The sequence below is a fragment of the Tamandua tetradactyla genome, chromosome 14 (assembly GCF_023851605.1).
Source record: "Tamandua tetradactyla isolate mTamTet1 chromosome 14, mTamTet1.pri, whole genome shotgun sequence".
NCBI lineage: Eukaryota > Metazoa > Chordata > Mammalia > Pilosa > Myrmecophagidae > Tamandua > Tamandua tetradactyla.
The window spans coordinates 71,345,879-71,634,236 of record NC_135340.1 but is presented as its reverse complement, the minus strand read 5'-3'; the positions used below and the strand labels follow the sequence as shown (position 1 = coordinate 71,634,236).

The following is a 288,358-nucleotide window of genomic DNA, read 5'->3' as shown; positions in this document are numbered from 1 at the left end:
TTCATAATGAAAACTGTTTAGCTGACCAGGAGATATAAGCATTTGTAATTTGCATAATGTTAATATTAAGACTCAGAACATGTAAAGCAAATTTTTCCAAATCCATGAACATAGGGGGGGATTTTTAATGCACCTCTATCAATAATTTGTGTAATAAGCAGGCAAAAAAACTGTAAGTATATATATGATGAATAGAATTAACAAACAACCTATATAACCAACTAGACCTAACAGATATACATAGAGCACTTCATCCAACAGGAGCAGAGTACACATTCTTCTCTAGTGCACTATGGATCATTCTCCAGGACAGACTATATCTTAGGTCACAAAACAAGTCTCAGTAAATTTTAAAATATTGAAATCATAACCTTTATCTTCTCTGATCACAATGGAATGAAATTAGAAATCAAAAACAGGAAGAAATGAAAAATTCACAAATATGTAGAAATTAAATGACATGCTCTTTTTAAAATATTTGTATTGACAAATCTTCACATCCATACAATCCATACATGGTGTACAATCAATGGCTCACAATATAATCACATAGTGGTGCATTCATCACCATGATCATTTTTAGAACACTTGTGTCACTACAGAAAAAGAAATAAAAAGAAAAAATTAAAAACTCATATATCCCATACCCTTACCCCTCTCTCTCATTGACCACTAGTTTTTCAATCTATCCAACTTATTTTACTCCTTATCCCCCCTATTATTTCTTTTTATCCATATTTTTTTATCCCTGTCCACAACCTGGATAAAAGGACACAAGTTTTTCACAATCACACAGTCACATTACAAAGGCTTTATCATTATACAATCGTCTTCAAGTATCAAAGCTACCGGAAAACAGTTCAACAGTTTCAGGTACTTCCCTCAGCCACTCTAAATACACCATAAACTAAAAAGGGATATCTACATCATGCATAAGAATAACCTCCAAGATAACCTCTTGACTCTTAAACAACATACTCTTAAACAACCTATGGATCAAAGAAGAAATCACAAGGGAAATTAGGAAATATCTTGAGGCAAATGAAAGTGAAAACACAACATGCCAAAGTTTATGGGATGCAGCAAAGGCAGTGCTGAGAGAGAAATTTGTAGCTCTAAATGCTTACATTAAAAAAAGAAGAAAGATCTCAAATCAGAGACTAACCTCAAAACTAAAATGTACAGAGGAAGAATAAACTAAACCCAAAGAAAGCAGAATGAAGGAAATAAATATTAGAGTAGAGATAAATGAGACAAAGAATAAAAAAACAATAGCGAGAATCAACAAAACCAAAAGTTGGTTCTTGAAAAAACTAGTAAAATCAAAAAACCTTTAGCTAGACTGACCAAGAAAAAAGAAGAGTGAGAGAGAGATGGTACAAATAACTAATAATCAGGAATGAAAAGGGATTATTACTACCAATGATGTATTTACTATCAAAGAAACAAAAAGCACTAAAAGAAGATCCCATTTATAACTGTACATAAACAAACTAGATAACCTAGATGAAATGGGCAATTTCCTAGAAACCCACAATCAACCTATACTGACTTAAGAAGAAATAAAAGATCTCAACAAATAACTAGTAAGTAGACTCAGTAATAAAAAGCCTCCCAACAAAGAAAAGCCCATGACTAGATGTCTTCAGAGGTGATTTTTACCAAATATTCTAAGAAAAATTCCCCATTACCCACATCCATCCCTATCCCCTGTTTTCTTGTGTTCTAGTTTCTGACTCCCTGAATTTGCTTATTCTAATTATTTCTTATTGCTGAGCTCATATAATATTTGTCCTTTTGTTTTTGGATTTTTCACTAAAAATGATATCTTCAAAGTTCATAGTTGTTGCATATATCCAAACTTTTTAATGGCTGAATACTATTCCATTGTATGTGTTTACCACATTTTGTATATCCATTTGTGAGCTGGTGGACACTTGGATTGCTTCCATCTTTGGGTAATCACAAATAATGCTGCTATGAGCATTGCTGTACAAATATCTGTTTGAATCCTTGCTTTCAATTCTTTTGAATATATACCTAGAAGTGGGATTGCTGAATCATATGGTAAATTCTATAGGGTTTAAAAAATGATTATAATTGCTGAATCATTATATTGATATTTCTTTTAATCTCCAGTATCTTAGAGCAGGTAGAAGTAAAAACCTAAAATGGTGAAACTGTAACCCATATCAAACTCTGAAATCTGTTCTACAACTAATTATGATGTGCTTTGAAATTTATTGCTTTTTAGTATATATATTATCTTTCACAAAAAAGAAAAATATTTATTCTAGCCTCCAGAGTTTTGGAGCAGCTAAAAGGAAAAATCTGAAATAGTGGAAGGGTAACCCATAACAAACTCTGAAATCTGTACTGTATCTTCTTATTGAAATGTACTTTGAAAATCATTGCTTTTTTTCCTTTTTTGTACATATGTTATATTTAACAATAAAAAATGATTAAAAAAAACTTTCTGAGGAACTACCATTTTACATTCTTACTAACAATGAGTGAGTATTCCTATTTCTCCACATTTTCTCCAACACTTGCTTTTTTGTTGTTTTTATTGTAATGGTAGCCATCATAGAGGATGTAAAATAGTGTTTCATTAGATACTCATTTTGGTTTTGATTTGCATTTCCCTAATGGTTAGCGATATTGATCATCTTTTCTTGTGTTTATTGGCCATTGTATATTTTCTCTGGAGAAATGTCTATTCAAGTCTTTTGTCTATTTTTAAATTGGGTAGTTTGGCTTTCTGTTGTTGAGTTGTTGGATTTCTTTATATATTCTGGATATTAAACCTTTATCGGATATGCGGTTTCCAAATACTTTCTCCACTTGAGCATATTGTCATTTTATTTATTTCATGATGAAGGCCTTTGATGTGCAAAAGTTTTTCATTTTGTTGTAGTCCCATTCATATATTTTTTTCTTTTGTATTGCTTTCGCTATAAAGACTAAGAAATCATTGCCTAAAACAAGATCTTGAAGATGCTTCCCGCTATGTTCTTCTAGGAATTTTATAGCTTTGGTACTTATATTTAGGTCTCAGATACATTTTGAGTTAATTTTTGCATATGGTGTGAGGTATGGGTCCACATTCCTTTTTTTTTTTTTTTGCAAATGGGTATCCGGTGTTCCCAGTTCTATTTGCTGAAGAGATTATTCTTCTCCATTAAGTTCACTTAAGACATCTGGTCTTGAGCTTTTCTTTGTTGGTATGTTTTTGATACCTGATTCAATCTCTCTACTCGTTATTCAACTGTTGAGATTTTGCATTTCTTCTTAAGTCAATGTAGGTAGTCCATGTGTTTCTAGGAATTTGTCTGTTCAATTAGGGTAACTAATTTGTTGGCATGCAATTGTTCATAATGTCTTATAATCCATTTTATTTTGATGCATTCCTTAGTAATGTCCCCCCTTTAATTTCTGATTTTTGCTGTTTGTGTCCACTCTATTTTTCTCTTAGTCAGTCTAGCTAAAGTTCTCGTGATTTTATTGGTCTTTCAAAGAACTAACTCTTAGTTTTGTGATTCTCTATATTTTTAAAAATCTATTTCACTTATCTCATCCAATCTTTGTTATTTCCTTTCTTATACTTCCTTTGAGCTTAGCCTACTGTTCTTTTACTAGTTCCTCCATTTGAGATCTTTCTTCTCTTTTACTGTAGTATTTAGGGCTCTATTTTCCCTCTCAGCACTGCCTCTGCTTCATGCCATGTTTTTGAAAGCTATTTTTTCATTTTCATTTCCCTGAAGATATTTTTCTAATTTCTCATGTGATTTCTTCTTTGAACCATTGGTTCCACAAATTTATCAATTTCCCACTTTTCCCTCTGTTATTTATTTCTAGCTTCACTCCAATGTTGTCAGAGAAGATACGTTGTATAATTTCAATATTTTTATATTTACTGAGATTCATTTAGTAATCTAGCATATGACCTCTCCTGGAAATATCTCATATGGGCTAGAAAAGAATTTATTCTGCTGTTGTTAAGTGAAATGTTTTATATAATTCTGTTAGGTCTTGCTGGTTTTTAATATCATTCAATTTTACCATGTATTTCCTTATTAATCATCTGTTTAGATGTTCTACCCTTACTGAAAGTGATCTACTTGAGTCTCTTCCTATTAATGTAGAAATGCCTATTTCTCCCTTCAAATCTGTCGGTATTTTTTTCATATTGTTTGGAGCTGTTAGGACTCTATATATGTATAATTGTTATGTATCCTTGTTGAATTCACCCTTTATCAGTACAAGTGTCCTTTATTCCTAATAACTGTTTATGACTTAAAGTCTATTTAATCTGATATTAGCATATCTATCCCAGTTTTCTTTTGTTGCTATTTGCATGGACAAATTTTTCCATCCTTTCAATTTCAACCTACTTGTGTCTCTGAATTAAAAGTGAATCTCTTGTAAATAGCATATAGTTGGGTCATGCTTTTTTAAAAGTCCATTCTGCAAATGTTTAAGTTTGGACTGAAGAGTTTAATTTACTTACATTTAAAAAAATACATTTATATTTACAATTAAACTACCAGTGATGCAGGACTCTCTCCTGCAATTTTTAAATTTTGTTTTTGTAAGTCTTATACGTGTTTTGTTCCTCAAGTCTTTTCGTGCCTATTTTCACATTTATTTGAGTTTTTGGAGTGTACAATTTTTAATCCCTTCTCATTTCCTTCTGTATTATTTTTTGGATATTTGTTTATGGTTACCATGGGAGTTAAATTTAGCATCCTAAATCTTTAACAATCATGCTTGATTTGATACCACCTTAACCTCAATAGCATACAACATCATCCCTATACATCTCTTTTCCTCCACCTTTTACTTGTACTTGTCACAAATTATGTCTATATACCACATGCCCAAAACCATAGATTTACCATTACTTTTATGCATTTGCATTGTATACCCTATAAGAAGTAAAAAGTGGAGTTACTTATAAAAATACAATGCAATATTACAGGCATACCTTGTTTTATTGTGCTTTGTTTTTTCATTGCAGATGATGTGTTTTTCAAATTGAAGGTTTGTGGCAACCCTGCATCAAGCAAGTCTATTGACACCATTTTTTTCAGCAGGCTTCACTCACTTCATGTCTCTGCGTCACATTTTAATTAAGGTATGAACATTGTTTGTCAAATACAATGCTATTTCACTTGTAATAGACCATAGTACAGTGTAAACATAACTTTCATAGGCACTGGGAAACCAAAATTTCATGTAACTTGCTTTATCATGATATTTGCTTTATTGCTCTACTCCTACCAAGAAGAGCCAGAGGTGAAAGCACAGAGTAGGATCCTCTCTGTCTTTTTGAATGCGTGTCTTATCCTGGCTTGTACTTCTGGTCTTAGAAATTCCCTTATTTAGAGGGATCTGAATGTCCCTTCTCATTATGAAAAAAAAAATTCCCCACTTCCAAGTACTCTGTTGTATGTCCTAAAGATGATAATCATTTGCCCCGAGCTTCTTTGATTTAAATGTTTCTTATTTTGCTTTCACCATCTACAAAATCCTTCTGTCTGCAGGGCAAGTTCCAAGAAGGTGCTCCAAAGAGGAGTATCCTGGTTCAGTCTTTCAGGTTGCTACCCAATATATTGGCATTGACAGACAGCTACTGCAGAACATGAAGAGGGGTTACTCTGCTACCTCCATAACAGGTCAAGGACCTGTGGGAGAACAGGAAGCTCCACAGAACACTGAAAAAGAGATAGGGAGGAACAAAAAAGAGCCACACAAGTTTCTACTGTTTTAGGTTGTTTTACCTTGATTCAGCACACTTCCCCAATTATAGCTATCCTTTAACCATTTTCTGGAGTTTTGATGAAATGGCTCTACCAGCTCTTGCTGGTTGTTCAATGATTCTTTGGGGGAATAGAATTCTGGAACATCTTACACTGCTGTCTTGGTCAACCCAGTCTCTGGGGATTTGCATTTTGTTAGATTTACTATTTACTATTAATTTTGGCATAGACTCTAAAATGAGGTGTTAAATTTTAGTTTTCTCTCTGGAAGTAAAGGTAATTCCAAAGGATAAATTTTCCTGTATAACTTTAAACCAGTTTATCTATTTAAAAACTCACTTCAGCTTCCTTTGGATAGCTATATATCTCAGGTTCCTCAAATTCTCCTTGAACTAGTTTATCCTCTAATAACATGTGTTAATCAGAGTTCTCTAGAGAAACAGAACCAACAGGAGAGGCCTGTACATTTTGATATTTATAAGGGCACCTCACACAACCATGGGAACGGAAGAGTCCAAAATCCATATGGCAGGCTGTGAAGCGTGTGCCTCCAATGAAAGGACAGAATGAACTCCACAAGAGAGGCTCACAGGTGGGAGAAGCAGTGAAAGAGTCTCTCTCCTTACTTGAAAGGCTTCAATTGATTGGATTTTCTTATTGTTGGAGACAGACCTTATTTGATCACAGATATAATCAGCCACAGATTTTAACTGACTGATAGTTGAACCAGTCTTCCAGTTTATCAACCAGCCATGAAAAATCCTTGCAGCAAAGGTCAGGCCAGTGCTTGCCTAACTAAACAACTAGACATAATCATTTGGCCAAGTTGACATCAGAACCTAACCATCACAAGCCACCCTTTGTCAACTTGGCAGCTATATACATCACTTTGAAACATGCTTAATTTCCAAGTAGAACAAAATAACAGACAAATGTTTCACTTAATGATAGTCAACTGCCCTGCATAAAACTTGAAATGTACTACATCTCTCCAGAATAGAGTGCAACTAGGTAATGTGTCAGTTTGAAGCTATTATGTACCCCAGAAAAGCCACAGCCTTTAATCCTAATTCAGTATTGCTGGGTAGTATTTTTATTGTTTTCAAAGAGATGTGACCCACACAGTTGTAGGTGGTAACTTTTGAGTAGATGGTTTTCATGGAGATGTGTGTCCACCCATTCAAAGAGGGGTTGCTTACTGGAGCCCTTTACAAGGGACCCATATTGGAATGAACCAACCGGGCCAGAGACCTTTGGAGATGTGTAAAGAAAATGCTCTGGGGAAGCCATTAAAGAAGCCTGGAGAGAAAACTAGCCAACATTGCCACGTACCTTTCCAGCTGAGAGAGAAAACCTTAACATCATTGGTGTGCTTGAGCCAAGTTATCTTTCCCTGAATGCCTTAATTTGGACATTTTCATAACCTTGCCTTAATTTTTGACATTTTCATGGCCTTAGAACTGTAAACTTGCAACTTAATGAATTCCCCTTTTTAAAAGCCACACTGTTTCTTGTATATTGCTCTCTATCAGCTTTTATAAACTAAAACAGGTAACATTCACTCTTAAATTTCATATCCTATGACTTAAATACTATGACATTAACAGTACAACTTATGTCATATGATAACAAGAAAACATGATATTTTTCTATGTATAAATGCAAACATACTTATAACAAAACAGGGAGGAAATATTCATACAATCACGTCCTTGTTTCTGTAACTGGTCACATGAAGATATTTATAACTACCTACTTCTGCTACCCATTCCATGTTCCCTCTACCCTCAGCAAGCACTTTAGCTGGCCATGGTTCTTTGCCAGATGGAGTGACCCAAACCTTCATTCCTGAAGTTTCTGGGCCATTGGTAGTCCTGCCTGGTTTGGGTTGTTGCAGTTTTCCATTGACATTAATCACAAGGCATGGTAGTACTAAGAGGTGCCCTAGGGGATCTCCTGTATTCCAGGAAAATTCTTCTTTACCTCCATTGTGTAGTTGCAGTCCTATTTCCTCTTGGTATTCAGGATCAATCACCCCAGACAAAACAGTAATCCCCTTCCATGCCTGTTGATTCAGTGGCATGAGAAGCCTAAAGAGGCCAGGAGGTAGTCTTAACTTCCAGTTCAATGAAATCATTGTTGTGTCTCCTGGTATGCACACTCCTCCTTTTGTTGATTTTTTTTTTTTTTTTGCACTCCTCCTTTTGGAACTAATACCTGTACACCAGCAGAGCTTAAGGTTTCAGGGACAAGAAGCAAAAATTTCCCATATCCAATTAGAACAAATCACTGCCCCTTTCATGGTGGAAGTGGTCCAATATAATCAACCTGCCACCAGGTAGCAGGCTAATCACCTCGCGAAATGATACCATATCATGGACTAAGTGTAGGTCTCTACTGCTGGAAGATTGGGCACTCAGCAGTGGCCATAGCCAGATCAACCTTGGTGAGTGGAATTCCATGTTGCTGAGCCCATGAATAACCTCCACCCTACCAACATGCCCACTTTGTCCATGAGCCCATTGGGCAATTGCAGGACTGGTTGAGGAAAGAGGATGACATACACAGAATGGATCATCTTATCCACTTGATTATTAAAGCTTTCCTCTGCTGAAGTTACCCTCTGGTGAACATTCACATGGGACACAGATATCTACATGTTCTTTGTCTACTCTTTGTCACCAATTTTCCAATCATGCTCTTTCCAATTTCCTGATCATCCATACAAACCATTAGCAACAGCCCACGAGTCAGTATACAAACACACCTCTGGCCAGTTCTCCTTCCAAGCAAAATGAACAACTAGGTGCACTGCTCGAAGTTCTGCCCACTGGGATGATTTCCCCTCATCACTATCCTTTAAGGACATCCCAGAATGGGGTTATAGTGCTACAGCTCTCCAGTTCTGGATGGTCCCTGCATATTGTGCAGAACCATCTGCAAACCAGGCCTGAGTTTTCTCTTGCTCAGTTAACTGACTGTAAGGAACTCCCCAAGAGTCCATAGCTTCGGTCTGGGAAAGAGAAGGTGATCTGGCAGGAGTGGGGCCATGGGCTTGGCCACTTCCTCACGTAACTTACTTTTGCCTTCAGGACCTGTTTAAGTCTTATCTCTTATATACCATTTCCACTTGATAAGGAGTGCTTAGCTGTGCATACCCAACTTTATGACTTAGTGGGTCAGACAACACCCAGTTCACGATAGGCAACTCAGGTCTCATGGTAACTTGGTGGCCCATGGTTACTAAGGCCCAGTAGCAGGCTAAAAGCTGTTTATCAAAAGCATATGCTAAGGCTTTGCTCCAAAATCCTAAGGGTCTGCATGGTTATTTTCCTATAGGTGATTCTCCTATAGGGGCCTGCTGTTATTACAGTGGCTAATAGAAAGGCTCCAAACAGTCTTCCTATTAGCCACTGACACTTCCAGCACCATTGGATCTGCTGGATGTTATAGCCCAAGTGGCAGAGCAGCTTGCACAGTGGCCCAGACATGTCACAGTCTCCTTTTGTTCTGGTCTTCACTTAAAACTAACATCTTTTCTGGTCACTCGATAAATGGGTCAGAGTAATACACCCAAATGGGGAATATGTTGTTTCCAAAATCCAAAGAGGCCAACTAGTCATTGTGCCTCTTTTTTTTTTTTTATCGTAGGAGTGGCCAGGTGCAATAGCTCATCCTTCACCTTAGAATGGATATCTCAAAATGCCCCACACCACTGGACACCTAGAAATTACACTGAGATAGAAGACCCCTGTATTTTTGTTGGGTTTATCTCCCATCACCTGACAATAAGTCTTGCCACTACTTGCTCACTAGGTCCAATCAGCATGATATCATCAATATAATGAACCAGTGTGATGTCATGTGGGAGGGAGAAATTATCAAGGACCCTGTAGACAAGATCCTGACATACGGCTGGAAAGTTGATATACCCCTGAGGCAGAACAGTGGAGGTATACTGCTGGCCTCGCCAGCTGAATGCAAACTGTTTTGGGTGGTCCTTACTGATAGCTATTGAGGAAAAAAATTGCCAGATCAATAGCTGCATATCAGGGAATTGTTGATATGCTCAAGCAGTGATGTCACATCTGGAACAGCAGCTGCAACTGGAGTCACCACCTGGCTAAGTTTATGATAATACACAGTCATCCTCTAAGTTCCATCTGTTTTCTCCATAAACCAAATAGGAGAGTTGAATGGGGATTTAGTGGGAATCACCACCCCTATATCCTTCAGGTCCTTAAGAGTGGTACTAATCTCTGCAAGCCCTCCAGGAATATGGTATTGCTTCTGATTTACTATTTTGCTAGGTAGGGGAAGTTCTAGTGGCTTCCACTTGGCCTTTTCTACCATAATAGCCCTTATGCCATGGATCAGAGAACTAATGTGGGGGATTCTGCCAGTTGTTGAATATCAATTCCTTTTATGCAATCTAGAACTGGGGAGATTAGTTAATAAAAACAGAAAATAGAATACATGTTACCAAGGCCAGGGAAGGAAGAGGAATGAGGAGTTAATGCACAATAGGTGCAAGGTTTCTGCTTAGGTTCATAAAAAAGTTTGGATAATGGGTGGTGGTAAGGGTAGCATTAATGATTAATGCCACTGAGCTGTATGTTTCGGAGCAGTTGTGATGGGAAATTTAATGTTGTGTATATGTTTCTGCCATTTTAAAAAGTGAATAAAGAGTCAATGACAAATACAATAAATGATTGGGAATGGCTCTAAAAATGGAGGAGAAAATTACCAAGAGTCCATTATTGAGACAATTCTATAAAATGGAATGTAGACTGTATGCTTTATATCAGTGTTATAATTGCTGAACTTGATAATCATACTGAATGAGATTATATAAGTGAATATATTTGTTCTTAAGAAATATACATGTAAGTTTTAAATGTTAAAGGTACATGATTTATGCAACTTATACTCAAATGTTTAGAAAATATATAAGTAGGTAGATAGTTATATAGATATATAGATGGAATATATAACAAATGTTGTAAAACGTTAAAAGTTGGTAATTCTAGATATTTGGGTAGAAGGTTGTGTTAGTTAGATTCAGTTGTCAACTTGGCCAGGTGAGCATACCTAGTCTTGTTGCTGCGGACATACGCCAACCGTACGTGAAACTCATCTGTTGCCAATTACATCTGCAGTCAGCTAGGAGGCGGGTCTGATGCAATGAGTGACGTTTGACTTAATTGGCTGGTGCTTAAATGAGAGATTGCAATGCAGCACTGCTGAGCAGCTTGGCATTCCTCATCTCAGCACTCGCAGCTCAGCCCAGGCCTTTGGAGATGCAGAAAGAAGTCACCCCAGGGAAAGTTGTTGGAACCCAGGGGCCTGGAGAGAAGACCAGCAGAGACCATCTTGTGCCTTCCACATAAGAAAAAACCTCAGTGGAAAGTTAGCTGCCTTTCCTCTGAAGAACCAACAAAATAAATCCCCTTTTATTAAAAGCCAATCCGTCTCTGGTGTATTGCATTCTGGCAGCTAGCAAACTGAAACAGAGGTATATTGGAGTTCTCTGTATATATATTTTTAATTGTTTACAACTTCCTTAAGAGTTTACATTTATTTCAAAATAAAAGTTTTAAAAAGATCTCTTAATGGCAGAACTGAGTTTCTTACAGTCCCCAGGGCTGAGGAGGCAAAGACATGGTATGTTCTGTTATAATCATGGGCTAATCGGCCCAAAGAATAAGGACATGCCACAGGTAGATTTATTTTACTAAATCTGTAACCCAGACCTGACATAGGGTAATTCTTTATTGGATTGTAGAGATCAGCTTATCACATCCTTTGCCTTACTGAGAAAAGATTGAACACTTATGGTAGAAAATATATCATCTGCTCCCTCTATATTTTGTATGAATATCTGGCATATAAAGACATGCAAAGGGGCAGGGAAATGTGAGAAATGATCATGATTATGGTAGTTTGAATTATGTACCCAGCAAAAAATACGTTTTAAATCTTAATTCATTCCTTTGAGTATGGAACAATTGTAAATAGGGCCTTTTAATTTTAGTTATGGTGTGGTCACTGAATAGGAAAGAGTCTTAATCCCATCACTGGAGGTTATATAGAAAAGGTCAGAGGGGAATAAGAAACTTGGAGTTCCCGGTGCCCACCCATGGAAAAAACAAACAAAAAAGAATCTTGGAGTTAATGGAACCCAGAAGAGAAGGGAGAGGACATCACCTGCATTGTAATGTGATAGAAAAGTCAAAGACCCAAGAATCACTAGCAGCCTGTGCCAGAACACCATAACCTAAATGAGAAAACATTGTCTCATTGATGTCTTCATTCTGAATTAGCCTAAAAACTATGTGTCATAAAATTCCTGTTGTTAAGCCAAGACATTATATCCTATTTGTCTTCACAATATGAAAACTAAGACAGGCATAAAAAGCAGACAGTATAAAGAAGCCCACAAATTATATAAATATTGATGTTCACAGGCAAGTAGTTTAAAATAATCATAATACATATTTTAAAGAACATAGAGAAAAAATGAACATATTTTTTGCATGAAATACTTTCATACAGAACTGTAATCTATAATCTATAAATAAGAATCAAGTAGATATGCCAAAACTGTAAAACTCAGTACTCATTGACTGGATTTAACAGACTGAACATTACTAAAGATAGGATTAGTGAGGTCAGAAAGAAATTAAGAGAAAGACATAATCAACATGGTGAAGTAAGACACCCCCTGGAAAGAATGAAGCTGGAAATCAATAACAGGCAGAGACCTGGAAACCCCACAAATATTTGGAAGTTAAATAACACGATCAGTGGGTCAATGAAGAAATTACAAGGGAAATCAGTAAATATCTTGGGACAAATGAAAATGATAACACAACATTTCAAAACTTATGGCCTGAAGCAAAGGCAGTGCTGAAAAGGAAATTTGCAACCCTAAATGTTTACTTAAAAACTAAAATTGAAGAGCTAGCTGCACACCTGGAGAAATAGAAAAAGAACAAAAAACTAATCAAAAAGAAAGCAGAAGGAAAGAAATAACAAATATTAGAGCAGAACAGAAATAAATGAAATATCATTCTGTAGTCCCTATGATTTCAGTGGGATCAGTAGTAATGTCTCCCTTTATATTTCTGACTTATTTACTTGTATCCTCCCTCCATTTTTATCAAGAAAGAATGCTGGAGAATGCCTGTTCTATAGAATGGGAGAAAGACAAAAGGAGAATGAGGAGGTATAACAGAGAAAATAGGATTTAACAAATGAGCATGGCTGAATCACTGTATTAATATTCCTTCTAGCCTCCAGTTTTGAAGCACCCAGAAGGAAAAATCTGGGATGATGGACTCATAGCCCATGACAAACTCTGGTATCTGTTCTGTAACTACTTGTTGAACATGATTTGAAAATTATTGCTTTTTTCTTTCCTTGCTTTGTTTCCATGTTTGCTAGTTTGAAAGGATTATGTAGCATAGAAAAGCTATGTGTTAACCCTAATCCAATCTTGTGGGAGCAATCCTGTCTTTTAAACTAGATTCAGCACTATATGGTGGAAACTTGATTAGATTATTTCCATGTAGATGTGGAGATATTAAAATATAGACAAATTAACAAAACAAGAAGTTGGTTCTCTAAAAGATCAATAAAATTGACAACACCTTAACCTGAATGACAGGGAAAAAAGAAGATGCAAGGAATAATATCTGAAATGACAGGAGGGACATTACTACAGACCCCACAAAAAAAAAAAGGCGCATAACAGATCAAAGGAACAACTGTATGCCAACAAATTAGAGAACCTAGATGAAATGGACAAATTCCTAGATACATGTGAGCAGCCTACACTGACTTCCTAACAAATAGAAGTTCTCAGCAGACAACAGGTAAGGAGATTGAATCAGTCATCAAAAACCTTCTAACAAGGAAAAGGCCAGCAAAAGATGGCTTCAGAAGGAAATACTACCAAACATTCCAAAAAGAGTTAATAACAATTCTGCTCAAATTTTTCAAAAAATTAAAGGTGATGAAGTACTACCTAACTCCTCCTATGAGGCCAATGTCACTGCAATACCAAAGTCAAATAAAGATATTACAAAAAAAAGACTACAGACCAATTTCTCTTATGAATAGATGTAAAACTTCTCAACAAAATACTTGCAAATTGAATCCAACACCACAATAAAAGAATTAAACACCTTGATCAAGTGGGTTTTATCCTAGGAATGGAAGCATAGTTTAATATAAGAAAATCAATTAATACAACACCCCATGCTAAAAAAACAAAAGAAGAAAACATATGACCATCTCAATTAACTCAGAAAAGGCATGTGACAAAATAATATCTTTCCTTATTTAAACATTTTTTGTTGTAAAGCATAACCTATTGTTCTAGTTTGCTAGCTGCTGGAATGCAATATACCAGAAATGGAATGGCTTTTTTAAAGGGGAACTTAATGAGTTGCTAGATTACAGTTCAAAGGATGAGAAAATGTCCCAATTAAAGCAAGCCTATAAAAATGTCCAAATTAAGGCACCAACAAGAGGTTACCTTCACTCAAGAAAGGCCAATGAAGTTCAGGGTTTCTCTCTCAACTGTAAAGGCACATGATGAACATGTTGACATCTGCTGGATTTCTCTCCAGGCTTCTTGTTCAATGAAGCTCTCCTGGGTGCATATTCCTTCTTCATTTCCATAGGTCTCTGGTGGCATGGGCTCTGTGATTCTTGAGGATCTGCTTTGGCTCTCTCCTCTCATGGCTGTGCCATTCTCAAAAAAGGGGACTCTCTACAAAATGTTTCCTCTTTAAAGGATTCCAGTTAATCAAAAACCACCTGAAATGGGTGGAGCCACATTTCCCTCAATTCAAAAGTTAATACACATAATTGGGAGAGTCATTTCTATGTGGCGATAATCTAATCAAGTTCCCAACATACAGTGCTGAATAGGGTTTAAAAGAAAGGGTTGCTCCCAATGAGATTGGATCAGGATTAAAACATGGCTTCCTAGGGCATGTAATGCTTTCATACCAGCACATTCCACCCTCTGGACCCTAAAAAAGACACATTTTCCCCATATACAAAATACATTCATTCCATCACAATATCAGAAAGACTTGAAGCATTTTGGTAACAATACAAATACAATATAAGTGAGAAACAGTACAAAATCTCTAAATTAGTTACAGGTGTGATCTGTTCTAAGGCAAAATTCTACTCTGGCTCTGGCTCTGTAAAATTCAGAACAAGTTATTTGTTGCCAATATGCAAAGGAGCAACAGTCATAGGATAATTACGCCATTTCCATAGGGAGAGATTGGAAGGAACACAAGGGTCATTGGACCCAAGCAGTCTCAAAAACCTGCAGGGCAAAGTCCATTCAATTTCAAAGTCTGAGAGCCATTATCTTTGGGGCTTAGAAAATGGCATTCTCACACTTTCCAAGGGCCTACACAGTGGCCCACCTCTCTTGAAATGCAACTTTGGGGGACACAGGGGACACCACCTTTTTCTTGGCTCCACACTCTCCAAGAATTGAGACACACCAGGGCTTTATGCATCTCCATGGCACAAGTTCAACCCCTACATGTAGTGGCAGTCAGACTCTCCCCAAGCCCCAAGGAATGTGTTTCACCCTCTCCAAGGTCTGAAATGGCACCACTCTTCCACTACAATAAGGTGGAAGGCCCAACCTCTGTCACTGGGGCAAATTCACCCTCCCCATGTACTTGGGTAGGTCTGCTCTCCTGGCCTGAGCTTTCTTGACTTTAGACTTTAGCTTCCATAGTTCTGCCTCTGAAGTTATTTTTCCTCCAATAGGTCCCTTTTCTGACCCTCTCAGTCCAGACTGGCAGTGGTTCTGTTTATACAGATCCCACAACACTCTTGTTGGCTTCGTATGTTGTAAGCTCAGATCATGCCCATCAGATGTAAGGAGTTTCCACAAATTCTTTCTGGATATCTCCATCTCCAAAAATGGCTGACTGGTTCCACATTTGTCCAAATCCTCACGTGGGGCACCATTTTCTGGGGTCTCCCTTCCTGGAAGCCTAGAATTTTCCAGAACATCAATTTTTGGTTCTTTGTACCCAAGACTGCAGTTCTTACTTAACTCTTTCCTGTCACATTTCACTATAAGCTGCGAGTAGAAATCAAGCTGCACTTTGCACATTTAATTTGGAAATCTCTTCTGCTAAATATCCAAGTTCACAGCTTTGAAAATCTGCCTTCTAGTCAAAGCTACTAGTCAATTTTGCCAGATTATCTGCCATTTTAAAACCAGGATTGGCTTCCTTTCAGTTTGCAATAACATACATCTCATTTCTGTGTAGAGCCTTATCAGAGGTATCTTTAGAGTCTGCATTTCCACCAACAGACTCTTCAAAGCATTCTAGGCCTTCTCTATCAAGCTCCTCACAACTCCTCAATATCTTCCCCTTATCCATTTAAAAATCCATTCCAACATGTTTGGCATTTGCAAACCAAATCAGCACCCCATTCTCTGACACCAAAATCTGTTTTAGTTTGCTAGTTGCTGGAATGCACCATACCAAAATCAGAATTGCTTTTTTGAAAGGAGAATTTAATAAGTTGCTAGGTTACAGTTCTAAGGCCAAGAAAATGTTCCAATTAAAGCAAGTCTATAAAAATGTCCAAATTAAGGCACCAATTAGAGGTTACCTTTACTCAAGAAAGGTCAATGAAGTTCAGGGTTTCTCTCTCAACTGGAAAGGCACATGGTGAACATGGTGATATCTACTGGATTTCTCTCCAGGCTTCTTGTTTCATGAAGCTCCCCTGGGGGTGTGTTCTTTCTTCATCTCCAAAGTCGCTGGCTGTGTGGGCTCTGTGATTCCCCTTGGGGATATATTCCTTCTTCATCTCCAAAGTCTCTGGCTGTGTGGGCTCTGTGATTCTCAAGGCTCTGCCCTGGCTCTCTCCTGTCATGGCTGTGTCACTCTCAAAAAAGGGGACCCTCCAAAATGTTTCCTTTTTAAAGGAGTCCAGTAAATTAATCAAGACCCACCTGGAATGAGTGGAGTCACATCTCCCTCTATTCCAAAGTGAATACCCACAATTGGATGAGTCACATCTACATGGAGATAATCTAATCAAGTTTCCAACACACAGTGCTGAATCAGGTTTAAAAGACAGGATTGCTCCCACAAGATTGGATTAGGATTAACACATAGCTTTCCTATGCTACATAATATTTTCAAACTAGCAAACATGTAAACAAAGTAAGGAGAGAAAAAAGCAATAATTTTCAAATCATGTTCAACAAGTAGTTGCAGAACAGATACCAGAGTTTGTCATGGGCTATGAGTCCATCATCCCGGATTTTTCCTTCTAGCTGCTTCAAAACTGGAGGCTCGAAGGAATATTAAACAGTGATTCAGCCATACTCGTTTGTTAAATCCTATTTTCTCTGTCATACCTCCTCATTCTCTATAGAACAGGCATTCTCCAGCATTCTTTCTTGAAAAAAATGGAGGGAGGATACAAGTAAATAAGTCAGAAATATAAAGGGAGACATTACTACTGATCTCACTGAAACCATAAGGACTACAAAATAATATTGGGATCCACTGTATGCCAATTAATTAGATAATGTAGATGAAATGGACAAATTCTTAGAAACACACAAATTATCTCCATTGACTCAAGAAGAAATAGGAGAGAGAGAGTGCTAAGATAGTGGCTTAGCGAGGTGTGGGATTTAGTTTGTTCTCCAGAGCAGCTACTAAATAGCCAGGAACAGTACAGAACAACTGCTGGGGCCATGTCAGTGACAAGACACACAGCGTACCCCAGTCTGCACCAGCTGGACCAGCTGCAAGCCCACCCAGAACCATGAGTTCCCCAAGCCATGGCAGCTGGCACCTCTTCCCCACAGGCTGCTTCCCAGAGGGGAAAGGAAAGGGACTCTACTAGTGCAGGAGCTGAGAGCAACTAAACTCCAAAGGTGGAGTTAATTCACAAATTCTGGCTATTAAATTAGGCCCCCAGCTCAGCTGACTCAAAGCAGGGGTTGCTGATTTTTGCCCCAGCACCGAGGGGAAAGGGCTGATGGAAAAAGAAAAAAAGAAACAGAGGTTTTTTTTAATTGGATAGCACATAATACTTGAAAGGGTCTGGGCCCTGAAGGAAAGGAGGGGGCACATAGGATCTGAAGGTACACAAAGAAACATACCAATTTATGCTCTTGATTGGCAAACCCAAGGAACAGGGGTCCTGCTCTGAGAAGAATTTCTCTTTCTTTCTTGTGACTGTGTTTCTACGGCTTGACTGCATTTGGATACAGCGGCAGGGCTTCTCAGGCTCCAACTGCCCCAGGCATAGGCAGACACAAGCTTGTTTGAGATCTTGTCTGGAGCCTGTACCTTCCCCAGGAGAAGGTGGGACCCAGCTCAGGTGGATTCCCTCCCTCAAGGAATTCAGACCCCAGGGTCTGGAAAATTGAAGGGATTAAAACCAGTCTACAACCTCTCCTCTGTCTCCACCACGCCCCCTTCAGGGAGAGTCTGCTGAAGTTAAAGGTACTGCATCACCTTATGCTGGTGGAACCCACAGGCAGAAAAGCGCCACATACTGGACAGGATAGGAAAAACAGAGTGCAGAGACTTCATAGGAAAGTTTCAACCTGCTGGGTCTTGCCCTCGGGGAAAACTGATGCAGGTGACTCTTTCCTCCTGACAGGAGGCCAGTTTGGTCTGAAAAAATCTGGCTGGGGTCTATAATACCTAAGTAGACCCTCCTAAGGGCAGGGGGAGGCACCATACAGGCAGGGAAATAAACAAGAAAACAAGAATTGAAAAATTCTGATCTGTTAAACAAAACCAAAGTTAGTGGTCCAGAATAAGCTGAACTGAACGTCAAAGAATAGATAGACAACAAAGTCATCCAGCAAGAAGATCGCAGGTAAAAGAAGTGAAAACAATCTCCAGAATAAACTAATTAAGGTAATTAAATGCGTAGATGCCAGCAAAAAATAATGAATCACACTAGGAAAATTGAAGATATGGCCCAGCCAAAGGAACAAACCAACAATTCAAATGAGATACAGGAGTTGAATCAATTAATTCAGAATGTCCAAACAGACATGGAAAACTTCATCAAAAATCAAATCAATGAATTGATGAAGGAATGTACAAAAAGAAGAAATCAAAAGTCTAAAAAAAAAAACAAATCACAGAACTTATGGGAATGAGAAAGGCACCATAAAAGAGATGAAAAAACAATGGAATCCTACAATGTGAGATTTCAAGAGGCAGAAAATAGAATTAGTGATCTGAGGACTGAACATCTGAAATCTGACAAGCAAAAGAAAATATAGGGAAAAGAATCAAAAAATATGAGCAGGGACTCAGGTAATTGAATGACAACATGAAATGCATGAATATATGTGTTGTGGGTGTTCCAGGAGAAGAGAAGGGAAAAGGAGGAGAAAATCTAATGGAGGAAATCACTGAAAATTTCCCGACCCTTATGAAAGACTTAAAATTACAGATCCAAGAAATGCAGCATACCCCAAAAAGAATAGATCCAAATAGATGTACTCCAAGGTGCTTACTAAACAGAATCTCAGATGTCAAAAAGAAAGAGAGACTCTTGAAAGCAGCAAGAGAAAAGCAATCCATCACATACAAGGGAAGCCCAATAAGACTATGCGTAGATTTCTCAGCAGAAACCATGGAGGTGAGAAGACAGTGGGATGATATATTTAAATTACTAAAAGAGAAAAACTGCCAACCAAGAATTCTATATCCAGTAAAATTGTCCTTCAAAAATGAGGGAGAAATTAAAACATTTTCAGACAAAAAATCACTGAGAGAATTTGTGACCAAGAGACTGGCTCTGCAAGAAATACTAAAGGGAGCACTAGAGACAGATACAAAAGACAGGAGAGAGAGGTGTGGAGAAGATGTAGAAATGAAGACTATGAGTAAAGGTACAAAGAAGAAAAATTAGATATGACATATAAAATCAAAAAGGCAAAATGGTAGAAGAAAGTACTACCCATATAGTAATAACACTAAATGTTAATGGATTAAATTCCCCAATTAAAAGACATAGACTGGCAGAATGGATTAAAAAACAGGACCCATCTATATGCTGTCTACAGGAAACTCATCTTAGACCCAAGGATAAAAATAGGTTGAAAGTGAAAGACTGGGAAATGATATTTCATGCAAACAGCAATCGGAAAAAAGCATGAGTAGCTATACTAATATCCAACAAATTAGACTTCAAATGTAAAACAGTTAAAAGAGACAAAGAAGGATATTATGTATTAATAAAAGGAACAATTCAACAAGAAGACATAACAATCATAAATATTTATGCACTGAGCCATAATGCTCCAAAAATACATGAGGCAAACACTGAAAAGAGAAATAGATACATCTACCATAATAGCTGGAGACTTCAATTCCCCACTCTCAGCAATGGACAGAACATATAGACAGAGGATCAGTAAAGAAACAGAATTTGACTAATACAAAAAATGAGCTAGACTTAACAGGCATTTGTAGAACATTACACCCCACAACAGCAGGATACACCTTTTTCTCAAGTGCTCATGGATCATTCTCAAGGATAGACAATATGCTGGGTCACAAAGCAAGTCTCAACAAATTTAAAAAGATTGAAATCCTACAAAACACTTTCTCAGATCATAAAGGAATGAAGATGGAAATCAATAATAGGCAGAGTACCAGAAAATTCATAAATATTTGGAGGCTCTACAACACACTCTTAAACAATCAGTGGGTCAAGGAAGAAATTACAAGAGAAATCAGTAAATATCTCGAGGCAAATGAGGATGAAAACACAACATATCAAAATTTATGGGATGCAGCAAAGGCAGTGCTAAGAGGGAAATTAATTGCCCTAAATGCCTATATCAAAAAAGAAGAAAGGGTAAAAATCAAGGAATTAACTGTCTACTTGGAAGAACTAGGGAAAGAACAGAAAACTAACCCCAAAGCAAGCGAAAGGAAAGAAATAATGAAGATTAGAGCAGAAATAAATGAAATTGAGAACGTGAAAACAATTGAGAAAATCAATAAAACCTGAAGTTGGTTCTATGAGAAAATCAATAAGATTGATGGACCCTTAGAGAAGTTGACAAAAAAAAAAAAAAGAAGAGAGGGGATACAAATAAATAAAATCAGAAATGGAAGAGGAGACATAACCATTGACCCCACAGAAATAAAAGAAGTAATGAGAGGGTACTATGAACAACTTCATGCTAACAAATTCAAAAATGTAGATGAGATGGACAACTTTCTAGAAAGGCATGAACAACCAACATTGACTTGAGGAGAAATAGATGACCTCAACAAACCAATCACAAGTAAAGAGGTTGAACCAGTCATCAAGAAACTCTCAAAAAAGATCCAAGATGGCGTCTTAGTAAGGTACATGCGTCTTAGTTCCTCCGACTCCAAATCAACTAATAGGTGAACAGAAACAGTACAAAACAACTCCCGGGGCTACAGCAGGGAATGGACACACAGCGTAACCAAGTCTGGGCTGGCTAGTCTGACTGCGAAACTCAGCTGCGGTGAGTGAGATCCCCGAGCGGTGGGCGATTTCCCGAGCAGCCGCAGCTGCGGCGGTCCGAGCTAATCCCTCCCTCCTTCCGGGGCTGGCTGAGAGACTCGGAGAGACAAGCTTCCCAGCCAAGGCGGCCGGCGCCACACTTTTGCGGGCGGCTTCGAGTCCGCGACTACAAGTCCCGGATCAGAGGGCTATCCAAAGTCTGGGCTGGCAAGTCTGATTCCGAGTCTTGGCTGCGGCGAGACCCCCGAGCGGCCGCAGCTGCAGCGGTCCGAGCTAATCCCTCCCTCCTTCCGGGGCTGGCTGAGAGACTCGGAGAGACAAACTTCCCAGCCAAGGCGGCCGGCGCCACACTTTTGCGGGCGGCTTCGAGTCCGCGACTACAAGTCTCGGATCAGAGGGCTATCCAAAGTCTGGGCTGGCAAGTCTGATTCCGAGTCTTGGCTGCGGCGAGACCCCCGAGCGGCCGCAGCTGCGGCGGTCCGAGCTAATCCCTCCCTCCTTCCCGGGCCGGCTGAGAGTATCAGAGAAGTAAGTTCCCCAAGCCAAGGCAGGCGGCGCCCTTCTTTTGCGGGCGGCTTCGAGTCTCGGCTTTAAGTCCGTGGCTACGAGTCCCGGATCAGAGGGCTATCCAAAGTCTGGGCTGGCTAGACTGACTGCGAGACTAGAGACTCGGCTGCAGTGAGACCCCCGAGCGGCGTGCGATCTCCCGATCAGCGGCAGCTGCGGTGGTCCGAGCTACTCCCTCCCCCCTTTCCGGGCCGGCTGAGAGTATTGGAGAAGCAAGTTTCCCAAGCCGAGGCAGGTGGCACCCCTCTTTTGCGGGCGGCTTCGAGTCTCTGCTTCGAGTCCGCGGATACGAGTCTCAGATAGGAGGGCTATCCAAGCCGTGGAAGCCCCCCCCCCCACGGGAGGCTTCCTGGTCCGGTGGGGAATCCCCCAGGCCCGCTGCAGCCCACAACCAGCCACAGGGTCCCCTCAAGCCGCGGCAGCTGACGCCCCCACCACGCGCGGCCCCTGAACCAATGGAGAGATTTGGATCCGAAAGCCCCAGGCCACGGAGATCGGTGACTGGGGGAGACCCATTCCAAACACTTGAGACAAACGTGTGCCATGTGCGCCACGTACTGGGCAAGATAAGAAAAACAGATCCCAGAGATTTCACAGAAAAATCTTACAACCTTGCTGGGTCCAACACCCAGAGAAATCTGAATAAATGCCCAGACGCCAGCAGCAGAAGATAACTGTCCACGCTCAAAAGATTGAGAATATGGCCCAGTCAAAAAACAAACCAATAGCTCAAATGAGACACAAGAGCTGAGACAACTAATCCTGAATATACGAACAGAAATGGAAAACCTCTTCAAAAATGAAATCGATAAATTGAGGGAGGACATGAAGAGGACATGGGCTGAACATAAAGAAGAAATAGAAAAACTGAAAAAACAAATCGCAGAACTTATGGAAGTGAAGGATAAAGTAGCAAACATAGAAAAAATAATGGATAGTTACAATGATAGATTTAAAGAGACAGAAGATAGAATTAGTGATTTGGAGGATGGAACATCTGAATTCCAAAAAGAAACAGAAACTATAGGGAAAAGAATGGAGAAATTTGAACAGGGTATCAGGGAACTTAAGGACAATATGAACCGCACAAATATACGTGTTGTGGGTGTCCCAGAAGGAGAAGAGAAGGGAAAAGGAGGAGAAAAACTAATGGAAGAAATTTTCACTGAAAATTTCCCAACTCTTATGAAAGACCTAAAATTACAGATCCAAGAAGTGCAGCGCACCCCAAAGAGATTAGACCCAAATAGGCGTTCTCCAAGACACTTACTAGTTAGAATGTCAGAGGTCAATGAGAAAGAGAGGATCTTGAAAGCAGCAAGAGAAAAACAATCCATCACATACAAGGGAAACCCAATAAGACTATGTGTAGATTTCTCAGCAGAAACCATGGAAGCTAGAAGACAGTGGGATGATATATTTAAAATACTAAAAGAGAAAAACTGCCAACCAAGACTCCTATATCCAGCAAAATTATCCTTCAAAAATGAGGGAGAAATTAAAACATTCTCAGACAAAAAGTCACTGAAGGAATTCGTGACCAAGAGACCAGCTCTGCAAGAAATACTAAAGGGAGCATTAGAGTCAGATACAAAAAGACAGAAGAGAGAGATATGGAAAAGAGTGTAGAAAGAAGGAAAATCAGATATGATATATATAATACAAAAGGCAAAATGTTAGAGGAAAATATTATCCAAACAGTAATAACACTAAATGTCAATGGACTGAATTCCCCAATCAAAAGACATAGATTGGCAGAATGGATTAAAAAACAGGATCCTTCTATATGCTGTCTACAGGAAACACATCTTAGACCCAAAGATAAACATAGGTTGAAAGTGAAAGGTTGGGAAAAGATATTTCATGCAAATAACAACCAGAAAAGAGCAGGAGTGGCTATACTAATATCCAACAAATTAGACTTCAAATGTAAAGCAGTTAAAAGAGACAAAGAAGGACACTATATACTAATAAAAGGAACAATTAAACAAGAAGACATAACAATCATAAATATTTATGCACCGAACCAGAATGCCCCAAAATACGTGAGGAATACACTGCAAACACTGAAAAGGGAAATAGACTCATATACCATAATAGTTGGAGACTTCAACTCACCACTCTCATCAAGGGACAGAACATCTAGACAGAAGATCAACAAAGAAATAGAGAATCTGAATATTACTATAAATGAACTAGACTTAATAGACATTTATAGGACATTACATCCCACAACAGCAGGATACACCTTTTCTCAAGTGCTCATGGATCATTCTCAAAAATAGACCATATGCTGGGTCACAAAGCAAGTCTTAACAAATTTAAAAAGATTGAAATCTTACACAACACTTTCTCGGACCATAAAGGAATGATGTTGGAAATCAATAATAGGCAGAGTGCCAGAAAATTCACAAATACGTGGAGGCTCAACAACACACTCCTAAACAACGAGTGGGTCAAAGAAGAAATTGCTAGAGAAATTAGCAAATACCTCGAGGCGAATGAAAATGAAAAACAACATATCAAAACTTATGGGACGCAGCAAAGGCAGTGCTAAGAGGGAAATTTATTGCTCTAAATGCCTATATCAGAAAAGAAGAAAAGGCAAAAATTCAGGAATTAACTATCCATTTGGAAGAACTGGAGAAAGAACAGCAAGCTAACCCCAAAGCAAGCAAAAGGAAAGAAATAACAAAGATTAGAGCACAAATAAATGAAATTGAAAACATGAAAACAATAGAGAAAATCAATAAGGCCAGAAGTTGGTTCTATGAGAAAATCAATAAGATTGATGGTCCCTTAGCAAGATTGACAAAAAGAAGAAGAGAGAGGATGCAAATAAATAAGATCAGAAATGGAAGAGGAGACATAACTACTGACCTCACAGAAATAAAGGAGGTAATAACAGGATACTATGAACAACTTTACGCTAATAAATACAACAATTTAGAGGAAATGGACGGGTTCCTGGAAAGACATGAACAACCAACTTTGACTCAAGAAGAGATAGATGATCTCAACAAACCAATCACAAGTAAAGAAATCGAAGCAGTCATTCAAAAGCTTCCTAAAAAGAAAAGTCCAGGACCAGACGGCTTCACATGTGAATTCTATCAAACATTCCAGAAAGAATTAGTACCAACTCTCCTCAAACTCTTCAAAAAAATCGAAGTGGAGGGAAAACTACCTAACTCATTCTATGACGCCAACATTACCCTCATACCAAAACCAGGCAAAGATATTACAAGAAAAGAAAACTACAGGCCGATCTCTCTAATGAATATAGATGCAAAAATCCTCAATAAAATTCTAGCAAATCGTATCCAACAACACATTAAAAGAATTATTCATCATGACCAAGTAGGATTCATCCCAGGTATGCAAGGATGGTTCAACATAAGAAAATCAATTAATGTAATACACCATATCAACAAATTAAAGCAGAAAAATCACATGATCATCTCAATTGATGCAGAGAAGGCATTTGACAAGATTCAACATCCTTTCCTGTTGAAAACACTTCAAAGGATAGGAATACAAGGGAACTTCCTTAAAATGATAGAGGGAATATATGAAAAACCCACAGCTAATATCATCCTTAATGGGGAAAAATTGAAAACGTTCCCCCTAAGATCAGGAACAAGACAAGGATGTCCACTATCACCACTATTATTCAACATTGTGTTGGAGGTTCTAGCCAGAGCAATTAGACAAGAAAAAGAAATACAAGGCATCAAAATTGGAAAGGAAGAAGTAAAACTATCACTGTTTGCAGATGATATGATACTATACGTCAAAAACCCGGAAAAATCCACAACAAAACTACTAGAGCTAATAAATGAGTACAGCAAAGTAGCAGGTTACAAGATCAACATTCAAAAATCTGTAGCATTTCTATACACTAGCAATGAACAAGCGGAGGGGGAAATCAAGAAACGAATCCCATTTACAATTGCAACTAAAAGAATAAAATACCTAGGAATAAATTTAACTAAAGAGACAAAAGACCTATACAAAGAAAACTACAAAAAACTGCTAAAAGAAATCACAGAAGACCTAAACAGATGGAAGGGCATACCGTGTTCATGGATTGGAAGACTAAATATAGTTAAGATGTCAATCCTACCTAAATTGATTTACAGATTCAATGCAATACCAATCAAAATCCCAACAACTTATTTTTCAGAATTAGAAAAACCAATAAACAAATTTATCTGGAAGGGAAGGGTGCCCCGAATTGCTAAAAACATCTTGAGGAAAAAAAACGAAGCTGGAGGTCTTGCACTGCCAGACTTTAAGGCATATTATGAAGCCACAGTGGTCAAAACAGCATGGTATTGGCATAAAGATAGATATATCGACCAATGGAATCGAATAGAGTGCTCAGATATAGACCCTCTCATCTATGGTCATTTGATCTTTGATAAGGGAGTCAAGCCAACTCACCTGGGACAGAACAGTCTCTTCAATAAATGGTGCCTAGAGAACTGGATATCCATATGCAAAAGAATGAAAGAAGACCCATATCTCACACCCTATACAAAAGTTAACTCAAAATGGATCAAAGATCTAAACATTAGGTCTAAGACCATAGAACAGTTAGAGGAAAATGTCGGGAGATATCTTATGAATCTTACAATTGGAGGCGGTTTTATGGACCTTACACCTAAAGCAAGAGCACTGAAGAAGGAAATAAATAAATGGGAACTCCTCAAAATTAAACACTTTTGTGCATCAAAGAACTTCATCAAGAAAGTAGAAAGACAGCCTACACAATGGGAATCAATATTTGGAAACGACATATCAGATAAAGGTCTAGTATCCAGAATTTATAATGAGATTGTTCAACTCAACAACAAAAAGATAGCCAACCCAATTACAAAATGGGAAAAAGACTTGAATAGACACCTCTCAGAGGAGGAAATACAAATGGCCAAAAGACACATGAAGAGATGCTCAATGTCCCTGGCCATTAGAGAAATGCAAATCAAAACCACAATGAGATATCATCTCACACCCACCAGAATGGCCATTATCAACAAAACAGAAAATGACAAGTGCTGGAGAGGATGCGGAGAAAGAGGCACACTTATCCACTGTTGGTGGGAATGTCAAATGGTGCAACCACTGTGGAAAGCAGTTTGGCGGTTCCTCAAAAAGCTGAATATAGAATTGCCATACGATCCAGTAATACCATTGCTGGGAATCTACTCAAAGGAATTAAGGGCAAAAACTCAAACAGACATTTGCACACCAATGTTTATAGCAGTGTTATTTACAATTGCAAAGAGATGGAAACAGCCAAAATGTCCATCAACAGACGAGTGGCTAAACAAACTGTGGTATATACGTACGATGGAATATTATGCAGCGTTAAGACAGGATAAACTTATGAAGCATGTAATAACATGGATGGACCTAGAAAACATTATGCTGAGTGAGTCTAGCCAAAAGCTAAAAGACAAATACTGTATGGTCCCAATGATGTGAATCGACACTCGAGAATAAACTTGGAATATGTCATTGGTAACAGAGTTCAGCAGGAGTTAGAAACAGGGTAAGATAATGGGTAATCGGAGCTGATGGAATACAGACGGTGCAATAGGACTAGATACAAAAACTCAAAAATGGACAGTACAATAATACCTAATTGTAAAGTAATCATGTTAAAATACTGAACGAAGCTGCATCCGAGCTATAGGTTTTTGTTTTGTTTTGTTTTGTTTGTTTTGTTCTTATTATTATTGCTTTTATTTTTTTTCTCTATATTAACATTCTATATCTTTTTCTGTTATAATGCTAGTTCTTCTAAACCAATGCAAATGTACTAAGAAACGATGATCATGCATCTATGTGATGATGTTAAGAATTACTGATTGCATATGTAGAATGGTATGACGTCTAAAAAAAAAAAAAATGGTCAGCACAATACTGCCTAATTGTAATGTAATTATCTTGGAACACTGAATGAAGCTGCATCTGATCTATAGTTTTTTGTTTGTTTGTTTTGTTTTTTTTTCTCTTATATATTTTTGTACTTTTTATTTTTATTTGTGTTTTCTCTCTGTGTTATCACTTTATTTCTTTTTCTGTTGTAGTGCTATTTCTTTCTCTAAATCGATGCATATGTACTGAGAAATGATGACCATACACCTATGTGATGATATTAAGAATTACTGATTGCATATGTAGAATGGATTGATTTCTATTGTTGTTAGTTAATTTTTTTAATTAATAAAAAAAAAAAAAAAGAAACTCTCAAAAAAGAAATTTCCAGGACCATATGGCTTCATGTGTGAATTCTACCAAGAATTCATGGAAGAATTGAAGAGGAGGGAATGCTATCTAACTCACTCTATGAAGCTAACCTCACCCTCAGAAAAAGCCAAACAAAGCTACTACAGGAAAAGAAAATTATAGACAATCTTCCTAATAAGTATAGAGACAAAAATACTTGCAAATTGGGGGGTACAAGGGTAGTTCAGTAGTAGAATTATTGCCTGCCATGCAGGAGACCCTGGTTTGATTCCCAGCCCATGTACTTCTCAAAAACAAACAAGCAAACACACAAAAATTCAACAAACGGTGCTGCAATAATGGGATACTCAAATGAGAAAAGAATGAAATGTGACACTGCCATACAGCATACAAAAAAAATATATTAAAAAAATCTTGCAAATAAAATCTAGCAGAACATGAAATGAATTATACACCATGACCAAGTGGGATTTATTCCAGATAGGCAAGGATAGTTCAACATAAAATTAATTAATGTAATACACCTTATCAACAAATCTAAGTGGAAAAACCACATGTTCATCTCAATTGATGCAGAAAGGCATTTGACAAAACCCAACATCCTTTCTTGATGAAAACACTTCAAAGAATAGGAATAGAAGGGAACTTCCTCAACATGATAGAAGGGATATTTGAAAAACCCACAGCTAACATCACCCTCAATGGGGAAATACTGAAAACTTTCCCCCTAAGATCAGGAACAAGACAAGGATACCCACTGTCACCACTGTTATTCAAAATTGTACTGGAAGTTCTAGCCAGAGAAATTGACAAGAAAAAGAAATAAAAGGCATCCAAATTGGAAATGGAGAAGTAAAACTCTCACTGTTTGGAGATGATATGATTCAGTAAGTCAAAAATCCCCCCCAAATCCAAGCAAAGCTACTAGAGTTAATAAATGAGTATAACAAAGTGGCAGGGTACAAAGATCAACACCCAAAAATCAGTAGTGTTTCCCCACACTAGTAACGAGCAATCTGAGGAGGCAATCTAGAAAAAAATTCCATTTCAATAGCAACCAAAAGAATCAAATATTCAAGAATAAGTTTAACTAAGGATACAAAAGACCTATATAGAGAATATTACAAGAAATTGCTAAAACAAATCATGGAAGACCTAAATAAATGGAAAGGCATACTCTGTTCATGGATTGAAAGATTAAATATAGTTAAGATGTCAATTCAACCCAAATTGATTTATAGATTCAATGCAACAATTAAAATACCCTAAAATGCAATTTACAGTAATAGAAAAACAACCAACCAAATTTAGTTAAAGGACAGGGTGCTTTGAATAGCTAAAAATATCTTGAAAAAGAAAAATGAAGTGAAGGTCTCACACTACCTGAGTTTAAAGCATATTATGAAGCTACAGTGGTCAAAACATCATGGTACTGGCAAAAAGATAGATATACAGAACAAAGAAATAGAGTGTTCAGATATAGACCCTCTCATCTATGGACAACTGATCTTTGATAAGGTTGTCAAGCCAACTCACCTGGGTCAGAGAAGTCTCTTCAATAAATGGTGATTGGAAAACTGGATGTACATATGCAAAAGAAGGAAACAGGATCCATATCTCACATGCTATACAAAAATGAACTCATGGATCAAAAGACCTAAACATTAGTGCTAAGACCATAAAACTTTTAGAAGAAAATGTAGGAAAATATCTTACAAAACTTGTAATAAGAGGTAGATTCCAAAATCTTACATCCATAGCATGAGCATTGAAAAAGATATAGATAAATGGGAAATCCTCAAAATTAAACACTTTTGTGCATCAAAAGAACTTTGTCAAGAAAGTAAAAAGGCAGCCTATGCAATGGGAGACAATATTTGGAAACCACATATAAGATAAGGGTTTCTGAAATAATATCCGGAATGTATAAAGAGATTCTTAAACTCAACAACAAAAAGACAAATAACTCAATTAAAAAATGGGCAAAAGACATGAACAGAAAGCTCTTAGAAGAGGACATACAAATGGCTAAAAAGCATATGAAAAGATGCTCAACTTCACTGGCTATTAGGAAAATGCAAATCAAAACCACAGTGAGATATCATCTGACACCTACTAGAAAGGCCATTATAAAAAAAAAAACCAAGTGCTGGAAAGGATGCGGAGAAAGAGGCACATGTATCCACTGTTGGTGGGAATGTAAAATGGTACAACCACTCTGGAAGGCAATTTGGCAGTTCCTCAGGAAGCTAAGTATAGAATTGCCATATGATCCAGCATACAATTGCTAGGTATCTATCCAGAGGTCATGAGGGCAGACACAAATGGACATTTGCATATCAATGCATTACTTACAATCGCTAAGAGATGGAAACAGCCCAACTGTCCATCAATGGATGACTGGCAAAACAAGCTGTGGTAATTACATACAATGGAATATTATGCAGCTGTAGGACAGAAAAAAAATCATGAAGTATGTAACAATGTGCATAGACATTGAGAACATTATGCTGAGTGAAATTAGCCAGGAACAAAAGAACAAACACTGTATGGTCTCACTAATATGAACTAACATTAATGAGTGAACTTGGAAAATGAAAGTTAAGAACACAGGTTATCAGGAGATAGAAATAGGGTAGAGACTGGGCAATTGGTGCTGAAGAAATACAGGACTGACTGTGAAAATTCAGAAAGGGATAGCACAATACTAATTGATTATAACATAATAATATAAGGACACTGAATGAAGCTGAATGTGAGTATGATAGAGGGAGAAGGGCTGGGAACAAGTATGAAACAAGAAGGAAAAATAGAGGATAAAGACGGAGACAGAAAATTTGGGAATGCCTAGAGTGTACAATGACGGTGATTAAATGTACAAATTAGAAAATGTTTTTTTTTTTGAAGGAGAACAAATGAATGTCAATATTGCAGTTGTTGAAAATAGATGGCATATGGGAAAAATTACAATCAATGTAAGCCAAGAGTAACATTGTAATATACTTCCACTGAATGTAACAAAGACACTATCCCAAAACTAAATGCCAACAGGTGGGGAGATTGGGAAATGGATATGGATTCTTAGTGGAAGAAAAGGAAATGCTTCAGATAAAGTATGATGGTGAAGGCATGTCTATACACTTAGGTTGGTGTTCTAGTTTGCTAGCTGCCGGAATGCAACACACCAGAGATGGATTGGCTTTTAATAAAAAGGGATTTATTTTTGTTAGTTCTTCAGAGGAAAGGCAGCGAACTTTCCACTGAGGTTCTTTCTCATGTGGAAGGCACAGGATGGTCTCTGCTGGTCTTCTCTCCACGCCCCTGGGTTCCAACAACTTTCCCTGGGGTGACTTCTTTCTGCATCTCCAAAGGCCTGGGCTGAGCTGCAAGTGCTGAGATGAAGAATGCCAAGCTGCTTAGCTGTGCTACATTGCGATCTCTCATTTAAGTACCAGCCAATTAAGTCAAACGTCACTCATTGCAGCAGACACGCCTCCTAGCCGACTGCAGATGTAATTAGCAACAGATGAGGTTCAGGTACCATTGGCTTATGTCCGCAGCAACAAAACTAGGTAGGCTCACCTGGCCAAGTTGACAACTGAATCTAACTAACACAGTTGGATTGTACGCTGTGGGAATAAAACTGTTTAAAAATGAACAGAGAGAAATCAGTGCTAGAGAAAATGTGGAGAAAGAGATGTACCTATTCACTGTCGATAGGGAAATGGAAGGTGCACGCCCTTGGAGGGAAGTGTGGTGGTTCCACAGGAAGCTAGAGGTGGTTTTGCCACATGATCCTGAAACCCTGTTGCTCAGTATATACCTGAAGGAACTGAGTGTGGGGACATGAATGTACATTTGCACACTGGTGTTTCTGGCATCAGTGTTCCTGATCCACCAATGAATGGAGGTGACCTAAGGTGCGTGGATTGAGCAATGGAAAGGGGAACTATGGTGTATACATACAATGGACTACTGTGTGGCCACAGAATGAGTGAAGTTGTGAGACATACAACTAGGTGAATGAACCTTAAGAGCTACGTGTTCTATTTTGCTAGCTGCTGGAATGCAATATACCAGAAACAGAACAGCTTTTAAAAAGGGGAGTTTAATAATTTGCTAGTTTACAGTTCTAAGGCTGAGAAAATGTCCCAATTAAAGCAAGTCTATAGAAATGTCCAATCAAAGGCATCCAGGGGATGATGGAGTTCAGGGTTTCTCTCTCAAGTGAGAAGGCACATGGCAAACACAGTCAGGGTTTCTCTCTCAGTTGGAAGGGTACATGGCAAACACAGTGTCATCTGCTAACTTTCTCTCCTGGCTTCCTGTTTCATGAAGCTCCCCAGGAGGTGTTTTCCTTCTTCATCTCCAAAGTGCTGCCAGGTGGGCTCTCTGCTTCATGGTGCTATAGCATTTTCTGCTCTCTCTGAAATCTCTTCCTTCCTCCAAAATGTTTTCTTTTTTATAGGATTCCAGTAAACTAATCAAGATCCACCAAATGGGAGGAGACACATCTCCACCTAATCCAGTTTAACAACCACTCTTGATTGAGTCACATCTATGGGGAGATGATCCAATTACAATTTCTGATACACAATACTGAATAAGGATTAGAAGAAATGGAAGCCTTTACAAAATGGGATTAGGATTAAAACATGGCTTTTCTAGGGTATATACATCCTTTCAAACCACCACACTGTATGTTGAATGAAATGTCAGGAACAAAAAGACAAATATTATCAGGCCTCAATCATATGGACTAATATATAAAAATTGGTGAACTAAAATTGAGAGCCTGGGTTATCAGGTTGGGGCTTATTGGAAAGGGTCCTAGATTGTCAACTCTTACAGCAGTCACATATATTCAGGAAGTGTACTGTTAATTCTAAATTCTGAGATACTGAACTGTTTGCATTTAACATGGTCTTCCCCAGAAACTTCGGGTATTTATGTGACACCTGAGACTCAGAGTTAAAGCTCTGAAGCTATAAAAGTCAGCAGTACCCCATATAGGAATGGCTTAAAATTTGAAAAAGTAATCAGACTTCAAGTAGAGGTATGATGAAGCTGATCTGTATAGGGCTAAGGAAGAGTGGGTAAGGGGTGATATCATACACATTTTAAAACTTCAATGTCTATGTGAGACTAAAGGGAGAGATGTTTACTGGGTGCAAAATTTATAGTCTGAGTAGTGCATTTCCTAATTTAACTTGTATGGTCAGTTTAGTTGAACACCATAAGTACATGGAATCTTGAATACAGCATGAGATTTTGTTGGTTTATCCAGGTTAGTGTGGTGCTCATATAAATCCCAGACTGATTTGGTCAGTAAATAAAGAAGTATTTGCAAAGTATTTGTAAAGTCCCACGATATAGTAATGGGAAAAAGGGAGAAAATATTCAACTTCCCTATTTGGAAAATTTCTGATATTCTTACAAGCAGTGGGGACAACTAAATTAATAGGTTGAGCCATAAATCTTGGGGTTTGCCCCTATGAAACCTATTCCTGCAAAGGATAGTCTAAGCCAACTTAATTAGGGCTAACAGTCACCCCCAGAGAATCTCCTTTGTTGCTCAGATGTTGCCTCTCTCTCTCTCTCTCTCTCTCTCTCTCTGCCAACTCAGCAGGTGAACTCACTTCCCTCTTTCTGACATGAGACATGACTCCCAGGGGTATACATCTTCCTGGCAATGTGGAACAGAAATCCTGGGATGTGTCAAGACCTGACATCAAGGGATTGAGGGAGCATTCTTGACCAAAAGGGGGAAGAGAGAAATTATACAAAATAAAGTTTCAGTGGCTGAGAGATTTCAAACAGAGATGAGAGGTTATCCTAGGGGTTATTCTTATGCATTATATAGAAATACCTATTTAGTTTATGGTGCATTGTAGTGGCTAAAGGGAAATACCTGTAACTGTTGAGCTGTGTTCTAGTAGCCTAGATTCTTGAAGATGAAAGATAAAATATTTACAATGTGACTGTGATTATGGAAAACTTGTATCTGATTCTCCTTATATCCAGAGTATGGACAGATGAGTAAAAAATTCGGATAATAAATAAAATACATAATAGGAGGGACAAAGGGTAAAAATAAATTGGGTAGATGGAAATACTAGTAGTCAATGAGAGGGAGGGATAAGGTGTATGGTATGTATGAGTTTTTTTTCTTTTTTATCTTTTTATTTCTTTTTCTGGAGTGATGCAAATGTTCTAAAAATTATCATGGTGATGAATACAAAACTATGTGATAATATTGTGAGCCATTGATTGTACACCATGTATAGAATGTATGTGTGTGAAGATTTCTCAATTAAAAAGAAAATTCAAGAAGAGAGAACATTCCCTAATTCATTGAGGCTGATATCACTGTCATACCAAAGGCTGATAAAGATACCACAAGAAAAGAAAATTACAAAACCGATATCCCTTATGCAGCAATACTCAAAAATATATAAGCAAACAGTATCCAACAGAATATTAAAAGAGTTATAGCATGATCAAGTGGGAATTTATCCCAGGTATCCAAGGGTGATTCAACATAAGAAAATCAGTTAATGTAATACTCCACATTAACAGACCAAAGAAGAAAAAAAATCCCACATGATCATCTCAATTGATTCAGAAAAGGCATTTGAAAAAATCCAGCACCTCTTCTTCATAAAAACACTAAGGGGAGCCTGCCCATGCAGGAAAAAAAAAACAACAAAAAAACCCCACTAAGGACACTAAAAATAGAAAAAACTTCCTCATCACGATAAAGATGATAAAGGACACCTATGAAAAGCTGACAATTAACTTCTAACTTAATATATGAAAGACTGAAAGCTTTTCCTCTAAGATCAGAAATAAGACAAGGATGCCCACTGCTACCAATGCTACTCAATAATGTACTGGAAGTTCTTGTCAAAGCAAATAGAAAGAAAAAAAAAGTCCTCTACATTGGAAAGGAAGAAGTAAAGATTTCCCTACATGCAGATTACATGATCCTATTTACATAAAATACTGAAAAATCCACACAAAAAGCAATTAGAGCTAATAAATGAAATCAATAAAGTAATGGAGTGCAAGGTCAACATTTCAAAATCAGTAATGTTTCTATACACTAGTAAGTGAACACTATGAAAAAGAAATTAAAAGGGCAACTCTATTTACAATAGAGAGTAAAAGAATCAAATATTTTTAAATATATATAACCAAGAATGTAAACTACCTTTACACAGAAAACTGCAAAGCATTGCTAAAAGAAATCAAAGAATGTTTTCATTTCCCTAGCTACTTAACAGAGATAGCATGAAATGGGTTGACCTAAACAATGGGAATTTATTAGCTTACAGTCTGAGGCTATGGGAATTTCCAAATCAAGGAATCATCAAAGTGATTCTTTCTTCCCAAAGATGAAAGAATTGTCAGCGATCTTTGGCCCCTCTGCCATACGACAATGAACATAATGGCATCTGCAGGTCTCTCCCTTCTCTTCCAGGTTTCATTGCTTTCTGCTTCATGCTTCTGTGGCTTCCTCTCTTTCATTCTCTCACAAAAAATCTCCAGTAATAGGATTAAGACCCATCTTGAATGAGGTGGGTAACACTTTAATTGAAATAGCCTCACCAAAATTGTTCTATTTCCAATGAATTTACACCCACAGAAATGGATTAATTTAAGAACATGTTTTTATGGGGTATAGACATACAGTTACAAACCACCATGAGAACCTAAATAAATGGAAGGACATTCTGTGATCATGGTACGGAAAAGTAAATATTGTTAAGATGTCAACCCCACCCAAAGTGATTTATAGATTCAATGCAATCCACATAAAAATTCCAACAACCTTTTTTGCAGAAGTGGAAAAGCCAATCATCAAATTGATATGGAAGGGTAAGTGGTTTGGAATAGCCAAATCCATCTTGAAAAGGAAGAATAAAGTTCCCAATCTTAAAACTTACTACAAAGACACAATAACAAAAAAAAAAAAGCATGGTACTGGTACAAGAATAGATATATAGACCAATGAAATCAAATTGAGATCTCAGAAAGGAGCCCTCATGTTTATGGCCTACTATACATATATATTTTTAAGCCAACTATTTTTTAATGATTTTTATTGTGAAATAAAACATTTTAAAAAGCAATAAATTTCAAAATACATTTTGACAAGTGGTTATAGGACAGATTTCAAAGTTTGGTATGGGTTACAGTTCCACAATTTCAGGTTTTTCCTTCCAGCTGCTTCAAGACACTGGAAACTAAAAGAAATATCATTATAATGATTCAGCAGTCATACTATTTGTTAAATACTATCTTCTCTGTTATAATTCCTCCTTCTCCTTTGATTCTTCTCCCAATCTTTAGGGATAATAGGGCTATGCCCATTCTAACTTTTTCCTGTTGAAAAAGAGGTGTCAACAATATAGAATGGGGATGGGGATGGAATCAGTTGATATTTTTGGAGAGGCTGGCCCTTCTGGGTTTCAGGGCTTATCTCACCATCTGGAGATAATAGGTTTCTGGAAAGTAAACTTAGTGAATAAAACTTTTGTAGAATCTCAGATATAGCCCTCACTGTCCTTTAGGTCTAAAAGAAATGTGTTGTTTGGGGTTTGGCAAGCCATGGCAATTAGCAATATAGAGTTGAAGTTTGTATAGGGTAGCCTCCAGAATAGCCTCTTGACTCTTTTTGAACTCTCTTAGCCACTGATACCTTTTATTATTGCATTTCTTTTTGCTTTTTGGTCAGGAAGGCATTGTTGATCCCACAGTGCCAGGGCCAGGCTCATCCCTGGAAGTCATGTCCCACATTGTCTAAGCCCAATTCAGCAAGGAAAATCATTACCCTCCCCACTATGTGGGACATGACATTCATGGGTGAATGTCAGAGAAACAGAGGCCACATCTGAGCAACAAAAGAGGTTTTCTGGAAGTAACTCCTAGGCATAATTATAGTTAGGCTTGGCTATTCCACCACAGAAATAAGTTCATAAGAGCAAACCTTATGATCAAGGGCTTAGCCCTTGGGAGAGGATCAGGGGTTTCCCATGGGGGAAAACTTAATAGTTCCATATTTTTTCTCCAGTCCCTCAAGGAACTTTGCCAAAACTTTTTAATTACTTCCCCAACACCCTGGGATGTATGTGTGTATTACATTAAGCTATTCAGAATAGTCCTCATTCCCATTCTGGACTCCACGTATTTGGGTTCTTTAAGTGAACTATCCATCCAGGTTGATTTAGATTGCGTGTTACAGAAAATTTCGATTTTGGACAAAATAAACCTCTCTGCCCTTTGTCTCATACAATAGGCAAAGCTTTATAATCCACACACTATCATCCTTTGCCATGTATTCTGATTTACCTTATTCCCAACTAGATCTGCTTCATTCTTACCTCTAATAGAAGCTTGATCTCTTTGTCAATTTCTTTAACACTTGTTGTACGCAGCAATGGTGACTTTCAGAGCGGCAGACCTCGAACTCTGAGTCTTAGGTATCACACAGGTGTCCACAGTTCCAGGGAAATAACAAGTTATGCACAGCATCTCAGAATCTAGAAATATATTTATGACTCCAGACTAAATGTGACTTCTATAAGAGTTTACAATCTAGGCCACAATTTTCCTATAGCTATTTCTAAAAGAGACCATACAATGTCTGTTCTTTCATTTCTGGCTTATTTTGCACACCATAATGTCCCCAAGTTTCATTCACCTCATTGCATACCTCACGAATTTGTTTCTTTCTGTAGCTGCACAATATTTGATTATAGGTATACACCTCAGTTTGCCTTTGTACTTCTCAATATACCCTTCAGCCACCTCCATCCATTGGGCATCACAGATAATGTCCAAAATAAATAATCGATGTCTCACATTATCCTCATGTAGTTATATAATCATCAACATTCTCAGTTTTAGATGATTTTCATTAGTCCAAAGAGAAAAATAACAGATAAACACACCTACGGCAAATAGCAAATGTAAGCCTCCCATTATCTCTTGTCACTTTGCCCCAATTATTTGCCCCACAGTAACAGCTGTGTTAGTGTTGATGTCTCCCTGTGAAGTGTAGGCCACAGCATGTAATAGTAGTTCCCCCCTATACCCTTTCATTATTGACTCTTTGTTTTAGATTCATACCTTTGGAGTAGTTCTTGTAAGAACTCATTTATATTTGTAGTGTTAATCGGTGGGCTACATGGCTCTATATAACCCCTTTCAATCATATTAACCTTCAGTATAACGATATTACATATAAACCCACTAATGAACTACCATCACTTCTATCCATTCCCATAAACTTATTTTCAACCTTGTTAGGTAACCATTCACCCATCTCTAGCTTCTGTGTATCTCTAGTTTCCTTATAGCCCACATTATAAGCCTCTGAGTTTATTTTTACTAGGGCCATGTTAGCAATATCATATAGTATCTGTCCTTTTGTGTTTGTCTAATTTCACTCAGCATTATGTCCTCAATGTTCATCCCTATTTTTCATGTGTGTCAAGACCTCATTTAACTTTACTGCTGCATAATATTCCATTGTATGTATATACCACATTTTCTTTAACCACTCTTCTGTCGTGTGCTTGGATTGCTTCCATCTTTTGGTATTGTGAATAATGCCACTAAAACATTGGTGAGCAAATGTCTGTTCCCTATGTCACTGCCTTCAGCTCTTTTGGGTATATACCAAGTAGTGGTATTGCTGGGTTGTAGGGCAACTCAATATTTAGTTTCTGAGGAATCCCAAAACTGTCTTCCATAGCAGCTAAACCATTATACATTCCCATCAGCAGTGCATATGTGTCCTAATGTCTCCACATCCTCTCCAACATTTGTAGCTTCCTGTTTGTTTAATAGCAGCTGTTATTATAGTTGTGAAGTGATTTCTCATTGTAGTCTTGATTTGCATTTCCCTTACAGCTAATGAAGATGAGCATCTCTTAATGTGCTTTTTAGCAATCTGTATTAATGCTTAAGAAAAATGCCTATTCATTTCTTTTGCACATTTTATAATTGTTGTTTGTTCTTTTGTTGCTGAGTTGTATGGTGTCTTTATGTACAGAATATCAAACCCTTATCAGATATGTGATTTCCAAATATTTTTTCCCATTGAGTTGGCTGTCTCTTCACGTCTTTGACAAAGTCCTTCGAGGCACAGAAGCATTTGATCTTGAGGAGTTTCCATTTATTTATTTTTTTTCTTTCCTTGTTTGTGCTTTGGGTGTAAAGTTTAAGAAGCTACCTCCAATTACTAGGTCTTGAAGATGTTCCCCATATTTTCTCCTAGGAGTTTTATGGTACTGGCTCTTATATTTAGGTCTTGGATCCACTTATAGTTAATTTTTGTATGGGGATAATGTAGGGGCCCTCTTTCTTTCTTTTGGCTATTGATATCCAGTTCTCCCATGTCCATTTATTGAAAAGACCCTTCTGTCCCAGTTCAGTGGATTTGGAGGCCTTGTCAAAGATCAATTCACCATCAGTTTGGTGGTCTATCTCTTCATTCTTGATTTTATTTCATTGGTTAATACTTCTATCTTTGTACCAGTACCATGCTGTTTTGACAACTGTAACTGTATAATAAGCTTTAAAGTCAGAAAGTATTACTCCTCCACTTCATTCTTCTTTTTTAAGATATCTTTAGCTATTTGCAGTCTCTTTCCCTTTCAAATAAATTTGATAACTATGTTTTCCATGGCTTCAAAGTAGGCTGTTGGAATTTTCATTTCAACATTTTTCATAGAAAAATGCCTATTCATTTCTTTTGCACATTTTATAATTGTTGTTTGTTCTTTTGTTGCTGAGTTGTATGGTGTCTTTATGTACAGGATATAAATATGTTGAATGGAAATTTTTCTTTGTCTCCTCAGTTGTCATTACTTGTATATAGAAACATTACTGATTTTTCCATTTGTTTGTGTGTGTGTGTGTGTGTGTGTGTGTGTGGTTTTTTGTTTGTTTGTTTACGTGGGCAGGCACCAAATCTGGGTCTCTGGCATAGCAGGTGAGAACTGTGTCACTGAGCAACTGTGGCCCACCCCATTACTGATTTTTGTACATTAATCTTATATCCTGCCACTTTGGTGAATTGCTTATTATCTCAAGAAGTTCTTTCATAGCTTTCTCAGGATTTTCCAAGTATAGGATCATGTCCTCTGCAAATAATGAAAGTATTACTTCTTCCTTTCCTATTTGAATACCTTTTATTTATGTCTTCTGCCTGCTTGTTGTTGCTAGAACTTCTAGTATAATGTTGAATAATATTGGTTACAGGGGGCATCCTTGTCTCATTCCCACTACTACAGAGAATATTTTCAATCTCTCACCTTTAAGTATGAATCTGGCTATGGGTTTTTCATATATGCACTTTATCATATTAAGGAAGTTTCCTTTGAGTCCTCCCTTTTGAAGTGGTGTTTTTTTTTTTCCAGGAAAGTATGTTGATTTTTGTTGAATGCTTTTTCAGCATCGATCAAGATGATTATGTGATTTTTCCCTTTCAATTTGTTAATGTGCTGTATAACCTTAATTGATTTTCTTCCTCACCTGGAATAAACCCCACTTGATCATGGTATATAATTCTTTTAATGTGCCATTGGATTCAATTTGCAGATATTTTGTTAAGAATGTTTTAATTTGTGATCATTAGGAATATTAGTCTGTAGTTTTCCTTTCTTCTAACATTTTATCTGGTTTTGGCATTAGAATGATATTACCTTCATAAAATGATTTAGGTAGGATTCTTATTACTCAAATTTTTAGAAGAATTTGAGCAGAATTGATTTTAATGCTTTGCAGAATGTTTTATAAAATTCCCCTATGAAGCCAAATGGCCCTGGAAAGATTTTTGGTGACTGGCTTTCTCTACTTGTGATTAGTTTGTTGAGATCTTCTCATTCTTTGTGAGTCAACATAGCTTGTTTGCATGCTTCCAGGAATTTGTCCATTTCATCTATATGGTCCAGGTGGTTGGCATATAGTTGTTTATTAGCATCCTCATGATTTTTTTTTTTAATTTCTTCAGGGTCTATGTTAACACCCCCCTACTCATTTCTGATTTTTTTATTTGCATATTCTCTTTTTTTTCTCTTTGTCAGCCTAGCTAGGGGCCATCAATTTTATTGATTTTCTCAAAGAACCTCCTTTTGGTTTTATTGATTCTCTCTGTTCTTCTTTTGCTCTCCAATTCATATAATTCTACTTTAATCTTTGTTATTTTTCTTTCTATTTGATTTGGGGTTAGTTTGCTGTTTTATATTTAGTTCCTCCAGGTAAGCAGTAGAGTCCTTGATTTTTTTCCCATCTTTTTAAATATAGGCATTTAGAGCAATAATTTTCTCTCTCAGCACTGCCTTTGCCACATCCCATAAGATCTGATATGTTGCATTCTCATTTTCATTCATCTCCAGTAATTTACTGATATCTCTAGAAATTTCTTGTTTGACCCACTGATTGTTTAAGAGTGTGTTTTTAATTTCTATATATTTGTTAAAGTTCTGGTTGTTTTGGTAGTTATTGATTCCCAGCTTTATCCCATTGTAATCAGAGAAAGTGATTTGAATAATTTCAATTTTTAAAATGTATAGAGACCTGTATTGTGCCCCAGCATTATGATCTATCCTGGAGGACATTCCATGAGTGCTAGAAAAGAATGTATATCTTGGTGTTTTGGGGGTGCAATGTTCTATGTATGTCTGTTAGATCTAATTCATTTATCAGCTTCTTTAAGTTCTGTATTTCTTGTTGATCCTCTGTCTGGTTGTCCTATCTATAGGGGAAACTGGTGTATTGAAGTCTCTCACTATTATTGTTGAAACATCTATTGCTCCTTTCAGGTTTGCCAATGTTTTTCTCATGTATTTTGGAGCTCCTTGATTAGGAGCATAAAAATTTATGATTGCTATTTCTTCTTGGTGAATTGTCCCTTTTATTAATATGTAGTATCCTTCCTTGTGTCTTATCTTTACATTTAAATCTATTTTGTATATTAGTCCAGCTACTCCTGGTCTCTTTTGTTTACAGCTTGCATGGAACATATTTTTCCATTCTTTCACTTTCAATTTGTATCTTTGGATCTAGGATGGGTTCTTGTAATCAACATATAGTTGGGTCATATGTTTTAATCCATTTTACCAATCCGTATCTTTTAATTGTTGTGTTTAGTCCATCTACATTCAAAGTTTTACTCTAAAGTAGTTCTTTGATCTACCATCTTTTCCTGTGGTTTTTATTTGCCAGTTCTCTAAATTTTTTCCCTCTTTCTCTCTTTATTCTCTAAGGTACCCTTACTGGTATTCTTTAATTCTGTCCCCTCCTCCAAACTTCCCTTTCCTGACTTTTTTTTTCAGCTGACATAACCTGCTTTAGTATTTCTTGTCGGGCAGTTCTCTTGTCGACAAATTCTCTCAGCTTTTGTTTGCTGTGAAAACTTTAATCTCTCTCACACTTTTGAAGGACAACGTAACTGGATAAATAATTCTTGGCTGGAGGTCTTTGCCTTTCAGGATCTTAAATATGTCATACCACTGCCTTCTTGCCTCCATGGTGCCTGTTGAGTTGTCTGAACTCTGTCTTATGTGGTTTCCTTGTATATGATGAATTGCTTTTTCTCTGCTGCTTTCAGGACTTCCTGCTTCCCTTCAACATTTGACAAACTGATTAGTAAGTATCTTGGGTTTATTTAGATTTATTCTATTTGGGGTTTGTTGGGTTTCTTGGATTTGCATATATATATCTTTTATAAGGTTTGGGAGATTTTCTCCCATTATCTCTTCAACCACTCTTCCTAGACCTTTACCCTTTTCTTCTCTTTCTGAGAGAGAGATGATTCTTATATTTGTGTGCATCATGTTGTCTATCGTTTCCTCAAGATTTAAGTACAATTTTTCCATCTTTCTTGCACTCAAATCCAATTGTCCTGCCTGTAGCTCATTTATTTTTTCTTCTACCTCTTCGAATCTACTGTTGTGTGTCTCTAGCCCTTTTAAATTTTGTCTGCAGTATCTTTCATCTCTGTGAGATTTGCTATTTTTTTATTTATTCATTCAAAATGTTCTTTATTCTCTTCTTAAGTCTTGATAACTTTTATGTCATTAGCTAACCCACTGAATTTATTTAGGAGGGTGAATGAACATCTTTAATTAGCTGTTCCAGATTCTGTGTCTCCTTCTGAGTTTTAATTTGGTCATTTGGTTGGGGCATAACTGCCTGCATCTTCATGTGCTTTGTGATTTTCTCTTGCCTTTGGGGCATTTGATCATCTTGATAAGGTTAGTTTGAAAGTAGATTTCCTTCACTTGTCTAAAGTTTTGTATTTGCTTGGGTTTGTGTTAAAGGGCTTATTTCATACTTGGTTTGTCTATAATTCCCCCACCAAATCAAGGCCCAGACTGCATTCGGGGATGCAACTCTCCTTGAGGATCTGTTAAATGCTAGGCAAATAGAAAGTTTGCCAGACTGTGCTTCCCACCTCTTTCCAGGAGATGGTGCTCTTGCACCACCTCTCCCTGACTATGGCAGCCAGCTAAGTGGGAGGGATGGAGACCCTGTGCAATTCTAGCCATGGCTGTGGTCTCAGAGCCTGCTGAAAGCCATCACCCCTGGGGCTGGGGGGTGAACAGTGTGCACCTCAGTAGAGTCACCTCCTATGAGCCCATTGGGTCTGGTTGGCCCCCAGACTCCTGCTTGGGATAGGGTATTTCAGCTGCCCCTGTCCACAGCCAAACTGGAAATGCCTGGTGGCTGGTCACAGAGAATGCAGCTAAATTCACTACCTCATCCCTGCCTCTCTGTCTGTACATGCTTGAGATCTCCAGACCTCTGTGGGGAAAAGGAAGTGGTATCAGTACCTCCACATCCCCCTCCTCCCAGGGGAAGGGCCTGGAGTCTCTGCCAAAAACCAGGCACCCACAGTGGTCTGTCTCAGGGGTCATTGCCAAAGTATTTTTTACAAGGGGGAAAATGCCACTTGATTAGGAAAGATATTCTCTTCAAGGGAAACCTCGATCTCCATTTGCAAGAAAAAAAAAAGGAAAGAGGACCCCTACCTCACACTTTATACAAAAATCAACTCAAAATGGATCGATGACCCTAAGAGCCAGAACTTTCAAACTACTAGAAGAAAATGTAGGGGAGCATATTCAGGATTTTGTTAGGAAGTGGTTTCTCAGACTTTAAATGCAAAGCAAAAGCTACAAAAGAATAAAGAAATGGGAACTCATCAAAATTAAAAACTCTTGTTCCTCAGAGAATTTAATCAAGAAAGTAAAACAACAATCTATGTAATAGGATAAACCACATATCCAATAAAGGTTTAATATCTAGACTATATAAAGAAATTTTTTAACTTAACCTCAAAGAAACAAACAACCCACTTTAAAAATTGGTAATACCACACCAACATTGTGCGTCAACAATTTTAGGGGGGTAAGGAGTAGGAGAGGATTAGGGTGTTTATTTGTTTTAATTTATTTCTTTTCTGGAGTAATGAAAGTGTTCTAAATTTAATCGTGGGCTGTATCCCCAATCATGTGATGATACTGTGAACCAGTGATTGCATACTTTTGATGGTTTCTATGCTATGTGATAAATTTCAATAGAATTATATTAAGGGAAAACAAAAAACAGGTAACAGACTTGAATAGATATCTCTCCAGTGAAGATAAACAAATGAGCAAAAAGTACATGAAAAAAGTACTCAAAATCAATAGCCATCAGGGAAATGCGAATCAAAACCACAGTAAGGTACCATTTCATACCCATTAGAATGGCTGCTCTTTTTCAAAATGAAAAATTAAAAGTGGAGGAGACAACATGGAGAAATACAAATACTCATTTACACCTAATGTAAAAAGGTGTAGCTACTGTGGAAGTTAGTTTGGCAGTTCCTCAGAAAGCCAAGTATAGAACTACCATATGACTGGACAATTCCATTTCTAGGTATATACTCAAAAGAATTGAAAGCAGGGACTCAAATATTTGCACAATTATGTTGACCATGGCATTAGTCACAGTTGCCAAAAGTTGGAAGCAGCCCAAGTGTCCACAAACCAATGAATGGATAAGTAATATTGATACATACATAAACAATAAAATATTATTCATGCAAAAAGGAATAAAATTCTTATACATGTGACAAATGGGTAAACCTTGAAGACATCATGTTGAATGAACTAAGCCCTGAAACAACAAATATTGTATCATCTCACTGCTATGAAATAATTAGAATAGATAAAGTTGTAGAGTCAGAATCTAGACTATAGGTCACCAGGGGACCATGTGGAGATAGGGAATGGGAAGTCAGGCTTAAAAGGTACAGGGTTCCTCTTTGGAGCAATGAAAAAGTTTTGATAATGAATGGTGGGGACAGTAGTACAACATTTTTGAACATAATTAAAAGCACTGAAATGTATGTTTGAAAATCATTAAAAGGGGAAATATTTGTTGGATATAGGATAAAAAAACTATGAACCTGCACTGCACAAGAAGTAAACCCTATGTTGAACCATGGACTATATTAACAGTACAATTTTTAAAATGTGCTGTCATTTGTGAGCGTAATTAACAGCACTGAATTATACCTGTGAATGCAGTTAAAAGGGGAAGTTTTAGGTCATATATTTGTTACTAGTATAAAAATTAAAAGAGAACACACAGGACTGTACAAAACAGTAAGCAACTGCAAATGATGGATTATGGCAGTACTATATAAAAATGTTCTTTCATGAATTATAACCAATATAGCAAACAAATGCAAGGTATTAATGATAGGGTGGTATATTGGAAAAAATACACCCTAATGTAAAGTATAGACTGTAGTTAATACTACAATTATGATATTCTTTTATCAAATGTAACAAAGGTACCACACTATTGCAAAGTGTTAAAAAAAATGGGGGCAGGAGATGTAAGGGTAGTTCAGTGGCAGAATTCTTGCCTGCTATGTTGGAGACCCGGGTTCGATTCCCAGCCTGCACACGTCCCACCTCCCCCCCCCCGCCTCAAAAAAATTTCAACAACCGCTGCTACAATAATAGGATACTTACATGGAAAAAGAATGAAATGTGACCCCTGCCATAAGCATACAAAAAAAAAAAGAAGAAAAGGGATCAGGGTATTGGGGATGGTGTGTTTTTTCATGACTTTTCTGTAAATCCACAACTATTTCAATTTTAAAAAGTTTTTAAGGAAAAAAATGTGCTATCATCAATTATAACAAATGTTTCACACCGATGCAAGGTGTTAGTGGCAGCACCGCTTGTGGGTGTCCTATATGTTGTGCATAATTGTTCTGTAAACCCACAACTGCTCTAATAAAAAGATAGAGCTATGTTCTCTCTACAAGAAGTTTACTTTAAATAAAAAAACATAAATAGGTTCAAAGTAAAAAGAAAGAAAATGATATCCCATTCTGACACTAAACAAAGGAAGCTGGAGAGGCAATATTAAAATCAGACAACTAGATTTCAGAACAGAAATATTTCCTGCCATTAAGAGGAAAATTACATAATGACAAAGGGATCAATTCACTAAGGAGACATAAAAATGTTAAGTACATATACACCTGACAAAAGATCTTCAGAATACAGGAAGCAAATCTGATGGAACTGAAAAAGATATAAACAAATCCAAAATCATGATTGGCTATGTCAACACTCTTCTCTCTGTAGTCAATAAGACAATTGTACAGAATATTAGCAAAGACACGTAAAACACTATTGACCATCTTGTCTTTATTGATATGCATAGAACACCCCACCCACCTCAAGATAGATGATATTCTGGACAATAAAACGGCATATTTAAAAGAGTTGAAATCAGACAGTATGCTTTCTGATCATAACAGAATTAATGTACAAATAAAGATATCCGAAAAAAAGTCTCCTATTTGGAAATTATACAAAACTCTTCTGAATAACCAATGGGTGAAAGGACTTAGAAGAAAAATGAGGAAATAGTCACCATAATGCTAAATAAAAGAAGCCAGGGCAAAACTCTACAGACTGTATGATTCCACTTATATCATATTCTACAAAAGGCAAAACTATAGAAACAGAACAGGAGTCAGTGGTGATCAGGGTTGGGGAGTGTGGGGAACGTCTGACTACAAAGCAGCACAAATGAACTTAGGAGAATGATGAAACTGCTTTATATCTTGATCGTGGTGGCGGTTACACTACTGTATGTATCTGTCAAAACTCATAGATCTAAACAGCTAAAATAGTCAGTTTTAAGGTAGGTAAATTATACTTCAACAGACTCAATTTTAAGGAAAACTGTAGAGGAGATAATACAGAAGAAGTATTAATAGTAAAAATTTAGGGAAGAAGGTAAAAAAGAAAGAACAAATGAGAGATATAAATAAGATGACACCCTTAAGGTCAATTATGTCAGTCATTACATTAAGTGCAAATGGACTAAACACTTAAAAGGCAAAGGTTTTCAGGCAGGAATGAAAAAATTAACTCAAGTATGTCCTGTTGCATTTTAAATATAAGTACACAAAGCAATGGAAAGCAAAAGAATGGAAAAAGATTTATCATGTAACCAGTAGCCTAAATGAAACTTGTGTTGTGACATTAATATCAGACACAGCAAGCTTTAAGGCAAGAAATAGCACTAGAGATAAAAGAGGGCATTTCATAAAAATAAAAGGGTCAGTTCAACAGGAAGATACAACAATCCTAAATTTTTATGTCCCTAATAACATAGTTTCAAATAATATAAGCAATCATTGATAGAAGTAAAGGAGAAATAGGTAAAACCTCAATCACGGTTTAATACAAGAACCAGATAATAAAGCAGATTTTAGCAAAATAATTGCCAATTTGACTGTACAGAGAATGCTCTCCCCAGCAACTACTGAATACACATTCTTTACAAATGCATATGAAATATTTGTCAAATTACATTATATTCTTTGAGGAAAATAAGACTGAACAAACCTCAAAAAATTGAAATCATATAAGGTATGCTCTTGGACCATGGTGAAATTAGACTAGAAATCAGTTAATAGAAGAATAACTTGAAAATCTGCAAATATTTCAAAATTAAGCAACACTTCTAAAAAAAACCAGCAATGAAGAAGAAATTACAATGAAAATTAGATGATAAAAATATAACAATTCAAAATTTATGGAATGTGGCTAAAGCAGTGGTTACCAGGTTTTTGAAAATGGATTGGGACCCTTTAAATATATTTTCTTGCCAGCTGGAAGTTTGTCAATAGAGGGCACTGGGAGCACATTGCCAGAGGGAAAGATTTTTGCTTCCTGGTTCTGGTGTAGAAAAGTGCCTCTACTAAGATATTTCCCCATAAATAGCTTTCCCTGGTGCTGTAAAGGGCAGATTTCCAGCATGTTTGAGAGTGCAGATTTGCAGCATATTTCACCAATGTGGTACCATTGCAACTTCTTTGCTATCCAGTAAGCCAGAGCCCTGCTGTCTACAAGGTCTGGGTCTCAGTCTGAGGAGTGGTCTTCCATTGGTGCTCTATCTCAGTTCTATGGGTAACAGATGTTTCTAGTATCTTCTATTTCTATATTCTTTATAACCCTCTTTACTTCTTGCTGGCCAATCCCTCATTACTCCTGTCCCCTGGGATAGTTAATTTCTTCTGTTAAACTTTTCTGTTCAAATTGCTCTGTGGTTTCTCTCTCCTGATGGGATCCACTAATACATGTTCATAGAGGGAAATTTCAAAAACTTAGAAAAAGAACACAAAATAGAAGGAAATAAATAATTAAAATGAAAACAGGTGACATAAAATAGAGACAAATCAACAAAGCCAAAAATTTGTTTCTTGAGAATATTATTTAATTTGACGAATCTTAGAAGAAAGGAAAAGCATAAATTACTTACATCAGAAAGAGAGTGAGGACTTCACTACAGATCCTACAAACATTTTGTTTTAATTAGAAAAATTGTGGATTTACAGAGAATTTATACATAAAGTATAGGATTCTCATATACTATAAAATTTGAATGTGGGAATATTATGAACAATTTATACAAATAAATTTGGCAACCTTGATAAAGTGGATGATTTCCTTTAAAATCACAAGTGATCTGAAGTGTCAAAAAATAGAAAATCTGAATACTTATTAAATATATTAAATCTATATAAAAATCTATCCCCCAAAGAAAATTTAAAACTTAGATATCTTACTGGTGAATTCCCCCAAACACTTAAGAAAGAAACAGCATCAATCATATGCAAACGCTTTCAGGGAATAGAGAAAGAGAGAATACTTCCTACTAACTCATTTTATATGGCCAGGATAGTCTTGATGCAAAAATCTGGCAAGGACATTACAAGAAAGGAAAATTACAATCCAATGAATATAGACAACAAAAATTAGAATAAAATATTAGAAAATAACTCCAGAGAATATATAAAAAGAATAAGAAATCATGACCAAATTGGCTTTATTTTGAGAATGTAAGTTGGTTTGAATTTGAGAATTAATCAATGTAATTCATGTTCATTAACATAACAATGGGGAAACCATATAACCACTTCAAAAATTGTATTAAATTAACCACTAGTTGGATTAAATTAACCATTAGTTCATGATAAAAACTTTCATCAAACTAGGATTAGAAGAGAACTTCTTAATCTGATAAAGTTTATATTAAAAGTCTACTGCTAACATATTTAATGATGTTGAATGTTGAATGCGTTCTCTGAGTTCAGAAACGCACAAGTATGTTCATTTTCCTAACTTCTATTAATCATTTAGCTATAGGTCCCAGTTCATACAACAAGGCAAGAAAAAGAATTATGATCTATAAATATTGGAAAGAAGGGAGTAAAACTAACACTCTAGATGACATGGTTATAAATATTGAAAACCCAAAAGAATATATACACTATTATAATTAGGAAAATAATTTTCCTAGGTCACTAGATACAATATATAAAATATATCATATTTCTATGTGTTAGCAAAAACAATTGATAAATAAAATGTTTAAAACAATACTGTTAACAATAACATTGGTAAACCACAAATATGAAGGAATAAATATGGTGAAAGATGTGTGCAATCCCTAAACTGAAAACTATAAAATATTGCAGGGAGAAATTAGAGAAGAGAAGACCTAAGGAAATGGAGAGAGACCATGTTCATTGATCAGGAAACACACTATTATAAAATTGTCAGTTCTCCCAAAATTAACTTATTGATTCAAGCAATCAAATTCACAGCAGGCTTTTCTGTGAAAAGTGATTAAGGGATTCTAAAATTTATAGGGAAATGCAAAAGATCTAAAATAGCCAAGAAATCAAGAAGCAGAAATTGTTGGAGGATTTACATTATCAGAAATCAAGACTTACCATAAACCTACAACATTGAAGACAGTGTAGTATTTGTACAAGGTTAGATAAAAAGACCAATGCAATAGAAGAGAGAGTCCAGAAATAGGTCCAACTATGTACAGTCACTTAATATATAACATAGGTCCCACTGCAATGCTTTGGGGAAAATATGGGTTTTCAATAAATAGTGGTAGAACATATGAATAATAAATAAATAAACCTTTACTCTATTTTACATCATTCACAAAAATTATTTCCAATTGGATTGTATACCCAAATGTGGAAGAAAAACAATGATAAGGTACACCAGGGGTTGATAAACTTTTCCTGTAAAGGGGCAGACAGTAAATATTTTCAACTTTGGAGGCCATATTACTCTGTTGTAACTACTCAATTCTGCTGTTGTAGTGCAAAAGTAGCCATTGACAATGCTTAAATGAATGGGCATGGCTGTGTTCTAACAAAACTTTACTAACAAAATCAGGTGGCAGGACAAATTTTGCCCATACACCATAGTTTTCTGATCCCATTTCTAGAATATAAGCAGAAGGATAATTTCATGACTTTGGGAATAGTTGGAAGTTTCATAAATAAGACCCTAAAAATATGAATGATGAAAGAAAAGACTGATAAATTGAAGTCCTGGAGTTCTATTTCTCAAGGGATATCATTGAGAGAGTAAAACAGCAAGCCACAGCCTGGGAGAAGATATCTGCTATATAAATCCATATGTATCTACAGTGTTTGCATGTACATGTAACTTTTATACATTACTAATGAGGGCATACGTTCATACAAATACTGCATGATAGGGTCTGTTAAAGCTAAACAAATGCCTCTCCTATGGCCCAGGAATTTCAGTATATAAGACAACTGCATGACTACAATTCCCAAAATGCATGTACAAGTCCATTCATAGAAGTTTTCTTCATAATAGCCCCAAATTGGAAATAACTCAAATGTTTATCAATAGTAACATGGACAGATAAATTGTGGCACATTCATAAAATGGAATACTACATAGTAATATAAAAAGAGCTCATAGCATGGATGAGTATAACAGATATGATATTCCACAAAAGAAATCAGGTACAAACCTATATGATTCCATTTATATGAATTCCACAGACAGAACAAACAATCTATGGGTATTAAAATAAAAATAGTGATTACTTCTGGTGGTATGTACAATGGAAGAGCAAAACGGGATCATTTTAGGGAGTAGAAATGTCCCACATCTTGACCTGGTAGTGGTCACATGAGTAAAACTTGTAAAAAATCTTTGGAATCCTATAACTCAACAACAATAAAAAATCCAGTTTAAAAAATGGGCCAAAGATTTAAATAGACATCTCTTCAAAGAAGATATACAAATGGCCAAGAGACACTTGAAAAGATGCTCAACATTATTGACCATTAGGGAAATGCACATCAAAACCATAATGAGAGGACTTCTGGGAAGACGGCAGAATAGAAGATAAATTGAGTTCACGTCTACTCCAAGGAACAGCTAGAGAAGTGACAGAAAAACTTCCAGGACATCGGTTCCAGGGTGTGAATGACCTGAGAGGATCTTCTATATTATATAGGGAGGTCCTGGATGGAAAAGCTGAGGAAGTGAGTTGCAGAGAACTGGTTTGGTGGGCTCCATCAGGACTCCACTGGGGACAAGATGCCGTACCCAGGAAATTGCCTGCACCCACAGCTAGTTTGGGATATAAGTCCCTTCAGCTCCATAGTCTGGAGAACCTTTGGGGAACCCAGAAGCGAGTAAACCAGCTTTCTCTACTAAGAGATCATCTAACTCATGCACATTGAGCTTTCCAAACAAAGGCCCAGAGCCCTCAGGAGTCCATGGACAGGGAGGCAGGGATGAAGGAGCAAGCCAAGTCATGCCTCTTGACTGCTCCATGCCTATGTGCCCAAGAATGCCACCCCTCCAACAACAACCCAGCCCCACTTGCACCCAACACCCTGCCAGCCCATGACCCACAGACCCCACACGTGCACACCCATGCCTTGTGCTTGTGAGCACCTGCATCCTGGACCCCTGCCCCATGAACACACACATTCACTGCCCCGTGCCCTGTACTTCAGCGAACCCACACCTCAACCTCTGAGCCCTGCACATGCACATACTAGAGCCCTGCCCTCCCAAGCACCTTGTTCACCCATGCACTCATGCCTTGACCCCCATGGTCTGCACACTTGCCCCCGACCCCAGTGCCCATGAGCTCTGCCTCCCGCCCCCATGCACCCCAATCACCATGCTCCACATCCCAACCTCTGCACCACATCCCCCAACCCCTACATTCTGTGCATGCACACACCCACAGCCACCCACCTGTGCCCCACTCTCTACACCCCTACATCCCTCGCACTTGCACAGACCCACAATCAGCCTCCCACCATGCTTTGCCTCCCCCACCCTGCACCATGCCCCTACATTCATGCATGTACATGCCCCACCTCACCCCCACACATCCCCCTTGACTATGTGCCCTGCACCCTATACCCCAGGGCACCAGTGTAGCACCCCTGCCCATTACCTGGTTCTGCCCTCTGCCCCACCACTGCATCACCATGCTCTGCCCCACATCCCACACCCCACCTCATGCCATTCCCACAAATACAAAACCTTAGACAACTGAGGGAAATCAACTTCCAAAGTAACCCTTTAAAGACAATTAAATACCTCAAAGTCAACAAGAAAAATCACAAAACATATGAAGATGCAGCAAAAACATATAAAATGTAGCAAAATGACCAAATTAAAACATGGAAGAAGACACAGACTTTGAAACAACTAATCAAAGATGTTCATACAACTCGACTACATAAATTCAGTGGGTTGGTTAATGACATAAAGGAGATAAAAAAGACACCAGAAGGGCATAAAGAAAAATTTGAAAGAATAAGTAAAAAAATAAGAGATCTTACAGAGATGAAAGATACTGTAGACCAAATAAAAATATACACAACAGTAAAAAGCAAAAGCAGCAGATTCGAAGAGGCAAAAGAAAGAATAAGCAAACCACGGGACAGGACAATTGAATTCAAACATAACGAAACAACAAATGGCAAAAAAGTTGAATAAATTTGAATTAGAACTCAGGGAAATGATGGACAACACAAACCACACACAAATATAAGAATCATTAGTCAGAAGGAGAAAAATAAAGGTCTAGGAAGATTGTTGAGGAGAAATGGAGGAATCTTCCCAACCTTATTTGCATAAATATGCAAATCAAAGAATCCCAATGAACTACAAATAGAATAAATCCAAATAGGCCTACTCCAAGACACATACTAATTAGTCTATTAAATGTAGAAGAGAAGCAGAAAATTTGGAAAGCAGCAAGATAAAAGTGACACACTACAAACAAGTGAAACCATGTAAGACTGAATTCAAACTACTCAACAGGCATCATGGAGGCAAGAAGGCAGGGGTATAATATCTTTAATCCTGAAAGACAAAACCTTCCAGCCAAGATTTCTGTACCTAGTCAAACTGTCCTTCAAAAGTGAAGCAGAGATTAAAATTTTCACAGACAAACAAAGGCTGAGAGAATTTGTCAGCAAGAGACTGGCCCTATAAGAAATACTAAAAGACTTCTGTTGGCACTAAAAAACAAAACAAAACAAAACAAAATTCAGGAGAGAAAGATTTAGAGGAGGGGACAGAATTGAAGAATACCAGCAAGGGTAATGTGTTAGTTAGATTCAGTTGTCAACTTGGCCAGGTGAGCATACCTAGTTTTGTTGCTGTGGACTTAAGCCAATGGTATGTGAACTTCATCTGCTGCTAATTACATCTGCAGTCAGCTAGGAGGTGTGTCTGCTGCAATGAGTGACGTGTTTGACTTAATTGGCTGGTGCTTAAATGAGAGAGCACAACATAGCACAGCCTAAGCAGCTCGGCATTCCTCATCTCAGCACTTGCAGCTCAGCCCAGGCCTTTGGAGATGCGGAAAGAAGTCACCCCGGGGAAAGTTGTTGGAACCCAGGGGCCTGGAGAGAAGACCAGCAGAGACCATCCTGTGCCTTCCACGTAAGAAAGAACCTCAGTGGAAAGTTAGCTGCCTTTCCTCTGAAGAACTGACAAAATAAATCCCCTTTTATTAAAAGCCAATCCATTTTCTGGTGTGTTGCATTCCAGCAGCTAGCAAACCAGAACATATTTGGTACCAGGAGTAGGGTGCTGCTGTGGTTTGCAAATACCAGATATGTTGGAACAGTTTTTGGATGGCTAAAGGGAAGATTTTGGAGGAACTGTGAAGAGAATGATGGAGAAGTCCTGGAGGGTTTGAAGAGACTGTTGGTGTAAATGGAACCACTGCCAATCTTGGCAAAGGAGGACACAAAAGGGAAAATTGGAGTTTGCAGAGTAAGCTCGGGTCTGAAGCCAAGAAACCTCAGCCAGGAGAGTGGACCCACCCATATACATGGAGAGGGTGAGTTTACCCTGAAGGGCAAGGATGAGTCTCCCTTCTCATTGCAGTGGAAGAGTTGTGCAGCCTCGGGCCTTGGAAAAGGCATAGCACGCTCCTTGGGGGACTGGGAGAGCCTGGCTGCCACCATGTGGAGGGGTTGAGCGTGTGCCCCAGAAATGGTAGGGAGCCCAGGGGTGGCCCTGATGCCTGGAGAGAGTGGAGTACAGAGGTGGTCTCCTCGATGTTCCCTGAGGTTGATTTGGAAAGAGGCGGGCCACTGCATAGGCCCTCGGAAAGGGTGGGATTGCCACTTTCTAAAGCTGATGGATAAATGACATTCAAACTTTGAAATCCAATGGTGTTTGCCTGCAGGTTTTCCTTCCAGTTTCTCCCTATGGATCCTGTGTTTATCCACCTTTGCATATTGGCATCAGATAACTTGTTCTGAGATTCACAGGTCCACAGCAAGAAGAGAATTTTTTTTTGCACCTGTTTAAGGTGATGCTTGAAGTTGCCAAGTTGACAAGGGGTGGACATGTGTTAGTTAGATTCAGTTGTCAACTTGGCCAGGTGAGCCTACCTAGTCTTGTTGCTGCGGACTTAAGCCAATGGTACGTGAACTTCATCTGCTGGTAATTACATCTGCAGTCAGCTAGGAGGTGTGTCTGCTGCAATGAGTGACGTGTTTGACTTAATTGGCTGGTGCTTAAATGAGAGAGCGCAACATAGCACAGCCTAAGCAGCTCGGCATTCCTCATCTCAGCACTTGCAGCTCAGCCCAGGTCTTTGGAGATGCAGAAAGAAGTCACCCCGGGGAAAGTTGTTGGAACCCAGGGGCCCGAAGAGAAGACCAGCAGAGACCATCCTGTGCCTTCCACGTAAGAAAAAACCTCAGTGGAAAGTTAGCTGCCTTTCCTCTGAAGAACTGACAAAATAAATCCCCTTTTATTAAAAGCCAATCCATTTCTGGTGTGATGCAGACCAGAACAGGTAACTTCAAGGATAAAAAGAGAAAGAGGGAAATCAATATATAGATCTAACAAATAAAAGCAAAAAGATAAGATGGTAGATTAAAAAACTGCCTTTACAATAACAATTTTGAATGTTAATGGACTAAATTCACCAATTAAAAGATACAGATTGGCAGAATGGATCAAGAAATATGATCCAGCTATATATTGCTTACAAGAGACTCCTTTTAGACCCAACCTACCAATAGATTGAAAGTAAATGAATGGAAAAGAGATGTACCATGCAAGTTGTAACCAAAAAAAACTATTTTTGTCTCATACTAATATCAGTAAATGTAAAGATGTCAGAAGAGACAGAAGGACACTACAAGGGAAAATTCACCAAGAAGAAATAACAATCATAAATGTTTATGCTCCCAATTAAGCAGCACCAAAGTACATGAGGCAAATATTGACAAAACTGAAGGGAGCAATAGATGTTTCAACACTAATAATGGGAGACTTCAATATACCATTCTCCTCTATAGATAAAACAACGAGACAAAGGATCAACAAGGAAATAGAGAACTTAAACAATTTGATAAATGAATTAGTCTTAGCAGACATCATTAGATCGCTACACTCCCAAACACCAGGATCTACATTCTTCTCTAGTGCTCATGGAATGTTCTCCAGGATAGATCATATGCTGGGGCATAAAAATGGGTCTTTATAAAAATTTAAAAGATTGAAATTATCTAAAACACTTTTTCCACGACCACCAAAAAAGCAGAACTTTCACAAATTTATCAAGAGTAAATAATGCACTCTTAACAAACAGTGGGTCAAATAAGGAATCACTAGACAAATTGGTAAATATATGGAGATGAATGGAAATGAGAATACAGCCAGGACTTATGGGATGTGGCAAAGGCAGTGCTGAGAGGGAAATTTATTGCCCTAAAAGCCTATATTTAAAAAGCAGAAAGAGTAAAAATTAAGGATTTAACTGCTCACCTGGAGGAACTAGTTAAAGAAGAGCAAACTAACCCAAAAGCGAAATAGAGGAAGAGAAATAAATATTAAAGCTGAAATAAATGAATTGGAGAACAAAAGGACAATAGAAAGAATCAATAAAATCAAAAGTCAGTTCTTTGAGAAAATCAGTAAAATCAATGGACCCCTAGCTAGGCTGACAAAGAAAAAAAAGAGAGAGTATGTAAATAAAATCAGAAGTGAGAAGGAAGTCATTACCACAGACCCTGAAGAAATGGAAAAAAAAAATCGTAAGAGGATTGTATGAATACCTATACACCAACAAATTTGACAACGTAGATGAAATGGACAAATTCCTAGAAACATATGAACAAAGTACACAAACTCAACAAGAAATAGAAGATCTCAAACAAACCAATCACAAGTAAAGAGATTCAGTCATCAAAAATCTTCCTACAAAGAAAAGCCCAGGGCCATTTGGCTTCACCGGGGAATTTTATCAAACATTCCAAAAAGAACTAACACCAGTCCTGCTCAAACTCTTCAAAAAAAATTGAGGAGAGAGAACACTACTTAACTCATTTTATGAGGCTAATATCACTCTAATACCAAAAATGGGCAAAAATGCTATAAGAAAGGAAAACTACAAACAATCTCCCTATGAATATAGATGCAAAAAATCTCAACAAATACTAGCAAATGCAATCCAATGACACATTAAAAGAATTATACACCATGATCAAGTGGGTTTTATATGAGGAATGCAAGTATGGTTCAATACAAGAAAATCAATTAATATAACACAGCACATTAACAAATCAAAAGGGAAAAATCATATGATCATCTCAATTGTGTTGAAAAAGCATTTGACAAAATTCAGCATGCTTTTCTGTTAAAAACACTTCAAAAGGTAGGAATCAAAGGACATTTCCTTAATATAATAAAGGGCATATATGAAAAAACCCATAGCCAGCACTGTGTTCAATGGTGAGAGACTAAAGTCTTTCTCCCATGATTGGGAACAAGATAAGAATGCCCTCTGTCACCATTACTATTCAACATTGTACTTGAAGTCCTAGCTGGAGTAATCAGGCAGGAAAAAGAAATAAAGGCACCCAAACCAGAAAGGAAAAAGTAAAACTTTCATTATTTGCAGATGACACAATACTATACTTGGAAAATCCTGAAATCCATGAAAAAGCTTCTTGAGTTAATAAATTTAGCAAAGTGGCAGGATAGGAAGATAAATGTGCAAAAAATCAGTAATGTTTCTTTATACAAGGAATGACCTAACTGAGAATAGAGTGAAGGAAAAAAAATCTATTCAAAGTAGCAACTAAAAGAATCAAGTATCTTGGAAGATACCTAACCAGGACATAAAGGACTTGAACGCAGAAAACTACATCGCATTGTTAAAAGAAATCAAAGAAGACCTAAATAGGTGGGAAAATATTTCCTGCTCATGAATAGGAAGGTTAAATGTAGTTAAGATGTCAATTCTACCCAAACCGATCTATAGGTTCAATGCAATATCAATCAAAAGTAATATTTCCATATTGAAGGCGAACAAGATTCAAATGGGCTGTAAAGAGCCTCGTATCCTGCCAATTAACACTACAAATATAAATATGTTCTTGCATGAACTACTTCAAAGGTATGAATGTTACACAAATAGTAAATAATATCAAGGTATGGGGGAAACCTACTAGTTCATGCTATGGTCTATGTTTTAACAGGAGAGTATCAACAGTACCACAGCAATACCAGGGGAAAATAATTGGAGGTGGGGGAAGGCAAGAGTTAAAAGATTTGGATTCTCTATTTGGGGAGGTGTGTTTATTGGTTATTTTTCTCTTAGGAGCAATGAAAATTGTCTAAAATTGAGAGTGTTTATGACTATACAACTAAGTGAGGGTAATGTGAGACATGGGTTGTTGACTTTGGACATTGTACATGATGCCCAACAGATGGAGGTGGAGGAAAGATACACAGACTGAGAAGTAGAAAGACAAACTGTGGCATATACATGTGATTAAATATTGTGTGTCTACAGAAAGGAACAAGTTGTGAGGCATGCAATGAGGTAAATGAACCTGTGGGGATATCATGTAATGCAAGATAAGACAGAAACGAAAGTGCAAATATTGTGTGGTCTCTTTTAGAAAATAATTACAAGAGAATTGGGGCCCAGATGTAAGCACTTAGAAAAGTCACATTTAGTCCAGAGTAGTAATTGTTATTTCTAGATTTTGAGAGACTGTGCTATATATGTATAACCTGGTATTTCCCTGAACTTTGGGTACCTGTGTGACACCTATGATTCAGAGTAGGAATTCTGCAGGTCCGAAAGTCAGTGCTGCCACATACAACTGTTAAAGAAACTGAAAAAGAGATCAGGCTTCAATTAGAGATAAGAGCAAAGTTGATCAGGTCAGGACTAAGGTAAATCAGAATAGAGTGGTAAGGAGGACACTGCCTGATTTTAGGACTTCATCTCCTCTATGAGACCAAAGGAAGAGAGGTTTATTTTGTCCAGAACTTAAATTTTCTTTAGCACATAATCTAACTCAACCTGTCTAGATAGATCATTAAAACAAACCAAACACGGGGAGACCAAAATGGAAATGCTTTTTTATATATATGTTACAATAAAAAGATAAAGCAAAAAAAAAATTCTTACATATCACATGTAAAAAATCTGCAAGGAGATACCATTTCACGCCCACAAGAATGACTGCTATTAAAAAATAAAACAGAGAGATCCAAGATGGCGTCTTAGTAAGGTACATGCGTCTTAGTTCCTCCGACTCCAAATCAACTAATAGGTGAACAGAAACAGTACAGAACAGCTCCTGGGGCTACAGCAGGGAATGGACACACAGCGTAACCCAGTCTGGGCTGGTTAGTCTGACTGCGAAACTCGGCTGCGGTGAGTGAGATCCCTGAGCGGTGGGCAATTTCCCGAGCAGCCGCAGCTGCGGCGGTCCGAGCTAATCCCTCCCTCCTTCCCGGGCTGGCTGAGAGACTCGGAGAGACAAGCTTCCCAGCCAAGGCGGCCGGCGCCACACTTTTGCGGGCGGCTTCGAGTCTCGGCTTCGAGTCCGCAGCTACGAGTCTCGGATCAGAGGGCTATCCAAAGTCTGGGCTGGCAAGTCTGACTGCGACTCTTGGCTGCGGCGAGACCCCCGAGCAGCGTGCGATTTGCCGAGCAGCCGCAGCTGCGACGGTCCGAGCTAATCCCTCCCTCCTTCCCGGGCCGGCTGAGAGTATCGGAGAAGCAAGTTTCCCAAGCCGAGGCAGGCGGCGCCCTTCTTTTGCGGGCGGCTTCGAGTCTCGGCTTTGAGTCCGCGGCTACAAATCTCAGATCAGAGGGCTATCCAAAGTCTGGGCTGGCTAGACTGACTGCGAGACTCGGCTGCGGTGAGACCCCCGAGCGGCGCGCGATTTCCCGATCAGCGGCAGCTGCGGTGGTCCGAGCTACTCCCTCCCTCCTTTCCGGGCCGGCTGAGAGTATTGGAGAAGCAAGTTTCCCAAGCCGAGGCAGGCGGCACCCCACTTTTGCGGGCGGCTTCGAGTCTCTGCTTCGAGTCTGCGGATACGAGTCTCGGATAGGAGGGCTATCCAAGCCGCGGTAGCCCCCCCCCACAGGAGGCTTCCTGGTCCGGTGGGGAATCCCCCAGGCCCGCTGCGGCCCGCAACCAGCCACAGGGTCCCCTCAAGCCGCGGCAGCTGACGCCCCCACCACGCGCGGCCCCTGAACCAACGGAGAGAATTGGATCCGAAATCCCCAGGCCACGGAGATCGGTGACTGGGGGAGACCCATTCCAAACACTTGAGACAAACGTGTGCCACGTGCGCCACGTACTGGGCAAGATAAGAAAAACAGATCCCAGAGATTTCACAGAAAAATCTTACAACCTTGCTGGGTCCAACACCAAGAGAAATCTGAATAAAGGCCCAGACCCCAGCAGCAGAAGATAACTGTCCACGCTCAAAAGATTGAGAATATGGCTCAGTCAAAGGAACAAACCAATAGCTCAAATGAGACACAAGAGCTGAGACAACTAATGCTGAATATACGAACAGAAATGGAAAACCTCTTCAAAAATGAAATCGATAAATTGAGGGAGGACATGAAGAGGACATGGGCTGAACATAAAGAAGAAATAGAAAAACTGAAAAAACAAATCGCAGAACTTATGGAAGTGAAGGATAAAGTAGCAAACATAGAAAAAATAATGGATAGCTACAATGATAGATTTAAAGAGACAGAAGATAGAATTAGTGATTTGGAGGATGGAACATCTGAATTCCAAAAAGAAACAGAAACTATAGGGAAAAGAATGGAAAAATTTGAACAGGGTATCAGGGAACTCAAGGACAATATGAACCGCACAAATATACGTGTTGTGGGTGTCCCAGAAGGAGAAGAGAAGGGAAAAGGAGGAGAAAAACTAATGGAAGAAATTTTCACTGAAAATTTCCCAACTCTTATGAAAGACCTAAAATTACAGATCCAAGAAGTGCAGCGCACCCCAAAGAGATTAGACCCAAATAGGCGTTCTCCAAGACACTTACTAGTTAGAATGTCAGAGGTCAAAGAGAAAGAGAAGATCTTGAAAGCAGCAAGAGAAAAACAATCCATTACATACAAGGGAAACCCAATAAGACTATGTGTAGATTTCTCAGCAGAAACCATGGAAGCTAGAAGACAGTGGGATGATATATTTAAAATACTAAAAGAGAAAAACTGCCAACCAAGACTCCTATATCCAGCAAAATTATCCTTCAAAAATGAGGGAGAAATTAAAACATTCTCAGACAAAAAGTCACTGAAAGAATTTGTGACCAAGAGACCAGCTCTGCAAGAAATACTAAAGGGAGCACTAGAGTCAGATACAAAAAGACAGAAGAGAGAGATATGGAAAAGAGTGTAGAAAGAAGGAAAATCAGATATGATATATATAATACAAAAGGCAAAATGTTAGAGGAAAATATTATCCAAACAGTAATAACACTAAATGTCAATGGACTGAATTCCCCAATCAAAAGACATAGATTGGCAGAATGGATTAAAAAACAGGATCCTTCGATATGCTGTCTACAGGAAACACATCTTAGACCCAAAGATAAACATAGGTTGAAAGTGAAAGGTTGGGAAAAGATATTTCATGCAAATAACAACCAGAAAAGAGCAGGAGTGGCTATACTAATATCCAACAAATTAGACTTCAAATGTAAAACAGTTAAAAGAGACAAAGAAGGACACTATATACTAATAAAAGGAACAATTAAACAAGAAGACATAACAATCATAAATATTTACGCACCAAATCAGAATGCCCCAAAATACGTGAGGAATACACTGCAAACACTGAAAAGGGAAATAGACTCATATACCATAATAGTTGGAGACTTCAACTCACCACTCTCATCAAGGGACAGAACATCTAGACAGAGGATCAACAAAGAAATAGAGAATCTGAATATTACTATAAATGAACTAGACTTAACAGACATTTATAGGACATTACATCCCACAACAGCAGGATACACCTTTTTCTCAAGTGCTCATGGATCATTCTCAAAGATAGACCATATGCTGGGTCACAAAGCAAGTCTTAACAAATTTAAAAAGATTGAAATCTTACACAACACTTTCTCGGACCATAAAGGAATGATGTTGGAAATCAATAATAGGCAGAGTGCCAGAAAATTCACAAATACGTGGAGGCTCAACAACACACTCTTAAACAACGAGTGGGTCAAAGAAGAAATTGCTAGAGAAATTAGCAAATACCTCGAGGCGAATGAAAATGAAAACACAACATATCAAAACTTATGGGACGCAGCAAAGGCAGTGCTAAGAGGGAAATTTATTGCTCTAAATGCCTATATCAGAAAAGAAGAAAAGGCAAAAATTCAGGAATTAACTATCCATTTGGAAGAACTGGAGAAAGAACAGCAAGCTAACCCCAAAGCAAGCAAAAGTAAAGAAATAACGAAGATTAGAGCACAAATAAATGAAATTGAAAACATGAAAACAATAGAGAAAATCAATAAGGCCAGAAGTTGGTTCTATGAGAAAATCAATAAGATTGATGGGCCCTTAGCAAGATTGACAAAAAGAAGAAGAGAGAGGATGCAAATAAATAAGATCAGAAATGGAAGAGGAGACATAACTACTGACCTCACAGAAATAAAGGAGGTAATAACAGGATACTATGAACAACTTTACGCTAATAAATACAACAATTTAGAGGAAATGGACGGGTTCCTGGAAAGACATGAACAACCAACTTTGACTCAAGAAGACATAGATGACCTCAACAAACCAATCACAAGTAAAGAAATTGAAGCAGTCATTCAAAAGCTTCCTAAAAAGAAAAGTCCAGGACCAGACGGCTTCACATGTGAATTCTATCAAACATTCCAGAAAGAATTAGTACCAACTCTCCTCAAACTCTTCAAAAAAATCGAAGTGGAGGGAAAACTACCTATTTCATTCTATGACGCCAACATTACCCTCATACCAAAACCAGGCAAAGATATTACAAGAAAAGAAAACTACAGGCCGATCTCTCTAATGAATATAGATGCAAAAATCCTCAATAAAATTCTAGCAAATCGTATCCAACAACACATTAAAAGAATTATTCATCATGACCAAGTAGGATTCATCCCAGGTATGTAAGGATGGTTCAACATAAGAAAATCAATTAATGTAATACACCATATCAACAAATCAAAGCAGAAAAATCACATGATCATCTCAATTGATGCAGAGAAGGCATTTGACAAGATTCAACATCCTTTCCTGTTGAAAACACTTCAAAGGATAGGAATACAAGGGAACTTCCTTAAAATGATAGAGGGAATATATGAAAAACCCACAGCTAATATCATCCTTAATGGGGAAAAATTGAAAACGTTCCCCCTAAGATCAGGAACAAGACAAGGATGTCCACTATCACCACTATTATTCAACATTGTGTTGGAGGTTCTAGCCAGAGCAATTAGACAAGAAAAAGAAATACAAGGCATCAAAATTGGAAAGGAAGAAGTAAAACTATCACTGTTTGCAGATGATATGATACTATACGTCGAAAACCCGGAAAAATCCACAACAAAACTACTAGAGCTAATAAATGAGTACAGCAAAGTAGCAGGTTACAAGATCAACATTCAAAAATCTGTAGCATTTCTATACACTAGCAATGAACAAGCGGAGGGGGAAATCAAGAAACGAATCCCATTTACAATTGCAACTAAAAGAATAAAATACCTAGGAATAAATTTAACTAAAGAGACAAAAAACCTATATAGAGAAAACTACAAAAAACTGCTAAAAGAAATCACAGAAGACCTAAACAGATGGAAGGGCATACCGTGTTCATGGATTGGAAGACTAAATATAGTTAAGATGTCAATCCTACCTAAATTGATTTACAGATTCAATGCAATACCAATCAAAATCCCAACAACGTATTTTTCAGAAATAGAAAAACCAATAAGCAAATTTATCTGGAAGGGCAGGGTGCCCCGAATTGCTAAAAACATCTTGAGGAAAAAAAACGAAGCTGGAGGTCTTGCACTGCCTGACTTTAAGGCATATTATGAAGCCACAGTGGTCAAAACAGCATGGTATTGGCATAAAGATAGATATATCGACCAATGGAATCGAATAGAATGCTCAGATATAGACCCTCTCATCTATGGACATTTGATCTTTGATAAGGCAGTCAAGCCAACTCACCTGGGACAGAACAGTCTCTTCAATAAATGGTGCCTAGAGAACTGGATATCCATATGCAAAAGAATGAAAGAAGACCCATATCTCACACCCTACACAAAAGTTAACTCAAAATGGATCAAAGATCTAAACATTAGGTCTAAGACCATAGAACAGTTAGAGGAAAATGTCGGGAGATATCTTATGAATCTTACAATTGGAGGCGGTTTTATGGACCTTACACCTAAAGCAAGAGCACTGAAGAAGGAAATAAATAAATGGGAACTCCTCAAAATTAAACACTTTTGTGCATCAAAGAACTTCATCAAGAAAGTAGAAAGACAGCCTACACAATGGGAATCAATATTTGGAAATGACATATCAGATAAAGGTCTAGTATCCAGAATTTATAATGAGATTGTTCAACTCAACAACAAAAAGATAGCCAACCCAATTACAAAATGGGAAAAAGACTTGAATAGACACCTCTCAGAGGAGGAAATACAAATGGCCAAAAGACACATGAAGAGATGCTCAATGTCCCTGGCCATTAGAGAAATGCAAATCAAAACCACAATGAGATATCATCTCACACCCACCAGAATGGCCATTATCAACAAAACAGAAAATGACAAGTGCTGGAGAGGATGCGGTGAAAGAGGCACACTTATCCACTGTTGGTGGGAATGCCAAATGGTGCAACCACTGTGGAAAACAGTTTGGCGGTTCCTCAAAAAGCTGAATATAGAATTGCCATACGACCCAGCAATACCATTGCTGGGAATCTACTCAAAGGAATTAAGGGCAAAAACTCAAACAGACATTTGCACACCAATGTTTATAGCAGCGTTATTTACAATTGCAAAGAGATGGAAACAGCCAAAATGTCCATCAACAGACGAGTGGCTAAACAAACTGTGGTATATACATACGATGGAATATTATGCAGCTTTAAGGCAGGATAAACTTATGAAGCATGTAATAACATGGATGGACCTAGAGAACATTATGCTGAGTGAGTCTAGCCAAAAACTAAAAGACAAATACTGTATGGTCTCAATGATGTGAATCGACACTCGAGAATAAACTTGGAATATGTCATTGGTAACAGAGTTCAGCAGGAGTTAGAAACAGGGTAAGATAATGGGTAATTGGAGCTGATGGAATACAGACTGTGCAATAGGACTAGATACAAAAACTCAAAAATGGACAGCACAATAATACCTAATTGTAAAGTAATCATGTTAAAATACTGAACGAAGCTGCATCCGAGCGATAGGTTCTTGTTTTGTTTTGTTTTGTTCTTATTATTATTACTTTTATTTTTTTTCTCTATATTAACATTCTATATTTTTTTCTGTTATACTGCTAGTTCTTCTAAACCGATGCAAATGTACTAAGAAACGATGATCATGCATCTATGTGATGATGTTAAGAATTACTGATTGCATATGTAGAATGATATGATGTCTAAAAAAAAAAAAAAAAAAGGTCAGCACAATACTGCCTTATGTTGGAACGCTGAATGAAGCTGCATCTGATCTATAGTTTTTTTTTTCTTTCTCTTATATATTTTTGTACTTTTTAATTTTATTTGTGTTTTCTCTGTGTTATCACTTTATTTCTTTTTCTGTTGTCGTGCTATTTCTTTCTCTAAATCGATGCATATGTACTGAGAAATGATGACCATACACCTATGTGATGATATTAAGAATTACTGATTGCATATGTAGAATGGATTGATTTCTAATGTTGTGTTAGTTAATTTTTTTTAATTAATAAAAAAAAATGTGAAAAGGAAAAAAAAATAAAAAATAAATAAATAAAACAAAAAACATCAAGTATTGGAGAGGATGCGGAGAAATAGGAATACTGGTTCATTGGTGGTGGTATTCTAAAATGGTGCAGCCACTGTGGAAAACACTTTGTTGTTCCTTAGAAAGTTAAGTATAGAATTATCATATCACCTGACAATTCCACCTCTAGGTATCTATTCAAAAGACTTGAAAGCTGGAACTTAAATGGGTGTTTGCACACCAATATTCACAGTGGCATTATTCACAAATGCCAAAAGATGGAAGCAACCCAAGTGACCATCCACCAATGAATGGATAAACAACATGTGGTATGCACATACACTGGAATAGTTTTCAACTGTAGAAAGGGACGAAGTTCTGATACCTATGACAGCACGGATAAAATGTGAAGACATCGTGTAGAGGAAAATAAACTAGACACAAAGTGACAAATATTGCATGATCTCATCTAGAATACAGGTTACTATGGGCCAGGATGGGAGTAGGGAATGGGGACTTAAATGCTTAATTGGTGTAGAATTTCTGCTTGGGGTGACAGGTGACAGAAAGAATGGGGTAATGGATAGTGGTGAAGATAGCACAATATTGTTAATGATTGACACCACTGAAATTTTATATTTCAGTGTGTTTAAAAGCTGAAGTTGTAGGTTGCATACTGTATGTTACTGGAATAAATTAAAAAAAAAACCCTCAGGACTGCAGAACACAAACAATGAACCCTAATGTAAACTATGAACAATAATTAATAGTACAATTATAATTATATTCTTTCAACAATTTCAACAATGGTACCAGACTAATACAGAGTGTTAATAATGGGAGTGGGGATGGTATGAAAACTGTATTTGCTGTGTGGTTTTTCTGTAAACCTGTAACTTCTCTAATAAATAAAAAACATGTGTCTTTATACCTAAAATTAGTGCACTTTCAGTCTGTATGCTAAAACAAAAGTCCTAAAATCATAAAAGTTTACAAAATATCTTTTCACTAAAAGACCCAAATGACACTGAAATATAGAGAGTAAAACATTTGTTCTTCCTTCACTTCCTGTAGCGCCCATTCCTGCTCCCCCTCCCCAGCCCCCAGAGAAAAGGAAGTGAGTTTACTTCAAAATTACTTTTTATCCATTTACAAGTATATATACAGGCACACATGTGCATGTAACATTAAATATAAACACACTCATACTTTACAAATGTTATCTAATTTTTTTACCCTAAAAATACATCTCTTTCAATGTCTAATGGTCAGTCTCATTTTTTTTCCCAACAGCTGCTTAATGTTCCATAGTATAAATGCAACAAAATTCAAGTGTGTCCCTAGTAGTGGATATTTAGATGCTTCAAATTTTTACAATTTGACACAATATTGCAATAAATATCCTTGGATCTTCTCTGTGCACATGAACAATTAAGTTGTTATGCACTATGAATAATTAATTTCCCTGGGTTAAAGGTGTAGGAACACAACTGCTGGGTAAAAAATAATATAGAATAAAAATTTTGGTAAATTCTGCCAAATTGCTTTCTAAGAAAGCCTTATAAATTACCTTGTCACCAACTGTACACAAAAATGCCTGATTCCCTGCATCTTTATAATCACAGGATATGATTAGTATTTTTAAATTTTGCCAGTTCCAAGGCAAAAAAATATATATATATCACAGTTGTTTCAGGCTATATTTCTATTCACTTATAGTTCTTCTCTTTCAAATGATTATTTATATCCTTTGCCCATGTCTCTATGAGGTTGTTTATATTTTTCTCATTGATTTTTAGATGATGATATGATATGATGATATATTTTAAAATACATATTGAAAATATTTTCTCCTGGTTTGCCACACTAAGCTTTTCTTATTATTATTACATTGCATGGACTAGAACTCTCAAAGCACCAGTGAAAAAATATTAATGGGAAAGCCCTTCATACTGCATCATTAAGTACGATGATTATGTATGCAGATATCTACCATTAACATAAAGAAATTCCTTTCTATCTAAAATAAGTGGCAGTTTGTATTAAATGCTTATTCTTGCATCTCTAAAATAATATCATTTAAAAATTTAGGGTGGGCCACGGTGGCTCAGCAGGTAAGAATGCTTGCCTGCCAAGCCCGAGGACCCGGGTTCGATTCCCGGTGCCTGCCCATGTTAAAAAAAAAAAAATTAATATAGTGATTTGTACCAATATATTCTGAATTTTGAATCACCTTTGGATACCTTGCATAATTCCTACTTAGTTATGGGCATATTATTCTTTTAATACATTTCTGGATTCATTTTGCTAATACTTAGAATTTGTGTATCTGTGTTCATAAGGGAGTATATGCTTTCCTAGTGCAGTTTTAGTATCCAGGCCATGTCAACTCCAATATAAGTTAATTAGGAAGTTCGATACTTTTCCCATGCTCTGGGCTAATTAATTAACAAACATAGGGATTATTTGTTCCTTACTTATAGAACAATGTCTGTTTGGTGACACTTTATAAGGGCTAGAGCTCTGACTATCTTTTCAGTTTTCATTATGTTTTGCTGTTGTTTGTTCTTTTAAGGTGGGCTGTTTCTTCTCAGAAATTTTAGTGATTTATGTTTTCTAGAAATCATCCATTTTAATCTAAATTTTAAAAACTTATTAGGTTATTTATGTAATACCTGGATATATCACAGAGTATATTAAATTTTGGCAAAATCCCTTGAAGAATGGGAGAAAAAAAATGTTTTTTTTTTATGCAACCATTAAACCTTAGCATCAGGGAAACCCCTGATACTGTGTCAAACATTAGGGACACCCAAATCAATAGGCCAACCCTTGATATTGAGGCTTGCTCTTGTGAGGCTTAAGTATGTAGCAGAGAAGCGTAGCCTACTTATAGGCATGCCTAAGAGTTACTTCTGGAGGACCTCTTTGTTGCTCAGATGTGGCCTCTCTCTCTCTCTCTCTCTCTCTCTCTCTCTCTCTCTCTCTGTCCAACTCTGCAAATGAAACCATTGCCGTCCCCCCTACATGGGACATGGCATCCAAGGGTGAATGTCTCCCTGGCAGCATGGGATATGAATCCCAGGGATGAGGCTGGCCCTGGCACTGTGGGATCAACAAAACCATCCTGAACAAAAGTGGGGAAAGAAGTATAACAAATAAGGTATCAGTGGCTGAAAGAGTTCAGTAGAGTTGAGAGGCTACTCGGATGTCACTCTTTGCATATTTCAGTTAGACATTGCACCAATCATAGCTTGCTAAACCCCAACCAAAACCATTCCTGCCAATCCTAAAGATTGGGCATTACATAAGATTCTACAAAAGTTCCTAGCACTAAGGTAACTTTTCAGAAACCTACAACTTCCAGATGGATCCCCAGACCAGATAAGTCCTGAAATGCAGAGGGAACAGCCTCTAGAGAACGTCAGCTAGTCCTATCCCCCAACCCATATTATTGACAACCCCTTCCAACATGAAAAAGTTAGAATGGGCATAGCCCAAATACCCCTAAAGGGTGGGAGAAAATCAAAGGTGATGATGGATTTATACAGAGAAGGTAGGGTTTAACAAACGAGTATGAATTCTGAATCATTATATTGATATTTCTTTGAGTCTCCAGTATCTTAGAGCAGCTAGAAGTAAAAACCTAAAATTGTGAAATTATAACCCATATCAAACTCTGAAATCTGTTCTACAACTAATTGTTGCGCTGTGCTTTGAAATTTATTGCTTACTTGTATATATGTTATTTTTCACACGCAAAAAAGTCAATTGTGATAATAAATGCACAGCTATATGATAATGTGAACCACTAATTGTGCATGTTGGATGATTACATGGTATATGAAAAAATAATATATATCAATAAAAATAACTTTAAAAAAGTATAGCTTAAATTTGGTATTTAATTCAGACTTTTTAGAATCCACTCCAAACCTATTATTATATCCCCAACTCATTTCTATGTTAGTAATTATCTCTTTTTTCTTTGATAGTACATTCCAGACTTCATATGTTTTCTTCCAAAGAATTAGTTTCCAGTTTTATTCCCTTACTCCACTCTCCATTTCATTTGTTTCTTGTTTTCTTTTTGTTGTTGTTGGTTAGTAATTCTTTTCTTTCTACTTTTTTTTTACTAGTTTCTTGAGCTATATATATGATTTATTTCTATTCAATCTTGTCTTATTTTCTAAAATGTGAATTCAAGGTTATATATTACATCTGAGTATATGTAGATTATGATCTGCAATCTTTTCATTGTTCTTCTTGTTGTAGTGGTTAAATATACGGGCTCTGGGTCACACTACCTAGGTTCAAATCCCAGCTCTATCATATATGGACTAAGTGCCCTTAGGCAAGTTATTTAACAGACCTTTGTCTCTCATTTGTGAATTAAGATAATATAATCAACCTCTAGGATTCTTTTGAAAATAAAATGGTATGATCCATGTAAATCACTGAGCCCAATACTGATTGCACAGTAAATGTTCTATAAATTTTAGCTATTGTCATTTATAAATAACAGGTATTTTCTTTTCAAATTTCTTAATAAAGTTATTGAAATTTAAAACTACTTAAGGGAGTGTTTTTGCTATTTCCAAGCTGATAAAAAATATTTTATTTGCTTGTTAATCCTGGGTTTTATTGCACTGTGGTCAAAGAGTGTGACCTGAATGATTTTTCATGGGGGAATATATTAACATTTTCTTTGCATTTTTGCAGATAGTTAACGTTTTATGTAGTTCGAAAAGATCGTGCCTTCACTGTTTATCGTATACAAAGTTTTTTATACCTGTTAAATCAAGCTCATCAATTGTGTCATTCAAATCCTCTCTACCTTTACTTTGCAAAATGGTTGTATATTTTTTGCTTCTACTTTTATTCCTATCAGTTTTTGCTTTATAAGTTATAATATAACTTTTAATGTTATATTGTTAGGTTTGTAAAGGTTCATTATTAATATAGATTCTAATGGAATTGGGTCTTTCATCAATACAAAAAATCTTAATCTTGTCATAGGGTTTTCACCTCAAGTGATTTTTGGTCTAATAGTAAGGTTGCCACATTTATTAGCTTTTTATCAGGCATTCATCTGATATATCTTTGTTTGTTCTTTTATTTTCAATCTTTCTTTTAGATGTATTTGTTCTTAATAATTTATAGCTTGATACCTTTCTTTTCTTTCCTTTTCTCCCTCTCTCTCTTTGCCTAATCTGAGATTCTGTCTTCACTGAAGAAATTTTATCCATTTGTCACATATTTTGATTATCCATGATTTGACATTTTTTCCTATCATCTAGTTGTGTGTGTGTTAGCATGCTTTAATAGCTTCCCTCCTTTCTCTCCATCATGCTTTGTTCCTGCTATTTTTTTTTTTGGCATGGGCAGGCTCTGGGATAGCAGGAAAAATTCTGCCACTGAGCCACCATTGCACCGCCCTCTTCCTGCCATTTTTATACTACAATAATCAAGAACAGAGGTTGGCTGTGGGCTAAACTGGCCTACTGCCTGTTTTTGCAATAAAGTTTTATTGAAACAGCCATTTCCTTCATTTACATATTACCTTTGGCTGCTATCATACTATGAAGTAGTAGTGCCGAGTAGTTGTGTTAGGGACCATACAGACCACAAAGCCAAAAATATTTACTATCTGGTCCCCCGGAAAAAGTTTCTACATCATGTTTTTGATTTTTTAACATGTCATATTGAAACAATTGCAAGTAATTGGTTTCTTTCCTCTTCACTATTTCTTGAACACTACCTCTTCATCTTTAATTCATTATTTACTTTGTTGAAGTTCATCTTATAATTATTATGTGTTAGAGATTCTCTTGGAGATATATATCTACTAAATTTTTTATTTCAAAAATCATCTTAATTTCTAAGATCACTGTTCGCTTCAGTTTTATAGATGCAATAACACTGTGAATTGCTTTCAGGATAATTTTTATACTTGCAAAACCTCTATAAGTATACTGTATGTTATAATAATTATACTCATCATAAAATTATAAGATAAATTTGTAAAATAAATGTATACTTATTTCCTTTCTAAAATAACTCTGTTTCCTTAGATATTATTTTTCTATTTACTAAGTTTAGTGCATCCTCAAACTTATATCTTGTACTTGATTACTCTTGTATTTTGTACAGGAGAATCCCTGTTAGCTTTCCAGTTCTTTTTAATGTGGGTTGACTTTGGCAATTATAGGAGAAGGGGAAGAAGGGCATACAGTTGGGCAGAGTGTGTAGTATTTTATTTTCAGAGTTAGGAGTTTCCCTGTCCCTCCTAGTGTTCATTGCTACTGTTCTGTTCTTTGGGTCCTAGAACCTACATACTTACTTCTTTAATCTGTGGACAAGCACAAGCCAGAAAGGGGAAGAGAACTGGAACCTCAGCTGCTACAATGCAGTGTTTCAATCCTCTGGTCACTACTCCAGGACCCCTGCCTATTCACTACATCTGCTAGCTCTTATCTTGTAGCTCCCTCCTGATTTTTACTTATTTAATTAATTTATTTATTTTGGGGTTCACTAAATTCTTTTAGGATTTTAATAGAAGGAAATTTTACAAAACATGATACAACTTTAAAGTCCTGAATAGGAAAAGTGCAACATTTTTGAAAATTAAAAACAACCTGAATATCCAACAAACATGGGAAGAATTAATTAATGCAATTGTCTCAGTGGATTTCTTTGCTACCATTAAAAACGATGACTTTAAAAAATGTGTGTGGTAGTTAGATTCAGGTGTCAACTTGGCCAGGTGAAGGTGACTAGTTCTATTGCTGTGGACATGAGCCAATGGCAGGTGAACCTCACCTGTTGCTGATTATATCTGCAGTCAGCTAGGAGGTGTGCCTGCTACAATGAATGATGTTTGATTTAATTGGCTGGTGCTTAAATGAGAGACTCAACGTAGTACAGCCTAAGCAGCTCAGCATACCTCATCTCAGCACTCAGCAGCTCAACCCAGGCCTTTGGAGGTGCAGAAAGAAGTCACCCTGGGGAAAGTTGTTGGAACCCAGAGGCCTAGAGAGAAGGCCAGCAGAGATCACCCTGTGCCTTCCCGTGTAAGAAAGAACCTCAGTTGAAAGTTAGATGCCTTTCCTCTGAAGAACTAACGAAATAAATCCCCTTTTATTAAAAGTCAATCCATCTCTGGTGTGTTGCATTCTAGCAGTTAGCAAACTAAAACACTGTGTGGTGACATATGTCAAGTAAAAGAAGTAGGATACAAAATTGTTTTTACTACAATGTTACAATAATATAAGAAAACCAGAGGCGTGGCAAAAAAGTCTGGAAGATATAAATCAACATGTAAAATAGCGCTTGTGGTAGGCTCCCCTGAAACTGATTCTACCTCCTCAGCAGTCTTGACCCTCTGAGTATTTGTGGTATAGTTCTAGTTTGTCTCCCCAAGGTTTGATACGTCTCTGCAAAATTTCTCCCACATTGATGATGCTTTTACAGCCACATCCTGTTACTAATTAACCCCTCTCCCCAGTCCCTATCTCTCACTCAACTGTTTCCATTATATTATAAGATCTGGTGCAGGAAAGCAGAGGTATAAGTTTCTTTCAGTCTGACATCTTGATTTAATCTTCGTACATGGAGGATTTTTAAATGAACTCTTTCAAAACTTCATTAAATATAATTTGTTTGTGGGTGGTAAACTATGATCCTACCATTTTTACTTCAAAACATTTTTAAAATATATTCAAAAAGAATAACTTTGACAGAGAAAGAAAACTGAAGCCCTTTGCCAATGGTATATCTGAGGGAATTCAAAATGATAAAATGACTGATCAACTATAGTGGACAGGGGTGAATGGCTATGAGTCACTTGCCTTTAAAGATACATTGGATAGTCTAGTCAATTAAAAAAAAAAGTAAGTCTTTTCTCATGGGAGAGGAAGACACTGGTTACCAAAGAGGTGTAATCATTTAACCACTTTTCTTACATGATAACAAACTTGACACATTAGGCAATAATCATGGCATTTGCGACATTTTTGTTCAGAAAAATCTGGCTAACAAACTTGTCCTATTTTGGCATTTTACCCCATCCCTGCTAAACCTCAATCCCATGCAGGCTGAGTAGTCTGTTCAGAGTACATCATGAGCTAACTTTAAAAGTTTTTAACACTGAGTTAAAGAAATCTTTCCTGCTAGAAAGCATAGACCCAGACCCTACATTATCTGGGTTTTTAGTCCCTGAAAAGAGTAACTGGTCTCAATGGTAGCTTTTTTAGGAATCTCAGAAGAGATCCTAAATTTCGCATTTGAAATTCCTGTGGACAATCTGAGACTACCCAACTGATTATTATCAACTTCCCTACCTCCTCCTTTTTCAGTCCTGGTGTTGTTATGTGCAGGTGTTTGCTGTCAGATATTTCCACGTGCTCCCAGTGCTCTCTGAAATAGCATTGGATGAATCTCTCATTTTCCCTTTCTTGGCTTAGGTCAGATTTTTTTCCCTTCTGATGGCGAGTATTTTGCTGTCCACTGTGCACCAATTTCAAACCAGCCAGGCGGAATGTCCTTCCATGGTCTGATCAGGGAATCTCCTGCAGCAGCTGCCACAGGTGCACTGTGGCTTTAAATGACCACAGGTGCACTGTGGCTTTTGATAACCATACCTGTACTTTAGCAGATTTTAAAATATTGGCACACAGTCACTAGGCTGCCTGTCACTTTTGGTTTTGGGGGCTCCTGTCATTGCCATGGTGGCTGTCCTCTACTATCTCCCTATGTCATCCTTTCCCCTCTCCACTTTCCCAGTAATGGAGAGGAGGAGAAGGGGAGGGATGCTTATCTTTCTTCTTATTTTTTTGTTTTTTGACATGGACTGAGAATTGAACCAGGTCTTCCACATGGCAGGCAAGCATTCTACCGCCGAACCACCCAGGCATCCCCTAGGAGCATTTACATTTAATAGTCTCTTATTATGTATAAGGTATTACACTACGCATTTTCACAAATAGTTTTCATTAGCACCTCAGTACAACTGTGTGAGGGAGTTATTATTATGTCCATTTTTTACCGGTTAGGACACTGAGACTCAGAGGGTGAAGAACTTACCTGTGATCACACAACTGATGCGTAGTAGGGCTTGGTTCTGGATCTTAGACTCTAATCTCTGAAGCCCAGAAGATTTCCTGGAGAGAGTGCTTTCCTGCTGCTAAGCCTCAAGCATGGCCTGCCAGAGAGTGTGGGTCTGAATTCAGGTAAGAAACTGGAAGTTAAAGGAAGAATGTAGCTGATGTCTCTTTAAAAGGAACAGGGCAGCCCAAAGTACCTTGAAAACTGGAGAATTCTAGCACAAGATGTCAAGCTAAATGGATACAGTTGCTTTCTTGAGAGATTTTATAAAGTAAGGGAGACATGAGTTTAAAACATGAAATAATTCAGTTCTCAGCTCCCACACTGTTATTATGGAGAGGTCGTTGAGTTTTCATATATCCCATTCTCTTATTTTATTGCATTTTTTTCTTTGATCTAGCCAAAAGGAAGTTTCTCTAATTCAGTACCTCAATTCAACAAATATTTATTGTTGGCTACTTTATGCTAGGGATTATGCTATATGTTGGTGATATACAGAAGAATAAAAATATAATTTGTTATTTCAGACAATTCACACTACTAGAGGCCAGGGGTAGGAGAGTAGATATAGCAGAAATAGGAAAACCAACAATTACCATATAATGGCATAGTGTCTATGACATAAGATTGTGCAATAGAGCCAAAGAAAAGAGATGGCCAACTCAACCTGGGTGAGAGTGGGTGGAAAATGGATAAGGGAAGACTTCCCAGAGGATGCAATTCTTGACAAATAATTGAGCCCTTCAGTTTATCAGAACCATATTTGTATATGTGTAAGACTGTTAGAGGAAGAGAGATTCACATCAAAGTAAGGGAGCCATGAAAGCCTGCTCCTGGGAGACTGAGAAGGTAAAGCAGTTGCTAGAACTACATTGGAATCTAAATGAACTTTCAGTTCCCTGGATCACCTCCAATATCTATGAGGTTACCACTATGCCTACTTCTGGGTTTTTTGGGTAGTTATTCTGGATTTCCCAATGGCCTTGCAAATAATGTATTCTCCCTCATCTGTGTACCCTTACACTGGCGCTCCACTACTTCAATTCCTTGGCCTATTGCTCCTATTATTACTAAGCAACTATCTTATCTTCTGTTCCATAAGTCTTTTCAGCTTCTGTCTTTTCAGTTTGTTTCCTAGTTGTCTCTACTGCTTGCTATTGGCTAATAGTTTCTGAGGTCTGCCTTCTCTAAATGTCTTTCAGCTATTGTTTCTACTGTCGTCTTCCTAATTCTCTCTCTTCATCACATTCAAATTTTCTAAGAAAGGAATATACTTGTTTAATTACTAATCTCTTCCTTGGGCAAAGTTTTTATATTTAGTCAACTCATAGACCACTGTCCACCCAGGGAATTTGATTGCCCTTGTGTTGGAGGCCAAATTCTATGTCAACTATGGGGGCCAGCATTACAAGAGATGAGTTTGGAAGCTTAAGTTGATAGAGACCTTTAGAAAGCAGCTATAGAAGGCAGTTCTTAGGAACGCACCATGGATATGGCAGGCAACCTGAGTCTTCACCAGTTCAGAAGAATGACACCACAGATACAGTTAGAGGTGCTATAAATGGGGAAAAGAAAAAAATTACATAGGAACAACCACAGTGTTCCCTTGGCATAACTTCAGGTGATGGTGGGGTGGGGGCGAGAATGAAGGAAAATAGAAAGCTCCTAAGAATAAACATATTTATGTACAAGAAGGAGCACAGACACTTGATATACCCAAGGAAAGGAGACAAGTTGGCATGCTCTGTAGGAAATGATCTTTCCTGAGGTTCATAAGAAAAGTAGTCTGAAGACTTCTTCCTCTTCGCAGATACACAAGGGGTGACATAAATCGTGTGGTGAGTGTGATGGTTAATTTCATGTGTCAACTTGGCTAGGCTGTTTGTACCCAATTATCTAATTAAACACTAATCTAAGTGTTGCTGTGGAGGTATTTTGTAAATGTGGTTAATGTCTACAATCATTTGACTTTAAGTAAAGGAGATGATGCCTGATAATCCGGGTGGGCCTTATCCAATCAGTTGAAAAGGCCCCAAGAGCAAAATTGAGGTTACCTGAGAAAGAAGAAATTCTGCCTCAAGACAACAGCATCAAATCCTGCCCAAGAATTTCCAGTCTGCCATCCTGTCCTACAGATTTTGGGCTTGTCAACCCCCACAATTGCTTAAGCCAATTTTAAAAAATAAATCTCTTTCTCCATGGCTTCTAGAAATAAACGTATTTATGGGCAAGAAAGAACACAGAAAATAGACATACCCAAGGAAAGGGGATAGGCTGGCCTGCTTTGTAGGAAATGATCTTTCTTTAAGGACATAAAGAAGAAAACTGGCCTATAAGCAAAGGTTTTGCCTGCCTTCTCAGAATCACGTGGACTTGAACAATGAGGATATCAAAGTCAATCTTCCCCCATCTTCTGGGATCACATAAGTCTCCCAGGCTCTAGTGCAACTCTAGGTAGGGAGAGAAGCCCAATAATAACTGGAATTGACATTGCCTCTATTCCAGCAGAAAGAAGGCTGGGATCACTTACACACACACACACACACACACACACACACATACACATACACACACACACTCATCTTACATAAACCTCCCTTCTCTCACGCATATATATCCTACTATTTCTGTTTCTGTTTATCTGGTAGAACCCTGATTGATACAGCAAGTGTGGAAGCACAGACTCTTCAGTCTGGCTTTTAAAAGACTTATAATCTGGGGTAGGCCACGGTGGTTCAGTGGCAGAGTTCTCACCTGCCATGCTGGAGACCCAGGTTTGATTCCCAGTGCCTGCTGATGTAAAAAAAAAAAAAAAGACTCACAATTTGGCATTCCATATAAGCTTTATCACTAGCACTTCACTGTAAACTAGGCCAGTCTCCTCTGCATCTCTTCATGTGTAAGCCCATTTTCTTCCGTTTCCTCTTCTGTTTATGCGTCTTTCCCTTATGACTTGTCCCCCATTCTTTCCCCCACCTTTATAAATTCTTTCCCTCTCCTCACACTCTAGCTCATTCCCATGTTCTCCATGAAGCTTCCCCCAATTACTTCAGCTCTTCATGATCCTTTCTTTTACTGATTTCCCACAGCAGTTATTAGATTAGGTCATGCGTTGTGGGTCTTAATATTACATAGTTCACGTAGCACTGTTTTGTATCTAGTATCTACTACTAGTGGGTATAGATTTGCAATTACAAATTTGGATGTGCAAGAAATGTCACATTTTAAAATTTTGTTTAAATCAAATTAAATTCACCCTGGATTTAAGTGACTTCAGCCTTAATTCTTCTGGCATAAAGGGAAATGCAATGTCAATTATTATTGGCCTTCCCTCCCCAACTAGAGATGCTCTAGATTCTGGGAGACTTATATTGCACCTGGAAAATGGAGGCCGTTGACTTTGACATTGTCATTGTTCAAGTCTACGTGGTACCTAGAATGAAGGTGGCAAGCTGAGAAGTGTACCCCGGAAAAAACATGTTCTTAATCTTAATCCATTCCTCCGGGTATAAATCCATTGTAAATAGGACCTTTTGAAGATATTCTTTTTACTTAAAGCATGACCAACTGAATCAGAACGGGTCTTAATCCTGTTACTGGAGGACTTATAATGAGAGAGCCAAAAGGAGAAGCCTGAAGCTGGAATTCAACAGAACCAGAAGAGAAAGGAGAGGACATTGCCATGTGATGGAAAAGCCAAGGAATCTAAGGATTGCTGATTAATCAGAATGCTACTGACCCTGGGAGGGAGAAAGCCTCCTTGCCTCTGACACTGAGCTAATAATTCCTGTTGTTAAGCCAACCCATTGCATTGTATTTATCAGAGCAGCCAGGAAACTAAGACCGCAGGCAACAGCTCTGCTTAAGGCCCAAGAGGGGTTAGGGCACCTGGCTTCCCTAGGGGCACCACGCGACCGTCTGAGGTTTGGCCATCTTCCTCTGGAGCTTACAGGAAGCAAGGCTGGTGTCCCTCCTACTGGAACCCTGACCTTTGATTCCTTTCCCTGTTTGGGAGAATTTTTTCTTTCTCTGCAGTTGCCTACAACCCCTCCTTCTCTCTTTCATTCTCTCTCCCCAGCTGCCCTTGCCTTTTTAACCTCCTAGAAAAATCCCCTAACAGAGCTTGGAAGGAAGATTTCTAGGTCCAACTCCAGGGATAACATTGACAGTGCATTCTAAGGAGCTGTGCTCCGTGAGGCTTCATTTACAATGTGAATAGTGACCCCTGGAGTTGCCTAAGGAAGAGGTCCTGTAAGACAGCTTCTTTCTGCGTAGTAACACAAAACTCCCTCGAAGCATGCTTAGAATGGGGTGGGGGGTGGGGGGTGGGGGCAAGAGGGATATAAAGAGAACTAAAGCAAAAATTAATAGTTCAATAAATTATCCTGTCACATGCCTGCTTTTTTTATTTGTATAGGCTGATATGTCTAGTTCCAGTTGGATTATGAACTTCTTGAAGAAGAGGGAAATGCTGTACTTTTGCCACATTTGTTTAAATAATAATTTGTAAATAGTAGGTATGTAAGTGTGTTTTGAAATGAATTGAGGAATGATAATACTTGCAGATTATTGATTAGGTTCTAACAGTTGAGACTGCCCTGGTGCTGACTTCCTCATTGTAGGATTGGCTCTAGTGTCTTTTCATTGTCATTTCAGAGTTAAGTAAATATGCTTTTCTTTAACTGCTTCTGTTCACAGCTGCTCGCCTGAATGTCCAAGATATTGAATTTCTACTTGGGACCTCTTTGGCCCCAAGTAAAAGTAAACACTTTCTTAAAAATTCAAACAGATGATATTAATTTGAGCCTTTAATATAAAGAGAATTGCAGGTCATAACATAAACATGTATATAGTACCAACAGTGGAAAATTCCTAAGTGAAATCAAAGCAGTACCTGGCATTCATTTTCATAATACCTTTCACTTAAAGAGCAAAGTACACGATCTGAACTTTATCTTGCTAATCCTTAGAGATAAGTAAAAGGACCTGAAAGAATAGCTTGTACAGATAGGGTCACATAGTCAGGTACTGCCAATGTTGTTAACAGCCTGATGCCTTGCCCAATATTTGAATAGTTATTTTAGTTTACCTTAACAATGACATAGTAATAATGACATAGGGAATACTTGTGCTCCAACAGAACTTGTATTTCATATCAGCCTTACATTAGTATTCTTGGTGTTGAGAAAATTTATCCATATTTGCCAATATGCATTTGTTTTTCAACTCTCAACCTCCCTCTTTTATAATCTTACTTCCTATTTTATTGCCCTCCTCGCCATCCCTTAACCTCTGGCCTAATTTAGGCTATTAAAAGACTGAGAACTCAATCACATTACAGCATTGGAACTTACTTTAACAACCCTCCTAGGACTAACTGTATTTTAAAAAACAATAGCTTAGCCCAAAGAAATTAGCCATAAATAATTGCAATTTCTAATGCAGAGGAAAAAGATTTTCAGGAGTGGAAAGTCTTCCTTGTTTCCTTAAATAACACCATGTAGGTGATTACATATTCTGCCTTCAGTTTCTAAAGGGATAACGTTTTGTTGTTGCTGTTTGGCATGGGCAGGCACCGGGAATTAAACCCAGGTCTCTGGCATGGCAGGCGAGAACTCTGCCTGCTGAGCCACCGTGCCCGCCCTAAAGGGATAATGTTTTGAAAGTGAACAAACAGAGAAGTAATGATCAAGAAAAAAAGAGGATGAAGGGAATAATTTGTTTTTATTTTTAACGGGGGATGGGAGAGGGAGGAGAATAGGGTGGAACCTCATCTTTTCCATTTCTGGTAAACTGCCATAATTTGTACACTCTAAGTATTTAACCAATATTTACCACGGTTGACAACTGTTTTGGCCATATCTTCCTTTGGCAGAACAATCGCAACTAAAAATACAGGGTAATATTATATAAAATGGGCTTGTTTCTCCATCCCTTCCTATCCCTCCTCCATATATTCCATTAAGGATCTGAGCACTGAGCTGACACTAGGCTATGCATTATTGTCTCATCTGATGATGCTCCTTCATGCCTCCACACAGGCGTTCATGCTGTTTCCCTTTACCTCGAATCATCTTCCCTCAGGGCTCTGACTACTGAATGCCTAGTAATTCAAAGAGACCAATTCAAATGCTAGCCAAGAGGTCTTCTCCATAACGCTCTTTTACCCAGAGCACAACCGATCCTTCTCTCCACTATATCTTCACAGCACTAATGGGCATGATCATATTTTAGACCTCATCATCTTGTGTAATATGTTATCTGTCTCTGCTCCATAGAATGTAAACTACTTGAATTTGGGACCAGTTCTTCTTTAATTCTAATGTTATGTGCCTGGTACTTTTATGCATTAGGCTCAATAAATATATGTTAAGTGTATATGCTACAGTCTAGACTATAAAAAGTTTACCTTCATAAAGAAGACAAGACCTACAGACAGAGAGAGCAAGATGGTATAATATACTGGGCTAAAAATATTGAAGTTAAAAAATATTTATTAAACATCTGAAAGTTAGAAATTGTGTCTTGGGATTACTGGGATAAATAGTCACTACTTTTAGATTCTTTTTTTATATGTGTTTACCATGTCTATGGTTTGCATATCACTTTACATTTTGTTCCTCTCAGCAACCCTGTGAGATAGGTATTTTCTTCACTTTCATAGCAATAGAAAGAGACTTAAATTCCCAAGACCAGGGTTTTCCCCTCACCCCCCAATCATATCAGTGTTTATCAAACTTTTCCATTGGTATACACTGTGGCAGGGGAGAATAAACGCATACACTTCAGGCTTAGGAAATATAACCTCAAATCCCATGACATCTAGTGTGTTATCTTAAAAAACTCATGTAATGTTTTACATTACTTCTGACTGAGTTAAACTAAAGCTCTGAGAAAATGAGCTACGTTGATTCTGGGGCCTTCAGTGTCCTTAGAACAGAGCTTCATACCCCAAGAGGCACCCACAAAATTTAAGAAACACATGACTATACCTTCTGCTTTGTTTCATGATATATGGGTCTGGTTTGAGTTCCCACCCAAGAATTTCGGTTACTTTATCAGGTTGCATTCAGGTTTTTAAAAGTATAATTTTATCTGCAATCCTCTGTGAAGACTGTAACAAAACACATTCTTCTACTCCCAGGTGTTAATTTAACAGTGGGGGCTGATCATTTTCTCCCTGAAAGGATGTCTCATTCTGGCAATAAGGTCTTTCCAATTTGTTCCTATCAATCACCCTTTTCATTGCTGGTTGAACCTAAGAGTGTCAGATATGTCCCAGACCACCTATTGGTCCTCAGAGGCTCCGAGGTCCAAAAGGCTCAACAATACACTTTTGTCAGCACCGCCGCTAGAGGGCAGCTTAGGGATGTAGCCCTGCTGAGCCCTCTAGTGGCATCTGGCATAACGCGGCTCTTTCATGGAACCTATTAAAAACTCTCAAAAGTTGTACTCGGGAAGTCAGGCTGTGTGACACACGGTAGTGAACTTTTCTTAAACATCCTGGTCCTCAACTTCCTTTTCTTAAAGCCTGTAGCAGATCTCAGATATTACCTTCCCACTCTTTGAGGATCTCCCCCTCCCAGGGTGTGGCAACATGAAACTATCATCCCCTTCTGGCAAGGTAAAAATATTAGAACCTGGTGTATTTGACCACATTCTCCAATGCCTTTTTATTTCCTTCATCTTCCCCCTAGATGTAGAGTTTATGCACACATTCAGGAGTTTTCAATATAATCCAGATTCTTGCATGATTCACAGGTTCTGGAATTAGACTTTCAGGATGCAAATATTGCTCCCACATTTACTAATTGGGTAACTTTAAGAGTGTTATTTAACCTTTCTAAAGCTTCAGTTTCATCTACAAAATAGGGAGAATAATAGTACCTATATTATATGGTTCTTAGGAAGATTAGCAACGATAATGAATGTAAAGTCTAGGCCTGGCACACTTTTATTCAACAAACAGTAGCTATTCTTATTCTGCTCCAAAACTTCTGTCTAGTTCACACCATATCTATCAATTTGGTTCAAAAAAAAAACACTGTCTCTACATAGGACACAGGGACATATATGCAAAGTGAACTGAGTAAACACACCTATACTTTCCCAAACTGGCGAAACTAATAGTGACCTTTTAGGTCCAGGGTACAAAGGAATCCAGGGTTGGAATCCTCATGGAGGAGCTGTTTTTTTTGTTTTGTTTTTTTGCACTCAGGTGTCACCACCCCCACCACCATCACCACTGTGTGCAGTCATTCAGTATTAATCTGGACCTTGAATCTGTAGGCCAGGCCTGAGGGTACAGAGGTGCAAAACCAGAGGGTTCCAGGCCAAGGTAGGGAATTGAGCAGTCCCAAAGCCCAAGCCAATCAGATTTAATAGACTCACTGGGAGTCTATTAAATGGCAGGGCTTCATAGCCCAAAGACCAAGCTCAACAGTAAACAAACTACCCAGAGATCTGATGGGTAGACTCCTGATAGAAACTGTCAAAAAGTTAAAGCAGAAGGGCTTATAATACCAGGCCCAGAGAAAGGTCAGTTGTGAGCTGAGCAGCTGTTCCATCTGGTGCCAGAGGCCTTGGCTGTTAGTCTTCTACACCCAGGAAGTTTAGGCCTCCCTGATCAGCCCCACCTAGAACACCCAATTCTTCTACTCTTAAAGGGACTTGGTTGTTTGTGGCCAGAAATCTTACTCTTAAAGGCAAAGCTATGCCTGAATATGCATGAATGGTGGCGATCCAGGGTGTTCAATTGGCCTCAAATGAAGCAGCTGGTGGCTGGAGCCTGAGCTTCCATGTTGAGAATTATATGACTTTCTTTCAGAGGCAGGCAGGGGCCTTGGCTGCCAGGGACCCTGACAAGCCGCGACTTGAACTGCCTTAGAGCCTGGGTTGGATTGGGAGCGGTATAGAGGAGGGAGGGCATTCCTGCAAAGGGGGTGGGGCGGGGAGGTGGAGGGGAACAGCATGAGCAAAGGCACGAAGGAAGAGTCAATCTGCTGCGCGTAGAGGATGGCATGGAGACTTCACTGATTGGAGCTGGGAGTTCTTGCAGGGGGATGGAGGCTGCTATGATTGGATAACTAAAGTGGGGCCAGATTTGGAGGGCTTTGAATGCCCGACTGAGGAGCACTCAATCCAGCTTCTGATTTGTGATTTCCATTCAGGACCAAATTACCTATAGGGTGATTAATTCCAACGGGAGCTCTTCTTTGGGGCGTCTGTAAAGTCAATTTACCCCCTTACCTGCTTCAGTTTACACAGCAAGAGAGTAATCCTGACTTGTGGGGGCAGGGAGATATGTAGATTTATTTCACTTTACTTGCTTTGAAGATACCAAAAATATCCTATTTCCACGCCAGGTATTATTAAATTAGGTTTCTCCTTCTCCTCACGCAAGTTCTCTTTCTCTCGCCAGCACCTCCCCCCATGTTTTCCTGCCCTCCTCCACCAGCTCCACCAGTCCCTTCCTCGCCCCTCGAGGCGCGCTTTCCCGGCCCGTCTTGCTCTCTCCAGCCGTCCGCACCCGTGCATCCCCCTCCCGGCCCCCCGCGCCCGCAACCCGCACACACACATACACGCCCCCAGCCCCCCCACCCCCGGCGGAGTGGTAGGTGTTTTGCCGTCTCCGCCGGACCGCAGTGCGGCTGCGCGCGCTGAGCTGCCTCCGGGGCTGGCAGGGCAGCGGCGGCCGCGACGGCGGCGGCAGGGCCGGGAGCGAGCGAGCGAGCGAGCGGTGGCGGCGTGGGGAGTGGCGTGGAGCAGAGCCTGGGGCTGCAGCAGCGCGGTCCCCCGGAGTAGAAAGCCCCGGGATCGAGGAAGGAAAGCTGGGCCGTCGAGTCCCTGAGGAAGCGTTCTTCTTGGATTTTGGGAGGAGAGCCTTGCCCTTTCCACCTCGTCTTCGGACGTCCCCCCCTCACCCCCTTGCCCGGCCGCTGACGGGAGGAGGCGGCAGCGGCGGCGCGGGGGTGCTGAGGGGCGCCGCCATGCCTCTCCCGCGGTGAAGCGCTGGGGCCGTGAGGAGCCGCTGGGTCTCCCCGGTGATGTCCCCCAGGCGGCAGGCGAAAGCGACTTACTCGAGCCCTGGGGTAAAGGCCTAGCTTATCCAGCTTCCTTCCTCCTCCTCCTCCTCCTCCTCCTTTCCCCCTCCCCCTCCTTCTCTCCCCCCCTTCGTCCTCCCCTCCCCGTCTCTTCCCTTACCCTTCCCCGCGCCCCCATCTTCCCTCCCTCCCTCCCACCCCTCCAGCAGCGATGGCAGAGGAACAACAACAGCCGCCACCACAGCAGCCTGATGCCCATCAGCAGCTTCCCCCCAGCACGCCCAACTCAGGGGTGGCTCTGCCAGCCCTTGTGCCCGGGCTGCCAGGGACAGAGGCCAGCGCGCTGCAACATAAGATCAAGAACTCCATCTGGTAAGAAGATCCTCCATCGCTGGGGTAAAAAAGCCCAGGCACATTTCTGCTGCAAAGGGGGTGGGGAGTGGCGGGCGGGGGAGAGGAGGAGGAGGCTGATGCATTCATTGAATGTGGGCTCTCAGGGTCGAGTGCATAATGTTGGGGGCCTGGAGGTGTGAAAGGACTTTGCCTGAGCCTCTGATCTCCTTAGCTAAAATATGCTTTTACCCCTTCCTCAACTGAGAGTGCAGATACACAAGTTATTTGTGTTTTTCACTTAGTGAAGAGGAATATGGGTAGAAATTAAGTCATACTCTATGATGCTTGCATGAATTTGGGACTGGAGAATGTGAAATGTGTTTACTCCTTTTTGCAGTCATAGAGAGGGAGGAAGAATTGTATTGTGAATTTTCACCAAAAAGACATTGTGCAGAAGAATATTAATATGCAACACAAAACCCAATGTGTCTCCTTTTTCTCTCATTTGGATTAGCTTCTGTTTCTGGATGTTTTGCCTCCTTTATTCCGAGATTAAATTTCCTTCCTAGGGAGTTAATTCTTTGCAGTAATTGTGAGAAAGTGCTTCTTTATTATAACATTTTAAGGTGGTAGTTTACACTAAAAAGATATTTTTTATTTAAAAAAGGGGAGGAATCAAATGTTTTATCATTTTGTGTGTCTTTCTTTAGAAATCGTAGATGAAATATCCTTTGCTATTCCTGTACTTCCTGTATGAGAATTTTCAGCTATTTCAGCATTAGATTTTAAGAACTCTTAAAGACTGGTGGCCATTCTTTTAATAGTTAAATACATTGAGAAAGTCCATCTTAGAACCGTTGCAAATATGCACTTAACCTGAACTTGCATTGTTTTGTAAGATTTTCCATTAACTGACATTTAAAAAAAGTGTAGTAGTATTTTAAAAATGGGAAGCAATATTTAGAATTTGGCTTCAGTGATTACTTTTGATAGAAGTTTAAAAATACAATGTATGTGTGTAAAAAAGCTCTGATTTTGAAAGTGAAATCCTGCAGGTTCATCTTTGAATGTGACTACTAAAATATCCAAATTTCTTTTTATTGCACTTCAAAAATAAGTGTATCATAAAACTATTGGCATGTATTTAGACATTTAAAAGCGGACAATTTTTAAATATAAAATTAAGGGTTTTTTAATAGTAATTTTATTTTCTTGGCATGCATTCATATTGTCATGATGCTATTATGAAGTAGGTCAGTGCAGCTTTAATGGTTTCATACTGCACAGTATTTGGCAGTTGAGTATCTTGCTTTCAGTTTTAATTTTAAATTTAAATATTTTCAAGGAGAAGTTTTTTGGCATTGGTAATATACATGTTATGGAAACTTGAGTGGGTCAGGTAAATATGATTGTCTTTTTCTTGTGTGTGTGTGAGAGAGAGCAGAGAGAGAATAGGCTTTATTCTTCAGATGGATACCCTGTTCTCTTTTTACAGCTGTAATTTAAAGGAAGAGATGCTTAATTTCCTGCTTACCATCAAGATTTCCAGAAAACCAGCGTGGTTTTTTTTTTTTTTTTTTTTACTATGATGCAACTTGATGTGTCTGAAATTATCATTAAATTGAATATAAACACCTTGGTTTTACATTCAGATTAAGGTAACCAAGTTAAAGACTAAAATCCTTCATGAGAACAATAGGGGAAAGGAACACTTTATATTTAAAATAAGGGTGAATTGTATAGGCGAGTGAATGAAGAGTTTGAAAAATAATGATAGTGGAGTGTCTTTTTATTTGTAAATTATGTAGTTTAATTATTCATTCATTGATAATGTGTATTTACATGCCCATTACAAGTAACTGCACTGACTTTAACATGAGAAAAATTCCTGAAGTAGAGTGGACTTTAGTTTTGGCACTTGCCCAGAAAAAGTAATAAATGGATAACAAACCTTAATATACCAAAATGTGCAATTTAAATCTTTATTTTAAAGTTGTAATGGCATACTTACTAACATTTAATTTCCAACACTAGGAATTCTATTTGCAAAAATGATTTCTTCATGTTGTATTTGAAACTTTAGAATAAACACTAGTGGATATAATTGATACATGTTCTTATAGCCCCTTCTTCCAAGACTGAATTTATATTATTCAAGTGATCATGTAACATAACAAGGCTATAACGTGAAGCACCTTTACTACCATCTTCTAAAAAATAGCATATAAGTATATAAAGTTATATATCTATATGAGTATAATATATTAAATTAAAATCATTTTAATATGTAAGATTATACTTAAATACCTCATTCTACATTTTTTGAGACAATTATCGTTTTACAAGTTATTTTAATACCTGATAATGTTCTGAGAGATTATCAGCTTTGCACAACTTCCTATCAGCTTTTGGTACTATTACTAAGAAGAGTTTAAAAGTACATTAGAAAAAGATGTAGCATTTACATTTTTCAAATGGATTTTTCATTTAGGTTAATCATAGTTTCTAAATTGCTAGACTTGAAGATCACAAACAAGTTTGTACTTGTACTCTATAAATATAAATACAATATGTGATGTAGGCCTTTAGCTGGACAATGAGTTATTTATTATTTCAGTTCATAATTAATTTTTTCTTTTTGTTAAACTAAAATGCAGCTTGCTAAAAAGTATATGTCCATTAAATGTTTCTTTGGCGAAAAGAAAGGATGGTACTTAATGAGATAGGAAACTATATTTCTTAAGAGTTGAAAATATGTTTTGAAGTTCTAGGAAAAAAAGACAACTGCTAACCTAATAGTGTTATAATATTTGTATAATCTATTTATGAATACCTTCAACTTAAGTCCAAATTAACAACCTTACACTTTTCTTTAGTTTCCTGGTTCCCTTTCCATAGCAAAGTCCAAATAGTTTACGCTCCTCAGTTACAAGATTTATTTGCAGGTGTGTTTTGATACTGAATATGCTGTGAGAATGCTATTTGTATTTTCTTAACAGAATTCTAAAATAAACTTTTCATTAAAAAAAAAGCAAACTAGTAACCCATGTCTTTTTTCTAATGAAGACTCATAACTGGCAACCTAAAATAAAGCCACATCCTCACCTCTGAACCACTGCAGCGCTGTGGCAAGAGTTCCTTTTCTTTATTTGATCCTGTAAGGCATACTGATTACTGAATCTGCTAAATTTTAGACTTCGAATGATAATCTAAGTAGAATTCATAAATGTGGATCATTTTATATGTTTTCTAAGTTCTTATTTAAACCAAGTTTTAACAATTGTGTTTTATTTATTGTGGCAACAATAAACATCCAGATATTAAGTGATTAGTCTTGTTTCTGTCTTAGTGATAGTGAACAGGGTAATCCTTTTGTAAACCATAAAGTTTGCATCGTGATGCCATATTAATTCTAAATTCTGTCCCCTACCCTATAACTTAGTAGTTCAGTTTTGTCCTTGGTTCTGGGTCAGGCAGTTTGTATCTCTCTGGGAAATAATTATTGTTCCTTCAACTGAAATGGGAAGTACTACAAAGTTTAGAACCATAAATCCTGATCGCCTTTTTGTTTTAAAAATGAAGACTGCATGGTACATCAACTGGCTTTCATAAATTTTTGGTTAGATTTCTTTTCCTCCCTTTGGGTTTCTTTTGTGTTGATTGATGTGCTTTCTACCACAAGTTCAGCCTGCCATCTAAGTTAAGCACACAATAAACTTGGGCTGATTTTGCTTTGACAATATTGAGGCCAACAGTAATGGTTGTGTTCCCAATACTAAGTGTTTCTGATTTTGGAAAGAAGGCATTTTCTTATTTATTGTAAAATTGTCGTCCCTATGGACCAGAAAGACAGGTTAAACAATTTCAAGCCCCTTGAGTTTCTGGTCTCATTTATCTTAGGTAATGGATACGTGTATAAATAATTGACCGATTTGTCCTCTCCATTGGGAAATGTCTTGAATGTTGGTATGTGTAGGGCTGATTTGGTGTCTTTCTTGCTACTAGCTATTGATATCATAGGAGAAAATTACTTCACAATGATAGAAAAAGCAGAAGTGCCTTCCTTATCCATTACGATAGATAGGAGTTAGATAAAAGCTTTTTTATGTTAGGGAAATAATGTTGCGCAGTAAAATTGTACAAATGAAAATATTTAAAATATTGTCATTTACTCAATCTTGAACACTTCAAGCAAGAACAGTATGTAAGTACTCAGATGAATGCCTGTTGTATTCAAAGTACTGTGCTAGAGAGTGGCATTCAAGGAATGCCCTTTGACTTGTAATATTAATCTACACAAAAATGTGTGGCTAAATTTCACTTTTATTCAGCTAGGAGATCAGAGGAAGAGGTGATAAGTATCTAAGTATTAATTGAGGGAAAAAGTAGACCGTAGTTTCCGCTTCTGTGAAATGAAAGGGTTATACTAGATGACCTTGCAGGTTCCTTTAGCTTAGATTTCTATGATTCTATTACAAAATTCATATTGACAACAGTAATAAATTGAAAAACTAACAAAATTAGCTTATCACAGACAATGAATGGATCCTTTCCAATGGACAGATTACGACTTGTCAGTGTTTCCTTGGGTATTAGTCCAGGAAGACTATCTGAATGTGTTATTCACTTCTGTTATGTGAAATTCAGTCTGCAGATACTTGTTGAACGTGTATTACATTCTAAGACCTGTTGATTATGGAAGAATATGTGACTATATAATAATCCTTTTTGTTGGAGCGTTCACTAGTTACTAGTTGAGGTAGTGTAATGGGGCTGTTTGTGTGCTTGTTTTGTTTGTAAAGAGGTACTCAGTGCTTATAAGCGCCTCACATAGGAAACTTTCATATAGTAATAATGTAATCTTTTAAGTCTGTAGTGAATGTTATATTGTAAATTTCATTATGTGAATAAAGGTAGTATTCTTTTCAGAATAATTTGTGTAGTATTGAGCGACACAGCTTTTCCTCTTCATCTAGGGTAGCCATTCTGGTGGGTAACTGACAGTGTTCTTCCTGATTTATGTAAAAGAAAACATTAAGATGGTTACCCTGCATCTCTGACCAAATTAGACCACTTGAAAATGGGAACAGACTCTTACACGGTGCCTCCTTTTCCACTCGTCTCACTTCATTTAGTCCATTTAGTTGCTTGCTTTTCTGTTTTATGGAGGGTTCTAGATGTACAGCATGGACCGGTAAGAGGAAGAATTTGCCTGCCTTGGGCAGGATGATAAAATATAAGGAACAGTAAGTTTTAAGAACCTTAATGCACTTGATTGTAAGCCATTATATTAAGATAGTAACCACTCAACTTTAAAACCCACGTGAATCAAAACTTTTAAAACATGATTTAATTTTTATCTTTTGAGACTGTAAATAATGTGTATTTTGGCACTTATTCTTTTCTGTATCGTGGACTATGTACCTCCTGTTTTTAAGAGAAAATATAAAGCATAATGTATTTTGATTAATCATGTGCAATACATCTATCAGGCATCTATTACAGTAGCTCCTATATATGTGTTACAAAAATGTGAGGAGGTGAAGTTTTATAGTGGTTACATCTGAGAATAAACTGAAATCATATAGCTATTCCTTGCTGTTTGAATCTGTTTGGTTCTTGAGTTCAGAAAGCGGTGGTCTGAGAGTAATGGATACCTTGTCATTCCAATCTGTATGTCTTGGAATTTTGGAAGGCAAGAGTTCATATTGTGTGAAATACCATTTCCTCCAAACAGCCTTACCTGAAAAAAGAAATGATCTGAATCTGTTTAATGTCTCAGTTTAGATAACAAGAGTTCAAATAGTGAAGAATACCTTTATACTCATAACAAAGGATTAGCAAATTCATTTGAACTTCTATGTTGAGGCTGATTGATTAATGTTGCCTGCCAAGGCCATGGAATAGAAATGATGGTAGAGTGCTTATAATTGCCTTCTCTTTTTTCTCTGAAGTCAGTTATTTTTAGTATTTGAAGCTGTATTATATATAGACCCTCAAAACTCTTGGTTATCTTGGAGGGTAAGAGGTGCTAGAGTTGCCCCTTATGTGCCCTAATTTTAAGATATAAGCCAAGCATAGAGAGCACTTGGATATGTGTTTTTCTTTCTCTGCTAGTCTTTTAATTTTTTTGTGGTTTTCCTATTTCCATCATGTGCTGCCAAATAGCTATAAGATGAGGACAGAGGATTAGTCTGTTAAATGGCTGCTTCAGTTTGGACTATCCATAATGTTTTTCTTTGCTTTCATTATCTTGTTTCTTTGCTTAATGTCTGTGCTGGTCCCTTTACCTTAACCTTTCTCCTTTTTCTGCTGAAATAAGTTTCTGACTTTAAGAAAGAGCTAGCTCATGAACCACCACCTTCATGAAACTTTCCCCAATTCCAGTCAACAATGATCTGAATTGTGTAAGTTAAATTTTTTTTTTTTTTTTTTTTGGTAATTTAGACTGGGCTTCTCTAAGAAGTTCATTTTAGTCACCTTGTACTGAATTAAAATGAAACATCTCATTTTCTAATATGGAAAATTCATAGAAATTCAGAGATTATTGAATATAACTGAAACAAAGCAAGCTCTGCATAATCAGTTATTTATATGTGGTAATAAAATATACCATTGAGATATGGAGAAGCCAAGCGCTTGTCACTGTTTTTGTATTATATATGGTATTTTCAAAATTTAGATGGATAAGAGTACCACTTTGGTAGCACTTTCCTTGGATAAAGTTCGTGCTTCCTGGAGCCTCAGAAATATATTTGAACATGTACTTCAGATAATGTAATAGAATCACTTCCCTAATTTGATTATAGTCATTAGATCTATTAATTGTATATGTATATAAGCAATCAATGATCTAAAATTTAACTGTCAGATTATTAAGTACATGGTCCATTTTTTTGAAGTAGGAGCTACTGAAAAGCAGCGTGTGGACAAATACTACACATACTGTTTTCAAAAAAGTGAAAAGGTCAAAGATTAATCCTGAATATACAGAATCAGTCAGGTACAGTTGAATGCATACACTTAAGGTACAGCTGAATGTATATACTTCCATTAATGCCTACTACCAGCAAGGCATAGGAGGTTAAAAAGTAATGAGACACTCTTGCTACCTTTAAAACATTCATCCGCTTGTATGGTAGACACATATATCATCAGTTAAATTTAACAAAAGATTTTGTTAAGTGCAGGAATGGTGCAATCAATGGTATTTGGTATAAATAAATATGGAATTGGATCAAGCAGGGATTCAGTAAGGACATATTTTTATTGACAAAATTCAGATTGGTTGCTTTAACTTAGCTTAAGTTTGCGTAATCAAAGGATGGGCTATTGATCCAGACACACTTCACAGTATGCTGACTGGGAGATCTTTATTCCTACTAGTAGGAATTAGATTCAGAGTTGTGGAATGACTGAACCTTGCCAATGAGTTAGGGAAATAGTTTGGAACACAGTTTGACGAATGGGGTGTCCACTAATCAAGCACTGTCCTCTCTAAATTTTAATTCACAAGGGTAGAGGAAAGAATAAGAAGTAATAAAAGAGAAGAAAACCATATAGGTGGATGATTACTGGGGCAGAGGACCAAGAGCTTCCTCCAGTAACAGGAAGAGAATTGTATATCTTGAATTTGTTCTAAGTATCCCATTTCTCTCAGCATAATCAAATTGTTCTTTCCCATAGACTTCTCCTGTGACTTTAGACATGCCTTTGACTTCCTTAAAAAAACAAACAGGCTTAGAGAAATTATTTTTGCTTTAACTAAAACAACGTGTTCATATCTCAGTTATCTAAAGAGAATCCTATCTGTACGAAAAGTAATAAGGACAGCAGATAAAAGTATTAATGATTAACAAGGTGCAAAATCCTTTTACCTCAATAAAAAAATAAAGCAAAAAGATACTAATATTTTGAACAAGATAGAAACTGCTTTAAAAATACAGAAATTACTGCTAGTGCTTGTCTTACCCTAGTTTCCTACTCCTTTCCCTCAAATATTTTCTAGTATATCATATGTATCTGTGTAAGCCCAAAGTATTTTCTTTCCTGATATAAGTTTTATTTTTTTAATCTTTTTATTGTGAAAAATAACATATATACAAAAAAGCAATAAATTTAAAAGCACACTACAACAATTAGTTATAGAATGGATTTCAGAGTTTGGAATGGGTTACAGTTCCACAATTTTAGGTTTTTCCTTCTGGCTGCTCCAAGACACTGAAGACTAAGAAATACCAATATAATTAGTCAGGAGTCATACTTATTTCTTAAATCTTATCTTCTCTTTTTTAACTCCAACTTCTTTGATTTAAAAAATTTTTTTATTTATGTTTTATATATTCACATGTCATTTAATCATCCAAAGTGTGCAATCAGTGGTTCATAATATCATAAAGCTGTGCATTTATTATCACAATCGACTTGTCTTTTTTGTGAAAAATAAACATATATACAAAAAAGCAATTAATTTCAAAGCACAGCACAATTAGTTGTAGAATGGATTTCAGAGTTTGGTATGGATTGCAATTCCACAATTGTAGGTTTTTACTTCTGGCTGCTGTAGGATACAAACTGATGTTCTGGAGAGACTGGCCCCTTTACATTTCAGGACTTGTCTGGGGACCCATCTGGAGGTTGTAGGTTTCTGGAAAGTTACTCTAGTTCACGGAACCTTTGTAGAATATTATGTAACACCCTAGGTGTTCTTTAGGATTGGCAGGAATGTTTTGGATAGGAGTTGGCAAGTTATGACAGGTAGCAATGTCTAACTGAGGCGTGTGTAAGAGTGAACTCTCTCAGCCACTGATTCCTGATTTGTTACACTTCTTTTCCCCCTTTTCAGGATGGCATTGTTGATTCCATGGTTCCAGGGCCAGGCTCATCCCTGGGAGTCATCTCCCATGTTGCCAGGGAGACTTTCACCCCTGGATGTCATGTCCCACATAGGGGGAGGGCAGCGGTTTCACTTGCAGAGTTGGACTTAGGCCACATCCAAGGAACAAGAGGCCCTCTGGAAGTAACTCTTACGCATACCTATAGGTAGGCTGAGCTTTTCCACTAGATACATAAGCTTCACAACAGCAAGCCTCAAGGTCAAGGGCTTGACCTAATGTTTGACTCAGTATCAGGGGTTTCCCCGATGGTAAAGTTTAATAGTTCCATATTTTTTCTCCCATCCCTCAAGGGACTTTGCCAATACTTTTTTATTTTTGTTTATCTTTCTGCCAATCCTTTTTTTTTTCCTTCTGACATGGGCAGGCTCTGGGAATCTAGCCCGGGTCTCTGAGTCGGCAGTCAAGAACTCTTCCACTGAGCCACCGTTGCCTGCTCTCTGCCAATACTTTTTGATTATCTGCTTAATATACTCTGGGATGTATCCAGACATTACATTAAGCTGTACAGAATTAAAGGCCCTCATTCTTATTCAGGGCTTCCTGTGTCTGGATTGTTTAGATGATCTATCCAGACAGGTTGAGTTAGATTATGTGCTATAGAAAATTTAGGTTCTAGACAAAATAAAACTTTCTCCTTTTGATCTCAAAGAGTAGATGAAGTTCTAAAGTACAGATAACGTCTTCCTTGCCCCTGTATTCTGAATTACAGTAATCCTGACCTGATTGGCTTCATTCATGTCTCTAAATACCAGGTTATACATATATAAAATAGCTTCTCAAAAATCCAGGAATAACAATAATTACCACTCTAGACTAAATGTAACTACTACAAGAATTTATAGTCTAGGTCACTGTTTTCTTATAGGTATTTTCTAAATGAGACCAAACAATATTTGCTGTTTTGTTTCTGACTTATTTTGCCTCACCAGTTGTCCCACAGGTTCATCCACAATGTTGCATGCCTCACAGCTTCATTCCTTTTTGTAGCAGCACAATATTCAATCATACGTATGCCCCCTCATTCGCCAGTCTACTTTTCAGTCAGTGTATCCTTCAGCCATCTCCACTCTTTGGGCATCATATATAATGTCCAAAGTCAGCAGTCAATCAACACTCTCAATTTTATATAATTTCATTGTTTCCAAGAGAAAGATAACCAATAAACATACCTTCACCAAACAGAAAAACTAAACCTCCCCTTAGCTCTTGTTTCTCCCTGCAGTATTTACGCCTGGTGTTGCTCTGGTACTGTTGATGTTTTCCTTTTAAACATAGCCCATAGCATACAATTGTATTTTTCTCCCTATAACCCGATTTACACACTCTGTGTATAGTCATGCCTTTGCAGTAGTTCATGCAAGAACTTATATTTTTCGTGTTAATCAATAGGACACGTGGGATATATATCCCGTTTCAATCATATTCACCTTCAATATGGTAATATTACTTATAGACCCACTAGTGAACCACTTTCACTTCTATCTATTCCCCTGCAATTAAGGTCAACCTCATAGCTAACTGTACGCCCATCTCTAGCTTCCCTTTATCTCTAGGTCACCTATTTTCTGTATTATAAGCCTCTGATTTTACCTTTACCATTATTAAAAAGTAGAATCATACAATATCTATCCTTTTGTGTCTGGCTTATTTCACTCAGTATTATGTCCTCAGTACTTAGCCATCTTGTCATGTGCTTCAGGACGTCATTTTGTCTTACTGCTGCATCATAATCCAACATATGTATTTGCCACGTTAATCTGTTGATGGGCACTTGTGGCAATTGTGAATAATGCTGCTATGAACATCGGTGTGCAAATGTCTTGTTTGTGTCACTGCTTTCAGCTGTTCTATGTATATACTGAGTAGTAATATTGCCAGTTCATAGGGTAACTTGATGTTTAGTTTCCTAAGGAACCACCAAACTGTCCTCCATTGTGGCTGTACCATTATACATTCCCACCAATAGTGCATAAGCATCCCAATTTCGCTACGTCCTCTCCAACATTTATAGTTTCCTATTTGTTTAATAGCAGCCATTCTTATAGGTGTAAGGTGGTATCTCATTGTAGTCTTCATCTTCATTTCCCTTTTAGCTAATGAAAATGAGCAACTCTTCATGTGCTTTTGAGTCATCTGTATTTGCTTTTCAAGAAAATGCCTATTCATAGCTTTCGCCCATTTTATAATTAGGTTGTTTGTTCTATTGTTCTTGAGTTGTATGATTTCTTTATGTATACAAGATTTCAAACCTGTGTCCAATGTGTGATTTCCAAATATTTTCTCCCATTGAGTTATCTGCCTCTTCACTGTTTTGATAAAGTGTTTTGAGGTGCAAAAGCATCTGATTTTGAGGAGTTCCCATTTAGCTATTTTTTCTTTTGTTGCTTGTGCTTTGGGTGAAAAGTCTAGGAAGCTACCTCCTATTACTAGGTCTTGAAGATGCTTCCCTATATTTTCTTCTAGAAGCTTTATGGTACTGGTTCTTACATTTACACGTTTCATTCACTTTGAGTTAATTTTTGTATAGGATGTGAGGTAAGGGTCCTCTTTCATTCTTTTGGCTATTGATATCTAGCTCTCCAATGTCCATTTATTGAAAAGACTGTTTTGTCCCAGTTCAGTGGATTTCGGGGCCTTGTTGAAGATCAGTTGACCATAGATTTGGTGGTCTGTTTCCCACTCTCAATTCAATTAAATTGGTCAGTACTTCTATCTTTGTGCCAGTACCATGCTGTTTTGACCACTGTGGCATTATAATAAGTTTTAAAATCAGAAAGTGTTAATCTTCCCACTTCATTCTTTTTTTTTAGGATGCGTTTAGCTATTCGGGGTCTTTTTTCCTTCCAGATGTATTTGGTAACTAGCTTTTCTAACTCTTCAAAGTAGGTTGTTGAAATTTTGATTGGTACTGCATTGAATGTGTCAATCAGTTGGGTAGAATTGGCATCTTAACTACATTTAACCTTCCTATCCATGAGCAGAGAATGTCTTTCTACCTCTTTAGATCTTCTTTGATTTCTTTTAGCAATGCTATGTAGTTTTCCATGTACAAGTCCTTTACATTCCTAGTTAAGTTCATTCCTGTGTACTTGATTCTTTTAGTTGCTGTTTTGAATGGATGCTTTTCCTTCATTGACTCCTCATTAGGTCATTGCTTGTATATAGAAACATTATTGATTTTTGCTCATTAATTGGATATCCTGCCACCTCTCTGAATTTGTTTATTAGCGCAAGTAACTTTGTTGTATCTTTCTCAGGATTTTCCTAGTATGGTATCAGGTCACCTGAAAATAATGAAAGTTTTATTTCTTTCTTTCCAATTTGGATGCCTTTTATTTCTTTATTCTGCCTGATTGCTCTAGCTAGAACTTCTAGTAGAAGTGGTAACAGAACGCATCCTTGTCTCTTTCCCAGTCTTAGGGGTAAAGCTTTCAGTCTCTCTCCTTTGAGTATAATGCTGTCTGTGGGTTTGTCATATATATGCCCTTTTTCATATTGAGGAAGTTACCTTTGATTCCTACCTTTTAAAATGTTTTTATCTGAAAAGGATGTTGAATTTTGTCCAATGCTTTTTTCAGCATCAATCAAAATGATCGTGTGATTTTTCCCTGTTGATTTGTTAATACACTGTATTACACTACTCAGAGTTTTGATGGAATAAATTTGGATTTTTTTTTTAAAGAAAATTGTGGTTTATAGAAAAATTATGCATCAAACATAGGACTCACATATAACACCCTATTATAAACACCTTGCATTGCTGTGGTACATTTGTTAAAATTGAAGAAAGCACATTTCAGTAATTGTACTATTAACTATAGTTCATGGTTTAACTTAGGGTTCACTGTGTTGTAGAGTTAGTTCCATGACTTGTTTTAAAATTTTTTATCCAGTAACATATATAACCTAAATTTTTCTCCTTTAACCACATTCAGATACTTAATTCAGTGCTGTTAACTACTTTCTCAGTGTCATGCTACCATCACCACTGTATATTACCTGATGTCCCTGATAGAAACTTTGTGCATTTTAAGCTTTTATTTATTCCCTTTTCCTACAACCACTCATCCTTTTAGTAACCGGTATTCTAGATTCTGCTTATTCTAATTATTTAATAGCAGTGAAATTATACAATATTGATCCTTTTGTGCCTAACATCTTATTTCACTCAACATGATGTCTTCAAGGTCCATCCATTTTGTCATATGTATCAGAACTTTATTCCTTTTTAGGGCTGAATAGTAATCCATTATATGTGTATGGGCACTTGGGTTGCTTTCATCTTTTGGCAGTTATGAATAGTACTGCTGTGAACATCTGTGTGAAAATGTCTGTTAAGTCCCTGCTCTCAGTTCTTTCGAGTATATCCCTAGAAATGGGATAGCTGGGTCATATGATAATTCTATACTTAGTTTTTTGAGGAGCTACCAAACTGTCTTCCACAGCGGTTGCACCATTTTATATTGCTACCAGCAATGAATGAGTGTTCCTATTTCTCTGCATCCTCTCCAGCTCTTGTAATTTTACATATTTTTAAAAATAGTAGCTATTTAAGTGGTATGAAATGGTTGTACTTTAGATTGCATTTCCCAATTACATTTCCCTGATGGCTAATCATGTTGAGCATCTTTTCATGGGGCTTTTGGCCAATTTATGTATCTTCTTTGGAGAAATGTCTATTCACGTCTTTTGCCTGTCTTTTATTTGGGTTGTGTATCTTTTTGTTATTGAATTGAAGGATTTCTTCATATATTCTGGATATTAGAACCTTATCTGATATATGGTTTCCAAATATTTTCTACCATTGTGCAAATTGTTTTTGTACTGCAATAATAAAGTCCTCTGGTATGCAAATTTTTTATTATGATGAAGTCACATTTATCTATTTTTCTTTTGCTTCTTGTGCTTTCAGTATTAAAGTCTGAGAAGCAGTTGCCTAACATAATGTCCAGAAGATGCTTCCTTGTGTTTATTTCTAGGAATATTATAGCTCTGGTTCTTCTATTTAGGTCTTTAATCCATTTTAAGTTAATTTTTATGTATGATATGAAATAGGGATCCACTTTTCATTCTTATGCAAGTGGACATCCAGTTTTCCCAGCACCATTTTTTGAAGATTGTTCTTTCCCAACTGAATAGACTGGACACCCTTGTCAAAAATCAGTTGCTATATATATGAGGGTGCTTTCTGAATTCTCAGTTTGCTTCCATTGGTCTATATGGCTCCCCTTGTGCCAGTACTTTGCTATTTTAATTACTGTGGATTTATAATAAGTTTTCAGATTGACAAATGTGACTGCTCCAACTCCATACTTTTTCATAATACTTTTGGTAATTCAGGGCCCCTTACTCTTTCATATAAGTTTAATGATTGACTTTTCCATTTTTGTTAAGAAGGCTGTTGGAATTTTGACAGAGATTGCTTTGGGTAGAATTAACGTCTTAACAATATTCAGTCTTCCAATGCATGGACACAGAATGTCCTTCAGTTTATTTAGATGTTCTTTGATTTATTTTAGCAATGTTTTTTAATTTTCTGTGTACAAGTCCTTTATATGCATGGTTAGATTTATTCCTAGATATTTGGTTCTTTTAATTGCTGTTGTAAATGGAGCTTTTCTCTTGCTTTATTCAGGTTGTTCACTGCTAGTTGTTTAGTTTCCTAAACTAAACAAGGGCCATCGGTAATTATGGCTTTTGATTAGCTACTTTGAATAACTGGAGGCCCAGTTCTGAGGCGGGACCACTGTTTCAACTCACCCATGACAAAGGCAGCAAAGGATAAGTTTGAAGAGCTCCATTTACTTATCATGAAATGGGTTGCATTAAACAATGAGTGTGTACTTGCTCACATTTTGGGGTTGGGAAAATGTCCAAATTTGGACAACATCAAGACTGTATTTTCTTCCCAAACACTGTGGCATTCTGGATCACTGGGGTGGTAGTCAGAGTCTCTGTAATCCCTAGGGCATAGGCTCCAGCCTTTCTAAGCTTGAGGGGTGGGTGGTGGGCAAACTTTCCACAATCTCCAGGGTTCAGGCTGTACCCTCTCTGAGCATTTGGGTGGCAACGGTCATCCTGAATGATGAGGGGGAAGGCATTCCCTCTCTGAGTAGCAGGGCAGAATCACCCTTTCTGAGAAGACATCTTCAATTCAGACATCAATTTCCGTGGTTCTTTTCTTGAAGTGATTTTTCTTTTCCATTTGTCACTTCTCTGTCTCTTTTAGTCCGGGCTGATTTTGTTCATACAGACCTTGCAAGAAATTTGTCAGTTTTACCTGTCATTCACAGGGGTCCAAATCATCAGACAAAAGAACTTTCCACAGATCCTTCCTTGAGAATTGCATTTCCAGTGTTGACTTGCACTGAAACGCCTGATAAACCCTCACATAGAGCACTGTTCTCTGGGGACTTGCTTTCCGGAAGCTCAGAATTTTCAAACCATCAGTTTCTGGTTTCTTTGTGCTCAGGAGTTCAGTTCTCAGTTTATCCCTTCCCTTTCACATTTTACTATAAGCAGTGAGGAGAAACCAGGCTGCACTTTCTACATTTAGCTTGACAATTTCTTCAACTAATAAATATACATGTTCAATTTCAAGTTCTCCCTGCTGTCCAACATCAGAATATAATTTCTCCAAGTCAGAAAGTTAAAAATGGGATTTATTCCCTGAGATGTCAGTTTTTTTGAGTTTATAACCAGCTAGTTATATGAGAGACTTTCTTGAATGTTAGAAACAAAACAAAACCAAGTGTATCTAAGCAAAGCACACCTATTACTGAGTTTGCAAATTGAATTTGCAGTGCTGTTTGTGAGAGTTCAGCCCTGCTATCAGGAAGGTCATCCCAATGCAAATGCAGAGTGCCAGGTATTACCTATCTATTCTGGGCCTGTGTCTTTTCCTGAGCTTGTATGACTAGTGGCCCTAGGAGTTCCCCTCTTTACAGAAATTTGAATGCCCATCTACTTCCCAGGAAAGACCATCCCTTTCTCCTCTGTGTTCCACTGCTGGACTTAAAACATGTAAACCTTTGCCCAGAGCCATCTGCCTCTGTTGTTTCTTACTCAGTTTGCACTGGTTTTAAACTGTTTTTGCCTGAGGGCAAGATATTGGAGGAGTTGTACGCACCAGAGGAATTTCCCAAGTCAGTCTTTCTTAGCTGGAATAAGGCCAGAGACCTACAAATGGAGTGCTGGCTGGCTCCAACCTGCCCTCAAGAGGATATAGAAAAGGGGCCAGGAAGGATGCCATGATCTGCTTCTACACTTCCCAAAGCTGAGCTTTCTTGGTCTGCTCAGCAAATACAGCTCTTCAAACTTATCCTCTGCAGCTCTTAGCTAGACTTCTATGCTGCCTTTGTCATGGGTGAGTTGAAACAGTGGCCCCCCTCTCAGAGCTGGGCCTCCAGCTATCAAAAGTAGCTAATCAGAAGCCATAATTACTGACGGCCCTTGCATATTCCACTTCTTGGGGAAGTGAATTTTTATATCCCTTTCTGGCACCAGCAAGCTACAGGGACTAGACGAACAAGTGAGAGAGTGGGGGTGGGTGGGTGCTGGTAACCACTTTGCAGTGAGACCACTTTACTGATGTTTACTGTGATTTACCAGTCTCATCCTCTCATTCCATCCCGGGTTGCTGCCCAGTGTGGTTCACTATATTGTACAGTCTCATGTTTCTTTCTCTGGCTTTCCTTCTAGCAAAATGCACAACTCTACACTTTCCTTTTCAACCATAATTGCACCCACATATTATTAATTACGCTCACTTTAAAGTGCTCTCATCACATCTGTCCATTTCCAAACATTTACAGCCAACCTTATTACAAATTCTACACAAATTAAGCATCAGCTCCCCATTCTCTGCCTTCAGTGTATCTTCTATTGACCTGTGTTCTAGATATTAACGCCATGAGTTTGCTAGTTATATGTAGTTCATATTAATGAAGCCATACCATATTTGTCCTTTTCTGTCTGACATTTTATTTGACATCGTGTCCTCAGGTTTATTCATGTTGTCACATGAATCAAGACTTCAGTTCTTCTTACAGTCGAGTAATATTCTATCAGATGTTTGTATTACATTTTATTTATCCATTCATCAGTTGATGGACACATGGGTTGCTTCCTTATATGGGCAGTCGTGAATAATGCCATTATAAATACTGGTTGCAATTGTCTTTTTGCCTCCTTGCCTTCAGTTCTTCTGACTATATACCTAGTACTAGGATTGCTGGGTCATATGACAGTTCTATATTTAGCTTCCTGAAAAACCACCTGTTCTAGTTTGCTGGCTGCCAGAATGCACTATACCAGAAACAGAATGGCTTTTAAAAAGGGCAATTTAATCAGATGCTAGTTTACAGTTCTAAGTCTGAGAAAATGTCCCAATTAAAACAAGTCTATAGAAATGTACAATCTAAGACATCCAGGAAGAGATACCTTGTTTAAGAAGGCCAATGAAGTTCAGAGTTTCTCTCTCAAGTGAGAAGGCACATGACGAACACAGAGTTTCTTTGTCATCTGGAAAGGCACATGGTGAACACTCGTCAGGATTCCTCTCTCATCTGGAAGGGCACATAGTGAACACGGCATCATCTGCTAGCTTCTTTTCTTGGCTTCCTAAGAGAAGCTCCCCGGGAGGCATTTTCCTTCTTCATCTCCAAAGGTCACTGGCTGGTAGACTCTGCTTCTCATGGCTATGTCATTCTGCTCTGCTCTCTGAATCTCTTTCATTCTCCAAAATGTTTCCTCTTTTATAGGACTCCAGAAATTTATCAACATCTGCCCAAATGGGTGGAGGCATGTCATTACCTAATCCAGCTTAACAACCACTCGATTAAATCACACCTCCAGGGAGATGATTATAGTTTCAAACATACAGTATTGAATAGGGATTATTCTGCCTTTATGAAATGGAATTTAGATTAAAACATGGCTTTTCTAGGGGCACACATCCTTTCAAACCAGCACACCACCGAACTGTCTTTCAGAGTGGCTATACATTCCACCAACAGTGAATAAGTGTTCCTATTTCTCCAAATTCTCTCCGACACTTGTAGTTTTTTGTTTTTTTTTGAATAGTGGCCATTCTAGCAGGTATAAAATATATCTCGTTTTGCTTTGCATTTCCCTAATAACTAGTGATATTGAACAGCTTTTCATGTGCTGTTTAATCATTTCCTTTTTGGAAAAATGTCTTTGCAAGTCTTTTGCCCATTTTTTATTTTTTTAATTTTGGTCTTTTTATCATTGAATTGCAGGATTTCTTTATAAATCTGGATATTGAACCCTTATCAGATATGTGGACTCCAAATATTCTCTCCCATTGAGTAAGCTGCCTTTTCACCCTCTTGACAAAGTCCTTTGAAGCAGAAAAGCATTTATTTTTGAGTAGGTCCCATTTATTTACTTTTTTCTTTCAATGGTTGTGCCTTGGGTGTAAGGTCTAAGGATCCACTTGCTACCACAAGATCTTAAAGATGTTATATTTTCTTCTAAAAGTTTTATAGTTCTGGATTTTATATTTAGGTCTTATCATTTTGAGTTAATTTTTGTATAAGGTGAGAGGCAGGGTGGGTCCCTGGCCTCCTTTCATTCTTTTGAATATGAATATCCAATATTCCCAGACCATTTGTTGAAGATAGCTCTGTCCAAATTGGGTGGACCTAGCAGCTTTTTCAAAAATCAGTTGACCATAGACGTGAGGGTCTACTTCTGAGTGCTTAATTTGAGTCCATTGGTCAATATATCTGCATTTATGCCAATACCATGCTGTTTTTACCACTGTAGCTTTGTAATATGTTTTAAAGTCAGTAAATGAGAGTCCCCCAACTTCATTTTTCTATTTCAAGATATTTTTGACTATTTAGAGCATTTAATCCTTCCAAATAAATTTGGTAATTGGCTTTTACCATTCTGTAACGAAAGCCTTGGAATTTTAACTGGGATTGTGTTGATTCTGTAAATTAGTTTGGGTAGAATTGACATTTTAACAATATATAGTCTTCCATCCAGTTCATGAACATGGACTGTCCTTCTGTTTATTCAAGGCTTCTTTGATTTCTTATCAGCAATGCTTTGTAGTTTTCTGAACAGGTTCTTTGTGTCTTTAAGTTTTTACCTAGGTATTTTTAGTTGCTATTATAAATGGAATTACTTTACTGATTTCCTTCTCAGATTGCACATTACTATTTTACAGAAAGACTACTGATGATTTTTCTTATCAGTCTTGCATCCCGCCACTTTGCTGAATTTGTTTATTAGCTCTAGTAGCTTTGTTGTAGTTTTTGGGGGGGACTTCCTAGGTATAGGATCATATCATCTGCAAATAGGGAAGTTTTACTTCTTCCTTTCCAATTTGGATGCCATTATTTCATTTTCTTGCCTAATTGTTCTAACTAGCACTTCTAGCACAATGCGGAATGACAGTGGTGACAGTGGGTATCCTTGTCTTCTAGACCTTAGAGAGAAAGCTCTCAGTCATTTACAATTCAGTACGATGTTAGTTGTAGGTTTTTCATATATGTCCTTTATGTTTAGAAAGTTTCCTTCTATTCCTATTTTTCTAAGTGTTTTTATCAAGAAAGGATGCTGGACTTTGTAACATGCCTTTTCTGTGTCAATCAAGATGATTATGTGGTTCTTTCTCAGTTTGTTAATGTGGTGTATGATATTAATTTATTTTCTTTGTTTTGAACCATCCTTGTATACCTTGGATAAAACTCACTTGATCATAGTATATAATTCTTTTAATAGGCAGTTGAATTTGGCTTGCAAGCGATTGTTTATGATTTTTTCATGTATATTCATTTGAGAGATTGGTCTTTAATTTTCCTTTCATGTAGTATCTTTTCAGACTTCACTATTAGGTTGATGTTGGCTACATAAAACGAGTTAGATAGTGTTCCCTCTTCCTCAGATTTTTGGAAGGGTTTTTTCAGGATTGGTATTAGTTCTTCTTGGAATGATTGTTAAAACTCACCTGTAAAGCCATCCAGTCCTGGGCTTTTCTTTGTTGGTAAGGTTTTTTTGTTTGTTTGTTTTTTAATGCATATCTTTACTTTATTATTCATCTGCTCATACGCTGGATAGATGGAGTGTCAGTCACAATGTTTTTACAGTCACACAGACACATGATAAAAGCTATATAATTATACAATCATTTTCAAAGATGAAGCCTACTAGATTACATCCCAGTCATTTCAGGTATTTCCTTCTGGCTATTCTAATACACTAGAAACTAAAAAGAAATATCTCTGTAATGAGTGAGTAATCATAATCATTTGCTATATAATAATTTAGCAAATATCCCTAATATTTGGGCATTGACCATTTTCACTTCTTCATATTGGATAGAGGTGTTGGCCTTATGGGGTAGAGGAATAAAGCTGGTTGATATTCTTGGAAAGTCTGGCACCTCTGGGTTTCAGGGATTATCTGGCATAGGAACAATCTGGAAACCTTCAGTTTCTGAAAAAATGAACTTACTAAGTAAAAACTTAGAGTCTTAGATAAAGCCCAGAGTTTTCAGGAATACTATTGGTTAAGGCTTGGTATACCATGGCGATTTGCAGTATCTGGTTGAAGCTTGCAAAAGAGTGATCTCCAGAATGACCTTTCAACTCTATTTGAAATCTCTTAGCCACTGAAACTTTATTTTGTTTCACTTCTTTCCTCCCTTTTGGTCAAGAAGTCATTCTCAGTCCCACAATGCAGGACTAGCCTCATCTCTGGGAGTCATGTCCCACATATGAGGGGAAGGATATGAGTTTGCAGAGTTGGCTTAGAGAGAAAGATCACAACTGAGCAACAAAAGAAGTTCTCTGGGGGTGACTCTTAGGCATAATTATAAGTAAGCTTAGCTTCGCCATTGCAGAAATAAGTTTCATAAGGGCAAGCCTCAAGAGCAATTGCTTGACTTAATTAAATTCAGAGTCACTGATGCTTGAGAGAATACTAGGATTTCTCCAGTGGGGAAATTGAATAGTTCCACACTTTTTTTCTCAGTCTCTCAATGGGACTTAGCAAATACTTTTTTTTTTTCTCCTGTCCAAAATACTCTAGAATTTATCAGGGTATTACATTAAGCTGTACAGAGTAACAAGATCTCATTCCCTTTTCTAGGTTCAATGTAATTAAGTTGTTTAAATAAACTGACCAGACAGGTTAAATCAGATAGTGTGCTGTGTAAAATTTAAATTTTGGACAAAATAAACATCTCATCCTTTGGTCTCCATGTACCTATGTTGAAGTTTTAAAATACAGACTATCATCCTTTAGCCATGTATTCTGATTTACCTTAGTCCTAACCAGAGCTGCTTCATTGGTATCTCTAGTTGAAGTCTCATCTCCTTTTCGGCTTCTTTAACAGTGGCCATATGGAATAATGCTGACTTTCAGAACTGCAGAACTCTGACTCTCAGGTTTCACACAGACATGTTAAGTTCCAGGGAACTATCGGGTTATCTATAAAGAGCACAGCATTTCAAAATTTAGAAAGAACGTTAAAACTCAGGAATAAATGTGACTGTTTTAAGAGCTTACAATCTAGGAACATTTACAGTGAGCCTTATTGAACATTCAGTATTCCTTAATCATCAATTTTACAATCTCTGAGTACTTTCTGTCACCAAAGGATGAGATGTTTATTTTGTCCAAAATTTAAATTTTACGATGCTCTCAAGTTCAATTCTTAGAGTTTGCTCATTATATTTAGTTTATATTAGTGAGACTGTATAATATCTGTCCTTTCATTTATGGCTTTCACTCAACATGATGTCCTCAAGGTTCATTCACCTGGTTGCATGTCTCCCAACTACATTCCTTTCTGCAATGACTCAAATTTCTGTTGTATCTATACACCACAGTTCGTTATTCATTTCATCAGTCAAAGTACCCTTAAGCCACCTCCATCCTTTGGCTGTCATGAATAATGCTACCATAAACACAAACATAAATGTGCTAATATCTATTCTTGTCCGTGCTTCAGTTCTTCTCAGTATCTAATAAAGGGATTGCAGGATCATATGATAACCCTATACTTAGCCTCCTGCAAACCACCATACTCCCCTCCACAGGGACTGCACCATTCTCTTCCCTATGTTGGTATGTTTTTGATGACTATTTCAGTGCCTTTACTTATAATTAGTTTGTTGAGGTCTTTTATTCGTTGGAGTCAGTATAGTTTGTTTCTAAAAAAAAATGTGTCCATTTCCTTTAAGTTGTCTAGCTTTTAGGCATACAGTTATTCATAGAATCCTCTCTTAAGATCTTTTTTATTTCCGTGGGATCAGTAGTATTATCCCTCTTCTTATTTCTGGTTTTTATTTATTTGCATCTTCTCTCTTTTTTTCTTTATCTGTATAGCTAAGGGCTTGTCAATTGCTGATCTCTGAGAACCAATTTTTGGTTTTGTTGATTCGCTCTATTGTTTCTTTATTTCTGGTCTAATCTTTATTTCTTTTTTCTGCTTGCTTTGGGATTTTTCTCTTCTTTTTCTGATTCCTTCAGGTATGTAGTTAGATCTTTGATTTTAGCTCTTTCTTCCTTTTCAATTAGGTGTTTAGAGCTGTAAATAACCCTCTCAGCACTACCTTTTACTACTATTTAAGAGTTTATTGTTTATCCTGTATTAATTTGTACATTTTCCAGTCTTCCACCTGTTGTTGATTTCCACCTTCATTCCATTATGATTATAGAAAGTGTTTTGAATACTTTTGATGTTTTTCGATTTATTGAGACTGTTTTGTGACCCAGCATGTGGTTTATACTGGAGAATGATCCATGAGCACTGACAAGAATGTATAACCTGCTGTTTGGGTGCATTGCTCTGTTTATGTCTGTTAGCTCTAGTTCATTTATCAAATTAATCAAATTTCTCTTTCCTTATTGATATGTGTGGTGTATTGAAGTCACCAACTGTTATTGTAAAGATATCTGTTTCCCCCTTCAATTTTGTCTGTGTTTGCCTCGTGTATTTTGGTCACACCTTGGTTAGGTACATATATATTTATGATTATTTTTTCTTCTTGGTGGATTGATCCTTTTATTAATATATATTGTCCTTCTTTGTCTCTTTTAACACCTTTGCATTTAAGGTGTATTTTGTCCGATATTAGTATTGCTACCCCATTGTTTTTTTTGCATAGTGTTTTCAGAGAATATCTTTTTCTAGCTTTTCACATTCAAGCTATTTGTATCTAAGGTGAATTTCTTGTAGATAACATATGGATGGCTCGTATTTTTTCATCCTTTCTGTCAGTTGGCATCTTTTGATTGGGGAGTTTAATCCATTAACTTCAGTGTTATTACTGTAATGGCAGTACTTCAACCTTTTTATCCTTTGGCTTTTATAAATGTCATATCTTAATTTTGTCACTGTTTTTACCCTTTTAGTAGTCTTTACAAATCTCATCTTTTCTACATTCTCCTTCAAACCTCTCTTTCCTGTTTTTACTTTTCCTTCCTTTAATATTCCTTGAAGGGGTGGTCTCTTGAACAGATTCTCACAGCTACTGCTTATCTGGGAATATCTTAAACTCCCCTCATTTTTGAAGGGTGATTTTGCTATATGGAGAATTCTTGGCGGGAAGTTTTTCCTCTTTCGATATCTTAAAGATATCAAACTACCTTCTCTTCTCCATGGTTTCTGATGCGAAATTGCCGCTTAATCTTATTGCAGTTCCCTTGTATGTGATGAGTCACTTTTGCTGCTTTTAGTGTTCTCTTGTTATCTTTGGCATTTGACATTCTAATTAGTATGTGGTTTGGAGTAGCTCTATTCAGATTTATTCAGTTTGGAGTATGTCGTGTTTCTTGGATATAGATATCTATGTCTTTCCTAAGAGTTGGGAAATCTTGGGGGCATTATTTCTTAACATATTCCTTCTGCCCCTTTTGCCTTCTCTTCTTATTCTGGGACACCTGTGATGAGTGCTCCTGCCCTTTTCATTGTCAATCAATTCCTTGAAACCTTGCTCAATTTTCACCATTATTTTCTCTATCTGTTCTTTCTGTCTGTTCCAGTTTGGATGCTTTGTCCTCTAGCTTGCTACCTGTTCAAATTTGCTATGTGTGCTTCTAATGTTTGTGTGTGTGTGTGTGTGTTTTGTTGTTGTTGTTTTCGTAGGGGGAGAGTGCATGGTTCGGGAATCGATCCCGGGTCTCCCGCATGGAAGGTAAGCATTCTACCACTGAACCACCTGTGCACCCCTCTAATGTAATTTTAATTTAATCTGTTGTGCCTGTAAGGTCTGTTACTTTTCTGTGCATGCTTTCAAATGTTTCTTTATGCTCACCCAGTGTCTTCTTAGTATCCTTTATCTTTAGTCATCTCATTGAATTTGTTTAGGAGACTTGTTTGAATATGTTTGATTATTCATTCCAAATTCTGTATCTCTTTGTTTGATTTGTTCCTTTGACTGGACCATATTTTACTACTTTTTGATATGGCTCTTTATTTTTTGCTAATGCCTTGGTGCTGTATTATCTTGGCATGTTTACTCTGAAGGTTAGAGTCTCTCTCCTGTCAAGAATTTTGTTGTTGATTGGCTTTGTGTTAATGTTCTCCTTTGATACTTGGATTGTAAGTCTCACCTAACTAGAGTTCGACTAGTAACCCATTAAGGGGCACACAGCAGTTACAATGGGCCCTGGGAAGAGGGTCAGGTAAAGACGCCAAAAACTTTTAACTCCACTCCTCAACCGTGTGCTTTCCTGGGCCCTCTTCACCCAAAAACCTTTTAGACATCTTCCTGAAGGTGAGCTTTCCTTGGTTCTAAAAGATGTTGTTCTTCAGCAACCTAGTCCCTTCAGCCCTGAGAAGATTTCTCTTTTTAGCTTCTTGCTGGATCCAGACAGTGGTATGGCACTTCTGGACGGATGGCTTGAAAGCACAGGTCCCAGCAGTCCCCATATTCACCAGCCAAATGCTGAAACAGTGTTAGACTGTGTCTTGCCCTGTTCTTAGGTTAGTGGACCTCTGCAACTCTCTCTGTCTGTAGCTGACCACCCATCAGGGACTGGACACCCCCAAAGCTTTCTATTCCAAGATTGGGGTATGGATATGAGGAGCCAAGGCTGAGGTGGGCTTACTCATGATCTTTCACTGTAGCGTCTCCGTCTCTTCATTCCGTACTTTCCTGGATGTTGCACAGCACTTTCCCTAATCTCCTGAGCCTCAGATCCATTGTTCTAGAGAATTTCTGCCTGACCCCCTAGTTGTTTTTCTGGGAGAAAAGTGAGCGCAGCCTCTCCCTATTCAGCCTTCTTGGATTTCTCCTCCTAGTCTTTTTTAGCTGCTAACCCACAGCTCCCTCTGCCCCCCACCCACTCCATCTTCTCTGCTTATACCCTTCTTAACTCTTGCTTTTTGACTTCCTTTTCTTCTCGCCAACTCAGTGTTCTTTTTTCAGTCTTTAACTTTCTTTATGTCTCTAAATATTCTTCTTGATTGTATCATTCCTTTGCCATTTGATAATTCTCATTTATTCCTTTTTGAGTCTTCATTGTGTTGACTACTCTGCCAACCATTTGAGATTCCATGGTACAGGATGCCGATTCCCCATTCTCATGGACTTATACCTGATTAACATTTTTCCTGCTTCTTTTGTTTTGATACTCTTTCTTTGTGAGTATTCCCAAAGAATTTTTTCAGCCATTTTTTTTTCTCTTTTCACTTTGGTAAAGTCGAGAAATAGATGGTCTGACCAGACAATTCTAACCAAATCTGTTCACTTACTGAACTTAAAGGCAGCAACACCTGTCACCTTAAACTTGGCAGTTTCATAGCCCTTCTTCTATGTCCTGGTGGCTTGTACCCTCAAATTGCTTCCATTTCCAATTATTAAATTGTTTGAGGAGTAGATACCAGTTTTTCTTCCTTTTATTAGGCTAGCAATACTGATTTCATCTTTACTTTTTCTCTTTCCTCCCCATACCCAGTATGTTACCAAGTTACCAAGTTATTGGTTACTCAAATATCTCCCTGTCTTCAATTTTCTCTGCCAAGACAATAGTTTAGCGCTTCACCGTCTTATTCCTGGATTATTACAGCAGAGTATACCTACTCTGTCCCTGGCCTTTCCTCCCACTGTATTATGTTGTATAGAACTCTTTTAAATAAGTGTTCTAGAACAGGCTTTTCCTGTTTAGAAGATGACTATATGTCATCTACAATTTTTTCTTCTTGCCCACCATATCATGTCTAAAGATTTCCATCTGATTTCAGAGGCCTGTATAATCTAATTTTAACACTACCAATATAACTTTATTTTTTGCTGTACACCAGCATTCAACATCCACCTCAGGCCAGCAGCCTCCTCTACTTCCTGACTTATATTTTGTAGTCTTATTTTTCTTCATGCTTTATCCCTTTTCTAGGATCTCCTTATCCTATTTAATCATGTCTTAACCATTTTTGAAGTCTTAACTCAAGTTATGGTACTGGTGAAACATTTTTTAGCTACTGTAGTCCACATTAACTTTTTCATAACCTTATATTGTATTGAGTTCTGTACAATTCAGAACTTAATCATTCTTAATTTTTTCTCTTATGTTGTCCTAATAACAACAAACTTTTTGAAGCTAAAGGCAACATCTTTTGCACCTTTTTATTTCTTGTTTAGTGGTAGGTATTAATGAATGCTACTTTGTTTATTGCACTTTTCAAAGGCACTTTATTTTTTTTCCTACATATCCTGTATTTGATATATTTAACATGGTTATTTTCTCCCCAACCAATTGTTACACATTCATGGTGGATTTTAGAGAATATTTTTAAAATACTGTGTTGGCTAAAATGAAATAATTATTAAGAGCTTCAGTTCCACTAACCCCGTATCTTTCACTGTATATCTAAATTAAAAATAATGCAATTCACAGACGAGAGCCATTGTATCTCTCACTTTAAAAATTATGAATAGATGACTACTGCATGGTTCAGCAAACTTTTATGAACAAATGTTCAACGTATTAAATTATGGTTTTGTGGACTGATCAGCTATTCTATGTCCTAATTCCTGGGTTCCAGGAAATAAACTTGGAATTTTGAAGGCCCCCTGATTTTGAACTGCAGGTAGCTTCCTTGGTATTTGGTCCTGGTTGAGGGCTTGACTTACTTTTTGGGAAATAAATAACTTGTTGAGTCCTGGCTAAAGCTTGAGGATGACAAGAAACCTGTGAATGTGGGCATATAACAGAGGTAGAGATAAATTCATCTGGAAGGTGAGGAGGGAATGATTACTATAGGAAACCATCTCTGAGGGCCTCATGTGTTTCAGGTTTACAAACAGATTGCTGGACTTTCCTATTTTTCTGACATAGAATTTTTTATTTTGGTGTGTTAGATTCTTGCTTTAAAATTATATATATATATATGTTTTAACTTTTTTATTGTATAGTATAACATATATTCAAAGCAAAGAAATGAAAAAGCTGTAGTTTTCAAACACTCTTCAACAAGTGGTTACAGGACAGATCACAGAGATTGTCATGGGCTACAATACGATCCTCTCAGATTTTTCCTGCTAGCTGTTCCAGAGTATAGTAGGCTAGAAGGCGTAAATTTTTTTAATCACTATATTAGACTTTTTTCCTTCTTTTTTTGTAAAAAATAACATATATACAAAAAAGCAATAAATTTCAAAGCATAGCACCCAGGTAGAACATATTTCAGAACTTGTCATGAGTTTTGTTTCAAAGCATAGTACCACAATTAGGTAGAACGTACTTCAGAACTTGTCATGAGTTTTGTTTCAAAGCATAGCACCACAATTAGGTAGAACATATTTCAGAGTTTGTCATTCCATAATTTTAGGCTTTTTCTTCTAGCTGCTATAAGATACTGGAGACTAAAAGATATCAATTTAATGATTCAGCAATCATTTCATTTGTTAAATTCAATTTTTGTATAATTCCACCATCACTTTGATCTTTCTTTTCCTTTCTTTAGGGGTGTTTGGGCTATGGCCGTTCTAACTTTTTCATGTTAGAAAGATCTGTCACTAATAATCTGATGTTCTGGAGAAGCGGGCCCTCTAGGTTTCAGAACTTACCTAGTCCAGGGACCCATCTGTAGGTTGTAGCTTTCTGGAAGGTTACACTAGTGCATTGAACCCTTGTGGAATTTTATATATTGCTCTAGGTCTTCTTTAGGATTGGCTGGAAAGGTCCTGGTTGGGGTTTGGCAGATTATGATAGGTAGCAATATGTAACTGAAGTTTGCATAAGAGCAACCTCCAGAGTAGCCTCTCGACTCTTATTTGAATTATCTCTGCCACTGATACTTTATTAGTTACACTTCTTTCCCCCCCATTTGGTCAGGATGGAATTGTTGATCCCATAGTACCAGGGCCAGAGTCATCCCTGGAAGTTATCTTCTATGTCACCAGAGAGACTTTCACCCCTGGATGTCATGTCCCACATAGGGGGGAGGGCAATGACTTCACTTGCAGAATTGGACTTAGAGAGAGTGAGGCCATATCTGAGCAACAAAAGAGATCCTCCAGAAGTAACCCTTATGCATACCCATATGTAGGCTAAGCTTCTCTGCTACCTACATAAGCTTCACAAGAATAAACCTTAAGATCAAGGGTATGGCCTATTGATTTGGCTATCCCTAAAGTTTGACACAGTATCAGGGGATTTCCTGATGGTAAAATTTAGTAGTTCCATATATTTTCTCCCATCTCTCAAGGGACTTTGCCAATACTTTTTGATTATCTGCTTAATACACTATAGGATGTATCCAAGCATTATATTAAGCTATGCAAGATTAAAAGACCTCTTATTCTGGGTTCCCTGTGTTTCAGTTGTTCAAATGAGCTATACAGATAGGTTGAGTCAAATTGTGTGCTGTAGAAAATTTTGGTTCCAGACTAAATAAACCTTTCTCCCTTTGGTCTCAAAGAGTATGTGTGGTTCTAAAATATAGACAATGTCTTCCTTGCCCCTGTGTTCTGAGTTACTTCAACCATGACATGATCAGCTTCATTCTTATCTCTAAATACCAGGTTATATATATAACCCTGTTTTTCTTATAAGCATTTTCTAAAGGAGACCATACCATTGTACTTTTGTTTCTGACTTATTTTACCTCACCAGATGTCCCACATGTTTGTTCACATCATTGCTAGCCTCGCAACTTCATTCCTTTTAGGTAGCAGCAGAATATTCATTTATAAGTATACATCATGGTTCATGAAGCTGCTTCTCAGTCAATGCATCCATCAGCTACCTGCATTCATCAGGGAGCATGTACAGTGCCCAGTGTCTACAGTCCATCAACACTCTCAATTTTAGATGATTTCATTGTTCCCAAGAGAAAGAAAACCGATAAGCACATCCTCACCAAATAGGTAATCTAAACCTCCTCTTTATTCTTGTCCCTACCCCCGTTATCTGCCTCTGCTGTTGCTGTGGTAGTGCTGATGTTTTTCTTTTGAACATAGTGCATAGCATGCAATAGCAGTTTTCCCTGTGTACCCTAAAGTTAAACACTCTTAGTACATGGATCACACCATTGAAGTAGTTCTTGCAAGAATATTTCTAGTGTTAATCAGTGGGACACGTAGGTTTATGCAACCCCTTTGAATCTTGTTCATCTTCAATATGGTAATATTACTTATAGACCCACTAGAGAGCTGCCTTCACTTATATGTGTTTACTTATTGGAGTTCAACCTCATTAACTAACCATTCACCCATCTCTAGTTTCTCTGTATCTCTAAATTCACTATATTCTGTTTTATAAGACTCTGGTATTACCTTTACCATTGTCATAAGAGTGAATCAGACAGTATCTGTCCTTTTGTGTCTGGCTTATTTCCTTCAGCGTTATGTCCACAAGGCTCGTCCATCTTGTCATGTGCTTCAGGATAACATTTAATCTTACTGCTGCATAATAGTCCATTATATGTATATACCAAATTTTGTTAATCCACTCATCTGTTGATGGGCATTTGGTTTGTTTCCATCTTTGGCAATTGTGAATAATGCTGCTATGAACATCTGTGCAAATGTCTGTTTGTGTCATTGCTTTCAGTTCTTCTGGGTATATACCAGGTAGCGCTATTGCTGGGTCATAGGGCAACTCGATACTTAGTTTCCTAAGAAACAAACCAATAGTCTTCCATAGTGGCTGCACCATTATACATTCCCATCAGCAGTGCATAAGTGTCCCAATTTCTCTACATCCTTTCCAACATTTATAGTTTCCTGTTTGTTTAATAGCAGACATTCTTATTGGTGTAGGGTGGTATCTCATTGTAGTCTTCATCTGCATTTCTCTTATAGCCAATGAAATGAACATCTCTTCATGTGTTTTTGAGCCATCTGTATTTGCTCTTCAGGAAAATGCCTATTCATATCTTTAACCTATTTTATAATAGCGTTGTTTATTCTTTTGTTGTTGAGTTGTATGATTTCTTTGTGTATATGGGATATCAAAACTTTGTCTGTATGTGATTTCCAAATATTTCTTCCGTTAAGTTGGCTGCCTCTTCATCACTTTGACAAAGTCTTTTTTTTTTGCATGGGCAGGCACTGGGAATCAAACCCAGGTCTCTGGCATGCCAGGCTAGAACTCTGCCTGCTGAGCCACCGTGGCCCACCCTTGACAAAGTCTTCGAGGTGCAGAAGTGTTTGATTTTTCTATTTTTTAGCATTTGATTTTGAGGAGTTCCCATTTATCTCTGTTTTTCTTTTGTTGCTTGTGCTTTGGGTGTAAAATTTAGGAAGCTACCTTCTATTACTAAGTCTTGAAAATGTTTCCCTAGGTCTTGAAGATGTTTAGGTGTCCTCTTTCATTCTTTTGGCTATTGATATCCAGTTCTTCCATGCTCATTTATTGAAAAGACTGTTTTGTCCTTGTTCAGAGGATTTGGGGGCCTTGTCAAATAGATCTGATGATTTATTTCTACACTCTTCATTTGATTCCATTGTTCAGTGCTTCTGTCTTTGTGCCAGTACCATGCTGTTTTGACCACTGTCTTTATTATAGGTTTTAAAGTCAGGGAGTATTAATCCTCCCACTCCTTTCTTCTTTTTTCAGGATGCTTTTAGCTATTCAGAATCTCTTTCCCTTGCAGATGAATTTGGTAACTAGCTTTTCCAAGATTTCAAAGTAAGTTGTTGAAATTTTGATTGGTACTGTGTTGACTCTGTAGATTAATTTGGGTAAAATTGACTTTTGACTATATTTAGCCTTCCTAACCATGAGCAAGGACTGTCTTTCCACCTCTTTAGATCTTTGATTTCTTTTAGCAATGTTATGTAGTTTTCTGTGTACAAGTCCTTTACATCCTAGTTAAGTTCATTCCTAAGTACCTGATTCTTTTACTTGCTATTTTGAATGAAATTTTTTTCCTTAACTGACTCCTCAGTTAGGTTATTGCTTGTGTGTAGAAATGTTACTGATTTTTGCATATTGATTTTATATCCTACCCTCTTCTTGAATTTGTTTATTAGCTCAGATAACTTTGCTGTAAATTTCTCAGAATTTTCCAAGTATATTATCATGTCATCTGCAAATAATGAAGGTTTTACTTCTTCCTTTCCAATTTGGATGCCTTTTCTTTGTCCTGCCTGATTGCTCTAGTTAGAGCTTCTAGTACAATGTTGAATAATAGTTGTGACAGTGAGCATCCTTGTCTTGTACCTGATCTTAGGGGGAAAGCTTTCAGTCTCTGAGCATTGAGTACAATGTTGGCTATTAGTTTTTCATATAGTCCCTTCATCATATTGATGTAGTTACCTTTGATTCCTGTCTTTTGAACTGTTTTATCAGAAAAGTATGTTGAATTGTGTCAAATGCTTTTTCAGCATAATCGAGATGATAATGTGATTTTTCCCTTTCAATTTGCTAATATGCTATATTACATTAATTGATTTTCTTCTGTTGAACCATCCTTGCATTCCTACTATAAACCTCACTTTGTTGTGGTGTATAATACTTTTAATGTGTTATTGGATTTGATTTGCTAATATTTTGTTGAGAATTTGTGCATGTATATTCATTAGGAAGATTGGCCTGTAGTTTTCCTTTCTTATAGCATCTTTATCCAGTTTTGGTATTAAAGTGATATTATCTTCATAAAATTAGTTAGGTAGAGTTCCTTTTTCCTCTTTTTTTTGGGAAAAGTTTGAGCAGGATTGGTGTTAGTTCTTGTTGGAATGTTTGATAAAATTCCCCTGTGAAGCCATCTGGCCCTGGGTTTTCTTTGTTGGAAGATTTTTGATGACTGATTGAATCTCTTTACTTGTGATTGGTTTATTGCAATCTTTTTTTCTCTTGAGTCAGTGTAGCTTGTTTGTGTGTTTCCAGGAATTTGTCCATTTCATCTATGTTGTCTAGTTTGTTGGCATGTAATGTTCATAGTATCCTCTTATGATTTCTTTTAGACTTTCAGGGTCTATGGTAACACACCCCTTCTCATTTCTGATTTTATTTGTATCCTCTCTCTTTTTTTCTTTTTCGGTCTTGCTAGTGGCCCATCAATGTTACTAATTTTCTCAAAGAACCAACTTTTGGTTTTATTGATTCTTTTTATTGTTCTTTTGTATTCCCATTCATTTAACTCTGCTTTAATCTTTGATATTTCTCTTCTATTTGCTTTGGGGTTAGTTTGCTATTCTTAAGTTTCTCCAAGTGAGCAGTTAAATCCTCGATTTTTGCTTTTTCTTGTTCTTAATATAAGCATTTAGGGCAGTAAATTTCCCTCAGCACAGCCTTTGCTGCATCCCATAAGCTCTGATAAGTTGTATTCTCATTTTCATTCTTTTCCAGATAGCTACTGATTTTTCTAGCAATTTCTTCTATGAACCATTCCTTGTTTAAGATTGTATTATTTCATTTCCTTTTATTTGTGAATGCTCCCATTCTTTGGCCGTTATTGAGATCCACCTTCATTCCATTGTGATCAGAGAAAGTGCTTTGAATAATTTCAGTGTTTTTATATTTATAAAGACCTGTGTTGTGCCCCAGTATATGATCTATCCTGGAGAATGTTCCATGAGTACTAGAGAAGAATGTATGTCCTTGTGTTTTGGGGTGCAATGACCTATATATGTCTGTTAGGTTTAATTCATTTTTCAAGTTGTTTAACTTCTCTGTTTCCTTTTTGATCTTCTGTCTGGTTGTTCTGTCTATAGAAGAGAGTGGTGTATTCTGCTCTCCTAATATTGTTGAAACATCTATCACCTCCCTTCACTTTTGCTAATGTCTTTCTCATGTACTTTGGTGCTCCTTGATTGAAAGCATACACATTTATGATTGTGAAATGTTCTTGGTGAATTGTCCTTTTTCTTATTATATAGTGCCCTTCTTTGTCTCTTATGATGTCTTCACATAAAATCTATTTTATCTGATATTAGCATAGCTACTCCTCCCTTCTTTTGGTTACAATTTGCATAGAAAATCTTTTTCCATTCTTTCATTTTCAATCTATTAGTATCCTTGTGTCTAAAATGAGCCTCTTGTAAGCAGCATATAGTTGGGTTATGTTTCTTAATCCATTCTGCTAATCTGTATCTTTTAATTGGTATGTTTATTCCATTAACATTCAAGGTTGTTACTGAAAAGGCATTTCTTGAATCCACCATCTTATCTTTTTTATCTTATTTGTCAGATCTGTATATTCTTTTCCCTCTTTCTCTTTTTATTCTTTAAATTACCCTTAGTGGTACTCTTCAATTCTGTGTCCTCGCCCACATCTCCCTCTCCTGTCCTTTTTTTTCAACTGGCAGAACTCTCTTTAGTATTTCTTGTAGGGCCGGTCTCTTGTTGCAAATTCATTCAGGATTTGTTTGTGAAAATTTTGATCTCTCCCTCAGTTTTGAAGGACAGTTTGGGGGGTACAGAATTCTTGACTGGAAGTCTTTCTTTTTCAGGATGTTAAATATATCATACCACTGCCTTCTCATCTTTGTGGTGCCAGTTGAGTAGTCTGAACTAAGTCTTATGTGGTTTACCTTCTGTGTAGTAGATTGTTTTTCTCTTGCTGTCTTTAATCTCTTTGATGTCTGCTATTTTTCTATTTATCCTTTCAAATTCCTCTTTTTGCTCTTCTACAGTTTCCTTGATCTCCTTTATGTCATTAGCCATCCCGCTTATTTTATTAAGTAGAGTTATATGACTATCTCTGATTAGTTGTTCCAGTGTCTGTGTCTCTTCTGGTGTTTATTTTCATGATTAGACTGGGTTATATCTGTCTGCATTGTGATATGTGTGATGATTTTCTGTTGTTTTCATTGCCTGCAGATATCTTGTTTGGTTTACTTTGGGAGTTGATTTCCTTCAGTAGTCTAAAGCCTTGTGTTTACAGGTTGGGCATGTAGGATGGGTGTGTATCAGGATGCAGGGTATGGGGCTGGGCACAACAGTGCAGTGATGTGTTGCAGTGCAGGTATAGGTACAGGTTGGGGATGTAAGCTGGTACTTGTGAATGTGGGGGCCCACTGCCAGGGAGGATGTAGTTGTGCAGGTGCATGGGTCTGGGGGAGTAACCCTGATGTGCAGTGTTCTAGGGTGCAGGCCCCTTTGTGCACATGTGCAGAGCTATGGCAACGGGTTGGCCTTATGCCTTCGTGGACTGGGGGCTGATGTGACCTGTCTGCACAGGTCAGCACTTTCTCAGAGCTGTGAAGCATGACTAAGGTTTGTGTGCATGCATGGGTCTAGGAGTGCCGTAAACTCATGTTCCCAGAGCTGAAGGACATGATGGGGGCTGTGTAGATATGTGGGTCTAGGAGTGCCATGAACTGTTGTTCCCAGAGCTGAGGGGCATGACTGTAGTCCAAGTGCATGCGCGGGTCTAAGAGTGCTGTAAACTTCTGCACAGAGCACAGAGAGGGTGGGGTGAGGCTGTATGACATTATGGGTGGGGGGCTGGTGTAGCCTGGGTATGGAGGTATGCACACACAGCCTTTATGTGCTGGTGACTGCCTGCAGGGAGTAGGGAGAGCAGACAGTGCTCAGGAAGGTTGCAGGAGAGGTGGGTTGGGCGCACCTGGGGTTGGGGTGCAGGGTAGGCACACGCACTGGCAGTTGATGGGGCTGGGGCCCTTGCAGCACTGGGAGTGGGGGTGGGTGATGGGGATCAAGTATGTGGGTTGTGGGGTGTGTTGTGGGTCACAGGGCTATGATGACGTGGGTAGTGTGTCCAAGGGACATGGCTTGGCTTACTTCCCAATCCCCATCTCCCTGTCCGTGCACTCCTGAGGGTTCTGCGCTTCCATGCTAGGCTCCAGTCTTCCATTTCTCAGTTCTTCAGCTCCACAACCAGGGCTGCCCTGTTTGGTGCAAAAGGTTCTCCCAAGTCAGCTGCACTCCCACATCTCCATCTCAGTCACTGTCCCATCCCTTCTCTAACTTTTCCTTGGAGCAGGGCTAAATTCGATCTACCGTATTCGGCCATCTTCCCAAACCAACCTAAAATTATATTTTATGATGCTACTTGGTTTGTTAGATTAGAGCAGTGATTCTCAGATTGTGATGCTAGCATCATCTGGGAATATATTTGAAATGTAAATTTGGGGGCTCTACCCTGGCTAATTATCTTTGTTTTAACAAGCACTGCAGGCAATTTTGGTAGATGATAAAGTTTGATAATCACTGGATTCGAGAATATATCTACTAATAAATATTAAGTCACAGTTCTACTATTTTTTAGCCTTACGTATTCCAAGTGGAGTTAATAACTCCTTTCTTTTAGCTTTCATTTATTTGAATACAATTCTTCAAGAGTTTCATTTACATTGTGGTTGTTAGTATATACCTTCTCCTCCACTAAACTGAAATCTTTAGTTTTAGTGATACATACTAAATGAATTGATGGATGAGTGAAAATTAAACCCATGATCCATAATCATCATTGTACTTAGCTCTGGTCAACCATTTAAAGACAGCCAGACACACACACATATACATGCACAGTGTCAATGATCATGTGTCAAAGAGAGTGTTCTAGTTTTCTAGCTGCCGGAATGTGATATACCAGAAACAGAATGGCCTTTAAATGGGGGAATTTATTAAGTTACAAGTTTACAATTCTGAGGCCATGAAAATGACCCAGTTAGAGCAAGGCACAACAAGAAGTACCTTCACTCAAGGAATGCCAAAGATATTCAGGGTTTCTCAACTGGAAGTGCACATGGCAAACATGGCAGCATCTGCTAGCTTTTTCTCCGGGCTTCTTGTTTCATGAAGCTCCCTTGGGGGCATTTTCCTTCTTCATCTCCAAAGGCCTCTGGCAATGCACTCTATAGCTCTTTCCAAAATAGTTCCCTCTTAAAGGGCTCCAGTAAGCATCCCCACCTTGAGGGGGTGGAGACACAACTCCATGAAAGCCATCTAATCAAAAGTTACCACTAGTAATTGAGTGAGTCACATCTCCATGGGAACAATCAAAAAGCTCCCAACCAAAAATGTTAAATAAGGATTAAAGGACATGGCTTTTTTTGGGATCCACCACAGATCCAAACCAGCAGGAGAGCATGGATGGTATAACCCAGAGGTCCGCAAACTTTTTCTCTACAGGGCCAGTTAACAAATATTTTGGCTTTGCAGAACATAAGGTCTCTTGAAGCTACTTAGCTCTGCCATTGTATCCTAAAGCAGCTGTAGACCATGTGGAAATGAATGAGTGTGGCTAAATTTATCCCACTGCAAGTAGGATTTGGTCCAGGAGCAGTAGTTTCTGGACTCCTGTGATCCATTTCCGTAATGGGAAAATATCTTAAAGAATACTTCACAAATAACAGTTCTCTTTCTTCCCTCCCTTTCTTTGACAAACAATGGATCATGGCCAGGTGCTTTATATGAATTGTCTTGTAATTCTTCCTTAGGTAAACCCAGGATTATACCCAAAGCATATTTAGAATGCAAATGATAATTGTGTTTCAGGGATAGTCTTAACTAAGCTCATGATAATAAAAATAAAGTATGTATATTAGCTAGGTTTTCCTAGCTAATAGAAACAGAAATAGCAAGAGATATCTAAAAATATAAAATTTATAAAAATGTCTCATGCAATCGTGGGGATGTAGAGTCCAAGGTCTGTAGTGCAGGGCACAAGCTGGCAGTTCTGATGAAAGTCTTCAATGAACTCTCAGGAGGTGCTGGCTGGCTGAAACAGAAAGAGTGACTGTCTCTTCTGAATCCTCCTTAAAAGCCTTCTGGTGATTAGATTCACTACAGAAGACACTCCCCTTAACTGATTGCAGTCAGCTGTGGATGCAGTCAACATGATCATGATTTAAGTTCATGAAATGTTCTCATAGCAACAGACAGACCAACACTTGCCCATCCAAACAACTGGGTACCACCACCTGGTCAAGTTGACACATGAACCTGAACATGACAGTATGTCATTTACAGACTTTGATACTTTATTCTGTAGTAGCTGATTACTTGTAACATACTTCATGAATATGTCCTAATACTGCCTTTGAGGACCTTTGCTCTGTAAGTGCAGGCAAATAAGGTAGTTAAATTTAAAGAGTTCAAGGAAAAATAGCAGTGTTTTTGCTTGTTTTTTTTTTTTTTTAAAGACAGAGAGAAGGAAGGAAGGATAGAAGGAAGGAAGGAAGGAAGAAAGGGAAACATTTCCAAACATTTTCTTGCTTTATTGTATTTTGTTTTTCCGTTTTTGTTACATGGGCTGGGGCCGGGAATCGAACCGAGGTCCTCCGGCATAGCAGGCAAGCACTTTGCCCGCTGAGCCACCGCGGCCCACCCTTTTGCTTGGTTTTGTATATAAATTAATTTCTTCCATTTAGAATTAATTTCAGAACTAATTATTGACACTCCTTATATGGATTCCAGTTTCTTGAAAAACAACTTTATTGAGATTAATTTATGTCTTAAAATTCACCTGTTTTTATTGTGCAGTTTAATGGCTTTTAGTATATTTACAGAATTGTGAAATCATAATTCCAGTCTAATTTTAGAACTTTTTTTTAAAAGCTGTTGAATAGGAATTATATTGACTGGGTCTTATAGAATAATAGCAATTAGAAGTGGAAAGGTTATTTATCTAAATATAATTCTGGAGGGTCAGATGCGATAGGAGCACTTGAGGTAGTGTTTTTGTTTTACATTTTCCTGAGACTTAACAATAGGATGTGGATTTCTAGAAATTAAAAAAATGAAGGTATACTTTGTCTGTTCTTTTTCTTTGTACTATTTCCTTGTTTCTATCAAACCAGTCTTTCATTATTTTAGATGTGCTGAAAGCGTTATTCTATTTAATGCCTGCTAAAAGAACGTTAATTGTCAAAGTATTGCCTTGAGCTTCACCATGACTTAAGTACTGTGCTACTGTTCCTATGGTGCACACTATTTCAAACCTTTCTTACCTTAATTTATATATTTGTAATTATAGGGTACTATTTGTCAGATATCATTTTTTTATGTCACATATTTGGAACCAGGAGTTATTTGTGCTCCCCTAAATTCATTTTCTCTTTAAGATGGAGAAAAAAGGAAATTTCTCAGTTAAGCATAAGAACTTTCAAAATAAAGCAGTTTTTTTTAAAAAAACTACATATTTAACAGTTTTAAAGTGGAAGGTAATTAGAATCATAAAAAGACAGTTCACTGTAGTGGTAAAAAGCATGATAGTCCATTCTGGAATCGATTGCCCAGGTTTGTAACCCAAGTCACCTAACCCTTTGAAGCCCTTTATCTTTAAAATGGCAGTAGTACTAGTGCCTACTTTGTAGTACTGTGGTAAAGATGAAAAGAGATCATTCCTGTAAGGCATTTAGTATAGAATCTGGCACACGGTAAGCACTTGATAAATGTTGACTTTAAAAATTTTTATTCTGTTACCATAAATTCAATCTAACAGTTCTACTTTTAACCATATTCAGGTATTTATTACAATGCTGTTAATTGTGTTCAGAATATTGCCTTATACCATCATCTCTATCCTTTATTACCAAAAAAATTTCCATCATTTCAGTTAGGAACCCTGTGCATTTTAAGCCTTATTACTATTCCTTATCCCAGTCCGTCTCCTAGTAACCTAGATTCTGACAATAAGTTTGCTTTATTCTAATTATTCCATAGCACTGAGATCATACACTATTTGTTGTTTCATGTCTGGCTAATTTCACTCAAGATAATGTCTTCAGGGTCCATCCATGTTGTCACATGTGTCAGAACTTCATTCCTTTTTAGGACTGAATAATAATCCATTGTATGTATATACCACATTTTGCTATCCATTCATTGGTTGATGAACACTTGGGTTGCTTCCATCTTTTGACTATTGTGAATAGTACTGCAGTGAACATCTGTGAAAATATCTGTTCAAGTCCCTGCTTTCAGTTCTTTTGAGTATATCCCTAGGAGTGGGATAAATGAATCATATGGTAATTCCATACTTAGCTTTCTGAGGAACCGCCAAACTGTCTTGCATAGAGGCTGCACCATTTTATATTGCCACCAGATGAATGAGTATTCCTGTTTCTCTGCATCCTCCCCAGCACTTGTAATTTTTTTTATTAAGTTTAAAATTTTTAAAAAAAATACAGCAACAAACACATTCTTAACATACGATCATTCTGTTCTACATATATAATCGGTAATTCACAATATCATCACAGAGTTGTGTATTCACCATCATGATCATTTCTTCGAACATTTGCATCAATTAGAAATAAAAAGACAAAAGAAAAAAATTCATATATACATACCCCTTACCCTTCCCTTTCATTGATCACTAGCATGTCAATCTACTAAATTTATTTGAACATTTGTTCCCCCATTATTTATTTTTATTCCTTATGTTTTACTCATCTGTTAATAAGATAAATGAAAGAAGCATCAGACACAAGGTTTTCACAATCACACAGTCACACTGTGAAAGCTATATCATTATACAATCATCTTCAAGAAACATGGCTACTGGAACACAGCTCTACATTTTCAGGCAGTTCCCTCCAGCCTCTCCATTACATCTTGACTAACAAGGTGATATCTATTTAATGTGTAAGAACAACCTCCAGGATAACCTCTCGACTCTGTTTGGAAACTCTCAGTCGTTGACACTTTATTTTGTCTCATTTTGCTCCCCCCCCCCCCTTTATTTAACATGGGCAGGCACCGGCAATCGAACCTGGGTCCTCTGGCATGGCAGGCAAGCATTCTTGCCTGCTGAGCCACCGTGGCCCGCCCGCTCTTCCCATTTTTGGTCAAGATTTTCTCAATCCCTTGATGCTGAGTCCCAGCTCATTCTAGAATTTCTGTCCCATGTTACCAGGAAGGTCCACATCCCTGGGAGTCATGTCCCACCTAGACGGGGAGGGCAGTGAGTTTGCTTGTTGTGTTGGCTGAAGGGAGAGGCCACATCTGAGCAACAAAAGAGGTTCTCTTGGGGGTGATTCTTAGGCCTAATTTTAAGTAGGCTTGATGTGGTAGCTAGATTAGGTTGTCAGCTTGGCCAGGTGAAGGTGTCTAGATCTATTGCTGTGGACATGAACCAATGCTGTGTGAACTTCATTTGTTGCTCATTACATCTGCAGTCAGCTAAGAGGCGTGCCTGCTGCAATGAATGGTGTTGATTTAGTTGGCTGGTGCGTAATGAGAGAGCTTAATGTAGCACAGCCCAAGCAGCTCAGATACCTCATCTCAGCACTCGCAGCTCAGCCCAGGCCTTTGGAGATGCAGAAAGAAATCACCCTGGGGATAGTTGTTGGAACCCAGAGGCCTGGAGAGAAGGCCAGCAGAGATCACCCTGTGCCTTTCCAAGTAAGAAAGAACCTCAGTTGAAAGTTAGCTGACTTTCCTCTGAAGAACTAACGAAATAAATCCCCTTTTATTAAAAGCACTCTGTCTCTGGTGTGTTGCATTCCAGCAGCTAGCAAACTAGAACACCTGACCTATCCTTTGTGGGATTAAGTTTCATATGAACAATCCCCAAGATTGGGGACCCAGCCTATTGCTTTGGTTGTCCCCACTGCTTGTGAGAATATCAAGAATTCTCCCCTTGGGAAAGTTGAATTTTCCCCCTTTCTCATCATTCCCCCAAGGGAAATTTGCAAATACTTTTTTACTCACTGTTCACATCACTCTCTGATTTATTGGGGCATCACTCTGGACAAACCTACAAAATCTTACAGCACTTGTAATTTTACTTTTTTCTTTTTCTTTTTTTTTTTTAGTAGTAGCCATTCTGGAACCCATAGGACATTTGGTGAGGCAAAATAAGACAGAAACAAAAGTGCAATTATTGTATGGTCTCATTTAGAAAATATTTATAAGAAAACTGGAACCTGGATTGTAAGCTCTTACAGGAGTCACATTTAGTCCACAGTGGTAATTATTATTTCAGAAGTTTGAGAGGCTATTTAATATGTGTATAACGTGGTATTAAGCAGTAAGAACGACGCTGATCAGGTCAGGATTAAGGTAATTCAGAATACGAGGGGAAGAAAGACATTATCTGTATTTTAGAATCTCATCTACTCTTGGAGACCAAAGGAAGAAAGGCTTAGTTTGTCCAGAACCTAAATTTTCTATAGCACATACTCTAACTCAAACTGTCTAGATAGATCATTTAAACAATCCAAACACAGGGAGCCCAGAATAAGAATGAGGGCCTTTAATCCTGTATAGTTTAATGTAATGCCTGGATAAATCTTGAAATATATTAAGCAGATAATCAAAAAGTATTAGCAAAGTCCCTTGAGGGATGGAAGTAAAAATGGAACTATTAAACTTTACCAACGGGGAAACCCCTGATAGTGTATCAAACATTAAGGATACCCAAATCAGTAGGCCATGCTCTTGATCTTGAGGCTTGCGCTTGTGAAGCTTATGTATGTAGCAGAGAAGCTTAGCCTACCTATAGATATACCTAAGAGTTACTTCTGAAGGACCTCTTTTGTTGCTCAGATGTAGCCTCACTCTATAAGCCTCCCCTCTGTGTGGAGCATGACATCCAGGGGTGGAAGTCTCCCTTACAGCATGGGAGATGACTCCCAGGGATGAGCCAGCTCCTGACACCATGGGATCCACAATGCCATCCTGAACAAAAGGGGGAAAAGAAGTATAACAAATAAGGTATCAGTGGCTGAGAGAGTTTAAATAGAGTTGAAAGGCTACTCTGGAAGTCACTCTTATGCATGCTTCAGTTAGACATTGCTACCTATCATATCTTGCCAACCCCCAACCAAAACCATTCCAGCCAATCCTAGAGAACACTTAGAGCAGTATATAATATTCTGTAAAGGTTCCATGCACTAGGGTAGAAACCTGCAACCTCCAAATGGGTCTCTAGACCAGGTAAGTTCTGAAATGCAAAGGGACCAGCCTCTCCAGAATAACAGCTAGTTCCATCCCCCTATCCCATATTATCAACAGCCCCTTCCAACATGAAAAAGTTAGAGTGGACGTAGCCCAAATACCTCTAAAGAGTGGTAAAAAGATCAAAGATGATGGTGGAATTATAATAAGAGAAGGTAGGGTTTAGCATATGAGTTGATTGCTGGATCATTATGTTGCTATTTCTTTGAGTCTCCAGTATCTTGAGCAGCTAGAAGTAAAAACCTATAATTGTAGCATTGTAACCCATACCAAACTCTGAAGTCTGTACTAAAAGTTATTGTTGCAATGTGTTTTGAAATTTATCGCTTTTTACATATTTGTTATTTTTCACGCACAAAAAACAAGTCAATTATGATGATAAATACACAGCTGTATAATGATATTCTGAGCCATTGATTGTACACTTTGGATTATTACATGTTATGTAAATATATACTATGTATCAAGAACAAATAATTTTTAAAATAGTAGCCATTTTGGTAGGTGTGAAATGGTATTTCATTGGTTTTGATGTGAATTTCCCTAATGGCTAATGATGTTGAGCATCTTTTCATGTGCTTTCTGACCATTTATACAGCTTCTTTGTAGAGATGACTGTTTATGACTTTTGACATTTTTAAATTGGGTTGTCATTTGTTATTAAGTTGAAGGATTTCTTCATATATTATTACTTTAAACTTTTATTGGATATGTGGTTTCCAAATATTTTCTTCCTTTGTGTAGGTTGTCATTTTACTTTTATGATTAAGTCCATTGAGGAGCAAAAGTTTTTCATTTTGATGGGATCCCATTTCTCTATATTTTCTTTTGTTGTTGTGTTTTGGGTGTAACATCTGCGAAACGACTACCTAGTATAAGGTCCTGAGGATGCTTCCCCATGTTTTCTTCTATGAGTTTGATAGTTCTAGACTTATATTTAGATCTTTAATCCATTTTGAGGTATTTTTTTCTTTATGGTTTGAGGTAGGTGTCCTCCTTCCTTTTTTTTTTCCAAATGGAGATCCAATTTTCCCAGCACTATTTGTGGAAGAGACTATTCCTTGTCACTGAGTGGTCTTTGCCACCTTGTTAAAAATCAATTGTTAGTGTGAGGGTTGATTTCTGAGCATTCAGTTTGATTCCATTGGTCTATATGTCTATCCTTGTGCCAGTACAATGTTATTATTATTTTTTTTTTTACATGGGCAGGCACCGGGAATCGAACCCGGGTCCTCAGACATGGCAGGCAAGTGCTCTTACCTGCTGAGCCACCGTGGCCCACCCAATACAATGTTATTTTGATTACTGTGACTTTGTAGTAAGTTTTAAAATTGAGAAATGTGAGTCCTTAAACTTCATTCTTCTTTTGCAACATGGGTTTGGCTGTTCAGGGACCCTTACCCTTCCATGTAGATTTGATGACTATGATTGGCTTTTCCATTTTGGCCAAGAAGTTTGTTGAAATTTTGATTGGGATTGTATTGAATTTATAAGTCACTTTGGTAGTATTGACATCTTAATGATATTCTTCCAATCTATGAACATGATATATCCTTCTATTTGTTGAGGATTTTCAATTCTTTTGGATGCCTTTTATTTCTTTTTTTTTTTTTTTTTCCTAATTGCTCTCACAGGAACTTCCAGTACAGTGTTGAATAACAGTGGAGACAATAGGTAACTTGTCTTATTCCTGGTTTTAGAGGGAAAACTTTCAGTCTTTCATCATTAAGTAGGATGTGTTCACTGTGACTTTTTAATATTTGCCTTTTATCATGTTGAGGACGTTTCCTTCTTATCCTAACGTCCTAAGTGTTTATGTAAAAAAAAAAAGTGTGCTGTATTTTGTTAAATGCTTTTTCTACATTAATTGAGATAATCCTGTGACCTTCTTCCTATATACTGTTAATGTGGTGTATTACATTAATTGATTATCTCATGTTGAACCAACCTTGCTTACCAGGGATAAATCCTTCTTGATTGTGGTATATATATATATATGATTATATATATATGATTCTTTTAGTGTGCTGTTGGATTCAATTTGCTAGTATTTGTTGAAGATTACTGCATCTACATTCATAAGAGATAATTGGTTTGTAGCTTTCTTTTTTTTGTGGTATCTTTATCTTGCCTTGGTTTGAGGGTAACTTTGGCCTCATAGAATAAGTTAGGGAATGTTCCTTCCTCTTCAGATTTTTTGGAAGCATTCGACAGAACCCAGTTAAGTCTTCTTGGAGTGTTTGACAGAACTCCCATGTGAAGTTATCTGGTCCTGGGCTTTTCTGTCTTGGGAGGGTTTTGATTACTGATAAAATCTCTTTATTGGTCATTATTTGTTGAGATCTTCTATTTCTTGTTAGGTAAATGTTGATAGTATATATTTTTCTAATAATATGTCCAGTTCATCTTGGTTACCTAATTTATTGGCATGCAGTTGCTTGTAGTGTCCTCTTTTGGTCCTTTTTTCGGTGTGGTCAGTGGTAATGTCCCCTTTTTCATTTCTAATTTTTTTATTTGTACCCTCTCTTTTTCTTTGTCAGTTTAACTAAAGGTGTGTGGACTTTGTTGATCTTTTCAAGGAACCATCTTTTGATTTTGTTGATCCTCTCTGTTGTTTTTTGTTTTCTATTTCATTTATGTTTTCTCTCATCTTTGTTAATTCCTTCATTCTGCTTGCTTTGGGTTTAGTCTACTGTTTTTCTAGTTCTTCCAGTTTTCAGGTTAGATCTCTGTTTTGAAGTCTTTTTTTTTTTTTTTGGTATGTAATCGTGAATCGAACCTGAGTCTCCTGCATGGAAGGTGAGCATTCTACCACTGAACCATCCATGCACATTCTTTTTCTTTTTTGATAAAAACATTTGAAGTGATACATTTGCCTCTCAGCAATAACCTCTCTGTATCCCTAAGTTTTGGTATATTTTCATTTACTTTCACTTCAAGATGTTACCTGTTTTCCCTTGTGATTTCTTTAACACATTGGTTATTTAACAGTATGTGGTTTAGGGTGGGCCACGGTGGCTCAGCAGGTAAGAGTGCTTGCCTGCCATACCCAAGGACCCGGGTTTGCTTCCCGGTGCCTGCCCATGTAAAAAAAGAGTATGTGGTTTAATTCCCATATATTTGTGAATTTTCCATTTCTGTTCTTGATTTCTGGCTTCCTTCCATTGCGTTCAGAGAAGATACATTGTGTGATTTCAATATTTTTAAAATGTATTGAGATTTATTTTGGGACCTAACATATAGTCTATCCTGGAGAATGATCTGTGTGTACTCGAGAAGAATGTGTGTTCTGTTCTTGTTGGGTACATTGTTCTGTATATGTCTGTTGGGTCTAATTGATTTGGTGTATCATTCAAATCATGTACTTCCTTTTTGACATCCTGACTAAATGTTCTATCCATTATTGAAAATGGTATGTTAAAGTCTCCTATTGGTAGAACCATCAATTTCTCCCTTCAAATATGTCAGTATTTGCTTCATATATTTTGGGGCTCTGCTGTCGCATGTATATGTATATAATTATAATTGTTCCATCTTCCTGTTGAATTTTCCCCTTTATCAGTATATAATGACCATCTTTGTTCCTCATAACTGTTTTTGACTTAGCCTATTTTATCTGATATTTAGTATTGCCACCTCAGCTCGTTTTTCATTACTACTTGCATGGTTTATTTTTTCGATCCTTTCAATGTCAGTACACTTGTATTTTTGTCTTTAAGGTGAGTGTCTTGCAGAAGACATGTAGTGGGGTCATGCTTTTTATCCATTCTCTCAATCTTTGCTTTTTGATTGGTGAGTATAATCTATTTGCATTTAATGTCACTACTGATAATACAGGTCTTTCTTCTGCCATTTTGCTATTCAGCCTTTGTAAGTCTCATATCTTTATGTTCCTCACTTCCGTTAAAGCCTACTTGACTGTTTATTTGCTCTTTTGTATTGTATCATATTGAGTGCCTTCTTCTATCTGAATACATTCTTCATCTGTTTACATTGTCATTACTGGGGGTTTAAAATTGGATATTCTAAATATATAACAATCATTTGGTTTGATACCAACTTAACTTCGATAGCACGCACATATACTTTTCCTAAACCCCTCTGACCACCTCCACCTTTTTTTATTGTACTTATTACCGCTTATGTCTTTGTACATTGTATGTCCAAAAAACTTAAACTTTTTTTTAATGCTTTTTCATTTTATCACCGTAATTTATCTGCCTGTTCCTTATGCTCTTCCCTGGTTGCTGTACAGTGTTCTTCTGGCCTCTGGAGTTGTAAAATAGTTATTTCAGATAGTTCCTAAACTGTTTAATAGTTGTTTTTGTGGGAGGACAGAGTTCTGGAGCTCCCTATGCCACCTAGCTATTATTTTTAACCTCAGTAAAATTCAAAGTGTCTTTTCACTTTATTTCCTACCTATCTATAAGTTTCTATCATTACTTACTCTTACTACTGTATAGACATTTTGCCTTTAATTTTCTTTTTTTTTTGTATGCTGTATGGTGGGGGGTCACATTTCATTGTTTTTCCATGTGAGTATCCTGTTACTGTAGCAACATTTGTTGAATTTTTGTTTGTTTGTTTACTTGCTTGTTTGTTTTGGGAAGTGCGTGGGCCAGGAATTAAACTGGGGTCTCCCTCAGGGCAGGTGAGACTTCTACCACTGAACTACCCTTCTACCCTCCACCCCCTCCAAATCTGTAATTGCGATTAAAAATTATGCATATTATTTTGGGTTCCTTTTTAAATAAAACTATGTATCATGAACTTTTCCACATATAAGTGTAGCTGGATATTATTTATTTAATAATCTTTTAGGTACTTTGCAGAATGACAAATTAAACATGTGTGAAAGGACCTTACAAATGTAACTACCAGTTTCCTGTCCTTTTAGTTTCTTTCATTGTAGGTTATTCTACTGCCTATATTACCAGACTTTTCCTTTTTGTTTTATTTGTGTTAAAGTTTATTTCAAAGGTGGTTGTTTTGGACATAGACTCTTAGTGTTGTACCTTTTAGTTTATAGCCCATTAGTTTTACATTTAAGGAAAGTGAGCCCCAGTTTCATAACCCTGAAAAGTCACAATAAATAACATTACAAGGATTAGACTTCAGATTTCTTGATTTTGGATAAGGCCTTTATTTACATTCCATTAATGATTATCTTAGACATTTTCCATTCTCAATTTTATTTAGCATTTTAGCTCTATTTTTAAGTTAGTATATAAAAGTTTCCTAATTATTAAATCAGTACCCTAATATGTAGTGCTTTTTTAGATGCTGAGATAATAACCTTAGAAAATGTGATTTTTAGGTGTGCATTTTACAGTCATATACTTAGATATAGCAACAAAATTGGACTTGAATTGAGTGTACCAAGAAATACATGATTTTCAGATTTCTTGTGGGAAGTTGAGAGTATCATTAGATTGGGAAAAAAGATGTGAAGTGCTTTACCATTAGGGAATAGACTAGGAGAAAAAAGTTAAATGTGAATCATTTCAGTTCTTGCTGTATGATATTACATAATCCAGTATAGCCGTACCTTCAAATTTTGATTAACAACAAAATTTGTGTATGGCCAGCTGTCCCCTGATTCATATCTGGGGATTCATATAATATCTGGAGTTCAAGGCACAGTTTTCAGTGTCTGTGACCAGTATCTTCCTATCATCATCACCTCTCTCCCTCTCCACCCTCATAGGATGGCTATGGACTTGGAGTACTCTGCCTTTTCCTCTGTCTTTCTTGTCTAGTTTTCCTATGGCTTCTCTTCTTCACCAAATTCTCACACTCATCCTTCTTTGATAAAACTTTGTTATTAGTCAAGCACTGTAGTTCAAGTTACATTCATTCACTGCTATTTATTGAGTGCCTACTTTATATTAAGGAATTCAGCAATGAACAAAAATGCACAAAAATCATTGCCATATGGTGCAGTGGTTGAGTACGGGATCTAGAACCAGATTACTTAGATTCAGATCCTGTGCATTGCTTACTAGTTATTTCACTTTGAGCAAGTTACTTCTTACTTCTCTTTGTGCCAGTTTCCTCATCTCTTAATAGTATTGACTATGTAAAATTTAAATGTTATTTATAAAGCACTTAGAGCAGTCCTTGGCATATAATAAAATATATAAACATTAGCTATTATTATTATTATTATTACATTATAGTAGGAAGAGACAGACAAATACGTATGGAAAATATGTGTGTCAGATCATGGTACGTGCTATGGAGAAAAATTAGGAGAATAAAATGGAGCATTCCAATGGTGGGAATAGGGGTGGGGAATGCCTCAGTTTTAAATATGTAGATAGAACGGGTCTCACTGAGAATATAGCTTTATTTTTCCAAGTTTTTTGAATTTTTATTGTGAAAAAAGTAAAGAATACAGATGAGTAAACACAGTATTTAATGGATACCTGTCATCCAAGTTGAATAATTACTAAAATTTTGTCACAATTGCTTCATCTATTTTTTTGTTGAAGTGTTTCATTAAACTATTGCTATCATGATATTTCACAGCTAAACACTGTTTTACGTATTGAACATTTTCGTTTATAATCCTAATTTCATTATTGTACATTTCAAATCTACTGGTTCTTTATTAATCATCTAATGTTGGATCCATATTCATATTTCCCCTTATGACCCTCAAAATCCTTTTTTACAAAAAAGTTTTATTATAGTAACATATACACAACACAGAATTTCCTATTCTAACCATTTTCAAGTGTTCAATTTAGTACTATTAATTACATTCACAGTACTGTGTTCCATCACCCATCCATTACCAAAACTTTTCCATCATCCCAAACAAACTCTGCACCCATGAAGCAATAACAATCTCCCTGGCCCCGCCCTTCTGTAACGTGTAATCTTATGTCTGTCAATTAATTTGCATACTTTAGATATTTCGTATAAGTGGGATCCTTTTGAGTCTGGCTTATTGCACTCCACATGATGTCTTCAAAGTTTGTCCGTGTTGTAGCATGTATCAGAATGTCATCCCTTTTTATGGGTAAATAATATTCCATTATAAATGTTTGTTTATCCATTCATCTGTTGATGGACACTCGGGTTGTTTCCACTTTTTAGCTTGTGTGAGTAATGCCGCTTTGAATGTTTGTGTGAAAATATCTGTTCAAGTTCCTGTTTTCATTTATTTGGGGTATTTACGTAGTGTGTGGTTACTAGGTGTTATGGTATTTCTATTTAATGGCCGTAGTGGCTATATCATTTTACATTCCCACCAGTGATGCTCAAGGATTCCAAATTTTCCACCTCCTTGCCAACCAGCCCAGTGGGTGTGAAGTGATACCTTGTGGTTTTGATTATCATTTCCCTGATGACTGATGATGTTGAGTATCTTTGCGTGTGCTTATTGCCCATTTCTTTATCTTCTTTGGCAAAATGTGAATAAACATTTGACAAAATGTTTATTCAAATCCTTTACCCAGTTTTTAATTGGGTTGCTTGCCTTTTTGTTGTTGAATTGTGGGAGTTCTATATTTAGTCTGAATATTAAACCCTTATCAAATATGTGGTTTCCAAATATTCTTCTGTAGTCATGAGCCAGGCAGACATTATAGTAGCTGATGGAAATCTCCTTTTATTGAAATCTGAGTTTTTGGAAATGTGAGTCTGCTTATTATATATTCTACCAAATTTAACAAGTGTTTTTATGTTTTTTTTATGCTGTTTGATAGAATGAATTTTGAATATTAAATAGCAGTAATTTTCTTTTCAAAGAATAAGAAGGGGCAAGAATAGAAACAAGGAGACCAGTGAATTATCCTTTACAATAATAATCCACATGAGGAGATGGTGCTGGCAGTGGTTTGGGAGGATAATAGGTAATAATAGGTAGTGAGAAGTGGTTGGAATCTAGATATCAGAGCTATTCCTTTATAAATTTTTCTTTGACTAGTATTGCAACATCCACATAGAGAATACCCATTCTTCTCTTATCCATGAAATAACTGAAAACTTCATCATGCACTAAGTCATAAGGTACATTCTTATTACTTAAAATAATGGAGAACAAGGACATTGTTAAGCCAAAATAGTGAATAATCTTAATCATCTACTCAAACCTCTTTAAATTTACCTTAATCTATTCAAAGGTTGAATTTGTAAATTATATGATGTGATAAGGAATTGAGGTTTTTTTCAGAAGTTATTTTCATATTTAAAAATACAATGTGCAGGCGGGCCATGGTGGCTCAGCAGGCAGAGTTCTCACCTGCCATGCCAGAGACCTGGGTTCAATTCTCAGTGCCTGCCCGTGCCAAGAAAAATATATATATATATATATGATGTGCGGTTCCTCTATAATATGTAATAACTAACTTTATGAAAATTAGTTTTACATACATCTAAGAAATTTTATGTGGCCTGCAACCTGTCATTTGAGATACTGGGTATTGTGTTAGTTAGATTCAGTTGTCAACTTGGCCAGGTGAGCATACCTAGTCTTGATGCTGCGGACATAAGCCAATGGTACTTGAACCTCATCTGTTGCTAATTACATCTGCAGTCAGCTAAGAGGCGTGTCTGCTGCAATGAGTGACATTTGACTTAATTGGCTGGTGCTTAAATGAGAGATTGCAATGTAGCACTGCTGAGCAGCTTGGCATTCCTCATCTCAGCATTTGCAGCTCAGCCCAGGCCTTTGGAGATGCAGAAAGAAGTCACCCCAGGGAAAGTTGTTGGAACCCAAGGGCCTGGAGAGAAGACCAGCAGAGACCATCCTGTGCCTTCCACGTGAGAAAGAACCTCAGTGGAAAGTTAGCTGCCTTTCCTCTGAAGAACTAACAAAATAAATCCCCTTTTATTAAAAGCCAATCCATCTCTGGTGTGTTGCATTCCGGCAACTAGCAAACTAGAACAGGTATATATAATGTCCTTTTTAATTTACTTCCAATAAAATAGAGAACATTTAGTGTAAAGATCTAAAACAAGAATAGTAGAGAAGCTGTCCACTTTTATAGTTTCACCTCAGTTTTGGCTAAATTATTACTTTGATGAAAGCATCAGTTTAAAGCAGAGGTATCATTACCCTCAGAACATCCCTGAAATAGGAATGGTGATTAAATTAGATTAATAAAACTTAATCTTTGAATATCCCAGTGTTCTGGCATCTGTGTTTTTTTAGTAGTCATACAAGATTATTGTTTTGATGAATTTTGGTAAGTGTATTTGCAAAATAAATTGTATCATTAACCTATATACCTGAAAAAATGTAATGAGGAAGATTAAAATTTTTTTTTAAGTAAAGTAATTCTATTTGTCACTAGCTTTTCTGAGTTGAACAATGACTACACAGTTGTAAAAATATATATCTGCATATTGTCAGGAAAAAAGCATAAATCCAGCAGTCCAAAGCCTGTATCATTGAAGACCTTCCCTCATTCGTCCCTTCTGTGATATTGTGACAATTTACATTGTTGAATTTAATTAGTCATCTAATTAGTAGTTCAGTTATAGGATCTATGGTACCTTTAAGTTAATATTTTCAGTAATATATAGACTTTCTGAAACTTACTTTTATTGTATAGTATAACATATATACAAAGTGAAGAAATAAAAACGCAATAATTTTCAAAACATTCTTCAAAAAGTGGTTACAGGATACATCCCAGAATTTGTCATGGGCTATCATATCCTCTCCTATTTTTTCTTCTAGCTGCTCCAGAATATAGGAGGCTAGAGGGCTTAAATATTTTTTTTATCACAATCGACTGTTTTTTCCTTCTTTTTTGGTGAACAATAACATATATGCAAAAGTGTAAATTTCCAAGCACAGTACCACAATTAGTTGTAGAACATATTTTAGACTTTGACATGGGTTACAATTTCACAATTTTAGGTTTTTACTTCTAGCTGCTCTAAAATACTGGAGACTAAAAGAGATATCAATTTAGTGATTCAGCATTCATATTCATTTGTTTTAAGTCCTATCTTCTATGTATAATTCCACAATCACCTTTGATCTTTCCATACCTCTCATTGGGGTTGTTTTCTATGGAAATTCTAAATTTTTGATATTGTAAGGGTCTGTCACTAATATGGGGTTGAAAGATGGAACTATCTGATGTTCTGGAGACGCTGGGCTAGGTTTCAGGACTTATCTGGACCAGAGACCCATCTGGAGGTTATAGGTTTCTGGCAAGTTACTGTAGTGCTTGGAACCCTTATGGAATCTTATAAATTGCCCTAGGTGTTCTTTAGGATTGGCTGGAATGATCCTGGTTGGGCGTTGGCAGGTTATGATAGGTAGCAAGGTCTAACTGAAGCTTGTGTAAGAGCAACCTCCAGAGTAACCTCTCGACTGTATTTGAACTCTCTCTGCCACTGACACTTTATTAGTTACTCTTCTTTTCCCCCAATAATATATAGACTTTTATCTTAAGAATGAATACTAGATTAATTTAAATTACAATTACTATACATATAGTGAAAATTTTTTATAAAATAAATGTTTCAAATAAACCTGTCATGTAATTTTAAAGTTTTACAATGCTGAAACTGACAAATGACATAATATCTGGTGATTTGGAAAATGTATGATTACTGTTTAGACTGTGCTGGATAACTAAGATTTACATGGGTTGTGTGTGTGTGTGTGTGTGTGTGTGTAAAAGAAGTAAATACACATAAGTACTAATAATGGTGGTCTTGGTGTTTTGTAGTTACTATGGGTGATTTTATTTTCTTCTTTATACTTTTAAACTATTTTCCAAAAATTTTAGAGAATATGTTTGTATTCACAAACAATAACTGCTATCTGTATTTTTTTCAGTAGAACTCATAACAGAGAAAATAATTATGCAATGTGTAGACTTTTTGATTAGAGAGACATACTTAATATGCTCAGTATTGTAGGTACTTATTTTACTAAACTTAATAGATTTGCCATCAGAGAGATTTAATTGTTCACAGTCTGTCTGTTGATAGGATGAAACATCAGTAATTTGGAGTAAACGACCAAAGTAAATTGGTAAAAAGTGAGAATTATAGAATAGAACATTTTACATAAACTTTAGTCATTTTAAATAACTAAAATAATCGTGTATTTAAATAATAGAGATACTATTTTAAAGGCGATACAAAAGATTATATTACAATAATCGAGCCTCACCGCTAATCCTGTTTTCCTCTTTCATCAGACTTTTGTAAAGTATTATTTTTGAAGTGTTACATTTGGTTAAAGTAATTGCATTTAGAGAGTGGTTTTGAAAGACTAGCATGCCATTCTGGGATCTCACATTGGCCTGTTTCCTTCCTCCCTTCACCTACTGTCCCTTTGCCTGATCCGCTCTCCCCCACTGCCACAGCTTTAGTAAATTTCTACTTTTACCTCAGAGCTCAGCTAAATTATTTCTTTTTTAAGGGAACCTTTTCTGAGCCCTCAAAGTAAGTTATGTCCCTGATCTACTCCCCCTTCCCACAGGTTCTAATTCTTGTTACAACATTTTACAATTGTAATAAAATTTTATTTGTATAATTACATAGTCTCTTCTGTTGGAATTTTAGCACCATAAAGACAGATATTGTTTATGTCTTACAGATGTTTCCCCAGTGCCCAATGAATGCATACGTTTATTGGCAAACTAACTCAATAACTATCAAACTTTTTTTAGACTGTAGTTGGGAGTTGTTGCAGTTTTCCTGCTCTTCCTCTTTGTACCCTTCACTGTTCACCCCTCCTCCTACAGTGTTTTAAGGTACCAGTTACTCGGTGTAGATGAAGTTATATCTGAAAGTAGAAAATTTTGGTATTTGTACAAATCAACATCTTCAGTTTTCAGCAGCACAAAAATATAGCTTATTGTAAGTTTCTGTTTACAAGAGTTTTTTGAATGCTTAGTTTATAGACTACACTACAAATATAATCAGTTTTATCAGAATTCAAATTAGTGTGTCTAATTTAAAGTATTTTTGCAGTTTAAATGTAAAATGTTTTCCTGAAACATAACTATATACCCCACATTCCCACCTCCAGTGAGGTGAAATTTGTTGTGGTATATGTTGTATATTACCTTAAAGTATGTTTTATTGGAAAGACCTGTTCAATGCTCTTAATGAAGATTGGTTAGCGTTCTTTATAATTTCTTATTAAGGTCCTAAGAAAGGAAAATGAAATAAACTGTTCCAACCCTGCCAACATAATGGAACCGTGAAAGTCTAATTCGAATTTTGGTTCAGGAAGTTTGGGGATCACATGTAGTATGTGTTTGGGATAGGGAGAATGCATTGAACTAAGCTAGGCCTTGATTTTCTACTTCCTTATTCTGTAATTTCTAATAGTAGTATGGAGACCCAGGTTTAACTATACACTGTAATGTAACTGCCACAGTTTTTCTTATCACTGGAACTTTATGTTTCTGTTGAGAACAAAGTGTGAGCAAAATCTGGCAGCCTATGAAATTTAGCTTTGTTATTTAAGGCTTAGATTTGGGGTGTTGTGGTCTCTTTCTTGAATGCTCTTCCAAAAAACTGAAGATTTACTGAGCGTGCTATGTTTTTATGTCTTGTCTCAATTAAAAAGAAATCTTTCTTATCACTTTTTTTTTCTTGAAGTGTAGTAATATTTTATTCACTATTTCTTGCACCCAGGAGATACTTAGATGTTTTGAACTCCAAAAAGTTTTTCCTGTTATTTAAAATGGATCTGAGGAACTTCCAGAAGAAAGCTCCCTTTTGTTCTTTGGTTGGTGGGGTTGCACTCCCATCCTAGTGTTGGGGATCACTTTTCTTTGGTGCATAGTTCCTGTTTTTATGCTCTTCTTCTCTGGAGGGTTTCATAGAGTATATGTACAGCTGTTTGTAGCTTTTCATTTTGTTCATGGTAAAGCAATCTTTGGACGCAGACTTCAATACTAGTGGGTAACTTACATCAGGGTTACACTTTTCTGTTATTTTAAGTTCAGTATAGCTGGTTTTGACACAATGCATACATATTTAATTTTTTATCCATATTGCTTCTTTGTTCCACATTTGCTTCTAACCCATTTAAGCCTGGGTTTTCTTTCTCAATTGCTTTCATCATTTCTGTCTTTTTTTCTTTCAGTTCTGCTTCTCAAGTTCAGGGCGTCGTTTTTGTCATTCTAAATGTACTGATCAGGGCTTCCCACTCAGCAGTCTCCCTGAGCCAGTCTTCCATAGAGCCCATAGCATCCAAAGGTTATTCATCCTTTCAGTCCTTCTCTCATGACCTCCCTCTTGTTGCCTAATGTATTCCTGTCGGATGTCCACACCTGTACTTCTTCTTAGTCCTTATAATTAATCACTAATTCCTCATCTCTCCTACCAGCCATACTTGAGGAAGATTCTTTTGGCCCCCAGATATCTGTATTGTTCTGTAATTGCATCAGTTTCTTTAAAACTTTGCGTTTTGTAAATATGCAATCACATTTTGATCTAGTTTAAAACAAGATGAGATAATTGTCAATAAATTGTGAAGGGAAATATTTCCTCACAACACGCATGTTAATATAGTACCAGGTGTTTTTGGTAGATAATTCAGAACCTCCCTTTCTTTTTCCTGTCTTTTGATTGAACCTGAATTTTTCCTCTGTCAGCTTTTTGTTCTATTATTTTCCTCTTTTAATCTTTTTCTCTCTTCTTTTATCCGTTTTCTCCTTCTGTCTCCCATACCTTCCTCTCCCCATAATAAAATAAAATTTTATTTGTATTATTTATTTAAATTATATGTTTTTCTTACATTTAGAGGCAAAGAAGCTTTTATAGTTCATATCATGTTATTTCAAAGCCTAATCAGGTTGTTTAAGAAAAGATGTGATGAGTCTTTGGTAAAAAAAATTATACAAAATTATTTCGTAATGTACTATTGAAAAGGTATGAGTCAGCAAGTAAGTTTACAGAAGGAAAATGTTGTGCTAGACTGATTGCTTACTTGCTAATTCTCTAGATGTAAGGTTACTAAATTCCAATTTGCTGAAGATAACGTATTCAAGGGGGAGAGGAATCAATCTAGAGGATAGTTTGGAATTTTCCTAAATGGAGTTTCACATTGGGAGATGTGGAATATTGTGAGTTGTCTAAATTTTCAACCTATTTGAATGGAAGTACAATTATGTCTTGTTTTAAATAGAACAAGTTCTCTATAGTTAAAAATCTGTTTTTAAGTAAGTTGGAATGTGTATTTCAGCATTGCCAGTGCACTATGAACAGCTTAGACGTTGCTCAGATAGCTGCTTTTCTGGATGAAGGCAGTGAACTCTGAGAGACTGCAACCAAAACCGAGCAAGAAAAATTCCCATTTTTCGGGAAATTGTTCTGGGATCTCATAATAGGATATGAGATAATGGGTGTAGTGGTATTTGCTACTTGGCTTAATATAGTTGGGTTTTAAGTGTTTAATATTTGCAATGACTAAAAAGATATATGGGCTCTGGAATGACTGTTGCAGATTAAAAAACTAAACTACATTTTGGACCTGTATATATTTGTTGTTTTGGACTACAATTATTCATCCTTTGAGTTCCAAATACTAAATTGTTACATTCCGTAATTTTAAGGATATCTGGTTTGTTACTATCATTCATGTTTTTTTTCATTTAGAATCACATTAAACTTTTATTTCAACTGGTTAAAATTTTATCTCAACTGTGATACAAATATATGACAAAGAGAAGGATTATTTAAGAAATGGTATTAGAGCAGTTGGTTTGAGGGAGGGAAGGAAATTTAGAGCCTCAGCTTGCAAACTTCATCAGCATAATCTCAGATGAATAAATAGTTAAATGAAAAAATGTGGCACAATTTAAAAATATATAACAAAATGAAAATGAACTTTAGACATCCAAGATGGCTGATCAGGGAAAGGCTAAGCTTACTTCTCTCCCAGAAAAATAATGAGTAGTGAGGTAGAAACCTTAGGCCGCAACAGATCTAGGGCTCTGGAGATCCGAGGAATGCTTTACAACTCCCATTAAAGTGTGGGTCGAAGAGACAGAGAAGCTGCAGCAAGAGAACATGAGTAACCCCCCCTCCTCAGCCCTGCCTCCTGGGGCCCATCCCCCACTCCAGTTTTCTATTTTCTGGCCAGCAGGCAGCCCCAGACTGAAAGGGCAGTGGAAGTCCACTCTCCCCAAAATAGGCTGGGACACAGTCTAACACTGCCAGCTTTTGGCTAATGAATTTGAACTACTGGGACCACCGGCAGTTTAAACTCACCCTTCCCCACCGCAGCATGAATTCTGCATTGTCTGGAGTTGGCTGAGGGCTGTTCAGCCTTCTGAGGGCTGAGGGAAATCAGTGGCCAAAGACCACCATCTGCTGGCAGGTGAAAAAAGTGCACTTCTGGAAAGACATCTAAAAAGCTTTTGGGCAATTAAGGCCATAATTAAGGCAGGTAGGAAAGTCACCATTGAAACATGATTAAAGGCTTTTAGGTTTCTTTACCTGATCTCCCTGGGTCCTGTGAAGGTGGTGTGTGCCCCCTTCATGGCTCTCTGGCCCAGTACTGGCTGAATAATGCTGATGGACCAAGTGTCAAACAAAAGCATTAACACAAATCCAATCAACAACAAAAGCTTTTACAAGAGAGAGAATCTAACCTTCAGAGTAAACTCACCAAGATAGTCCGATGCCCAGACATCAGATAAAAATAAGGAGCCATTTTAAGACATAGGAAGATATGGCATCATCAAAGGAACAAATCAAAAATTAGAGGAGACAATCTGGAACAACTTATCAAAGATATTTAAACAAATCTAAACAAATTCAATGAAATGGCTAGAGAAACAAAGGATATTAAGAAGACACTGAATGAGCATAAAGAATTTGAAAGCATGCAAAGAAAAATAACAGATTTTATGAGAATGAAAGGCACAAAAGATGAAATTAAAAATACACTGGAAACATACAACAGCATATTTGAGCAGACAGAAGAAAGGAACAGTAAGCTAGAAGATAGGGCAACCAAATTGGAACACACAAAAGAAAGATAGAGAAAAGAAGAGGAAAAATTGAGCAGAATCTCTGGGTACTGATTGACAACATGAAGTGCAGGAACATTCTCATCATGGGTGTCCCAGAAGAAAAAGAGAAGGGAAAAGAAGCAGAAGGAATATTTGAGGAAATAATGCCAAGAATTTCCCAACGCTTATGAAAGGCATTGATACCCAGGTCCGAAAAGTGCAGTGTATCCAAACTGAATAAATCTGACTAGACCAGTTCCATAAAACATACTAAACAATGTCAGATGTGAATGATAAAGAGTGAGTTATGAATGCTTTAATAGAAAAGGGTTTCATAACATACAAGGGATGTTCAATAAGAACAGACCTGATTTCTCATCAGAAACCATGGAGGTGAGAACAATGGTATAGTATATTCAAGAAAATGAAAGAGAAAGATTGCCAGCCAAAAAGATCTCCATCCAGCAAAACTGTCCCTCAAAAATGAAGGAGAGCTGAAGATATGTACAGATAAACAGAAATGGACAGAATTTGTTAACAAGAAACCTGCCCTACGATGAATGTTAAAGGGTGTCCTGCAGGCTGAAAGGAAAGGACAAGTGAAGATAGAAAAGAAAAGATTCAGTAAAGATAACTAAAAGGGTAAAAAGAGAGAATTAAGACATGACATATAAAAGTCAAAGGGTAAAAAAGTTGAAGCAAGTACTGCCATTACAGTAATAACATTGAATGCTAATGGATTGAACTCCCCAGCCAGCTAGAATGTATAAAAAAAGAAAAGCTGCCTACAAGTTTTCTACAAAACACTCACTTCAGACCCATAGATACAAATAGGTTGAAAGTGAAAAGCTGGAAAAAGATATTCCATGAAAACACTGTACAAAAAAAAGCTGGGGAAGCATAAAGGGATTGAGAAAACCTTCTCCACCAAAAGGGGGAAGAGTGAAATGAGACAAAGTGTCAATGACTGTGAAATTCCAAACAGAGTTGAGAGGTTGTCCTAGAGGTTATTCTTACGCATTAAGTAGATATCACCTTGTTATCCAAGATGTAATGGAGAGGCTGGAGGAAACTGCCTGAAAATGTAGAGCTGTGTTCCAGTAGCCATGTTTCTTGATGATGCTTGTATAATGATATAGCTTTCTCAGTATGACTATGTGATTGTGAAAACCTTGTGTCTGATGCTCCTTTTATCTACCTTGTCAACATGCGAGTAGAACATATGGAATAAAAATAAATAATAGGGGGAACAAATGTTAAAGTAAATTTAGTTTGAAATGCTAGTGATCAATGAAAGGGAAGGGGTATGGTATGTAAAATTTTTTTTTCTCTTTTTCTGTTTTTGTTTCATTTTTCTGTTGTCTTTTTATTTCTTTTTCTGAATTGATGCAAATGTTCTAAGAAATGATCATGATGATGAATATGCAACTATGTGATGATATTGTGAATTACTGATTATATGTGTAGAACGGAATAAGCATATATTAAGGATGTTTGTGTTTCTTTCTTGTAATTTTTTTAACTAATAAAAAATTATTTTAAAAAAAGCTGGGGAAGCAATCTGATATCGGACCAAATAGACTTTAAATGCAAAGCCATTATAAGAGAAAAATAAAAGGATCAATCTACCAGGAAGAAGGAGACCCAGACCCAAATATGATAACAACATGCAATTAGCAGACAAGATATTTTTAATTGTCTTTGATAAATATGTTCAAATATTTAAAGAAAAAGATAGGCATAATGAATGCTCACACAGGGTGTCTAACAGAAGTAGAAATCTCAACAGGAATTCAAATGGAAATTCTAGAATGGAAAACTCCAGTATATAAAAGTAAGAAGTCACTGGATGTATCATTGCAGATTGGAAACCTCAGAAGGAGAGTTCATTGAAGTAAAGCAGAGAAAGGAGAAGGGAAAAACTGAGCAAGCGTTAGTGACCCATGAGCCAATATTGAGTGGTAGAACGTAAGTGTGATTGGAGTTGCAGAAGGAAAGATATTATAGCAGAAAAAAATATTGAAAAATATGATAGCTAAAAAATTTCCACAGATCCAAGGAAGCCAACAAAATCCAAGTGAGATAAACATAAAAGAAACTGTACTACCACATCATAGTCAAAATGCTGAAACTGAAGCTGAAGAGAAAATCTTAACAGCTAAAAGGCAGAAGTGGAACAGCACGTTCCACATAGGGGAACAGTAATAAGAATGACTGCTTCTCACACTTACTTCTCATCAGAAATAATGGATGCTAGAAGATCTCTTTAAAGTGTAGAAAGAAAAGGAAAAAACTCTCAATCTAAAATTCTAAAGTGTGCCCCCCCCCCCCAAAATCCTTCAGAAATGTAGGCAAAATAAAGACATTTTCACATGAGCAAAAGCTAAGATAATTCATCGCCATCAGACTTTCCCTACAAATAATGCTAAAGGAAGGCTTTCAGGCTGAAGGAAACTAACACCAGTCAGAAACTCATATCTATGAAGGAATTGAGAGCCAGAACTGGTCTTTATGTTGATATATGAACTATAAATTACATTTTTTCTTCTTATTTTCCATAAAAAATAATTACCTGTTTTAAGCAAAATTGATGTGCTTGATCTGTGACATACAGAAGTAAAAGTTACAGCACAAAAGTATGGAGGATAGTAACTTGAATTGTATTGTTGTAAGGTAATGAAGTGATATTAATTGAAAGTAGGCTGTGATAGGTTAGGGATCCATATTGTGACCCCTAGAGCAACTACTAAGCTAAGTAGTCAGATAAAAAGTCAGTAGATACAGTGAATTGGAATACTAAAAAATATCAGGTTAATCCAAAAGAAAGCAATGAAAGGAGGAACAAAGAACAAAAGAATAGTAAAAAAACCAAAATGGTATACCTAATGCTACCCATATTTAGTAATTACCTAAAGTGTAAATAAATTAACACTAAAGTTATAAGGTAGAAATTTTCACACTAGATAAAAAAGTAAGGCCCAACTATGTGTGGTCTGTTACAAGAGATCCACTTTATTTTTATTTATTTTTTAAAATTTATTTATTAATTAAAAAAATAAGAAACAAAATAAAACAACAAATATAATCAATAATTCACAATATCATCACTTAGTTGCATATTCATCATTTCTTAGAACATTTGCATTAATTCAGAAAAAGAAATAAAAAGACAATAGAAGAAGAAATAAAACGAACACAGGAAAGAAAAAAAAAAGATTATACCTTCCATACCCCTTACATAAAGTGCATTAAAGATGCATTTTAAATGTACTGACACAAAATGTAGAAGGATTGAATAAGGATTGAAAAAGATGTACTAATCATTTGAAATCATGAGAAAGTTGAGGACTGTTAATATCAAGGTAATCTTCAAGAAAAAGAGTATTACCAATTATAATGAGAGACATTTCATGATAATATAGATGCAATTCATAAAAAAGACATGAAATCCTAAATATGTATATGTACGTAATAATAGAGTTTCAGTATACATGAAGAAAAAACTCATAGGATCAAGGGGAGAATTACAAGTAATTACTGTAGACTTACCAGCTACTAACCAAGGGATTGTTGCATTTTAGTTTTTTTTTTTAATATGCTTCATGCTGCTCACTAATTTTTTTCGTCTGAACTGAGTTCCTTCATTCACTTACATTTCTTAATTCACTGTTTTAATGTACATTTATTCTCTGAATTGTGCAGAAAGGTCTTTCTGGTATCTCATATCCATATAGTAGGGAAATGGCTTCGTGATAAGACAAACCTCAATTTCAAGTCTGGTTTATTTCCAAGTTTGTATTTTCTTTATATCTCATTTTATAAGTATTCAATGAGGTAACATAAAATTCAGCCTATTGGCCCTCAATATTGTTAGCTAATATTATTTCAGAAGATTTTTAAAAATTTTATTTTGGTATATTTTGTTGTGTTTGTTTTGGAAGGAGGTGATCAAGCCTTTTTTTTTTTGTTTTTAACTTTTTTATTGTATAGTATAACATATATACAAAGCAAAGAGATAAAAAAACAATAGTTTCAAAGCACGCTTCAACAAGTAGTTAAAGAACAGATCCCATAGTTGGTCATGGGCTACCATATGATCCTCTCCGATTTTTCCTTCTAGCTGCTCAAAAATATAGGCAGCTAAAGGGCTTAAATATTTTTTAATCATCACAGTAGACTTTTTTTTCCTTCTTTTTATGTGAAAAATAACATATATACAAAAATGCAATAAATTTCAAAGCATAGCACCATAATTAGTTGTAAAACATATTTCAGAGTTTGACACGGGTTATAATTCCACAATTTCAGGTTTTTACTTCTAGCTGCTATAAAATATTGGAAACTAAAAGAGGTATCAGTTTAATGATTCAGCATTCATATTCATTCGTTAAATCCTGTCTTCACTCCACCATCACCTTTGATCTTGCCGTCCTTCTCTTTAGGGGTGTTTGGGCTATGGCCATTCTAACTTTTTCATATTGGAGGGGTCTGTCACTAATATTGGGTAGGAAGATGGTACTATCTGATGTCTGAAGAGGCTGGGCCCTCTAGATTTCAGGACTTATCTGGACCAGGGACCTATCTGGAGGTTGTAGGTTTCTGGAAAGTTACTCTAGTACATGGAACCCTTATGGAATCTTATCTATTGCTCTAGGTGTTCTTTAGGATTGGCTGGAATGGTCCTGGTTGGGGGTTGGCAGGTTATGATAGGTAACAAGGTCTAATTGAAGCTTGTGTAGGAGCAACCTCCAGAGTAGCCTCTCAACTCTATGTGAACTCTCTCTCCACTGATACTTTATTAGTTACACTTCTTTTCGCCCTTTTTGGTTGGGGTGAAATTGTTGCTCCCACAGTACCAGGGCCGAATTTATCCCTGGGAGTCATCTCCCACTTTGCCAGGGAGACTTTCACCCCTGGATGTCATATCCCATGTAATGGGGAGGGCAAAGACTTCACTTGCAGAGTTGGGCTTAGAGAGAGTGAGGCCACATCTAAGCACAAAAGAGGTCCTCTGAAAGTAACTCTTAGGCATACCTATAGATTGGCTAAGCTCTGCTACCTACATATGCTTCACAAGAGAAAGCCTCAGGATCGAGGACATGGCCTGTTGATTTGGGTGTCCCTAAACTTTGACACAGTATCAGGAGATTCCCTGATGGTAAGGCTTAATAGTAAGATCAAGCCTTTTTTAAAAAAAAAGTTATTGTGAAATATAATATATATATACAAAAAAGCAATACATTGTAAAGTATACTGTAGAAAGTAGTCATAGAACAGATTTCAGAGTTTGGTATGGGTTACAGTTCCACAGTTTTTAGGTTTTTCCTTCGAGCTCCTCCATGACAGTGGAAATTAAAAGAAATCATCAGTATATTGATTCAGCAAGTCATACTCATTTGTTAAATCCAGTCTTCTCTCTTACAACTCCTCCTTCTCCTCTGGTCCTTTTTGCAGTCTTTTGGGCTATTTGGGCTATGCTCATATTGCATTGAATCTGTAGATCAATGTGCATAGAATTGACATCATAACTACTTTTAACCCTCCTGTTCATGAGCACGGAATGTCTTTCCACCTATTTAGATCTTCTTTTATCAATGTTTTGTAGCTTTCTGTGTACAGGTCCTTTACACCCCTGGTTAAGTTTATAACTAAATACTTGTTTCTTTTAGTTGCCATTTGAATGGATTTTTTTTCATTAATTGTCTTCTCAGTTAGGTCATAGCTGGTGTATGGAAACTTTACCGGTATTTCAACATCAGTTTTGCATCCCTCAACTTGGCTAAATTTGCTTATTAGCTCAAGAAGCTATGTCATAGATTCTCAGGATTTTCCAACAGTAATATCATGTCATCTGAAAATAATGAAAGTTTTACTTCTTCCTTTCCAATTTGAATGCCTTTTATTTCTTTTTCCTCTCTGGAGCTCTAACTAGAACTTCTAGTACAATGTTGAATAATAGGGATGACAGAGGGCATTCTTGCCTCATTCCTGATTTTAGAGGAAAAGCTTTCAGTCTCATGATTGAATACAGTTCTGCCTATAGCTTTTTCATATATGCCCTTTATTATACTGAGGAAGTTGCCCTTGATTCCTGCTTTTTGATGTGTTTTTATCAGGAAAGAATGCTGAATTTGGTTAAATGCCTTTTTTGCATCAATTGAGATGATCATGCAATTTTTCTCTTTTAATATGTTAACGTGCTATATTACACTGATTTTCTTGTGTTGAACCACCCTTGTGTTCCTGGTATAAGTCCCACTTGGTTATGGTGTGTAATTCTTTTAACTTGTTGGATTTGATTTGCTAGTATTTTGTTGAGAATTTTTACATCTATATCTTTATATCTATGTGTAGTTTTCCTTTCTTGTAGCATCTTTATCCAGTTTTGTGTTAGAGTGATGCTAGCTTCATAAAATGAGTTAAGTAACATTCCCTTCTCCTCATTTTCTGGAAGAGTTGAGCAAGATTGGTGTTAGTTTTTTATGGAATGTTTGATAAAATTCCCCTATGAAACCATCTGGCTCTGTGCTTTTCTTTGTAGGAAGATTTTTTTTTTTAAACATTTTCTTTTTTTTTTTTTCGGGTGCATGGTCCGGGAATCGAACCTGGGTCTCCCACATGGAAGGCGGGCATTCTAACCACTAACCTACCCGTGCACCCAGTTAAACATTTTCTAATGCAGTTTTATTTTAATAGAAATATGTTTTAAAAGGACATACAGTAAATAAGAAACAGGCTTAAAGTTTACTCCATACTAGATATCGAAGTTTCCTTTAAAAGTATGTGCTGTAATTACGTTCAACAAAAAGTTACTCATAAAAGACTACTTTCTGTGCAGTCATTTAAACCTAAGAAAATTATTAAATGGGCACCCTCAAAATTATTGCATTTACTTAAAATTCATCTTGTAGTTGAAAAATGCTTGTGGCCATCCAAAGTGAGGCAAATAGTTCTCTTGCCTTATAACCTACCTTCACACTTGTTCACAGGTCAATCTAGTTCCAGATTTTATCTGGAGATTATAAATTTAAATCAGGATGAATTGCCAGGCTTTGTACCAATTTTTGATACTCTGATCCAGCAATCCCAGTTAAAGGACTAAAGAAATTAGGTAATTTGTAGGACAGAAGTCTGATTTAGTATCTGTTTCTGAAGCAGAAAGAGTTCATGGCCTCACAGTTAGCAGTTAGATCAAACAAATATTTTCCCTTCTACATTCTCTTTCATGTTGTTTTATAGCTGTTTGTTAGAAAAAATATTAGAATTTTCTCCAGCCTATACAATTCCACAAAACTAATCTTAGCCATTTTTAGATATGTTATTGACTTCCCTTTTAGATGTTATAAAGAAATTTGATTAGGAAACATGGGCTTTTTTGTTTTCATGTAATATAATGAATATTTTCCCATGGGAGCAAATCGTCAGATTTTTAAATTGTTGTATTCCAAATTTCTTAAATTCTATAAAAACCAAAAGATCTTTTAATATTGCAATAGTAAACTACCAAGAAATTATTTTAAAGTACTGAAATTTCAAATTCTGTACTAAATTTAAACTAACATACATGTAGTTTATCTGACACATGAGAAGACTGAAATACAGTTGAAACAAAAATACTAAATTCCACTAGATGTATTTGTATTTTAATTATTTAAATCATTAATATTGGTAAGTTCTTTCCCTTCTAAGAACTTAGTTCAATTTCAAACACAAATATATCCTGTTGAGACTTACAAATGAATAGTTTAAGATTCTACCTCTGTAGAAAGATTTTTGATGACTGATTGAATCTCTTTACTTGTGATTGGTTTTTTGAGATCTTGTATTTCTTCTCAAGTCAGTGTATGTTGTTCATTGGTTTCTAGAATTTGCCCATTTCATCTAAGCTGTCTGGTTTGTTTTGTTTGTGTTTAGCTGTTCATAGTATCCTCTTACGATTTTTTAAATTTCTTTTGGGTCTGTAGTAATGATCCCACAGTCATTTCTGACTTTATTTGCATCTTCTCTCTTTTTTTCTTTGTCAGCCTAGCTGACAAAGAAAAATGCATCAGTTATTGATTTTTCTCAAAGAACCAATTTTTGGTTTTATTGATTCTTTCTTTTATTCTCCAATTCATTTAATTCTGCCTTAATGTTTGTATTTCTCTTGTTCTATTTGCTTTGGGGTTAGTTTGCTATTCTCTAGTTCCTCCAAGTGAGCAATTCAGTTCTCAGTTTTTTCTTTTTTTAATATAGGCATTTAGTGCAATAAATTTCCCTCTCAGCACTGCCTTTGCTGCGTCCCATAAGTTCTGATATGTTGTATTCTCATTTTCATTCGTCTCCATGTGTTTACTGATTTCTCTCACAATGTCTTCTTTGACCCTCTGATTGTTTAAGAGTGTGTTATTTATTTATTTATTTTAATTCTTCTTTTTTTTTTTTTGCATGGGCAGGCACCAGGAAATGAACCCGGGTCCTCTGGCATGGCATGCAAGCATTCTTGCCGCTGAGCCACCCTGGCCCAAGAGTGTGTTATTTTTAATCTCTGTATATTTTTGAAAGTTCTGATTCTTTGGTAGTTATTGATTTCCAACTTCATTCCATTGTGGTCAGAGAAAGTGCTTTGAATAATTTTAATCTTTATAAATTAATAAAGACCTATTTTGTGCCCCAGTATTTGATCTGTTCTGAGAACATTCCATATGCACTAGAGAAGTGTAGCCTGAGTATTTTGGGGTGTAACGATTTATATTTGTCTGTTAGGTCTAATTCATTTATCAAAGTAAGTTCTCTGTTTCCTTGGTGATCACTGTCTGGTTATTCCATCTAGAGAAGAGAGTGCTGTATGAAAGTCTCCTACTATTATTGTTTTGCTGTATTAAAGTCTCCTACTATCTATTGCTTCCTTTAGTTTTACCAGTGGTTGCCTCGTGGAGCTCCTTAATTGGGAGCATAAACGTTTATAATTGTTGTTTCTTCTTGCTATACTGTCCCTTTTGTTACTGTGTAGTGTCCTTCCTTGTTTCTTGTGATGTCTTTACATTTAAAGTCTATTTTGTGTGATATTAGTATAGCTACTCCTGCTTTCTTTTGGTTACAGCTTGCACGGAACATCTTTTTCTATCCTTTTACTTTCTATTTATTTCTGTCCTTGGGTCTAAGATGAGTCTGTTGTAAGCAGCATATGGATGGATCATATTTCTTAATATACTCTGCCAATCAGTATCTTTTAATTGGTGAGTTTAGTCAGTTTACATTCAAAGTTATTGCTATAAAGTGTTTCTTGAATCCGCCTTATCCTTCAGTTTATTTTTGAGATTTAAAAATTCTTTTCCTTCCCTATCTCTTTATCCTGTGTTACCCTTACTGATACTCTTCAATGCTGTGCCCTCTTTCAGACCTCCCCCTCCTGTCTTTTTTTTTCTTTTCAACTGACAAAACCCCCTTTAGTGTTTGTTGTAGAGCCGATCTCATTAAAAAATTCTCTCTGCCTTCATCTATCTGTAAAAATTTTAATCTCTCCCTCACTTTTGAAGGACAATTTGGCTGGATGAAGAAATCTTTGCTGAAAGTTCTTCTCTTTGAGGACCTTAAGTATATTGTACCTCTGCCTTCTCACCACCGTGGTGCCTATTGAGTAGTCTGAACTCAGCCTTATGTGGTTTCCCTTCTATGTGGTCTGTCGCCTTTGTCTTGCTGCTTTCAGGACTTTCTACTTCTATTCAACGTTTGTCATTCTGATTATATGTGTCTTGGAGTAGGTCTATTTGGATTTATTCTGTTTGGGGTTTGTTGAGCTTCTTTGATTTGCATATCTGTCTTTTGTAATGGTTGGGAAGTTTTTCCCCATTATCTCCTCAGCTAATCTTCTTAGCCCTTATGCTTTTCTCTCTGAAACACCAATGATTCTTATATTTTTTGCACTTTGTGTTATTTTTCATTTCCCTGAGATCCAATTCAAATTTTTCCATCTTTTTTGCCATTTGTTCTTTTGTGCATTAAGTTGCAATTTTCCTTTCCATGAATTCTTTCTTCTGCTTCTTCAAATCTGCTGTCTTTTTTTTTACCTCTTGTATATTTTTTATTTGGTCTATAGTATCTATCATCTCTGAGATCTGCTATTTTTCTACTTATTGTTTCAGATTCTTCTTTATGCTCTTCCTGTGTCTTTTTGATATCCTTTGTCATTTGCCAACCCATTGAATTTATTTAATTTGTATGAATATCTTTGGTTAGTTGTTTCAAAGTCTGTGTCTCCTTAGGTGTTTTAATTTGGGCATTTGGCTGGGCCACCTCTGCCTGCATTGTCATATGCTTTGTGATTTTCTGTTGGCTTCAAGGCATTTGACTATCTGGGTAAGTTTATCTTAAAGTTGATTTCCCTCAATTGTTTAAGATTTTGTATTTGCTTAGTTTTGTGTTGAACATCTCCTTTTGCCCTTGGTTTATCAGCAATTCTCTGCCAAACCAGTGCTCTGCCCTCATGGAGGGGATGCAGCTTTACTTGAAAGATCTGTTTGAAGCTAGACAGGCAGTTTGCCAGACTGTGCTTTCTGTCCAACAGATGCTGCTTTTGAGCCTCTTCTTTCCCTCAGGCCCATTCTCTCCAACTGAGGCAGCTCAGCTAAGTGAGGTGGATGGAGAACTGGTGCAATTCTAGCCATGTCTGCTGGTCCTCATGCACGGTGAAAGCCACTGGGCTGGAGGCAGTATGCATCTTAACTGTGATTCCAATTGTGGGCCTGATGGTCTGGTGGCCTCCAGGCTCCCACTTGGAATGACCTTGGACTGTGGGACTGGGTTTATCAGCTGCCCTGTCCATAGCCAAACTGGAAATGCCTACTGGCTAGGTGTGCTGTAGGGCAGGCCTATGAAATCAACATAATCAATCTCATAATTGGCAAACCCAGTGAAAACTGCTCAATCTTCACCTCTGTCTTCTCTCCAGTATTTGTTTTAGTGTATCATCCTCTTTGATGAATGTGCCTATCCCTTGCTTTCTGTGACTTTGTATCCTGGTTCACTTTCTACCACTCGGACCCTCATTCTCATTCTCTTAGGATTCAGCTTCCTCTGCCTCAACATCATATAGATCTCAAGTCTCCCTAATTAATTTATAACTTTAGTATGATCCTCAAAACATGCCAGTGATTTTTCTATAGCTGTACAAGTTGGGTATGTTTTAAATGAGAGTATAAACTATTGTAACAAAAATAAACTCTGAGGTAAAAGGGTTCAAGTTATTAAACATATAGAGCACAGGGTCTCATGTTATAGGGCATGTGTAGGAGTGTGTGCAGTGGGGTGGGACATGGTGCAAAATATAGTGCATTAGGGGCAAGGGTGGGGTGGAACACACAACTCATTGGTGAGGTACAAGGTCTTTGGGCAAAATGAGCATGCATGGGTATGGGGCACAGGTCAGGACGAGGTATTCATGTGAGTGGGGGCACTTCCATGTGGTGTGGCTTACTTCCTCTTCCCCGCCTCCCCATCAGTGCACTCGCGAGGAGTCTGAACCTCATATGAAAGGGGAGTGATAGGCTCTGTACACTAACTGGATGATCTTCTAAGCAGGGAAAGTAAGTTTATTGGATTCTGGGTTCCCTTGAGGGAGCTGCGGGCTGCAGAGCTGAGGGTGCTGACATCTCCAGCTAACGATGTGGTCAGGTACTTTCCTAGGTGTGGCGTCTTGTCCCTGGTGTAATCCTGATGGAGCCCATTCTTTCTGTTCTCTGTGTCCCAGTTCCTCAGTTTTTTCATCCAGAACTTCCCTATATAGTGTAGCAGACCCTTTCATGTTGCTCACACCCTGGAACTGCTGTACTGATCATTTTTATGTCCTTCTAGTTGTTCCGTGGAGCAGGGCTGAACTCTGCCTATCATATTCTGCCATCTTCCTGGAAGTCCCTCAGAGCTTTCTTGTTACTTTTATAATTTACTGCATATAGCTATTAAGGTTAGTTCTCTAATTCTTTCCCTAATAGAGAATATCTTTACTTTCCTCCTCAGCATGAGGGGCCAGAATTCTGTATATCCAAACCCAGGCTCACTGCATTTTCTCCATTCTAGTGTGCATCAGTCTGGCAATTCATTGGCCCAGCTGAGTTTTTCTATATGCGCTAGTCACATCCTATGGACACTATCTTCTGTCTTGCATTTAAGACCTAAAAGCCTAATGATATAGAATAGTCAGTAGTTAGTGTACAGTGCAGAGTCTTCTTAGATGAAGGGAAGGAAATGGGAAAGGATTAGAGCAAGCCTTGGCTGTAATTGCACATGGGAGGAAGGCAGAAACAAAGAGTTCTGGGTCTCTTTTAATATATGAATGAGTATGAGGATTAAACTATATGTAGTTGCTTATATGAGATTGACATTGGTGCTGGTTAGTTGCTGGAGAACTAATAAAAAGAAGAAAAACTGACAGTTTGGTTTGCTTGAATAAAAGAATACTGATTAGTATCATTTACATGCCTGAATACATTGCCACAAAATAACAGTTATGCGTGTCTTTATATTTGTGTCAAATTAAAGTTATAATCAAATAAATTTTACATACCATACAGTTCCTTTAATGTGTAGTTAGACATCATAATTAGTGCTCAAGTTATATTAATATTGACTTATACCTTAAACTGTGTAGTGGGAAAGACATTCATATATTATGAAAGACACATTGTCTTTAAAGCATTTGTTTTAGAATAGTTCATGCATTCATTCATGACATGAAACAGGAGCAATCACACAAATACAGACTGTGGGACATTTTCAAGACAACTAGCCTGAAAGTGAATATCATATGGAGGGGAAAAAGGTGGAAGGAACGTTCTAGACAAAAAGATATAACAACCAGTTACAATGTATACATCCATCAGGTTCTGGGAGGATAAAGATATTTTTGACATAATGAAGGAAAATGTGAGAGTTGTGAAATTACTGTTGATTTTTTTAGGTGACATGATGAAATTATGATTATTTACTTGGTTTTGCTTGTCCTTAGGAGATGCATGTCAGCGTATTTAGGAATTGAGTGTTGTAAATCTTTAAAGTATTTTAAATGGTAGAGCAAAAAATGTTTATTATGTATATGCATATATATGGAAAGAAAAATAAGTATGGCAAAATACTTAACAATTGTTGAATCTGCTTGGAGCAGATACAGTTGGTTGTATTTTTCAAGTTTGTTTGTTTTATCTGTATTATAATAAATAGGAGAACACTTCTGCATTTAACAGTTAAAAAATACCTCCCCAAAATCATGATGGAAATTAGAAAATACTAGGAATTGAATGATAATGAAAAAGGTAGCTAAGTGTTATTTATAGAGATGTTTGTAGCTTTATAGGCTTACATTAGGACAAAAAAGCTGAAAGTTAATGAGTTAGACATTCATTTAAGGTTAAAAAAGCAACAAAAAAGAACAATAGGGAACTAAAAACAATAGAAGAGCAGAAATTGATTGATTGAAAATTAAGGCATGATAGGATGAACAATAGCTGAAATTGTTTTCACTGCAACTCCTAGTAAATGGTCAAGGGTTAAGAATGATGGATCAAGAAAAAGGGGATACAGGGATTGTGGAAGATGGCAGAGTAAGAAGCTGTAGGAATCAGCCCCTCAACCAGAACAACTATTGAACAGGCAGGAACTGCTTGAATCAACTACTAAAAAACTCCAGAGTCCGATAGAATATTGGACAGCATCCAGAGAGTACTAGGAGAAAGAACTGATAAATTATGGTAAATATCAGTAAATAGCGCTCTGTGCAGCAGTTACCAGCACCCGCCCGCTATTCTCAATCCATGGCAGGCAACAGTGGGGTCCTACATCTGGTGTAACTTCTTTTGCCAGAATGGGAATTAAAATCCAGTTCCCCAGACCCAGCATGGGCTGATGGCTGATTACAGCTTTTGTTTAGCTATTTTGGATCACTGGGATCCCAACTCTGAGGGAATCGATTGTTCTGTCCCACCTTGGACAGAGGTGGCAGAGAAAATTTAAAGATGTTGTGTTTCCTCAGCTGCAGAGAATAGTTGAAGGGCAGCATTTGTTGAGCAGGTCAGGAAAGTGCAGCTTTGGGGAGTGTGGAGAAACTCCTGGTATATTTCCTGGCCTCTCCCTCATTCCCTCTTCAATGCAGTTTCAAGCCAACCAGTACTCCCTTTGTGGGTCCCTGGATGTCCTTTACCTGGGAAAGACTGACTTGGGAAACTCCCTTCTTTTGTGCCTCCTCCCAGAATTTGCCCTCAGACAAAAGCAATTTGAGACAGTGGAAACTATGTAAGAAAAAGTTGAGTTGGGTGGCATTGGGCAAAGGCTTACCTGTTTTAAGTCTGACAATGGAACACCCAGGAGAGGGAGAAAGTCTTTCTCCTGGGAAGTAGAGGAACAGCAGATTCCCATAAACAGGGGAACTGCTAAGGCCACTAGCAAGCACATGCCCAGGACAAGGCACAGGCCCAGACAAGGCAAGGAGGACCTATCACTTTGCATTGGCCTTGGGCAGACCTTCCTGTTAGGAGCACTGGAATTAAAGAAAATCTCTGTTGTATCATTACCTGACCCCCAAAGTCAAGAAACAGGTATCTCAGGGAATAAATTCCAAGTTAACACTTTTAAATATTAAAATGTATAATGTGCAACAAAAGATTACAAGACAAAAAAGAAATAAGTAATGATGGTCCATCCAAAGGAAAAGGATAGAAGTCTAGAAAACATCAATGATGAGAACCAGACTGACTTGACAAAGAATTTTTAAAAATGATCTTCAGTATGCTCAAAGAAATGAAGGAAGATAAAGAGAAAGAACTAAAGGATATCAGGAAAACAATGAATGAGCAATATAAGAATTCATTAAAGAGATAAAAATCTTAAAACACAACAAAACAGAGCAACTGGAAATGAAGTCCAAAATAACTAAAATGAAAAATTACCAAGAGGGTTTCAATAGCATGTTGGAACTGGCAGAAGAAAGAATCAGTGAACTCAGAGATAAGACAATTAGTAAAAGTAGCCATTTGGGTAATTTTATGCTAGTTATATTGTATTGTATGCTTTGCTATGTAACTCCACTTCTTACTCCCTACAGGTGTTAAAATGTAAACATAAATACATATAAAACATATAAAAAGTAATAATGAATCTATGCTTTGGGAAATACAGTGTACAAAGATATAATTTTAACAAGCATGATGGAGGTGTGTAGGAACAGTGAATGTGTATGCTATTGAAGTTAAGTTGGTGTCACATCAAATATTATTCTATATTATATATTATTCATTATATTATATATTTGGGATGCTGAATTTTAACCTCATGATAATTGCAAGGGTAATATATAAAAATATCTTCAGATAGAAATAAGAAACTCCATATGGTGCAATGCATAAAATCAAATAAATATGAAAGAAGACATTACTGGAAGAATTGAAAGATTAAAAAAGGATAGGACTTGCAAACACTAAATAGCCACAGTAATCAAAGCAAAATGGTGCTCGCATGAGACCAGATTTATAGACAAATGAAACAGAATTGGAAGTTCAGAAATCAACCAACTGATTTTTGGCCAACTGATTTTTGACAAGGGTGTCAAGTCCACTCAGTTAGTAATGAATAGTGTCTTGAACAAATGTTGCTAGATGCCCATATGCAAAAAAAAATGAAGGTAGACCCCCTTCGGTTAATCAGTTAATGGACACAGGTTGTTTTCATCTTTTGGCAATTAAGAATAATGCTGATATGAATACCGGTGTGCAAATATCTGTTTGAGTTCTTGCTTTCATTTCTTTTGAATATACTTAGGACTGGGATTGCCAGGTCATATGGTAATTCTAGATTAACTTTCTGAGGAACTGCCAAACTGCCTTTCATAGAGGTGGTACCATTTTACATTGCCACCAACAGCGTACCAGCGTTCCTATCCCTCCATATCCTCCATGGCACTTTTTTTCTGTTTTTTTTTGTTGTTGTTTGTTTTTTGATAATAGCCATTATATTGGATTTGAGGTGGCATCCCATGGTTTTGTTTTGCATTTTCCTGATGGCTAATGATATTGAGGAGAGCTTTTCATGTGCTTATTGACCATTTGTTGTTTATCTTCTTTGAATATGTTGTGTATCTTTTTTGGAGAAATATCTGTAAGTCCTTTCCCCATTTTATAATTGAGTTGTTTGTCTTTTTGTTGAATTTTTGTGGGAGTTATAAATAAATATATAACCCTTATCAGATGTATGGGTTCCAAATATTTTCTCCCATTCTGTTACTTTCTTGATAATGTCCTCTGCATAAAGTTTGTTATTTTGGTAAATTACAATGTATCTAGTTTTCTTTTGCCACTCATCTGTTCACAGTAAAATCAAAGAAACCATTTCCTATCCCAGTGTCCTGAAATATTCCCTTGTGTTTTTTCGTAAGAGTTTTATAATTTTAGCTTTGATATTTAGGCCTCTGATCAATTTAGAGTTTTTTTGTTTTGTTTTGTTTTGTTTTGTTTGTATATGTGTGCTAGTTTGCTAGCTGCCAGAATGCAATATACCAGGAACAGTGTATTTTTGAAAGGGGAATTTAATAAGTTGCTAGTTTACAGTTCTAAGGCTGAGAAAATGTCCCAATTAAAGCCAGTCTATAAAAATGTTCAATCAAAGCCATCCAGAGAAAGATACCTTGGTTCAAGAAGGCTGATGAAGTTCAGGGTTTCTCTCTCAAGTGAGAGGGCACATGGTGAACATGGTGTCATCTGCTAGCTTTCTCTCCTGGCTTCCTGTTTCATGAAGCTCCCCGGGAGGCATTTTCCTTCTTTGTCTCCAAAGGTTGCTTGCTGGTGGACTCTCTGCTTCATGGTGCTGCAGCATTCTCTACTCTTTCTGAATCTCTCATTCTCCAAAATATTTCCTCTTTTATAGTACACCAGTAAACCAATTGAGACCCACCCAAATGGGTGGAGACACATCTCCCCATATCCAGTTTAACAACCACTCTTGATTAGCTTACATCTCCTGGGAGATGATCTAATCACACACAGTATTGAATAGGGATTATTTTGCCTATAGAAATGGGATTTTGATTAAAACATGGCTTTTCTAGGGTACATACATCCTTTCAAATCAGCACAATATAGTATGAGGTAGAGGTCTTCCTTCATTCTTCTGCATGTGAATATCCACTTTCCCCAGAACTGTTTGTTGAAGGGATTGTTCTTTCCCCATTGAATGGACTTGGATCCCTGGTCAAAAATCAACTGGCCATAGATATGTGGGTTTATTTCTGTACTTTTCAGTTTTATACCATTGGTCTTTATGTCTGCCTTTGTGCCAATAACACACTATTTGATTGCTGTAACCTTAGTAATAAGTTTTGAAATTGACAAGCACAAGTCCTCTATTTTGGTTCTTCTTTTTCAAGACAGTTTTGGTTATTTGGGGTCTCTTGACCTTCCATGTGAATTTGAGGACTAGTTTTTCCATTTCATTTGATGAAGGCTGTTGAAATTTTTATTGGAATTGCATTAACTCTAAATCACTTTGAGTAGTATTGTCATCTTAATTATTAAGTCTTCTAATCCATGAGCTAGGAATATCTTTCCATTTATTTATGTCATTTTATTTTCTTTCAATATTGATTTGTAGTTTCTGCTATAAATCCTTATGTCCTGATTAAATTTACTCCTAGGTATTTTACTCTTCTAGTTGCTGTTGTAAATGTAAGTTGTTTTCTTGATTTCTTTTTTGAGTTGTTTATTTCTGGTGTATGGTATCACCACTGATTTTTGCATACTGATCTTGTACCCTACCACTTTGCTTAATTTTTTTTATTAGCACTAATAGCTTATTTATTTATTTATTTTTTGTAGATTCTTCTGGATTTTCTGTACATAGGATCATGCCATCTTCAATGAGGGATAGTTTTGCTTCTTTTCTAAAATTATGCTTGTTACTACTTTTTCTTGTCTGATTGCTCAGTCTAACTCTTTAGGACAAAGTTGAATAGCAATGGTGATAGCAGCCACCCTTCTCTTGTTCCCGATCTTAGGTGGAAGCTTTCAGTGTAAAACGGTCAAGTATGATGTTAGCTGTGTACTTTTCATATATGTTCTTTATCATTCTGAGGCAATTCCCTTTTATTCCTAGTTTTCTAAGTGTTTTTTTTTTTTTAAAGAAATGGCCCTAGATTTTGTCAAAAGCCTTTTCTACATCAGTGGAGATAATCATATTTGGTTTGTTTTCTTTCTAATAATAAATTACATTGGCTTTCTTATGTTGAACACCCTTGCATTCCTTGGATAATTCATACTTGATTGTGGTGTATAATTCTTTTGATGAGCAGATGGATTCAGTTTGCTAGTATTTTGTTGACCACTTTTATATCTGCATTCATAAGGGTCAGTAACTTTATTTTCTTGTGATATCTCTGGTTGATTTTGATATTAGGGTGAACTGTCTTCGCTGAATGGATTGGGATATCTTTCTTCCTCTTCAGTTATTTGGAAGAGTTTGAGAAAGATTGGTATTAATTCTTGAAATGTTTGGTAGAAATCACCATTGAAGCCATCAGGACCTGGGGTTTTCTTTGTTGGGAAGCTTTTGATGACTGAGTCGATTTCTACTTGTTACAGGTCTGGTGATATCATTTCTTTCTTCTGGAGTCTGTTTAGATAGTTTGTGCACTTCTAGGAATTTGTCCATTTCATCTACATGTCTAATTTGTTGGCCTACAGTCATCCATAGTATTCTCTTCTACTCCTTTTTATTTCTGAGGGATCATGGTAATGCCCCCTTTCATTTCTGATTTTTGTTATTTGTGTCCTTTCTTTTCATTTTTGTCAGCCTAGCTAAATTTTTGTCAATTTTATTGATCTTTTCAAAGAACCAACTTAGTTTCATTTATTTAGCCATTCACTTTTGTATGTTTGTTAACCCATTGAAAGATATGATTGATTTTATTTTTTAGCTCTTATGATTAAAGAGCAATAAACATTCCTGTACAGGTTTTTATGTAAACATAAGTCTTCATTTTTCTAGGGTAAATGTTCATGAGTGCAGTTGCTGGATTGTACAGTAGTTGCATGTTCAACTTATTAACAAACTGCCAAACTTTTCCAGATTGACTATACCATTTGACATTTCTACCAACAATTTATGTGATTTCATTTCTTCATATCTTAGTATTTGATGTTGTCACTATTTTTCATTTTAGCCATTTTGGTTTTAATGTGCATTTCTTTAGTGTCTGATGGTGATGAGCTTCTTTTTGTATGTTATTTACTCTGTATGTGGTGAAATGTCTATTCATATATTTCCCACATGTTCTAGTTGAATTGTTTGGTTTTTTTACCTTTGAATTTTGAGTATTCTTTAAATATTTTAGATAATATTTCATAGAAATATTCTCATTTCATAGATATGCACATGTTTCTTCCCACTCTAACTTCTTTCCATCCTCTTAATGAAGTTTTTTGCAGAGTAAAAGTGGAATTTATCAGTTTTTCCTTTTAGATTTACTCATTGGGTGTCAAGTCCCAGAACTGTTCTTAGCCCTAGGTCCCAAAGATTTTTTTCTATATTTTTACATTTTACATGTAGGTCTGTGTTCATTCTAAGTTAATTTTTGGTCAAGGTTCTTTTTTTTTTTTTTTGCCTGTGGATACTCATTTGCTCCAGGACCATTAGTTGAAAAGGCTATCTTTCCTACATTGAATTACTTTTGAATCTTTTTAAAAATCATTGGGGTGGGAAAAATCACATGATCATCTCCATCGAAGGTGAAAAAGCATTTAACAAAATTCAACATCCTTTTCTGATAAAAACACTTCAAAAGGTAGAAACCAAAGGTAACTTCCTTAATATGATAAAGGGCATATCTGACAAACAGATAACCAGTTTCATACTCAATGGAGTGAGACTGAAAGCTTTCCCCTTAAGATAGGGAGTGAGACAAGGATACCCTCTGTCATCACTGTTATTCAACATTGTACTAGAAGTTCTAGCTAGAGCGATCAGGCAGAAAAAGAAATAAAATGCATCCACACTGGAAGGGAAGAAGTAAAACTTACATTATTTGCAGATGACATGATACTATACTTGGGAAATCCTGAGAAATATACAACAGAGTTACTTGAGCTAATAAACAAATTCAGCAGAGTGGCAGGATATAAAATTAATGTGCAAAAATCAGTAACATTTCTATACACAAGCAGTGATCTAGCTATGGAGTCAGTTAAGGAAAAAATTCCTTTCAAAATAGCAACTAAAAGAATCAGGTACCCTGGAATGAATTTGAATAGGGATGTAAAGGACTTGTACACAGAAAGCTATGTAACATTGCTAAAAGAAATCAAAGAAGATCTAAATAGGTAGAAAGACATTCCCTGCTCATGAACAGGAAGGTTAAATGTAGTTAAGATGTTAATTCTACCCAAACTGATCTACACATTTAACGCAGTACCAATCAAAATTACAACAACCTACTTTAAAGACTTGGAAAAGCTAGTTACCAAATTCATCTGGTAGGGAGAGAGATCCCGAATAGCTAAAAGCATCCTAAAAAAGAAGAATGAAGTGGGAGGATCAACACTTCCTGACTTTAAAGCTTATAAAGCCACAGTGCTTAAAACAGCATGATACTGGCACAAAGACAGAAGTATTTGACCAATGGAATTGAATCAAGAGCACAGAAATAGCCCACCAAATCTATGATCAACTGATCTTTGACAAGGTCCCCAAATCCACTGAACTAAGACAAAATAGTCTTTTCAATAAATGGGCATGGGAGAATTGGACATCTCATAGCCAAATGAATGAAAGAGGACCCCTTATCTTATACCCTATACAAAAATTAACTCAAAGTGGATCAAGCACTTCAATATAAGAACTAGTGCCTTAAAGCTCCTAGAAGAAAATATAGGGAAACATCTCCAAGACCTAGTAATAGGAGGTAACTTCCTAAACTTTATACCCAAAACATGAGGAGCAAAAGAAAAATATAAATAAGTGGGAGCTACTCAAAATAAAGTGCTTTTGCACCTCAAAAGACTTTGTCAAAAAGGAAAAGAGGCAACCAACTCAATGGGAGAAAATACTTGGAAATCACGTGTCGGACAAAGGTTTGATACCATGTATACATAAAGGAAAAATACAACTCAACAGCAAAAGAACAAACAACCCAGTTAAAAAAGGAACTAAAGATATGAATAGGCATTTTTCTGAAATGCAAATACAGATGGCTCAAAAGCACATGAAGAGATGCTCATTTTCATTACTTTAAGGGAAATGCAGAACAAGGTTACAATGAGATACGACCTCACACCTATAAGAATGGCTGCTATTAAACAAACAGGAAACCACAAATCTTGCAGAGGATGTGGAGAAATTGGGACACTTATGCACTGCTGGTGGGAATGTATAATGCTGCAGCCACTATGGAAGACTCTTTGCTAGTTCCTTAGGAAACTAAATATTGAGTTGCCCTATGACCTGGCAATAGTACTACTCAGTATATATACCCAGAAGAGCTGAAAGCAGTAACACATGCACACCGATGTTCATAGCAGCATTATTCACAATTTCCAAAAGATAGAAGCAGTCCAGTGCCCATCATCCAACAAGTGGATTAACAAAGTGTGATATATACAGACAATGGAATATTATGCAGCAGTAAAATGAAATGACATCCTGAAGCACATGTCAAGATGGATAAGCCTTGAGGACATAATGCTGAGTGAAATAAGCCAGACATAAAAGGATAGATACTGTATGATTACACTTTTATGACCATAGTAAAGGTAAAATCAATGGCTTATGATACTAAAAATAGGAGACCTAGAGATAAAAGGAAGCTAGAGGTGTGAACAATGAGCTGATGAGATTGAACTCAAATGTAAGGGTATAGATAGAAGTGAAAGCAGTTCACTAGTGGGTCTATTTGTAACATCACCATGTTAAAGGTGAACATAATTGAAAGGGGTTGTATAGACCCATGTGTCCCACTGATTAACAGTACAAATATAAATAAGTTCTTGCATAAACTACTTCGAAGGATGAATCTTGTGCAAAGAGTGTATAAGTTCGGGGTATGGGGGGAGAATGCTATTGCATGTATGGGCTGTGTTTAATAGGAAAACATCAACAGTACTACAGCAACACCAGGAGTGAATAAAGGGGTGAAGGACAAGAATTAAGGGGAGATTTAGATTTTCTATTTGGTAAGGCTGGTTTATTGATTATCTTTCTCTTGCGAAGAATGAAATTATCTTAAGTTGAGAGTGTTGATTGACTGTTGACTTTGGACATTATACACGATGCCTAATAAATGGATGTGGCTGAAGGATGCACTGACTGAGAAGTAGATTGATGTACAATGGTGTATTCATATGATTGAATATTGTACTGCTACAAAAATGAAGAAAGTTGTGAGGCATGCAACGATATGAATGAACATGTGGGACATTTGGTAAGGCAAATAATTCAGAAACAAAAGAGCAATTATTGTATGGTCTTAGGAATACTAATACTAATAACTAATCTTAGGAAATACTAATACTAAAACAGGGGCCTAGACTGCAAGCTTTTGTAACTGTCACATTTAGTTTGGAGTGGTAACTATTATTTCTGGATTTTGAGAGGCTGTTTTATATATGTATAACCTGGTATTTAGATATAAGAAGGAAACTGATCATGTCGAGATTAAGGTAATTAAGTATGCAGGAGTAAGGGAGACATTTGTCTATAATTTAGAGCCTCATCTGCTTTTTGAGTCCAAATGAAGAAAGTTTTCTTTTGTCCAGAGCTTAAATTTTCTGAAGCACATAATCTAACTCAAACTGTCTGTATAGATCATTTAAACAATCTAAACACCGGGAGCCCAGAATAAGAATGAAGATCTTTTATCCTGTATAGCTTAATATAGTGCCTAGATACATCCCAGAGTGTGTTAAGCAGATAATCAAAAAGTATTGGCAAAATCCCTTGAGGGATGGGAGAAAAACTATGAAACTATTAAACTTTACCACTGGGGAAATCCCTGATACAGTGTCAAATTCTCTTTGAAATGTATAGCTTTTTTGCACATGTTATTTTTCACCAAAAAAAGGGGGAAAAGTCTATTGTGATAATTGAAAATACATATTCCTTCTAGCTTCTGATGTTCTGGAGCAACTAGAAGGAAAAATCTGAGATGATGGAATGGTAGCCCATGACATACTCTGAGATCTGTCCTATAACTACTTGTTGAAGAGTGCTTTGAAAATTATTATTTTTTCTTTCCTTGCTTTGTATATTATTATACAATTTAAAAGTTAAAATAATCATTTGGGCATATTTTTGAAGTTCTGTTCCCCAAGTTCTCTGTTCTGTTCTATTGATCTGTTTGTCTTTTGCAAAAACCACGCATCTCAATTATTGTAATTATACAGCAATTCTTGAAATCAAGTAGCTGATTCCTCCCACTTTATTCTTTTTCAAAATTGTTGTTCAGGTTCCTTTACCTTTCCATATAAATTTTAGAATAACCCATTTATATATTCAGAAACTCTTGCTGGAATTTTGATAGGCTTGTGTTAATAAACCTATATCAATTTGAAAAGAATCAATATCTTTGCTATGTTACATCTTCTAAGCCATGTACATAATATATGACTCTTCCATTTATTTGAATCCTCTTTAATTTCTTTCTTCCATGTTGTGTAGTTTTTGGTTTACAAGTACAGTATGTGTTTGATTAAACTTACACTTAAGTATTTCATCTTTTTAGTTATTGAAAATGGTATTGTATTTTATTTTGATGCCTGTGTTTTCTTTATTAGTATATAGAAATACAGTCAATTTTTATCATATATCCTGCAGCACAAAATCGATGTTTTCCTTTTTTGTGGTATATAATTTCTTTTATATATTGCTGAGTACTATTTGCATTTATTTGGTTAAGGGTTTTTGCATTTGTTTTCACAAGGGAATGAGTTTTCTGGTTTTTTTGTCTTTGGTTTTGGTATCAAGGTATTAGTTTCATAAAATGAATTAGGAAAACTTCCCTCTTCTATTTTTTTTGGGGGGGGAGAGATTATGCAGAGTTGGTGCTATCTCTTCCTTAAATGTTTGTGAAACTTCTCTAGTGAAGCCATCTAGTTGTTCCGATTCAATTTTACAAAGTTGAAAAGTCACCATAATGTTGAGTGAAAGGGTAAGTTATAAAGTGGCAGAAGATACTTGTAACACAACTAAAAGCTAAGTGTTTGAAATATCTAATGAAGTCCTGCAGATCACTAAGAAAGAGAAAATAAGTAAATAAGAATTTGGCCAAAATCATAATCAGACAATTATAGAAGGGAAACGTGAATGGTCAAAAAAACATTTGAAGTTGTTCAGACTTGTTAGTTCTCACAGGAAAACAAAGTAAGACAAACTTCCATACCCATCAGATTGGTAAAAATTTAAGTATCTCCTGCTACTAGCAGTTATAACTGTCAAATGCTGTTGTCCTTATCGCTTTATTCTGTGTTCTCTCTTAGAAGCATTCAATCCAGACTAAAGATTTGGAAACATCAGAAAAGTTCATTGTAGTCTGTTCTTTGTCTTACCAGTGTCATCCTCCACAAGCCGTTTTTTTTTTTAAATCCCTCCCTAGGGGAAATATTTTACCCTTATTTTATTAATTGGTGTACTTATTAGTATTTCAGGTCCCTTTTGGCTCTAGACAATGTGGTTTAGATGGTTTTATGTACATCAGTAGTTATTCTGGTTGCTTGGTTACCTCTTTGTGCTGTGAAGGTTATAGAGTTCTTAAGCATGTCCAGTTTCAACTGTAGCAGCTTCCAGAATCTGCTCAGATTAGTTTTTGACCCCTCCATTTGTTTTTATAAAGTTTCTATTTTGGTCTGCAGTACCATCAGACCAAAATAAGACTTAATTTTTTTAAGTTCATCCTGTATTTCTTAGCTGTTATTACTTGAATGTTGCATAGGATAAATATAGTAGCTCTACAGAAACATCTTTGCCTGTTGTACTTGATTTATATCAAAAAGCTGTTCCTGATAACTTAGTTCTTAGAGTATATATTAAAACAGTTAGGAGAGTGCAAGGATAGTAAAGTGGTAGAATTCTCACCTGCCATACGATCCGGGTTTGATTCCTGGTCCATGCACTTACCAAAAAACAAACAAACAAGCAAAAAACAGACAGACAAATGGTGCTGCAATAACAGAATACATGGAAAAATAATGAAATGTACAGCATGCAAAATAACAACAACAACAAAAAGAACATGGTTAGGAATTAGATCTTCAAAGCAGAGGCTCTAGACCTCAGCCCAGCAATACCAGTTCTTAACCCTCATGCATACTCCATCATTGATTTTTCCCTTGGCTTATATGAGTAAATCTTACCTATATCAGCATTTCCCAAGTTGGGATACTCGTTCCTCAAAGATCCCTGAAAATTAAATACAGCAATTAAATTAGTTTAAATAGTATATTAGAATATATGCTGCATACTATAGCCATTTCTCTAACTCAGTCTCAAATGGACACAGTGCATGCCAGCATTTTAAGATCCCCGAGCATTACAGGGATGGGGTCATGAGAATGTGTTTAATTTTTGCTTAATCCAGCAATTCCTAAATTTCCTTGACAGGTACCACTCTTTCCATGAACTGCCTATTTATATGGGGAAAAACAGCCCTTGGGATATACACTTCTACAACATTGCCAGTATGTCATTACTGTATAGTAGCCTTGCATTCTTCATATTATTGTATACTTCACAACTCTCTTTAGCCTGGATTATGTCACAATCCCCTACAGACTGTAGCATATATAAATGATTTATCGTCTGTGCCTGTGACTCTTGGTTTTAAGTGGGAAACAACAGGATATTGGGTTGATGACATCTTTTGGGGGATAGATATTAGGATACTGATCTCTTTACTTTCCTAATAAAATTTAGAAAAGAGTTATCCTGCATGTATCATGATTGAAAGAAACTTACCCAAGAGACTGACAGTTTTATTTATATTTTTCAGAGGTAAGTCTTATAATTAAAATCTAACAGATGACCTACTTTTTCTCTGCCTGCTCACTTGTGAAGCAGTTATCGAGCTGTCTTATATTCCTTGAAGTTGTTCATGAGATATGCTATACTGTAGACCTGTGCCATCCAATACAGTAGCTACTAGCTACATGTGGCTATTGAGCACTTGAAATGTGGCTAGACCAAATTGAGATATGCTGTAAGTATAAAATACACACTGGATTCCAGAAACTTAATATGAAAAAAAAGAAAGTAAAATATCTCAGTAATAGTTTTTAATTGATTTTATGTTGAAATGATAATATTTTAGATATATATTTTAATATACTATTTAAGTTAATTTCTTTTTTTTACTTTTTAATTTGACTGCTAAGTAATTTAAGATTATATACTTGCTTGCGTTATATTTCTTTGGGTCAGTTAGGCTGTAGACACATTTACCACAAACTGATAGGTCTCAGGTCCTGAATCTCATTAACCAGTCTTTTATGCTTTCTAACCCAAGGAAGAATACTGTTATGTTTTGTGAAAAGTTTTGCCCTAGGACCAAATGATTTTTCATGCTATAAATCTCCTTCCAGTGTTTCAAGAAGAGAATGCCACCAGACATTCCTACATAGACTCATGTCTTAAGTGTAGGGAGAAAAATAAAAACTCTGGACCATTCTAACTGTATTATTAATCAGATATTTTACCTATTTCAATTAATGACTTCTGCCTCTAAAATACATCAGTTTGGTATCTTCCTCTCTAAAGCATTATTTGCCCATTGAGAAGATTAATTTGTAATTCTTTGATCTCCTGAGACAGACAGTTTATAGATTGGAAGAACATTTTTAGATTGGGCTGTCTACTTTTTGGTTCCTCTTAGTTCTTTGTGGAGAGAATTTTGGTATTAATTTTTAAATTGGTTTTCATATTTTTTTTGCTTTTCACAGTGATAAAAATCCTATGATTCTTGGGTAGGTGGAAAATAAGTGGAGGACACTAGGACATTGAACTTGGCAACTTTATTTTTTAGTACAGATACTGGGATACAGATCCCTTTATTGCTAATAAAATCTAAAAAAGAGTAATTAGGTCTCATGACTGAAGGCACTTTACTTAAGGGTCATTTCAACTACAGTTTTAAGAAATGTCCTCATAGCAGTTTATTTGAGACATCTATATAGTCTAATCTGCATATCAAGCATCATTGCCTGAATCTGCCGTCTTAGAGGAAGTCTCGTTTTAGCCTCAATCCTCTACAGTCATTCCCACTTTCCTTATTTCAGAATCTCATGTAAGTGTCTAATAATGAATATACCATGTCTTCCTTTAATGTTTTTTAGTTTAAAAAGATGTATACATATGTAGCACAGCACATTACCTATTTGTGACACCTAACGTACATCCAGAGAAATGAGGTTGCTTACCTTTGCCACCCCCCCCCGCCTTTTTTTTCTGATTTATAGATCTATTTTATCTCTGATCCAGCTTTCTCATAATGTAACATAAGATATTAAGCTATGTGGCTGCACAACTCTTTCTCTGAAGCTGTGCAGTGAGGGGAAGCCTGCTGGGCTATCCCCCCTGTTCTGTCCCCTTCTGGGCCATCCAGATGACTCTGTCCTCTTCCATGTTTTGTTTGTTTTTAAAAGTTTTACATGTTCATTACAAATATTAAAACAATATAGAAGCAGCGGCTGCAGCGCGATGGGGCTGCGCGCGGGAGGAGCGCTGGCCAGGGCCGGCCGGGGTCGGGGGGCGCCTGAGGGGCCTGAGAGGAGTGGCGGCGCGCAGGGTGGCAGCATCCACTCGGGCTGCATCGCCACGGTGCACAATGTGCCGTTGCGCGTGCTCATCCGGCCGCTGCCGTCGGTGCTGGATCCAGCCAAGGTGCAGAGCCTCGTGGACACGATCCGGGACGACCCCGACAGTGTGCCTCCTATCGATGTCCTCTGGATCAAAGGGGCCCAAGGGGGAGACTATTTCTACTCCTTCCGGGGCTGCCACCGCTATGCAGCCTACCAGCAACTCCAGCGAGAGACCATCCCTGCCAAACTGGTGCGGTCCACCTTGTCGGACCTGAGGGTGTACCTGGGCGCATCCACCCCTGACTTACAGTAACAGCCTTTTTGGTACCTGCCACAAATCCCAAGAGCCCAGAAGACTCACCTGGCCTCCACCCAGCTGGGCATTCAGCAGGTGTGGCAGGGGTGCATTCTTTTTGCATCTGGGGGAGGTCTGAGTCTTCACTAGCTGCAAGTCCTTGGACTCACTTCTGAACAGGAAAGCCCAGTTCTCATCTCTGAAAATGGGGGTCATTGCCTTGTGCTCAAGGATTAGGAAAATTAAATGAGAAAGGAGATGGGGTTTGGAGAGCCACATGCTGCTGGCTCCAAATTCCCCAGGACAAGGATTCTTCCTCATTTTCATCTTTGTGTACTCAACTTTGTGGAATATATTCAGCTTCAAGTAAAGAAAATCCTAGGTTAGGGTTTTGTTTGTACAGAGAGGTTTGTTTTTTCATATAACGTGAAACGTGGAAGTAGATAGCTATTGACATTAGTTCAGAGCTCAGTTAAGTCAAAGCTCATGTTTCTAATCCTTTTGACCTTTCCCTCATTGTGGGTTACTTCATGGTCACAAGATGGCTGCTGCAGTTCCAGGAATCATGCCTGTATTCAAGGAAGGAAGGAGTGGGGGAGGAGGAAGGGCCAAGCCATCTGGTCCTGTCCACTTCTATCAGAAAGTAAAACCTTTCCCAGAGAGCAGGTTTCTTCCTCTCCCCCTGTGCATATTTTCATTTAGGTCTTCTTGGCCCAAACAAATACCATTGCTACCCCTAGCTGTACAGAAAGCTCAAGACAGCAAGTAACAAAATTGTCATGATTGAGTAGACTAATCAAGTTATATTCCATCTCCTGGGACTGCTGCATGCTGCCTTTTGAAATAAGTTGGAATCCTGTTGCCAAGGCAGAAATAAGGAGTCATGTATCAACTAGCCATTGATGTGTAACAAAACATCCCAAAATCTAGCAACTATTTGCCCACAATTCTGTGGGTTGACAATTTTGACTGGTTATCTGGGCAGTTCTGCTGGTATCCTCTTGGGTCACTCAGGGGCTGCAGTCAACTCTCAGCTCAGCTAGAGCTGGATGGTCTAGGAAAGCCTTACTCACTTGTGTTGCAATTGGCAGGCTATTAGCTGGAGTAACTGGGTTCTCCTCTAAAGCAAGCTAATTTGGACTCGTTCCTGTGATAGCCTCAGGGTTACAAGAGAGTAGAAGCTACAAGGCTGCATGAGTCCTAGGCCCAGAACTGCTACATCACTTCTGCTAAGTTCTTTTGTTCGGAGCAAATCATAAGACTGGCCTAGATTCACGGGGTAGTGAAAGAGACTACCCCGCTTGATGGGAGGAGTGGCAAAGAGTTTGTGGCCATTTTTAATCTATCATAAATGATTTGGGAAAGGCAAATAATAGTGTGCCCCCTCCCCTCCCTCCATTCCTCCCTCCCTCTCTCCCTTTCTCTTACACAGGGCCTGACTCTGCCCATTTGAAGCAGTAAAACAGTGTCCTGGCCCTCAGGGTCTGGGGGAAGAAGTGATGGCGCAGGGGCTAGTTTTCTCTAAGGGCATTTAGAGAGTAGGGGCAGTAGGGGCATCTTTCATTGTCCAACTGCAGTAGTGGGATATTCCAGAGAGGCTTCTGAAAACCAGGATTCCTGAGTGGTGGGAGCTAGAGGAAGGGTCCAGTTTCCCCAGCTCAGGAACCCCCAGTTTCCCCACCTCAGTAAGGGCAATACCTTTCCCACCCATTCCTTATCCCAAGGGAAGATGACTGAGGTGACCAATAGAATTTGAAAGAGATGCAGTCCTAAATGCAATGCTGTATCCTGGGTTGGATCTCAGGACATCAGGGAGAAAATTGGAAATCTGAATAAGGTCTAGATTTTAGTTAATAGCAATGTACCAGTGTCAGTCTCTTGGTTTGGACAAATGGACCACAGTTCTGTAAGATGTTGGCATTTGGAAAGACTGAGTGAAGAGTATAGAGGAACTCTGCATTACCTTTGCAACTTCTTTGTTACAAAACCTAAATCTTTTCTAAACTAAAATGTTTAATAAAAGGAGGGAAGTGTGCAAAGAAAAAATATATAGAAAAAACATAAAAGGATCTTTAAAAGTTTTAAAAGAAAGGAAAATCACTCAAAGTCTCATCTCTCAGAGAAATCAGTCATCCTTAACTGACATGTCTCTGTGTACACGCTACCTGCCTCCTGTTTCATTATGTTATTTGAATGGGAATTGCCACCTGTTCTATATGCTAGAAGAATTCCTCATGTTTCGAATCTGAGGCTCCTCCAGGATCAGTACTAAAGGGCATTGAAACTCCATAGTTACTGAGAATATCTAATGTTTCATGGGTAAGGAAGTTCCAAAATATAAAACAAGGGCACAGAATGTTCTCCTTAATTAAAATTCCAGTATAAAGTAGAGACATGATTATGAGGTATATAATAGCAATTTACTAGATCATGGGGCCAAATAAAATTCACTGGGAGACCTTACACAGTCATTTAATCATCCTATTCTCAGTTTCCTTATCTGTAAAATAAAAAAGGTTAAACTAAGTTTAGTTTTATTTAACATGTAAAAACCTATTACTTGTTTGCTATTACGATGCAGTTTTTTTTAAGAAAGTTATAATTGGTTTTATTGCTTGAAACAAACAAATCCAAACCTAAACAAAAACAAGCAAAAAATCCAACTATGTTCCTTTTCCTTTTTTAACTCCAGGATCCAAAATGTATGTCTTAATTTCTTTAAAATATCCGTAGTTATCTGAATTTAAAATAAAACCCAAAAGCACCAATAAGTAAATTCTCGAAACTCCAGATGAATCTCTAAACTTTATGTAAGTCATTGACTCCATTCAGTTTAGTTTTTTGGTGAAGATATCTAACTTAATCTTGTTTAGGCAGGCTCAGAAAACAGTTTATTAACTATTGACTCATTATAGTATTAGTGTATAATTAAGCAGAAGTCTTCTGGATGCTGCAATGTTCATAATTTATATTGCCTGGGTTTTTTGTTTGTTTATTTGTTTTGTTCTTCTCCCCACAATTTTTATTCTAAGGTCTTTTACAAAAATAAAAATTAAAAGCTTATACTTTTCCAAATTGTATTGTACCTTGGAGTACTACAAACATTTGTTTATTCATCAGCTCACTTTCAATGATTATTTCTCCAGCTTTAAATTCTGTTGAACCTTTCTCGTGGATATTCTTTCTCTGCATTCTCCCCATTAGATCCTGAGCCATGTACCTCCTATCTTTGGTAGGGATGACATTTACTTTTTGGCAAGAAGACACTGACTGGTTGATCCCTGGAATGCTTATCACATTTGTGTGTAGAGAGCCTTTCTCAAAGACCTTTAGATATGATCTCTGATATTTCCATAGGTAGGACTTTGTCTGTCTTCCTCCAATTAGTGAGGAAGTTTCTACCAGAATATATCAGTTTAATCTCCAATGCAAATGATATTTTTATATAAATCGTCTTGTTTAATCTTCACATAAAAACTTCAGAAGAAAAAAAGCTTCTAGCATGCCTCAGAAGAAACGATTCATATAACTTCAGGGCAGATAGTAGTGAGAAAATTGGAATTCTTTTAAAAAAGACTCTTTTTGGTCCTATATTAAGGTGTTTCTTACTAGGTGAATTTATTTGAATGTTTCTTTTTAACTTTTAAAAAGTCTGTTTTATGTGCAAATGCTTTCGTGTAATTTGACTGCAGGTTTGAATCCAATTGACTCTTTCAACTTCCATTATAAACCTGAAAATTTGCTTTGAAAAAATATTGGGAAGTACATTGATGCAGGGCACACAAAGAAAGAAGGTAGCAGAATTTGTTCAGTACCCCATCTCTTCAAAATACAGATTTTCACTATCCTCTTAGATCACACCAGCTGTTTGTACATATTATAATGGTAAAATTCTGTATTTGGAGCCACCAGCTCCAAATATAATGAAAGATGCCTAGATGGGCAACAAAAGGAATTTGTTAGAGAATGAAAATAAGTGATTATAGTCATTTCAGAATATTAACTAACACACTCTTTCAGTATCACTCAGTGGCGCCTTGGTATAAATATTGGTTAACTGGCTTAATAAACATTGGCTATAGTGGGTAAATTTGATTCTTAGTTTTCTATATATAGACTTCTCTTGGAGAGTTTAAGTCCTTTGTACCTATAATCAACATCAGAGTGGGTTTTGGACTCAAACTAGTCTCTTAGCTATAGGGCCTACATAGCTGATGTGCTTTTCCTTTGAAAAGGGGTCTGCTAAGCAATCCCTCTTTTTTGTGACTATTTATTGTGAGCTTTTTGAAACCCATAAAGGAGAGAAAATACAGTGAACCCTCATGTACTAGTTCAGCTTCAACAATTATTCTCATAGCTAATCCTATCTAAAACCCTACCCACAACCCCCCCACACCAATAATGTTTCTGAAAATCTAGTATCATGTTATTCATTAAGTAAATATAGCCATAACACCTTTAACATTCTTTAATAATAATAATTCCTTAATATCAGCAAATATACAGTTGGTGCTCAAATTTTCCAAATTATCTTATCCTTTTTTTAAAGAGTTTATTTGAATCACTAGCCATATTTTACCTTTGATTGCAATCTCAATCTGTAGGTCTTCTCTTTTTATTTTTCTAGCAGTTTTTGTTGGTTGATTAATCTGGATCTTGTCCTATAGAATTTCCCACGGTATGGGTTTTACTGATTTTATTCCTGTGGAGTGTTACCTAACTTCCTTCTCTTTTCCTCTATATCCTATAAATTGGTTGTTAGATTCAGACTCAACAAGGTTCAGTACTTCAGCAAGAATGCTTCTTAAGGAGTATTGCATACTTCCACCAGGATGCTAAATTCCCTCTTATGAAACAGATGTTTCCTTGGCTATGCTCAACTTGATACCATAATTTTGCTCTAGGGAGCTAATTTTTCTTGAGAGCTCCTAAAACAAAAGTCTTTCCAGGCCCCATTCTTCTCCTTTGTTTCCTACTGCCCTTGCCCCCTCCAGCTTTGTCTTCAGATTAGGGATTACTGGAAAGAGAATATCAATCACTTATTGTTTGTTCCTTGATTATTTATTTAGCTAAGGATATGTAAGCCTTATGGCTTTCCTGAATAGTAGCAAATGCAGCATCTATTGAAACAGCTTATCCATCTCTAGCCTTCCTTTGATGTAGGAAACATTCAGTTTGCTGTATCAAATTTTTGTTATATCATAGCCCTTTTATATCTAGGCTTTCTGCAAAGATACTAATAATCAGTGATGTTTAAAAACATACTTTCTTGGAATTTGAACCAGTTCTGCATGAACAAGGCTTTATTCTCATCCAAGGGAGAAAACAGCAGTGCCCAGTTTTAAGTGAGCAATATCTTTATCTCCAGCTTCCCAGAGTTCTAGGAAGCCTACCATCCTACAATCCACCTATGTGGGTTTTTTTGTATTTTATATATATATATTTTTTAAACATAACATACAAACTTTCTTACCATATGATCATACCATTCTTGGTATATAATTAAGAACTCACAATATCATCACATAGTTGTATATTCGCCACCATGATCATTTCTTAGAACATTTGCACCAATTCAGAAAAAGAAATAAAAAAGATAAAAGAAAAAAACTCATACATACCATACCCCTTACCCCTCTTCTCACTGATTGCTAGTATTTCCATCTATGTATTTTTGCCTTTGTTTCTCCTATTTTTTTCTGTACCCCTTATCATACTCCCTTTTCATTGATCACTAGCATTTCAGTCTACTGAATTTATTTTAACATTTGTTCCCCCTATTATTTATTGATTTTTAATCCATATGTTTTACTCATCTGTCCATAAGGTAGATAAAAGGAGCATCAGACACAAGGTTTTCACAATCACATAGTCGCATTGCAAAAGCTATACCATTTATACAATCATTTTCAAGAAACATGTCTATTGGAACACAGCTCTACATTTTCAGGCATTTCCTTCCAGCCTCTCTAATATACCTTAACTAAAAAGGTGATGTCTATAATGCGTAAAAATAACCTCCAGGATTACCTCTCAACTCTGTTTGAAATCTCTCAGCCATTGACACTTTATTTTTTCTCATTTCTCTCTTCCCCCTTTCAGTCTAGAAGGTTTTCTCAATCCCTTGATGCTGAATTCCAGCTCATTCTAGGATTTCTGTCCCACATTGCCAGGAAGGTCCACACCCCTGGGAGTTATGTCCCACATAGAGAGAGGAAGGGCAGTGAGTTTGCTTGTCATGTTGGCTGAGAGAGAGAGAGACCATATCTGAGCAACAAAAGAGATTCTCTGGGGGGGGGTGTGACTCTTAGGCCTAATTTTAAGTAGACTTAGCCTATCTTTTGATGGGATAAATTTCATATGAACAAATCCCAAGATTGAGGACTTAGCCTATTGCTTTGGTTGTCCCCACTGCTTGTTAGAATATCAGGAATTTTCCACATGAGGAAGTTTGAATTTTTCCCCTTTCTCATCGTTCCCCCAAGGGGACTTTGCAAATACTTTTTAATTCACTGTTCAAATCACTCCAGGATTTATCAGGACATCACTCTGGATAAACCTGCAAAATCTCATGCCATACTCAAGGTTCCATGTACTTATGGTGTTCAGTTAAACTGCCATCTGACTGTTTTAATACCCTTTGACTTATGTGATTCTGATACTTAGCTTGCACCAAGGACCATGATCACAGGTACTTTTCCCACACTAAATTCCTACCTTCCCTCCCTTTCTCTCCATTCTCCTCTTCATCCTTTCCCTCCTTTTATTTATCATACATTTACAGTTGCCTAATATGGAGTAGACAAAGTGCTAGGTATAGGAAACAGTTAACAAGATATAGGCCTTGTCTTCAAGGAGATAGACTACTAGGATCTTTATCTGTATGGAGAAAAACACGTCACTCTTAGAATCCAGGGAAATTCAGCCTCTAAATGTCATAAGCTTTTACAAGAAAATAAATCTCTTAGTGGACTTGGGATAAGCACAAAAAGCACATCTCATGAAGGAAAATATTAATAAGTTTGGCTATATAAAATAAAAACTTTCTATATAACAATGCTGCATACCATAAAAAGAAAAACAACAGGGTGGGCCACGGTGGCTCAGTAGGCAAGAATACTTGCTTGCCATGCCAGAGGACCTGGGTTCGCTTCCCAGTGCCTGCCCATGTTAAAAAAAAAAGAAAGAAAGAAAGAAAAACAACAATTCACCAAAGGGAAAAAGTGTTTGTAACTCAAGTAATTGGCAAAAGACTAGTTTCCAAATTGTAAAGGGACGCCTGTAAGTGGAATTAAAAGAAAAAGAAACAAAAAGGATAACCAAGTAGAAAAATCAGTAAAGGATACAAGTTGGTGGTTCATAGAAGAAGAAAGTTTAGTGGTCAATAAATATGAAAAGGTGTTTCAGCTCAATAATAGTGAAATGCATATTAAAACAACAATGAAATACAATTTCAGTCCCATTAGATTGGGAAAATGATCATTACCAAATAGATATTGGAGAGGATACAGAGTAGTTCTCATACACAGTCCAAGGAGTGTAAATTAGTTAAAGCCACCATGAAGGGCAGTTTGGTAAAAAACTGTCTAGATAGTTGAAGATCAACATACAGGTATTTCTTTTGCAAGGTTTGTGTGTCTGTCTGTCTGTCTGAAGAAAAGTCTTTCCTAGTGTTTAGCAAGCTGTATATGCAAAATGTTTATTGCAATATTGAATGTTTCAATGAAGAGCTACAAATATCATGAGAATCTATATTGTCAAATAATTGTAATAGAAAGTAGTATATTCAAACAGTGGAATATTATGTAACAGTTAAAATGGATGAGCTAGCATAGATCAAAATAGATAAACTTCTACAACTAAAAGCAAAAAAAAATTGTAGAATGATATATACATTAAAATTCTATATCTGAAAAGTAAACAAAACCAAATCAAACAAAAGCTACATAGCTTATGGATGTATACATGCATATATAGTGAAACCACACATTTGTGGGAATGGTAAATAACAATTTCTGGATAGTGATTACTTCTGAGGAAGAACAGGGGTTGTGAGACTAGGCATGGCCCAGAGAGGCTTTGATTTAATGTGTAAATTTTTCTAAGAAAAGAAAAGGCAAATGTTAGGATTTGTTCAAACTAGCTGTGAATGTATGGGTATATTATTATTTGACTTTTCTATATATTTGGAACTTGGTGATTTTAAAAATATTTGAAGATAATGAAAGAATACACAATGGAATAATGTCACTAAGAAATCAAAAGATTTTAATATTATGAATAATCATAAAAGTTAGGAAAAACTACCTTGTTATACAGTTAATTTCCTCTTGAAATCATTTTTTATTCTCAGAACAAAAACATCAAAATGAGTTTTTTTAATTAATTTTTTAATTTTTTAAAAATATATAACAACAAACAAACACAAACATTCTTAATATGTGATCATTCCGTGCTACATAAATAATCAGTAATGCACAATATCACATAGTTGTATATTCATCATCATGATCATTTCTTAGAACATTTGCATCAATTCAGAAAAAGAATAAAAAGACAACAGAAAAAAATTCACACATACCATCCCCTTACCCCTCCCTTTCATTGCTCACTAGCATTTCAATCTACTAAATTTATCAAAATGAGTTTTATGTAAAATTAGCAAATATTGATAACATCCTTTTTGAAAAGCAAGAATTTCACTCTTCATACATAGAGAAATTTGAACTTTTGAAGTGACCCCTTGCGTTGGGAACTACTATGTGATTCAGCGCATAACATATGAAATTACTTTGTTCTCTTTTCCACACTCTAGAGCAGTGGCTTCCAAGTAATAACATGAACATATGTAGGGTATTATTGATTGGCTGAATTTCTGGGAAGCACTACTGGCATTTAGTGGGCAACATCCAATGATATCAGTAATGTGTAGGAAATGTACAGTAAAAGAGAGTGCCATCCAAAGTACCAGTGCCCTGTTGAGAAACACTGATCTCAGCAGTGGTTAATTTCCTTCCAAAGCAGACCTCCTAAAGGTTCATGAAAGGAAGCAAGACTGTAAGCAGTGACTTTTTATAAAAGTAATTTGGGTTACAAAAAGATATGTAATTAATACTTTGGGTTCAGTTTCTTGATCAGTGCTAATACCCTAATGAGGTTTACTTATTTTTATAATAGGAAATATTTATTTTTTTAATTGAGGTAAAATTCACATATCATAATTCATTGGCATTTAGTACATTCATAGTGTTATGCAACCTTCACATCTGTCTAGTTCAAAACCATTTTCATCACCTCAAAATGTAACTCTGTACCCATAAGCAGTAACTCCCCATTTACGCTTCCTTTATATACCCTGCTCTCTATCACCTAGAAACTACTATTCTTCTTTCTTTCTCTATGGCTTTTTCTATTCTGGAAAAGTTTCCCCTCTGAAATGATTAAAAAAAGGACAAAGCCCACTTGCTTGGAACTCAGGAGGACTCCACAAATGCTAAATTAAAGAAGAAAAAAAAAACAAAAACTGGAGGTTTACATCTCAAACCTCCCAATCTGGACCCTCTTCCTCACTCAGTCCCATGCAGTTTAAGAATCACACAGAAGCAAGACTCCAGTCCCTCCTGTTGTGAGTGCAGAACATAGACCCCCTCACAACAGTGAGTTAGCACCCCATTCACAGGGGGACCCAGGTAGGAACTAAGTACCTGCGGTGCATGACATACAGAAGTGTTCTTAGGTAAAAAAAAGAGTTCTCAGCAGAACTGTTGGCAAGAGTTGCACACACTCAACCCTGTATCTGATTGCTGCATGTTTTGGTTTGCTAAAGCTGCCAGAATGCAGTATACCAGAAATACATTTTAACGGGGATTTATTAAGTTCAAGTTTACATTCTAAGGCCTTAAAAATGTCCAAAGTAAGGCATCCACAGAAAGATACCTTGACTCTGAAGAAAGGCTAATGCCTGTCTGGGTTTCCTCTGTCACATGGGAAAGCACATGGCCAGCATCTGCTGGTCCTTTCTTAGCTTCTCTGGGGCAACCCGGATTTCTTTTCTTAGCTTCCCTTGGCTCTTTCCAGGTTCTGGCTTGCTTAGCCTCTCATGGAAAGACATATAGCAATGTCTGGGCTCTGCTTCCTGTCTCCTCTTCTGTTGGCTCTCTTAGCTCCTGGTATTTCCTGGGGCTTCTGCATTTCCAAACATCTGTGTGTCCGTCAGCTCCCAACTCTTTGTTTCTCTGTGAGTTCTCTTAAAGACTCCAGTAAATTAATTAAGACCACTTTAAGCAGGTGGAGTCACATCTCCAGGTGACACCCACATTTAGGTGTGTCATATCTCCACAGAAAGAATGTAATCACAAGTTCCACCCTACAATACTGAATCAGGATTAAGAGAACGTTGCTTTTCTGGGGTACGTAACAATTTCAAACCAGCATATTAGATTACCTAAACAAAAAATTGGACCTTTCTGGATTGGCCCCATCTGTTTCCCCTGGGTGGATACCCTAATGGGGAAGTAATTGGTACAGAAAAGCCTCATGAGGTAAAAACTGGGTAGGGACCAGTGGGGGGTGGGCTTGGATTGAACTGTGGTAAGATAGGATGGGTCTCAGAACTGAAAAATATAATGAAAACGGGCATTAAGTGAGGGAGAGAATTAAACAAATCATAGGAGCTGGGGAGAAAATTCTGCACAAAAATAGAACAGATCAAGATTCCCAGAGAAGGAACAGAAAAAAAGGAAGCTTTTTTTCTGGAGGAGAAACAATTGCACATAAAAGGGCAATCTTAAAAGTTGCACCACATATCCAGGGCAGGAAACAAGTTCAGAAGAGCTAAGAAAATTGTGAACAGTTAAACAGAGGCTACTGCTCCAAAGGTCCAGTGTAGGCTGAACCAAGCATCAAAGAACCTTAACATATAACCAAATTACCATTAAACCCTAGGCAAAAATGGAGAAACTGACCTTCAGAATTAGCACATCAAAATAATCAGATGCCCAAACCTCAGCAAAAAGTTACAAGCCATGCTAAGAGATAAGAAAATATGGCTCAGAAAAGGGAGCATATTAAAACTTCACTGGAGACATAGAATTTGGAACCACTAAAAAGAAGTTCAAACAGGGCGGTGCGATGGTGGCTTAGTGGCAGAATTATTGCCTGCCATGCTGGAGACCCAGGTTCCATTCCCGGTGCCTGCCCATGCAAAAAATAAAGAAGTTCAAACAGATCTCCTAAATCAAGTCAAGGAGATGAAGGAAAATGTGAATAGAAGTAAACTAATGGTGACTACAGAACTAAAGGATACTAGAAAGACAGTGTGTGAGCTAAAAGAAAAAAGGTTTAAAAAAACATTATGGGGATGAAAAGTAAAAAAATGTAGATTAAAACTACACTAGAGGCATGTAATAACAACTTTGAACAGACAGAAAAAGGAATCAGCCAACTAGAAGAGAGGATAGTCAAAATTATATAGTCAGAAGAATAGATAGTTAAAAGAAGAGGAAACATTGAGCAATGTCTCAGGGACTTGTGTAACAGCATGAAGTGTACAAACATACACATCATGGGAGTCTCAGAAGAAGACAAGGGAAAAAGAGCAAAAACAATATTTAAGGAAATAATAGCCAAACATTTACCAGCTCTTATGAAAGACATAAATAGATTTGTCCAGGAAGTGCAACATATTTCAAACAGAATAAACCCTAGGAGACCTACTCTGAGACACATATTAATCAAATGCCAAAGATAAAGAGAGAATTCTGAAAGCAAGAGAAAAGCAACTTGTCACATACTAGGGATCCTCAATTAAATTAAATGCCAATTTCTCATCAGAAACCATGGAGGTAGGCAGGCAGAGGATTATATATATTTAAGGTAGTGAAAAAGATAAACTCTCCAGCCCCAAATTCTTTGTCTGGCAATACTGTCCTCAGCAAATGAGGGAGAGTATAAAACATTCACAGAGAAACAGAAACTGAGAGAGTTCATCACATAAGACCTGCCGTACAAGAATTGCTAAAGGGAGTTCTTCCAGTTGAAAGGAAAAGACAGGAAAGAGTGGGAGCAAGCAGTGTGAAGAAGTGAAGGTCTTCAATAAAGTAGCTAAAGGGGTAAATGCAAAACCCAAGATTACTGTATCATCAGTATGTCACTCTAATCTTGTTTTCCTATGATTGTCAGAATACAATTGAATTAGGAAAAGGCATATTTCCTGTTAATGATGCACAAACTATGAAAACGTAATGTGGGACAAAAATATAAAGAAGGAAAACAGGTATATGGAAGCAGAGAATATGTATGCTATTGAAATTAAGAATCTTTTCAAATTAGCGCATTATGGATGTAGGTTGTGTGATACAAATTTCAGGATAATCACAGAGAGTGTATTTTTAAAATATAGAGAAGCAGAAATGAGAAAGCAATCAGTCAGATACATCACAAAACATCAGTTGTACAAAAAAAGTAGACTCCAGTAAAGGGAAAGAGAAACACACTGAAAAAGACATGACATATAAAAACCAAAGGACAAAATGGTTGAAGTAAGTACTTTCTTTACAGTAATAACCCTAAATGTTAATGGATTAACCTCCACAATTCTGTGTCCAAAAAGACACAGATTGTGACAGCAGGAAGATGAACAAATATTTGCACATCAGTGTTCAAAGTGATATTTTTCACAATTACCAAAAGATGGAAACAACCCATGTCAGTCAACCAATGAATGGATAAACAAAATGTAGTGTATACATATAATGAAATATTATTCAGCAATAAGGAGGCGTGAAGTCCTGAAGCATGCAAGAACATGGATGAAACTTGAGAACATTATGTTGAATGAAATTAGTCAAATGCAAAAGTACAAATAGTGTTTGATCCCACTGAAATGAGCTAATTATAAGTAAACTCACAGAGTTAAAAATCTAGAATATAGGTTACAAGGAGATAAAATGAGGGTGGAAAATGAGAGTGGATGCTTAAGTGTGCAGAATTTTTAATAGGTTGAATTTAAATGTTTGGAAATGGTTAGAGGTGGTAGAAGCACATTATGGTGAGTATATTTAATGGCATTAAATTAGGAGTGTGATTGTGATTCAAAGGGGAATTTTTGTCATGTATGTCACTGGAAGGAAAACTAGAGGATAAATGGGGCTGTATACCGCAGTGAACCCTGTGGTGGATAGTGACAGTGATTAATAGTACAAATATAAAAATATTCATTCATGAACTAGAATAAGTGTATGTCACTGTTACAAGGAGTTACTTGTAACAAAAAGTAGTATGTGGGTGAAAATGCAGCAATTACAAACTACAGACTGTAGTTAATAGTAATATTTTAATGTTCTTTCACCAACAGTAACAAGTGTACAATGCCAATGCTAAGGGTAAATAATAGTAGGGGATGGGGTGCATGGGTGATTCAGTGGTAGAATGCTTGCCTTCCATGCGGGAGACCTAGGTTCAATTCCTGGACCATGTACCCCCTTCTCCCCCCCAAAAATAGTGGGGATAGTAGTATGGGATGTTTCGGGTTTTTTGTTTTGGACTAATGAAAATGTTCTAAAATTGACTGTGGTGATGAATGCACAATTGTGTGATGGTACTGTGAACCATTGATTGTACACTTTGGATAAACTGTATGGCATATGAATATGTCTTGATAAAACTCCTTAAAAAAAGACACTGATTGGCAAAATGTATTTTAAAAAGCATGGTGCAATTAGATGTTTTTTCAAGAGACTCACCTTAGACCCAAAGACACCAGTAGGCTGAAAGAAAGGATTGAAAAAAGATAATCCATGCATATAGTAAGCACGAGAGAACTGGGGAAGTACTATACTAATATTGGACAAATAGACTTTAATTCAAAAGCTGTTATAAGTGACAAAGGAAGACACTATATATGAATAAGTGGGTCATTCCACCAAGAACAGATAACAGTCATAAATGTTTATATGCCTAGCCACAATGCCCCAAAATACATGAGGCAAGCCCTGGCAAAATTGAAGGGCAAAATAGACACCTCTTCAATAATAGTTGAAGACTTTAATACACCACTCACATCAATAAATAGAACATCTAGACAGAGGTTCAATAAGAAAATAGAGAACTTGAATAATTTGATAAGTGTACTAGACCTAGTAGACATACACAGAACAGTGTACCAGAAGCAGCAGGATATACTTTCTTCTCAGGTGCTTATGAATCATTCTCCAGGATAAGAACACATGTTCCGTCACAAAACAGGTCTTAATAAATTTTAAAAGATTGAAATTATGCAAAGCATCTTTTCTGACCACAATGGAATGAAGCTAGAAGTCAATAACATGCAGAAAACTGGAAAATCCACAAATAGATGGAAGTTAATGGACACATTCAGAGACAATCAGTGGGTCAGAGAAGAAATGACAAGGGAAATCAGTAAATATCTTGAGACAAATGAAAACGAGAACATAACCTATCGAAACTTACGGGATGCAGTGAAAGCAGTACTTAAAAGGAAATTTATAGCCCTAAAAGCTGACATTTTTAAAAAAATCATAGACCTAACTGCACTTCTTAAGGAACTAGAAAAAGAACAGCAAATTAAGCCCAAAGCAAGGAGAAAGAGATAACAAAGATTAGAGCAGAAAAAGAGAATTAAAAAAAGAAAGAGAGCAAGCATTAACAAACCAAAAGTTGGTTCTTTAAAAGGATCAGTAAAATTAACAAAGCTTTAACCAGACTGACAAAGAGAAAAATAAAGAGGATACAAATACGTAAAATCAGAAATGAGAGGCGATTCATTAGTAATACCCCCAAAGAAATTAGAAGGATTGTAAGAGGTTACCATGAACAACTATATGCCAGCAAATTAGACAACCTTGATAAAATGGGCAAATTCCTAGAAACACACAACCAACCTATACTGACTCTAGAAGAAATAGAATATCTCAGCAGACCAATCACAAGAGATTAAATCAGTCATCAAACCCCCCCACCCCAACAGGATGGGTCATGGTAGGTCACTGGCAGAGTTCTTGCCTGCCATGCCGTAGACCCAGGTTTGATTCCTACTGCCTGCCCATGTTAAAAAAAAAAAAAAAAACCTCCCCAGGACCTAATAGCTTCACAGGTGAATTCTGCTCAATATTCCAAGAAGAATTAATACCAGTCGTGCTCAAACACTACAAATAAATTGAAGAAGAGGGAGCACTCCCTAATTCTACCTATGAGGTCAATGTCACCCTAACATCAAAGCCAGAAAAGATACTATAAGAAAAGAAAATTACAGGCCAATTGCTCATAGAAATATAGATGCACAAATCCTCAACAATATACTAGCAAATTAAGTCCAACAGTACATTAAAAGAATTATATACAACAATTAGTATATTTATGGGATTTATCCCAGATATGCAAAGGTACTGCAACATAAGAAAATCAACTAATGCAATACACTGCATCAACAGATTGAAAGGAGATAAATGCACGTGACCATCTCAGTTGATGCAGAAAGGGCATTTTTCACCATCATATTCAATGGTGAAAAATCTGAAAGCTTTCCCCCTATGATCTGGAGCAAGACAAGGATGTCCACTGTCACCACTGTTATTAAACTTTGTACTAGAAGTTCCAGCCGAACAGTTAGGCACAAAAAATAAAAAAACAATCAAATTGGAAAGGAAGAAGAAAAACTTTCCCTTTTTGCAGATGATATGATCCTATATGTAAAAGTCTCAAAAAAATCTACAAAAAGCTACTAGAGATTATAAAGGAATATAGCAAAGTGGCATAGTACAAGATCAGCACACAGAAATCAGTACTGCTTTTATGCAGTAGTAATCAGCAGCCTGAGGAAGATATCAAGAAAAAAAATTATACTTTAGCAATTGTAAGAGTGAAATATCTAGGAATAAGTTTAACCAAAGATGTAAAGGACTTATAAATGGAAAGTTACAAAACTTTGCTGAAAGAAATGAAAGAAGACCTAAATAAGAATTCCAGGGTTATAATTTGGCAGACTGAAGAGTTAAGGTGACAGTTTTACCCAAGACAATTCACAGAGTCAGTGCAATCCCAAACAAAATTTCTTCAGCCTGCTTTGTAGAAGTAGAAAAGCCAATCATCAAATTTATTTGCAATCATAGGGGTTCAGAATAGCCAAAGCATCCTGAAAAAAGAATGAAGTGGGAGAACTCACACTTCCCTAACTTATAAAGTTAGAGTGGTCAAAACAGCATGAGACTGGCACAAGGATAGATATATAGATCAATGAAGTCAAATCAAGAATTCAGAAATAGATCCCCAAATCTATGGCCAGTTGATATTTGACATGGGTGCCAAGTTCATTCAATTGGGAAAGAATAATCTCTTCAACTAATGGTGCTGGGAGAAGTGGGTATCCATATGTAAAAGAATGAAGGTGGATCCCTATCCCCTAGCATATACAAAATATTAACTCAAAATGGATCAAAGACCTAAATATAAGAACTAGGAGTATAAACTCCTAGAAGAAAATGTAGGGAAGCAACTTAAGGATCTTCTGTTAGACAATGGTTTCTTAGAATTTGTACTCAAAGCACAAAAAAACAAAAGAGAAAATAGAGAAATGGGACCTCATCAAAATTAAAAACTTCTGTGCATCAAAGGACTCTATTATGCAGGTGAACAGACAGCCTATCCAAAGGGAGAAAATATGTGAAAGCAATATACTGATAAGGGTTTAATATCTAGAATATATGCAGAAATCCTACAACTCAATAATAAAGACAACCTATTTTAAAAATGAGCAAAAGACTTGAATAGATACCGCTCCAAAAAAAGTACAAGCAGCAAGCACATGAAAAGATGCTCAACATTATTATCTATTTGGGGAATTCAAATCAAAATCACAATGATGTATAATTGATTCCTGACTCATACACTTCCCAAACAAATAAGCAAAACAAACAAAAAACAAAAATTCAACAGATGGTGCTGCAATAAGGGGATACTCACGTGGAAAAAAAAAATGAAATGTGACCCTCGCCATACAACATACCAAAAAAAAAAAGAAAATCAGAGTGAGATAGCATTTCACACTCACTGGAGTGGGTACTATTTTAAAAACAGAAAATTAAAAGTATTGGAGAGGTGGTAGAGAAATACACTCATTCATTGTTGGTGGGAATATAAAGTGATGCATCCACTGTGGAAGACAGTTTGGCAGGTCATCAGAAAGCTAAGTATAGAATTGCCCTGTCACCTAATAATCCCACTTCTAAGAACGTACCCAAAAGATTTGAAAGCAGGGATGTGAACAGATATTTGCACACCAATATTCATAGTGATGTTATTCACAATTGCCAAAAGTTGGAAGCAACCCATGTGCCTACCAATCGATGAATGGATAAATCAAATGTGTTGTATACATGCGATGGAATATTATTCCATAAAAATTAATGAAGGCCTAATGTATGTGACCAGATGAAACATGATGCCTCATGTTTCATCTGAAAGGCATCATGTTTCAACATGAAAGGCATCATGTTTCATGAAATAAGCTAAACACAAAAGGAGAAGTATTTTGTGATGTTACAGATATGAAATACTTAGAATAAACAAACTTGTAGAGTCTGAAACTGGAGTATAAGTTACCAGAGGCTGTAGTAGTACTGAATTACATATCTGAATGTGGTTAAGAGGGAAGATTTTAAGCTGTATATATGTTACTAGAATAAAAATTAAAAAAAATAAGAGTATACAACACAGCTAACCCTATTGTAAATGTTAGCGTTAATAGTACAAAAAAAGGTATCAGTGGTGGTGGTTGTCTTTGGGAATATAGGGAAAGGAATGAGATAAGGTGGAACAAAGTAGACTTAAGTTCTCTGTATCATTCTATTTTGCTCATGTTATATATGAAGTAAAAATATTGAAGTGATTGGATTAAGTGCCCGTCAAGGTTCCCAGTTAGCTCAGAAGTTGTTATTTTAATTTATAATTACTATCTTTTAAAGTATATATTTTACATAGTGTTTTTAGAGATCTAGAACTTGTGTGTTTAGGTAGACATTATTCTCTTTAGCTATCCCACAAAAATAGTAAATTGCTCGTAGATATGGAATAGGTTGAGATTCATAATTCATACAATAATCACATTATATTACACTTATTAATTTCTCTAAAAACCCTTTCTTAAGTTGTCCCAGTCTTTCAAAAGAGTTTTCTTCATATGAGGGACTGAATAGTTTTTTGTGATTTATTCATTCAGCAGATTTTATTGAATACCTAATGAGTACCAGCTGATAATACTGCACTGAGCAAAACAGACAAAACCCATTCTCATGGAGTTTAAATTCTAGTTGATGGAGATGGCCAGTAAACAGATAAAATTAATATAATATGACTGGTAGTAATTGCAAGACAAAAAATAAAGCAGGGTAAGAGTGATAAAGAGTATTTTATATGAGAAATCAAAGAACTGTATATAAAGGAAATGTGAGTCATGAGGGAAATGAAGAAACAAGTTATATGAGAGAAGAATCCTAGGGGCTAACAGAAAAGACAGTGCAAAGGACCTGCTCCTGCCTTGAAAAATAGCGTGGAGGCCCATTTAACTGGAACTGAATGAATGAGAAGTAGACTAATAGAAGATGAGATCAGAAAGGTAGAGAGCATTGGTGAAGCAAAGGTCTAACATGGTTTGGCCCTACATTTCAAAAGGTTAATTCTAGCCACTTTGTTGAGAATAGCCTACAGGAAGGACAGTTGGAGGTGCTGGTAGTGATGGGTAAAGATAGAAGCAGGGAGACCCGTTAGAAGGTTACTGCAACACTTTACATAAGAAATGATGATGGCTTAGACCAAGGTAGGAAGAAATCATTGTATTCTGGATACATTACTTCTTTGCCGCAATTCTTAATCTAGAGACTACTCTCTAATCTCAAGGAAACTGGGAGTTATGAGAAAGAGAAAAATAGTAGATATTAGCTGCCAGTGATACGCTGTACAAGAGATCCTAAAATGATATTTACAAACCACTAAAAATCTTCAGTGTGGTTGTGGGAAAGGAGTTTCAGTCTCTCTTACCAATAGGTGTCATTTCTTTTTCTTGGCTTTTAATCCTTCTGAGCTTTGCAGTTGAACTTCAGTCTAGTCATACTTTGATGTTTAGAAATGAAATTGAAAATCTCAGTACAGATGTTAAATTTTGAGGTTGAATGTTTTTTTTCCATTTCCTGATATGAGACTTTAAATACTGGTTTTTACTTTCTCTATAGTTTAGTTGTATAGTCATAGAAAGACAAATAACCGCTTTTTATTTACATGTACTTGGCCCTAGAGGCAGTTGAGGAAGAAAATTTTGTTTTCTAACATCCTTTAAAATTGTATGCAATGGCCCATGCACCCCCCCCCAAAAGTTTGTATGTAAGCTCTCTGTTAGCATTTCATTTGTACTTTTATATATATTGTAAGGAAATCCAAATGACAGTTAAATTATTTTATACTGGTTTCATTTGTACTATGTATTCATAATACATACATATATATACCAATTATCTTCATAATAATAGTTCATCTTTATTCTTACTCTTTATGTGTAGGATTTCTTGTTATTGGGATGTGGGGTGGGGGTGTGTGTATATGAGAGAGAGAGTGAGAAAGAATCTACCTTATATCAAGTCTGTAGAGCTACGGATTGTATTACATCATTATGACTTTTAAATATTAAGCAAATGTCCATCTGGAATGGATGATGTCATCATAACTCATTATAAATTTTGTCCTATTTCTAAGTATAATAATTCATCAATTCCTCTATACCTTTAAAAACATACTTGTTTACTATATCGTGATAATGGTGATATAATGAAACAATAGTAGATTGACTATAACTATGAACTCAGAAGATACTTCCATCATACTTTAGTGTTGAATTTAGTACAGTGAATAGAACGTAGGTTTTTTCCTTTGTGAAAATTGTAATTGTAAAATGTCTAATTGTAATAAGGAGTTTTACTTATTTTTTCATAGTAGGTGTATAAAAGGGAAGACTATCATCTGTTTGAGGAAATCTCAAATATTTAACCGGTTCACTATTTTTTAACCTAACTTTTTTTTTTCTTTTAGCAAAACTGTACAATCTAAAGTGGACTGCATTTTGGTAAGTAAAAGAACTAATTTTAAAATTATTTTGTGCTAAGTCTTTTACGCTGTATAAAATATATTATTCTTAAGTAAATATTCATTTGAAAGATAATCCAATTTAATGAATAAAATTTGACATTTAACTGCATCCCTAGGAGTGTACTAGTTATAAGCCCTATTTAGATAACTTTCCTACATATTGATGAGTTACAGGAAAGTATCTAATAGAGCTTCTAATCAAATCACAATGTGAGATAATTTGCATATTTTTAAACTTATTGGTATTTACTGAAAAGAATCACCTCTGTAAGAATTTATTCAAAGAAAAGTGGTTTTGATATTTCATGGGCTAGTTCTGTTGCTATAGCATACTTTTCATATTTGCATTGCTATCCTTTAGGAGTTAGAAACCACAATAATAGCTAAATTTAGATTATAGAGCTCTGAGTTGGTTCAAGAAAAGCTTTTAAGATAATTTATGCATTAGTTTTTGTTCCTGTAACTTAATTTTCATATTTTGTTTGCTAAGCTTTAGTAATTGAAGTCACAATAACAGTTAATTGGAAATTGTATTTGTAGTTTCTTAGATCTCATCTTAAAGATTTGAGGGGGAAAGTATGCAGATGCCAGGGCTACTAGAATAGAACTGACTTTTCATGAAATCTCAGCAGACAGGATATTCTCTAGGTTCTAGAATATTTAGTGACTCTGCACGAATGTTAGTATAGTTAGTCCTCTTTCCCAGCTTGTAACATCAGTACTTCTTTTACTCAGATTTGGATTTCCTGCTTATAAATAATATGGCTGGCTAACATGTGTCTGGTGGTGAAGTAGTGTGTCATAGTTGAATAAGTGGAAATAGTTCATAGGACAAGAAGTGACTACAAATGTGAGCCTATATTTTCTAACCCAGTAGCTGGAAAAGAGGACTTGTGAAGGTTTTGGCGCTTTTTTCTTATACTTATTCTTTCGTTTGTTTTTCCTGTTTTCCCATACCTCACAGCAACACTGTGAAGTAGGTGATCTTGTTATCTCACTTGTACAAATGAAAAAACTGAGTATCTTGCATTTCATCTAAAGAAAAAATTATTGAACACCTTTTATATGCTGATTTTTTAAACAGAAGAGGTACAGAGTAGAAAACATATTTGCTATCCTCAAGTAATTAATCTGTTTTTAAGATACATTCAAGAGTCTGTTGAGGACCTGGGAAGGCAGTGACTGGGGTTGGAAGAAGTAACATTGCCTCCCACCTTACCTCTTCCAACCCCCAGAGCATTTCTGTCTCTCTCAACTCTCAGGAGTCTCATTCTTTATCTGTCACTCAGTAATTATTGCGTAATTGTTATGTGCTAGACCCTGTCAATGATAAAACAGAAACAAAAGACCATTTGATTTTTCTTTTTGAAATAACTTTGGAAGATTTCTTATTTTTTTTTTAATGGAGAAAATAGAGGCAAAAACCTGTTATAAATTTTAAAATTTGGTATTTATTAATTAAGAACAAAAGTTTTGTTTCTTTTTTTTAATCTTCCAAGTTTTTAAGATGTGTATTGTAGGACAAGGCTTAAAATATGTATATTAAAAAAAGGATCAATAAACTTTTTGGGCACTATATAAAACAATAAACTCTTTTGGTCATTGCCATGACCACTATTCCAGACCCTGGACATACAGTGATGAATGAGATAGTACGATCTCTGTTCTCATGAATCTTACATTTTATTGGGTGAGATAGAGGGTAAATAGTAAACAAACATTATAACTTCAGATAATGATAGATGCTATTAAAAAATAAAGGCAGAAAAGGTAAGTGATGGTTTTGGGGGTTAACCTTAGATTGGGTGGCCAGGGAAACACTCTCTTGAGGAGATGACAGTTGAGCAGAGACCTGAATAATAAGAGGCTAGCCATGTGCAATGATCTGCTGATGACACATAGCAGGCAAAGTAAACAAAAAGTGCAAGAGTTGTGAAACAGGAATGTTGAGGATATTTGAAAAATGTAAGAAGCCCAGTGTGCTGGACTTAGGAAAGGAGGAAATGATAGAAAAGGTCAGGTTGGGAGCAGTTTATGTTGGGCGTATTTAATTGTAAGTAATAATGGATTTCATTCTAAGTATGTAAAAATCCAGTTAGCATTTGAAGGAGGAAAAAGGTTTGATCTAATTTTTAAAAAATCCTCTGGCTGCTGTTGGAGAATAGAGGGAGAAACAAAAAAGAATAAAAGATAACTCCTAGGTTTTGACGGGAGTGCTTGACTAGTTGGAAAACCATTAACTGAAATGTGGAAAACTGGAGGAGGAACAACTTTGAGAAGAAAATCAAGAGGTCATGGCTTTAAATTTGTGTTGTCTAGATATCCGTGAGATATCAAGTAAGCAATTAAAGATAGGAATAAAGGTAGGAATCTGAAGTTTAGTGGAAGGGTCAGTTCCAGAGATGTGTATTTGTGAGCCATCATATCTTATAGTATTGAAAGTATGGTACTAGTTGAGATCAATAGGGAAGGAGTGTAGAATGAATATATAGTTTTAAAAAGGGTTTCAGATGTATATATCCATATGTGTCCTTTATACTTAAACATCCTTTGTTTCTCTTGTTGGCATCAGGCATGTGTTTACATATTACCATTTTCATAAAAAACATTTATATTACCCTAACTAGCTAAATATTTTATATTGACTTTTCTATTAATAAATACATAGTACAGACTTACAGAACATTCCAACCACAATAGAATATACTTCACTAATTCACACTGAACATTCTCCAGAACAGATTGCATATTAGGCCATAAACAAGCCTCAATAGATTTAAAAGGATTAAAATCATAGAATATGTTCTTTGACTATAAAGTAATTAAATTAGAAATCAATATCAGAAGAAGTTTGAAAAGTTAACAAATATGTGGAATTAAATGACATACTTTTTAAATAACCACAGGGTGAAAAAAAAAATCACAAGGAAAATATTTTGAGATGAATTAAATTGAAAACACAGTGTACCAAAAATTAAAGAGCTCTGTTCGAGCAGTGTTTAGAGGGAAATTTATAGCTATAGCCTCTATTATAAAATTATGTTTCTATCTTATAATTTAATATAAACAATATCAAATATGCTATTTAAATAAATTATTGTTAATATAATTTTAAAATATTTTATACATAAAATATAGCCTGTGTTTAAAAAATGTCTCAAACCACTAACCTAAACTTCAATCTTAGGAAACTAGGAAAAAAAAAGAGTATACTAAACTCAAAGCAAACAGAAGGGAAGAAATTATAGTGTCAAGCAAAAATAAATGAAAAAAAGAAGACGATTTTAAATGTTGGTGTAGATCGTCTGTGTAATAACTAAAGTTAACAGTATGGATTGGGAGACCTTTTCATAGATATTGTCCAGTTATTTCACACCTACACTTATTAGAAGGTCTCTGACTGGTACTATTGTATCAAAATAATTCATGGCTTTAGTATTGGGGTGCTAATCTAATCAGATTAAATCTACCCTCAAGCAAGCTCATTGGTTAGTGGAAGAGAGAAGACATATAAAAAAGCTGTAAGACAAATGATTAATAATATAATAAAAGAAACAATGGTAATATTATCCAGTTCTTGACAATTCTTTCTCATTCTATAGTTGTTTTTGAGAGGAGGATTTAATGACTTCCTCATTCCACCCTTGCCAGATGTCAACCTCCCACAGTTATTGTATCATCTTTTTTTCTCCTAGAAGTTTTATAGCTTGAGGTTTTTCTTTTAGTTTTGTGAACCATTTTGAGTGAAATTTGCATTTGGTTTAAGGTAAGCTGCAAATTTTATTTTTTACCATGTGGTGTCTAATTGCAGCAACATTTTTTGAAAAGTCAACTCTTTCCCTCTCATCCCCTTCTTCAAAAATTATTATCTTTGAGTCTATTTCTAGACTTTCTCTTTTGTCCCATTATGAATGTTATTAGAATATAACACACTCCCTTATTATTGTAGCTTTATAAACTGTCTTGAAATCGGGTAATATAAATGGGCCTCTTTGTACTTTTAAAGTTGTTGGGCATTTCCATACAAATTTTAGAATCACTTTGTCAATTTCTATTTTTGCAATTTCTGTTGGAACTTTGATTTGGATTGCTTTGAATCTGTTTGGAGACACTTGTCATCATAATGTCTTCTAGTCTATGGACATGATACATTTTTACTTTAGTTGCTTTTTAAATGATTTCTCTCAACAGTGTATTCTGTGTACAGGTTTTACACATATTTTGTTAATTTATTCTTAAATATTTTATGTTTTGGGTGCTATTGTGAATGACATTTTACAATTTTATTGTCCATTGTTTCATTACTAATATTTGTGAGTACAATGATTTTGTTATATTGGCCTTTTAGTCTGCAATCTTGCATTTTGTTATTTATATTCTTGTTGTGTAGGTCTGCTATTAGTTAATTCTCCCAAGTTTAGTACAACTGAATAAAAAAGCTTTAATTTCCCTTCATTTACAAAGGATATTTTCACTTATTATAGAATTTTAGATTGACATTTTTGTTTTCTTTTAGCACTTTAGCTGTGGTGGTTGTCTTCTGATTTGCATCATCTGTGTTGAGAAATTTATGATCATTCTTACCTTGTTTCCCTTTATATAATTTCTCCTTTTCCTCTGGCTTCTTTTAGGATTTTCTCTTTATCAATGGGTTTCAGAAATTTGATGGTGATAGTCTTAGCATTGTTTTGTTGTTGTTGTTGTTTTAATCCCATTTGTGGGTCATTAAGATTCTTGCATCTGTGGGTTTATTTTTTCCCATCAAATTTGGAAATTTTCTAACCATTGAAAATTTCTTTGGATACCCTCTTTGCCCACTTCTATCCTGGGACTCAAACTATGATATGTTACACTATTCACTATTGTCCCACAGGTCACTGATGGTGTGTGTGTGTGTGTGTGTGTGTGTGTGTGTGTGTCTTCTCCTTTTCATTCATTTTGGGCTTTTTGCTTCATTTTTTTTTTTTAGTTAATATTTGCATATTGTCACAGTCCTTAATCTTTTCTTCTAAAGTATTCAAATCTTCCTTAAGTTCTATTGAGTGAATTTTTCATTTTTGATGCTGTATTATCTGCTGTAAAAATTCCATTTGGTTCTTTAAATGTATAGCCTCTATTTCTTTTGTCACAATATGCATGGCTCCATTTTAAGTCCTTGGCATATTTATAATACCTGTTTTAAAGTCCTTGTTTGCTTATTGTATTATTGATGTCATTTCTGTTTTTATTTACTTATTTTTGTTGTGGTTATGAGTTGTGTTTTTCTGCCTTTTATATCTACTCATATTTTAGTGCTGGACAGTAGGATTTTTGTGTTTTTTTAGTTTCTAGATTTTGTTCTTTTCCTTTAAAGGTTATTAAAGTTTGTTTGGGCAGGTAGCTAAGTTACTTGTGGATTAGTTTAAGATTTTTGAGGCTTTTTTAAAGCTTTGTTGGACAGGTCTGGGACAGCATTTATCCTAGAACAGGTTAGGTTTAATGCTAAGATGTTACTCCTTTGGCATTTATACTGCATTCTTCAGGTGTTCAGTAAGTTCTCTCAAGTTTGGTTAGAACAGGAATCTCTCCTAGCCAATTACAGCTCCATGGTTATTCTTTGTACAGCTTCACTGGGTTTTACTCTATACATATACTCTATAGTATTCTGCAGTTGACTTAGAATCTTCATAGGGACTTGGATAGATTTTGAAAATCTTTCTCTATTTTCCTTCCATTTTGTGCTTTTCCACCCTCAAACACCAATCGCTGTCACATTAGTTTAGCAACATTGCTTGGGTTTCCCTTTGGCACCACACTCCAGAAGTTACCTCAAGGCTGAAAGCCAGACTGAACATAGAATCATCTCATTTGTTTCTCTTCTCTCAGGTATAACACTTCTGTGCTCTTTGTTGTCCAGTTTCGAAAAACATTTGCTCCGGATATTTTGTTCAGGCATTTAGTTATTTAAGCTGGGAGATCTACTTGAGGACCACCAGATACTGAAACGTAGTCACATGTGGAAGTCCCTTAACACCTATTTTAAGGATCCAATAAAATATATATGCCCATTCATATTCTCTTTATTTTCACTGAGTTATTTTCACCATTCTCCAGCAAAATTAATTCAGACTTCTGTTCGTCAGTCTCCTCAGTCCACATCTTCTTCCCTCACTGTCAGCACATTATCTCACCTCTTGCTTCTTTGAAAAAATAGGATACAGTGTAGGTGCGCCACCAAATTAACACCACATCTTTTCCCCACACGTTTGCACCTGTGCTTATCTTCCTTCCCTTTTCTTTCAGCAGCAGAAATGTCTTCTGCCTATGTGAAGGCTGATTTCTCTTCCTAGTTCTGGATCCCATGTCTTCCTATCTTAAAATTCACTTCATCATTTATTCTTTCTCCTGTTTTTCCATCCTTTTATACTCAGCTGACCTTTTCCTACTAATAGTAATGCTTAGTTTTTTCCATCTTAAAAAATATCTTTCCTGAAATCTACAACACTTCTCTAGCTACCACCCTATCTTCCTTCTCCTTTTTGAGAGGAGAAACTCAGTGTTCAGTCAAAACATTGACTCCCAGTACTCCTCCTGTGAAAAATGTTTGGCAAGGATTCCATGATTTCTTATTCCTAAATAGAATAAGCGATCTCGGCCCCTAACTTGACAGTCCTCTTTTTCATTGAATCTATTGAGCATCCCCTTTCCTCTCCCTCATTTGCTACATTCTCTCTTTTTTTTTAATTCTTAGACACCGCACTATCTTGGTTTTCTTTTTATATCCTAGACTGTTACTTCTCAGTTTCCTCAAAGAGCCTCTATTTCTCTACTTAAGCCCTATGCATTCTGTTTTTATTTGCCTATAATCTCATCCACTTTGATGGTTTCATTTATTCTCAGTATATTTTCACCAAATCATGTTTCAAACGTAAGCTCCACATCCCTATATATTAAACTATATAGCAACTGATCAATTTCACATGGATGTCCCCTCAAACATAACTTTTCCAGAATCAAACTCATTGTATCATACCCTAAACTACATACATATCAGTGTTAGTTTCCTATTGCTGCTGTAACAAATTACCAGAAACTTAAAAGCTTAAAACAGCTCAAATTCATTCTTTTACAGTTCTGGTGGTCAGAAGTCTGAAATCAGTTTCACTGGGATAAAGTCAAGGCATTGGGAGGGCTGTGTTCCTTTTGGAGCTTCTAGGAGATACTCCTTTTCCTTGCCTACTCTAGCTTCTAGAGGCCAGCTATACTCATTGGCTCATGGCATCTTTTTCTTTCTTCAACACCAGCAATGGTTTATTGCATCCCATGCTGCTTCACTCTGATATTCCTCTTCTTTGCAGACTAATTTTCCCTCAATCTCCCTTTTTTAAGGATACTTAGGGTTACATTGGACCTACCCGGATAATTCAGGATAATCTCCTCACCTCAAGGTCCTTAATCACATTGCCATTTAAGTTTACATATTCATAAATTCCAGGGATTAGAGGACTGGGATATGAACATTTTGAGGTAGGGGGTAGCATTATTCTCTCTACCACACTTTCTTAGAGAGTGGTTTTGACTTTCTCCTGTTCCTCAAACTACTTTACATCTAGTCAATTACTATCAATTTGCCTTCCTTGGTTGCTTTGCTTTGTCCATCTCTACTGCTACTGCCTTATTCAGAGCACCATAGTTCTTTGAGATGTTGTAACTGTTTTTCTGCTCCTAGTTTCTCCATTTCCATTCCATTCTCCATACCACAGACACAGTCTTTATAAAATGTAAATCTGGACTGTTCCGGAGAAGATGGCGGCTTAGTAAGGCGCACGAGTATTAGTTCCTCCTCCAGAACAACTACTAAAGAACTAGAAACAGTACAGAACAGCTCCCAGAGCCACGACAGAGACCAGACACACAGTGTACCTGAGTCTGGAACGGCTGGACTGGCTAAGAGACTCCGCTGCGGTGAGGTCCCTGAGAGGCGCGCGCTTCCCCGGGCCGCGGCGGCTGGTGGCTGGAGCCCCTCCCTTCCTCCTTCCCGGGCTGGCTGGGAGCTTTGGACCGGGTTCCCCAAGCCACGGCAGCCGGCGCCCCCCCCCATGCACGGCTTCCCGGGCCAGCTGGGAGCCTCGGAGCGGAGGTTCCCCAAGCCATGGTGGCCGGCGACCGGAGCCCCTTCCACACACATGGCATCCCGGGCCGGCTGGGAACCTTGGATCGGTGGTTCCCCAAGCCGTGGCGGCCCTCCCACACGCGGCTTCCCAGGCCGGCTGGGAGCTTTGGAGTGGCAGTTCTCCAAGCCGCAGCGGACGGCGACCCTCCCCGACACGCGGCTTCCCGGGCCAGCTGGGAGCCTCAGAACAGCGGTCCCCTAAGCCGCGGTGGCCGGCGACCGCAGCCCCTTCCACACACGTGGCTTCCCAGGCCGGCTGGGAGCCTCGGAACAGTGGTTCCCCAAGCCGCGGCGGCTGGCGACCCTCCCCCAAGGCGACTTCCCAGAGGGAAAGGAAAGAGTCTCCAATAGTAGTAGAGACTGAGCCCAACCTAACACCAATAGTGGCATTAATGAACAACTTCTGACTACTAAAAATAGGCCCTCAGCTCAGGCGAAACTGATCAAGGCGGAAGTCGCCTATTGGGCTGACTGAAAAAGAGGAAAGGGGGCGAAACAGAGCCTTCTGCGGCTGTTTATACGGAGGCTTCGTTGTATCTGGGCTCAGCACTGGGATTACACAGGTTACAAATGCCCCGAACGCAGAAACAGGCTGCTTTCAGGGCTCTCTACCACCTGAACCTTCCCCGCGGGAGGGGTGAAACGCAACTCAGGTGGAATCCCTCTCTCAAGGAATTCAGACCCCAGGACTTCACAATTTGAAGCCATTAAAACCAACCTACAACCTTTCCTCTGTCTCCACCACACACCCAGCAGTGAGAGTCTTCCAAAGTTAAAGGAGCCACAACATCTTTTGCTGGTGGGACCCGCAGACACACAAGCACCACATACTGGGCAGGATAAGAAAAACAGAGCCCAGAGACTTCACAGGAAAGTCTTTCAACCTGCTGGGTCCCACACTCAGGGAAATCTGATTAAATGCCCAGACGCCAGCAAAAAATAACGGATCACACCAGGAAAGTTGAAGATATGGCCCAGTCAAAGGAACAAACCAATAGCTCAAATGAGATACAGGAGCTGAGACAACAATTCTGAATATACAAACAGAAATGGAAAACCTCTTCAAAAACCAAATCAATAAATTGAGGGAGGACATGAAGAAGGCATGGGATCACAACAAGAAGAAATGGAAAGTCTGAAAAAACAAATCAGAGAACTTATGGGATTGAAAGACACAGTAGAAGAGATGGAAAAAACAATGGAAACCTACAATGGTAGATTTAAAGAGACAGAGGATAGAATTAGTGAACTGGAGGATGGAACACCTGAAATCCAAAAAGAAACAGAAACTATAGGGAAAAGAATGGAAAAATTTGAGCAGGGGCTCAGGGAATTGAATGATAATATGAAGCGCACAAATATACGTGTTGTGGGTGTCCCAGAAGGAGAAGAAAAGGGAAAAGGAAAAGAAAAACTAATGGAAGAAATTATCACTGAAAATTTCCCAACTCTTATGAAAGACCTAAAATTACAGATCCAAGAAGTGCAGCACACCCCAAAGAGAATAGACCCAAATAGGCGTTCTCCAAGACACTTACTAGTTAGAATGTCAGAGGTCAAAGAGAAAGAGAGGATCTTGAAACCAGCAAGAGAAAAACAATCCATCACATACAAGGGAAACCCAAGAAGACTGTGTGTAGATTTCTCAGCAGAAACCATGGAAGCTAGAAGACAGTGGGATGATATATTTAAATTACTAAAAGAGAAAAACTGCCAACCAAAACTTCTATATCCAGCAAAATTATCCTTCAAAAATGAGGGAGAAATTAAAACATTTTCAGACAAAAAGTCACTGAGAGAATTTGTGACCAAGAGACCAGCTCTGCAAGAAATACTAAAGGGAGCACTAGAGTCAGATACGAAAGGACGGAAGAGAGAGGTGTGGAGAAGAGTGTAGAAAGAAGGAAAATCAGATATGATATATAATACAAAAGGCAAAATGGTACAGGAAAGTATTACCTAAACAGTAATAACACTAAATGTTAATGGACTGAATTCCCCAATCAAAAGACATAGACTGGCAGAATGGATTAAAAAACAGGATCCTTCTATATGCTGTCTACAGGAAACACATCTTAGACCCAAAGATAAACATAGGTTGAAAGTGAAAGGTTGGGAAAAGATATTTCATGCAAATAACAACCAGAAAAGAGCAGGAGTAGCTATACTAATATCCAACAAATTAGACTTCAAATTTAAAACAGTTAAAAGAGACAAAGAAGGATACTATCTACTAATAAAAGGAACAATTAAACAAGAAGACATAACAATCATAAATATTTATGCACCGAACCAGAATGCCCCAAAATATGTGAGGAATACACTGTAATCACTGAAAAGGGAAATAGACACATCTACCATAATAGTTGGAGACTTCAATTCGCCACTCTCATCAATGGACAGAACATCTAGACAGGATCAATAAAGAAACAGAGAATTTGAATATTACAATAGATGAGCTTGACTTAACAGACATTTATAGGACATTACACCCCACAAAAGCAGGATACACCTTTTTCTCAAGTGCTCATGGATCATTCTCAAAGATAGACCATATGCTGGGTCACAAGCAAGTCTCAACAAATTTAAAAAGATTGAAATCATACACAGCACTTTCTTGGATCATAAAGGAATGAAGTTGGAAATCAATAATAGGCAGAGTGCCAGAAAATTCACAAATACGTGGAGGCTCAACAACACTCTTAAACAACGAGTTGGTCAAGGAAGAAATTACAAGAGAAATTAGTAAATATCTCGAGGTGAATGAAAATGAAAACACAACATATCAAAACCTATGGGACGCAGCAAAGGCAGTGCTAAGAGGGAAATTTATTGCCCTAAATGCCTATATCAGAAAAGAAGAAAAGGCAAAAATTCAGGAATTAACTGTCCACTTGGAAGAACTGGAGAAAGAACAGCAAACTAACCCCAAAGCAAGCAAAAGGAAAGAAATAGCAAAGATTAGAGCAGAAATAAATGAAATTGAAAACATGAAAACAATAGAGAAAATCAATAAAACCAGAAGTTGGTTCTATGAGAAAATCAATAAGATTGATGGGCCCTTAGCAAGATTGACAAAAAGAAGAAGAGAGACGACGCAAATAGATAAGATCAGAAATGGAAGAGGAGACATAACCACTGACCTCACAGAAATAAAGGAGGTAATAACAGGATACTATGAACAACTTTACGCTAAGAAATACAACAATGTAGACGAAATGGACAAGTTCCTAGAAAGGCATGAACAACCAACTTTGACTCAAGAAGACATAGATGACCTCAACAAACCAATCACAAGTAAAGAAATTGAATCAGTCATTCAGAAGCTTCCCAAAAAGAAAAGTCCAGGACCAGACGGCTTCACATGTGAATTCTGCCAAACATTCCAGAAAGAATTAGTCCCAACTCTGCTCAAACTCTTCAAAAAAATCGAAGTGGAGGGAAAGCTACCTAATTCATTCTATGAAGCCAACATCACCCTCATACCAAAACCAGGCAAAGATATTACAAAAAAAGAAAACTACAGACCAATCTCTCTAATGAATATAGATGCAAAAATCCTCAACAAAATTCTAGCAAATCGAATCCAGCAACACATTAAAAGAATTATACATCATGACCAAGTAGGATTCATCCCAGGTATGCAAGGATGGTTCAACATAAGAAAATCAATTCATGTAATACACCATATCAACAAATCAAAGCAGAAAAATCACATGATCATCTCAATTGATGCAGAGAAGGCATTTGACAAGATTCAACATCCTTTCCTGTTGAAAACACTTCAAAGGATAGTAATACAAGGGAACTTCCTTAAAATGATGAAGGGAATATATGAAAAACCCACAGCTAATATCATCCTCAATGGGGGGAAAAATTGAAAACTTTCCTCCTAATATCAGGAACAAGACAAGGATGTCTATTTTCACCACTATTATTCAACATCGTGTTGGAGGTTCTAGCCAGAGCAATTAGACAAGAAAAAGAAATACAAGGCATCAAAATTGGAAAGGAAGAAGTAAAACTATCACTGTTTGCAGGCGATATGATACTGTACGTCGAAAACCCAGAAAAATCCACAACAAAACTACTAGAGCTAATAAATGAGTACAGCAAAGTAGCAGGTTACAAGATCAACATTCAAAAATCTGTAGCGTTTCTATACACTAGCAATGAACAAGCTGAGGGGGAAATCAAGAAATGAATTCCATTTACAATTGCAAGTAAAAGAATAAAGTATTTAGGAATAAATTTAACTAAAGAGACAAAAGACCTATACAAAGAAAACTACAAAAAACTGTTAAAAGAAATCACAGAAGACCTAAATAAATGGAAGGGCAAACCGTGTTCATGGATTGGAAGACTAAATATAGTTAAGATGTCAATCCTACCTAAATTGATTTACAGATTCAATGCAATACCAATCAAAATCCCAACAACTTATTTTTCAGAAATAGAAAAACCAATAAGCAAATTTATCTGGAAGGGCAGGGTGCCCCGAATTGCTAAAAGTATCTTGACGAAAAAAAACGAAGCTGGAGGTTTCAAGCTGCTGGACTTTAAGCCGTATTGTGAAGCTACAGTGGTCAAAACAGCATGGTATTGGCATAAAGATCGATATATCGACCAACGGAATCGAATAGAGTGCTCAGATATAGACCCTCTCATCTATGGACATTTGATCTTTGATAAGGCAGTCAAGCCAATTCACCTGGGACAGAACAGTCTCTTCAATAAATGGTGCCTAGAGAACTGGATATCCATATGCAAAAGAATGAAAGAGGACCCGTATCTCACACCCTATACAAAAGTTAACTCAAAATGGATCAAAGATCTAAACATTAGGTCTAAGACCATAAAACAGTTAGAGGAAAATGTAGGGAGATATCTTATGAAACTTACAATTGGAGGCGGTTTTATGGACCTTAAACCTAAAGCAAGAGCACTGAAGAAGGAAATAAATAAATGGGAGCTCCTCAAAATTAAACACTTTTGTGCATCAAAGAACTTCATCAAGAAAGTAGAAAGACAGCCTACACAATGGGAGACAATATTTGGAAACGACATATCAGATAAAGGTCTAGTATCCAGAATTTATAAAGAGATTGTTCAACTCAACAACAAAAAGACAGCCAACCCAATTACAAAATGGGAAAAAGACTTGAACAGACACCTCTCAGAAGAAGAAATACAAATGGCCAAAAGGCACATGAAGAGATGCTCAATGTCCCTGGCCATTAGAGAAATGCAAATCAAAACCACAATGAGATATCATCTCACACCCACCAGAATGGCTCAACAAAACAGAAAATGACAAGTGCTGGAGAGGATGCGGAGAAAGAGGCACACTTATCCACTGTTGGTGGGAATGTCAAATGGTGCAACCACTGTGGAAGGCAGTTTGGCGGTTCCTCAAAAAGCTGAATATAGAATTGCCATACGACCCAGCAATACCATTGCTAGGTATCTACTCAAAGAACTTAAGGGCAAAGACACAAACGGACATTTGCACACCAATGTTTATAGCAGCATTATTTACAATTGCAAAGAGATGCAAACAGCCAAAATGTCCATCAACAGACGAGTGGCTAAACAAACTGTGGTATATACATACGATGGAATATTATGCAGCTTTAAGACAGAATAAACTTATGAAGCATGTAATAACATGGATGGACCTAGAAAACATTATGCTGAGTGAGACTAGCCAAAAATTAAAGGACAAATACTGTATGGTCCCACTGATGTGAACCGACATTAGAGAATAAACTTGGAATATATCATTGGTAACAGAGACCATCAGGAGTTAGAAATAGGCTAAGATAATGGGTAATTGGAGCTGAAGGGATACAGACTGTGTCACAGGACTAGATACAAAAACTCAAAAATGGACAGCACAATACTACCTAATTGCAATGTAATTATGTTAAAACACTGAATGAAGCTGCATCTGAGCTATAGTTTTTGTTTGTTTGTTCTGTTTTTTTTAATATATATTTTTTGTATTTTTTATTTTTATTTTTTTCTCTATTTTATCATTTTATTTCTTTTTCTGTTGTCTTGCTATTTCTTTTTCTAAATCGATGCAAATGTACTAAGAAATGATGATCATACATCTATGTGATGATATTAAGAATTACTGATTGCATATGAAGAATGGAATGATTTCTAAATGTTGTGTTAGTTAATTTTTTTTAATTCATAAAAATGGATAAAAAAACAATATGAGAAAATTTAAGGGTTTGAGGGAAAATATGTAAAAACGACAAGTTCTCTTGCCAAGTCATTTGTATTTCATTGTTTATGAAAGAAACTAATAAACTTCAACATTTAAATGGAAAAAAAATGTAAATCTGTATTTCACACCCTTACGTAAAACCTTTTGTAACATTCCATTTCTTTCAAGATAGAAATATCATTATATTACACCACTGAAGACCATTTATAACCAATTATTTTTTTCTTCTTTCTTGACTCCCTCCACAATCTCTCGTCAAACTATAGTGAACAATGATGGTATAGCAAAAGAAAGTATGTTCTCTCTCACGGTCCAGAATTTTCTTTTCTGTGAAGATGGAAATATTCTATATATGCAGTATCTATTATGGTAGTCACTAACAAGTGGCCTTTGAAGTACTTGAAATGTGGCTGGAGAAACTAATGATTTGAACTTTTAATTTAATGTAATTTAAATTTAAATAGCCACATTTGACTGTTAGCTACCATACTGAGTACAACAGGTCTAGAATTGTTGTTCTTAACCAGGTCAGTTTTGCCCCCCCAAGGGACATTGGATAATATCCAGAGACATTTTTTGGTTGTTACGCTGGGGGCATGCTATTGGTATGTAGTCGATAAAATGCCAGGGAAGTTGCTAAACATCCCAAAATTCCAAGCACCCTGTAACCATTATTTAGCCCAAAATGTCAATAGTGATGAGATTGAGAAACCTTGGTCTTAGAATATCCCAGGTTTTTTTTTTTTTTTTTTTTTTGCTCCACCTACTCAAATTTCAGGATCTTCGTAGATAATCATCCCCTCTGGAAAGCTGCCTCTAAACTCTCAGGTCTAAGTCTGATGTATCTTCTGTTCCATAACATCCAGTGCTTACCTTTATTTGTATTATGTAATCATGTCTATGATAATTATAATTAGTGTTTTATAATTATATATGTTCTTGGATTCTAGTGTATAGAAACTGTACCACTCATTTCAGTATGCCTGTAGACACATAGGAAATGATCAATAAATATTTTTTGAGTGTATGAATTGGTGCAAACTAATGAAACAAAGCAACTATTAAACATACTGCAATTTAAAATCTAATTTTAAATTAGAAGGCTAATTTAAATTAGAAGTGTTACCACATTAACCTTCTAGAGATTCTATACTTGCTAAAATATTTGGAAATACCTTGTGGAATTACTTCACAGTTTGCCAGTAAGAAAAGAAAATTTGTCTTATTCCTTATGGGAGAAAAAGCATGCTTTCTTTTTCCTGTCTTTCTCCCCTTGCCCCCCTTCTTTACTCAGCTAGGTATGCCCCTTCCCTCCATACTCTCTTATTAAGAGATAACCAACTTGAACCATACCCTTCTCACACTCAGAGTGATGGTAGGGAACTAAAACATTATTGTACAAATGCAGGAAGGATGAAATAACATGAACAGGCTGGAAACTAAGGAAAGCAGGCTAGCATTGTACCAGAGTGGTTCAGAGCTGAGGCTGTAGGATGAAACTGACCTGCATTTTAAATCTCTACCCTGCTATTATTAACATTGCCTGACTTTGAACAGTTTTCCCCTAGCATAGCTCTCTTAAAACGGTATAATAATAATAATACCCACCCTACTGAGTTGTGAATATTAAATTAGTGAAAATGCAATGCCTGGTACATAGTAAACACATGTCAGCTTCAGTTGAAGATGTTAATGTATATAAATTGATAGTGGTGATATAATTGACTTACTTGTCATAAATGTAATTTTCTGGAAATCTGAACTAACATTTAGTAAAGGACTATATTTTGTGCATATCATCTCAGAACTTGCCATTTAAAAATGAATGCTCACTGTTTGGAGCCACTGAGAAGAGAGTATTGAACCCCTCAAACATAGGGAGTGGGATCTGAGGAATATTAAGAATCACCAGGCTAAAACAAAACAGCCAAGTGCCAGAAGGTGCCTATGTTATTATATAGAACAGGTACCAATATGAACACTCCATGCTCCTTCTCCTTTCAGGCCGTGGTAGATTCTGTTTCCTCTGCCAGCTGGCCCTCGTGGGTCTCTTCTTGCTTGGATAACTTCTACTCTTTGTTTTGGTCTTCACTCAGAAGTTACCTTTTCCAGAGAGCTTTGAATATCTACTAGGAAAGCATTCAGCTGCAGAGAGAAATCCCCAACTATTGGTGACTTGAAGAAATATGGGTTTGTTGTCACCTAAGAATTCTAGAGTGGTGCAGTAACTCAGCAGTGCCAGCAGAGTACTGGGCTCTCTATTTTATTTATTTTTTGCCATGTCAAATTTATTCTGTCACATCATTGGTGACTGCTACCCCTCCATGCCTTTTGTTCAAATGCTAAGACAGAAAGGAGGAAAAAAGAACAAAAGGGCTTTCTTCTAGTGAAGCTCTTTTTATCTTGGAAAGGAAACCCATCTCAGTAACTTCAATGTCCAGAACATTCTCATTTGGCCTAGCTTCAAGGGAAACTAGGAGTAGAGTATTTTGTTTTCTAACCTCTGTACCTGAGAAGGCAGAGAAGAAGGTGGTTGGCAGTACGTGTACAATGAGCCCAACCTATCTGCCGTACCTTCCTTTGTTTAAGAGCTTCGGCTTTCATGCACCTTATCAGACCCCTGTCAAAGCACCCACCACATAGCATGGTAATTGCTTGCTTTTTGAAATAAAGACTGTGTCTTATGGTCTTTTTATCCCCAGTGTTAGCATAGTGACTAGTACTTAGAAGATACTTGTTAAATATTTGCTAAATGATTATTCACAAATAGCAATTATCAAAAAAATGTGTATATGCACATTATATCTTTTGAACAGAGCTTCTTTGTATTTATTATTATTACTAGCATCAGCATTGCCATTTATTGAGTACTTACCATGTGCCGGGCAAGTATTTTAAGTGTTTTTATCATTTAATCCTCATAATTTGCTTATGAGGTTAATTGTTTATCATCTTCATTATACAGACGAAGAAACAAGCTGAAAGAGGTTAAGTAAAACTTACTAGTTAGCCAGATTAGGCCAAATTAGGATTTGAATCCAGATAATCTGACTCTAGAACCCAGTTTTTAAAAATTATGACATACTGTTTCACTCTTTAAAAATTCTCTCAAAGGTGGTCTTATATGTTAATTTTTTGAAACTGCTACTTATCAAGAAAATGTACTTTTCTAAGTGGAAAATCTGAAATGAAAAATTAAAAGCTTGTCTCATTATGTTACTGAAATACATAATTCTAAATATAATGCTCTTTTATCCAAGCAGGTTGTTTCAATGCTAGGAAAAATCTCATAATGTGCTCACTAAAATAAAAATAGCTAAAATGATGTTATAAATAGTTACTTAAATTGATCACAATTGTGAACACTATGGCAATATGAAATATAATATTAGGTAAAAATGCAAAATTGTACTTTATTTTAAAGCTATATAAAACTTTGACTTTTTATCAGTAAAGACTAATGAAAATACTTGTAGCATAATTGTGAATAATTTTTGGTAATAGCTTAATGCTTTTGCAATAAAAATATAGTTGATTTTTACTTTTAATATTAAACATTTCTTAAACTAAATTCTTGAGTTGTAGTACTCAATACTGCAGATTTATAGTGTCATTCATAATACACTTGTAAAGCTGAGCCAGTTGTATTTTTTGTAATGAGTGTAATAATCAAGGCAAGATCTTATCCTTGATATATCCAACACCAGAGAATTAACTAGATCCAGCAGCTTTGAAACTTCATGGTTCATATAGTACTCTTACTTCTCTCATCTCAGTTCTTTTAAATTGAACTACCTGATAACGGTACAAAAGGTCTGGTCTGGTGAAAGTCAGGAAAAGGAGAATGTGCGTTAATTGTCCATTGATTCTTGGAATAGTAATGATTCTTGGAATAGTAATTCCACAGGATGTTAATATATTATGCCAAAGGATTCCATAGCAAAATATATCATGAACTCTGGGTTAAAAGATATCTAAGAGCTAATATGCTGCTATATATCATGAATCTTCAGAAGTATACGGTGTATTTTAGAGTTTTTCGCTCTGAATTCCTCTCCCCCTTTTCTTCCTCATGAAACTGGTTTTCTGGGTGAGGCACACTATTTGGGAAATATTTGGTATAGTCCGCAGTGCCGTTTCTAGAATAGAGGTAGAAATTATTTGCATGTTACCATTCAGAACTACAGGATATCGAGAACTTCCTGTACTGATCCATGAGTTTTGATGTTCAGGTCCCCTAAACTGATTAGTTCTACTATGGAGTTTATAGAGCAAAAATAAAGGTTTTTAAAAGTCCACATATTTTGGTTCCCTTCAGCAAGGGCTAATGTAAATTTTAAACAAATAGCTCTTAGCGTGCAAAGAAATCAGCTGAAAGTTCAGAGAAAAATATTTCTGTCTCATAGACTAAGGAATTCAATAGCCATCCTCATAAAGTTGCAAGCATACCTCAGAGATATTGCAGGTTCAATTCCAGACCACCACAATAAAGCAAGCCACATGAATTTTTTTGTTTCCTGGTGCATTGTAAAAGTTAGATTTTTACTATACTGTAAATTTTAAGTGTGCAATAGTGTTATGTCTTTAAAAACGTACATCCCATAATTTAAAAATACTTGATTGCTAAAAAAATGTTAACCATCATCTGAGCCTTCAACAAGTTGTAATCTGCTTACTTGTGGAGGGTTTTGTCTCAGTATTGATGGCTGCTGACCAGGGTGGTAATTGCTGAAGATTAGGGGGCTGGCTATGGCAATTTCTTAGAATAAGACAACAATGAAGTTTGCCACATCAATTGACTCTTCCTTTCACGAAAGATTTCTCTGTAGAAGGCACTGCTGTTTGATAGCATTTTACCCACAGTAGAACTTCTTTCAAAATTGGAGTAATCCTCTCAAACCCTGTGGGTGCTTTATCAACTAAGTTGGTGTTATATTCTAAATCCTTTGTTGTCATTTAAACACTGTTCACAGCATCTTCATCAGAAGTAGATTCCATCTCAAAAAAACTACTCATGCCTGCCATGCTGGAGACCCGGGTTCAGTTCCTGGAGCCTGCCCATGCCAAAAAAAAAAAAAAAAAAAACCCTACTCGTCTATAAGGAGCAACTCCTCATCTGCTAAAATTTTATTATGAGATTGCAACAAATAAGTCATATCTTCGGCCTAATTCTATTTCTCTTGCTGTTTCCACCACAGATACAGTTACTTCCTCCACTAAAGTCATCAGTAGGGTTGGAATCAACTTCTTCCAAACTATTAGTGTTGATATTTGACCTCCTCACCTGAATCACAAATGTTCTTGATGGTTTCTAGAGTGGTGAACCCAGAAGATTTTCAGTTTACTTTGCCCAGATCTATCAGAGTAGTCACTATCTATGGCAGTTATAACTTTACAAAAACTCTTTCATTTGAACGCTTAGAGGTCATTGTAGGGTTATTAATTGGCCTAGGTTCAATACTGTTATGTTTCGGAGTACGGAGGCCTGAGGAGAGAGATTGGAATGGCCAGTCAGTGGAGCAGTCAGAACATAGCATTTATTGATTAAGTTCACCGTTTTACGTATGGATGCAGTTCATAGCATCGCCAAAACAATCACAGTAGTACATGAACATCACAGATCATTATTACAGGTACAATAACAATGAAAAAGTTTGAAATATTGTGAGAATTATCAAAATGTTATATAGAGACATGAAGTTGTACAAACCTTCAATTTGGTTTCTTTTTTTTTAAGCAACATATGCCTCAGGCATACCTCATTTTAATGTGCTTTGCTTTACTGTGTGTTTTAGTTTGATAGTGCTGCAGGAATGTAGTGTACTAGAAATGGGTTGGCTTTTATAAAAGGAATTTATTAAGTTACAAATTTACAGTTCTAAGGCCATGAAAGTATCTAAGGGATCCAGAGAAAGATACCTGACTCAAGAAAGCCTGATGGTGTCTGGAACACCTCTGTCAGCTGGGAAGGCACGTGGTGGTGTGCCTTTGGCTTCTGTTTTTACATAGCTTCCCTGAGGGATATTTTTTCTGCATCTCCAAAGATCTCTGTGCTGGCTCTGAGCTTCTTCCAAAAAATGCTTCCCTCTTAAAGGACTCCAGTAAGCAGATTATGACCTATCTTGAATAGGCGTAGATATATCTCCATGGAAACCACTTAATCAAAGGACCTATGACTGAATGGTTCACATCTCCATGGTAACAACTTAATCAAAAAGAACCCACCCAAACAATAGGTCTGCCCCCACAAGACTGGATTAGGAAAAAGAACATGGCTTTTCTAGGGTACATAACAGTTTCAGACCAGCATACTGTGCTTCACAGATAGCACTTTTATTTTTTTTTTTACAAATTGTAAGTTTGTACACTCTTTCATCAAGCAAGACTATTATCCCCATTTTTCCAGCAGCACGTGCTGACTTCGTGTCTCAGTGTCACATTTTAATTGAAGTATATGTGTTGTTCTTTTACACATAATGCTATTGTACACTTAATAGACTATAGTGCACATAACTTCTGTAGGCACTGGGAAATCAAAAAGTTTATGTGAATTGCTTTATTGTTGTGGTTCTGAAACCAAACTTGCAAAATCTCTGAGATGTATGCCTGTACTGTAGACTTCCTTTACTATCAGTTCTTACCCTGGCTGGCTATTACAGCAGACAATCAATAGAAAGCGAAACAGGATTGACAAAAAATAATAACTTCTCCTTTGAAGGTCTCTGCTTGAACTCAACCACTGTGTAGAACATTTGCCTTCTTACTTCTCAGTGAGACCTTCCCTCACCACTCTGTTATAAATTGACCTTAACCTCCCTTTTTCGTCATAGCATTTATCATCACCATAGAGTAAAGTGCATGCTTTACTTTTTAATATTTCTTACTATCTGTATTAGTTAGGGTTCTCTAGAGAAACAGAATCAACAGGGAACACTTGCAAAAATAAAATTTATAAAAGTGTCTCACATGACTGCGAGAATGCAGATCCAAAATCCGCAGGGTAGGCTGTGCAGCCTATGACTCCGATGGAGGGTCTGGACGAACTCCACAGGAGAGGCTCACCAGCCAAAGCAGTAATAGAGCCTGTCTCTTCTGAATCTTCCTTAAAAGCCTTCCCGTGATTAGATTTAGCATCACTCATTGCAGAAGACACTCCCCTTTGGTTGATTACAAATGGAATCAGCTGTGGATGCAGCCTACGTCATCATGATCTAATTCTATGAAATGTCATTATTGCAACAGACAGGCCAGCACTTGCCCAACCAGACAAACAGGTACCACCACTTGGCCAAGTTGACACATGGACCTGAACATGACACTATCTATCTACACTAGTACTAGATTGTATACTAGTGACAAGAGCTTTTTTTCCCAGGTCTTATCCATGGTTTATGTTTTAAGTTAGAAGCCAATTCTTTGATAGATTAGGAAATAAATATAAGAGGAAAATTAGGATAACAGGATATCTTTCTGAGAACCAGATGACATGACACTGTGCAATACAGTGAGTAACTCTTGAGGGAATGATTTTTAACAAGGGGTAAACTTTCTCTCCTGCTCCCAGAGATATTTAATATTTCATGGAGGAAACATATGTGAAGTATAGGCAGTTTGAAGAGACTCCCCCCACTCACTTTGCAGGAGAAACCATGCTTTCTCTCCTCAAATCCCTGCTGTAATGAACAATAGATGATGCAGATCAATTTGCTGACCCAGACTTGAGATAAACTAAAAATTTCCTTTGAAATATTTAATTAAAATAAATCATGGCTTCAAAAAGGTCACTGTAAGAACAGAAAATGGAATTTATCTTATGACATGACACTAGAGTTACTGTTTGTAAAGACCTATCTCAAAATAATATTTTTCCTCAGTGGCTTAATGGAGAAGAAATAGGTAACTTGTAAAATAAAAGCAACATTTATGTAGCATTTACTTGTCCCCTCCTCCCCCCCAAAAAAAACTGGGCAAAAGGATCAGATTTAAATAATGGAATAATTTTATTTATTTTTGTTTTTGAGCATCACACACAAAAAAGGAATCCATATAAGGCTGTACTACTGTTTACAGAATTTTGAGCCTTTGCCCTCTTTACTTTTGTCTTCATTGAGCTCATGAATTATTTTATCCTCTTTTAGTATTGGAGGACAACATAGTTATGGTTTTGTTTTTTTTTCTCCTATTAGACACTTGAGTTACTTGAATTGCTGCTAAACCCAAATCATGAGTTCTGGTAACTTTTTACTTTCATAATTATAAAGAATGTCCTTACCATTGTCAGCTAGCATTAAAGTATATTTTATTGGTCATAAAGAAGAATATGAAATGATTTGATGGCAATCTCACCGTTACTTGAAACTGTTTTCTCTATTATACAAGCGTATGCTCTGATGGAAAACAAATGAGTTCTTATAATATTCTAGTTTTTTCTAGCATTGTATTTTAAGTCATTTCAAGCTTAAAAAGTAGTACACTCTAGAGAAGAAAGGATACTAGGAGCAAAGAGACAGGAATTAAATAACTTTTCTTCCTCATGGCCTACATATTTGTTAAGGTAAGGATATAGCTCTGCAATCTTGAAGAATCAAATAGCTACCCAGTTCTTTGGAAAAATAATAGTAGTTGGGCTCTCAGAGACCGTACCTTCTTTCCATACTGAAAAGAAGTTAAAATTAAGAGCTAATATTATCCCTGCTCCTACTAGTAGAACTAGTGGGTCTTTTCAAGCAGTATATACAAATATTGGTACTAAACCTTCGCCTCAACTGAGTGATCTAGAGCAGTATTACTATATCCCATAGCCTGCTTTTTGTAGAATTTCACTGTGCAAAAGAGTTTTCTCTAGAGTTGGCTCACATATGAATTCTGTTTCAAAGGGGCACATATCTGTTGCTTATGTACCCTCTGCCTATTTGAACGCTAATCATACAGTACAGATTTTTGAGCAGTGTCTTTCTCTCAGCTTTCATTCGGTCCTTACCATTCCAGTCATGTCACTCACTGTTTCTAATGGAGAGACTCAGCTCCCCCCCCAACTTTTTTTTTTTAAGCCCTAAAAAAATTCCCGTTGGCTTGTGTTTCTTTCCTGGATTTGCCCTTTGATTTATTACCATAAGTTTATATACTCAATTTTTTTAAGTGTTAAAATAAATGACCAAGGCGGGCAATGATGGTGCAGTGGCAGAGTTCCCGCCTGCCATACTGGAGACCTAGGTTCAATTCCCGGTGCCTGCCCATGCAAAAAAATTTAAAAATAATAATAGTAAATGACCAAACTCTAGAGTAATTATTGTCCTTGGCAATCTGTTGCCATTTTTTCTTTGATAATATAATCTATTCCTAATTTTAATTACAGAATCTTCCTAATATTATATGCAGAATCTACTCAGAAATGTCCTACGTTTCTACCTCAGAGTGTGAATTTGCTGGTTTTTACATTGCAGCCCTCAGAGCTTCTAGATGTCAGAATTTCTCCAGCCTTGATTATAGTTTAGGCAAGTGAAAGGAGTTTTTTGTTTGTTTTCAGAGGGCCATAAATTCTCTGGGTCACCCAGCAGAATTAAGGAGAAGAATAAATGAGAGAGAAACTGGGCTTTGCTGATGATTGCTTGTCAGTCATCCTTGCTTCATTTTTCCTTAGCTGCCCCCTAGTAACTGATGCCTTTGCAAATCAGCTCAGATTATATTCCTAATGTCAGAACAGAACAAAAACCTAAACCATTTTCATTTTATATCTAATTCAATAGGTTTATACACAGAAGGATTAAATCCTCACAGTATAACAAGTACAATAAAAATTAATCTCCCTACTTGATTTATGTTTTCTAGAACTAAGAATAGAAACACAATGTCCTCTTACATTGTTTATAGTAGGTAACCCTCAAAAGAAAATCCCTCTCCCATGGTTCTCATAGCATGTTAGGAAACTGAAAATTAAGAAGTCAATGCAACAAGTATGGAAAAATAGAGTCCTCATACCTTGACCTTTTTCTCTATCTTCTCTGTTCAATCCTGTGGAAGGACAGCTTTCACAACTGCTGGGGCCTGAGAGAATATAATATCAGGTATGTTGATTGTTTCCATAAATTAAAAAAAGAGTACAAAATGAGGTTCTACATTCTCCATCTTAGTCCTTCTGTTAATGATGCTGATGAAGAAAAGAGGCCTTTTACTAACTGTGCTCCTGAATCATTGTCAATTAAGGAAAAAAAAATTAGGGTTTTGTTCACGTTTTGTTTTTAATTTTTGTAGCTTACAAAATCAAGAGCATACAAATTCAAGCTTGATTATCCTATCAGTGTATGTATTTTCCCTCCTTTCTTGGTAACATAACTGAAGAAACAGTGGGACTGGAATATACAGATTTCTGGATTTTAAACGGACTTTTCCAAATACAAATTTAAATTAAAATGTTTTTAAGAAAAACCTTTTTCTGAATATAAGTTTAAAAACTAAAGATTAATAGACCTGTTATGTATATAATACCCTAATTGGTCATCTTCTATCAGAACTCAGTCATTTTCCATTTGACCAATTCTTTAAAAGATGTTTATAAGTCTCAACAAGAGAGTTTCTACCTTTTCCAGAAATAACAATAATGATTTTGGATGTAATTTGACCATCTAGGATTTGTATGAAACTCCTCAATTATGTCGTTAATTGTTAATGATCTTTATAAGCACCAGCCCCCTCCTTCCCCCCCTCCCCCGCCCCAGTTTTGTGTGTGTCTTGGGGGAGGGGACTGAAAAGGGAAAATTCTGCTAGCAGGAAACACATCATTACAAAGAAATTGATCTCAAACAGGAGAAATCACTCTTTATTAATGTTTGAAAAGTTGTATAGTAGACCCATTACTCCATGTTTTCAAGGAGGTCCTGAAAAACTGGAACAGAAATCTCCATTCAGAATACTTTATAACTGTGTTCTATGCCAAAAGATAGTTAGAACGTATTTCTTTACCATCTGCATGAAGCTCTCATAAGACATTTAATGTTCTACCTGGTTCTCACCAATCCATCTGGTTTGTATCAACAGTTCAGAAGCAGACATACTGAGCAGACAAATAGGAATACAAAAAAACTAACTCAGTATTTGAAATAGAGAATATTGTTTCAGGTTTTTTTTTATGATAGAAGACAAGTAGAAAATTATACATTTTGCTACAAGCTCAGCCTGAGAAGATCTTCTGTTTTTTACCTGTTCTGATCATTTCTTTAATTTCTTCCCTTGTTGTAAAACTGTTGTCAGAAGTATTTTTCTCACTCTTATTAATAATTCAGGAATGATAATATTCACTCTTTTCTGTACTTTCTGGGGGAAATCCAGGACTGTTGGAACATTGTCTTCATTAATTCTTATCCAGACTGATGCTTACATAGGAAATCTGGGAGCCTTGTTTTAATGGTATACCTCTTGAGATAGTGGCAGTCACCAGGCTAAATATTCCTGAATTTCTTAATATAAATATAAAAGAGTCTTATTTGTTCATAGAACTTGTTATAAACTCTTTTTTGCCAAAGATCTGATTGTAAGTAATTATATATTTCAAAATAAAATTTGTATAATAGTAATACCTACCATATTTATATATACTTTAGAAATTATTCATTTAATCCTCATAAACATTTTATCAGTTTTTTAATCACTGTATTACAGATTTAAAAATTGGTATTCAGCTTGAATGATTTGCTCAATATCACAAAGCTATTGAGTAGCAAGTCTGAAACTCGGATCCAAGCCTTCTATTTCTATTATCCTGTAACCTACTGATTGAGATAAATTAGGTTTTGAGGGGTCCATCAATCAAGTACAAATAGTAGCTGTTTCATTCATCTGTAATACATATATAATACAGGTTTTATATCTTTATTAACTTTTAATCTGTCAGTAGGAGACTTGCCTATTAACTTCAGATTTGTAAAAGTGTCATCGAAGTTATTTTTATTGCTATACTAATCAGTTACTGGGTGATAAAGTCTCATTTTTAATTTGTCAGTTAGTATTTTATATATATATAATCATCTGTGACATAGGTTCAGTAAGCATCAGTGAATCATACATTTTGCTATATGAGTCTCTCGAATAAACTTTAAGCTTTTTTTCTAAATTCCAACTAGAGAAGATATATTTAGGTGCTAAAAGTGAAGATGGCAGTATTTTTAGCTGATACTAAATGAAGAATCCCATGACAAAGGTATTATTAAAATCAGTAGTAAAAGGGTGATATATTTAATAAATAGTCCTGGGATCATCAAAATCTAGTTAGATTCCCTACTTTTATAACTTACAGAAAAATTAATTCTGGAGGAAATAAAAGACCTGAAACTGAAAAAAACAAAACTTTAAAACCTTAAAAGGAAAATCCTTTATGACATCAGAACAGGGAAGGATTTTTAAAACAATAAGCAAAAAACCCAGATTATAAATTCTGACTGCCTGCAAGTTAAAAACTATGCATCACAAGACTCCAAAAACAAACTGGCATAACAGTTTGGGGGACCAATTTGACAATACCTGATAAAGTTGAAGATTGCATCTTTTATGACCAAGTACTTCTTCTTTTAGGGACATACCTTAAGAAAATCTCTCACACAAGGACACAAGTCACAGATAAGGATTTTCATGGCAACATTGTTTGAAATACAGAAAATGTAGAATAACAGCTTATCTATCAGTAAAGAAAAGAATAACTGTTTTTCTCCAAACTATTATATGTTATTAAAAAGGAATGAATGACTAATATAGGTATTAACTTGGATAAGCCTCTAAAGATAAAGTTAAAGAGATCTAAAGGAAACATGACAAAGGTTAGCGTCTTTTAAATATGGATAGTGATACATGGGTACATATTTTCATTACTTTTTTTCTCTTTGAAATACCTTATTTTAAGTTTTAAAAACTAAATGAAGTATTAAAATTTTGAAAGGATTCCTATCAAGCTCTGTCTTATCTCAGTATTTAGCCTTAGAGGGGGATTGAGTTTGGATAAACCAGGCTCTTTAGTCTAGTTTGGATGAAAATATAACTAGACACTGGGAAATAATCAGTAAATACAAATTAATTAATTGTGTATAAACTGAGTACTGTCCTAAGTAAATGCTGTGGCCCAAAGTAGAGAGGAACAAACCATTATTTTGTAGGAACGTGTGTAGAAGACTTATTAGAGTTCAGTTTTTAACCATAATTTTTTGAAAAAAAGAGTAAAGGTTAAGTGGAGAAAAACATGAAAGCTGTATATTCTAATCTGGTGATTCTCAACCTTTTTTAAGCCAATGCCCAATTTTGATAAAAATGTTTATACTGTTAGGTAATATAATTTGAACTTTAAAATAAGTCAAATACTATTCTAGAAATGAGTGAATGAAGCTTTTGTAATTACAAGGTGGAACCCTTCTTTTCTTCTTCCCATGTCCTCTCACAAGTGCTAGAGGACAACATCTAATTTTTTAAATCAGAGTAGGCTAGGATATACTGCTGTAGTATTGTAAGCCTGAAATATCAGTTGCCTAATCACAAAATTTTATTTCTCACTCACATTTCATATACAGCACAAATCATACGAAGCCCCTGATGTACATAATCAGTCCCTTAGGGAAACCACATTGACAGATACACTGCCATGGTGTAGCCTCACAAGTGAAACACATGCCTCCCAAAGTAGCGACTGAGGGAAAAAGGGATGAAAGTGGCACATCAATACTTAATTGTGTTAGCTGAGAAGTAAAATACATTACTTCTGCTCAGTTCTTGGGCTAATTACATGGCCCTGCACTAACTGTAAGGGAAGCTGGGAAATGTGAGTGTGCAGATGGAATATTTGATGACCACCGTCTCTGTCACATATTCTTATCACCACTTTACTTGCACCTCATAGAAGGAAATATGTCCATGCCACTATTCTTTGTAAATATCCTTTATCATCCAACGCTTCAGAACAGGTGTTTGAGTGGTAGAAATCGAACACCAAACTCCACCTTGAACCTCTAAAAGTAACTTAAGTTTTTATCTTGCATTACTTTTATTGTCCCTTCAATTGCATGATATCAAAGTGAATGTTGACTCTGATTGTTTGCTATAAGCTTTTTTGTCCAGAATATGAAAAATCAAAACACAATATAGGTCATTTGCAACATTAAGTCTGTGGCATTGCTTTGTTTTCATAGCCAAAGTTTCAGAAAAAAACAGCTTCATAAATGTATGATTATGAAACAGGGGTAATGACTTGAAATCTAAAATCAAAATTTAGTTTAAAGGATTGCTTTGTATATCTTCTTGCAATGTCTGAAATGTGTGAGAAAGAGGCCATTATACGCTTCCAGGCAAGATCTTTCACCAGAATAGTATGGGATTATCACCTTAGTTCATTCAACAGACCAGGTAACATTTGAGGTTCCTCTGACCCTTCAAACCATTTTCAATAATTGTGCCTTGAGAACTTAACTTCCTCAAGTCAAGAAAATGAAGACTTTTTTTTTTTATTAATTAAAAAAAGAATTAACAAAACAATTAGAAATCATTCCAATCTACATGTACAATCAGTAATTCTTAATAACATCACATAGTTGCATATTCATCATTTCTTAGTACATTTGCATCAATTTAGAAAAAGAAATAAAAAGACAACAGAATAAGAATTAAAACAATAATAGAAAGAAAAAAAAACAAAAAAAACAAAAACAAAAAGCCTATACCTCACATGCAGCTTCATTCGGTGTTTTAACATAATTGCATTACAATTGGGTAGTATTGTGCTGTCCATTTCTGAGTTTTTATATCCAGTCCCGTTGTACAGTCTGTATCCCTTCATCTCCAATTATCCCTTCTCTTTTTTTTTTTTTTTAATTAATGGAAAAAAAGAAATTAACCCAACATTTAGAGATCATACCATTCTACACATGCAATCATTAATTCTTAACATCATCACATAGATGCATGATCATCATTTCTTAGTACATTTGCATTGGTTTAGAAGAACTAGCAACATAACCGAAAAAGATATAGAATGTTAATATAGAAAAAAAATAAAAGTAATAATAGTAAAATCAAAACAAAACAAAACAAAACAAAAACCTATAGCTCAGATGCAGCTTCATTCAGTGTTTTAACATGATTACTTTACAATTAGGTATTATTGTGCTGTCCATTTTTGAGTTTTTGTATCTAGTCCTGTTGCACAGTCTGTATCCCTTCAGCTTCAATTACCCATTGTCTTACCCTGTTTCTAACTCCTGCTGAACTCTGTTACCAATGACATATTTCAAGTTTATTCTCGAATGTCCGTTCACATCAGTGGGACCATACAGTATTTGTCCTTTAGTTTTTGGCTGGATTCACTCAGCATAATATTCTCTAGGTCCATCCATGTTATTACATGGTTCATAAGTTTATCTTGTCTTAAAGCTGCATAATATTCCATCGTATGTATATACCACAGTTTGTTTAGCCACTCTTCTGTTGATGGAGATTTTGGCTGTTTCCATCTCTTTGCAATTGTAAATAATGCTGCTATAAACATTGGAGTGCAAATGTCCGTTTGTGTCTTTGCCCTTAAGTCCTTTGAGTAGATACCTAGCAATGGTATTGCTGGGTCGTATGGCAATTCTATATTCAGCTTTTTGAGGAACCGCCAAACTGCCTTCCACAGTGGTTGCACCCATTTCTTAAAGTTTTAATATTGTATATTTGTGCACTTTTATAACTTTCAAAATGGATACCTAAAATTTTCCCTTTCCTTTGTTCTCATTGCTGTTTTCCCCTTATTTTAGGCAATTTATTCAAATTTTATGAACAGAAACAATGAAAAGAATTGTTGTTCTTTAATGTTAGCTTGCATTCAGTAGTATAGTAGGTAGAGTAAAATTCATGGCCCTGAGAAATTCTGTGATGAATTGGAGAGACAAGAATGGATTGAGGGCCTTCTTTTATTCTTGAATGTGAAGAGAAGGTGAAGATATTAAAGAGAAGATGAACATGGGTTTTGCAGATCCCAAGGAAAATTGAGTTTGAATGATCTCATATCCCTGGAATGGGCAGCTAGGATCTTCCTTCAGTATAGGAGTTTCAGGAATCTGTGAAGTGAACCACTGATCCATACTTGTATTTTATGATAAATACCTTGCCTTTGTTGTTGCCAAGTTGTGCCATCTGTGAAGGCTTGGAATGTGCCATCTTGGGAAGTTGTAATCCTGGTCCTCTCTCCAAGTCCCTTTGGAATTCTTCTGCACCCCCTGCATGTGACCTTGCCCCTGTTTTGGTACTGTTCCCTATTCATGAGACATGACTTCCAATGGTATAAGCCTCTGTAGCACTGTGGGATATGATGTCCAGGGATGATACTTGTCTTGTCCACATGAGTTGAGGGTGAATTGCATGTGACCCAAGTCCTCTACGAACTACGGGCGCCTCCTCCGTGGGTCCCACAGGAAGAAATTGCTTAAGAAAATGAAGACTTTTAAGACTTACGAATAGGCTTGTCATTTGAAGTTTCAGTTTCAGTATTCAGGTATGTCTACCAAATACACCAAGTTCTGCTAAAAATGATAATTTTTAAAAGTTTATGTTATTGGTCTTTTCTTTTGTACTCTAAAAAATGGATCATCTTTATCCTTCATTTCATAAATTCAGGCAAGCGTATTTCTTTTTTATAACCAATGAATCTCAATATAGAAAAGAAAAAAAAATTATGACATTTAAATCTTTATAAAGCCTATCAAATAATCTGTTAACATACTTGCCACATGATACTCTTGCCTTGATAATCAAGAAGTTTGGGGTCTTCTCATCCACTTGCCATTCATTTAAAAGCTAATGCTTGGGCAGAATCTTTACCTGCCATACTGGAGACCCGGGTCCGATTCCCAGTGCCTGCTCATGGAAAAAAAAAAACAGTGCTTGGCTGTGAATGATACACTGTCCAAGCCAGAAATCTTCAATGTGAACTCAGCCTTACTGGGCTAGACTGCCATCAGTACACATATCAGTCATCTTTGTTTCCATTTGCTTCACAGAATTATGATATTATCACTTTCAATGTTGCTAAAGTGAAGTGTGTATGTGTATTTGAATAGTTATCTTTGTAAGTTTTCTTTGTTTGAAATGTTAAAAACAAAAAAAATGGACAGTGAGTTTGAGCTCTTGAAACTTGAAATCTGGTATCTTTCTTTAAACCATCTTAGCATTTTACTCTAATTTAAGATCTTTTCTGAATTTCTTCTAGAATTTCTTTTTATTCTTTTCTCCTGTGTATCTAAAATTAAGACAATTTAGAATCCAAGACTTTTCCAACAGTATGAGAATTTTTTAACTCTGGTGATCAAAAATATTGTTGTTTATTAAATTTTCTCAGACTTTGCCCATGTTGATACTTATGTTTCATTATTATAACATACTACTTTCGATTTAATATTCTAGGTATTGTGGAGGTATAGATTAAGTGGGCATTATTAATATTTGGCAAAAAGTATTTTAGGGACCTTATTTAAAACAGTTTAAAGTGAGGAGATGTTGGAGGCAGAGAAGTCAACTAGTTGGACAGTTTGGTGATATAAATATCATCGTAAGCTCCTCAAGAGCAAGGACTATGTCTTGTTCCAGTGTGTATCTCTAGTCTTTGTAGTTTGAGACCCACAGCATATGCTCGTGGTTATCCTAAATCATTTGTGGAACATGGCAGGAAATTAAGGAATAAATAAGCGAGTAGATGAATACCCATTCATTGTTTAAAGAAAGACAGCTAAAGATCTAATGAGATGGCAGTGAAAATAGAGAAAAACTGGAAAAATATGGGGAAAAGATTAGACGATTAATGTGGGAAAACACCAAGAAGGACAGAATTAACCAGGCTCCAAAACTGAACTCTTCAGGAACTAGAGGAAAGAAGATGTTAACAATTGGGAAGGGAATGTCAGGTTTTGTTTTGTTTTGTTTTTGAGAGGAGAGCTAGACAACATGTAGCTGGTAAATCTATTACATATGGGTGGGAAAGCTAATTGAAAAATATGCCATAAACAGTGGAATGGAAAAACGAGGATTTGGAAGTTATTTACATGTAATTGGTTATTCATCTTGTGAATCAATTCTAAGTTTAAACTGTCTTGTGGATGAATTCTTTAGACAATAGTAGTAATTTACATCCTGTCACTTTAAACTTTTTTTTATTAGAGCTATGTTTACACTGTGCTTTATTTGTAAGAATAAATTCTGCCACCAGTAATGCCAGCAATCTATCCACATTTTCAGATGCAGTGGAGTTTTGCATAAATTGCACTATCAAAATTTTACTATGGATATTTGTATTGTAATACGATTTCTGGCACACTTGAAGCTTATTATGTGGCAAACTCAGCTGGAAAAGAAAGCTACAAAGCAGACTATAGAAATTATTTTAAAGGTTATTTTCAAACAAAATATCATAGCTGTAGAAATGATAGCAATGAAAAATCTTACAAGTAGGTTCCCCAGAAAGTAGCCACTGTTTGCAATTCAAAGAACTGCATAGTGAAGAGAGAGTTGTTGGTTATACATCAGAATTTTTCACCATAATTCCACAAGTGACAGATGCATCATCAATTACGTGTTCTTATATTTGAGGATTAGAAAAGGATCCTAGAAATCTTTTCATTGTTTGACAGTTGTAAGGAAAATTTTCCCAGAGCACCAAAACCTCATAGCCTATTATGGTTAAGCTATGACAGATTAATATTTTCCTTAATTCCTAGTCCAATACTTTTCCGGCAATGGTATATAATCTTCCTTCTTTAAATGTGGTATTAAAAAAAAGAAGAAGAAAAACTTGTCTAAGGGTTAATCTTTTGAAATGAATAGCAAACAACTTTTTTCTCTTAACTCATTTTTTGTAGGCAACAAATTCATAGCGATTTAATTGTGTTATCTTGGTTATGAGTAAAAAGCTTAGAGTCTGTTTTATTTGTCAGGGTGAACTGATTTCATCTACTTTAAATTGAGACAGACAGTATTTTGGGGGAAGGCATTAGTAAATTGTATTGGGGTAAAATTAAAATGATCTTTCTTTTTAATCTTTTATAACCAGCAAGAAGTTGAGAAGTTTACAGACCTAGAGAAACTCTACCTCTACCTTCAGCTGCCTTCTGGTCTCAGCAATGGAGAGAAAAGGTATATCTTTCTTGTCTTTGCCGTAATTACAGTGTTTATAGGACATCCCAAGAGTGTGCATGTGTATTATTATTACTGTTTTACAGTTTTCCTAGATTGCTCAGAAAACAGAATGGCGAACGCTTGATCTTTTTAGTTTAGTTTTGTTTTTATCGTATTTGTTAAGTGTTTGCCTGCAGTTTTTGCCATTTCATTCGTACACCTGGATAAATGCTGTGAAACGCCATTTAGGTTGTTTTATAGACAGATGGATATATTTATGTTTGCAGTATTGGGGAAATTACGCAGAAAACTGAAGAATAAGCAGATTAGTACTGTGAGAAATAAAGCTTGGACGTTTGTTTTGTTTTGTTTTTAGGTACTGTCAAACGAGCAGATCATAAAATATAAACAAAAAATAATAAAGCTGCATGGATAAAACATGGATTCATTGTAAATTTAGGATGTCAATTACTTGGGGTGTTACTGTATTTTCCTTATTAAAAATATTTCAAAGTCTAATCTAGAAAATGTGGAAAGAAGTTGTTAGTTCTGACGTTCTAGTCTTGGAAAGAGTTTCCTTACCCTTTTAAATATTTCTCAGAATTCATTTCTGTAAATTATTCTTAATATTCTCGTACTTTAAAATTAAGTTTGTATATATAAGGAAATTTAATGAAAGTTCTTTTATTTTTACCTTTTCTCTCTCAGGCTAAACTTTATTATAACTATTTAAATCATTTTCTGTCCTGAAAATTTTCTCTGGAGCTAAAATTATTCTTACAGCTAGTGTAGATGAATATCAGAATCCGTAGCTTTCCGCATGCTATCGTGGGTGTCTTTTTCATGGAATTAATTTATGAATGATTCTGCCAGATAATAAGACTTTTGATGTTTAAGTAACCAAAGGTAAATTGTTGGTTAAGGGAATGGGGCCTGTGTGCCAGGAGGAGATTTGTAGGAAGGGATTTGTCCCATTGAAATCTTCTTAGGGTGAATTCCATTCTGGAGCATAGGGTGCTTTAGTAAGGTTTCAGAGTAGTTCCTTTATATATATGCATTATATTCTTTGAGAATGCTGAGCAAATAGAAAATAACCAATTTCCTGTAATTTTTATTTTAAAAGTTTGATGATTTGGTAATTTCAGGAAAATGAGCAGGCAGGTAAATGGGCAGATATATCCACTTAAAAGTAATTTGGGCCAAAATGAATGCCTCATTTTATCAAAGCTCCATTATCTATGCTACTGTAGACACCATGAAGAGGAATGGAACAGGAGTATAATGTCAGTTGGAAGCTAAATGTGGAATATGGCTCACAATCACAGGTGGAAAATTCCTATTTAAATCACTGGGCATCTACCACGTGTCATAAATTTGCTTTGGTTGTTTATAGTGTGCACATAATTCTTTTGGGGCTGTCTCAAAAATTATCAATGAATTACTTCCTAGCTCAGCTAAAACATGTTTTCTTTTATGGTCAGTGATCAGAATGCCATGTCATCCAGTCGGGCACAGCAAATGCATGCCTTTTCCTGGATTCGAAATACCCTAGAGGAACATCCTGAGACTTCGTTGCCTAAACAGGAAGTCTATGATGAGTACAAGTAAGTATTATGCATATACCAGGCGAACTGAAGCATTAAAACGCTTAAGCACTGTACTTGGCTACAATGATGTGTTTATTTTGGTGAATATCAAGATGATACATGGGAGTTGCACTTAGATATATCTAAGATTCCTTCTCACTCTAAACCTTTTTAATAGCATCTGTAATAAAGGGTAGAATTACTGAATAAAAGAATTTCTCTAGAATTCTTCAATATAAGAGTAAGGTATATGGAGTGACAGGGGTGTAGGATTGCTGAGTAAAAGATTCTCTAGAATTCTTGAGGATAATAGGAAAGGAGTGTCTTGAGTTAGAGGGAACTGGAATCAATACATAAGGGAAAATGAAAACATCCTATTCTTGAAAGGCCTTTTTCAAGAATCCAAAACTATTCTGTACCTTAATTGCCCCCAATCCCTTTATCAACCAAAAAAAAAGATAAATTTTTGTAACGATGGGAATTACTTTTCATAGAAAAAGGGAGTTCAGTGGCTTGCACATATTAGACACTCAAATAATTTTTAATATACAGATAATATTTAAATGCAGAAAACAAAATTAATAGTGGTCAATGAACCCTTCTAGATAAAGTTAATAGGTCTAAATCGTATTTAACATTTTAATAATTGATTTGGAAGAGGGAATTTGTTTCTAGGAGAGTAAATAAAATAAAAATTCTCTAGATAATGAAATGTCAAACCAATAAGCATTAGCTTGTTGTACTTAGGCGATTGGGTAGAAAAGCGTCAAATATTTATTGTTGATCAATGTAAGATAATGCAAAGAAACTATACCTTTGGGATGGTTATTGGAATATAACAAGAAAATTTTCTACCATTATTCAAAATTTTGATTATCTAACTTTATGAAACATAGTGGAGTAATAGAAAGTTTGGAGAAAATGTCTGAAATGATCCAGGGAACAAAGTTAAACTGAGAAACTCTGAGAGTGCAAGTGATCCAAGTCTATAAACTTCATTTCTTAAATTTACAGCAATCTGTTCAATGTCTGCTATGTGCCAGACCCTGTGCTAAATTCTGAGGATTTAATGATTAAGACAGACATAGTCAAGAATATATATTTATAGAAATATGAATTCTTGACTTTCAAGTTAATTAAAATAGAGACAGCTCTCTGAAACTTCAAAGAAATAAATTTGAATTCAGCAAAAGGTTATAAATATCAGGCAAACTTGTGTGATATGTTAAAGGAATTCTAGATTGAGAATCAAGAGAATAGATTCTATCATTAAACTTGTGTGACCTGGACAACCGTCTAATCTTTGTGTCTGTTGTCTCATCTATAGAATGAGGCAATTGAAGACCTGTGAGGTTTCTTTTAGCTCTAAAGTTCTAGTGGTTGTCTGAAGCAGGAAATGTTGAGGAACTGCTAATTATCCAAAGATGTCTTGCTAGTTTCCGAAAAGGTACATTGTGCAAATTAATATATGACTTTACCATAATAGATTAATAAGGAAATCCAAGATTTTCATTTATTTTTGAAGTGATGTCCTTCCACAGCACAATCCTTTGTATCACCATTAGAGATTTGCTGACATGTGACACATTAGTCAGTCCTTTTGTTCCTGAAAGTTCCCTGCCTTGGTCAAGACCTGGTTATATTTTTCTATATTTTTGTGGGGTTTTCCTTGAGACTTATTCTGAGAGTCCCATAAATCCTAACAATCTATCCACTAGGAAAAGTTAAAGACTTTTCCTGAACAAAAGAGACCCAAAGTGTTAAACTGTATGCAGGGAGGTCAGTTGCATTTTAATACAGTTTTATTGAGAAGTATTCATGCACCATACAAGCTATCCAAAGTATATAATCACTGGCTCACAGTTTCATCACGTAGTTGTGCATACAACCTCATGATCAACTTTAGAACATTTTCATTACTCCAGAAAAGAAATACAAATAAACAAGAAAACCCAAATCTCCCCATACCTTTTATCCCCCCAGAGTGTGGTACTGTTGATGAAAGAGTATTAAAATGTTACTGTTAACTATAGGCCATGTTTTGCTATAGGTACATTTGAGTTCCTTAAGGAACTCAAATTTTGAGCAATTAATTTGTAATTCAGAGGAGAGCACAGAGATAAAACTAAGTACCTTATAGAGAATAGAATTTAAAAAAGGAAGTAGTAGGTAAGGGAAATTTTTAATTTGTGAAATTTGAAAAACTGTACTAGTGATTATGTCCCTTTTCAATAAAATTTGTGTTGTGAAAGTCTTTTTAGGTGTTTTAGCATTTTCCTGTCCCTCTTTTATAGGTGAATACACTGAAGCCAAAAAAATTTATTGACACTTCCATTTCACAAAACTAGTTAGAGACTGATATAAAAGGCTAGAACTGAGATTTCCTGGTTTCTAGTTCACATTTAGCCCCACAATATACAGAGGGACTTTATTTGTTTTGATATGTCTTAATTAAGGATAAAAATGTTTGACATTTCAGTGAGTGGTTCATAATAGGTAAGAAGACAAACGTTTTAAGTTTGAGTGATATTAAACTGAGTGGGCAGGGCAGATTGGGCAAGTGGTTAGAAATAAAATTCTATAAGACTTCTACTTAGTTTGGATAAATAGCTGCTCAAAATAAAAATTATTTTACAGATAATCAATACACATTGCCTATAAATAATATGGGTGTCCTAAGAGATAGAGCACAGTAACATGTATTAACAGCATGGTGTGTTAAAAAGAAAGTTATGATGCTGTTTCTACAGTATTATAGCATATGGGAGCTCTGAATTAATCTCTCATTTGATTATACACTGCCTAAAATCATGATTTGCCATGTAGGTTTAAATAATTTGAGAGATGTAAAAAATGTAGAAAGACTAAAGAAAAGTCAAGTAGTTTAAAATATTAGGACATAGCTAGTTAAGTTTTAAAATTATGTTGTCCGTAGAACGTTAAGTGGACTAATACAAGAATATTTTTTTACAAGAACAAGTATTAAGTGACAGAGGGAGAAATTTGGATTAGTCACAAAATAGCACTTCCTGTCTAAAGATTTGTAGAGAAATTTTGTCCTTTCCTTTTTAGACTTAGTCATTTTCCTGTTTGGAATACCTAGATGAGGTTTCCTGAACAAAAGCCTAATACAGAATGGCCAACCTTATATTGATACTATTCCAAATATTCACTGAAAAAAAGTGTTTTAATATCCTTACTATATACCTTTATTTTAAGCTATTCCTGTTCTGTATGGGCCATTTTATAATTTGTTTCAGCGGTATTTAGGTGTATTTTTGTGAAAATCAATCCCTTTTAATAGCCATTAAAGTCAAAATCCCTTAGAGGAAGAAAATGATGATGTAATCTAAAACAATAATGACTAGCTTCTTTTAAGATGTTCGTAGGGCTTTCAGCATGAAAAAGTTTAGTTTACATAGAATTGCAAGTTTTTATACTTGTTGAAACATTTGAATTCTGATAATCACAGATGTATATAAATGATCATTAACGTGTAACTTTTCAGATGTTTTTCTAATTTAAAGCAATGAGTATTCATTAAGAAAGTTTGGTAGGTAGTTATAAATCTATAAAGGGGAAAAAATAACACTAGTAATCTCACTACCTAAAGTAACCACTTTGTTTTATTTTCTTTTAGTTCTTCTAATCCCTACTTTTCATGTGTATAGTCTTGCTATTGTTGAACCGAGTTTGGCCCCATTGTTTAAGCAATTCATAGATTGGGGTGGTGGGGGCTGATATTTGACTACAGCTGCAAATAACACTGGAATGAATAAGTAGCCCCGACTATTTAATTTAGCATAGATTCTGAAATTCTGATTACTGCCTAAATATTGTATACTTGTTGTTTCTTCGGTTATTACTTACCAAATGCATTTCTTGCTGATTTGTTTGTTCTTGTCTTTTACATTTCTATTTCTTATGGACATTAATTATTAAAATGTAAATATTTTTCCAACATTGTTGTATTTTAGTTGATTTTTCTGTAATACTCTGATCTATTTTTTTTTCTTTGCACTTAGTAACATTGCTGTTATGCTTAGAAATTCCTTTCCCATGCCACTAACAGCTGAACATTCACCTGTATTTCTCCTAGATTTTTTATTGTTGTTGCTTCAATTTTCATATTTAACCCTTTACTCTACCTGGTATTTATTTGGTAAAAGTTCATAGATAAAGTACTAGTTTAAAATTTTTCCAATGAAGTGCTAATTTTAAAATTTTCCAATGGTTAATTAACTATCCCAGCCCTATTTTTTGAATTTTTTTTTCTCTTAACACTAAATATATCATGTAGCTTTTACCATACATGTAATTCCTATACTAATTAAAGTCTGTTTCTGGACTCCATTTTCTTCTTTTATGTTCTATTCTTATGCCTGTCCATACCATTTTAAGGATTTTAGCTATTAAATGTATAAATAGTTCTTAGTACCAGTCTTCCCTCATTACCTCTCTTTTCCAAAATTTTCCTTGGTTTTATTTACTGACCAGTAGATTTTTTCATACAAAGTTTAGAATCTCTTTTCTAACTTTAAAAAAAGAAACCAAAGGTATTTTGATTCAAAATGAATTAAATAGAAAATTTATTTTAGAAAAATAAACTTTGAATCTGATAATATATTTCTTAATTCACATTTTTCTTTTATAGTTGTTAAATAAAGGTTTAGTTTTCTCCTTCAACTAATAATGTCCTATGATTTTTCTTAAGTTTAAGAAAACAACTTTTATTACATTCATATTACGAAAATTGTATTTTCCATTTTACTATTGGCTTACTTTATAGAAAGATATGTATAGCCTCTCTGTTTATGTTGTATATTTTATATTTACTAAACTTTGTTTAGTTCTAATGTTTCAGTTGTTAATTTTTTACTTTTCTGGGAGGATAGTTTACTCTGTTTATCTTCCTCATTCTCTTTATTTTGTTAGTGCATTTAGCAGATTTTCCTTCCAATTTTAAATAATGGTAATAAAAGGTATCATTTTCTTTTATGTTTTTATTGATGCTTAGGATGTATCATTTATAATTTACCAAGACTTTATTTGCATTTTTTTTTAAACGAGGAATGGATGCTGAAACTCATCAAATGCTATTTTGACATCCATCAAGATTATTGTGTTGCTTGCTGTTTCTTTGACCTACTGATGTGATATATTTTATAAAGATATTACCTAATATTAAAGCCTTTTGTTAATAGAATAAATGTCTTCTTTTCAAAATGTGTAATTATTTTACTGTACCATTGGTTTTTACTTGCATCTATATTATTTAGGATCTTTGCCTCTATATTCATAAGTGAATTTGGTCTGTAATTTTCTTTTTTTTGTGCTATCTTTGTCAGGTTTTGGTATCAGGGTTAGGCCAGCTTCGTAAAATGAACTGGAACTCTTTCCCTAATTTTCTGTGCTCTGGAACGTTTTTTGTAGCATGCGACTTATTTGTTCTTGAAAGTTTTAAAGAACTCAACTGTAAAACCATCTAGGCCTGGAGCCTTTATTTGAGGTAATTCTTTGACAATTGTTTGCGTGTGTTTTTTCCTTTGGTTAGGTTTTTTCTTCTAAAAATTTCTTAAAATTTAGTCAATTTTAAGTAATGTGTTTTTCCTAGAATTCACACAGCTTTTCAAATGTATTAGCATAGCATTATATGTACTATTCTTTCTTAAATTTAGTATCTTCTGTTTCTGTGATCCTTTTTCATATTGCTAATTTTGTCCATTTGCATTTTCCTATTTTATTAGATTTACCCATAGTTTATTTTTCTTAATTTTTCAAAATAAGACAAATAATAACTCAGATTCATTTACCAGTTTTATCTTTTTTGTTTGTTCTATAATTTACTAGGTGCCTTTTCTTTATCTTTGTTCCTCCTAATTTTCTGGGCTATTTCTTATACTTTGAATAGAATGTTTACTTTGTTTTCATTTTCTCATATTTAAAGTATAAGCATTTATATTTATTAATTTGCTTCTGATTATCATTTTGACTATATCCCACAGGTATGGCTATGTATTGTTAAAATTATCATCATTTTCTTATAGTGTAGAATTGTATATTACATTTCTTCTTTCACTCAAATTAATTACAAGAATTTTTTTAACATTTCATATGCTTTGAGGGAGTTTTATTTGTTTTGTTTTGTTTTACACTTAATAATATCAAGTTTTATTATATTGTGGTTAGAGAATGTAGCTCATTCAGTTTCTGATTTTGATGTTTGTTGAGTTTTCTTTGGGTCTTCTGTAAATGTATACATTTTTACAAATATTTCTGAACATTCTCTATATCATACTGTATATATTCCATTTGTTACCACTAAATTCACTTCATTCTGTTTTTCACCTCCTTATTTTTGCTTGTTTGATCTGTTGAAGATGAACAGTGTGTTCATCTCTCCCTCAGGTGGTGTTTCTCATAATTCCTTAGCGTATATTTAATGGGTTTTACTTACAGATTTCAGAGCCATTTGGTACCTATTATCAACAAAAATGATTCCATGTCATATTTAATACGTGTTGCCTTGATTCTCTTTTCATATCAATATTTGCGATGCATTCTAGATACTGTCTGATATATATTTTGTTCATCCTTTCACTTTTATTATTTTTGGTTATTTTGTTTTATATGGTTTACTTTACTATGTTTCTGAAGTTTTGCATCCACTATGGCCCTGGTCTTGAAATGTGATTAATAGAAGAAGCTGGTGAGATGAACCTGTCTAGAAATTCTGATCTACGTTAAACACATGGCAACAAAGGCAACAGCATTCACAGCTGCTGCTGCTTTCCCGTACTGCATAATGGAGACGCATAAGCATTGTTCTTAAATAGATTTCGTTTTTTCTGTGTTAAAAATCTACTTAGCTCTTGTGCTGGTAGAATCACAAACATTTCAGATTTATGTTTGACCTTTATTGCAGTGTTTTCTAGTACATAAATGCTCTCTCCAAATCCGTTTTTTAAAACAATCCATTTAATATTTTAAGGAATATGAACTATTTGGATGTTTCATTTTATGTATAATTTTTATTGTGACACTTTGCTGCTTACTACCTAAATCTGTAATTTTTATTTATTAATCAAAGTAAATTAAACTATTAAAAAAAACCTTGAAGGTAGAAATAGAGATTCTTTGCATTAAGAGCTTTAAAATAGTAAACATTTCTTGAGTTAGATTATATATAAATGTATTTTACACCTATCTAAAATCTAGGTCTTGGCCCAAGCGTATGTGCATAAATTATAAATTTCTTAAATGTAGAATACAGTTTGTTAAAACACCTCTGTAGGACACGTAGATACAAATGTTATCCCTTTTTTGGGTGCACAGGTGGTTCAGTGCTAGAATGCTTGCCTTCCATGCTGGAGACCTGGGTTCAATTCCCAGACCATGTACTCAAAATATATATATGTATATTATCCCTTTTTTAGGTAAGGTCCTTATGGCTCAGAGAAGTGACTTGCCTTAGGCAAATCTGAACCCTTGTTTCTGACTTCCATGCTAGGTTTTTTTTTGCATTAAGCTCTATTGCCTCTAGAAACTGATTCCCAATTCTACTCTTTTTAAAATTGAGGGTTTTATTAGAGTAGCATTTCTGAAGCTTTAATTATATTCTAAATATTTTTAACTGATTGGAAGTAGTAAACCAAAGGATAAAAGTGATTAATTTCACCAATACTAACTTGTTCATATTTGACAGTTAAAAATGAATATTAAATGTGCCTTAGGTATAAATTTGTTTAGGGTTGTACTACTCGCTATTATAGTTGTAGTCACGGAGTTTTTGCCATAAATGCATTGTTTATCATGTACATTAGGATATGACTTCTTAGGTCTTTTATTTTTCCTCACAATTTCTTAATGTGGTCTTTATCCTAGTTTTCTCTTACTGTTTGTTTCTAGTGACTTTACTCCCAAGAGTATAGTTGATAATCTGTCTTCTCCCCCACCTTCTACATGTTTCTGATCACTCTACTTTTTAAAATGCCTTGTTTACCCTTCTTTTTCCTTCCAACTTTAACAATAATGGTAGAAAGAGCAATAAGAAAGTAATGGCAGAATCGATCTGGATAGTGAATATTAAGTTGAAACTTAAAATCAGAGTCCCTCTGCAGATGTGAAAACCTTGTGTCTGATGCTCCTTTTAGCTACTATATCGCCAGAAGAGTAGAACATATGGAATAAGGGTGGATAATAGGGGGAACGGATGTTGAAGTAAATTTAGTTTGAGTTGCTGGTGGTGGGTGAAGGCGAGGGGTGAGGGGTGTGTTGTGTATAATCTTTTTTTTCTCTGTTATCGTTTTGTTTCTTTTTCTGTTGTCTTTTTGTTTCTTTTTCTGAATTGATGCAGGTGTTCTAAGAAATGGTGAGTGTGCAGCTATGTGATGATATTAAGAATTGCCAATTGTATATGTAGAATGGAATGATCTCTTAATGTTTTGTTTGTTAATTTTTTTAATTAATAAAAAAAGTTAAAAAAAAAAAAATCAGAGTCCCTCCCATTACCCCCATCCACGTACATGGCCTGTCAGCAAGTCCAGGTATTCCATATCTTGAATCTTCCTGTTACCAGTTCAGCTCACTGTTATTGCCTTAACTGTTTGATGTGCCCCTAATATGACACTTGGCAATTGATAAGCATTCGGTACTTTTTTTTTTCACTAAAGCAATTAAGATTTCAATATTACCACTCCTAAGGAAATTAGTAATGTTTTATTAATTGTTTGATAACTTGAATTCATTAGTTTAACAAGCACTAGTTATACACAATCTATACCCTCCCATAGGAGAAACAAACCCGTGAAATAAATGGAACACAAAGAAAGAGTTAGCAGCACAGCTTGGGTGAGTGTGGACAGGCATCACAGAAGAGGTGACTCAAGTTAAATCTTAAAAGTCTGAGCAGAAATTTCCCAAGCATTCATTCAAGGGACTTAACAGGCCATTCCATGTGGAGGGTGCAATAACAAGTGCATGGAGGCTAACAGTCACAAAGAGAAATGGTCATCTTCTGGAAAAGATGTCAGAGACAGGACCAAGAAGATTAGACTTCATCCTGTGTGTATGTCATCATAGTGTTGCAATAGAGCAATGCCTCAGAAAATGTATACTAATAAGTTTAAGAAGAGAACCGGTATTTTGGGAACAAGCTTTCCAAAAATGAGTAAGAACTTAAAAGAGAAACAAAAAGGCATGATATGTTATCTGAAAAAGCAGGTTATTCATAAATTTTAGTTTTTTAAAAAAAATTTTAAATGAAACTGAGTTCTGGGAAGATGGTGAAATAGGATAGATCGAATTCACCCCTGCTCAAAAGAACAACTACAGAAGGGAAGGGAGGGTGACTGAGATGGCGATTCCAGGGTGTAAGTGGCCTGGGAGAGTCTTCTGACCACATAAAGTGGTTCTGGTTGCAAAAACTGAGGAACTGAGACAGAGAACTGGAGAGTGTCAGCTGGTGCAAACAGCGTAATGCAGAAGCCAGGAGCCATCAGGAGTGCACATACAGGGAGATGGGGACTAGGAAGTAAGCCAAGCCACGTTCCTTGAGTATGCTACCCTCACCAGTGCAGCCTTGTGACCCGTGACTCACCCTATACCCCACGCACCTGAACCCCATCACCCATCCCCACTCCCTGTGCTCCAAGCACCCCTGCCCCTGCCACCCCCTAATGCACATACCCACCTCAACAACCCGCAGCCAACCCTCATCTCCTGCGCAAGCGCAATCTCACCCCATCCCTCCCAAGTCCTACCTCCCCCTCTCTGCCAACTGCAGGCAGTCGTCAGTGCATAAAGGCTGTAAGCCCTTACATACATACCCAGCCTATTCCCACCCCCAGCCCATACAGTCACACAGCCCCCACCGATACACCCCCCCCCGCTCTAGGAAAGTGCTCGGGTGCATAAGTTTATGGAACTCCCCGATCCCCACATACACACAGACCCCAGTCACAACCCCAAGCTCTGGGAAAGTGCTAACCTGTGCAGCTGGGCCAAATCCACACCCAGCCTATACAGGCATAATGCTGACCCACTGCCCTATTTCTGCACATGCACACACCAGGGCCCTGCCCCCCAGACCCGTGCACCCACACAGCCACATCCTCCCTACTGCTGTGTGCCCATACTCACAGTCACCTGTGTGGCATCCCCAACCTGCACCTATACCTGAACTGCCACGCATCACTGCACTGTTGTGCCCTGTCCTGTACCCTGCATCATGCTCCACATCCATCTGGCAAATACAAGGCTTTAGACTGAAGGAAATCAATTTCCAGAGTAAACTAATCAGAATATTCAAATGCCACAAAAGCAGCAGAAGATCACTAAGCATACACAATGCAGACAGATATAACCCAATCTAACGACCAAATTAAAACACCAGAAGACACACAGACTTTGGGACAACTAATCAAAGACGTTCATATAACTCTACTAAATAAAATAAGTGGGATGGCTAATTATACAAAAGAGGTCAAGAAGACACTGGAAGAGCATAATGAGGAATTTGAAAGAATAAATAGAAAAATAGCAGGTATCACAGAGATTAAAGATGCTGTAGACCAAATAGAAAGCATACTAGAGACAGCAGATTTGAAGAGGCAGTAGACAGAATAAGTGAACTAGAAGACAGGACAAGTGATTTTGAATACTCAAAACAGCAAATGACAAGAAAGATGGAAAAATTTGAATTGGATCTCAGGGAAATTATGGACAAAAAAAAGCACACAAAGATAAGAATCATTGATGTTCCAGAAGGAGAAGAGAAGAGTAAAGGGCTAAGAAGATTTGTTGAGGATATAATAGGAGAAAACCTCCCAACCCTTAGAAAGGACATAGATATACAAATCAAAAAAGCTTAACAACTCCAAGTAGAATACATCTAAATAGACCTTCCCCAAGACACATACTAATCAGTTGTCAAATGTTGAAGAGAAGAAGAAAGTACCAAGAAAAACCAACCTACTACATATGAGGGAACCACATAAGACTGAGTTCAGATTACTCAACTGACACCATGGAGACCAGAAGGCAGTGGTGTGATATATTTAAGAGCCTGAAAGAGAAAGATTTCCAGCCGAGAATTCTTTACCCAGCCAAATTGTCCTGCAAAATTGAGGGAGAGATTAAAATTTTCACAGACAAACAAATACTGAATGAATTTGTCAACAAGAGGCCCTACACCAAAGAGAATTCTGCCAGTTGAAAAGAAAAGACAGGCGAGGGAAGTGTGGAGGAGGGCACAGAATTGAAGAGTACCAGTAAGGGTTACTGAAAGGATGAAAAGGGAAAGAGGGAAAAGAATATATAGATCTGACAAATAAAATCCAAAGATAGTTGGTGGATTCATAAAACGATTTTCAGTAATACCTTTGAATGTTAACGGACTAAAGTTACCAATTAAAAGATATTGATTGGTAGAACGGATTAAGAAATATAATCTGCTATATGCTGCTTACAAGAGACTCATCTTAAGACACAAGGATGCAAATAGATTGAAGTGAAAGGATGGAAAATGACATTCCACACAAGATGTATCCAAAAGAAAGCAAAAGTAGCTATACTAATATTGGACAAAATAGACTTTCGATGTAAAGACATCATAAGAGAAAGAAAGATACTATATATTAAGAAAAGGGGCAATTCACCAAGAAGAAATAATAGTCATAAATGTTTATGCTCCTAATCAAGGAGCAGCAAAGTGCATGAGACAGACATTGGCAAAACTGAAAGGAGAGATAGATATTTCAACAACAATAGTAGGAGTCTTAAATTATAGATAGAACAACCAGACAGAAAATCAACAAGAAAATAGAGAAGTTAAACAACTTGAAAAATGTATTAGACCTAACGGACATATATAGGTCATTATACCCCAAAACATCAGAATATACATTCTTCTCTAGTGCTTATGGAACATTCTCCAGGATAGATCATATGCCGGGACACAAAACAGGTCTTTATAAATTTAAAAATATTGAAATTATTCAAAGCACTTTCTCTGATCACAGTGGTGCGAAACTGGATCTCAATAGGCACCAAAGAATGATAACATTCATAAATATATGGAAATGAAATAACACTCCTAAACAACCAGTGAGTCAAAGAATAAATTGCTAGAGAACCCAGTAGCTATCTGGAGATGAATGAAAATGAGAAAACAACTTCTCAGAACTTACGGGATGCAGCAAAAGCTGTGCTGAGCAGGAAATTTATTGCCCTAAATGCCTGTATTAACAAAGAAGAGCAAAAATCGAGGACTTTACTGCTCACTTGTGGAAACTTAAGAACAGCAAGTTAACCCCAAAGCAAATAGAAGAAGAGAAATAAAGATTAAAGCAGAGGTAAATGAATGAGAGAACAAAAAAACAATAAAAAGAAGCAATAAAACCAGAAGTTTGCTCTTTGAGAAAATCAATAAAATTGATGGGCTACTGGCAAGACTGAAAAAGAAAAAGAGAGGATACAAATAAACAAAATCAGAAATGAGAAGGGGTGCATCACCGCAGACCCTGAAGAAATAAATCATAAAAGGATACTATGAACAACTATATACCCACAACTAGACAACTTAGATGAAATGGACAAATTCCTGGAAACACAAACAAGCTACACTGACTCAGGAAGAAATAGAAGATGTCAGCAAACCAATCACAAGTAAAAAGAGTCAATCAGTCATCAGAAATCTTCCTATAAAGAAAAGCCCAGGGCCAGATGGCTTCACAGGAGAATTTTATCAAACATTCCAACAAGAACTAACACCAATCCTACTCAAACTTTTCTTTAAAAATTGAGGAAAAAGGAACACTACCTCATTTTATGAAGCTAACATAATTTTAATACCTAAACTGGGTGAAGATGGGATAAGAAAGGAAAACTGTAGTCCAATCTCACTAATGAACATATATGCAAAAATTCTCAACAAAATACTAGCAAATGAAACCCAACAGAACATTAAAAGAATTATATAACATGACTGAATGGGGTTTATACCAGGAATGCAAGGATGGTTCAACACAAGAAAATCAATTAATGGAATACAGCACATTAACAAATCAAAAGGGAAAAGATCACATAATCATCTCAGCTGATGCTGAAAATTCAACATTCTTTTCTGATAAAGACACTTCAAAAAAAAGGAAACAAAGGTAACTTCCTCAGTATGATAAAGGGCGTATATGAAAAACCAATAACCAGCATCATACTCAATGGAGAGAGATGGAAGGCTTTCCCCCTAAGATCAGGAACATGAAAAGGATGCCCACTGTCACCACTATTATTCAGCATTTTGCTGGAAGTTCTAGCTAGAGCAATCAGGCAGAAAAAATAAATAAAAGGCATCCAAATAGTAAAGGAAGAAGTAAAACTTTCATTATTTACAGATGACATGATGCTATACTTGGAAAATCCTGAGAAATCTACAACAAAGTTACTCGAGCTAATAAACAAATTCAGCAAGGTAGCAGGGTATAAAATAAGTGTGCAAAAATCAGTAATGTTTCTATACACAAACAATGACCTAACTTAGGAGTCACTTAAGGAAAAAATTTCATTCAAAATAGCAACTAAAAGAGTCAAATACTTAGGAATGAACTTAACTAGAGACATAAAGGACTTATACATAGAAAACCATGTAACATTGCTAAAAGATATCAGAAAAGATCTAAATAGCTGGAAGGACATTCCCTGCTATGGATAGCAAGGTTAAATGTAGTTAAAATGTCAGTTCTACCCAAATTGAGCTATAGGTTCAACATAGTACCAATCAAAATTCCGACAACCTACTTTGAAGACTTGGAAAAGCTAGTTAGCAGGGAAGGAGACCCCAAATAGCTAAATGCATCCTCAAAGAGAACGAAGCGGCAGGATTAACACTTCCTAACTTTAAAGCTTATTATAAAGCCACAGTGGTCAAAACAGCATGATATGACACAAAGATAGTAGTACTGACCAATGGAACCAAATTGAGAGCACAGAAATAGACCATCAAATCTATGGTCAGCTGATTTTTGACAAGGCCCCCAAATCCACTGAACTTGACGAAATAGTCTTTTCAATAAATGGGTATCAATAGCCAAAAGAATGAAAGAGGGCCCTTACACTCTGTACAAAAATTAACTCAAAGTGGATCAGACACCTAAATATAAGAAATAGCATCAAAAGTTTCTAGAATAAAATGTAGGGAAACATCTGCAAGACCTAATAATAGGAGGTGGCTTCCTAAACTTTACACCCAGAGCACAAGCAGCAAAAGAAAAAAATAGATAAATGGGAACTCCTCAAAATCAAATGCTTCTGCACCTCAAACGACTTTTTAAAAAGGTGAAGAGGCAGTCAACTCAATGGGAGAAAATATTTGGAAATCACACATCAGGTAAAGGTTTGATGTACTGTATACATAAAGAAATCATACAACTCACGAACAAAAGAACAAACATTCTGTAATTAGAATGGGCTAACGATATGAATAGGCCTTTTTCTGAAGAGCAAATACAGATGTCTCAAAAACATATGGAAAGGTGCTCATTTTCATTAGCTGTAAGGGAAATGCAGATCAACACTACAATGAGATACCACCCCCACACTATAAGAAAGGTTGCAATTAAACAAACAGGAAACTATAAATGTTGGAGATGATGTGGAGAAATTGGGACAGTTGTGCACTGCCAGTGGGAATGTGTAGTGGTACAGCCACTATGGAAGACAGCCTGGTGGTTCCTTGGGAAACTAAATATCAATTTGGCCTGTGACCCAGCAATAGTTGTACTTGGTATATATCCAGAAGAGCTGAAAGCAATGACACAGACAGACATTTGCAAACCAATCTTTATAGCAGCCTTATTCACAGTCACCAAAAGATGCAACAGTCCAAATGCCCATCAACAGATAGGTAGATGAACAAAATGTGTTATATACATATGATGGAATATTATGCAGCAGTAAAATGAAATGACATTCTGAAGCACATGATAAGATGGATGAGACTTGAGGACATAATGCTGAGTTAATAAGCTAGATGCAAAAGAATAGATACTGTAAGACTCCACTTTTATGGCCACGGTAAAGGTGGCTGAAGGATGCACTGAGTAGATTGGCGATTGATGGTATATACATATGATCGAATATTGTGCTGAAACAGAACCGAGCAAAGTCGTGAGGCATGCAATGAAGCAAATGAATACTGGGACATTTGGTGAGGCAAAATAAGCCAGAAATGAAAGAATAATTATTGTATAGTCTCCTTTGGAAAATGCTTATAAGAAAACAGGGGCCTAGAATGTAAGCTCTTACAACAAATGCATTGTGTCAGGAGTGGTAATTATTATTTCTGGATTTTGAGAGGTTGTTTTATATATCTATAACCTGGTATTTAGAGATAAGAATGAAACTGATCAGATTGGGATTAAGGTAGTTCAGAACACAGGAGTAAGGAAGTCACTGTCTATATTTTAGAACCACATCTACTCTTCGAGACCAAAGGAAGAAAGGTTTATTTTGTCGAGAACCTAAATTTTCTGTAGCATATCCTCTCACTCAACCTGTCTGGATAGCTAATTTGAACAATTGAAACACAGGGAGCCCAGAATAAGAATTAGGGCCTTTAATCCTGTATAGCTTAATGTAATGCCTGGATACATCTTAGAATATATTAAGCAGATAAGCAGAAAATATTGGCAAAGTCCTTTAAGGGATGGGAGAGAAAATATGAAACTATTAAACCTTATCATCAGGAAATCCCCTGATACAGTGTCAAACATTAGGAACACCCAAATCAATAGGCCAAGCCCTTGATCTTGAGGCTTACTCTTGTGAAGCTTGTGTAGGTATGCCTAAGGATTCCTTCTGGAGGACTTATTCTGTTGCTTAGGTGAGGCTTCACTCTCTCTAAGCCCAACTTCATGAGTGAAATTATTGCACTCCCCCCATCTGGGACATGACATCCAGGGATGACTGTCTCCCTGGTGGCATGAAAGATAACTCCTAAGGATGAGTTTGGCCCTGGCACCATGAGATCAACAATTTCATCCTGACCAACGGGGGAAAAGGAAGTGTAACTAATATCTGTGGCTGAAAGAGTTCAAAAAGAGTCAGATTGCGACTGTGGAGGTCACTCAAGCTTCAGTTAGACATTGCTACTTCTCATAAGTTGCCAAACCCCAACCAAAACCAGCCAATCCTAAAGAACACCTAGGGCAGTACATAAGATTCTACAAAGTTTCCATGCACTAGGGTAACTTTCCAGAAAAGATGGGTCCCTGGATCAGCTGAAACCTAGAGGGCCCAGCTTCTCCAGAAGGTCAGCTAATTCCATCTTCCTGCCCCATATTACTGACAGCCCCTTCCAACATGGAAAAGTTAGAGTGCTCATAGCCCAGATACCTCTAAAGAGTGGGATAGCAAGATCAAAGGTGATGGTGGAGGTATACAGAGAAGGTAAGGTTTAACAAACAAATATGATAGCTCAATCATTAAATTGATACTTCTTTTAGTCTCCAGTATCTTAGAGCAACTAGAAGTAAAACATAAAATTGTGCAGTTGTCACCCATACCAAACTCTGAAATCTGTTCTACAGCTAATTGTGCTGTGCTTTGACATTTATTGCTTTTTTGTATATATGTTATTTTTCACAGAAAAGGAAAAAAAATGGTTGTGATGGTAAAAAATATTTATTCCTTCTAGCTTCCTATATTCTGAAGCAGGTGGACGGAAAAATCTGAAATGATAGTATGGTACTCTATGACAAACTCTGGGTTCTGTCCTGTAACTACTCATTGAAGAGTGCTTTGAAAACTATTGCTTTTTTCTTTCTTTGCTTTGTATATATATATTATTACAATAAAAAAATTTAAAGAAAAACATATTTGGTAAATATAAAAGGAAAAATTTCAAATGAAACCATGCTAACAATATTCTGACTTTTTCACCAAGCAGAATGTCCTAGATATCTTTCCTTGTCCATATGTGTAGTTACTGCATTTGTTTTTTATTTCTGCCTAGAATTTCATGAAATAAATGTTCTAAGATTTAATTTTTTTTTTTGGACATTTAAGCAGTTTCCAGTTTTTCTATTACAAATCATACTACAACAAACTTGATGTATACCTTTGTGCTTGTATGGAAGTAAGGCTGAAGTATAGGGCAATTTAGAAGTGGAATTTGGGGATCAAAAGGTACAAATTTTTATTAATTTTTGAATGATTACCACATTGGTTATAAACTCAAACAGTATATAAGATACATCAGGAGGAAATTCCATCCTATCTCTGCCTTTTCCATCCCTATAAACAAGAACTTGTATTAGTTTCTTTGTATCATTCAGTGATATTTCATAATAGTACATAAGTAAATTCTATTACATACTCTTTTCCTCCTTTTGTATACCCAGATGGTAGCTTCAAAGTTCAGGTATCCCCAAGACCACCTCATATTTGCAATTTTGAGGGGCACCAAGACCCCTCTCTAGCTTGATGATTTGCCAAAAGGACTCACAGAACTCACTGAAAATTGTTATGCTCATAGTTATAGTTTATTACAGCCAAAGAGTATGTGTTAAATTAACTATCCTTGGACCCAATAATTTCACATATTAGAATTTACTTATCAATATACTTCCCTGTGTGTGTGTGTGTATGTGTTCACTCACAGCAACACTGTATTATCAGAAGGCTAGGAACAACCTAAATGCCCATCACTTTTTTTTTAATTTGAATAGAAGTTGTCTAACACATGGGTATGCAGATTTTTGTTGTTATTTTTCTTCCATTTCCTGCATTATCTCTCCTTCTGAAGTCTTTATTATTGCTGTTATTGCTTTATCTTTATCTTCCTTCATGCTGGAGATTTTCTTCATATGTCTGGTGATTTTTTTATTCCCTGTTCATATTTAAAACTGACAAGCAAAATAAAGCCCTTTGGAGGTTATATGTATAGCCAGAGTTTGTCTTTGGATTTTACTTTTAGGTGATCAAGCTTAAGATGGGGAGATTCCTAAATGCAATTATGTTCTCCAGGGGCCATCCAGTTCCTCAGAAATAAGTTCTTTAAATTTTTGCTTGAGGGACGCATGTACACTGACTGCTGGGAGCAGTTCTGGATACTGCGTGGGGAGGCGAGATAGCAGACTTTCAACAAATCTGCATCCTCCACACACACCCACTACCACCGTCACTGGTTTTAGGTTCCCACCTCATTTACTCTGTACCTTTAAAATAGAAGTATTTATTCCTTGTACTGATTTTTTTTTTAAGCATTTGGTCAATCTATCACATTTAAGCAAAATCCTTCATTTATTTTGGTATTTAGAAGTGCAAAACAGTATATGCTAATGTTTATCAAATTTTCTTGTCTTCCAGACTAATTTTAAGTCTCTGTAGGAATATAGCTCCTAATAGACATCTATTGTTTAGATGCCTATTAATTAATAGAAAAAAAGACAGCAACTTTTTTTCTCTCTGAAATGTTTGTCAGCAGAAGCAGTACAGTAAAGTTATTCCTCATCTCTCATTCACTCTGCAACTCATCATATTCTATCTTCACTATAATTATTTAGGCAGAGTTCACTACTTTCTAATATTTCAAGTCACTGAGTTTGATGGAATATATCCTAGTAAAAATATTTTAAATGTATACTTAAGCATCCTAAATTAACTTTAGTGACTATATTGTTTGTGTGTATTACATACTCTCCCACAGCCCTCTGGAAGAAATTAGCAATTAACAGTCAAAGTAAAAAACCCTTGCATATATTTAGACACACACACATCTTATTGACTTTAAATCCTGTCTTTTTCTTTCTATCTTACATTGTTTGTGTGGCAGTCTACTACCTGTCAGCACTAATACTCTTGACTTTCTAAGTTTTTGATTAAAAATTAAGTATATTGGCTTAAAATTTGTTTACTGAAAGTAAGTGTGTTTATAACAAGTCTCTTCTTCCCCAGCTCTTAGAAGCTTTTTCCTGAAACACACTGCTTTACCTAGTAGCCATAAGAGATGATCAGGGTTTACCTTTAGTGTACTACTATCACCTTCCTGTCCTTCTGATAGTTCATAGAGTTCCTGAAGAGTGAAAATATATAAATAAACTTTTCACTTTAGAGAAGTGGTCCTCAACCTTGACTAAACGTTGGAATTGCTTGGGAAACTTTCAAAAAACCAAAAAAAACTCTTACTTGGTTCCCTTTCCCTAACTCCCAGAGATTCTGAATTTCTTGATCAGAGATGCAACTGGGCATTGGGAATTTTAAAAGCTCATAAATTGTTCCCATTTAAAAGCTAAGGTTGAACTTATTGCTTTGAAGCAGTGACTCTCAACTGAGGGTGATTTTTGCCCCCTAGGGGACATTTAGAAATATCTGAAGACATTTTTACTTGTTACAGGTGGGGCTGCTACTGATATCTTAATGGGCAGAGGCCAGGAATGCTGCTAAACATCCTACAATGCACAGGACAGCCCTAGACAACAAAGAATTTTCCAGCCTAAAATGCCGATAGTGTTGCTGTTGAGAAACCCTGCTTTAGAAAAGGCTGTAGCTAATTACCATTTTACTGGAGTGCTTCATCTCTTAAATTTGATTGCTCAAGCAGATATTCCTTATTCTCTAGTGAACCTAACCTAGATTCTTAGAGATTTTCCTTTTTAAGATAAAGATGTAAATATATACCTAGAATGGGAAAAAAGCACATAAAAATATTATCTCTTTTTAAAACACAGAATGTCCTAGTCTATTTTCCTTGGTATCTGTTGCATGACTGATTGACTAACAGCAAAGAAGTAGGTAGGTGTTTAATAAAATGATACTAATCATGACCATTTTTGTTTTTTCATTGCATGTTCGATAGTCCCTTTTATGAAATAGCTGTTTTTTGGTGTTTGGAAATAAATTAGTTTCAAAAAGTATAAAAAGCCATTTAAATTTTAATTAATGTGTTGCAGAACTGAACTTTTATTTATTGCTAACTTTAGGAGATTTGGTTAGAAGGAATGCTGCTGAAAAATTGCAACTGTTTAAAGAATATGCTCTTTTATTGTTATTGTCTGTCATTTTTATGCTTGTAAATAAGCATAAAAGGAGGATACTTGTGAGTTCAAATTCATTCACTATTTTTTAACTGGTTGACATTTAGGAGTCTTTCTCTACCCCACTATATGCCATATCCCTAGTGTGTTTCTTCAGTTAAAATAAAATTAACCTAAGAAATTACATAGGGACTATTATAAGCATTTTTACTTGACTCTGTCAGATATTCCTGTGTTTAAATTTTATTATATTTAGATTGTGTTTAGATTAAAGGGAAAAGGATATTCCAGCTTTTCAAAAGCCTTTAATGAGGTAATTCACTTGATGTTTTGTTTTATTTTTTACTGAAGCACTCTACTAAAGGATAAGAAAATAAAGATAATCGAATACATCTTTAAAGGAGAAACATAAACAAGCTAGTTCCCCATGGATCTGTGTTAGAGAAGAGGCAGTTGACGCTTAGCTTCTTGACGTTCATAACTGCCACGCCACCTGAGAACAGACGACAGGAACAAGTCCTGAGGCAGTTAGATTGGCAGAAAAATCCCCATAAACATTTTAATCAGGGAACTTCATTGTGGGTAAATATAGATGTATTTAAGAAAAGAGTCTGTTTATAAGATAGTTGGGTTTTCGGCTTTCTGAGTCATTTACAAATGACTTAGAAAAATCTTTATAAATATTCTGGAAAGACCAACCCAGAGTGGAGCTATGGTCTAAGAGATCATCCATACTGGACACCATCAGAAAGAAAACAAAACTGGGAACATTATTTTACCCTTCTACAAAACCATGATGCCGTAAGGTACTATAGTCTTAAACTTCACCAGACATTCCAGCATCTTCATGAAATCCTAGTTTGGGAAACACCATTACTTTTAAGATCTCTTTACTTTCTATTCTTTGCAATCATCATCCACCCTGAAGAATCAGCTTTCTTTTCATGGTTATTTCCCCTCCAACTTTCTGTCATAAAAATTTTCAAACATAACAAAAAACGTTGAGAGAATACCCATATGCACTCCACCTAGATTCAACAGGTGTTTTTTTCCTGTACCATTTAAAAGTAAGTTGTGGATATCATAATATTTTACCTAAATATAAGGATAATCACTTTTATAACTATACTATCTTTATCATACTTTGAGAAAATTAATAGTAATTCTGTAATATCTTTTATATGGCTTGGAGTTATTTTTCTTTATTATAACTTTTTTATTGTATAGTATAACATACATACAAAGCAAAGAAATAAAAAAGCAATAGTTTTCGAAGAACTCTTCAACAAGTGGTTACAGGACAGATCCCAGAGTTTGTCATGGGGTACTGTACAATCCTCTAATATTTTTCCTTCTAGCTGCTTCAGAATATAGGAGGCTAGAGGGCTTAAATACTTTTTTATCATCACAGTTGACTTTTTTTTCCTTCTTTTTTGGTGAACAATAATATATATATACCAAAAAAAAAAAAGCTATAAATTTCAAAGCACAGCACCACAATTAGTTGTAGAACATATTTCAGACTTCGACATGGGTTGCAATTTCACAATTTTAGGTTTTTACTTCTAGCTGCTCTCAAATACTGGAGACTAAAAGAGATATCAATTTAATGATTCAGCATTCATATTCATTTGTTAAGTCCTGTCTTCTATGTATAATTTCACTATCACCTTTGATCTTTCCGTACCTCTCTTTGGGGTTGCTTGGGCTGTTGCCATTCTAAATTTTTGGTATTGGAAGGGTCTGTCACTAATATGGGGTAGGGAGATGGAACTATCTGATGTTCTGGAGAGGCTGTACTAGCTGTCAGGACTTATCTGGACCAGGGACCCATCTGGAGGTTGTAGGTTCTGGCAAGTTACTCTAGTGCCTGGAACCCTTGTGGAATCTTATATATTGCCATAGATGTTCTTTAGGATTGGTTAAAATGGTCCTGGTTGGGGGTTGGCAGGTTGTTATAGGTAGCAAGGTCTAACTGAAGCTTGCGTAAGAGCAACCTCTGGAGTAGCCTCTCAACTCTATTTGAACTCTCTCTGCTACTGATACTTTATTAATTACATTTCTTTTCCCCCTTTTGGTCAGGATGGGACTGTTGATCCCGCAGGCCAGGTCTGGATTCATCCCTGGGAGTTATCTCCTACATCACCAGGGAGACTTTCACCCCTAGATGTCATGTCCCACGTAAAGGGGAGGGCAGTGATTTCACTTGCAGAGTTGGACTTAGAGAAACTGAGGCCACATTTGAGCAACAACAGAGGGCCTCCAGAAGTAACTCTTAGGCATGCCTATAGGTAGTCTAAGCTTCTCCACTACCTACATAGGCTTCACAAGAATAAGCCTCATATCAAGGGCATGGCCTATTGATTTGGGTGTCCCTAAAGTTTGACATAGTATCAGGGGATTCCCTTATGGTAGGACTTAATCGTTCCATATTCTTTCTCCCCTCCCTCAAGGGACTTTGCCAATACTTTATGATTATCTGCTTAATATACTCTAGGATGTTTTCCCAGCATTACAATAATCTCTACAGGATTAAAGGGCCTCTGTCTTATTCTGTGCTTTCTGTGTTTCAGTTATTAGAATGATCTATACAGATAGGTTGAATTAGATTATGCTCTACAGAAAATTTCAGTTCCAGATCATATAAATCTTTCTTCCATTGGTCTCAAAGAGTATGTGTGGTTCTAAAATATAGATACTGTCTTACTTACCTCCTATGTTCTGAATTACTTTAACCCCAACCTGTTCGGCTTCGTAAGAACAATTTGGCTGGGTACCGAATTCTTGGCTGAAAGTCTTTCTCTTTCAGGATCTTGAATATATAATACAACTGCCTTCTCTCCTCCAGGGTGCTAGTTAAGTAGTCTGAACTTAGTCTTATTTGATTTTCCTTGTATGTAGAAGATTGTTTTTCTCTTGCCGCTTTCAGGATTTTCTGCTTCTCTTCAACTTTTGACAGACTGATTAGTATGTGCCTTGGGGAGGGCCTGTTTGGATTTTTTCTGTTTGGAGTTCTTTGGGCTTCTTTGACTTGTATATTTATGTCCTTTATGAGGGTTGGGAAGTTTTCCCCCATTATATCCTCAACTACTCTTCCTAGCCCTGTAGTCCTCTCTTCTCCTTCTGGGACACCCATAATTCTTGTAATTGTGTGTTTTGTTTTGTCTATCATTTCCCTGAGTTCCCATTCAGTTTTTTCCATCTTTTTTTGCCATTTGCTGTTTTGAGTCTTCAAAGTCAATTATCCTGTCCTCTATATCACTTATTCTTTCTTCTGTCTCTTCATATCTGGTGTTGTGTGCCTCTAGTTTGTTTTATATTTGGTCAACAGAGTCTTTAATCTCTGTGATTTCTCCTATTTTTCTATTTATTCTTTCAAATTCCTCTTTATGCTTTTCTACTCTCTTCTTCTCGTTTATGTCATTTGCTATCCCACTTTTTTTATTAAGTAAAGTTGTATAAACATCTTTGATTAATTGTTCCAACGTGTGTGTCTCCTCAGATGTTTTAATGTGGTCATTAGGCTGGGCTATATCTGTCTGCATCGTGATATGCTTATTGATCTTCTGTCTTCCTCACATGTAAATATCTTGATTGATTTACTTTGGGAGTTGATTTCTTTCAGTAGTCTAAGGCCTTATGTTCACAGGATGGTTGTACAGCAGGGAACAGGGCATGGAGTGGAGCACTCAGTATGGTGATTTGTTTCAGGGCAGGTATGGGCACAGGTTGGGGATGTTACGCTGATGCTTGTGAATGTACGTGCCCAGTGGCCAGGGAGGATGTAGTTGTGCACGTGCACCAGTTTGGAGGTGCATAATCCTGGTGTGCACATTTTCTAAGGCATAGGGCCCTTTGTATGCATGTGTAGAGCTGTGGCTCCAGATCGAGGGATTGGGGGCAGATGTGACCTGGTTGCGCAGGTCAGTACTTTCTCAGAGCTGGGAAGTGACTTGGAGTTATTTTTAACATAGAAAACTTAATTATGCATTAGTTCCCTGCCCCTTGTCCGCCCAAGAAAAGGTTTTCGCAGTGGGTGAGCTCTCGGTTAGATCCAATACAGCCATCCTTGTAGGTGAGATCTTCCAGCCCAGTAAACCCCATACAAGTCAAATAATGAAAATTTTTTGGGAATGAGGCTTTTAGAGAACTCCAGCTGTTTTGTTTATTCTAGTGGCCACCAGGCCACTCTGGATATACAGGCTGCTAGAGAGTAGGGCATGATACCAGGACAACTTAAACTGCACGAACCTTGCTGTTCTTAGCAAGATTTAGCCATTCTTCTGCACTCTCTGGTTAATTTCTCAATTTCTGAAAAAATTGATAGTGACAATTTTTGCCAGTTTTTCATTGGGGAATGAATTTTCAGGGGTCTCACTGCCCTTTTTTCTGATGTCACCAAAACTATAAAATTTAATGTCAAAGAACCAGTATTTTATGTACAGTTCTACCTGCCACACCTTTATTTAAAAGTTAAATGATATGCCAATAAAATAGCCATTTTAACCAAGGAAATAAATTTAGACTGTTCAGCATGGAAAATGAAAACATTGATAAAGACTTTCTTAGTCTACAAAAAACATGAACTCCATGTAAAAGATTTTTTTCCAAATACTTGGTATTTTCCATTGCTGCAGTATAAAGTCCAAAGCCTTTTGTTCTTTTTTTTTAAAGGGAAAGGCAGAACAATACAGTGGGAAAAGATTGGGCTTTGGAACTAGGCATATCTGAGTTTGAGTTCTCATTTAGATATGTACTGCATTTTTGTAGCCTTTGGCAAGTCTAACCTTTCTTAGTCTCCATTTGCTGCCCTTTATAAAATGGAATACAACCATACTATTTTTTGAAGATATATATATATGCATATCTTTATCACTGGTACGTAGTAAGTTCTGAATGTATTTCAGCAATTGTGATTATTCAGAATCATCCACAGTCTAACTTTTTGACGTGTTTGCTATAAACTTTTCATCTTTCCCCTTCCTCTCTCTGACCATTTGTCCTACATCTTAGCTATTATAACTTCTTGGTATTTCAAAAACACCACGCTCCTCTCAGTTTTTGTTCACACTCTTTCCATTCATAAAATAGGTTTGTCACACACCCCAAAACCCCATATAACCAGGATCCAGATCAAGAAACCAACTACTGTCAGCAAAGAAGTCCCCTGGTGCCCTCTTTCAGTCTCTTCTCTCTACCCACCTCCCACCTAGGGAAACTATAATCCTGACTTCAGACACCATAGATGAGCTTTACCTGGTTTTGAACATTATGACCTGGAGTTCTATAGTATGTACTATTTTGTGTCTGGCTTCTTTTTTGCTCCATATTGTTTGTAAGATCTGTGCAATTGTTTTGTATAGTTGTAGTTCATTGATTTTCATTACAATTTCGTATCCTTTTGTGAATTTGCCACAATTTCTTTGTTCATTCTTTTTTGTTATGGACATTAGAATTTTTCCATTGTGTTTAAGTTGCATTTCCCTGATGATTTTAAAGTTGAGTGCCTTTCATATGTTTATTGACAAATTGGAATAACCTATTTAATTCTGTGCATTTTTATCTATTCTTATATACCTATTAAAGATAGGGGAATATATCCCACGGGAGATATATCTCATTCATCTTTTTATGCCAAAGATATACTCTTTTTATTTCTAGAAGAATGCCAAACTGTATACATTATAACTATTATGTATTTATTGATTTGAGATTTTGTGCAGGAAATTAAATTAGGAGCTGATCAGTTTCTTCAGGAGGAACCTTTTAAAAATGTTCCAATGTCAACCAGCCAACAAATACACATTGAGGGCCCATTATGTAAAACTCTGCTCATTTTATCAGTGATATAGGAGTCACTCCCTCATATCACCCTTGCAAATCATCTTAACTGATCCTTAATTTTTCTCAGCTACAAAACAGTACAGTTTCACAAGATGGTGTTGGCATTTGTTTTTTTAAGGTATACAATCTTGCTCCTATCCAAACTTAACCTTTTTACTTTACTAACATGATTTCAGAAATGTTTCACACTATTCCAAAATTATTAGTGTAGTAAGATTAAATTTGGGTGGGATTTCAGAGAGGAGAGAAGGTTAATCAGGAATTCATTGGGTCAGGGCCCCTCTTCTTCAGTGCTTTTGCTAATTCTTAATATATGAGTGGTTACTATTTACATTCATGTGATTTCAACAGGGTATGTGTAGTATAATTTAAAACAAATGAGGACTGAGGCAGTCCAGAAATGAAAATAATTATATAAATTTTGAGCTACATATAGAGTGTGGTCAACATAATTTACCATTTTATATATGGTAAATATAATACCATAATATATATATGATGATGATGATGTCTTTGTTTCAAATATAATGCAACCCAAATTTGTTAGTCATTTTATTTTCATAAGCAATAGCGAGAAAACAAGCCTTTCTTTAAAACAAATTAAAGCAAAATTATTTACTTGAGAATTTACTTTTTATAATGATTAAATAATTTAGGACACAAATGAATTTCTTTTTAAAATATTGGCGATTTATCAGCTAATTACCCATAAAGTTCATATTTTTTATTGGTAATTTGTAAACTTCAGGACAATGTCCTTGACTTGACTGTAAGAAAATTAATCACCATGGTTGATTTATTTTCATAGAATTATTAACTAAAGCAATTGAAAGGAAAAGTCAGCTGGGAAGGGCCTGTTAAGAATTATGTATGATAATTTAAATCTTCTTTAAGTTCATTTTGCTGACTTCAAGCAAGTAACCTTTCACATATATTGTTCATTGTGTAGTTCCACAAAGGTAAGTAACTATCACCTGTATTTACGTGGTATTTGGTCCCAGGCTAAGCAAGTCTTAATACTACTACTCTAAATTTCTCTTTTGGAACCTAGACTAGAAAACACCATAACTAGCCATAGTCTTATACAGTGCTTTTCTTGTACTATCCTCTGAGGCACCGAACTATAACACACTTTGTACTGTGCACTTATGTGTGTTCTTAAGTGTCTCTGCCAAATGACAGAGCCCTCCTATATTTTATCCATGCCTCAGACTCTTCTGTCCAAAACAGGGAACAATAAGAAAAACGCATCTATTTATGTTCAAGGTGAGGCAGTATTAAAGAGTTTTTCTCTCCAAAGTATCAGGATCTAATTGTTCCTTTAAAAATAAGGGAAGTTTTCAGTAACTATTCCTCATTCACAGGCTCAAACTAGTTTTCTTGACCATATTATTTTTCCTTGTTTGTCTTCCAAGATTACCTAGCAAATGTATTTTTTAATTTATATACTTAGGATCAATAAAAGAGGTTCTTCTTTGGGGTGACTTAGGCATAATCATAAGTAGGCTTAGCTTCTCCTTTGTAGGAATAAGTTTTGTATGCAGGCCCCAGGATCGAGGGCTTGGCCCATCAATTTAGCAGTCCCCAATGCTTACGAGAATTTTAGGTCTTCTCTAGGTGCGGAAGTTTAATATTTCCATCTTTTTCCCCACCCCTCAAGAGAACTTTGCAAATACTTTTTATCTTCTGTACAGGTTACTCTGGAATGTATCAGGGCATCACACTAACCTGTACAGAACAACGAGATCTTACTCTCTATTCAAGGTTCCATGTAATTATGGTGTTTGAGTAAGCTGACCATATAAGTTAAACTCGATAGTGTGCTACCAAAAATATAAATTTTGCACCAAATAAACTCTGTACCTCTGATCTCATACAGAAGTTTGTTTTAATATACAGCCATTATTATCCTTTCCCTTTAGTAGAACTTTTAGTCCTAACTAGATCAGCTTCATTAATATCTCTAATTGAAATCTGATCACTTTTTCAGTGTTTTTAACACTTGCTGTTTGGGGTAATGCTAACTTTCAAAGCTGTAGAACTCTAACTCTGTATCTTGGGTGTCAAACAGATACCTGAAATTCCAGGGAATGACCAGGTTATACACAAAACAGCTCAGGATCTCAGAATTTAGAAATAACAATTATCACTGCAGAATAGATGTGACTGCTATAAGAGCTTACAATCTAGGAACCTTTATAATAGGCGCTCAGAGTTTGCACATTATAGTTAGGCCATATTAGCAAGGCATTATAATATTTGTCTTTGTGGTTTATTTCACTCAACAATGTCCTCAAAATCACTCACCTGGTTGCATGCTTCACAGCTTCATTCCTTAGTGCAGCTGCCCAATATTCCATTGTGTGTATAATATACCACTGTTCCCCTTCCCTATAGTTCCCCCTTCCATTCCTCAGTCAGTGTACCCTTGGGTCACCATTGCAGATTGCTTGAATACTGCACCATAAACACAGTGTGCAAATGTCTATTTGTGTCTCCGCTCTCAATTCTACCAATCATATGCCTAACAAGGGGGTTGCAGGATCATACGGCAGCTCCACACCTAGCCTCCTATCACTCTACTAACCTACCAACAGTGGATGGGTACATTTCTCTCTCCACATTTTATCCAGCACACAAATCTCTCTGTTCATTTTTAAAAAGTTTTATTCAAACATCATACAATCCAACATAAGTGAAAAATCAATGGTTTGTTATATAATCACATAGCCATGCCTTCACCACCACAATCTATATGAGGACATTTCCTCTGCAGAGAATCCCATGCCCCTCTCCCATATCCCCAGCTAGTTGGCATTTAGCTGTAGCATATTGCCTTTGTTACATTCAATGGAAGCATATTAACAATTTTGTTGTTAACTATAGATGGTAGTTTGCATTGATTGTATTTTTTCCATATGCCATCCCATTTTCAACACTTGCAATGTTGGCATTCAATTGTTCTCCCTCATGCAAAAACATTCTTATATTTGTACATTTAATTGCCATCATTAGCCACTTTAGGCCTCACTAAATTATACCAACCCAGTCTTTATCCCCTGTCTTTCCATTTGGCCTCATCCTTTTTTGAGTCTTTCATAAATACAATATGATGCAGTTAGGTGTTATTTGACACCATATCTTACTTTATCTACCTTCAGTTAAAGTTATAGAGCAGGAAAATGAGATGTGAACTAATATCTCCACATGACCTGGAATGACTTTATGGATACTGAATAGCTACATTAATAGTGCTTATTAAATTACATTAAAAATTAGAATCATCCACTCTCTAAATCTTGACAATATGGAAAGGGCCCCAATAATGGAGTTCTTTTTTTCCTTAAAAAATTTGAAACACTGTAAAATGGATTGGCCACCTCATTACATAGAGCTCTTCACATCAGGGAAAGTAATAAGGTAACCCATTATTTAGCAATATGGTCTTTTTTTTACATCTCACAGGAAGTTGAACTGGACAACCTGTGAATTCATTTCCTGTTCTGAGACTGTACACAAACGTAAAGACATTGAGGACCTATTCCTGTTATTGTGGCTTTTTAAATTGAGATTTCATAAATAGCTTTCCTTTCTTCCTGACATTGCTTACTATTTGATTCAGGAGGAATCATTTGATCTATTTATATGCCTAAACAGTAGTTTTAAATATTTACCCGCTGAAGAGTATTTTGAAAATAAGGTGTGGTAGTTAGATTCAGTTGTCAACTTGGCCAGGTGAAGGTACCTAGTTCTGTTGCTATGGACATGAGCCAATGGTACATGAACCTCATCTGTTGCTGATTACATCTACAGTCAGCTAGGTGGCGTGCCTGCTGCAATGAATGATGTTTGACTTAATTAGCTGGTGCTTAAATGAGAGAGCTCAATGTAGCACAGCCCAAGCAGCTCAGCATACCTCATCTCAGCACTCACAGCTCAGCCCAGGCCTTTGGAGATGCAGAAAGAAATCACCCTGGGGATAGCTGTTGGAACCCAGAGGCCTGGAGAGAAGGCCAGCAGAGATCACCCTGTGCCTTCCCATGTAAGAAAGAACCTCAGTTGAAAGTTAGCTGACTTTCCTCTGAAGAACTAACAAAATAAATCCCCTTTTATTAAAAACCAATCCATCTCTGCATTCTGGCAGCTAGCAAACCAGAACATAAGGCTATGGTAAAGAAATGCCCCTTACAAAGTTGAATTCCTGCCTTTTAGTAGAATAAATAAGAATCAAAAACCAGATGAATTTGGGTGGTCATTTTCTGTATATTTCAGCATAAATTCTATTTGACAAAAAATTTTGCATTGATGATCTTTACACTTAACATACTTTTTGATACTTTTCTTGCCAACCTCTCACCTTCTCCTTCTTCCAAAGTAAAAAAAAAATTCTGATGTACTAATGCAATGGAAAAATATCAGATTGTATATCACAGAGGGAAAATACAGTGGATAGTATATCTCTCATTGAGCTGCTTCTCTTTTATTTCAGTTTTTTTAAGTTTCTTATAGTTTTAACTATGACATACAGGTGGACTTAATGTGACTCCAGAATCCTGTTCCTAATGTTGAGGATACACTTATGAACTAGACAGATAAGGTTATGGTCCTGGTTGAACTTACAGTCTAATGGAGAAGACAAACAAATAAATTGACCATTATATAATTATGAATCACAAACTAAAACAAAACATTACCTTGACAGGGAATTAACAGTGAGGTAACTACTATAACAGTGAGATAGTAGGACACTGCTACAATGGGGTAGTCAAAAAAGACCCTTTCACAATCATAGCATTTTAAGCTGAGAATTGAAGGGTAAGAAAAGTAATGTTCCAGATAGATTCAACAACATGTGTCAAGACCGTGAGGTGCAAGAGAGCTTCATTTTGTTCACATTTGCTTTCTGGACTATTTTAAACCATAAAAATGACTGATTAATTTACTACTGAAATTGTAATGATTTTGTATGATTCATTTAAATTATAAGCACCCAAAAATATTCTTCCCTTCTCCTGTACTTTTCCCTTTTTTTTTTTTTTTAACATGGGCAGGTACTGGGAATCAAACCCAGGTCTCCTGCATGGCAGGCAAGAATTTTGCTGCTGAGCCACAATTACACTGCCCCCTTCTGTACTTTTAACCTTGACCCTAAACCACTTGGTTTCCACATTTGGTCTAAATTTAAATACGAAGTCCATATCTAACTCAATACTCCCTATTTAGGAAATTCTAAAAACATGTTAGTTCCCTTTCCTTTCTCTGCTCTTCTGTAGTTTTGGTTATGTGTTGGCTGGACACACACACACAGTAGGGTTGGTAGAATTTGGGGAGATAGGGAGGGGACAACCAAGAGAAAGACCATTGTCCAGCTACTAAGACCCACCCACATTCTCTCTGTGTTTAGGTTTCCAGGGTCCCTATTTCCTCCTGTGCCTCTCCGCTTTGATTTCCTGAGGTCAGGTCACCTAACTGATGTCAGGATATTCAGTGGTCTACAATAGGACCATTATACCCTGCCCACCATGATGCAACCGGTGCCCAACTGGCAGTGGTGCCCGCTAAGCACTGTTGCAGGATCAGGGGTCCCACCACTAAAAGAATTCAGAGACAAGAGGGCCAGTGGGAATAAGTAGTAAAGTTTATTAAAGAGAAAACATTATTAAAGAAGTTAACACAGATGTGTTCAAGGGAGAAACACACTGAGTGAAGTGAGTTAGCTTGTTTTATAGGAAGGTTTTACTGATGGCAGGTTTCCATAGTAATTTGAACACTAGGGGCTTATATGGTTTGTATTAACCAGGTGCTTACAGGGCTAGCATTGTTTCAGGAAGAGATAACTGTTGATGCTTGTGGCCAGCCCATTATGTGTCCAAAATTTGTCTCTGGGCATATGTTTAAGAAATTTTAAAATTTCTTAATCTTTACATAACCAGGAGTTCTGTTATTAACTGAGAGTTTGCTTCAGGCCCATGATTTTATAAGCTTTTATGGTTTGGGGAGGTTCGATGGTTTGAAAAGTTTTGGGGCTTTAGGGGAATTTTTTTTTTTCCCATGAAGTTTGCAGTTTGCATAACTTCCTTAGGCGCTAGATAAGAAACCAAGGACTTAAGAGTTGAAACCAGGAACCTGCAATTGCCCATTAACTCTTTAAGAGCTGGATAGGATACTAGGGACCTGCAGTTGTCCTATCCTGCTTCAGTTCCCCACTGAAAGAGTTAAATCCCTTTATTCTAAAAAGATGTTGAGGGATGAGTTTTTAAAGGGCTTGTTACTAAAGTGAAGTTAAAAGTTTGCAGTGATGGGGGCGGGGGGAGTAGGGTTTTTATAGTGGGCACAGAGCTAAGAGAGTGCAAGTACCTACTGCCAATAAAGTTAACTTTGTTAATGCTTCTTTCTCTGGACATAGCTTTTTATGGGGTTAATTTTGGGAAAAATAACAAAGGTATAAAGTTGAGAGTATTTGCATAATTACAAAGTTGGGAGAGTTGTCAAATAATAGAAAATACAATAAACATTATTAAGTCAATATTCACCCCAACCCACCACTCTTAACAATCTTTCAGCCTAAGTCCCTGAGCGTGGGAATAGAAGGTTACAGCCTGCAATGTTGAGAAATGAGATTACAGTAGTATTTTGGGGAGGCAAGTATGCTTTGGCTCATAAAAGCTGCCCAGCCCTCCTATTCATTTATTTTGTTATATAGTGAATGTTTGGGTCACACTTCAATGTAGACAGCCATCCTATATGCTAGCTCACAGTTAAATCTGGGGAATTCTGGTGCTTAGATTGCCACCTCCAGTAACTATCCAGATTAAGCGGTTCCAAACAGATGTTACAGAGAGGGAGGTCCTGTTTAGATGTACTCTGACAATAGAGATAACATAAAACAGAGGGAATAGTTATAGAGAATATTAGGATTACGTAGTTGCCACCTTGAGGACAAGGGTGATTAACAGTTATTATTTAATTGCCCCAGTTAACTGAAGACAGTGGAAGAATATTTCCTGGGAGGCTAGAGTTACTTGAAGCTGGAATGTATTTGCATAATCAGTAGTCAGCTTGGTTGTGGAATGCCTTTATTGCTGCAGCTTAATGAAGGACTTAAAGGTTTACATATCAATGTTTAGTGGGTGCCCAAATGGGAAGAGTTTTTTCTTTTGTGAGTAAAATTATTGTGGAGTTTTCTTCCTTTGGCCTTATAAACATTTAAATACTTGAGTTAAAACAGAGGTTTAGTTTCTTTTTCTAATAAAACTAGGGTTAGGTTAGTTAACAGGTAGAACATAATTTATATACTTGCTTTTTTTTTAAGTCCTTTTTCTTGAAGATGAATTTCTGATTTTTAGTTTACTGCAAGCAATTTTAGAGAAGTGTTTAAGTAAAACAATGTAATTGTAAGGACATTTGGCTGTTTTTGTGATATATAACATTTTTAAAATAATTAAAACTAACTAGCAGCACTATGTTGTTTAATATTTTAGATTTTAGCAAATAATAAGTTAGAAAATTTCTTAATTTTTGTAACTGAACATATCTTATATAATTTAATATATTAAATGAATGTGATTATTTTTAGCACTTAATAAAGTGAGACTTTTTTTTAACAACTAAGGATATCTAAAGTTGACACAAACATAGGAAGTTTTTTTGACAAAATATAGACTTTACTCTTTACACTGACTACTTAAGGAAAACTTTTTACTAAAGATGGAATAAAAATCCATGAAAACTTTGTCACTTAAACAGAAAACTAAGTTTTAGTTTTTCATTAATATACTATAGACCCATTAAACTTTTTTTAACCATGACCATAATTTCTCTTTCCATAAACCTTCTACAATTTTCCATATCCATTCAGATTTTGTCATATATTTTCCTCATTCTGTAATACCCATTCATTTTATTTTAGATTTGTTACCAAATCTTCATATTTGTTACCAAAATAATTTTGGAAGTTGTCTCCAAGCAGACATCTCACAACATACCATTAACATCAAAATAAGATTTGTCAGAATATACTTCATGCACAGTGAAACCGTAACAATTTTTAACACAAATTGGGGGCATTTTAGTTACTACTGTAGGACACTGAATGAGGGCAAAGCTGGGAACAAGTTTTAAAATTTTGTAAAATAGTTATTAAATTAGTGTATTTGAGAGAAATTTTTTGATACTTTTGCTGTTCATCACTTTGTTGCTGCCCTTTTATGGGTACTCATCTTTATATTTTTGGTTTGAGTTTACATCTCAGGTGGCACTGAGTGTATGACCTGGAGTGCTTCCCAGGGTGAGTACAAACTTAAGATAAAGAACAAGCAAGGCAATTTGAGTTTTAAAAGGTGCAAATAGAAACTGAGAATCTGGGTGTAAAGGTATGTAGAAGAAAGCATCTTTTAAATCAAGAACTGAGCACCGTATGATGGAGCTCAGGATTTTATTGAAGAGAATATAAGGTTTAGGTAGGATAGAGTGGGGTGGAATAACAAATTTGTTTATGGCTTTAAGATTTTTGCACTAGCCAGTAGGTCTTGTTTGGCTGTTAATGGGCAGAAGTGGTGGAGGGGGGTGGGGGGGCGGGTATTACAGGAAGACCAGCAGGGAATAAGGAAATTTGCTTTTAAGAATTTTTTGAATGAGGCTGAATATTTTCTCCATCCTCCAGCTTAAGGGCACACTGTCTTTTTCTAGGGAGAGGCAGATCCCTTCTGTACTGGATTACAATAGTCTTTTTCTCAGACTTTGGGGTCCACTTGACTTTTCAACTCTGAGGGGAAGGATTCTAGAGTGTTTTCAGTCCCAGTTAACACCATACTTAACGCTACAATATTTTCAGTGGGTCTTCCAGGTTCTTGCTTTGGCACACAGCCTATTATTTGGATTTGAGCACTTAATGCTTTTAGTATATTCCTTCCTAGAAGTGGAGTAGGACACTAGTATTATTAAAAACTGGTGACTTAAAAGAATGCTATCAATTTGGCAAGTTCCACTATGGGACAGGTTTTAGAAGAGAGAGGGTCAGAGTGAGAAGTTAAGACAGAATATGTGGTTCTTGTGTTAATTAAAGATTAACATACAGGGCGGGCAGCAGTGGCTCACCAGGCAGACTTCTCACCTGCCATGCCAGAGACCCAGGTTCAATTCCATGTGCCTACCCATGCAAAAAAAAAAGATTAACAGTCTTACCTGCCACGTCAAAGGGTTTCCTGGGGCTTGTAGAGATTGACATTCTACCCTGAGGTCCAGGAGGCTCTTAGCCTCGAGCTTCGTTAGCCTTGAATGGGGCCCTCAACAGGACTCTCAGAGAGGCCTCATTCCCATTTGAGGTCTCGATGCACTGCTGGCCCAGTATCTAGCTCTCTCACATTTAGGGCAGGGCCTTGGGGGCTTTCTTTGTCCTTGGAACTTCTTTCATTCTTGGGGGCATTCCCGCTTCCAGTGTCCCAACTCTCCACTCTGATAGCAGGCTCCAGATGGCTTCCGCCTGGGGTAGCTTTGAATAGATATTTACCATTTACAGCTAGAGTTATGAGCTTGCCTTATTCTGGTCTCTCCTTGCCTTTTCCGCCTCCACAGTGTGGTTATTAAAGATAGAAAAGGCAGTATTTATAAGGTTATTCATAGGCCTTTGGGGCCTGTGGACACCTTTGCAGTTTCTTCTCTTATATTTGAGGCTGACTGGCTTATAAAGTAGATTTTTTAATTTAATTTGCTCTTTTTTTATAGAATCTGGATTTACATTTGGTATACTGTTATGAATTCTACTAGCTTCCCTTGGAATAGAGCAGGGTTTTCCTTGTTTTCCTGGTTATACTCTGTAGCATGTTGTAATTTACAGGCTTGATAATACATTTTCTCATACCTTCTCTTAAGCAAGTAATTATATGGTCCCTTTCTGCAAAACTTGCAGACTGGCTTGGGGAGAATGAAAATAAAGGAAGCAGACTTATTTATCCCACAGATTCTCTCCTTAGGGAAAGGAATCGCTGAATGTATTAGGGAGGGCTGCTGTGAAACTGGTTGGGGAAGGGTCTGCAAGCTGTGGTCACAGATAAATAAAGAGTTCTCTGAGATTTCACCAGTGCAGCAAGAGAAGGCATGCAAGTGGCACTCCTGTAGAGATAGGGAGAGGTAAAGAAAGCAGGAAGGAGTGGGATCCTGGAGAAAAGGAGAAAATTAACAAAGGAGGCTTCAGTTTATTGCCAGCACGAAGAGCTGGGGCTTAGTTCTGCTCCGCATCCCGCACTGCTCCAGCCACCTGGAGGCAGGCAAAAGGCTGCGACAGGGGTTTTGACTTTCCCAAGTCCTTGACTGAACACCACTTACAAGATGGAGGTCTGTGGTACTATGGTGACAGTGGGCACCAGCTGTATGCACCACAGTGTGGTCCAGGCAGCAGCTGGATTTGGTATACACTGCCTATTTTCCAAAAAGGAGAGAGGTAGAGGGATGCTCACTCACTGAGGTTTGGTGTCCATTCCTGCAGCTAACTAGTACCTTCATAACACCTACTTGCCCCTGGGTGTCTTCGTGGGGGAGAAAAACCTTAGATTTAGAAAATGGGTGGTCCAGGGGCACCCCCTAGCTCCTAAGCCAGACTCAGAGGGTGGGTGACCCAGACTCTCCACCCCATTGACTCTGAGTTGAACTCAAAGGGCTGGTGATTGAGATCTTTCACTCTAGCATCTCTAGGCTGGACTTAGAGGACTGCTAAGCTGGATCTTTCACCTCAATGGCCCTGAGTTGAATCTCTGCTCCTTTTTCTTGGACTCAAGGAACAGTGATAGTAGGCTAGTAAGGGGTTGCCTTCGGAAGTGGCTTCTAGGTCACCTGTAAAAGAGCAGATTTGAAAGGAATGACGGGAGAGCTGTCTATTAGAACAGCCAAGAGGGAAGGGCAAAAAACAGGAAATTTTCAAGGCAAGTGGCAAGATTAGGCACCACAGTACCTGGACCTGTCTCAAAATCTTCCTCCGACTGGACTTGAGTGAGAAGCCCAGGGCATTCTGTGAAATCCATCTTTCAGGACACAGCAAAGAACCACCTTAGGCAAAGAAGTTGCAGAGGTAGAGGTTTCATTTGACTAAGGCCCAATTTCTCCTTAGGAAGCAGAGAATGGATGAGGTTCACGATGAATAGAGGAGCTTGTCTAGTGTGGCCGAGAAGGTGTGAGACAAGTGTTTGATGAATGGTAGCAGGGGAACAGCGAGGAACCAGGACTGGGCAGGGCCAGGGATGACTGTGCCCAACCAGCTGATAAGGAATGTTAACAAACCCAACAGAAAGTAGGGAGGGAAGAAACTGAACAGTAAAGGAGTCAGAGAAAAAGACACTGTGAGTCAGGAGTAGGGAAGATAGAAAATGCAGAGATTTCTTGTGAGTCTCCATCTGGAGTCAGATGCCATGGGTAGTAAGGGAAAGATGGTAGGAGAGTTAATTCATACAGTGCAGAGTGAGCCAAACACCGGCTGGTACACAAAGGCAATGAGGAAAGCCAGGATGAATATGATAGAGGTAAGAGGAAGATAAGCGAAGGCTTGTGTGGTACATGAAAAATGCTGCTCTTCTGGAATCTCTTGGAATCCTCTCCTGGCTGGCTCGCCAGAATATGTAACTGGTGCCTGGCTGGCAGTGGTGCCAACTGAACCCCATTCCAGGTTTGGGGGTCCCACAACTAAAAGAATTTAGAGACAAGAGGGCCAATGGGAATAAGTAATAAAGTTTATTAAAGAGAAAGAATTTTATTAAAATTAACAGAGAGATGTTCAAGGGAGAAACATGCACTGAGTAAAGTAGGTTAGCTTGTTTCAGGAAGAGATAACTGTTGATGCTGTGGCCAGCCCATCATAGATCCAAATTGTCTTTGGGAAGATATTTAACAATCTTTACAATCCCAGCCTTTCTGTTAGTTTGCTTCAGGACCATGATTTTATAAGCTTTTATGGTTTGGGCAGGTTTTGATGGTTTTGAGGCTTAAAGTTTGCAGTTTGCATTACTTCCTTTGGAGCTAGATAAGAAACAAAAAACTTGAAGTTGGTTTTTTTGTTTTGTTTTGTTTTTTTTAACTCTTTTTAAGAGCTGGTTAAAAAACCAGGGAGTACAGTTACCTATGAACTCTTTCAGAACTGGATAGGATACTAGGGAGCTGCAGTTGCACCTCCCCATTGTTTTCCTTTTCTTTCTTCTTCCTTTCTGTCTTTGGCTCTCCACCTCATGGCTTCATCAAGAAGCTGCTCTGCTTGATGCTGAAACGGGGATGAGGTGAGAAGATATGGTTGAATTACTTTGGCACTGCTCTGACTTCCTCTTCCTGGTATTTCCCAGGTAGTGGCTGTCCCCAAAGGTCAAAAAGTTATATGGAATATCCTGGCTTCCAGAACAGGATAAGGCCTTGGTCTGCTGTTCAACTGGTAGAGAAAAGGAATTAGCCTTTTTTTTTTTTTTTAACCTATGATTGACAGCTCTGGGGGCTGGGAAACAATACCTGATTCAAGACTCTTGGCATGTTTCTCTGATCCCACATGAAGTTACTTTTTTCCTGGCAATATGGAAGTAATGAGGGTAAGGGAAAGAGCACTGGACTTACAGAACCTCTCTCTCTGTCCCTTTGTTTTTTTTTACTTTATCAGTAAAATAAGAGTGTCAGTATCATGTTTCTATATTTTAAACCAAATAGTTGTGTCTGATATCTAGCATACATGATATTTGTATTGGAAATTTTTCCAGTGTGTAAGTTTGATCATTGGTAGAAACATACAGCCCTGTAGGTTCAGCTGGATAAACTTAGAATGCAGGTTTGGATGTAGTTGGAAAGCTTGGTTCATTCATATTCTTGAATGCTGTTGAAGTACTGCTAACCCTGAGGATGAAACCAGCTAACTAAACTTGAGTTAACTCTGTCTCCAAAGATTGATGATCATATGTCAAGGCAAAATGTGGTGAATGATGACCTGTTTCTTCATTTTGTCAAAGGGATCAAAGTTGTATTCAAGTAGCTCCAGGCTATGCAATACTGAGTTCTATTGTTCTCTAAATTGGGCCCTCCCTTTGTTTTGCAGGAGCTATTGTGACAATCTTGGTTACCATCCATTAAGTGCTGCTGATTTTGGAAAGATCATGAAAAATGTCTTTCCAAACATGAAGGCACGCCGCCTGGGCACAAGAGGCAAATCTAAATATCCTTTGCAGAATGGTTTTAGTAATCTCTTTTAGTTCTCACTTATTGCAGAACATCTGTTGTTTTGGTGAAACTAGCTACTATATTTAGAAACAAATTTAAATCAACAAATATAAACTGCAAACATTGTTTTCCCAGCCATTTATCAAACTGCAAGAGATATAATAAATATGATTCATTTGTATCTTTAGATTTCATAGATTTCACCTCACTCTATCACTTCAGTAGGTTACTTAATGGTCTGATCTCTTTTTCTTTTCTTTAACAATAAGAACTTTTGAAACATGCCATAGTTCAGCTGTTGTAAATCATATCGGTAAAAGTAAAGAAAGATTTTAGTCTTAAATCTTATCTCCTTTCCTTCCTCTAATTTAGAAACATAGATATCTTCTTGGCAAAAAAAAAAAAACATTCAGAATATTTTTCATGGAATGTGTACTCAAAGAGTAATGTTCTCTTTAAAGTATTTTTTCACACATTCATTTAAAGCCAGTATAAAAATTAAAGTTCAAGGCATAGAAGAAGTCTCTTTTGTAATGAAGATATACTTAGGAGCAAAAAAAGGAAGGAAATTAAGAATTTATTAAACATGCTTTCTACTCTTGGAAGAAGAGTATAAAATAGAGGGTCTCTGTATCATATTAGAAATACATCATTTTCTCTATTCTTAGCTCTTGGCCTTTTTCAAAGCATGAAATGAGCTACTATGGAGGAGATGAGAGGAAGGGGAAGGGAAGTTTCCTTCTCTAAAATGGTTCCAGATGTTCTTTAACCACTTGTTGAATGACCTATCCTTGTTTCCTGAATACAGACAAAAATGTCTTAATGTGTCTTTGGCATGTTACAAGTGATAATCCTGTGTGTTTCAGTGGAAAAAGAGAAATGAAAAGGTTAAAGCCCTTGTGACACTGTTTTAAGAGTTGTTTTTGTCCCAGTGCCGTGGGCTAAAGTTTCCCTTCTCTGTGCCAGGTTTCCATCTGGCTTTTCTTTTCCTTCTGACCTGTTTGTTACTAGTGGCTGGTGTAGTTTACTATGAACATTTATTCATTAAATTTATAACAGATGCGAATCATTTAGTTTCATTGAAGACAGTAACATTCTACAATGGCTGCTTTGGTTTCACAAGAGTACAAGTATTGTCCTGAGTTTCTACTATTAAGGTTTCTCTTACTGAAGAATTTAGAAGGTACATGTTATGTCATTCTAATTTTATTCTCATTTCATATATGGCTACTTCACAAATGTTAATATGTATAAGCAATTCATTTAACTTTAGAATATTTTAGTTCTTAACTCTTTATTACATATTGCTACAGTGGATTAAGAAAAAAAGCTCTTGTTCACATGCCAACACTGCCCAACCTTGATTTTCACAAAACTGGAGATGGGGTAAGACTTCTGCCTTTCTTATTAATAGATACAATTACATCTTCATATCAACACTGAAATGCATACTCCATAATCTTTCAAAAGCAGGGACCATAAACTGTGCCTTTACAGTTAAACCAAAAATTCTCTCAGTGGCTGAAAAAAATTAGTGTATATGACTTACATCAACATGGCTTGTGAAATTAGGGGAAATAAAAATACTGATAGTGATATATTGTCAAGAGGGAAAATTAAGTCATAGAGTAATAAGAATAGTATGATTTTTTTTTCCAAAGAGATAATATGGCTAGTGGCATGTTTGTTTAATGTTAGAAAGGTTTATAGAAAGATTCAGAAGATAAGTTAGTCTTCATCTGTCTCTAACCACCCTTTATAATGCTATATTCAGAATGGCTGTACACTTGTGGGCATGTCTCTAATTTTTACAGTTCTTACATGCTTTATTTCTTTCATACTACTTAGAGCCAACAGATTTAGATCATATCATCAAATTAAGAATACATACCTTGAATGCACTTGAATTTAATTTCTCTTTGAACTTTGTATTGTAAGTTAATGTTTCCTTTTTCCTTTGTTTAGTTGGAAGGAGTTGAATCTTCTGGGCAACTTCAAAATATTGATGAGGAAGTTATTTCTTCTGCCTGTCGCCTCGTGTGTGAATGGGCCCAGAAAGTGTTAAGCCAGCCATTTGACACAGTCTTGGAATTAGCTCGCTTTCTTGTAAAAAGTCACTATATAGGCACCAAGTCAATGGCAGCTCTAACTGTAATGGCAGCAGCACCAGCAGGTATGAAATTAACTACTGTTAACAAGTTAAAACTGACCAGGGGTGTTACTGTATTTGGAGTTGATAGCAAAAAGAGAGTTTAGCCAAAGAACTACTTCTTTTAGTGAGTTCACTTTTATTACTCATTCATGTGAGTTCACTTTTATTACATTTTATATTTGATTAAAAAATAATAGTAGCAGTAGTTAATAATAATAATCCTTTCATTCTAAAACTTGAAGCTGCATTTTTGTATATTGCTCTGCAAGAATATGAAACTTTTAAGATTCCCCAGTTGATATTTTACTAATTTTTTCCGTTGCTATTTTAAAATTTAGAGGATGTGTATATATGAACTTTTAAGTACATAGGCATATCTAAATGAATGAATATTACAAGTAAAGTAAAAAGATTAAATTTTAAAATTACTTGCTTAACTCCTATCCAGGAAACAAACACTTATAAATAAAATATTGGGAGAGTTAATAATAAATAATAATAATAACTGTAAGAGTTAGCCTAGTCTCAGAACAGATGAACTATATGAAGCGTTACCATAAAACAACATTTTTAAAAATATTTTTAAATATGCATTCAAATGAGTATTTTCATTCAGAGGCATTTTTAAGGAATTAATATATTTGGGGAATAAATGGCTTCCTCCTAAATTAATAACTGTAAAGCTGTGTAAGTATCAATTTTGATGAAAAATTTAAATTGGCTTATTACTCTAGGAAGTTATTTTTTTAAAATATATTAACATGAAACTTGTTTCCCAGAGATGATTCTTCTGATTGTTAAATCTAAATATTTTTAGACCTACAGTAGATTTAGCTCAGCGAGAATTATAGTCTCTTAATTTACTTCACTTTTTTCAGTATCTTAACTTGTACATTTTAATACTCAGTCGTTTTTTATTTGTTTGCTTTCATCAGAAACTAAATATTTGTGATCTGTGTGTATATTTATATGTATATATATATGTATGTAAGGAGGTGTTTGTGTGTAATTGTTCTGTCCTCTCATAGTCAGTTGAGCACCCTTATTAGCAAAATAATCTCTTACAATAACCTAGTCATTTTTTCTTGCCTAGATGCAAGCTATAACCTACCTGCACATTTATCCGTACACACAAGTGTTGCCATATGTAGCAAGATAGCTCACATATGTTATCTTAATTTAATTCCACCATCTGTCTTGTGAGATAGGTGATGTTTATTGCCATTTTTTTACAGATCAGGAAACAGATTTGGGGGTGGTTAATGGGTAACTTGTCTATGGGCAGATCAGTATGGGGCCAAGATTTGAATCCTGATTTGTCTATCTCCAGTGCTCAGGTTAATTCCATTATACCACACAATTTTCTTATCTTTAGGTAAAATGAGGCTTTAAAAAGTACAGTTCCTTCAGTTTTCTGTTATCTTTCTCCTTTGCCTACTGACACCTGGAAGAGGTTTCAACAGATAAGAATTTAGGAGGCTTTGTAGGGAAAAGACATCTCTGTCTTCCTTATTTCACATCTTATTCCCAAAGTCTGACCTAAAGGACTTTTGAATAAAAAGAATGAATGAATTTTTAAGTAACAGTTTAAAGTAAGATATGTGAGGTTTTTGTAATGAAAGTATAAAAATTACATATATAAATGAGTGTTTTCCCTTTTTGAAAGCAGCCACCTTGGGAAGCTAAATACTTCAACAGTTGTATCATTACTCAGAACATTTAGAATTTCTCTTGAAATTTGGTTCCCACCCCTAAATTTATTTATTTATTTATTTTTGCATGGGCAGGTATCTGGAACCGAACCCAGGTCTCCAGCATGGCAGGCGATGACTCTGCCTGCTAAGCCACTATGGCCCACCCACCCCTAAATTCTTTTGAATATCCTTGGGGAAGATTAATCTTCATCCTTTGACAGTGAATTTGTTTTTTATAAATATAGTCTCCATATTAAAAACAGGTTGTGTTACAAATGTCCTTTTGTAAGTCAGCTGCTTGGAACTCATTGCTTTCCAAACACGCTGGCAGTAGAGGTTGGTAAGACAGCCCAAGCTGCGAGCCATTGGCAGAGGCTTTTCAGGGTGCAGGTACTTAAGAGGCCAGCACCGAGGCTGGAAGCTGGGAGAGAAGAGTGGAATTTCAGCTGACTTTGAGGAGAAAAACTAGTGCTGACGTGATAAAAAGGGAGTTAAGAGATGAGGGATTATTGAGAAGTGAGTCTGTCTTCCTATCCCCAAGTTGTTGCTGGTAACTGGAAGGATAGGAAGCTGATGTGTGTATCTCCAGTGCTCAGGTTAATTCCATTACACCACACAGTCTTCTTATCTTTGGGTAAAATGAGGCTTTAAAAGGTACAGTTCCTTCAATTTTCTGTGTTATCTTACTCCTGTGCCTACTGACACCTGGAAGAGGTTTCAACAGATTGAGAATTTAGGAGGCTTTGTGGGGAAAAGACATCTCCGTCTTCCTTATTTCACATCTTATTTCCAAAGTCTGACCTAAAGGACTTTTGAATAAAAACAATGAATGAGAAAGAGCAAGGTATTACCAGCAAAGGAGTGTTTTGCTTTCTTTTCTCTACTGTTTATGCCATTCACAGCTTACTTTCTATGGCTTAAAGCCAAACCCTAAATGTAAAATGGGCTTTAAAAAAAACTAATTTTATTGCATAATCAGGTTCTTGAATTAAAATTCATAGTGTGCTTCTTTTATCATTCCTGTTTTTCAGTGTTTATCTTTAAAAGTTTCCTCAGTGACACTTTTTCAGAGTATCTTAATCTTTTCAAGAAATTCTGCTTCTTAATATCTTCTAGGTCATATTGGAATAATTGTACAGTGGCAGTTAAAATAATGTTAGCGCCAATTTTGTGAATGTCTGATAATGTTTTCTAAGATATGAAAGGTCTCAGCAAATATTTGAGTGCCTTTTGTGGGCTAAATATTAAAATCATGAAAATGCCTGAATTTCTTTGTAATTAGAGATGGGGAGGGAATTTTGTTACATTTACTAATAAAATGTAAAGCGGGTATCTTACCATTTTTTTATTTTGGCTTCTGTACATTTCTAACAAAGAGAACTACTTTCCAAAATCCTCTTGTTATTGTTGCTTTAACTGAAACTATCACATTGGTTGAACCACATCTCAAAATGTCATTTAAAATCATTTTGACAAATATTTATAACTTGGAAGTCTCATAGTTATGATTTATAAAGAAATTGTGAGTTAAAATTTGCTGTTTTGGTTACTTTGTCCAGTAGATGGCTACATATTCAAAGAAAATGAGTTGTAACTGCTTTCTATAAAGTAGAAGTAATAAATAAGAAATATTTTCCTTTTTGCTCTATTTTTAGGAATTAAAGGAATTACCCAGCCTTCTGCTTTTATACCTACAGCTGAAAGTAATACCTTTCAGCCTCAGATGAAGACTTTGCCATCTCCTATTGATGCTAAGCAGCAGTTACAACGGAAAATCCAAAAGAAGCAGCAAGAACAGAAACTGCAATCTCCTTTGCCGGGAGAATCCTCAGCAAAAAAATCAGAAGGCGCTACAACCAACGGAGTAACTAATCTTTCTAATGGAAATCCTGCAATCCTGTCTCCTCAGCCTATTGGTATTGTTGTGGCAGCTGTCCCTAGTCCTATTCCGGTAATATCATTAGTGTTTGGACTTCCCGGGATGGTGGGAAATCAATCATTTAAAAGTGGCAGATGGGAAAAAGTCAGTTATAGGTGTAGATGTAGTTATAAGCTGATTTTGTGACTACAGACAGATTCAGCTTCAGCCACTTGTCTTTCTTTCAGGATGTATGTTGTTAATAACAAAGCATGTTATACAATCAACCTAAGTGAGTATACAAAGATGTTAAGACATAAAAGCAGACACATAAACTCGTGAGAGCTTATGTAAGAGATAAGTCATTTTCAAATTTGTATAATCTCTGGCTAAGTGAAGATGGCACAGTTGGCAAACTGTGTGTGTGTGTGTGTGTACTTTATTTTCTTTTTAACATTTAGATCAAGCAAAATTGTGGCATGTTTTCATAATGCTTTCATGTAGTCCTATCTCTGTTGCTTGCTGTGTATAGGGCTTTTAGCTACTCTGAATTTTCTTATCTACAAATAGAAGTTAATAATCTCCTTTCCTGTTTCAAGCAACTAAGGTTATGATGGAGTTTTTAAAGTGAGGGATCATGCTAAAGTAAGGTGATATTTTATGTTGTTATTGATTATATTAAGGAGGTATTTTATCTTCTTTTTATTATTTTTAACATTAACATCATTATCATCATGTCATGAAAATACAGATTACCTAGTAATCATTCTTTTGTGCTATTCACTATAGAGCAACTTGGTTAGACAGTATTTCTGTCTGGGACCTTGTCCACAGTGGTTTAGTTTCCAAAGTCCAAGGTAGACCCAGTTATAAGACAGTCTCCCCTGTGAGTCAGCTTGGCACAGACTCCTGGTAATACCTTTATAGTTGCATATTTTTTTCAAAATTTTCTCTCTTATTCCTATAACCTTAAAAATCATTATTGAGGCAAGTATTCATCACATGTGTGAAAATTTTAGTTTTGCTAATTGAAAAATATCTTAATGTTGTTTTTACATAAACTTTCTAACATTAGCATTTAATTAATGCCTTATAACTCTACAGCTGTATGAATTAGTCTTGCTACACTGACTTTTATTTTTTCCTTTTAATAGGTCCAGCGAACCAGGCAGTTGGTAACATCACCAAGTCCAATGAGTTCCTCTGACGGCAAAGTTCTTCCCCTCAATGTGCAGGTGGTCACTCAGCACATGCAGTCTGTGAAACAGGCACCAAAGACTCCTCAGAATGTTCCAGCCAGTCCTGGTGGAGATCGTTCTGCCCGGCACCGTTACCCTCAAATCTTACCCAAACCAGCCAACACCAGTGCACTCACCATCCGCTCTCCAACTACTGTCCTCTTTACTAGCAGTCCCATAAAAACTGCTGTTGTACCCGCTTCACATATGAGTTCTTTAAACGTGGTGAAAATGACAGCAATATCCCTCACACCGAGCAACAGTAGTGCCCCTCTTAAACATTCTGCCTCAGTAAACAGTGCTACAGGAACAACAGAAGAATCAAGGACCATTCCACAAATCAAGAATGGTTCTGTTGTTTCACTTCAGTCTCCTGGGTTCAGGACCAGCAGCAGTGGTGGGGGATCATCTGCTGTGGAAGTCAAAATGGAACCTGAATTATCAGATGAGCATCCTGTACAATGCCAAGAGAACTCTGATGAGACTAAAGCTCCCAAAACAACACCTAGTACCCTTTTGGGGCAAAAAAATAATACAGATGGAGTAGTACAAAAACCTTCAAATGAAGGTATCATTGAAATAAAAGCAACTAAGGTCTGTGACCAGAGGACCAAAGGTAAAAGTCGCTGTAATGAAATTCTGCCAGGCATTTCAGCAGGCAATAATCAAAGCACTATCACTCTCTCAGTTGCCACTCAGAACTTAACTTTCACCAGCACCAGTTCACCATCTAATGGTGACTCAATAAACAAAGACTCTAAATTATGCACTAAAAGTCCAAGAAAGCGACTGTCCTCTACAGTGCAAGAGTCCCAGGTGCCTCCTGTAAAGAAACCAATTACAGAACAGCTTTCTGCAGTTACCGGAGAAGGTCAGAAACCAGGCAGTGTTAAGAAGGACCAAAAGGCTCCACAGTCAGGGAAAACAGAAAGTTCAACAGCTGGTGCTCAAATTCCTAGCAAGGTACCAATAAATGTCAATTCACATATAGTGGCAAATAGACCCTTGACTTCTTCTGTTCTTATTACCAGTGATTCAGCTTTGGTACAGCAAATATTACCATCATCATCTCCAGATATAAAAGTAAAACTTGAAAGTAATGTCTTTCTCTTGGACAGGGACTCAAAATCAGATGGCAGCTTTAATCAAAATGAATGGCAACAGGTCACTAAGGATTCTGAGTTTATATCTGCCAGCTGTGAACAACAACAAGATATCAGTGTTATGACAGTTCCTGAGCACTCTGATATCAATGACTTAGAGAAATCTGTTTGGGAATTAGAAGGAATGCCACAGGACACATATAGCCAGCAGCTACATAACCAGATACAAGAATCTTCTTTAAATCAAATACAAGCACAGTCTTCAGATCAGTTACCTCTACAGTCTGACTTGAAGGAATTTGAGCCTTCTGTTTCTCAGACAAATGAAAGCTACTTTCCTTTTGATGATGAACTTACACAAGATAGTATTGTAGAAGAGCTGGTGCTTATGGAGCAGCAGATGTCAATGAATAATTCTCATTCTTATGGTAACTGTTTGGGAATGACCCTTCAGAATCAGTCAATAACTCCAGGAGCTCCAATGTCGTCTCACGCCTCCAGCACTCACTTCTACCATCCAATCCATAGCAATGGCACTCCAATTCACACACCCACACCCACTCCTACACCAACTCCAACCCCGACCCCAACCCCGACCCCAACATCTGAAATGATTGCTGGGTCTCAGAGTCTGTCACGGGAGAGCCCTTGCTCCAGGTTAGCCCAGACTACACCTGTGGATAGTGCTTTAGGAAGCAGCCGACATACACCCATCGGTACTCCACATTCTAACTGCAGCAGTAGTGTCCCTCCTAGCCCTGTTGAATGCAGGAATCCATTTGCATTTACTCCAATAAGCTCTAGTATGGCATATCATGATGCCAGCATTGTCTCAAGTAGTCCTGTGAAACCAATGCAAAGACCCATGGCCACACACCCTGACAAAACTAAACTTGAATGGATGAATAATGGGTATGGTGGGGTTGGTAATTCCTCGGTGTCTGGCCATGGCATTCTCCCAAGTTATCAGGAACTAGTGGAAGACCGTTTCAGGAAACCTCATGCTTTCGCTGTGCCTGGACAGTCTTACCAGTCTCAACCCAGACATCATGACACTCATTTTGGTCATTTGACTCCTGTCTCTCCTGTGCAGCATCAAGGTGCCACTGTAAATAACACCAACAAACAGGAAGGTTTTGCAGTCCCTGCCCCTCTTGATAATAAAGGAACTAATTCATCTGCCAGCAGCAACTTCAGATGCCGGAGTGTGAGCCCTGCCGTTCATCGCCAACGTAATCTTAGTGGAAGCACCCTCTATCCAGTATCAAATATCCCACGGTCTAATGTAACTCCCTTTGGAAGTCCAGTTACCCCAGAAGTTCATGTTTTCACAAATGTTCACACAGATGCATGTGCCAACAACATAGCTCAAAGAAGTCAGTCAGTTCCACTGACAGTCATGATGCAAACAGCCTTCCCGAACTCTCTTCAGAAGCAAACCAACAGTAAAAAAATAACCAATGTTTTGTTGAGTAAACTTGATTCTGACAACGATGATGCAGTGAGAGGTTTGGGAATGAATAACCTGCCCTCCAATTACACAGCTCGAATGAATCTTACTCAGATTTTGGAAACTTCCTCTGTTTTCCCTAGTGCCAACCCACAGAATATGATCGATTCCAGCACTTCTGTTTATGAATTCCAAACACCATCTTACCTCACCAAAAGTAATAGCACCGATCAGATCAATTTTTCTCCTGGAGATAATCAAGCACAATCGGAAATTGGAGAGCAACAGTTAGATTTCAGTAGCACTGTTAAAGACCTGTTGAGTGGAGACAGCTTGCAAACCAACCAGCAGCTGGTAGGTCAGGTAGCATCCGATCTCACTAATACGGCAGCTGATTTCTCTAGTGATATCAGGTTGTCTTCTGAGCTCTCAGGCAGTATCAATGATTTGAACACTTTAGACCCAAATCTACTGTTTGATCCAGGTCGTCAGCAGGGACAAGATGATGAAGCTACACTGGAAGAATTAAAGAATGACCCATTATTTCAACAAATTTGCAGCGAATCCATGAACTCTATGACTTCATCAGGTTTTGAATGGATAGAAAGTAAGGACCATCCTACTGTTGAAATGTTGGGTTAAGTTGTGTTTTATAATATGTAGCACACTGTATCTAAAGACATATGTATTGTATTTGTCTTAATGGAAGTGCCTCCCGCAGCAGAAACACTTACTATTAATTGTGAGATTTTAAAAGCGTTTGCTGCAGAAGTGGTTTCTTCTTCAGTAGGAAATGGTTAGACTTGCCTCAGTTCTTAACAAGTTTCTAAAGACAGTAGGCTGTAGAAGAACCGTTAAGTTTTAAATTTTATAATGTTCCCCATTTAATCACATTGCTTGCTAGTGAATAATTGACTAGCCAGCTTTCACAAGAGCAGTCTAGATTTTTATTTTGTATAAGTTCATTTTAATTCATTGGTTGATCTGCACAGAATTTAGAAGGAACCATTGATTTTAGGCATAGGCTATTTTTGTTGTTGGCATTATCTTTTAGATGTGAAATCATAGCTGAGGTGAACTGTAGACAAGAAGGTCTTCCTTGAAACAGGGATATTATTCAGGTTAAAGAACTTAGGCTTGAAGCATAGAGCTACTGTAGAATGAAAAATCTCTGTAGGACTATCTGGGGCTTCAGTACCATTTATATTTACAATGGAGGGCTTACATAGGAGAAAATAATGGAAAATATTAAGGAAAGTGAAAGCTGCACTAAAATTTTTAAGAGAAAAAACTAGTAGCCATTTGTATTTGTGACCTTGCGTTAGTCTTATTTTAAAATGTTGATTTTAATGTGGGGACTAACACACATATATGAAACTAGGAAATAACTCTATACACTGTAATAGAATAATTGCAAGCATGTTAGAACAGTGTTTCAAGTTTTATTATTTGGTCATTGAGATAGGATAATTTAGAAGGAAAAGTATTTTCTTGGTTTTCATCACAGTGGCTACATGCATATATTCAAATTCTGTTTAACATTTATTTAAAAAAATTTTAATTATAATATTCTTTAGTAATCAACTTTTCCTCTTCAGTTTAGTAACTGACTGACTCCTTTTCTCCTCCTAAATATAGTAATGCAATTTGATCATGGGATCCCTTTGAAAAACAAAATAAGCAGGAAGAAGATAACATTTTAAAAACTGAACAAAAATTATTTTACCATCTAAGGTCTGAAGCCACAAATCTTTACATCTCTGATAAAACAAAGGGGATATTGATAGTACTTGAAGACGAGGAACATTTTATTACATGCTTAATTTATTTATTGTGGAAACCACAATTGCAAAACCAGCACTCAGGATTTGTTTTAAAATGTTTCTCTATATGGCTCCCATTTTGTTTTATGAATAATTATTTATGAATTTCATGTTGACACAAATCTGCCCACTAGTTGACAGATCTATTTAAGTGAGTTTCAAGATCATTTTCAAAGAGATTTTTAAATTATCATTAAGTTTTTAAAGCTAACATTAAACCATTGTTATACTACCTTGAACCTAGCTATGCTTTCTTTACCTTAATTAGTAAGCCATTCAGAAGACAACAATCAATGAATATTTAACAAATGTTGATGAAGGGTTTAATTTAATAAAGTTTCATAGTTCAGTAAATTTGCAAGGTAGGGTGCAACACATTTTGATAAATAAATGGTGCTAGAGTTGGCTCAGAGGTTTATATATCGGTATGGTCTAGTTATTGGCATTTGTGTGTGTTTGCTGTTATCTTGATTTAATAATCTGTTAGATACTTTTTCTTGATGTAGTTATTTCTTTCACTGTACATTGAGACACAGCACTACTGCACACCAAAGTATGCAATACCCAAAGGAAACTGTGTGATTTCTTTTAACAAATGATGGGAGCCTTTCTATATGAGATACTTTGAAAAGGAAATTTTGAGGCCATTCTAATCCCTTGTTTACATTATTCGTTTCCTACTAATATAAAAATAATGAAAATCTTTTTTGATAAAAATATGAAGACTGGAGAATTTTTAACCCACTGTACAGTATTGCAGCAAACACTTTAAATTTGGTTGAATTCGTCCCACAAACTTTCTGGGGTTCATATGTTGCACTAAATTTGTTGAACCTGTGGTAGGCACATCTCTTAGGATAAATGCAACCAATACAGTCCACCGATTAAACTTTTTAAATGTGTTTCATTATGAAAAGACAAAATGTCATCAAAGTGACAGATAAAATTGTCTTATGTAGCAATGTGCATTGATCTCAATGAGATATTTCTATTTCTTATTCTCTTACATGAGAATATTACAGCAGGAAGAATTAAGTTTAGTTTGCTTCACCGTGTTAATACATGATCACAAAATGTGCATGAGTGTTATTGACTTATCTTGTACAGTACTAGGTGTTCCTGTAACCACTTTTTTTTTCTTGGCTGTATTGAAACTGGTTCCGTGTTAACCAGGCAAGCATAGTTATTCACAAGTTATTTACTTTTTTTGTTTACTAATTCTGTTTAGTTATTGTTAAATATGTTCTTTTCTCAGATTATTTTCATTGTTTTGATGTTTAAAACATTTTGGTAATGTTTATCATGATAAGACTTCATGAAGTAAATAATTTTGCATATAATTGCAATAAGCACTGACTTTTGAACTGAAAAGAAGGAAAGTGTTTTTTTGTGCAGTGCATCTGAGGTTCATATAATAGTCTTGTACTATAATGTGCTTTACTACACCATAAATGACAAAAAAAAAGCCCTGTTTCATGTTTTCATTTAGTGCAAAAAGTCAAATTTCCCCAGTATTTTGTTGTCTGTTGTACCTGCTGAAACTACAGTAGTTGAATATTGCAGTAGCATTTCAGTTCTCCTTTTTTATTGAAAGTGCTCAAAAATTGTTTTTTAAATGTTTTCAAAAATAATTAAAAACATTTTATATTAAACTGACTGGATCTTAAGGTGATTTATGGGATTTATTTTATATAGGTAGTAGCATGCCATTTTTTAAACAAACCCAATGTCATTCTTCATTTGCTCTCAGAAAATTCAAAGAAGAGTATAAGAATCAGCACAGAGCAAAATAGTACTTCTAACTTCCTCTGCTGTTAATCCAGAAGGATACACAGAATTTTACTCATAAGAGTTCTGCTATTCATTTAGGACGTGTTACTGATGAATGGTATATGGCATAAAACTTTATGTTATCAAAAGGCCATCTTTTTTCTCATTCATGTAACATTTGCTTTAAAATGTTAGCCTATAGAGGACCTGGGTATGTGTATTTGGGAAACTCTAGACAGAAGAATAATAGGGAAAAAAAAGAAAATTGAAAAGCACAACTGTATTCAAAAACATAAAAATTTTACATGAACTAGAAATTCAAAATGATAACTGCATTGCATTTTGTAGCCTGAACCCAGACAAAGTCTGGAAACAGCTAGAAATTACCTGCAGAGCAAAGAAACCAGATAGAGTTCTCTCACTCTTAAAAGGAAACTAAGTAGCAACAGTTAGTACCTGAGACTCTTAACTTGTATTGTAGCTAGGATCCTGAACCAAACAGCCCACTCAGAGATTATCATAGCCCCACTATCACCAACCAGACAGGAGCCCTGTGGTGGAAGCAGTTACGTAAAGAAAGGAAAGATTAGCAATTGGAATGCTCATTACTGCCATTTATCATATTTCTTTGTACTGAATTTTGCGTTAAAATACTTTGTATATATTATCTCATTTCTTCATATCAATTCTGAAAGAATATCATTTTTCAGGTGAGAACATTTTAGCTCACAGATGAACTGACTGGTGGAGATCACAAAACTATAACAGGAAGAGCCAAGATTATCTTGACTTCAAAACCCAGTTCTTAACCATTATGTTACACTTTAAGATACTTGTTCAAACTGCATCTAGTTTGTAGTTTGAACTGGTGGCTTCTTTGAAATTTTCATTATGATTTAAAGTTTAGCATTGAGTCTCACATTTGTGGGGGCTCTTTTTCCATATCTCTTACAATTCCTTTTCATTTGTTGCTTTCGATTTTATCTGTATTTGATAACTTTCCTCTAAAATTATTGGCATTCTCCGTTCCCCATACCCCTTCCCCAAAGAAACACATGTCCTAATGTATTGAAAGTTAAGGGAAAAATAAAAGTTCGATGCAAAATTTTGTCTTACACACTGCTTTTTCAAGCACATTTCTGGAGGTAGATCTAATATTTATTTTCAACTCACTTTTAAAACTTCGTCAGAAAAAAACTAGACTTTTGTTGAACAAATTGATAAAGTACCTAAAATGTCAGCGTCTGTGCCAGGTGTTAGCTATATAAAGATGCCTGGTGTGAAGTTTTACAGTATAAGTGTGATGATCTGAAGCTGTGTAGACCCCAGAAAAGATAGTGTTCTTTTAATCCATTCCTATGGGTAAGACATTTTGATTAGGTTATTTCTATTGAGGTGTGGGTCTTAATCCTCTTATCTGGAGTTTTTTATAAGAGGATAAAAGACCGAAGACACGAAAAAATGCCCCAGAGAAGCTGAGAGAGAATACAGAGAAGCTCGGAAAGAAAGCCACTGAAGCCAGAAGCTGGAAGCAATGAAACCTGGGAGAGACATCACCATGTGCCTGGCTATGTGACGAACTGAGGATCATTGGTAGCCTGTCTTTGGGGAGAAGGTATCATCCTGCTGTTGCCTTAATTTGAGCATTTTCATGGCCTTAGAACTGTGAATTTGTAAGCTAAGGAATCCCCATTGTTCAAAGCCAATCCATTTCAGGTATATTGCATTTTGTCAGCTTTAGCAAACTAAAACAGTGAGAAAGATGCACAATGAATAGGATTCCGGGACGCAACAAGTTGCAGTAGCAGAGACTGCTGCTTGCCACCAATATCCATTCTCTCATTCTATATTACAAGTCCCCTGAGTTTTAGCTGGGCACATGGGCCAACTGAAAGATTAAACTACAAGCTTCACTTATAATTAAATGGTACCACTTACCAAGTACTCAACCAATGAGTTGTAATCAAAAGGTTTTATGTGCAAGAGTGCACAGGTAGCTCAGTAGTAAAATGCTTGTCTGCCAGCTGGGAGACCCAGGTTTGATTCCTGGCCCATGCAACCCTCACCACCCTGTGCCACTCCCCAAAAAGGGTTTATGTGCAACTTCTTTGAAGTCCCCTGCCTCCTGCATCCCTGCTGGCTGGAATACAGATGTAATGGCTAGAGCTCAAATAACTACCTTGAACTTTGAGTGAAGGCTTACGCTGAGGATAAAGAAGCAAGAAATGTTTAGAAGGGGCCTGGAGTCCTGATGACCGAAGAAGTTGCTCCACAAGACTTCATGGCTTACTTTTCGATGTTTTATGTAAGAATAAGTTTCTTTCTAGTTTGTCATTTATTTTGAGCTTCTGTCACTCAGTTCAAATCCAAATGGTAACTCTCTTAGCCACCAGAAAGTTTTAAGCAAGAGTAGGGAATTTAAGATGTTTAGATTAGCATGGCAGCCACTCAGCTATCATTGCTCACCCAAGGATGACAAACTGCATTTCCTTTCATTAAGACTGGTATATCAGGAGACAGCCTTAGAATACTCTAAATTTAGCATAACATTTAAATACTATTTCATAGCTGTCCAAAAAAAAAACTTGGATAAATTTAGTAGACCCTAAGCTAATTAAACAACTAAAGAGAATTAATAAATTAAAAAGCCATATAACATTGTGATCATTTGTGTCAGACAGACCTGCATTTAAGTCCCAACTCTGCCAATTAAGCCATGATTGGGAAAGTGATTTGAATATAAATGATATATATCCATCTGGAAAGTATTTTCTAGAGGTTGCCACATGGTTCTGGACTGTTATTTTTACCAACATCTTAAAGGAAGACAGAAGTTTACTATGACAAATATTGTTGATTGGCTTGCTTTGTTTCTGTTTCAGCCTCCTGCTGATGTGCAGAGCATAGAAAGCCAAAAACTACATTTTTAACACTTTGTTGCAGCTTGGATTCTAGATGTGAATTATATTGCATGTGTTAGATACAATCTTAAAAGATTTGCAGGACAAAATGAAGCAGAAGTCATCTTACCCTTTTTTGATGAATTTTTCTTTAAGCAAATTCATGCAGACAAGGTTTTCAGCATCAGAATCCATTCTTCTGAGTTCCTGATTTATTCCAGGGATGAATTTATAGATAATTCCTATGAGGGTCAGCTCTACTTTTTGTTCCAAGAGTTTCTTCCATTTATTTATAAGCACCTAATTCTCTGCTTTTAAATCCTTTTCTTTTTAAACTATCTGGAACAAGCATTTCCCTGACTGGTAACATATGCCTGTAATCTAGACCTGGTTCTATCATTCTTTTTAGCCATTCTGCACCTCAAAAAATACTACCCATTATGGTTACTTTCCAGAGTCTTGTGAGGTTCAAGTGAGATATGACAGTGTCTGGTAAATTCTAAGTACAAGGTGTTATAATTGTTACAAATGCCTACATAAAGGGACACATATTACCTAAGCAGGTAAAATTCTTGTTTTTAGCACTTAAATTTTATGTTTTATCTGAAGACATATACACATTTGTCAGAAGGTAAAGTATAAATATATATTTAGGCAAAGGACTGAACTTTTGAATTTGGGTTAATCGCCATAAACAAATTGTTAGGAAAATTTAATTTGGATCAAGTTATTTTCATCTCAGCATGTCTGTTAACTGATAGCCACCTAGATTATTTGAATCATGAAACCTTGTGCTTGGATCTTACATATTCGAAATATACAACTTAGATTTGCTAATACAAGGCCATTCCTAGTCAACATGATCTAATGTCTTTAACACCTTAATCCTTCACAATTTTATTTTGCCATCATAACAGTTCTGAACTGTTTGCTGTCTCGAAAATTACTGTTGATTTCAAAATTTGCAAACCCAGTGAAAACTTCTCAATCTTCACCTTCACCTTCTTCAGTATTTGTTTTAGTATATCACCCTCTTTGAATTCTGGTTCACTTTCTACCACTCAGACTCCTCATTCTCAGTCTCTTAGGGGTCAGCTTCCTCTGCCTGTTACTTAAATGTAAAAATTCTAGCATAGCTTTTCTCTTACTTTGTTTTCTCTCCCTAGTCATTTCAAATACCCCTATACCTCTACCTGGTGGCTTTCAGATATAAATCTTAAGATTTGACCTCTCTTTCACTTCTAGCCTCAAACTCAAATGCCCAGATTGAAATTCACTATCTTTCCCCCATTTCTTCTTCCTGTATCTGTTAATAATATCATAACTGCAATCACCTAGTTGAAAGTTCATGTGCCTTTCACTGTCTCCTCAACAGCAAATTAGTTTCCAAGTCTTATACCTTTCTATTATATATTCACTTGTTCCTTCTCTTTCTTCCTGATTGCCTTGGTTCATGAATTCCTTTCTCACTTCTTTAATCCTTTCTGCACCATGTCACCATAACGATCCTTAACTTAATGATATTCAGAAATCAGTAGTTTTTACATACATAAATAATAACCAATTAGGATATAAAATGCAAGAGAATACTTTTTATGCCACCAGCAAAAGGATAAAATATCCAGGCATGCATGAATTAAACAAGAAACATGCAAATGAAACATGAACTAAACATACAAAACTTGTACGAGGAAAAGATTTAAACACTTACTGAAAGACATCAGCTAGATCAAAGCAAAAGGAATGAGAAACCATGTTCTTAGATGAAAAGAGTCAACATCATAAAGATATCAACTCTCCCTAATCAATTTATAAATTTAACATGATCCCAATAAAAATGCCAGAGATTTTTTTCTATAGCTGAACAGACGGGATATGTTTTAAATGAGAGTATGAACTATTATAACAAAAAATGAAATCTGAGATAAAAGGGCTGAAGGTATTAATCATATAGAGCCACATGCCAAAAATTACAACAGTGACAAAGTTAGGAAGAGATATTTGCAACCTGTATCACAGACAATGGGTTAATAACCCTAATATGCAAAGAGCTCCTAAAAATGGGCAGGTGTAGGAAGCCAACAAGCCAATAGAAAAATGGAAAAAAGATCTTAATAAACAGCTCACAGAAAAAGAAATGGCCCTTAAACATGAAAAAAAAAATGCTTGATGAGGCTGATAATGAGAGAAATACAAATTAAAACTACAAGACACCACTTCTTTCAGGTTGACAAAAGCCCAAATTTGACAACATGCTCTGTTGGCAATGTTGTGGAAGCACAGGCATTTAACATTGTGTCCTTGCACCTTTCCTAAGGAATCTACTGGAGAACAAACTTCAGACATGCACGTTAACGGAAGAAATACCAACCTGAACACTAGTAGTGTGGTAGGCATTAAGTTCCTATTTACTATAAAACTAAAGCTAAATGAGTTTGAGTAGAGTATGCATTAGATATATGTTCTGAGAATGTAGATTAAATACACATAAAAATGGAGAGACCATATACAAACTTATTTTAATTTTTCAATAATATTGGTGGTGATAGAGTGCGTGATTTTGCTGAGATTATTGTGCAGGTAATACGAGACAATTTATAATTGTGTAATTTTCTGATTCGATCATTCTCTGGTCCCTGAGGACCTGGATTCTCAGAAAAAAGGAGCTATCAATGTAAGATAGAAGACGTTAAGTAAAAACCCTACAGTCATGGCTTTGACCTGAAAGTATAAATGCGAACTCACAGAACATCTTGTCATCGATAGAAAGAAAACTATCAAAGACTACTGAGGAACTCAGGAACCAAGTTATTGAAATTGCCACTGGCCAAAGATGGGAATCTGAGCATAATATCAGTAATAACTTCAATGGATTGAAACAGTTTTAATTGGTCACTTTTTAAGGATGTTAAATAACCCTCTCAGTTTAAAACTGGTAAATAAAGGGAAAGAATGAAGTATGAAACCTACCTCACCTATGTGAGGTATAACACTAAATAACCAAATAATAGATGAGGGGGAGCTGCTCTCTGAAGAAATATTCTAACTAATAAATGAGGGAGGAATAATGAAATTGGAATATTATCCTTTTGCAATTTCTAATGAATTGATCCATAAGTTGGGCATTGATAGCTGCTAACATCACAAAAAAAGAGAGGCAACCAGAGACCGTATGCTTCCTAACAGAAGAGCACAACCCACAACAAAGTAATCTTGCCCCCCAAATTAAAACTAAATCTGATTAAATTTCTATATCCAATTACAACTTTACGGGCAATGCACTGATTATGATACTTTGCATCATGGAGATTTACTCAGTAAAATTCAGATTCTAGGAAAGTACAGAACAAACAGCCCAATTTCTTCAGCAAATGTCAAGAAAATAAAAAGATATGGGGACCTCCCTCCCCCAAAAAAGGAGATGGAGAGACACCGTCATGTCTCTTGCCATGTAACAGAGGAGTTAGGGTAGCTGGCATTTTGTCTTCAGGAAGAAGGTATCATCCTGATGCTTCCTTGATTTAGAAATTTTCATGGCCTCACAACTGACTTTTTCCAACAATCTGTTAAAACATAGTGGGTTACTATGAAGTTCTAGAAGTGCAGAGACATGTCTCACCTGAGAATATTAAAAAGACATATCATAAATTGACACTAAAGTGGACCCTGAGAATAAAAAAGAAGCAGAGAGAAAATTCAAACAAGTAGCTGAGGCGTATGAGGTATTATCAGATGCTAAAAAATGGGACATCTATGACAAATACAGCAAAGAAGGATTAAACGGTGGTGGTAGAGGTAGAAGTCATTTCCACAGTGCATTTGAGTTTGACTTTACATTTTGTAACCCAGATGATGCTTTAAGGGAATTTTTAGGTAGAAGGAACCCTTTCTCATTTGACTTGTTAAAAATTCCATTTGAGGAGATTTTTGAAAATTGAAGAGGCCTTTGTGGAACCAGAAGCAGGGACATGGGATCTTTTTTCTCTGCTTTCAATGGTTTTCCATCTTTTAGAGGTGGATTTTCTTCTTTTAATACAGGATATATTTCCTTTGGTTCACTGGGACACGAGGGCCTTCTTTTTTTTTTTTTTTTTCTTTTACATCCATTGGTGGGAGTTGGATGGCCGGTTTCAAATCTATTTCTACTTCTACTAAAACAGTTAATAGTGAATAACTTTGACAAAGAGAATTATTGTGAATGGTCAAAAAAAGAGAAGTTGAAGAAAATGGCCAATTAAAATCCTTAACAATGAATGGTGTGGCAGATGAAGAAGCCTTTGCAGAAGAACGCAGGGGAAGAGGACAAAATGCCCTGCCTTCCTAGCTAACCAAATACCTGTTGCTGAAGTCTCACAGATTTGCCACTTGACTCAAACATGTATCTAGCTATATATACATGTTTGTTCCAAATAGCTGGGAGCCCTACATTTATTCAGCAGGATTCAAAGAAGGTGGCAAGAGGAAGCAGCAGAAGCAGAGAGAGGAGCAGAAGAAGTCAACAGAAGAGAATCACTAAACTGGACTTATCAGACATATGCACACTTTTGTACAAAATCCTGTGTTCTGTGTGTGTTCTGTTGTTCATGCTTTAGGTAGAAGACATCTTGTTTAATACTATAACAAGGTCACATTTCTTTTTAGCAGGTTTGCAGACACATGATCACTGTAGATTAGGGATGTGAGAAGAAGTGAGTTAGTAACAATGGTTGGCAATGATAGAAATTTGAAATACAACATAGACTTTCTTACTTTGCTTTGCCCCAACACTAAATCTGTTAGTATTTTCCTATAGCATTATTAAGAATCTAATTCATTTATTCCAAGCCTCTCTCATTCTTTTCAACTATTCAACCACTATACAAACCACTGATATGTTTATAGCTTTAGAAGTATAGTAAATAGAGACATTGAGTATATATTCATGAAATAACTTTTTTCCTAATGAGAGTAGTAGAGTATTTGAAACTAGAATATAATTAAGTTTAGCATAATTTAAAGATAATGTAAATTACACATTGAATCGTGAATATTAGGGTACTTTTTCATAAGTTTAAGACCTGAGTATGAATTCTTCAAAGCATTCTGGCCTTATATATTTATGGTAGACGAACACAATGATTCACTTCAAATGTAAAATCATTCCTTATATTTATTGTTTTAATTTTAATTCTCTTTGAGCAGTCCAAATTCTACTTCAAATATTATTTAATTTTTGCTCAACCCCATCTTTTTTTTTTTCCTTGTATGCATAATTGTTCTTTTAGCATATACATAGGATTCCACAAAATTTTACTTTTCAATACCATCTCTAGCTCTTACAGTTTAGGATCATGCAGAGGAAAAAAATAGGTGAGATATATAGACACATATATACATACATATACATGCCTAATCAGATATTGAATAATTAGGTTGAACTAAATATTTTGGTTTACAAACACTGGTTCTTTTTTAAAAAGTTTATTTTATTTTAGCAAAATTCTCCCCAGCTTCCTGTAATTATTACATTTGCATGATATGTTGCTTCTTAATCTTTTTTATTTTTAATTGAGCACGGAATACAAATTGATCTAGCTTCTTTCTTTTTTTTTATTTTTTACTTATTTATTTTTTCTTAGCTTGTTTCTTGCATATTCCTTTTCAGTGAATTTTTCCTTCCTTTTTTTAGCATAGGGTTCTGTTGTTCATATTGCTTTATTTTTTCTTGTCTTGGAAATGAGGGCACTGTAAAAAACTTGGATGTTATTTTTAAATGCCAGCAATTTTAATTTAGAGTGTTGAAACTCAGACATTTTTTTGGCATTCTACAGTTTATGACCATGTACAGTTTCATGGATTTGGAATCCAGAAATGAGTGTAGTCTTTATGATTTTAAAATGACTGTTACAGGTAAGTCTGATTTGTATATTTGAATTTTGTGGGGAAGATTCTGCTAGGGAAGCTTGCCCTGGTTTTTAATGCTTATTATGGGAAGTGTAACCACA

The 288,358-nt window shown here is 36.5% G+C and overlaps 1 protein-coding gene and 2 pseudogenes across 5 annotated transcripts; all 3 read left to right on the top strand.

Moving 5' to 3' along the window:
* The first annotated feature begins 85,712 nt into the window (after positions 1–85,712).
* On the top strand, positions 85,713–280,567 carry RFX7 (regulatory factor X7). 5 transcript variants are annotated; one of them, XM_077127997.1, is made up of 10 exons: positions 176,655–178,790; positions 192,191–192,224; positions 216,663–216,701; positions 225,686–225,768; positions 227,232–227,354; positions 266,265–266,385; positions 267,692–267,772; positions 268,352–268,559; positions 271,888–272,183; positions 273,245–280,567. In XM_077127997.1, the coding sequence occupies exons 5-10, from the start codon at positions 227,245–227,247 to the stop codon at positions 276,521–276,523; spliced, it is 4,095 nt and encodes a 1,364-aa protein (XP_076984112.1). In that variant the 5' UTR covers positions 176,655–178,790; positions 192,191–192,224; positions 216,663–216,701; positions 225,686–225,768; positions 227,232–227,244; the 3' UTR covers positions 276,524–280,567. The 5 variants fall into 5 exon arrangements, with proteins under 5 accessions (XP_076984109.1, XP_076984112.1, XP_076984111.1 ...); XM_077127994.1 differs by lacking the exons at positions 176,655–178,790; positions 216,663–216,701 and adding an exon at positions 85,713–85,890; XM_077127996.1 differs by lacking the exon at positions 216,663–216,701.
* LOC143656160 (sulfiredoxin-1 pseudogene) lies at positions 171,704–172,499 on the top strand (annotated as a pseudogene).
* LOC143655467 (dnaJ homolog subfamily B member 6 pseudogene) lies at positions 276,584–286,890 on the top strand (annotated as a pseudogene).
* The last annotated feature ends 1,468 nt before the right edge of the window (positions 286,891–288,358 follow it).

What these genes read in the sequence shown, in the direction of transcription:
- RFX7 (XM_077127994.1), top strand. Translation starts at nt 85,730, where the DNA reads ATGGCAGAGGAACAACAACAGCCGCCACCACAGCAGCCTGATGCCCAT. An exon ending in CTAAAGTGGACTGCATTTTG is followed by an intron (nt 192,225 to 225,685) that starts GTAAGTAAAAGA and finishes TTTTATAACCAG; the next exon opens with CAAGAAGTTGAGAAGTTTAC. An exon ending in CTGTCCCTAGTCCTATTCCG is followed by an intron (nt 272,184 to 273,244) that starts GTAATATCATTA and finishes TCCTTTTAATAG; the next exon opens with GTCCAGCGAACCAGGCAGTT.